The 288,358-nt window shown below is 46.2% G+C and overlaps 5 protein-coding genes, 1 long non-coding RNA gene and 2 pseudogenes across 7 annotated transcripts; 4 read left to right on the top strand and 4 right to left on the bottom strand.

Moving 5' to 3' along the window:
- Positions 1–44,481: 44,481 nt before the first annotated feature.
- LOC144329446 (SH3 domain and tetratricopeptide repeat-containing protein 1-like) lies at positions 44,482–83,987 on the bottom strand. The gene is given in 18 exon segments (XM_077966393.1): positions 44,482–44,530; positions 44,970–45,190; positions 45,585–45,655; positions 48,143–48,371; positions 48,402–48,538; positions 48,910–48,996; positions 49,460–49,616; positions 50,323–50,445; positions 54,777–54,927; positions 56,133–56,185; positions 56,187–56,314; positions 59,741–60,083; positions 60,085–61,397; positions 63,169–63,210; positions 72,488–72,632; positions 72,753–72,777; positions 82,835–82,948; positions 83,983–83,987. Coding segments are annotated over 18 exon segments (3,393 nt in total).
- A 12,222-nt stretch (positions 83,988–96,209) lies between these two features.
- On the top strand, positions 96,210–102,678 carry LOC144334768 (uncharacterized; annotated as a pseudogene).
- A 27,991-nt stretch (positions 102,679–130,669) lies between these two features.
- Positions 130,670–135,831, top strand: LOC144334824 (beta-defensin 109). The gene is made up of 2 exons (XM_077966588.1): positions 130,670–130,727; positions 135,641–135,831. The coding sequence occupies exons 1-2, from the start codon at positions 130,670–130,672 to the stop codon at positions 135,829–135,831; spliced, it is 249 nt and encodes an 82-aa protein (XP_077822714.1).
- A 9,883-nt stretch (positions 135,832–145,714) lies between these two features.
- On the bottom strand, positions 145,715–174,249 carry LOC144334825 (uncharacterized). 2 transcript variants are annotated; one of them, XR_013405069.1, is made up of 4 exons: positions 174,183–174,249; positions 167,968–168,101; positions 154,354–154,419; positions 145,715–148,551 (listed from the first exon to the last, which is right to left on the bottom strand). It is a non-coding gene; the product is annotated as an uncharacterized LOC144334825 (long non-coding RNA). The 2 variants fall into 2 exon arrangements; XR_013405068.1 differs by having other exon boundaries at positions 148,292–148,512.
- Positions 150,226–151,713, top strand: LOC144334690 (ubiquitin carboxyl-terminal hydrolase 17-like protein 6). Its single transcript, XM_077966013.1, has one exon. It carries the CDS (start codon positions 150,226–150,228, stop codon positions 151,711–151,713), a length of 1,488 nt encoding a protein of 495 aa, XP_077822139.1.
- A 2,625-nt stretch (positions 174,250–176,874) lies between the features above and the next one.
- LOC144329481 (zinc finger protein 705B-like) lies at positions 176,875–181,823 on the bottom strand (annotated as a pseudogene).
- Positions 181,824–199,278: 17,455 nt separating this feature from the next.
- LOC114675715 (uncharacterized) lies at positions 199,279–210,631 on the bottom strand. The gene is given in 8 exon segments (XM_077966394.1): positions 199,279–199,928; positions 199,931–200,170; positions 200,173–200,225; positions 200,638–200,695; positions 200,891–201,017; positions 207,499–208,189; positions 210,120–210,216; positions 210,577–210,631. Coding segments are annotated over 8 exon segments (1,971 nt in total).
- Positions 210,632–235,936: 25,305 nt separating this feature from the next.
- On the top strand, positions 235,937–248,310 carry LOC114676036 (uncharacterized). Its single transcript, XM_077966589.1, has 6 exons — positions 235,937–236,676; positions 240,240–240,421; positions 241,618–241,777; positions 246,164–246,286; positions 246,993–247,149; positions 248,114–248,310. Exons 1-5 carry the CDS (start codon positions 236,156–236,158, stop codon positions 247,015–247,017), a joined length of 1,011 nt encoding a protein of 336 aa, XP_077822715.1. The 5' UTR covers positions 235,937–236,155; the 3' UTR covers positions 247,018–247,149; positions 248,114–248,310.
- Positions 248,311–288,358: the final 40,048 nt, after the last annotated feature.

Consider the following 288,358-nt stretch of genomic DNA (forward strand, 5'->3'; position numbering starts at 1 on the left):
AGGATTGTACAGTGAGTATCCATGTATCTACCCCCGGATCACAGATTAGATTTTAAATGTAAAGTTCTAAAGGTTCCTAGCTAAGGAAACGTGCAGTGTAAGCTTCTACCTGGTTAGAACCAAGGGGAATGGAATGAGCTTTCCCTGGCCTTGCCTCTCAGCTGGGAGGGGCTGCCACAGCTCGGCCACCCCACCCCAGAGCACCCAGGATGGCTGTGGAGTTCCTGCCACACACCCCAGAGGTGAGGCTGGATCGATCCCCAATCGTGGTGTTAAGAGTGAGCCAGCCAGGCGCGGTGTCTCAAGCCTGTAATCCCAGCACTTTGGGAGGCCGAGACGGGCAGATCACGAAGTCAAGAAATTGAGATCATCCTGGCTAACACGGTGAAACTCGGTCTCTACTAAAAAAAATACAAAAAAATAGCCGGGCAAGGTGATAGGCGCCTGTAGTCCCAGCTACTCCAGAGGCTGAGGCAGGAGAATGGCATAAACCCGGGAGACGGAGCTTGCAGTGAGCTGAGATCTGGCCACCGCACTCTAGACTGCGCGACAGAGCGAGACTCCATCTCAAAAAACAAAAAACAAACAAACAAACAAAAAAAGAGTGAACCAGCCTTTAGAGGCCATGTGGTCTATACTTGAATAAAAAATGTTCCAGGAAACCAAAGATTCCAATGCCTGCGATGAATTCCTAACCATCTGAAACCCAGGCTCTTCATCTATATAAAGAGAACAATGCTCTCTCCTGGGAAAGCATTTCAGAAGGACGAAAAAGGATCCACATGAGAGCAGCTGAAAACTACAAGGCACCCTGCAATTATAAGATTTTTTCTATATCTTTGTTTCAAGGAATGTCAGCATTCTAAATATTGCACTTCATCCCACATCACCTTTCAGGAGCAAATCATAACGATCAAAACTATCAGCAGAATCCCTACCAGCTCACTCGCCGTGTGCTTCTTCTCCCTGCATGAGAATTCCTGCAGAACGATGGGACCATCCAAGAATGGCTTCCTGCCATCATGTGCCCATACTCCTTCCCCAGAGAGCTATTCCTGTACTCATGGGGCATGGGAAACCTGTATAACGCCACCAGAATGTCCTTGTTTGACTTACACACTTCCCAGAAGGGCTGATTTTATCCAGAATCCGAACTGTTTCAAACACTAAACCTAAGAAATCATCAAGAAACCAAGGAAATGTAAGGCCATCTCCTGCCCCGGGTGCATGGCTACTAGGGGAGAAATAGAAAATGAGACATGAAAGAAAACTTTTAAGATATTCAGACCATCACTGGATGATTCCAGGAACCCATTACAGATTATTGCTCTTCCTAATAACAGGAAAGAAATTCTAAAATTCCAACAGGCATGGTGAGTCCCTCACTTGCATGAAATCAAAATAATAATCCATCACTATCTTCAAAAGGACAAAAGAAAATCTCTACTTCCTCTTCATATTAATTTGTGTACAAATAACTTAAGTGAGAAAATCTTAATGTCTGGACTGTGATATCAATAGCAAAATAACCCCAAGCTTCCCAATTAAAAGATATAGACGGGCTGAGTGGATTTAAAAGAAGAAAAACCAACTATATACTGTCTACAAAAAACTCACTTCAGCTGTAAAGACACACATAGACTAAATGTGAAGGGATGGAAAAACATGTTCCACATTAATGGAACTCAAAAGTGAGCAAGAGTAGCTACATTTATTTCAGACCAATCACAATTTAAGTCAAAAACTGTAAAAAGGAGACAAAAAGGTAATTATGTAATAGAGAGATCAACATAGCAAGAGGATGTAACAATTACGAGTATATGTGTACCCAACAACAAAGCACCCAGATATATAAAGCAAATATTAGTAGATCTAAATAGAGAGAGAGGTAGGGCGCGGTGCCTCATGCCAGTAATACTAGCACTTTGGGGGGTGGAGGCAGGTGGATCACCTGAGGTCAGGAGTTCAAGACTAGCCTGGCCAACATAGTGAAACCCTTTCTCTACTAACAAAAAAAATTAGCCCAGCATGGTGGCACATGCCTGTAATCCCAGCTACTTGGGAGGATGAAGCAGGAGAATCACTTGAACTCAGGAGGTAGAGGTTGCAATGAGTTGAGATTGCACCTCTGCACTCCAGCCTAGGCAACAAGAGCAAAACTCCATCTCAAATATATACACACACACACACACACACACACACACACACTCATATATATATATATATATATATATATATGTATGTATGTATAGAGAAAGAGAAAGAGAGAGAGAGAGACACCAACACAACAATAAAGGTAGGGGCTTCAAAATCCCACTGTCAGCACTGAAGATCATCTAGACAGAAAAAAACAACAAAATATCAAGTTGAAAGTACAGTGTAGACCAAATGGGCCTAAGAGACATTTACAGAACATTTCATCCAACAGATACAAAATGCACATTCTTCTCCTCAGCACATAGAACCTTCTCTAGAATCAACCACATGCTAGGCTACAAAAGAAGTCTCAACACATTTTTTTAAAATTGAGATAACATCTAGGATATTCTCAGACTGTAACAGAATAAAGCTGCAAATCAGCAACAAGGAACAGACACTTCTCAAAAGAAGACATTTATGCAGCTAATAGACACATGAAAAAATGCTCATAATCACTCGCCATCAGAGAAATGCAAATCAAAACCACAATGAGATACCATCTCACACCAGTTAGAATGGTGATCATTAAAAAGTCAGGAAACAACAGGTGCTGGAGAGGATGTGGAGAAATAGGAATACTTTTACACTGTTGGTGGGACTGTCAACCAAGGATCTAGAACTAGAAATACCATTTGACCCAGCAATCCCATTACTGGGTATATACCCAAAGGATTATAAATCATGCTGCTATAAAGACACATGCACACGTATGTTTATTGTGGCACTATTCACAATAGCAAAGACTTGGAACCAACCCAAATGTCCATCAATGACAGACTGGATTAAGAAAATGTGGCACATATACACCATGGCATACTAGGCAGCCATAAAAGAGGATGAGTTCATGTCCTTTGTAGGGACATGGATGCAGCTTGAAACCATCATTCTCAGCAAACTATCACAAGGACAGAAAACTAAACACCACATGTTCTCACTCATAGGTAGGAAATGAACAGTGAGATCACTTGGACACAGGAAGGGGAACATCACACACCGGGGCCTGTTGTGGGGTAAGGGGAGGGGGGAAGGATAGCATTAGGAGATATACCTAATGTAAATGACGAGTTAATGGGTGCAGCACACCAACTTGGCACATGTATACATATGTAACAAACCTGCACATTGTGCACATGTACCCTAGAACGTAAAGTTTAATAAACAAACAAAAAACAAATCAACAACAAGGAGAACTTTCAAAACTGTATAAATACATAGAAATTAAACAATATGCCCTTGAATAGCCAATGGGTCAATGAAGATATTAAGAAGGAAATTTAAAAATTTCTTGAAATAATTGAAAACAGAAACACAACATATCAAAGCCTATGGTATACAGCAAAAGCAGTATTAAGAGGAAAGTTTATAACAATAAACTCCTACATTTAAAAAACAGATTAAAATAAACAACCTAACAACGAACTGCAATGAGCTAGAAGAGCAAGAACAAATCAAATCCAAAAGTGGTAGAAGAAAAGAAATAACAAAGATCAAAGAGGAAGCAAATAATATGGAAACTAACAAATACAAAAGATGAAGAAAAAAATGTTGGTTTTTTGAAAAGATAACTAAAGTAGACAAACCATTAGCTACACTAAGAAAAAAAAAAGAAATCCCAAATAAATAAAATTAGGAACAGAAAAGGAGAATTACATTTGATACCACAGAAATACAAGGGATCATTAGAGACTATTTTTAACAACTGTAGTCAACACACTGGAAAACCTAGAGGAAATGGATAAATTCCTGGACATGTACAACCTACCAAGATAGAATCAAGAAGAAACGCAAATCCTAAACGGACCAATAATGAGTAACATGTATGACTATATAATAATAAAATGTCTCCCAACAAAGAAAACCCCAGAACTAGGTGGCTTCACAGCTAAATTCTACACATTTTTATTTCAATTCTTCTCAAACTATTCCAAAAATATTGAAGAGGAGGGAATTCTGCCAAGTTCGTTCTTCCTGGCCAACATTACCCTGATACCAAAATAAGACAAGGACACAATAAAAAGAGAAAACTATAGATCAATACCCCTGATGAACACAGATGCAAAAATCCTCAGCAAAATACTAACAAACTGAATCCAACAGGAAATCAAAAAGATTATACACCATGATCAAGTGGGATTTATCCCAGGATGCAAGGATTGCTCAACAAACACAAATCAACAAATACGCTACATCACATCAACAGAATTAAGGACAAAAACCATATCATTTCGACAGATACAGAAAAAGCATTTGATAAAATTCAACGCTGCTTCATGATAAAAAGTCTCAACAAACGAGGCACTGAAGGAAACATACCTCAACACAATAAAGGCCATATGTGACAAACCCACAGCTAACATAATGGTGAATGGGGAAATACTAAGAGCTTTTTCTCTGACACCTGTAACAAAACAAGGACGCCCACTTGTGCCACTATCCAACACAGCACTGAACGTCCTAGTCAAGAGCAGTTAGGCAAGAGAAAGAAATCAAGGGCACCCAAAGTGGAAAGGAGGAACTCTAATTATCTGTTTGCAGACAATATGCTCTTATATTAAAAAAAAAAAAAAGGCTCCAGCAAAAATCTCTTTGAACCGATAAACAAATTCAGTAAAGTTACAGAATACAAAATAAACATATAAAAGTCAGTAACATTACTATAGACTAACAATGAGCCAGTGGAAAAAGAAATCAAGAAAGCAATCCAATTTAGCTACAAAAATATAAAATAAAAATAAAAATACCTCAGAAGAAGTCTAACCAAGAGGGTTAAAGATCTCTATGAGGAAAATGATATTCTACCCTCTGAAGGTAGAACAGTGGAACCTAGAGACAGGAAAGGGCGGCGGGAAGGCAGAAAGGGAGAGGTTGGCTAATGGATACAAAATGACATCTAGATAGTAAAAATGAGGGTTAGTGTGCTATAGCCTTGTAGGGTGACTATAGTTTATAATTTATTGTATATTTTCAAGCAGCTAGAAGAGAGGATTTTAAATATTCCCAGCATTAAGAAATGACAAATGTTTGAGAAGACGGACATGCTAATTATCCTGACTTGCTAATTACACATGATAAACATGTATTGAAATATCACACTGTATCCCATGGATATGTAGCATAATGTGTCCATTAAAAATAATAATTGTTAAAAACCCAAGGGCCATTTCTCATTTGTCCTATGTCAATGTCGTGGTCCATTGGTGGAGACCTAGCCATTTGCAAGTAAGACTATAGTCACTTGAGCTGAAAACAAATGAATCGTCACAAAAACTACCACTGGCACCAAGTCTTCTTTCCAGAATTTCCTGGCCACAGCACTGTCACAGTCACTGTGGGCAGGAAAGACACACTAGCAACCGAGTTTCAACCCCAGTACAGTTGATGCTTTTATTTCTCTGGTTTGGAAGAAGTGTGTGTTCATAACTTACATTTACTCCTACTGTCCCCTTGCTTAAATAGCTCCTTAAGGATGATTTCCTGTTACTAAATTCCAACAGCTTCTGAGCACCCATTATATTATCCAAAGTAAATAAAAAGAGAAAATGTGTTGAAAGCCTGATAATGTTCACTGAAGAATCCAGCATGATGTACTGCTTGAAATGGCCACTCCACCTTGTTCCTTTACATGACTTTTAAAGTAGCTCCAGTTATTACACATAATTGAAGCCACAATTTCTGCAATACCATTAGGTCCACAAAGGGTGGGGCCAGGGGACTTCAAAGTCTGTCTCTGAATTTTTTTTTTAAAAAGGAAAGCTTATGAGAGTAGGTAATGAAAATAAATATTCACACAACTCAGAACAGGGGATAGTGACACATAAAGCTCCAGCCTGGCACAGGTGTCCAGCCAGTGAGAGTGGGGACACAGACTCATATGGTCCCCACAATCCCCCAGAAGTGCCACAGACAGGTGGATGGCCTGAGGTAGAATCAGGCTCCGAGTTCCAGGAGCTGTCTGGCTCATGTGCACCGCATGTGGTCCACAGTGCACGAGGATGCCCCACGTCAAGAGTCCCGGTGCAGAGCACAAGAATGCCCCATGTCACGAGCCCCCGCTGCAGAGCATAGCCTGAAGGTGCCAGCCCAGCCTCCTACACACACTGGCCACCAAGGCACTGCCCTCCAGGAAGGAGGACCCCAGAGGTCGTGGCAGGATGAGGTTCTGCTCTTCATCATCCCCGAGCAGAGGGGAAAGTCCCAGCAGACATTTGGGGAGCCTCTACAGGTGGCTCTGGGACTCTGAATGGAGGTTCAAAGTTGTCCCCAGATACGCTAGACTCAAACCGAAAACAGGTCATTCTTCCAGATATGCCCAGACTGGGACCTATATAGGCCATCCTTCCTAGCTTTCCTCTGGAAAAGCAGGCTTAAAAGAGTATCGACTAAAAGGGGCCACCAGGAAGAGGGAAGTCCTATCTTTAAAAAAAGAAATAATTTTTCTAAAAAAGAGGCACTGAGGCTCTGACCCATCTGATCACTGAGTACGTGCTCAGCAGCATCTGTCAGAGCAGAGCAAGTACACACATGCTCTCCATACCCTGTGCTCCGGGTCCCCGTGCTCCCCGCTCCCATGCTCCCCGCACCCGAGCTCCCCACACCTGTGCTCCGGGCACCCGTGCTCCCCGCACCCGTCCTCACCACGCCCATGCTCCCCACACCTATCTGTGCTCCCCATGCCTATGTTCCCTGCACCCGTGCTCTCCGCACTGTGTTCCCTGCACCCATGTCTGCTCCTCGAGCTCTCTTCCACTGATTTCCTCTGTACGTCCCTCTTGATAGTCACTGTCACCTCGAATCACCTGGCTAAATGGAAGTAAAGCAAAAGTCTAGAGTAGCACATTGGAGGACAGAGTGGAAGTGGCTGTTTACCGAGCAGGGCTATGAGATGAGCGCATCTGATCCCCATTAATCCTGACGGTCAGTTGATTAGCCCTGTTCAACAGCTGGGGACACTGAGGTGTGGAGGGACGGGCTTGCTTACCCTGGACGATGCTGACAGTGTGGGCCCAGCCCGGTCCCACAGTCACCAGGAGGAAGCTCCTGAGTGGGCAGGCACCGAGGTGCAGCGCAGAGAACGCCTGGGACCCTGGCATAGACTCCTCAGGAAGGAAACAGAGAAAGGTCCATAGAGACTCAAGCAGCACAGAAGAAGGTCACCCACAAGTTAAAAGTAGATGTTTGTGCTCTATCGTCCCAGCGTGCTAAACATCCAGCTCGCTCACACGCACGGCCTGACGTGAGCCTGGCCCCCTTCAGCACTTGGCTAAGGGAGAGAGGCACCTGCCCCTCTCCTGACAATAGCAGGCTCGGCAGCTATTCTTCAATGTACTTGACACCCCTCCGTGAGGATTAGGCTACACTCTGTCGACACTGGGTAAGTTTAATCCCGACACAGCTAACCGTGTCGATCTGCAGTGAACAAACAACTTACTTTGGATGACTCTGTCACTGACAAAGACCCTGAATCTCCCAGCAAAGCTTAGTGACACGACTTACCTTTCTGTTTTCATTTCAGGTACACTGGCCCATACGGTCTAGTTTACCTGCTGATAATGCCTTGGAAAGACCACCAGGGGGCCCCACACCATTTTCGGCTTTATAGGGATGTGAATTTCCCTTTGATGACAAAGGTAATGGAGAAATAAAACAAGGATCCAAAACAGATGCCTGTGTGTTTCCTGGGAGTGATAAGGTCAGGAACTGCCGCTCTGTGTCAGGTGAGGGAGTAACAGAGAGAATGACACCAACTCCTGAGACAGGACCTGATGCATGGTGCAGCCACCGCCTGTGGCCATGGAAATTCCAGGGAATGCAGGCCCCAGTTGCATGGTACAGCCACCATCTGCGACCACAGAAATTCCAGGGAATGCAGACCCTCAGTCACATGGTACAGTTACCATCTGTGGCCACAAAAATTCCAGGGAAGGCAGACCCTCAGACACATGGTACAGCCACCATCTATAGCCATGGAAATTCCAGGGAACACAGACCCTCATTCACATGGTACAGTCACCACCTTTGGCCACGGAAATTCCAGGGAACATAGACACCAGTTGCATGGTGCAGACACCACCTGCAGCCACAGAAATTCTGGGGAACGCAGACTCCAGTCGCACGGTGCAGCCACCACCTGTGGCCATGGAAATTCCGGGGGATGCAGGCCCCAGTCTCTAAAGTGTTATTTGTTTTAGGAACTTCACCGCAGTGAATGTGGAAGAGTTTCTGTCTGTGCAGAGCTCAGTATCCAGAAGGGAAGTCGGCCCCAGGAATGCCTTCCTCCTCTTCAGAGCTCAGGGCCCAGGGCTGACGCCCTTGGGAGGGGTCCTTGTTCGGCAACTGTGCCTGTGGAGGGTTCCCCAACACTCACCGTGCACCTCCTAGGAGCGGAGGCTACAACAGGGAGCCAGAGACCAAGCTCTGCTCAGACAACAGTGAGCTGATGGCCCTCCACTCTAAGTTCCAACTGCATGGAGTGTGTATTCCATGAATGCTTGCTAAATGAATGATTCATAGAAGGTCGTCTGTGCTGACCTTTGCTGGTCTGCTGACTGTGGGTTTCAGAGCATAGACCTCATTCCTGGAGCAGCCAGTCCTTCCCAGAGTGATGGCTGCGGGAGGACAAAGCCCAGGGCTTCTGTCCTGCAGCAACGCGCTCAGGAACCTGCGCTGTGCACGCTGGGGGCCTCTCCAGCAGGAGATCCCCAGTCCTGACCTTGCAATATCAGTGAACCCCAGGGGAGTCCCAAGTGCTCAAAATCAAGTAAATGTCCATTGTGATTCAATATATCAATTATAGAAGAAAGGGCAGATTGCCGCCTCCCTCCTCAAACTAGGGACCATAAATCGATCCGCGGCCCTAACTGAGGTTCTGCCTTAAATCCTGCTAAAACTACCAGCCAAATACTCAAATTTACATTAGAGTTAAAGGGAAAAAAAAAAAAAAAAAAACCTAAACCAAACACCTGTAAGAAATGATCAAGCAACCTGTGATACATCAAACTAAAGATTAAACATTAAAACAATGAAGTAGCAAGATATTAAAAGAGTATAAACTCTGTGTACATCGTGGTTCACGGTTCTAAAATTACACAGAGACAAAGACTGGAATGGAAGGGGGATAGGTTTACAGATACATTTTTTATTTTTAGTTTTTTAATTTTAAATATTACTTCTCTAATGTATGATTTGACTAACCAGATAATTCGACCAAAAAAAAAAAATCAATTATGCCTATAGATAAATATGCACGGAATCCTTCTCTCTGATGCCAATGGAATTAGTTTGGATCTGGCCCACAGTCTTCAATCTTTTAATTAAGACACAAAAACCAGGGCTGGGCGCGGTGACTCAAGCCTGTAATCCCAGCACTTTGGGAGGCCGAGACGGGCGGATCACGAGGTCAGGAGATCGAGACCATCCTGGCTAACACAGTGAAACCCCGTCTCTACTAAAAAATACAAAAAAAATAGCCGGGCGAGGTGGCGGGCGCCTGTAGTCCCAGCTACTCGGGAGACTGAGGCAGGAGAATGGCGTAAACCCGGGAGGCGGAGCTTGCAGTGAGCTGAGATCTGGCCACTGCACTCCAGCCCGGGCGGCAGAGCCAGACTCCGTCTCAAAAAAAAAAAAAAAAGACACAAAAACCATCTGTCAGGCTAATAGAAAAAAAAAAAAAGATTTATAACCAGGAGCCCAGAAAAAAGGACCTGCTATGTATCACAGCGTCTCTCCACGCCTCTCCACCCTGGACAGTGCTCCCTCTTTCCCCATTTTCATACCTACAGCACAAAGCACTTAGTAAGGAACTATCTCAATTCATGAGTCGCACAGCACAAAGGTCTGATGTCGCTGCCAAACATACCCTGCAGCCCCAAAACGAAGCGGCAACCCCCAGTGAAGGAAGAATGAGAGGCTGCTGGTTGTAATTTTAAATCTCGCAACTCAATGTCTTTGCACTTTCCTGCTTTGTTGGTTTCAAGGGCTTATTAAAATTAACCCCCCTACTGGATATTGAAGAAAGAAAGCAGGATGGTTGTGCAGGCTCTGAAGAGGCAGAGCCCTCGCTCCGCGGCCACCGCTGTCTTTCTACCAGAAGCAGACGGGTTGACCAATTAGTCTCCCTTAGAGGGCACTGTTTATGATCATCGCGAACAAATGGATGCAATTGCTTCTTTTGAGATGTAGCAAGTTCTGGGACCTCCGCAGGAAAATAAATAAATAAATAAGGGCACTGGCGCAATAGTCGTAACCCCTGCATGACACACACACAGAAGGAAAATTAAAGCCCTGGAGGCGGAGACGTTTGGAAAGGGAAGGTGGAAGCAGGAAGGACGCCCACAGAATAGAGTGGTCAGAAACGGACCACGTCACTAAAGGGCGCCTTAGACGGTCCAGAGGACAAAATGTCCCTCTTTCCAGGGTAAACACCCATTTGCCAAACAGCCAGTGACGGCAAGCAGGAGTTTGCTTTTTTTTTTTAAGGCGTCGAAGAGCAAGAAATAAGCTTAATAATGGGACTGACAGGGCCCTGGGCTGCTGACTCAGCTGATGTGCACAGCATCAAAACCCACGTTCCTCAGTGCGCTCCCTCTGCAGTTCAGGACAGCACTACAACTCACCCCATCAATCACTGCTTTAAAAAGCAGTTCTAAAAAAAGAGACGACCCATTTGAAAGCAGCTGGAGGAGGAAGACAGAGAGCGACTGGCAGAATCCAACCGCTTGTAGCTTCGGAACCATAACAAGAATATGAAACTAGCCGGTCCAGTGTGAGGCAGAACGAAGCCCACGGCTCAGGCCCCGCAACGCCCTAATGGTGCCTGGAGTAGCCCACAGGTCTGTGTCCTTCGTGTGGGTTCACCTTCCTAGTTTCCTGGGTAAATTCAATGTACAGCATTTATTCGCCAAGAAAAGAACATTCAAATCAAACTACTGTCATAACTCTGAAGGACTCTTAACACTCCAGTCCACACGTTCAAAAGCCCACAAATATCAGTGCTGCCACTGTGCAGGTAACAATGTTTTGGATGCATCATGCACGTAACCAGTAACGATGTTTTCATGTTTTCCGTAGCCATCTCATTCAGGATACATAAATATCTGTGACGACTTGATACTTAGTTACCTGTGACTTTCAGATAGATTTAACAAGGCTACCTGACGGAGAAGGCCTCACCCTCCTGATCCCGGGCACAGGCGCCCCTACGTGCACCGGCGGCCTGGGGAGCGCACTCTCCATCACCTCCCGCTCTTCAATGTTAAATGTCCTCCCGGCGCGCCCGCGTCGTGGGCCCAGGCTCGGGCCCCTCCTGGAGAGTCGCTTCCACATTGCAGGGCAGGGGAATCCCAGAGCCCGCGCCGCGGCGCCGCTGACGTCCCGGAGTCCCCGCTTCCTGGTCCTTCCGGTCCGCGGAAGCTGGCGGGGAGGGCCTGGGACCCACTTTAGTTTTCAGTTTTGTCACGAGCCGGAAGGCGACAGCACATGCGAGGACAAGAAACCCTTTTTGTAAATCTTCCAGCGGAAACGCGAGGGGCTGCCGGACCGCCTCGGAGACGCCAGGCGGGAACCCAGAGCACCCCCGCCGTGTCCTGCATTGCAGCAGCCGGGACCCCGCCCACACCGCGCGGGGCACGAGGCTACAGGAGGCGTGCGGGGACACGGCCGTTTGTTCCTCGACATGCTGGGTGGTGGCGTGGGGCGGAGTTGGGGGGCGGGGGGCCACTTAGGAAGTGATCGCGCTGTACCCTCGCTTCGGAGGGGAAGCCCGGCCCAGTCCTACAGCTCAGAGGCAGAACGACCCCCAAGGGCGCTCCAGGCGACCGCTCTGCCAGGTTCAATTTAAAACATAAACCGGACGGGATGGAAAGCTCCCTATCTTTCGGATGGAGGTTCCTACTGCCATGTCCCTTCCTCCTCCGCCCCACCCGGCAAGGACCCCGGGGCTGCCTTGACGGTTCACGCTGCCCCGTAGGTACCCCTGCCCTGCCGCTCCCGGGCACCGGCTTCGACCCAGTTCTCCCGATCGCTTCCCCGCTCTTCTCCCCGGTTCTTCCCATCGCTTCCCCATCTTTCCCCGGGTCCTCCCATCGCTCCCCCACTCTTCTGCCCTATCCCCCCATCCCCTTCGCCCTGTTCTCCCTCTCTCCGTCCGTCCCGACCTCGTTGCCTGGAGGGGGGCGCGCACCTTGAGCATCCCCGCCACTGGTCAGCTCGCCGATGGCCTTGCCGGCCCCGGAGAGGTGCTCCAGGAACTTCCGCAAAGAGCCCTTGGGGGCCCGGGAGTCGTCTGCGTCCGTGGAGAGGAGGCCGAGGGTAGTCGCTAGTCCGGGTGCGCTGCAGGCAATGGGGACCCTGCCCGCGCGCGCCGGACTCGGAACTGCTGCCCCGCCCGCGCCCCCGCCTGGCGCCAGCGCCAATGGGCAGTGACGGGCGGGGCCCGAGCGCACCGGAGGGCCTGCGGGGGCGGGGGCGCGGCTAGGGGCAGGAGCAGGGAAAGGGGCAGGGAAAGGGCAGGGGCTGGCAGGGAGGGGGCGTGTGTAGGCAGGAGCACCTACGCGAGGGTCGTCGTAGGTAGGTGCCGCGCTAGCGATGGGGGAGGTCGCAGGTGCGGGGGTACCGCCACAGGTGGGCGGGGTCCCTGGGGGTGGAGTCGCGTTGCTGGTGCGCGAGCCTCGCGGGTGGGTTGGAGGACTCTGGTTGGGGGCTTTAGAGATGCCCGGAGAGCCACAGGTGGGGGCTGGGGCAGCGTCCGGGGAGGGGGAGACCGCAGGGGGGCGAGGTCACAACGTTTGCTGGGCGCGCCAAGGAGGGGCGGAATAGAACGCGGGGAGCATCTCCCGGGGGGGCAAGGGAGACCGTGAGTGGGCGCGAACGCCGGGGCGCGTGGAAACCCCGCACTTGCTGGGAGCGCCGATGGCGGGGCGGGATGGAATTGGGGCGCGGAGACCCTACCTGGACGCGGAGGCTCGTGGCAGGCCCGGCCGCTCCTGCTGTTGTCGGCGCCTAGCCCGGCCGCTCGCACAGCTTGTTGTTGCCCGCAGGATTCCTCTGGGGGCTGCGCTGGGAGCCCCGGGGCGCGGCTTCCTCGACCCCCGCCCCCAAGTTTTCTCTGCAGCCTGAGGTCGGGAAGGACGCACGGAGAGTGGATCATTCAGGTGGCGAGAAAAGCTGAGCGCGGCGGGCTTAGCTATGACGAAGCTGCGATTTCCCGGGCCCCCGGGGGCTGTGGCGCTCCTGAGCCACCAGCCCGGCCCTTTGGGAGAAGAAGCCTTGGGGTGGAGGAGGGTATCGGGGCGCGACCCTCAGAGACGCCTGGGCGCGCGGAAGTCAGAGTGGGGCAGTAGGAGGAGCAACAGGACTGGCCTGAAGGGGAGGTGGACGACCCTTCCTCCCCACGGACACGCGCGCTGCTGTACGCTGTGCTGACCTCGGCTGACTTCACTGGCCAACTCCACGTACTGAAATACGCACACCCGATGGGATGTGCGGTTGTCCATCCACAGCTTAACAGCCTGGTGCCGGTTACCCTGCGACGGGAGAGGGGGCAGCCCCCACAAAAGCACGGGCTTATGGGGCCCCGGTTCCTTCAGTGCTCACCCCACGAAGTAGGGCTGCCAAACGGCCCCACTCGAGGGCTTACCGAGGGATGGTCCTGCGCAGTGGGTGTTTGTTGAACAGATAAGAGACAACAAAAGAGACTAAGAAGAGGTTTGTTCTATGAACCGGGGAATACGAAGCAATCGCAAAGGAGAGTCTCGCCAAAGGGCAATCCTGGGGAACAGATGGAGAGGCATGGATTTTTCTTGGATATGTGTCTCATCCTGGGGCTCATCCCGCTGAGCATCAAATATTCATTGCAAAAGAGGAAAAAAAAATATGCTGCGGACAATGCTGGATGGTCTGATCTCTCCCTTGGCCAGAATGAACGGGGAAATTCCTAACCCCTGGTGGTCCTCAGAATCACCTGTCCTATGCACACCCCCACTAAACCACTGAAGTCCAGTTTCTGCCAGCGCAGCCAGGGAATGTATATTTTTAGACAAACCACCTAGGTTACTCTGATGAATGCAAAGTCAGAGAGCGCTGCTCTCATGCACTGAGCCTGAGCATTATTCTATTAATAAAAAAGGAGAGGAGAATCCTGGGTGTCTTAAGGTGGCAGTTGAGTGGCCTTTGCCTTCTGGCGGGCAGAAGAGCAGACCGAGGCTCTGAGCACCTGCACCCACCGCTGGACTCAGGATCTGTGCTGGAGAATAGAAGGGCTAATTTAATTATTCGTGCCTTTTTAGAGCATATTACATGTGGAGAAGGTGGGGCACACTGAATTTTATTTCAGCCAAATACCCCTTATCTCCTTATACAATTGATATTTTTATATTGAACATTAGGGGATGGGTCATTTGTCATCAAATTGTCTATAACACAGAAAACCATAGACACAACCTAACAGTTCAAACATGATGAGTTAAATAAATGATGGTAAAAATAGACGCTACAATAATATTTAGTTGCTGTTACCGCTACGAAGATAAGTGTCTACTGACACGGAAATATGTTCAGGACATACAAATAAGTGAAAAGGCAGGCCTAGACACAGTGCGAGCCTGTGCGTGCGAGTGTGTGTGTGTGTGTGTGTGTCTGCATATATATGTAAATGTTTCTGAGCATTTTATTTCCTTTCTTTTGCTTAGTATAGGTAATGCCATTTTTTCTCTCCGATGAACAGGTATTGCTTAGGGAATAGAAATAGTTAATTAAACATAATAAAATTTAGAGTGTCAAGACCCCCAAGGCTACAGATTATGTTCAAAAGTTTGTCTGTGTATAAGGGCTGGGGTCAGGGTGGTCACTGACGGTCCTCACACATCTGTTCTTATGAGTTTGGCCCATTGCTCAGTCAGTCAGGGAATTAACATATATTAATATATACCTGTAGGTAAGATGGAAAAGAATGGCTATGGCTCTTTTTTTTTTTTTGCAAGTCATGTATTTTAATGGTGCTACAATTAGAGGTTCTCTTTTTTTAAAAAATCTTTGGCCTTAACAATGAATCTTCTAATTCAACTGGAAGATATTGTCATGCTCGTCCCTGCGAAGAGACCACCAAAGAGGTTTTGTATGAGCAACATGGCTGTTTATTTCACCAGGGCGCAGGTGGGCTGAGTCCGAAAAGAGAGTCAGCAAAGGGAGATAAGGGTGGGACCGTTTTATAGGATTTGGGTAAGTAAAGGAAAATTACAGTCAAAGGGGGGTTGTTCTCTGGCTGGCAGGAGTGGGGGTCACAAGGTGCTCAGTGGGGAAGCTTTTTGAACCAGGATGAGCCAGGAAAAGGAATTTCACAAGATAATATCATGGTTTAAGGCAAGGACCAGCCATTTTCACTTCTTTTGTGGTGGAATGTCATCGGTTAAGGCGAGGCAGGCCATTTGCACTTCTTTTGTGATTCTTCAGTTACTTCAGGCCATCTGGGCCTACACCTGCAAGTCACAGGGGATGCGATGGCTTGGCTTGGGCTCAGAGGCCTGACAGATATTACATGCCATGCTGACCGTACAGCTTCCACCCAGTAGGACCTGAGGTGTGTGTTTGTTCTTCATTGTCCCTTGACAGGTTACTCCAAACTGTGGCCCACACCAGCACACAGTTATACCCCAGGAATGATTACTCCTTGGGCAGGGAGTTCAGGCTTCACTGGGCCCTCTGCCCCAGGGGCTCTCCGCGGCTGCAGCAGATGTCTGCCCAGGGCTGCTGTGTCTTCTGAAGGCTCAGGCTCATCAGGGAAGGAGCTGCTTCCACGCTCGCTTCTGTGTTGCTGGCAGGATTCTATTGCTTGCAGGCTGTTGGACTGAAGGCCCCAGTCTCTCCGTGGCATCAGCTTAAGGCCTCCCTCTGCCCTGGGCAGGTGACTGGCTATGCCAGAACTAGCACCTATGAAGACCCAGGGGGAGAGTACCAGTGGATGGAACCTGCAGCCCTCCCAATCCAATCTCAGGAGAGATCGCCATCTCTTTTGCCTGCTTCTATTCATTAGAAGTGAGCCGCTGAGTCCAGCCCTCTTCGAGGGTCTGGCTGTGAACACTAGAGGCAGGGGCCAAGGTGAGCCACTTGGGAGGGGAGGTGCTGCCTGGGACCTGCCTAGGACCAGGTGAAGGAGAACATGCATAGGGACAGATGTCCTTCCGGCTTCCCCTCTGTGGTGAGCGCAGGAGATGCCGATGTGCTCTAAAGGAGTTGTGGCATCCCAGGAGGGAAGCAGCTCCCAGCCATGAGGGCACCATGACCCAGTGCCCCAGGATGTCGGGCTGCACGTTCCAGGGCTACCTGAGCTGCAGCCTCTTCCCCTTCCCTGCCGTCTCCGCCTGTGCATGGAGTGGGCATCTCAAATCTGCAGAGGCCAAACTGAGCTCAGGCCTCTGCACCCCCGCACAACCCCCCACCACTCAGTCTTCCTCACCTCAGCTCCTGGTGACTCCATCCTCCCAGGGACTCAGGCTGAAGCCTTGCAGTGCTCCTCCGCCCCGGCATCTAAGTCCCTCAGGAAAGTCCCTCTTGGCTCTTCATTGAATCTGGAGCCACTGGGGCCAAGTCACTTCCTCTGACCTGGACCGGAACAGGTTCCCTCCCCATCCCCTGCTCTGCCCTCACATCCACCCCACCTCCATGCCTCGGGTGTGCTCAACTTCAAAGTCATGGTGCACCTATCAGGAGGTAATTCAGGCATCTTCTCTGCTGACTTGGAGTCACAGGCCCCACACATGGTACACTGGCCTGTCCTCTGGTCCCTTCAGATCCTGGTGTTGCCCAGAGGCCGATGCAGGCACCCGACAACCTCAGGCCCAGCCTGCTCTTTCCTCAGCCCAGGCCCTCCTCTCCCTACCCACTCTGCCCACCTTCCTCAAGTCTGTCCTGCAAGGTCTTCTGCAGTGGTGAGGCGTCCCCAGATCACCCTCTTAGAAATTCTGGGCTCCATGCACACTCCTGTTCCCTCCCTGCTTCTCTTAAAACATCCTCATCATTGTCACACATGGGGCATTTCACCTATCTCCTGGGCTTCTCCAGAGGTCCCCCTGCTGAACTCTGAATGCTGTGGATTCAGAGATCTTTGACTATTCCCTGCTGTAGGCCCAGGGCAACAGCAGAGCCCACGACAGAGTGAACCTGTCATGGATGCTGCTGAATGAATGAATGAAGGAGTGAGTGAGTGAGTGAAGGAATAAATGAGAGAGTAAATGAGTGGATGGGTGAGTGAGTCAGTCAGTCAGTGAATGAGTGAGTGAGTGGATGAGGGAAGGAGTAAATGAGTGAGTGAGTGGGTACATGAGTGAATGAGTGAACGTGAGTGAGTGAGTGAATTCCTAAGTGAGTGAATGAGTGAAAGAGTGAGTGAGTGAATGGGTGAGTGAATAAGTAAGTGAATGAATGAGCGACTTAGTGAATGAGTGAGTGAATGAGTGAGTGACTGAGGGAATGAGTGATGAGCGAGTGAGTGAGTGAATGAATGAGTGAGTGAATGAATGAGTGAGTGAATGGGTGAGTGGGTGAATGAGTGAGTGAACAAACGAGTGGGTGAGTGAGTGAATGGGTGAGGGAAAGAGTGAGTGAATGAGTCAGTGAGTGAACAAGTGAATGAGTGAGTGAAGAAGTGAGTGAGTGAATGAACGAATGAGTGAGTGAATGAGTCAGTAAATGAGTGAGTGTGTGAGTAAAGGGTGAGTGAATGAGTGAGTGAGTGAGTGAATGAATGAAGAGGTGAATGAGTGAGTGAATGATTGAGTGAATGATTGAGTGAATGAATGAGGAAATGAGTGAGTAAATGAATGAGTGAGCGAATGAGTGAATGGCTGAGTGAGTGAATGAGGGTATGAATGAGTGAGTGAATGGGTGAGTGAATGAGTGAGTGATTGGCTTAGTGAATGAGTGAATGAGTGAGTGAATGGGTTAGTGAATAAGTGAATGAGTGAGTGAATGGGTTAGTTAATGAGCGAGTGAATGGGTGAGTGAGTGAATGGGTGAGTGAGTGAATGGGTGAGTGAGTGAATGGGTGAGTGAGTGAATGGGTGAGTGAGTAAGTGAATGGGTTAGTGAATGGGTGATTGAATGAGTAAATGAATGAGCGAGTGAGTAAAATGGTGAGTGAATGAATAAAGGACTGAGTGAGTGAATGAGCGAGTGAGTGAGTGAAGCAGTGAATGAGTGACTGAGTGAGTGAATGAGTTAACGAGTGAGTGAATGAGTGAGTGGGTCGCTCAGCGGAGATGAGGACCGGAGCTGCCTTCTGACTGCTACAGTAGACAGGAGCTGAGGGAGGAGTCTGAATGGTGGGATGTGCCCACTCAGTACATATACCCTACTCCACACATCCCCAAGAAACCCAATCTCACCAGAGTGGTCTCTTGAGAATTATTAGTAATAACCTTTTTTCCCAATGTTTCATATATGCAGGATGATTTCTTACTTTCCTTAAAATGCCAATCGTTTTTTGGACTTGGAATTCTCCACTGCTGGTCCATGCCACTGTATTCTCCCAGAGGGGCATCCCCCGAGTTGGAGAAAGAGTCATTCCCAGGAATGGATAAAAGCCAGAAGGGCATCATCAGATGGGGCACCTTCTCCTATCATCCTCTCCTTCCTGCTTGGGTAACCCTGAGTGACTTGGTTTGGAGGTCTACAAAATGCGGACATACCAAATTTGGATAAAAGCCTAATCAGTTTAAGAGGTTGCAATGCTAGCAGGAAGGTCTTTGGCTCCCGGCACCCTCCTCCCCTCCAGTCTCTGCTGGACCCAAGACCCTGTCTCTACCTTCGGGCTTGGGAATTTCCTTCCTTCCTTCCCAGCCACTGAGCCGCCTTGGGCTAATCTGCAACCTCAGAGGCGCAGCCCTCCTCCTTTCCTCCCGCCTCTTCCTCCCTTCTCACTTGCCTTCTGCTTCTTTCGGGACTTTGGAAAGTCCAAGAATAAGCAAAACCGTAGACCAAAAAACGCTGCCTTCAGCCCATTCCCCTCCCACAAGCTTCCCTTCAGATTCCTTGATCTTTAAACGTTATTTTGCTTTGTATCTGGATGCTAAACTTTATACAGAAAACAGGTGGAGCTGATTTCTTGGCCAGGTACAGTGGCTCACACCTATAATCCCACCGATTTGGAGGCCAAGGCGGAACGATTGCTTGAGGTCACATGTTTGAGACTAGCCTGGGCAACACAGGGAGACCTCGTCTCTACAAAATTAAAAAAAAAAAAAATTAGCCTGGAGCGATGGCACATCTGTAGTCCCAGCTACTTGGGAGGCTGAGGCAGGAGGATCACTTGAACTCAGGGGTTTGAGATTACAGTGAGTTATGCTTATATCACTGCACTCCAGCTTGAGTAAGAGAGTGAGACACTATCTCTTAGAAAATAAAAATAAAAAGTGCTGGAGTTCATATCCAAGCCCACAGTCAATTGCGACATGTGGATCTTTTATTTTTATAATCCGCCTCTCTTGTCTAAGTGCCAAATGACACTCACATGGTGTGTAACTACTTCCACCTTTGTCTGGCTTCTATTTCCTTATGTATTAAGAATCAGGTCGCATAGTTCTGAGAAAATAAATAAATAAATCAGCTGTGTGCCGTGGCTCATGTCTATAATCTCAGCGCATTAGGAGGCTGACATAAGTATTGTTTGAGACCAGGAGTTTGAGACCGGCTTTGGCCACATAACAAGATCCTGACTCTACACAAAATAAAACAATAAAAATAAAACATTAGCAGGACATGGTGGCACACCTGCAGTCCCAGCTGCTCAGGTGGTGGAGGCCTGAGGATTGGCTTGAGCCTGGGAGGTTGAGACTGCAGTGAGCTGTGATCACACCACTACACTTTGGCCTGAGTGACAGTGAGACTGTATTTCTAAATAAATAAATAAAATAAAATAAAATAAAATAAAATAAAATAAAATAAAATAAAAACAGGTGGAAGCTTCCCAAGACTTTGATGCAGAAACAGGTTGCCCTGAACCAATTAATAGTAATATCTAAAAACTGGAAAGAAACGAAAGAAGAAAGTTGCATTATTTCTGTAAAGTATGAGGCCATTACAAGTTTTACTTTCTCTAGGACATTTTCTCAGTGGTGTTAACTGAAGTCCACTTCACAGAATGACTTCATCTCCTGAGCACCTTGGAGAACGATGATTAAAGAGACTTCCTGGCACTCCTGATACTTTTAGTGTCACATGGAAGCAGCAAGAGTCATATGTGTGAAATGGGTGGTATTACAGCGGAAGACATTGGTTTGTTCTTTCACAAACATCATCGGAACATTTCCCTAATGACTAGCGTTATGTCAGAAAATGGGGGAGAGAGATGGTTCTTTATTGGCAAATCAGTTACATAAATTTCCCAGTTAGAAAAACAATCATGATTTTGGCCTTGTCAGATGAGGTCAGATATGCCCTAGGCTTCAGTTATGGAATGTTACCTCTGAATATTGATTGACAGGCATCTTCCACAGACCTGTGACCTGTCGCTGTGTACAAGCTTGAATTCGTAAGTACCAGTCCTTGACGCTCCCTTGCTGCCCACGCTGAACTGAAGTGGCTCCCGACAGAGGCATTCAAGGGAGAACTCACTGAAATATTTGAAACCGCCGCCATGAACAAGAATACTCTTCCTGTGTGCCAGGATGTACACCCACAGTGTTATCTTGTTAGCTGTATATGCCAGCATCCTGCAGGAGCTTTTACCTTTTTTTGGGTGTCAGCATTGAGATTCTCAAGTAAGCCCCACACCTCTTCCTCTGCCTGCAAGCACGCCCACCCACAACCACGTGTTGCCTGGGTTAGAGAACTCCTGAGCCTGTGGCCGCGGCCGCCTACAGGAGGAGGAGTGAAGCCCAGACCAGGGACAGGGTCAGAGCTGCGGTCACTCATCCAGGAATGGACAGCTCTGCATTCTTGGGAGGACCCAGATACCTCTTCTCTTGGAAGGCCAAGCCCAGAGCCTAGGTGATCTTTGAACCCAAATAGACTTTGTGGTCTAGGGAATGAGAGCCCCACTCACCAGGTGAAGAAATTGGGGATCTTGGTCCTGAGTTTGTGGGGCAGACTTTTGCCATTTTCCGCCCCCTTTCCCTGCCATGCCCTATTTGAAAAGAAGTCACTTCCATTTCAGTGAGCCAAGATCAAGCCACTGCAGTCCAACCTGGGCAACAGAGTGAGACTCTGTCTCAAGAAAAAAAAAGAGGTCACTTCAAAACTTCCCTGTTCAAACAGTTGACCCTTGAACAACAGGGTTTAAACCGCGTGGGTCACTTACTTACACTTGGACTTTCTTTCACTTCTGTCACCCCTTAGACAGCAAGACCAATCCTTCCTCCTCTCCTCCCACCTCCTCCTCCTCAGCCTACTCAATGCAAAAATGAGGAGAAGAAACTCTATGATGAGCCACTTAATGAATAGTAAACACATTTTTCCTATGATTTCCTCTAGCTTACTTTACTGTAAGAATACACTATACAATACATACAACACACAAAATGTGCGTTAACCGACTCTCTGCGTGATCACTGAGGCTTCCACCCAAGAATAGGCTATTAGTAAATTCCTTTTGGTATAGCCAAAAGTTATTGTAGAAATTTCAACAGTGTGGCGGCTTGGTGCCGGAATCTCTGCATTGTTCACGGGTCAATTGTATTGCTTAAGAGGTGGTCATTGGAACACTCCTTAGGGGCTATTTTTTTTTTTTTTTTTTGAGACGGAGTCTGGCTTTGTCGCCCAGGCTGGAGTGCAGTGGCCGGATCTCAGCGCACTGCAAGCTCCGCTCCTGGGTTTACACCATTCTCCTGCCTCAGCCTCCCAAGTAGCAGGGACTACAGGCGCCTGCCACCTCGCCCGGCTAGTTTTTTGTATTTTTTTAGTAGAGACGGAGTTTCACCGTGTTAGCCAGGATGGTCTCGATCTCCTGACCTCGTGATCTGCCCGTCTCGGCCTCCCAAAGTGCTGGGATTACAGGCCTGAGACACCGCGCGTGTCCCAAGGGGCTATTTTTTTTGTTAAAGAAGTTTTTGCCACAATGAGCCACTCATTTAAGGCCCTAGGATTCCTCACTTCTGAGCTCCTGCTGCCACAGACCAAGTGCTGGTCATTTTTGTTGCTCAACATACTTGTCACTTCCATCCATCACAGGACCCACTCTGACCTTCCAGGACTGCTCCTTCCACTGCCTGTGATCCTGAGGGTCAGCACGTCCAGCCAGGCCAAGTAGCGAGATCAGTCCTCTCCTCTGCCCCAGTTCATGGATGGGTACAGGATGCGGGTGGTGGGGGTAGTCCACCCGGTTCCTGCTAATACTACTGGATCATCAGGTGGGGAAAGTCAGCTTGCATAGTGAAACCAAAGAGAGCTGCGAGATGGAGAGTGAGAGTGAGAAACCAAGAGAGTGAGACACACACACACGCAGAGAGAGAGAGAAAGAAAGAAAGAAAGAAAGAAAGAAAGAAAGAAAGACAGAAAGAAAGAAAGAAAGAAAGAAAGAAAGAAAGAAAGAAAGAAAGAAAGAAAGAAAGAAAGAAGGAGAGTGAGAGAGACAGAGAGAGAGAGACAGAAAAAGTCAGAGAAGCAGAGACACAGAGAGACATGGAAAGATGGAGAAAGAAATGAGGGGAAGAGAGAGACACAGACACACACAGAGTCTTGAAAAGAGACAAAGAGAGACAGAGCATTCAGGAGAGAGGCACAGAGAGGGAGAAACAGAGACAAAGTGAGAGGCATAGAGAGATGGGGAGAGGGACAGAAAGAGGGAAGCAAAAGCACAACATTCCTTGAATTCCTTCTGCCTGAAGTCATCATTCTATTTCTGCACTTCCAGTTGCCACCAAGAATCTTTCTAAGTCACCTGTCCTCCTTCCTTGCCCATCTTCCTCACACACTGTTACGAAAGCCTCCTGAAATCTGCCTTCCCAATGACAACTCCTCCTTGAAATGTCACCACTGACTTCCAAACAACCAACAAATAAAAAAGGTTTTTAAAACAATTACTTCCACCAGTTTCTCAGTTTAACTAAAGTTATGGTGCTGTTTCTTAATACCTCTCTCAAAAATCTTTCTCTTTGTTTTTTATTTCTTTGCATAAAGTAACATGAAAATAGAGCACAACATATTATAGTGAATATAGACTATAAATGATGTTTTGTGCATATCTTATTATTAGTGATAAACACTGTCTAAGTAATTTATTTTTGCCATTTCTTTCTTACTATGGCTTGAAAGTGTCCCCCAAATTTCAAGTGTTGGAAACTGAATCCCCCATGCAGTAGTGCTGTGGGGAGGGATGTTTAAGGGGTGATCAGGTCATGAGGGTTTCGCCCTGGTGAGTGGACTAATGTTGTTATTGGGGGAGTGGGTTCCTTATCACAAGAATTGGTCTGTTACAAAGGTGAGTTTGACCCCTCTTACTCCTTCATTCTCTCTTGCCCTTCCACCTTCCTGTGGGATGACACAGCACAAAGGTCCTTGTCAGATGCCCACCACCCCTTCACCTTGTACTTCTCACTTCCAGGACTGTGAGAAGTGAATCTCTGTTTTTGTAAATTACCCAGTCTCAGGCACTCTGCTAAGAGAAGCAGAAAACAGGCTAAGACAAAATGTTTTAGGATTCTCTTCCCTCACAGTTGCAGTGAGAAGTTTATAGCTTTGTTTTGCTTTGTGGAAGATAAAATGCTAAATAATAGGCATCATTTTGAAGGTTTCTCCTTCCATCCAAATATTTTATTCATTTAAAAATTTCTATGACACTGAGTTGTTGACCCTTGCTTCTGATGCCTCAGAGATGTCTGGAAGAAAACCACGGAGGAAACCTTGAGTGTCATGTAATCTGTCTTATCTAAGTGCCCTCTGGACTTCAAGAAGGCTCTTTCTGTGAAGCAGAGAGCTAACAATGTAGCCCAGCTCAAGACAGTTTCCTGGAAACGCTTTCAGAACGCAGCCATTCCTGGGGAGCATCACAGCTTTTAGACTTCACAACAGGCACCAGAGAGCAATCAGAAGACCATGGGACATTTTGCCTGAATTCCTTCCAGCATTTTGTTCCAGGAACCTTGAAACTCCCTCCCCCTGCACTTGGGTCTTAGGTTTCTCTTTCCCAACCCAAACGGACTAGTGTTTAAACAATCCCCAAGAAGACGACGTCTCAGCGTTACATATAATTGAATTGTAAATCTTCTCAATTCAGAAAGAAAAAGTATGGAAATAATTCAGAAGCCTTTGAGTTTTTAGCAAGAAGAATCTGCAGTGAGGGGGAGACTCTTTTTATCCTCCGAATTCCCAGCATGCTTCTTCCACACACGATCCTTGCTTGTGTCTCTCTCCAAGCCTGTCTGTGAATAACCCACTCATCCTTCCAAGCTCAACTAAAACGCCATGTGACAGAAACAGTTGGTTCAACATCCATTTCTTCCTCCTCTTCTGACCAAGGCTCTGCGCTAAATGCTTCGTTTCCCAGCTGTCTTTGTGCACCCATGTGGCCATGTTGGTACATTCTGGCCCATGTGATATAAGTGGAATTGTTGAGTAAGACATCCAAAAGGACTTAAAAGAAGCCAAACTACTGAGTACGACATTGTTTTATTTTTTCTTTTTCCTGCTGCTTTGAATGCAGCTGTGATTGCAGGAACAAAGCTGCTCTCTTGTGGTGTGAGGTGATCTAGAAGATACAACCACCTTCAGTCAAAGTGCCTGAGGGAATGATAGGAGAAGCTGGGCTCTCTGATAAGATCACAGATCCAGTGCACAGGGGAGGACTGCCTGCCTTCAGATTCCTTTCATGTGAAAAGACAGACCTTTCTATGTGTGAGCCTCTGTTAGCTTGTGTCTTCTGTTTTATGCAGCCAAACTTAACCCTAACTGCCACACACCGTCTACTTATATTTTATGACGCTCTCTCTAATCTCTTAGGTAATTGTGTCCCCCCAGAAACCTATGGAGAGCTGAAGGGGTTTTAGGATCATGGAATTCACCCTCCTCCTTTGGTAAAAGAGGACAAAAGCCAGGGAGCTGTGTGATGGCTGAGGCATGCGATTGTAAACCAAAAGGTACCTGAGACCAATCTCAATCCATTTAAAAGGTAATTCTGCCAAGGTTAAGGACATGCTTGGAAGAAAAAAGCCCGGAATCGCAGAAACAGTCTGTGGTCTGTGCCTTCCTCCCAAGATGATTTTGAGGGCTTCAGTAGTTAAAGGGGAAGGGTGGGCTGGAGGGAAGGGTGGGCTGGAGGAAAAGGGTGGGCTGGAGGGAAGGGTGGTCTGGAGGGAAGGGTGGGCTAGAGGGAAGGGTGGGCTGGAGGGAAGGGTGGGCTGGAGGAAAAGGGTGGGCTGGAGGAAAAGTGTGGGCTAGAGGAAAAGGGTGGGATGGAGAGGAAGGGTGGGCTGGAGGGGAAGGGTGGGCTGGAGAGGAAGGGTGGGCTGGAGGGGAAAGAGGGAGCCTGTGGTCGTCCTCAGGTTGCAAGAGAAAGAGAGCAGGTGGGGAATGGTCAGTTATGTCTTCATCTCACATGCAGTAAATCAGTCCTTTACATAAGATAAGGTGAACATAGACCAGCTTCCTGTGGAGATATGTAACCCTTTATCTGTAGCTATCCGCTTTGGAACAAAAGGAAAGGCAGTTTCTTGCATGATTCAGCTTCCAGCTTAATGCTTTTTTCTTTTTGGCTGTGAATTGGGGTCCTGAGGCTTCATTTTTCCCTGCACACTATATTGTATGTGAAAATTGTTGTCCAGGACCTAAAGTTGTTTACTTACTCTAGCTACATCCCTTAGCTCAATTTCCATTTGGAGTGGCTTCTGGAAGGCTGGAACTGAAATCCACCAGTGCCCATTTCAAGGTGTTCCCAACATCGCCTGGAAAAAAGCAGCCCAGATACGCTTCCCTGTGGATGCAGGTCAGTCATCATAATGCACAGAAAGAGCATTGACCTCAGCCTGGAGCCATTGTCCTGAAAGGGGATTCTTCCCAGCTCAGGCCTGAGACTGATCCCTGAGAAGCGGCCGCTCCATCCCTGAACCCTTCCTGCTTGTGTCTCCTCACTTCCTAGTGATCACGGCATTCAGGTTCAGAATGCCACAAGCCCATCCCACTGGAAGCTGCCGAGGTGCCTCCTACCACACAGGACACCCGGCACGGCAGCAGCATCAAGGGACGAGCAGGGAAGAGGCTGCAGTGATTTTGGGGAACAGCCTGAAAATCACCTGGAGCCTGGTGGCAGGTGGTCCCACCTCCTCCCCAATATTGGTTCCCAGAGAAAATGGCAATATGAGCAGCTCATGTCATCATTATTAGCAGAGTCTTTTTATTCTTTCCTTAAATTTTGCCATTAAATTGAGCTCTATAATAGGCCCATTTTCTTTTCTTTTCTTTTCTTTTTCTTTTTTTCTTTTTAAGACAGAGTTTGTTCTGTTGCCCAGGCTGGAGTGCAGTGAGACAATCTCAGCTCATGGCAAGCTCTGCCTCCTGGGTTCACGCCATTCTCCTGCCTCAGCCTCCCGAGTAGCTGGAACTACAGGCGTCCGCCACCATGCCTGGCTAATTTTTTGTATTTTTAGTAGAGACGGGGTTTCACCGTGTTAGCCAGGATGGTCTCGATCTCCTGACCCCGTGATCCTCCCCCCTCGGCCTCCCAAAGTGCTGGGATTACAGGCGTGAGCCACTCCACCACGCCTATAGGCCCATTTTCTGCTTTTAATGTCACCAATACATGAAATTCCAGAGCTGCTTCTGTAAAAAAAGTTTCATTTTCATTATTTTATTATTCATTACATTAATTCTATTCTTTTATTCTCTTTGTTTTTTTTAGAAGAACTTCAGCGAGAGAGGGGCTATCCCTGCTGCCTTGTGGCTGCAGAAGGAGAGAGAAGGAGCCTCTCCAAAAAAGGGTTTCATGAAAGCCCTGAGGCGAGATACTCACTTCAGAGGGTTCAGGACAAGGACACTCACTTTGTTCTCTGCGGTGTGGAGACACGGGTGAGCGTTTCTCAGTGGCACCAACTGGTTCCCTCTCGTCCTCAGCTGCCAGTGCCCTGGGGCATGTCATTTGGACAGAACACTTTTCCATGTCCTGCCATCCATTCCACGGAGGCTGGAGAAAAGGGTCTGGAGGCAGGAACATAAGGCCGATTCACCCTGACTTCGGAGAATCAAATCAAATGGAAACTCTCGAGCTATGACAGGAAATATCCTCTCCATTTACACAGGACATACACCGAGTACACGACTTTGTAATTGTACTTCCTCCTCTTCATTTACATAGGGTGCACACCAAGTAACCAATGGAAACCTCTAGAGGGGATTCCAACCCCACAGACTTCAGTAACGGGCTCCCTGTGCTCAGGCGCTCCCACCCTGTGGAGTGTGCTTTCCTTTTCCGTCAATCTCTGCTTTGCTGCTTCATTCTTTCCTTGCTCCATTTTTGCGTTGTGTCCAAGTCTTTGTTCAAGGCGGCAAGAACCTGGACACCTTCAACCAGTAACATTATCTTAATATCTTGTTTGAAAACTGAATTCTGTTTTTCATCTGTTCACCTAGTTTTCAGAAAATGACAGTGAAATACAACTTGGAACTTACCACAGCTTAATACGAGGGTCATTATGAGCTATACAACAGGTTTGATGTTTAAAAGTTTGCAACATTTTTGTTGCTCTTTCATTTACAAACTACAGTAAATATTTTATTTTTTATGTTTAATTATGAAATATATGACACGTAAGAGTCTATAAAGTTTGGGTGGGCACGGTGGCTCATGCCTGTAATGGCAGCACTTTCGGAGGCTGAGGCAGGTGGATCATTTGAGGTCAAGTGTTCAAGACCAGCCTGGCCAACACGGTGAAACCCGTCTCTACTAAAAAAATACAAAAAGTTGGCTGAGCATCATGGCAGGCACCTGTGATCTCAGCTACTCGGGAGGCTGAGGTGGGAGAGTTGTTTGAACCCAGGAGAGAGGAGTTGCAGTGAGCTGAGATCATGCCATTACACTCTAGCCTGGGCTACATGAGCAAAACTCTGCCTCAAAAACCAACCAACAAACAAAACTGAATGCATAATACCAAAGATTTATAATTGCACTGATGTCATCATCCATTGGTATCAACTGTCTTGAAAGGCTACAATATGCCCTTCCTTGATCACCTAGGTCTCCCTTCTTCACCCAGACATAGGACTAATGTGTTAATGTTTGTCTTGCTTTTCATAAGGTTTATCATTTCTGTGTATATTATTAAGCAATGTCATATGTTATGGTTTGTGAACTGTATATGGAATAGCAGTGTATTTTTCAGTAATTTCCTTTGTTTACTCTAATTTTTCATTGTTGATGCTTCTAACTGCAGTTCATTTTCACAGCTGTATCATATTCCACAATATGACTATGCCAGCTTTTTTCCTTGATAGAGGTGTGTTTGGATGGCTTTCAGGTGTTTTCTATTTCTACAATCACAGCCTAAATATTCTTGTCCCATACGTGTCTCTTGGAGAAGACAGTGCAAGGGCATTTCTGGGGCAGACATGCCTGACAAGGCAAGTGTGAGGCCACAGAGGGGCGTGTTTACTTTTTTATGAAATACAGTCTCTTAACAGGAGCAACAGCAGTGGATCCTTTGCCAGCAGTTGATCTTTTCCACCTTTTGAATTTTTGTGGCTCTGTTGAATTTGTTTCTTGAATTATTGGATGTATCCACAGTACTTTGTTTACTTAAGTTTTGTAACTTTTTGCACACGGACTTATCTTCCTTGGAATTTTATGTGGGGAGATGTTTTGAGGACAGGGTTGCATTGTTTCAGCAAAGATGTTCACTCACATGGGGTAGAGGTGAAGTGAGCAGCCGCCTGGTGCCATGTCGATTTGACCCATGCTCTCCAGGTCTTCCAGCATGAACTCCTGGAGGACTGTTTCTCATCAGTTCTCAGGGTCAGGGTTTTCCCTCCACCCAGCAGCAATGCAGGGACAGCTGCTCTCCTCGCTGCTCCTGCTCTGAGGTGGGCTTTCATTTTAAGTCTAAGATGTCAGATTTCTGACCTGATTTTGGAGAGACATACAGTTTTGTTTCTGATGCCTCATCCTCTGTGCAACTGTCTAAAGGGAAAAAAAAATTCCACTTTAGTTCCTGCCAATTCTTTATTGGCTGCTGTGAATTCTATCCCTCACTGCCAGCTGAGTAATGCACTTACAAAGATGCATTTTGGTAGGTTTTATCCAACATCTCAGTTGTTTTTGTTGGGAAAGCTATTTAGTGTCCCTTATGTTGAAAGTTTAAGTGCCTGGCCACACCATAGGAGAGAGAACTGCTCTTACTCCTTTTCATCATCTTCGTGCTGGGTCTGGGCCTTCTTTTCCTCTGTGATTAAGCTGCCACAATGGGCCGGGTACTGTGGCTCATGCCTGTAATCTTAGCACTTTAGGAGGGCAATGTGGGTGAATCACCCGAGGCCAGAATTTCAAGACTAACCTTGCCACCATGGTGAAACTCCATCTCTACTAAAAGTACAAAAAATTAGCCTGGTATGGTGGAGCATGTCTGTAATCTCAGCTATTCGGGAGGCTGAGGGAGGAGCATTGCTTGAACCAGGACCCGGCAAGTGGAGGTTGCAGTGAGCCAAGATCATGCAACTGCCCTCCACGTGGGCTACAGAGTGAGACTCTATCTAAAATATATATATATATCTATATATATATATACACACACACACACGTATATGTATATTTGTATATATATGTATATGTGTATATATATACGTATATGTATATATATACACACACACATATATTTGAAGTATTATCCAATGAGAGCAAGTGTTCCGGAAGACCTCATCTAAATACAGAATCTGAATGCGGGCCCATGTCACACCTGCCATTTTTTAATCTTTGCAGCTGGGCTTTTCTCCTCTTCTCTGCTGGACTCTGCTATTTCCCACAAGGTGTTCAGAGAGTCTGCCCTGAATCCTACAACCAGGAGATGAGAAGCACAGAGTGACACCAGCAGGAGAACATCAAGATGTGGTGATAGTTGTCCTCCTCCTGCAGAGTCCAGAGCAGTGCACTCCTACTGCTGGTGACCTAGCTAAGCCTGGGGGCCAACATGCCCGATGATAGTCTGGGAGTGCTGCAGTCAGGGTCCCCACAATGGGCACCCAGCCTGTGCCCTTGCACTCTGCATGAGCGTGACCATTGTCACCTCAGAGCCCCTGGGTACAGATCAATGCATCCTACCAGAGCTGCATGTGAGGAAGGATCACGTGAGTCCCGGGAAAGAGCTGAGGCCCTGCAGGGGGAGGTGGCCAGGACCGAGATATGATGACTGTGTGGAGAATCGTCTGTGGGTGTGAGTGGCACTGTGCGGTCAGAGCCCGGGTTCTGCTGCTCCCCCTCCTCAAAGATCAGGGCCCGAGCAGGGGCTGGCGTATGTGTGGCACCTGGAACTGTAGGGCCACCACCCATGTGTGAAGCCGTCATGGGGACCTGAACACAGTGTCGTGTGCAGATCCCACCCATCCATTGGCCCCAATTCCTGGCCAGCTTCTGCCAAGGTGAGAGGGTGGAATTTGGAAGGTGGGTGTAAGCTGAAGCCTGTCCCCCGGTGGCTGACATATAGTGGTGACACTCTCTGTGTGGGGGAAAGAGAGATCAGACTGTTACTGTGTCTATGGAGAAAGACGAAGACATAAGAAAGTCCATTTTGATCTGTACTGAGAAAAATTCTTCTCCCTTGAGATGCTGTTAATCTGTAACCCTAGACCCAACCCTGTGCTCACAGAAGCATGTGCTGTATTGACTCAAGGTTGAATGGATTTAGGGCTGTGCAGGACGTGCCTTAGTGAAAATGTGTTTGCACCTCCTGGGCTCCAGGCTGCCAGCTGCCTGCCCAGGGTCTGAATGTCCTACGGTGACCTGTTTCCTCACCTGGCCCAGAGGACAGATAGGGAAGGCTTGTTTTGAGGATTAGGCAGGGTAATCCCAGTCAGCCCTCATTAGCTTGCCTATCCTCCAGGTCTTTTTGATTTCCTTTTTCTCTTCTTTGTTATGAAATTCTGGAGAATTGTCCTCCAGCATGTCTTCAGCTGGGGAGGTGGTAAGACTGGACCATGCCCTTGACTTCAGAGTCCCTTCTAGCTGCCCCCTCCTCCTAGGGTTTTTAAAAGCATATACTTAGCAACATACCCTGCACCTGAGAGAGCTGCAGAGAACCTCCTGCGTGTCCAAACCAGAACACTTTGTTCCCTGACCCCAGGCCCTCATCACACCCCAAAGCCCAAATACGTTCATGTGGCCAGTTTCACACAAGAGTCTGAACTCAATGCTGGCTTTCTGGGGTCTACACAGGCCTGTATGATGGGGCTACCTCCAGTCTACCCCTGTGCTTCCCTCAATCCATTAGGGGCCTCAACTCCAGTGATCCCTAACTGGGAGCAAGGTTCCCCAGGCAACGAATGCAGCCCTCCCCAGGATGCTGGCCTGGCCATGTCCCAATGGACATCAGTCCTGGAGCAAGAGGTTCAAGACAGGGAGTTTCACCCCCATTTCACCAGGTGTGGTGACCTTTCTGAGTTCCTAGTCTTCAAGATGGGATTTTTACACTGCCACAGTGGGGGAAACGGAGACACAGGGCTGGTGAGCGGTAAAGAAAGAAAACCTCTGTGACTAGGAAATGTGTCCCTTGCCCAGCACAGCCACTCCAGGATAACACCCTTTGGGATGTACCGCTGAGCTATTCCTGGCACGTGGCATGGCACTGTGGTGGAGGTCAGCAGCTTGTGGAGTTGGGGGTGGGGGTGTTGGCAGGAACAGGTAATTTTGGACCCACCATGGGAAGGAAGGGGACATTGCCCCTTTCCCCACACCTTGCACACAGCAGCAATTTTCTTCTCTGATGTGTGTGGGCACCAATGACTATGTGGGTGTGGGTGCGTCCTCTCCTTTTATTGATGAAGAACCTTCCTGCAGCCATTGGGGTGGGTATGGGCACCACACATGCCTGGCAGCAGGGTGGTGCCTGTGGAGGCTTGGCTACTATAAGTCTCACTGCCACCTCCCCAGGGGAAGCAGACCCTGTGCCCTAGTGCCCCTCATACCCAGTCCCTCACTTTCTTCACTTGGCATCTCCCTGCCTGATTCTCCCAACTCAGCCCCTGCCAGGTTTCTCCAGGCCCTGTGGGCCCTGGGATGGGATCAAAGGAGGCAGCAACTGTGCTGCCTGCCTCTGCCTGAAGTCAGGGATCCCTGGTCGCTACTGACATCTGGTGGGCAGGGTAGGTGGGGAGGTCAGGGGTCAGCTTTTCCACTCCCCAGCCTGCACTGGTTAAGTCACCAGGTGTAACTGGTCTGGAGGCTGATCTGTGTCCTCCACAGTCCCTTGATGCATTATATTGAAGCCAATCCTTGTGTGAATGACTTCACCTGTTGTTACCACCCAGATCAAACCAGAACCGGAAGACTGTTGCACTTGGGCCCAGAGTCTGGGACAGAGACTGCCATGACCGCTCTGTTCTCTTCCTTCTGTTGCGCTTGGGCGCAGAGCCTGGGGCTGAGGCTGCCATGGCCACCCTGTTTTCTTCCTTTTGGGGTCCCCAGGAGGCTCCCAGGACTGAATGATTCCCATAAAACACAGTGGCCAGGATGGGAGGGCTGGAGGTCAACACCCCCTCACCCCTGCCACCACAACCAAGAAAACCCCATGGAGGTTGGCCCCGAGATGTGGGTCCCTGTGGGATGCAGGCTCCCACAGATACTTCAGTAGATGAGCACGGGTCGTCCTGGCTGACAGGAGCCTGGTGGGCACTGGGTGTGTGGGACCTGTTTAGGTGGGTTGGACAGCACTGGGTCTAACCAGGGAGCCAGGGACTGGTGTGGCCAAAGACGGCAGCAATATGTTGCCAGAACCAAAACTACAGTGCCGCCAGCCCAGCTGGTAGGGAGAAGGAGGCCTGGCTAGCAGGACCACCCACCCCTATCCTGGCCCCAAGCCCAGACTGCCTGCCTGTACTGGACATTGCCTGGTCCAGGAGGCCTGGGCATAAGGGTCAGGTGGTGTGTCCCTGGGTTCCAGGCCTTGGTGGTCCCTTGGGAGCTGAGCATCCTCTGGGCAGGAGGAGGGCCCGCGGTCCACTGTTTGCATCGGCCCCTGGGGGTGTGCCCCCACCCCAGCTTCTCAGAGCACAGGGGGACGTAGCCAGGGCTCCTCCCCTGCTCTGTGGCTCCAGCTCTGAGCAGCTCACTGGGTGACTCTGACAGCTTCCTCCCCAAAGCTTGGGTCCTCCTCTGTGGGAATGGGGTGTCCCAGGCCCCCTGCAGGCAGGAGCCCACCCCCAGCGCCTCTGGTGGGCCCTCCTGGGCTTTCTTACCTACTGGCTTGTGAGACCCGGTTGGCCAAACTTGGTGTCCTATTTTTATTTTGGCCTTTTTCTTAGTGTGTGTTTTCTGGTACTACTGCTGTGTAGATCTTCTATTTGACTTTTAGGTAGAGAATCTTGCCCACCCAGAGGTCCCCCACCAGAGAGCCTCCACTTCGGTCCCCCGGGCTGGTCTTGCCTGTGCTCCGCTTGGTGTGAATGTTGAGTGTGATGGATCCACACGGCTGCTTGACCCTGCATCTCCTTCCTTCTTGTTGCTGAGGCCGGTTCTGTTCTCTTTCTCCACCTGAACTGCACTTGAAGCCAAGACGAAGGATGAGAAGTGGTTGCTACGAAGGACCCTCCTGCAGCGAATCCCCTGTGAGTAGGCTGCGCTGGCCCAGCCTGTCCATTCCTTCTCTAAGCTCATTCCAGAGGTCGGCAAGGGGCAGCCTGTCCCTGCCTGTTCTTGTGGCCCGTGAATCAAGAACAGATTTTACATTTCCAAATGGTTGAACAAATAAAAACCTAACACTTCATGACACTGAGAAATTTCCATGTCCATAAGTAAAGTTTGATGGGGGTGCAGTCGTGCCCATCTCTTCACAGGCCACCTGCAGAAGGCAGCTGTCGTGCAGCCATGGCAGAGTTGCATCCTGGAGGCAAAGATAAGTTGGCAAAGCTGAAAATACTGACTCCTGGCTCTTTAGGGAAACAGTTTCCAGTCCCTGGTTTAAGGGCTGTGTGGCAGGACCCCAGGATCTTGGTCAGATTGTTCCTCTCTCAGGGCCTGCTGTGGCCTTTGCTAGTATGTCTGCAAAGTCTGCGTGCTATGGTGCCTCTCATGGGGCGTTGAGCTCTGTCGTGCTAGATTTCAGGGTGTCTGCCTCATGGTCATTTGTCTCACCAACAGAGACCCTGTATCCAGATTCAAACTAGCAGGAGCAGTTGGTCTTTGGCAGCAAGCATACCTTTGAGCTGAGCTGCCACCCACCCTGAGGTGGTCCCATGACACCCACTGTCTGGGTCAAGTTTGGGGCAGGGCTGGTGTCCTGAATTGCCCTGCGATGTGGATCGTAAGAGCCAGTGGGGAGAGGGGGTTGATATTACTCCCCATATAGTGGGGAGTTCCTCACCCCTTGCGATGTGGATCGTAATAGCCAATTACTCCCCCCTGCAATGTGTGTCCATTACTAGCAGTTTCTTTTGTTCAGGATACTAGGAAGAATTTCACAGGTTGTGTGTACACAGCCTGCGACAGGAGAACGAATACCATCCTCTACACCTCCGGATATTAGCAACCATATCACACAATGGGTGTACGCTATTTGGGAGATTTGGGGTAATGTCCTCCAGTGTTTCCCTGAATACTCGGAGACATATCAGAGGGCGGCTGTACACCCACTACTCTCTTGGCAGGAACATTGTACTTTACCTACTGGAAATTAGGAGCAATATCACAGACTGGGTGTCAAGCCACTGTCATACTGGAAGTAATATCATGCTCTCCCCCAAAGGTTATGAGGAACAATATTACAGGGGGGTATGTACCTCCTCCGGTAGTGGGAGTAGTATCATCATCTCTTCCTTTAGATGACAGGAACAATATCACAAGGTGGGTGTACACCCCGTGAGTTTTTGGAAGCAATGTCATTCTGTCTTCTTCTAGGTTTTACGATTCACATCACAGGCGGCGTGTACACCCCTTGTTATATTGGATGGAATCTCATCCTCCTTCAACCTGTATCTTTAGAACAATATCCCTTGGGGGCTGTACGTCACTTCAATATTGGTAGTAATACCATCTTCTCCTCTCCTGGATATAAAAAACAATATCACAGGAGGGGTGTACACCCCTTGCAATGTTGGTAGTAATATCACCTCTCCCCTGTGCTTATTAAGGACAAAATCCCAGGGTGGCTGTACGGTTCCTACTTTTTTGAGAGTAATATCCATTCACCCCCTGGATATCAGGAACCATATCACGGAAGAAGTGTCCACCCCCTTCGATATTGTCAGCCATGTCATCTTCTTCCCGCTTGGATATTAGGAACGATACCCCGGGGTTGGGGGCGGTGTACACCCACTGTGATATCGAAAGTAAAATCAGCCTCTTTCCCGCTGGATATTAGGAACTCTATCACAGGTGTGTGTGCACCTTCTGGGATATTGGGAGTACTATCAGCCTCTACCCCGCTGCATATAAGGAACAACATACAGGGGGCAGGGTGGTTACACCCCCTGCGATATTGACAGCAATATTCTTCTCTTTCCCCTGTACATTAGGAACTACATCACAGGGGTCTGTACACCTTCAGTGATATTGGGATTCAGGTTTTCCTCTCCCCAACTGAATGTCAAAAACGATATCACAGAAGGGTGTTCACCCCCTGCAATATGGCCAGCAACATCATCGTCTCTACCTTTGGATACTAGGGACAACATCACAGAGGGTGTGACACTGCCCCGCGGTATTGGGCATAATGTTATCCTCTCTTCCTCTGGATATTAGGAACGATATACCTGGTGGTGGGAGGTGCAGTACATTAAGAACAATATCAGGCCGGGCGCGGTGGCTCAAGCCTGTAATCCCAGCACTTTGGGAGGCCGAGACGGGCGGATCACGAGGTCAGGAGATCGAGACCATCCTGGCTAACACGGTGAAACCCCGTCTCTACTAAGAAATACAAAAAACTAGCCGGGTGAGGTGGCAGGCGCCTGTAGTCCCAGCTACTCGGGAGGCTGAGGCCGGAGAATGGCGTGAACCCGGGAGGCGGAGTTTGCAGTGAGCTGAGATCCGGCCACTGCACTCCAGCCTGGGCTACAGAGCAAGACTCCGTCTCAAAAAAAAAAAAAAAAAAAAAAAAAAGAACAATATCACTGGGTGGGTGTACTCCCCCTGCAATATTGGGTGTAGTATCATCCTCTCGTCCCTAGCATATTAAGAACAGTATCACAGGAGGGGTGTACAGCCACAGTCTCTGCGCTATTGGGAGCAATAGCATCTTCTCCCCCTCTCTATATAAGGGACAATATCCCAGTGTGGGTGTACATCCCCTGAGATATTGGGCATAGTGCCATCGTCTCCCAAAGTGGATATTAGGCATAGTGTTCTGGGGGGTGTATGCCTTCTTCGATATTGGGAGCAATATCATCCCCTCCCCTCAGGATTACAGGCAAAATATCAAAGGGGTTTTACAACTCGAGCAGTATGGGCAGTAATATCATCCTCTCCCCACCCAGATGTTAGGAACTATATCACAGGTGGCTGTACACTTCTTGCGATATTGGGAGTCATATCATCCTCTCCCATCGTGGATATTAAGAACAATATTACAAAGTAGGTGTACACCCCCTACGATGTTGAGAGAAATATGATGCTCTCCCCTTCGGGATATTAGGAACAATATCGCAGGAGGTGTGTGCAACCCCTGCCATATTGGCAGTCATATCATCCTCTCCCCCTGAATATAAGAAACAATATCACAGGAAGATGTACACCCCCTGTGATATTGGGAGTCATATCATTTTCTTTCCCTCTGGATATTCGGAACAATATCACAGTGGGTGTGTACACCCCCTGCGATATTGCCACTGGCATCATCGTCTCCCTCCCAGGATATAGGAAACAATATCACAAGGTGGTGTACACCCCCTACAATATTGGGAGTAATGTCTTCCTCTCCCCTGCTGGCTATCAGGAACAATGTCACAGAAGGAGTGAACACCCCCTGCTCTATAGGGGGTGATATCCTCTCCATCCCTGAATATTACGAACAATATCACCCGGCAGTGTACACCTCCTGCAATATTGAGACAATTTCTCTCGCTGGATGTTAGGAATCATATCACAGGGGTGGTGTACACCCACTGCGAAATGGGAAGAAATATCATCCTCTCCACCTTTGGATGTTAGGGAGAATATCATGGGGGAGGTCTACACCCACTGCGATATTGGGAGTCATATCATCCTCTCCCACCCAGAATATAAGAAACAAGACCACTGAGGGGATAGACACCCACTGTGATAGTTTCAAAAATGTTATCCTATACCTCCTGGCTATTGGGAATAACATCATAGAGGGGTGTACACTTTCTTCGATGTTGGGAGTAACATCATCTTCTTCCCGCCGGATATCAGGAATAAGTCTATTAATTATTAATATTAATAAATATAAAAATTAATCATAATTATGGATATTAATAATCATAATAAAGATATTAAAAACTAATACTCGTTAAAAACTTTCATTATTAATATTAATAATTAATACTAATATCATTATTAATAAAATAATGATATCAGCAATTAATGTCGCTGAAATAATTACTAAGAGATGTTGGTAATAAAATAATGATTCTTATTAAGAATTAATAATACTGTTAAATGACATTAATATTAATAATTAATTTTAAGCGTGCATAATCATATATATAAAAGAGTTATCCAAAATTAATAATGGTATCTTATTAATTAATAGTGTCATTGATAATTATTAAAATCGATCATTGATGTTTAATAATTCACCATATTATTACTGCTAATACCGCAAGGGGTATACACCTACCTGTGATGTCGTTCCTAATATCAAGGGACGGAGATTATGATATTAGATTTAATAACGCAGTAGGTGTACACTAACGCTGTGATAATAATCCAAATAACTATGGGGAAAGAGTATGACATGACACCCAACATGACAATGAACGGACAGCCACCTGGTGATATTCATCCTAATATTCACGGAAGAAGCGTATGATATTAATCGCAATAGCCCAGGGAGGGTACAACTCTTCTGTGATATGGTTCCTAGTATCCGGAGGGGGAGAGGATGATAATAATTCTAGTATCACAGGCTGTGTTCACCCGAAATGTGATATTGTTATTAATACCCTGGAAGGGAGAGGATGATATGACTCCCGATAGAGCAGGAGGCGTACACCCAGCCTGGGATAGTGTTCCTAATATTCATGGAGAGGAGAGGCTGACATTACTCCCAGTATGGCAGGGGGGTGAGCCACCCCCCGCGAGGTGGGGACCAATAGCCACCCCCTCTCCCCACCTTGGCTATTGGGAGCCACCTCGCACGGGGGTGAGCCACCCCCCGCGAGGTGGGGACCAATAGCCACCCCCTCTCCCCCCCTTGGCTATGGGGAGCCAGCTCGCAGGGGGGTGAGCCACCCCCCGCGAGGTGGGGACCAATAATAGCCACCCCCTCTCCCCCCCTTGGCTATGGGGAGCCAGCTCGCAGGGGGGTGAGCCACCCCCCGCGAGGTGGGGACCAATAATAGCCACCCCCTCTCCCCCCCTTGGCTATGGGGAGCCAGCTCGCAGGGGGGTGAGCCACCCCCCGCGAGGTGGGGACCAATAATAGCCACCCCCTCTCCCCCCCTTGGCTATGGGGAGCCAGCTCGCAGGGGGGTGAGCCACCCCCCGTGAGGTGGGGACCAATAATAGCCACCCCCTCTCCCCCCCTTGGCTATGGGGAGCCAGCTCGCAGGGGGGTGAGCCACCCCCCGCGAGGTGGGGACCAATAATAGCCACCCCCTCTCCCCCCCTTGGCTATGGGGAGCCAGCTCGCAGGGGGGTGAGCCACCCCCCGCGAGGTGGGGACCAATAATAGCCACCCCTCTCCCCCCCTTGGCTATGGGGAGCCAGCTCGCAGGGGGGTGAGCCACCCCCCGCGAGGTGGGGACCAATAATAGCCACCCCCTCTCCCCCCATTGGCTATGGGGAGCCAGCTCGCAGGGGGGTGAGCCACCCCCCGCGAGGTGGGGACCAATAATAGCCACCCCCTCTCCCCCCCTTGGCTATGGGGAGCCACCTCGCAGGGGGGTGAGCCACCCCCCGCGAGGTGGGGACCAATAGCCACCCCCTCTCCCCCCCTTGGCTATAGGGAGCCAGCTCGCAGGGGGGTGAGCCACCCCCCGCGAGGTGGGGACCAATAGCCACCCCCTCTCCCCCCCTTGGCTATTGGGAGCCACCTCGCAGGGGGGTGAGCCACCCCCCGCGAGGTGGGGACCAATAGCCACCCCCTCTCCCCCCCTTGGCTATTGGGAGCCACCTCGCAGGGGGGTGAGCCACCCCCCGCGAGGTGGGGACCAATAGCCACCCCCTCTCCCCCCCTTGGCTATTGGGAGTCATTGTGGTCTCAGAGCCTGTTTTGCATAATGTGAGTAGTATCGTCTCCTCCTGTGGAAATAGTAAACTCTTTCACAGATGGGTTTGCACCTTCATTGTATTGCTCAGGTAACAAAGATATAATTAATTATTAAACATCAAGAGTCGATGGTAATAATTATCAATAATACTGTCAATTAATATTTTCCCATAATATTGATAATTAGTTTAAGTAGATTATGATGTATGGCAAAAATTAATTTTTAATAATTATATCATTTATTAATATTAATTTTTAATATTAATGATTGCTTTTCTGCCAGCATCAGTTAGTATTGTTTTGAGTAACATTAATTGTTGATATCATTATTTTATTATTAATAGTGTTATTATTATTTATACTAATCATTAACTTTTTAAAGCAGTGTTAATGTTTAGTATCTTTCTTGTCATTGTTAATGTCGATTATTAATATTAATTATTATTATATATATTAATATTAATATTTAATAGACTCATTCCTGATATCCCGTGTGGAGAAAATGATATTCCTCCCAATATAGCAGAAAGTATACGTTCCTCTGTGTTGTTATTCCTAATAACCAGGCGGTAGAGGACAACATAATGGAAACTACCGCAGTGTGTGTACATCCTTTCGGTCATCTTGTTCCTTCCATCCAAAGTGCGAGAGGATGATATTACTCCTAATATCGCAAGGGGCGTGGACCTCCACTGTGATATTTTCCCTCACATCCAGCCGGGAAGAGGAAGATATTATCCCCAAGATCACAGGGTTGTACATCCCCTTGTGATACTGTTCCTTATATCCTGGGATGGGGAAGATAATACTAGTGGCAACATCGCTGGGGTTTTACACACCCACTGTGCTATTGTTCCAAATAACACGATATGACGCCCAGTATCACAGGGTTGGTACATGCTCCTGTGATATTGTTTCTTATATTCAAGGAGAGAGAATGCTATTACTCCCATTATTTCAGGGGTTGTACACACGTCCTGTGATATTGTTCCTAATATCCCGAAGAGGAGAGCATATTACTCTCAATATCTCAGCGGGTGTACACCTCCTTTCTAATATTTTTCATAATATCCAAGATGGGAGAGGATGATAAGACTCCCAATATGCCAAGATGTGTACAGCCGCCTGTGATATAGTTCCTAACATCCAGGTGGGGATAGGATGATATTACTGCCCATATCGATATTTAGCCTACGATCCTGAGGGGAGTGAATGATATTACTCCAAATATCGAAGAAGGTGTACACCCCCCTGAGACACTACACCCAATATCCACGTTAGTACTCCCAATATCCCAGAAGGTGCACACACACCTGTGATAGAGTTCCTAATATCCAGCGGGAAAGAGGCTGATTTTACTTTCGATATCGCAGTGGGTGTACACCGCCCCCAACCCTAGGGTATCGTTCCTAATATCCAGGCGGGAAGAAGATGACATGGATGACAATATCGAAGGGGGTGGACAACTCTTCTGTGATATGGTTCCTGATATCCAGGGGGTGAATGGATGTTATTACTCCCAATAACATAGGAACCGTACAGCCACCCTGGGATTTTGTCCTTAATAACCACAGGGGAGAGGTGAGATTAATACCAACATTGCAAGGCGTGTACACCCTCCTGTGATATTGTTTCTTATATCCAGGAAAGGAGAAGATGGTATTCCTACCAATATTGAAGAGATATACAACCCCCATGGGATATTGTTCTAAAGATACAGGTTGAAAGAGGATGAGACTCCATCCAATATAACAAGGGGTGTACATCCCACCTGTGATGTGAATCGTAAAACCTAGGAGAATGACATTGCTTCCAAAAACTCACGGGGTGTACACCCACCCTGTGACATCGTTTCTGTCATCTAAAGGTAGAGATGGTGATACTACTCCCACCACCAGAGAAGGTACACACCCCCCTGTGATATTGTTTCTCATAACTTGGGGGAGAGCATGATATTACTTCCAGTATGACAGTGGCTTGACACCCAGTCTGTGATATTGGTTCTGCACATCAACTCTGTGCCCCTCGTTTCCCATGCGTCCTCCCCACACTTTTGGAACCTCGGGGAAGGCTTTGTCTTTGGGTACAGATGAAGAGACGAAGGGTCTGAGAGGTGAAGCAAGTTTGTTACTGGAAAGTGGTTCCGATCCAGACCCCAAGAGAGGTTTCTTGGATCTCACAGAAGAAAGAATTCGGGGCGAGTCCATAAAGTGAAAGCAAGTTTATTAGGAAAGAAAAGGAATAAAAGCATGGCTACTCTGGCCGGGCGCAGCGGCTCACTCCTGCAATCCTATAACTTTGGGATGCCGAGGCAGGTGGATCACCTGACGTGGTAAGTTCGAGACCAGCCTGGTCCAACATGGCAAAACCCTGTCGCCACTAAAATACAAAAGATTAACTGGGCGTGGTGGCAGGTGTCTGTAATCCCAGCTACTAGGAAGGCTGAGGCAGGAGAATCGCTTGAACCCAGGAGGTGGAGGTTGTAGTGAGCCAAGATCACGCCACTGCATTCCATTTCGGCCAACAGAGCGAGACTCCATCTCAAAAAAAAAAAAAAAAAAAAAAAGAAAAGAAAATAAAGAATGGCTGCTCCATAGGCAGACAGGCACCAAAGGTCGCTGGTTGCCCATTTTCATGGTTATTTGTTGATCATACGCTAAACAAGGGTTGGACTATTCATGAGTGTTCTAGGAAAGGGGTGGGCAATTCCCAGAAATGAGAGTTTCTGCCCTCCCTTCTTCTGAGACCATGTAGGGAAACCTCCAGATGTTGCCATGGCATCTGTAAACTGTCGCGGTGCTGGTGGGAGTGTCTTGTAGTAGCTAATTCGTTATAATTAGCACATAATGAGCCGTGAGGACAATCAGAGGTCACTCTCGTGGCCATCTTGGGTTTGGTAGGCTTTGGCTGACTTTACTGCAACCCGCTTTATCAGTAAGGTCTTTAGGACCTGTATCTTGTACCGACCTCCTATCTCATCCTGTGACTAAGAATGCCCAGCCTCCTGGGAATGCGGCCCAGCAGGTCTCAGCCTCCCTTTACCCAGCCCCCATTCAAGATGGAGTCGCTCTGGTTCTCGTGCCTCTGACAAGTTGGCCTGGGTTGAGTGTTCCCTAGTGTGTGGTGGTTGGAGCTGTTCCTTAGGAGTAAGAGGTATTGTCAGTAGGAAACAGGCCTCTGTTAGCCCGGGGGCTGGCACTCTGCCCCATTATATCGGCCTCATTTTAGTGGTGACAAAACTGGGGCTCAGAGACATCAACTCCCTCATCCCGAACCCCCAGACTGTCAGTGGTGGGCTGGGGTTTGAATGTGGGGCTTGAAGACCCATCATCTCCTCTGGTCCCCCAGACTCTGCTGCCCAAGAGGAACAGGATCCCAGGATCCAGGCCCCTCATGGCACCAGCCAGGGTGGGCGTAGATGGGGAGGCAGAGGTCCAAAGCCCCCCGGACTCTGAAGCAGGTCAGGGACCAAGAGTAACCCGGACCTACGGGCCCCACCCCGAGAAGAATGGCTGCAGGCCCGGCCCAGCGGACAGGAGGTCTGTGTCCTCAGTCAACGTGACGGCGCTTCCGGCTGCTCCAGCCAGGCCGTGCTGTCTTCACGTTTCCAATCATGCGGCCTCCTCTCCAATTCCCAAACCCAACCCACAGAGACAGCGATCTGGGGTCCACGTGAGGTTTGTCAGCAGCTCTGACCCGCTGCTTCCCGCCAGCCCCGCGGCCGGTTCTGGAAAGCTCTCTGCTGCCCCCTGGTGGGGAGGCTTAGGGTAGGGCTCTGGCTGCAAGCATGGGGTCCCAGAACCTCCTGGTTCTGTCACTTCTGCTGAGTGGAAAACCAACCCAGGGCTGAACCAGTGACACCTGTGGCGCTCCCAGAACCTCCTGGCTCTGTCACCTCTGCTGGGTGGAAAACCAAGCCAGGGCTGAAGCAGCAGATGGGTGCCTGATTCCTTATTATCAGAGCTCCGCCCACTGGCAAGTCTCTCTCCGGGCCTCAGCTTCCCCTTCCATTAAACGAAAGGCTTCGGGATACCAAGGAGGGGTAACTGCTTAGTGAGGATGGGAGGTTTCTTCTGGGGAGATGAATACGTTTTGAAACTAGATGGCGGGGGTGGTTGCACAGGACTGTGAATGTACAAATGCCACCACATTATTTGCGTTGAAATAGTTAATTGCATGCGATGTGAAAGTCACCTCATTTAAAGTGTTTAAAAGAGGGGTCTGGGAGAGTGCAGTGTATGTGAGAATCAGGTGGGACACCCACAGTCTCTGAACGTCAGTTTCCTTGCGTAAACTGGCAAAGAGACAGTGTGAACTGTATTCCCTGGGGCCAAGAGATTCCAAGAAGGGAAACCTGGGATTCCTGGGATTCCTGGGATGAGGGCCGGGGCCGGAAGGGGAGGGGGTGGGTGGGGAGAGCTGGGGGGAAGCCCAGATAAGGCTTTCAATACTGGGTAGCAGCGTCTACACAGGCGGAGATTCTTGCATCTCACTTCCCGCAGGGCTGACCAGTGGCCAGAGGTGAGACTGGCCAGGCTCGGCCCAACCAAGTCTGGGAGCAAAGGACACTGAGTGAGGGATCCCCGGGGCCACCCTCACTGGCCTGCGGCTCTCCTGACACCACGAGAGAGCTCCAGGAGCTGACCTTGGGTCCTAATGGGGGACACCTTCCTGGCTCCAGGCTGGCAGGGTGGTGTGGTGGTCAGTGTACTGGACTCTGCGTGTCCGCCTCTACCTGCTGTGTGACGGTGGGCCAGACTCCTAACCTCTCTGTGCCTCTATTTCTTCAATGGCGAACAGGGACACTAACAGCCCCCACATCCGGGCACAGTGGCCTGAAGGTTAAAGGCAAGGGTGGCACGAGATCTACAGCAAGAACTCTGAGCAGGGAGAGCAGGGAGCTGCCCAGAGTTCAATCACCATCTCCCCTCTGGCCGCCGAGGAAACCGAGGCTCATGGTGACCTGGCCCAGGTCTGTTGGACTCACGGTCCTTCTCATCCCCAAGATCAGAGGGCTGCCACCAGGGAAGGAGCTGTCCCCTAGACACAGCCCAGGAAGCACACAGGGAAGGATGCCATGGGGACTTCGGTATGTTTTTGCAAAAAAAAAAAAACATTTATTGCTATTTGAACCCTGCTTTTATGCTTCCATTACCCAGAAAATGAGCTATGGGAGACACCAGGAGAGGCAGGAGATCATCCTCCTTGCACAAAACCCACTCCCTCGGATACTGTCCTCAGCGAGGGTGGCTGGAGGCCAACCAGGGGGCCCACCCGCAGAGTGGCAGAGGAGGTAGGTTGACCCTGTGGACGCTGAGCTCTGTGGCGAAGGTCCTGGCCTTCTGGTAGAAGAAGAGCCACTTCTCGCAGTCCAGGAGGAAGTGGTGGGAGATGGTGGCCGGCCGCGTGTAGATCTTCAGCTGTGCCTTCTTGTTGCCCAGGTCCACGGAGGCTGCCAGTGCCAGCTGGTAGTACCCGGCTGCATCAAACGGATCCTGAAGGGGATAGGTCATGGTCAGCAAAAGGGGGACTCAGAGCCCGTCTTCCCAGAGGCCGTTCCTGTCTCCAGGTCATTCCACATGTCCATCCGATGCTGGCTCACCCCATGAGCCCCGAAGCCTGTGACACTGCTGTGGTCTCAGCTGCAGGAGGTGGGGACGACCCTGACACCCCTGGAAGCCTTCCTGACTGTCCCTATGCCCCACTCACCCCAAGCCTCCTGCCCCAGTGCCACCCTCTCTGCAGGCAGTGGCTGCTTTCCCCATGGGCTGAGGTCAGGGCAGATCCTGCCTGCTCTGAGAGTTCCATGCAGGACCCGTGGCTCCAAGCCACAGCAGGGGCACTGCGTTGAGTGACCCAGGCTCCCCTCTGGCCCCTGTCCATGCTGACCATTTCTGGGCCCTCCACGGGCCAGGCCAGGTACAAAACCATGTCACAGATGTCCTCTCTGGCAATGTTCCCTGAAATATTGACGGAGTGTGACTCCCCAGACATCCACTCCCATTTTCAATGCGTCTTTGGCTCAAACTCACCATCCCTGGGTTGGGATGCCGCCTCCCAGACCTCCTCCTTCACCCTCCCATCTCCCACCCGGCTTCTCCCCAGGCACCTCCTCCACATGGGGGTCACCCAAGGGACCTCTCTAAGACCCATGCCTGACCTGTCCTTCTTTATCATCTCAAGATGGCTCCCAGGGCCAATGACAAAGCCCAAGATGCAGCAGTCCATTCCCTCACTGCCCCGCCCCAAACACGGAGCAGGGGCGTGAGAAGGCCCCGAGTCACCGCCACTGCTCATCCAATGCCCCCTGGCCCAGCCGAACACTGGACTCTGTGCTGGGTGCATGGTTGAGCCTAACGTCCTTGCTTCCAGTCTGAGGGACCTGGGAGTGAACACCGACCACACAGGGTGGCCCGGGCTGTGGCAGAGGGAAGCCCAGGAGGCCCCAGACTCAGCCGGGTGTGGAAGGCAAAGGCTTCCTGAAGGGGTGGGGGCTTCCCAACTAAACAGGAAGGAGCCAGCCAATGCATATGTCTCTGTGTCTGCCTGTGCATGTGAATGTGCGTGTTTGTGTTCCTGTGCGTGCATGTCCCTGTGTGTGTGCCTGTGTGCATGCCTGTGTGTCCATGTCTGTGTGTGCGCGCCTGTGTCTGCGTGTGCCTGTGCCTGTATTTGCGTGTGCATTTCCATGTGCCTGTAGTGAGTGACAGCCTGAGCCAGTAAACACCTAATCCACCCTATTCCAGGGCTCACTCTCATGTGTAGACTAAAGGGGACCCCATTTTAGAGGAAATTGGCAAAGATGCCCATTTACCCCTGCTTCTCTGCCAGCCTTCCAGGTCCCATCCAGCCTGGCTTTTTCTCCCACTCCTCTGGGCCCTGGGTCCAGAGCCTCCTATACAAGGAGGAGGGTGCAGCCTTGCAAAGACAGCCGCCCTTGGGGAATTCCAAGGGGGCCTCCCTGTGGGAAGCTGGCCTGTGCTGACAGCATAGTCACGATGAGGCCCGGAGGCCTGTGCATGGCAAGGAGGACTGTGCATGGGAAGGAGGACTGTGCATGGGAAGGAGGACTGTGCATGGGAAGGAGGGCTGTGCATGGGAAGGAGGACTGTGCATGGGAAGGAGGACTGTGCACGGGAAGCAGGGCTGTGCACGGGAAGGAGGGCTGTGCACGGGAAGGAGGGCTGTGCACGGGAAGGAGGGCTGTGCACGGGAAGGAGGGCTGTGCACGGGAAGGAGGGCTGTGCACGGGAAGGAGGACTGTGCACGGGAAGCAGGGCTGTGCACGGGAAGGAGGACTGTGCACGGGAAGGAGGACTGTGCACGGGAAGGAGGACTGTGCACGGGAAGCAGGGCTGTGCACGGGAAGGAGGACTGTGCATGGGAAGGAGGACTGTGCATGGGAAGGAGGGCTGTGCATGGGAAGGAGGACTGTGCATGGGAAGGAGGTGAAGGAGGCCTCTGCCCCTCGACCCCAACCGTGGACTTTGGCCTCTCGGGTACTATTTGGCGCTTTCCTTTCTCCTGGACAGGCGGAGTGGGCGACAGGCTTGACCAAGAGAGATAAAGGCCTCTTCTGGGAGGCCCGTCCCCCTGGGTCCCAGGCGAACCCCTGAGCGGTGAGCAGCGTCCCCCTGGGCCTGACACCTGGCACCTCCCTGTCTGGCTGGGACTTGGGAGGCCACAGAAACCAAGTCTGACCACCAGGTGTAGCCAGTACTGGGCGGGGGCCTCCCGGGCAGCCCCAGGCCTGCGGTGGGATATACGGGGCAGGGTCTTAGGGCTGCCCCAGCTCCTCATGTTGTTCTAAGGCCCCCAAGATCTCGGCCCCTGGACTGGAGTGCCCTGGCCCCTCAGCCCGTAAGGAGCACTGACACGAGGCTGGTGTGATGCTAAGGAGGGGCGGTGCCCGCTGGGCAGATGGGGGCAGAGGGAGCACAGCACCTCCCCTCGAGACACACCCGACCTAACAAGGCCTCAGCCTGGCTGTATGGGGCCCCGCCCCACTGCACCTGCCCTGAGCTGGGGTTTCCCTGTCTGTGAACTCAATGGTAAGACACTGGTCCCACCCCACCCTTCCTGGGTGATGTGAAGATTCAAGGTGTCTCCGGACTCCAGGAAGGAATTGCTCAGTGCAGGCTGGCACCCTGGGCAGGCTTCCTAGAGGAGGCGCCAAGATTTGGGTTGGATCTTGCAACGTGGATTCAATGTGAGGATGATGTCGTCCTCTGAAATGTCACTCTCCCGACCCTGTTTTCTTTGTTAAATGCACCTTGACACTTGACTGTCAAGACTCAGCTTTGGTGTCACCTACTCCAGGAGGGCCCCCTGACTACAATCCCCCTTCTTTACCCAGAGGCCACCATTGCCCACTCATGTGTCAGCCTCCCTGGCTGAGACTGAGTTCTTGAGGGTGGGACCCGGCCATCTGGGGAGCTGGGTTTTACCTGCTAACCTTGCCGGCTCCTCCAGCTGGGTGTAGAGCTCCAGGGAGGCCACTGGGCCATTCCTAAGAAAGGCTGGAACCCAGGCCTCTGGGGTCCGGGTGGAGATCCCACTCCAAGGGGGCCAGGAACACCCCGAGCCCTGTCCCTCCCCACCCACCTTCAGGCCGTAGAAGATGATGTCACCGAGCACCAGGTACACCTTCACGTAGTAGAGGGTGTCCTCGTCGAACTCCAGCGGCGAGTTGCAGAGCTAAACGGCCTTGAGGTAGAAGTGCTCCGCCAGCTTGCCATGGCCCAGCCGGTGGTGCAGGGCGGCCAGTCGGTGGTAGGCCACGCGCTCGTTCAGCCGGTCCCCTGGGGTGCAGGCCAAAGGGGCAGGTGTGAGGATGTTGCTCCCTGGGGCAGGGAGGGAACATGCCCCTCAGGAGCAGGTATACAGACCCCAGACAGCACACCTGGCTTGTCTCCAGGCACCTGTGGTCACCTGGGCAGCTCTGGCCATTCCCTTCCAGGTTCCCAGACTCACTTTCCCATCTGCAAAGCAGAACTAATAAGGCCTGCTCCTGTCTACTGAGAGGCTTTGGCAAAGTCGGACTTGGATGGCCCAGTTCTGTGCCTACACATAGCCACCTGCCTTTGCTCACTGGTTTTAACCAGGGGAGCCCAAAAGCCATGCAGTGCAGGTGCTCCCGGGCTCCCCGGCTCCAGGCAACCCACAGACGTGACATCCGACTCCTCCTGGGTGTGTCAGGATCAGAGCCCCCTACCTTGGGGAGTCAGCTGCACACCTACTGTGTACTGGGCTACGGGGCACAAGGCGCTGGGACATGTGGCCTGCCTAGGGTTCCCTGTCTCTGGAGGGGGACAGACGACCCTGGCACAGCACCAGGGGATGCACGGCCTTAAGGGGCAGACTGCTGGAAGGGGAACTGGGATTTTATCAGCCAGAGAGCCATGTGGTTGGTGAGGGTGGGAAGGGCATAAGAGAAAGGGAATGTGCCACTCAGCCTGACACATACAGGGACCAACGAGATGCCTGGGATGTCTGGAAGGCAGAGGGCACACTGGGCGGCCCTTGTGGTCAGCAGCGGGAACAGGCAGAGGAAGCAGAGCTCAGTCAGGCAGGGAGCTCTGCACTGCGTGAGAGACCTCGGGCTGTGCCCCACAGCCGGACGGGGAAGCCAGTTGGGCAGATCTGCCTGCCTGGACAGGAGACCAGGAAAATCCAGCAGCTGTTTCAGCTCCTGGCCTGCAGACCTGGAGGCTGGGCTCTGGCAAAGTGTGGGTCCTGGCAGGGCGGGGGCTCAGGGGACTTACCCAGAGTGATGCTGAGTGCTAGGACGATGTGGGCAACCTCCAAGTCCTCCTGGGGCTCCTCCAGTATGGCCAGCAGTGACACCAGCTTGTGGCACAGCTGTAGCTGCAGCTCCACCTTGCGGTTGCCCGTAGTCACTGCCAGGGGCAGGGCCCGGTCCTACCACACAGGCAGGTGGGGTCAGGTTTCCCGCAGCACCCACCTTGCCCAGCGCCCTCCTCAGAGCTCAAACATGTGCTTGGAGCTTCCCACACCCCAGCTACCCCTGCACCTCGACACAGCTCTGTGCTCTGGGATAACACACAGTTCAGACATCCAAGTTGGGGGCTGAAGAGTCACCTGAGGCCCATCCAGCTACACCCGACAGCCGCAGACCAGCCTCTCCCACCTGGGCACCGGAGGTCTGACTGGGGGGAGCCAGCACTCCTCTCTGCTCTAAAAACCCCACATTGATCTGTGCCCGGGGCTGAGCCACACCGTGAGCTCAGAGGAAGGGAGAAGCCATCCCACTTGGGGGTGCATGCAGACCTGGGCCTCCCACTGATATGCTGTGTGTCCTTCGACATGTCCCTGTGCCTCTCTGAGCCTCAGTTTCCTCATCTGGAAGATGGGGACAGGACTTCCCACTCATGGTTGCTTGAGGTCATCAGGTACAAGGGTAGAGCCATTGTCACGTCCAGGCCTCGAGCGTTTGTCCCAGGCAGGGGCATGGTCAATATCATTCCAGGTGAGACCACTTGGAAACTAATCATGTGCATGGGTGGCCCTGCCTCCATTTGGGAGGCCTCTACCCTGCCACACCTGTGCCTCAGCCCTCCAGGTGCCCCACTGAGGCCCACCCACATCAGCCCACAGGCCAGCTCACCCGGTAGAAGGACAGGCCTTCCTCCCGCTCCCAGGCCCCATTGAAGAAGGTGTCTCCAGCTGCCTCAAACAGCTCCAGCCCCAGGTTGGGGTCGCCTGTGTACAGGGCCACATTCTGTGCCACCTGAAAGGAGACAGAAGTTCCCTCAAGGCCCACACCTAGCGAGGTGGCTACGCGCACCTTTGCCAGGCTCCTTCCTCTCACACACTACAGGTACACTTGAGCATTTTTCAGACCCTGTGCATTAGGGCTGCCCCCACCACTGGCATGAGGACAATGAACTGATGCTCCTGAGTGCCAGGAGGTGACTGAGCAGCTGCAGCCCAGGAGCCAGACACCTGTGAATCCTACCAACAGGGCTAGCCCTAGCCCACTCCCCCTGCACTCAAACCAATCTCCGTGGCCCCTAGATTGCTGGGAGCCCAGCCCCTGGCTCCTTTCTGCGTTGCCACATCCCTGCCACATCAGCAGTGTTTGTGGGTGGGCCTGGTCCCCTCTTGGCCATGAGCTCTTCATCCCTCTCCTCAGCTCAAGGAGGTATACAGCAGGTGCTCAATAATGAAAGCTTCATCAGTCTCGTGGGCTTCACAATTTGTTCCAGATCACACTGTGTTTGGAGAAGCCTCTGAAAACAGCCACTATGATAGATTCATTTTATAAGGAGATGTGCCACATGTGGCTTGGAGCAAGTTCTTCTGTGTGTTAATTGAGTGGTCACATTATTTGAGCATGTGCTGTATACCAGCAGGTGCTGTGCACTGTGAGGGGCCGCGCCTCTGCCCTCAGGGAGAAGATGCTGGCCACCGGCGGAGGATGTGAGGGAACCAGTTGGAGGGAGGGAAAAGGCACACAACAGGTGCTCAGCAGTGGCTTAGGAATGAGTGGATGGATGGATGAATGGATGAGGAGATGTAGACACATGGATGGATGGAAGGGTATGTGGATAGATGAATGCTTGGATGGATGGATGGATGGATGGATGGATGGATGGATGGATGGATGAGTGGGTGGGTGGGTGGAATGATGTGTGTATGTCTGTATGTATGTATGCGTTGGTAGATAATGTATGGATGGGTGGAGGGTAGATGATATATGTACATGTGGATGGATAGATGGTGGATAGACGAATGTATGGATAAACAAATGGACAGAAAGATGAATGGAGGGATGGATTAATAGGTAGATTGGTGGGTAGATGGATGAATGATGGATGGATGGAAGGACGAACAGGTGAATGGATGGATGGGTGAAAGGATGGATGATGGATGGATGGATGGATGAATGGATGGGTGGATGGATGATGGATGGGTAGATGAATGGATGGGTGGATGAATGGATGGATGATGGATGGATGGAAGGATAAACAGGTGAATGGATGGATGATGGAAGTATGGATGGATGATGGATGGATGGATAAATGGATGGATGATGGATGAATGGATGGATGTTGGATGGATGGATGGATAAATGGATGGATGATGGATGATGGATGGATGGATAGATGATTGATGGATGGAAGGATGAACAGGTGAATGGACGGATGATGGAAGGATGAATGGACGGATGGATGGATGAACAGATGAATGGATGGATAGACGGGTGAATGGGTGGATGATAAAAGGATGGATGAATGATGGATGGATGAATGGATAGATGGATGAACGACGGATGGATCGAAGGATGAACAGGAGGTGAGTGGATGGATGATGGAAGGAGCGATGGATGATGGCTGAATGGATATATGGATGAATGGATAGATGGATGGATGGAAGGATGAACAGGAGGCAAGTGGATGGATGATGGAAGTATGGATGATGGATGCATGGATAATGGATGGATGGATGGATAGATGGATGGATGGATGGATGAATGGATGGATGGATGGAAGGATGGATGGATGATGGAAGGATGGATGGATGATGGAAGGATGGATGGATGGATGATGGAAGGATGAATGGATAGATGGATGTACAGATGAAAAAGTGAATGGATGGATACACGGGTGAATGGATGGATGATAAAAGGATGGATGAGTGATGGATGGAAGAATGGACACTTGAATGGATGATGGATGATGGATGAATGGATGGATAAATGGATGGATGGATAAATGGATAGATGGATAAATGGATGGATGGATTGATGGAAGGATGAACAGATGAATGCATGGATGATGGAAGAATGGATGGATGGATGGATGATGGAAGGATGGATGGATGGATGGATGAAAAAGTGAATGGATGGATACATGGGTGAATGCATGGATGATAAAAGGATGGATGAATGATGGATGGATGAATGGACAGTTGGATGATGGATGATGGATGGATGGATAAATGGATGGATGGATAAATGGAAGGATGAACAGATGAATGCATGGATGATGGAAGAATGGATGGATGGATGATGGAAGGATGGATGGATGGATGGATGGATGAAAAAGTGAATGGATGGATACACGGGTGAATGGATGTATGATAAAAGGATGGATGAATGATGGATGGATGAATGGACAGCTGGATGATGGATGATGGGTGGATGGATGGATAAATGGATGGATGGATGAATGGATGGATAAATAAATGGATGGATGGATTGATGGAAGGATGAACAGATGAATGCATGGATGATGGAAGAACGGATGGATGGATGATGGAAGGATGGATGGATGGATGGATGGATGGATAAATGGATGGATGGATGAATGATTTATAGATGAATGATGGATGGATGGAAGGATGAACAGGAGGTGAGTAGATGGATGAGGGAAGGATGGATGGATGATAGATTGATGGATATATGGATGAATGGATAAATGGATGGATGAATGATGGATGGATGAATGATGGATGGATGGAAGGACGAACAGGTGAATGGATGGATGATGGAAGGATGGATGGATGAAAGGATGGACGGACGAACAGGTGGATGGATGGAGGCTGAATGGATGAACAATAAAAGAATGGATGAATGATGGATGGATGAATGGATGATGGATGGATGAATGGAAGGATGAACAGGTGAATGGAAGGATGAACAGGTGAATGATGGATGATAGAAGGATGGATGGATGATGGATGGATGGATGGAAGGATGAGCAGGCAAGTGGATAGATGGTGGAAGGATGGATGGTGGAAGGATGGATGGTGGAAGGATGGATGATGGAAGAATGAACAGGTAAATGGATGGATGAGGGAAGGATGGATGTAGGGATGGATGAACAGGTGAATGGATAGATAATGGAAGGATGGATGGATGATGGATGGATGGATGGAAGGATGAGCAGGCGAGTGGATGGATGATGAAAGGATGGATGGATGGAAGAATGAAGAGGTGAATGGATGGATGATGGAAGGATGGATGGAGGCATGGATGAACAGGTGAATGGATGAATGAACCGGTGAATGAATGGATGGATGGACGGGTGAATGGATGGATGATAAAAAGATGAATGATGAATGAATAGATGGACAGGTGAATGGATGGATCATGGATGGATGGAAGATGGTTGGATGGATAGAAGTATGAACAGCTGAATGGATGGATAATGGAAAGATGGATGGAAAGATGGATGAAAGGATGGATGGATGGAAGGATGGAAGGATAGATGGAAGGATGGAAGGATGGATGGATGAATGGATGGACGAACAGGTGAATGGATGGATAAAAAGATGGATGGATGATGGATGATGGATGGATGGATGATGGATGGGTGGAAAGACGAACAGATGGATGGATGATGGAAGGATGGATGGATGGATGGATGGATGGATGGACCCACAGGTGTATGGGAAGATGATGGAAGAATGGATGGATGGATGGATGGAAGGATGAACAGGTGGATGGATGATGGATGGATGGATGGACAGATGGATGGATGATGGAGGGATGGATGGACGAAGGGATGGATGGATAGATGATGGATGGATGGACGGAAGGATGGATGATGGATGGATGGATGATGGATGGGTGAATGGAAGCACCCACAGGTGTATGGGAAGATGATGGAAGAATGGATGGATGGAAGGATGAACAGGTAAATAGATAGATGACGGAAGCATGAATGGATGGGTGGATGGAGAGGTGAATGGATGGATAGACGGGTGAATGGATGATAAAAGGATGGATGAACGATAGATGGATGAAAGGACAGATGGATGGATGATGGATGGATGGATGGTGGATGGATGGATGGAAGGATGAACAGGTAAATAGATAGATGACGGAAGGATGAATGGATGGGTGGATGGACAGGTGAATGGATGGATAGACGGGTGAATAGATGGATGATAAAAGGATGGATGAATGATGGATGGATGAAAGGACAGATGGATGGATGATAGATGGATGGATGGAAGGATGAACAGGTAAATAGATGATGGAAGGATGAATGGATGGGTGGATGGACAGAGAGTGAACAGCACAGGGGTCGTCCTGCATCCCTTGCCACTCACCTGGATGTACAGGTCCACCAGCTCGCTCTGCCGCAGGATGTAATAGATCTTCCCTGCTTGCAGCCAGGCATGTGCCTCCTTCTCTTTCTTCTGGAGGTCAATGAAAATTCCCAGACTTCGTTTGGTGTAGTCCAGAGCGGATTTGTAGGCCCTGGAATCACTGGAATCAGACACAGGTGTCAGAACAAGGGCTCTCATCCTCCTGGAACCAGTCTGCCTCCTCTCGTGGGTCTGGTGACAGATGAATCTGGAATGTGGGGACTGGGAACGGCCCTCTTGTGTGTGCAGTGTTCTGCCCTTCCCAGGCTGCTGGGAGAGCCAGGGTGAACACACACGGCATGGAAAAGATGAAGGACATCCTTCTGAGGGAATCGAGCATCATGCTGCCCTGTGGCAGGAGGAATGTGCTAGTCCATCTCCCCTGCCTCCCAGACATGGCCGGTGTCTTCTCCAGACGCACCAGGAGCCGTTAGTGTTCAGAGGCTATCTAGGCCGATGGTTCTCAAGGTGTGCAGGCATCACAGTCACCCGGAGGCCTGTCCTTATAGCTTGCTGGCCCTGCCCCCAGAGCTTCTGGCTCCACAGGCCTGGGGCAGGCCCTAGAACTCCCACTTGCCACAAGCTCCTAGGTGACATGGATGCTGCTCTACTTGTCCGGGGACTACACTTTGAGAAGCATGGCTCTAGCACACTGGCCCATTTTCCTTCTGTGAACCTGAGGCCAAGACTGGAGCCAGTCTCCCGGGTCCCCATGGAATCTGGCTCCTTCCCTGCTCTCTCAGTAAGTCTGACACTTGAGGGGCTGTGACTGCAGAAATGTCACCAGGCCCTGTGGGTGGGGTGGCCAGGGCCATGGTTACCCCACCAGGTCAGCATGCTCGGGGGAAGCCGAGTGGGCCACATATGAGACGTGAGACCTTGAAACCCTGCCCCAGGGAAGCAGGTGACACAATTGGCTCTGTCTTCTGTGGGAGAGAAGCCACAGATGGCTGCTGTGGTCACATTTAAGGGGACAGAGGAAGGCTAGGAGTGAAGACTCGGGGCAGGCACAGGTCAGATGACAAAAGCCACCATAGTAGGAAGAACAGCCCAGAGTGCACGTACTGCCTCTGCTGGGGTTGAGATGACCTTTGACCCAACAAGGGAGGCTCAAGCTGGGACTCACGAGCCAGCAGCAGCCCTGGGACGACCCCAGACCCACCAGCTCAAAGCATCTGATGCCAAGGAACCAAATGATCCAAAGGAAAGGGGCTGAGGAGGCCCCTGGGCCAGCTTCCCTGTGCCCCCCTCCCTGCCCTGTCCCCCCAACCTTCTTGCCCCCCTCCACACCCCCACCACTGCAAAGCCAGCCCTCACCGCTCGGTGCCCAGGGACAGGTAGAGCTGACTGGTGGTCTCCAGGAGCTGCCCCCTCCAGCACCTTGTCGGCCACCTTGCGGGCAAGGGAGAGCTGGAACTCGTGGTAGATGACACGCTGGGTCTCGCTTGGCATGACGACACTGTAGAAGTAGCACAGCCGCTGGATGGCCGGCAGCTGGCCTGGGCAGAAGACAAAATGGAAGACGTCAGCCTCCCAGCATCGAAGCGAGTCTGGCTGTGCTCGGAGGCCCCTGCGCCGTGCTTGCCTCTTTCACACCTCTGTGAACCTGGGCCCCGTAGGCGGGGAGCCTGAGCTCAGACAGGCCATGCACCTGTGCAAGGGCAGACGCCGAGCACACCGTGACATGGGCACAGCTTGGTGCAGATGCTCATGGTACAGGCCGGCCTTCTTTACAACTCCCAGGGCCGAGGTCCTGGCCAGGCTCGGCCCCTGCACCAGGCCATCTATTTCTGCTTCACAAAGCCCCTCTGGCCAGGACCAGGGCCGCCTTCAGCCTGAGATGATGAGGCCAGGGGCACAAGTAGCCCCTGTCGCAGATGGAACCCTGAGAGAGCAAAGCCAAGCGTCATGTCTGCCACACATGGCATCATGTTGGGGGAATGGGGTTCAAAGCCGGCCCCTGGCATTTCCACACATGCTTCTCTCATGCAACCAGGCTCCAAACCCACAAGCTCGCTGGCCTCTCCCAAAGCCAGGGCGCTGGGAACGGTGGAAAGCTTCTGATTTTCTAGTGTCAGAAACATTCCGAAGATTAACAAACGAAACCAGGTACGCCGAATGGACATCTGTCACACACGCCCCCCAACAACAGCTGAATACACAGTCCTCTTGAGCGCCCATGGGACATTCCCCATGACAGACCATGTGCCAGGCCACAAAATGAGCCTCAGTGAAGGGAGAAGGACTGAGACCAAAGCAGAGGTGTTCTTCAGCTGTACTGGCACGAAACTGGAAATCGACAGTGAAGGAAACGTGGGAAATTCAAAAATATGTGAAAACTACACACTCCTAAACAACCAGTGAGTCAAAGAAGAGACCATCAAGGAAACTGAAAATTAATTTGAAAAGAATACAAACAAATGCACAGCCTGGGCCAGCACGGTGGCTCACGCCTCTCATCCCAGCACTGTGGGAGGCCGAGGCGGGAGGATCGCTTGAGTCCAGGAGTTTGAGATCAGCCTGGGAAACACGGAGAAACCCTGTCTCTATAAAAAAAAAATACAAAAATTAGCCGGGTGTGGTGGTGCACATCTGTAATTCCAGCTACTCAGGAGGCTGAGGCATGAGAATGACTTGAACCTGGGTAGAAGTTGCAGTGAGCTAAGATTGCACCACTGCACCCCAGCCTGGGCAATAGAGCAAAACTTAAAAAAAAAAAAATAGCACAGTGTATCAAAAACACCAAGATGTAGCTAAGGCAGTGCTGAAAGGGAAATTTATAACTGTAAATGTCTACATTCAAAGAAAGAAGAAAAATCTCAAATCAAAAGCCTAACTTTCCACCTTGAGAAACTAGAAAATGAACTAAACCCAAAGTGAATAAAAGGAAGAAAATTATAAACATGAGAGTGGAAATGGGAAGTAAAAATACAGAGAATAGAAAGACAAAAGAGATAATCAACAGAACCAAAAGTGGGTTTTTTGAAAATAATAACAAAATTGACAAATCTTTCACCAGACTGACCAAGAAAACAAAGATGGGGCACAAACGACTAAAATCAGAGACTGAGCACCATGGCTCACGCCTGTCATCCCAGCACTTTGTGAGGCCGAGGGGGAAGGATCGCTGAGGCCAGCATTCAAGACCCCTCTGGGAGAACATGATGAGACCCCATCTCTAATAAAAATAAACAAACAATTACAAACCCAAGTTTCTAAAATCAGAAATGAAAGAGGAAACATGATTGCCGACCTGACAGAAATAAAAGGATTCCATGAAAACACTACGAACAATTGTACACCAAGAAGCCAGACCATCTAGACACAACAGCCAAACTCCTAGAAGGACACAAACTACTGAAAGTGACTCAAAAATGACCCCAAGGAAGCATGTGGGGTATCAGCCCCGCCCTCGGTCTCCCGGACCGTTCAGCTCAGGGTGGGGAGACAGGGAAGCATGATCCCCGTTCCCTGGCCTGCATTTCCAAGTCTGAATCCCCCAGCACCCAGGGGAGGGCCTCGTAGGAGGAGGTGCCACAGGCTATTGTGCCAGGAGCCACTGGAGGCTGCAGTGGGGGCTGGGGAGCTGGGTTCCTGGAGGGTCTCCTTCCATTCAGAGAATGTCCCTGGGGAAGAAGCCTGGGTCTGAACCCCCCAACCTTCCTTGGGCAGATGTGTGGGACCGGGGCCCCTTCACACGGTCCTTTCCAAAATCTCATCACTCCTAGGGCCAAGAGTGGGTGCCAGGCCTGTGCTGGGAAATGAGCAGATTCATATTTGGGCACAGCCCCTGGAGCTCTGGTCCAGGCCACAGGAGGCACCTCTGAGTGGTGTCACTATGCCATGACAAAGCACTGTAAGGCAGAGGGGACTCAACAGTATCCTCAACTTCCTCATCTATTCTCTGCGGCCTAGATTTCGGACAGCCCTGCCCAGCTACTGTCCATTCACTGCTCGGTCTGCACTGACTGTTCGATAGCACTCCATGGCTCCCCAGTGCTCTTGGGGAAAAGGCGAAGCCACAGCCTGAGGCCCCAGGCCCTGCTTAGCTCTCCAGAAGAGCTTCTCACCATCCAGCACCCAACCCACCCCCTCCCAACTCTGCACCTCCCTGCATAAGCCCTGTTCACTCACCCCCACTCACACTCCCACTCACTCACCACCACTCACACCCCACCCATCCTCGCTGACTCACCCCCACTCGCTCACCCCTGGGCCTTCACACAGGCTACACCACCAGCCCCTCATCCACACCTATTACTTGACTAAATCCTCTCAACCCTCTGGTCCCAGACTAAAGAGGCTTCCCTAACCCGGGGCCAAGTTCTGCCCCGCCATCACGCCACTCACCCTTTTGTGGCTTCTCTGGCCTGAAGCTCACATTCCCACGCTCAGCACCTCCCTCCCGAGGACCCCACAAGCCCCTTTTGTGGGTGGGGCCTGGCACACTCAGCAGGAGCTGCTTTTGCGTGAACTGCTCTGTGGCTTTGGCCAATCACCCGCCCCTGTGTCCTCTGTGAAGTGGGATGACCGGTGCACAGGGTTCCCGAGATACCAAGCAAACACAGGCACAAGAACTGGCATTCAGGGCCTGGCTCATGGAGGGGCCCCAAGTCCTAGCTCAGCACAACATGCCTTGATCCCAGGGTTATGTCTAGGGATTCCCAGCACGCAGGACTTTCCGTGCTCAAGGCAGGATGGTCCCTGGGCAAACCAGGAAGAGCTGCCTGCCTCAGTAGGGTACAGAGGGGCTGGCCCTACATGGGAACGGCCTGTCTCCAGGGCGTTTGCCAACATCTGCTGCTGGCCATAACTCAGCGCTTTCGATGGTGGAAAAACCACCACTTGTTTTCGAATCACAAACCCCAGGTGTGCCCTGACCCAAGTGGCCCCAGAAGGCGCACAGGAGGAACTGGGGCACTCACTCTCCACGTGGTCCATCTCCACGGCGACCAGAAGGGCCCACTCGTAGTAGCCCTTGCACTGCTGGGCCGGGCCCTGGCGGGTGAAGAGGTAGCCCAGGAGTATGTGGGTGAAGTCTCGGCCACACTCCCCACACGGAAGCCTCGAGAACAGACGTACAGTCTCCAGGAGGTAGTGCTGGGCCAGCCTGCTGGCACCCGCGTGCAGGCACAAGGTCCCAAAGCTGGCCAGCACCACTGCCTGGTTCCTCCGCTGGCCCAGGTGCCAAGCCACCCGTAGGGCGTGGTAGTAGCCCTCGGCTGCCTGCCTCGTCTGGCCCGTCCTCTTCAGAGCCACGGCCACCAATGTTGGCAATCACACCCTCCTGGTCCTCGCTGACCACCACTGCATCCTGGACAGACTGCAGGATGTTCAGGGCCACCAGGCTCTGCCTATGAAGCACATGCAGCCAGGCCAGGGCCACCAGGAAGTCCACGATGGCACGTACTCCGGCAACAGCACTGGCTTCCACCGCCTGCGTCATGAAGGTGATGGCTGGGCCATGGTAGCCATGGTGGCTGTACGGTTGGGCCAGGCTGGCGTGGAGAAGGCCGCGCAGCGCCTGGCCTGTGCCCGGGGTTAGGGAGGCCAGCGCTCGCCTGAGGTAGTGGGAAGTCTGGGTGGGGAGGCTCTGGGGCTGGAGGGCGTTCTGGAGCACCAGCTTCACGTTCCTCAGCGAACCAGCCAGCGAGTCCTGTGTCCTCAATGAGGCCACCTTGACACAGCTCAGCACCAGGTGGGGCAGGCACTCGCGGCTGTAGATGTCAGCCAGGAGTGGGCAGCAGTGTGAGAGCCACGCAGCGTCTGGGGCTCCCAAGTCCCTCTGCAAAAACAACAGCTGCTCTAGGAAGGGCAGGGCCTCCTCAGGCTGCTTGAGGTGCACGTGGTGCCTGGCCAGCAGGAAGCAGGCCCGGGCCTAGGCCTGCTGGCTCTGGCCACCCACCGCCCACTGCAGCACCAGCTGCAGGAGCTCCCCGTCCGCCTCGGTGCTACAGATGTGGCCAGGCGTCCCCAGGAGCAGGGCCATGGCTTTGGGAACCACCTGTGTACACTTCTCCTGGTTCTGCTTCCAGTAAATGCTGGCCAGGTTGGCGTACACAGCCACCACCAGGAACAGGTCCCCGAAGCTGCCCTCCAGGGCCCCCAGTGTTTCCTCCAAGTACACCCGGGCCTGGGACAGCTTGAGCCTCCTGCTGCACAGCCGCCCCAGAAGGAAGCAGAGCCTGGCCAGGGCCATGAGGAGGCCACCTTTCTTGGCCGCCCCTCGGGCCTGTGCCAGGCACCCAGTCAGCTCCTCCTCGTCGCTAAAGCTGCCGAACATGCTGCTCAGCCATGGCAGCGCCAGGTTGTACAGGCCACAGAAGCTGGCCTTGAATCCAGAGCTGTTCAGGAACAGCAGCAGTGAGCTCATGGCCTCTGGATCCTCCCAGTTGTCCTCAGCTTCCAAGCAGAAGGAGGGCTCCTCGGGGTCCTGCAAGCTCACGTTGCTGGATGCTACACAGAGACCCCAGGACGCTGGCTCCTGGGGGCAGCCTGGGCAGGTCTTGCATTGTTCCAGAACATTCTTCACCTTCGGCAGGGTCTCCTGTGGCTCCAGGCCCAGGCAAGGTGGAGGTATTTCTGCAAGTCACAAAAACACCTAGACAGATTAGAGTCCAACAGTGAGTCCTTGGTCCACTTGGGGCAGGATCCCCGCATTCCCGTCCTCTGTGTCCCTGGCGCAGCTTGCCATGAGCCCTTGAGAATTATGCGCAATGCAAACCCAGGGTCTGGAGCACGTATGAACTCCGGGGACACAGAGAACACGCAGGCCCGTGGCCCTGCTACAAAATCACCTACAAAATCACTCTCCTACAAAATTGACTCTCCTACAAAATCACCCTCCTGTCCTGCTTTGTCGCCCACATGATAGCATGGTTTTAGGAGACTATGCCAGCTCAGTGATCCCTCAGAGACGCCTTTCCCTTTAGATAGAATCAAAGCCTTCTAACTGGACCTATGTATATGCAGCACTACAACTACAAATTTAACTTTTGTCAGCATATTGGGCCCCCCGGTGGGGTACAGGAATCCATGAAATCCTCAACAGTCAATCAGAGCTATTGATCAGCTCAAACGCTGCTATGCAAAATTGGTAAAGCCACCGACGGCACAGGACAGGGGTGTTGTACCCATGTACCCAGCTCCGTGCAGGGAAACGGACCATCCCTGCAGGAAGGATGGGAAAGCTTCTAGGCCCCTGTGACCACCTTCACCTTGGATGGTCTGAAAACCTGAAGCCCACGGTTCCTAAAGGGTTAACAAAGGCCAGACTGCTCAAGCAGCCCACTGGTGCCTGCTGGCTTTGGTGGATTCCTAGCCAAAGCCCCCTCCCAGAGGTGAGCAAACAAGGGCATTTCCTGTTGGAAAACCTGGGATGAAAGGAGGCATTAATGGGAAGGAAAAAACTAGATTTAAACAGACTCTCTGTTTCAAGCTCACATGTAAAAACTATTTTCAATACAAACTGTCTCCTTATTCAACTGTAAAGCCTTGGAATTAAAAAAATAAATAAATATGATTTAGAGGCTAATGTGACTTGACAACACTAGATTAGCTAAGAAATCTTCCCGACCCGGCAGAGGCACACAGCCCCTCCCAGCCACTACCCTGGCCTCCGGGGCAGCTGGAGAGCCACGTGCCTTTGCTCCAGAGACTTTGGCAGAGGGTGGAACCACCCCCTCCCCAAGGCAAACCTACAACAGCCTTCCCTTCCGCACTGGCTTCCCGGGCCTCCTCTGGGACCTTGTGCCTGCATCCCAAATGTACTGGGATGGATCCCATTCCCCGGGAACTTCCAAGGGCCCTTGGTGCATCCACATCACCAGGCTGTCCACATGCGGACCCTGTGTGAGGGGAAGAGACAGAGCCGCAGAGGGGAGACGGGAGGGCCTCCCTGAATCAGCCCCTCAGGAAGGAGCAGACCCTTCAGGGACCTCAGTTGAGGCCCCTGCAACCTAAGGCTCTGAATTCTGCTACCCGCTGAGGGCTGTGTGGCCTCCCATCTCTGAGGCAGAGCACAGGGTGAACTGCAGCTTCTCCAGGTCATGAAAAAGGAACCCACAGCTACATGTGGGCCCCAGCAGTGGAAAGGATGCCCCACCTCGGTCGGGGACCAGGCGGGGGTCAGCACGTTCATTGGAAGAAGTGTGGGACCCCACAGCCTCCAGTGCCAGAGTGGACGGGAGGTTCAGGCCCACCTCAAGCAATGTCCCTCAAGTCCCCGGCCCACACCACAGAGGTGTGACAGCCGCATCCAATGCCCACTGTACTCACCTCTGTCCCCTCCCCCGGCGTTACTCCAAGGCCCAGCTCATAACCAGAGGAAGCCTGAGCCACTGGCAAAACCTACCTTGTTCCTGCGGCTGCTCGGTCTCAGTTTCCTCTACTGAGTCTGCCAAGGGAGAAAAGAGAAGCAATGAACACCCCCAGCCAGCACCTCTGGTCCTATGTCAGGTTGAGCTGGTGTCGGTGTTGCAGGGTGACAGCATTGCAGGGTGCAAGGGTTGAAAGGCATATCATCCTCTTTCCTCCTGGATCATGGGAACAACATCACTGGGGGGTGTACACTTTCTGTGATATTGGGAGTAACATCGTCTTCTGTGTCTTGGAATATTAAGGACAATATCATGGGGGGGGGCGTGTACATCTTCTGCAATATTGGGAATAATATTATCCTCTCTCTCCCTGCATACTAGGAAAGATATGACAGAGTACATGTTCACCTCCTGCGATATGGGGATTAATACCATCTCCCCTTCCAGATATCAGGAAGAGTATCACACGGCGGTGTACGGTGTCTGCAATACTAGGAGTAATATCAACCTCTCAGCCTTGGAATATTAAGAAGAATATCACAGGGTGGATGTACACCCCCTGCCATATTGGGAGTAATATCAGCCTCTCCTCTCCATGGATATTAAGAACAATATCCCAGGCTGGGTGTAAGCCTCCTGCTCTATGGGGAGTCATATCATCCTCTCCCTTCCAGGATATTAATAACAATATCACAGGGTGGGTGAAGACAGCCTGCGATACTGGAATTATTATCATCCTCTCCCCCTCCAGATACTAGGAACCATATCACAGAAGAGCTGTACCCTCCCTGGGATATTGGGAGTAATATCATATGCTTCTTCTGTGAATATTAGGAGCAATATCACCGGGTGGCTGTCCATTCATTGTTATGTTGGGAGCCACGTCATATTCTACCCCTCTCAATACTAGGATCAGTGTCACAGGGTGAGTGTACACCTACTGTGGTATTAAAACTAAAATGCTCTCTGTCCCTAGATATTAGGAACAACATCACAGGTAGGTGTTCACCCCTGCAGTATTAGAAGCAATAATATGATTAATTAGTAAACATCAATCATCGATTTTAATAATTATCAGGCTAGTCTCGAACTCTTGACCTCAGGTGATCTGCCCGCCTCAGCCTCCCAAAGTGCTGGAATTACAGGCGTGAGCCACGGTGCCCAGCCAACACTTCTTCACATCCCTTTTTGGACCTCAAATTTAGCATGCCGAAAACACACTTTTGATTCCCCCTGCTATAACCCACTCCTCCCATAGTCTTCCCAATCCCAATAACAGCATCTCTAGTCTTCCAGTTACTCAGGCCAAAATCCTTGACATCATCCTTAAAACTTCTTTTTCTCTCTCTTGTCATCCAACCCATTTAAACTCTCCTTTCAAAATATATGCCAGACCTAACCACTTTCCACCTTCCTCATCATTTCCAACCAGGTCCAGCCCTCATCATAGCGCTCTGGGTTACTGCAAAAGCCTCCCAATCGCCAGGCACACTGGCTCACGCCTATAATCCCAGCACTTTGGTAGGCCAAGGCAGGTGGATCATCAGAGGTCAGGAGCTCAAGACCAGCCTGACCAACATGGTGAAACCCCTCTACTAAAAATATAAAAAATTAGCCGAGCATGGTGGTGGGCGCCTGTAATCCCAGCTATCCGGGAGACTGAAGCAGGAGAATCACTTGAACTCAGAAGGCAGAGGTTAGAGTGAGCCGAGATTGTGCCATTGCACTCCAGCTTGGATGACAAGAGCGAAATTCCATCTTAGAAGGTTAAAAAAATAAAAAGCCTCCCAACCCACCTCTCTCCTTCCGCCTTTCACCCTGCTCTGCATTCTACCTTCCACTCTCAAACATTTCAGAAAAAAAAAAAAATTATATCCACAGAGAGAGAAAGTACAAATGGGGTGAAATGTTTGGGGAATCTGAGGGAAGAGTATATGGGAATTCTCTATACTATTTTTACAACTTTTCCATAAGTCAGAATTATTTGGAATTCAAGAGTTAAACAAAGAAAAAAAAAACACACTATCTCCCTTTGTGAATCCATCCTGTCTTTCCTCTGGCAACTTAAGGACGCTCTCAACTAACACATCTATTTTTTCATGAACACTAAAAGAACTCTTGCCGAGTTTTGACTTTCTGTGCTTGGCAGTAGAAGTGTGTGTGTGTGTGTGTGTGTGTATATATATATGTGTATGGTGTGTATGTATAGAGAGGAAGAAATATATATGTGTGTACATATATAAATATATATTGTATATTTAAAATGGTAATGTGTATATATAAATATGTGTGTGTGTGTAGATATATATAATACATACGCCATAGCCTGTCCTTAACCAGTTCTAAACTTAGTCGGAAAAACACATACCTAAGCAGAGAATTTCAAAATAATATGATGAATATTTTGATAGAGGGATGTGTTGCTATGGAACACGCTGCTAAGACACAAAACCTCCTAGATGGGGCAATGAATGAACGAAGTTTTGCACCTATAGGCACCCCCTCTGATATCCCCTCAAATGTTTATAGTTATATGCATTTGCTTCCCCCAGGACCCCTATTTCATAAGGGTTAGTCGTAGAGCCTAGCAAGTTCCTACTACAGCTGGCACACATATGCCATTCAAGAAACAGTGGCGGAGTGAATGACGAGTTAAGAACCATTTGTCAGCCAGTGCTCAGTAATACAACATGCACTGGTATGCAAATTATATTTTTGTTGAAAACAACTGCAGGATCACAAATTATCTTTCCAGAGAAAGCAAACCTCAAAAGCTTCTTTACCCTAGTAAAGCACGTTATAAGAAGCTCCCCTTATATAAAAGAAAACCTCATTCTTTATCAATGGCATGTAAACCTAATAGGCCTCCGCCTCTGATGACATCTCTTCCATCCCCAGGAGTAGATAAAGGAGGTTCCGGAAACCCTGGTAGTTGTGAAGGTGGCTCCCAGCTCTTACAGTCTTGAACCCTGCGGGCACGGAGATCACACAGCAGAAGAACAACCGAGGCAAGCATCATCAGGCTTCGAGTATGTTTGAACCACAGATGACAAATAGGCTGCAGCCAACTGAAAACACCAGAGATTCATGGTGGCCACCTGAGGGGTTGTGCTCTTAAAAAAAATAATAAATAAATAAAAATTAAAAAATTAAAAAAGGAAGGGGTCAAGAATCCATCAGGTCTGACTGAGACGTGTATCAGTGACTAACACCCCGTATGGCAAAAGTACTCCGGTGCGCTTTGGGTACTCACAGCTTCAGCAGTATTCAAAGGCGTGTGCTCCCCTAAGACTAAGCCACGGGAATACCCACAGCAACACTGCCAGGAGAAACGTCTCCCATGGATTTGGCTAGAAACACAGTTGTCTTTAACAAATTAACACTGAATAAATCCTGACTTATTAGAGCCTGTGAGAATGACATTCTCAATGATAACAGTTATCACTACAATCTCCAAACATCTGCGATCCTGCAGGGAGGAACTGTGACAGCGCAGGCCACATGTCCAGAATGCTTCCCAAACTGCCTGTTACAGAATAAAAGAAATAAACCCCCCCCCCCAAGAATGTCTTCACACACATTTAGCCAGTTGTTCCTTTGTGTGCATCTCTGTGCTAAAATGGCCATTCTTCCCCACAGCCTGAAGTCATATGCTAAAATAAATGAGACTCACATGAAGCCAGAACCATGCAGATGCCAAGGAAACCAACACAAATGAAATGGGCTAGAGAGTGTGGCCAGGAGGATGGTAGTTCCCAGGAAGCAATTACTTCATCTCTGCCCATGAAGCGGGCAGTTGTCACTGTCCCCCAGGCCCACACCAGACACTCGAAGTAGGTTCTAACCAAGCTACCTCCAACAATCAACGTAAATACACCACACAATTGGCTTCTGAAAGGACACCTTGCAACCAACAAGAAACTGTAAGCACAACTTTGACAAACTGTGCAACTAAAAACCTTGGAAAAGGATAAACACTGCCACATTTTGACTCAAATACTGTTACGTGGTAGCACTGCAATAATTCACTGAAACAGAAGAATGAATGAGGAATACGTTTATATAGGAATCAGAGGAAGCATGACTAATCATTTAAAGAAATAGGTCAAGAAACTGTTAGGTTCAAATGCTACCGTGAGACACTGTTAGGGCCTTAGGCAAATTCACTTCTCTTGGTCCTGTTTCTAGGTTCATCAAAAATCAGCTTTGGACTAGGGAATCTGTTGCTTTCCAATGCCTTCCTTCTGCGATTCCAGCCCAGATTTTAGGACTGCTCTCCCACTTGGTATATGAAAGCACTTTCTATGTAGAATAGCAAGAGTACATTTCTGTGTTGAATGTGGTTTGGGACCTACTCTATGAGGCAGAATATCATCATGGAACTTTAAGCATGACGACAAGGCGCACTCTAGATAAGGATAACACATAAGATGTGGCCATACACCTGTGCGTGCCTGGCAGGGAGATGGAGAAGTCTCATTTAATGAAGCCGGGATGCCTGTTGCACCTGAACATCCTCAGTCCACCTCAAGTTCACAACGTCCTTCTGGCATCAAACCACAGGTGTCACATACTTTTCCATACTTTCCACCCAAGATTAAAATATGCAGAGCACCGTGATAAAGACGCCTCCATTCCCAGCATGTTGGCTCTCATTCTGTAGAATTACATACTTTCGGTGCAAAATGGTGACCAGGTTGCAGCGGCAAGCAAGACTGGGCTCCGTGGGAACAGCAGGCCCTGCAGGAGCCACCATGCCTGTCGCCACAGTCTGATGCAGCTGCAGAGAAGCTGTGGCTGAGGCCATTCACTTTGTGAGAGAACCGCACAGGAGGGAAAAGGTAGGGAAGGTCGGGAAGAGGACAATGTCATGCTTCTGAGACCAAGCCAAGCCATCGCATCCCCTGTGACTTGCATGTATACACCCAGATGACCTGAAGTAACTGAAGAATCACAAAAGAAGTGCAAATGCCCTGTCCCACCTTAACTGATGACATTCTACCACAAAAGAAGTGAAAATGACCGGTTCTTGCCTTAAGCGATTATATTATCTTGTGAAATTCCTTTTCCTGGCTCATCCTGGCTCAAAAAGCTCCCCCGCTGAGCACCTTGTGACCCCCCACTCCTGCCCACCAAAGAACAACCCTCCTTTGACTGTAATTTTCGTTTACCTTCCCAAATCCTATCACACGGCCCCACCCTTATCTCCCTTCCCTGACTCTCTCGGACTCAGCCCGCCTGCACCCAGGTGATTAAAAAACTTTATTGTTCACACAAAGCCTGTTTGGTGGTCTCCTCACACGGACGTGCATGACAGGCAGGTGCAGAGCCAGGGAAGGACCTGTGATGAGAACAGAAAGGAATGCATCTCCCTGTACACACACTCGGATTTTATGACAACGTGCGCAGGGGGCTGAACTGGATGCCTGAGAACATTCCTCCAAGTCCTTTTGCAGATTTTCTAAATATTGGTGTAAAATCTGAACTCAGACAAAATTTTTTTAAATCACTTCAATCAACATCTTTGTCTAGTGCTCAGCATCATGTCTACAGGATCATCTAGAAAACCAACTTCTGTTCTAAGGCTCACATCCTCCTATAAAGTCCCAGGGATTTTACAAGGGAATGCACCTCTCATTCGCATCAAGAACACACACAGCTACCATCCAAGAAATGCTTAATTTGCTTATATAATTTTTTAAACACCCAGATTTGAAATACAATAGAGAAGATAATTTTTTGATAGCTCTGCTTTCCAACTGCGAACTGCGGGTGGAGAAAATAACCTGCCATGATTTCTAACCAGTCAACAACCCGTCTTCCCTGGCTGCAGTAGGAGCAATCTTTCTGAGCTCAGGATGAAAAAGAACCCAGTTGGTTAGGGGACAGACAATCATCAGTTCTCAGCGGGCTTCCCCGGTCCCAAATCCCCATGTGATACGTGGAAGTAAAAAGCTATCCATGACCAAGCATCTGAACACTTATCCCACCTCGCCATCTGATTCTCCTGCCATGCAAATTTAAAATTAATAAGCCTGTTATTGGAGAACAGAGTTGGTGCTGCATCTGTCTTCCTAAAATTATGGATAATTACCAGCCCACAATAGCTTCTAATCAGATTTGAGTAGTCCCTTAGACAGGAAGCTAAAGTGCCTCAGCCCTAAACTGAGAAGAAAACAGAAACTGAAATGCTCTAGGTTTGATTATTTCCCCCTTGTTCTAAAGTTGCTGTTCCCGAATCTCCTTCTAATGTCTTGTTTATAAAATGTATGAGAAACAGGGAAATTTAAAGACATGATAGAAATGGCCACTTTTTCTAAGTACAAACTTTGTGAACATTATTTTCAGCTGCTGGGCTTTTTCTCCACATACTGTGAGCCTGGAGGACATTTTCTCCCTCGTGGTTACACATTCAGAGTCAGGGAAAGTGGCTTTAGCAGTAAAGAGGGGAGTGCAGTGAGAAGTGACCGGACACTGAGAAGGGCAGACAGGGACTCTATCTCGGTGGCCTGCAGCACTCCTGGGCCTTGGCCTTTATTTTTCTATCTGTACAAGGGATCTAAAGGCCCGTGATTCTAGGCCACGACAGCTCTTCATACACACATACGCGAACATCACTGTGAAAAGCTATGACACTTGGCTGATTTTCTGAAGAAATTATCTTGTATCATTTCTACTCAAGTACTCCACCTCTTTCCAGACAAGTATCTGAGGATCATGGGCTATCCCACAGCCATGTGTGTAACCTCTCCTGCTTATGATCCCTGTTCACATAGCATTTTCCAAAAGCATTTGGTGTGAAGGGACAGAAGAAAGAAGAATAAGGTTCTTTCAGCCCATTCATTCATTCATTCATTCATTCAACAAATATTGACTATCTATGTGCCAGGCACTGGTGATATAACAGGGAACACATATTTTTCTAGGTAGAGACAGACTACCAAAAAGTATGTTAAAGATTAATACTGTAGAGGAAAATACACCAGGAAACAGGAAAGAAGAATACCCCTAGCCACCCTACACTGGGGTGATGCTAGCGTTACAAAATGGAAACAGCGGCCAGGCGCGGTGGCTAACACCTGTATTCTCAGCTCTTTGGGAGACTGAGACAGGCAGATCACCTGAGTTCAGGAGTTCAAGATCAGCCTGACCAACACGGAGAAACCCTGTCTCTACTAAAAACATAAAAATTAGCTGGACGTGGTGGCACACGCCTGTAATCCCAGTTACTCAGGAAGCTAAGGCACAAGAATCACTTGAACCTGGGAGGCAGAGTTTGGAGTGAGCCGAGATCACACCACTGCACTCCAGCCTGGGTGACAGAGGAAGGATCTGTCTCAAAAAAAATAAATAAATAAATAAAAATAAAATGTAAACAGAGAATAAGATACCAAAAGAAAGAACATGAACGATTAATTGTAACAAAAGCCTTTGTAAGCTGATACTTTCCTTCCTGGATCCTTGTCTCTTACAAATGGAAAAAAAGGGCAGGCAGGGGGTAACATCCAAATGATGTTTTAAGATGGCTTCGGGTTTCAGATGTCTGACAGCCATACTCATGTACTTCAAGGAAAAAGTTCTAGCTCTAGAAGCCATCTGGGCAATGGTTTAATGTCTTTTTTCTTTTTTCCAGAGAGTTTTAAAATACAGGAAAACGTGTGTGTTCATTTGGCTGCTCTGTGCCCGCACACGTGCAAACTGTGCTAACAGGTTTTTCCATGTTTTGCTGAATTTGCCAGCTTGCCATAAACAGGCTTCCATGTCTTAATTGTCTATAAAGAGCACAGACACACAAAAATGCAAATCAAGACTAAGACAGACACGTCCTTTGTTCTTTGAATAAATACTGCCAATGCCCAAAATACTTTCTCCATCACACTATCTATATGGAATTCAAGTTCCTTCCAATACCATGAGTAACGTCAGTGATAGACTATGTTTAGCCATAATGACCCATTAGCATTCTTTTTCCTCTAAAATGTTGAAATAATAACATTGAGTGTGCACTCACGAGGTGCCAGGCTCTGAGTTTGATCTCATTTGGTTCTCGTTGAAATCCTGTAAGATCAGTACCATATTCTCTCATTTTTCATAGATGAGGAAACTAAGGCAGAGAAAGGCTAAGTAAGTTGTCCGTGGTCACAGGTATTTAGGAACTCTTCTCCAAACTTTCAAAAGTTAACTACTGCCACTATTACACATGGTTTTTGTTTGTTTTTGCTTTTTTTGAGACAAGGTCTTGCTCTGACCAGGCTGGAGTGCAGTGGCGTGATGATGGTTCACTGCAGCCTTGACTTCCCAGGCTCAAGTGATTCTCGCACCTCAGCCTCTCCAGTAGCTGGGATTACAGGCATGAGCCACCACACTTGGCTAATTTTTTAATTTTTATTTTTTGTAGGGATGGGCTTTCACCATTTGGCCCAGACTGGTTCCAAACTCTGGGCTCAAGAGATTCTCCCAGGTCGGCCTCCCAAAGTGCTGGGATTACAGGTGTAAGCCACTGTGCACAGCCCTACAAATGTGACTTGTACAAAGTCAGAGCAGTGAGCAGGAAGAGAACAGAGACTTCAGCGAGTCTCCTGGCTGTGGCAACGCCATATCCCTCCTCCATACCGTAATGTGTCTACACCCACCAAGCTCCTAGACGTTGAGGGCAGGCCAGCTCAGAGACGAAACAGCAGTCAAGAAAGAGAAGATGCAGATATGCGTCTTGATTTCGGCTCGAGCGTGCCTCTCTGCCCTGCAGCTGCACAGGCAGAAACCAGGGGCCGTGAGTCTCAGGCAGCGTGTTTGGTTCCTGGCTGGTAATTTTTTGGGAGACCATCCCATACAATTAGTGTTACACTTCTCAAAAAGGAAGTGTGAGTTTTATAGAAAAATCGATTCCATTTGGGAGAAAGGCCTAATAAAACCACAAAAGGATAGCACATTCATACAACAACAAATTCAATTCATCTGTCACAAACTGAAATCCCAAAGCCCTCTGGGCACACAGCTGTTTTTCTGAGCTGAAATTCAACTCCAGTTGAGAAACAGGTCAACTTTTCTAAAAAGATTCTTTTTCACATGCCTTCAATAAAAATTCCTTTCCCTCACTTGTCATTTTCCAGATTTAATGACTCTGTTGGCCTTTCTCTCATTTAGGCCATGAACACTGACTGCATGTCTGCTACGGCCCGGACTCCAAGGGAGGTACCCTAGGGAACACAGATGACCGCAGCACAGCGACAACCTCAAGGAGCACACACGGGAAAGGCAAGATGATACAATCGAAGACTTCACACAGAAAAAAACTTGGCATCCATACCCCGTCCCATTTCTAGAAAACAACGATGCTAACTTAGGGACATTTACCGAACAGCCCGCAGTGTAGAGGCAGCACGAGGGGGCTCCATGCGGGGAAGAGCACCTTCAGAAGGGGGCGTGCAAGCAACGTGGAGGCAGGAGACGCCCCCATGCACAAGGGCCAGCCTGGGGGCCTGCAGAAATGGCCATGCATCTGGGAAGAGGGAGAGAGGACAAGATACTTAAATGCTCCAAAACGAATAGAAGCCTCCCAAGAACCTCCCCCGAAATGGGGCAGGGATTTACAAAAACCAAACCGAGCATGCGCAGTTACCTGAACATAGCGCCACCAGAGCGTGCTATCAAGGAAGAAACAGGGTCACTAGAAGCCTGAGCCTCTACTCCCAGCTCTGCGACTCATTCACCCGATGACCTTGGTGAAGGCTCTTAGCTTCTGTGAGCCACAAGAGAATCACAGGAAAACAGAAGATATGAAAGTGCTCTACCTTTTTCACAGAACTGCTGAGGGAATAAAATCAGATAACGGATTTTAAAATTCTCTGTGAATTACAAAGCAAAATGCAACCGTATGAAATCATTCTTACCATTAATAACAGCACTGTAAAATTAAGAGAAGAGTTAAGACCACAGCATTTTCCATCCCCCGACTCCCGAGAGAAATAGTGAGTCCAGCCAATGTATTTGGGCAACCCCAGTATCTAGGCTTTGAGAGTCTCAAACAGCTCATGAACTCTGACAGTATCACTCCAGCCCAGTGCTCATTAAGTTCTCCAAGACAGCCAACTGACATAAAATACTACAGCTTTTTCAGCTGGACTTGAAGCCCTCCAAGCTCACAGCACAGCTCAACAATGAAGAAGAGGTTTTCTGCCACTAGACTCAAAAGCTGGCTTTTGTAGATTCCCATAGAAAGAACATTCAAGGCCAGGCATGGCGGCGCATGCCTGTAATCCCAGCAATTTGGGAAGCCGAGGCAGGAAGATCACCTGAGGTCAGAAGTTCAAGAACAGCCTGGCCAATATGACAAAGCCCCATCTGTACTAAAACTACAAAAATTAGCCGGGCATGCTGGCGGGCACCTGTAATTCCAGCTACACAGGAGGCTGAGGCAGGAAAATCCCTTGAACTCAGGAGGTCGAGGTTGCAGTGAGCTGAGATCACGCCACTGGACTCCAGCCTGGGTGACAAGAGCGAAAGTCCATCTCAAAGAAAAAAAAAAAAAGAAAGAGCATTCTCTTTTGCTGATGTTAAATTTCCTGTGCTTAACACAGAGAAATCATACCACACTGAAATCCTGAAAAGCATATCATAAAAAGCATTTAGTGACTGAAAAGACATTCAATATAACCTGTAACAGTGAGTTCCCCTCCTCTTTCCAGCCTGCTCCACTAACGCTGTGACCCTTAACAATGCTTTCACGAACACAGAGGAAAATTAATAGGACCGCTTACCCCTCTCAGCTGACAGCTAAACCACTGTTTCTCCCTGGGCTCACTAAAGATGACCTTTACCCAAAACCAGGCTGCAACGACCCTGTAGATGTTGACTAACAATTTCAAAATTCCCATATTCTTTGTCCACTCCTAAGGAAGATGAACTGAAGCCAGGTGTCTCCAAGTCAGAACTAACAGAGGCCTTAAACATCAGATGGCCCATTCCTTTCTTTGACAACCGGGGGATCTAAAGCTGAGCTTATGGAAGAAAACAGCCTGTTTAGTAACAAAGCGAAAACCAAAGCCTAGTCACCCAACCTCTGGTCCGGAACTCCTGCAACAACCCAGCACCCATACAGGATGAGTCTCCCTAACCAGAAACTCCAAAATCCACAACTTTTGAGTGCCGACGTGACGCTCAACGAAATGTTCATTGGAACAGCTCAGACTCTGGATTTTTGAATTCAGGATGCTCAACCAGCAAGTATAATACAAATATTCAAAAATCCAAAAATGTAAAGAAATCTGAGACACTTCTGGTTCCAAGCAGTTTGGATGAGGGATATTCAACGTGCATTTTTTTTTTCCTCTAATGAAGGAAATTAAAAACGAGGCCCAAGCAAAGTCATTCAATCCATACTAAAGTCATTCAATAGTTTAATTAGTACCCATTTAAAGTGAAGTTCTACCCGCAGATATTTAAAAGGATGAATACATACATGCCTATAATTCCAGAACTTTGGAAGGCCGAGGTGGGAGGATCACCTGATGTCAGGAGTCCAAGACCAGCCCGGTCAGCATGGTGAAACTCCATTTCTACTATAAATGCAAAAATTAGCCAGGCGTGGTGGCGCACACCTGTTATCCCAGCTACTCGGGAGGCTGAGGCACGAGAATCGCTTGAACCTGGGGGAAGCACGTTGCAGTGAGCCGAGATCACACCACTGTACTCCAGCCTGGACCACAGAGCAAGACTCTGTCTCAAAAAAAAAAAAAAAAAAAAAGAAAGAAAATTTAAATTGTGTTTTCACATGGAGCCCATGTTCCCAGAACACAAACCGTGCTCTGTGCTCCAAGGCCATGCAGGGTGCCCCTTTATCTTAATGCTCACCATATTCCATGGCAGCCATTGGCACGTGCCCTCCATCACACTAGACTTCCTGTGCATGAGGCAGGGATCATATATTATTACCTTTCTGTCCCCAATGTCTGGCCTAGAAGACACTCAGTAAATGATTCCTGAACTAAGTCAGTTACTAAGATATGTTAAACTTGTATTAACAAAATTGATTTAATAAGTTTGCCAATGCAGCGTTCATACCACACAGCTTAAATCTCAACCTGCGGATTTATCTTGTGTTCTGCTAGATTATCACCTATTAACATTCAGGAAGCCCCTAGTATGTGCTAGGCATTACTAATTGCTGGGGACCTAGCAGTGACAAAACAACATTCCTTGTTCAAAGACAAGTTCTAGTATAAAGAGGAATAGAAGGAACAGGCTAGATTGATGAGAGAGCTAAGAAAAGAACAGGCTGCCATGGGAAGCACCTGGTCTTGTCTGGATGGTACACAGTTAACAAAGTCTGAGTGCTTCGTATAGCGTAAGATCATCTCCTCCAAAGAAGCGAATGAAGCTTTGATTCCCCAGTACCAGAAGTCACCATAAAGGTGTGCACAGCCACATGCTTAGTGTAGGAAGTGAAACCAAACGAACAAACAAAGCTCCAACTTCCAGAGGCAATCGTCCAATTATGAAATCCTCTGGCTACGTTCAATTGAAATTCAAGATATTCAAGAGGCCAATATTTAAGGGATAAATTAACCCAACCACTTAAAACTAAAGTAGTCAAGGGGTAAAGGTATAGTACCTTTTACCAATTTATTAGCTCTTAATATTTACATTTAAATATGACGACGATGGTATAATAACTTTATTAACTAGTTATTATGTGTTAGGCACGAAACTAAGCACTTTACACACACATTTGCACGATCCTGTGAGATGATAATGACCTTTTGTCATCCCATTTCATAGATGAAAGTTAGTTTTATATAAGCTTAAAAACTTGCCCCAAATGACACAACTACTTAGCAAAACCCAGGCAGCCTGGCTCCATAGGCCTTGTTTAAAGAAGTAATATTTATAAACTGTCCAGCACAGCGGTGGTACAAACAAGAGTTCAATAAATGCCTAAAGGGTACTTCATACCCAAAATCGTTTCCCGCCAGTCAAACTAGACTTACTCTGGTTCTGCATAACCAACTGTCAAATTATTGTTCCATGAAGAAAAGGTGGAATCGGTAGAGATCAGGAAAGAGTGAATAACTGCTAAATATACTTGATGGCAGGTAGTAACAGGAGGTGGCATTTAGGCTGTTTCCACATTTCTTTGGGTAACGCTTTTTTTTCACAGTTCTAAAGCACAAGACCCATTCTAAGCTGGTGAAAGCATAAGGCATGTCTATGATCCAGGCCTCCAATTCACTGTGGATCAGTGGATCTCAACCTTTACGGTATATCAGAACCATCTGGGGGTTTTTAACAGCACTAGAGCTGCCCAGGCTCCATTCCTACAGATTCTATTTCAACTGGTCTGGAGTAAGCAAGCATGCTTTTTTCACAGCCCCCAGGAGCAGCTAGGTTTGCAAACCACTGTCCAAGATGCTCTCACACTTCCACTCAGTTCAACACACACTCACTGAGATTCTAAGCACTATGAATCGGGCTAAGTTAACAAGTCAGGCTCCACTCCCTAATAATATTGGCAAGGAAACCAACATCAGAGATATATTCCAGTCCAAACCAAACAAATTGCCGGGTGAAAAAAATGCCCTGGCATAGTTTGCCATACAGAGCAGCTTCCTGTATCTTCCCGGTCAGTAGCCTAGAGACTGACTCTGAGCCATGAGAATTCAGAGTCAGAGAAAAATGCCAGTCTGAGGCATCTGCCATACTTCTATCACACCCCCAAAAGCGCCCAGCTACATTTCACATCCACTGTCCTAACAGGGGTTGAAACAGGGAAGAGCAGTGCAATACAGAAAACAGAGCCTGCTGGGCATCAAAAGGCTGCAGAATTCCAGTCCTAGCCCTGCTATCAATCGGTCTGGTCACTTGTCTCTGGTCCTGGTGTGGCCAACAGTTACGTGAGAGGGTGAGGCATAAAAACAGATGTCAGGCAAGCTCCAGCATCCAAAATACATCGAAATTAAAAAGCATTAAGGTGATATCAAGGAATGTATGCCATCAACCAGAAAAGTAACGGAAATATTCCTTTTCCCATTCTTAAGAAATCAAAAGTGGAAGCAGAAAATTGAGCAATCAACCTACTAAGTTGACTGCGGCAACAGAATGCACTCACGTATTCTGTTCACAAAAGGAGGGGTGACAGACCAAAAGGAGAACGGCAGAGCGTCCCTCTCTCCTCTGTCCATCCATGACACCAGCACGTGAGTGCGTCCACACGCAGCGCCCAGTCTCCTGTCCCACTGGCGCCAGAGTCCACTTACCGCAAGCCTACTAAGTGCCACATGTGCTAGGATGCTCCCTCATCTCATCACCATAGACATCCCTGCTGGACGTGAGTATGTGACAGACGAAAATCACGGAGGCCTAGGGAAGTTGAGATCCGCATTCCCACTGCGGTGAGGGCGTGCTTGAGAGGGACCCCACGGCTGGGCCCTCCATGCCGCTCTCCTCAGTAATCACTCCCAGACCAGAGCAGCGAGGGGGAATTTTCTTCCTCTCACTATTTTCAGCCCCTTGGCTGACCCAGCATTCCCCAGAAAGCTATCGAGTTCTGGCAGCTCTGAGGCCACAAAGCCACAAAGGCACGGGACACACAGCCCATCTGTCTCTAACGGGTCTTTTACTTTGTCATGCTGATCATTTCTAAGAGCAGATGGGTTAAAAAAGACTTGGCAAGTTACCACGAAATGACCCCTCCACTCCTTCCTGGGGGAAGGCTGACTAGTGAGCAGTCAGGCCGGCTTTCTTCCCCCACTCCCTGCATTCCTGTCCCCAAGGAGCCACAGACAATCCCACCAAATAGAGGCAGGAGACAGCCGCCTCCTTCCTACAGCTGGAGGGGGAAGGGTCCTCTCGGGCCTTTCTAACTGCATGAAAAGCAAACTGTGAGCTGTACTGACCCGGGCCTCACCCATGTTGCAGGCATGTACAACACAGGTGCCCAGTGCTATCATCAGGCAGAACTACGAATGTGCTTTCCATCGTTTTCATACAATGATTCCAGAACCGTTATCCACACAGCTCCACTTCTCACACATACGACGTGCTTCACGGATTACACAGCATGGTCACCATGCCCCTCATCCGCTTCTCCCAGCAGCCTTGTGTGATCCCTTGGGTATGCTTCCTCATACTGAGGTTTGAAACCAAAATTTTCCCAACAACATCCAGCTAGTGTTAGAACCAGGATATGAGGGCTTCTGATTATAGAACCGGTATTTGTGCCACTATTCCACATGGGCCCCTCCAGGGATTTCTGCCTGATCTGAAAATGCAGACAGCAAATCCGTCTCTCTACAGTCCTGGGGTTCCCTATAGACAAGAAGTCAAACTTCTAACAGAAAGCTTATACTTATTTGGAAGGCTACCTGGGATATTTCTTTTAAGTTAGTTTGTTCATGTTTTGGAAAGATTTTTCCAATGGCAATGTGGGGCATGAAGTGTAGAAAGGATTCCATGATGAGACAGAGAAACAATTCGGTGGCTCTTACAACCGTTCAAATGAGGCATGAGGTGCAACCAGAAAGGACAGAGGGAAAATGCATTGGAAAGAAATGCAAAATGAAGTCCATTCAGACCCAGGATGGAAAAAAGGGGATTAAGCATGATGGTGGTTTCTAGTTTGAAAGACTGATGAACAAGGATGTCATTAACTACTGCAGAGTGGTATCTGGGGCCTGGGTGCACCAGTTTGTTTAACCATTCACCTGCTGAGCAGTCTCTGGGCTGTTTCCAGTTCCTAGCCTTTATAAATAATGCTGCGATGAACAGATACATATAGGCTTTTGTGTGAACATAAGTCCTCATTTCTCTGGGATAACAGCCCATGAATGTGAATGCTGCCTCCTACGGCAATTGCACATTTAGCTTTTTAAGAAACTGTCAAGCTGTTTTCCAGAATGGCCCTACCATCTTCCATTCCCACCAGCCAAGTGTGAGTGATCCGGTTTCCCTGCATCCTCATCAGCATTGGTCTTGTTACGACTTTTTATTTTAGACATTCTGATAGGTGTATAGTGACGTGGCTTTAGTGTGCATTTTTCTGATGGCTCATGATGTTGCACATCTTTTCATGTGCTTATATGTTATCTGAAATGTCTCTTCAGGTCTCCTATTCATTTTCAAACTAGATGATTTGGTTTCACTGCTGAATTTTGATAGTTCTTTATATATTATAGATATGAGTCCTTTATCAGACATGTGGTTTGCAAATAGTTTCTCCCAGTCTCTAGCTCCTCCTTTCATCTTTATTTTGTATTTCACGTTTTAATCCATGATCTATTTTGAGTTAATTTTTGTACGAGGTATGAGGTTTAGAGCAGAGTTCAGGGTTTTTTTCGTATGAATAATCAGGTAGTCAGTAACTTTTTTTAAGAGACAAGGTCTCACTCTGTCACCCAGGCTGGAATGCAATGACAAGATCAGAGCTCACTGCAGCCTCGACTCCTGGGCTCAAGTTATCCTCCTGCCTCAGTCTCCTGGAGTAGCTGGCACCACAGGCAGGTGCCACCGTAACCAGTTCATTTTTTTAGTTTTTGTAGAGACAGGGTCTTGAGCCATGTTACCCAGGCTGGTCTGGAACTCCTAGGCTCAAGTCATCATCCCACTTATATGGGGCCAGGCAGTGGCACATGCCTGTAATCACAGCACTTTGGGAGGATGAAGCAGAAGAATCACTTGAACCCATGAATTCCAGACCAGCCTGAGAAACAGAGGGAGGCCCTGTCTCTGCAAAAATTTTAAACATTAGCTGGGCATGGTGTTGTACACCTGTGGTCCCAGCTACGTGGAAGGATCTCTCGAGCCTATGAGGCTGAGGCTGCAGTGAGCCATGATCGGACCACTACACTCCAGCCTGGGAGAAAGTCAGACGCTGTCTCCAAAAAAAAAAAAAAAAAAAAAAAATCCTAGAGCATCACCCATATTAAAGACAGGTATTGTCTTTTTCAAATTTAATTACTGTTATATAATGGACATGTAAAATGTCCAGTTTGAAAGTTTGAAAATATATAACTCTAAGTATTCTTACCTTAAAATTCTGATTCCTACCTAAGATATTGCATACTGTTTACATAAGTATCACAATGCCTGGACAACAACTAAAAATGTGTAAGAGTAAGAAAAATGAGCATGTATGCCTATTAATTAAGGTATATTTCCCCCTTATTACATAAAAAAGTCATCACTGCAAACCCCTATGACCGTATCGAAAGTAAACCTACAGTTTTACTTCTCTATATTATAAAATGCAAGGTTAAAACTCAAATACTAAACATTTCCTGAAGCCAAGGGTAGTTTACTTAAAATAAATGCCTAGGGTCTATATCAAAAATATGAAAAAGCTAGCTACTTCATAGCCATTCCAATCTAAGTTCAGCTTTTTTTTAATTGACACATAATTGTGTACTGTACATATGTATGGAGTACACAGAGTGATGTTATAATACATGTTATGTATGTGATCAGCATAATTAGCATATCCACCATCTCAAACATTTATCATTTCTTTGTGTTGGTAACTTTCAATACCCTTCCTCCAATTATCTGGAACTATATATTCTTTTTTTTTTTTTTTTGAGACAAAGTCTTGCTCTGTTGCCCAGGCTAGAGGGCAGTGGTGTGATCTCAGCTCACTGCAATCTCCTTCCCAGGTTCAAGCTATTCTCCTGCCTCGGCCTCCCTGGTAGCTGGGATTACAGGCACCCACCACTATGCCGGCTAATTTTTGTATTTTTAGTAGAGACGGGGTTTCACCACGTTGGCCAGACTGGTCTCAAACTCCTGACCTCAGGTGATCCACCCACCTCAGCCTCCCAAAGTGCTAGGATTACAGGCATGAGCCACCGCGCCCAGCCTGAAACTACATGTTCTTGTTGACTATAGTCATCCTATGTTATAGAACACTAGAACTTATTCCTATCCAGCTATAATTTTGTATCCTTTAACAAATTTCTATCTCCCTCTTCCCCCACCCTTCTCACCCTCTAGGATCCTCTGTCTACTTTCAACTTCAATGAGATCCACTCTTTTTTGCCTTCCACATAAGAGAACATGTGCTGTGTAACTTCCTGTCCCTGGCTTATTTCATAATATCTTCCAGTTCCATCCATGTTGCTGAGAATAACAGGACTTCATCCTGTGTTATGGCTGAATAGTACTCCATTGTGTATAAACACCACATTTTCTCTATCCATCATCTGCTGTTGGACACCGAGGCTGATTCCATATCTTGGCTATGGTGAACAGTGCTGGAGGAAACATAGAGGTGCGGATGCCCCTCTGACACTGATTTCCTTTTCTTTGGGTATCTACACTGTAGTGGGACTGCTGGATCACACTGTAATTTCATTTGCAGTTTTCTGAGGAACCTCCATACTGTTTGCCATAGTGGGTGCCCTAACTTACTCTTACTCTTTTTCTTTTTTCTCTTCGAGACAGAGTCTCACTGTGGCCCAGGCTGGAATACAGTGGTGCAATCTCGGCTTGCTTGCTGTAGCAGCCGCCTCCCGGGTTCCAGTGGTTCTCATGCCTCAGCCTCCTGAGTAGCTGGGATTACAGGCACCCGCCACTACACCTGGCGAATTTTTGTATTTTTTAGTAGAGATGGGGTTTCACCACGTTGGCCAGGCTGGTCTTGAACTCCTGGGCTCAAGTGACCCGCCCACCTCAGCCGCCCAACAGTGCTGGGATTACAGGTATGATCCACCGCTCCCAGCTAATTTTTGTGTTTTTAGTAGAGACGGGGTTTCACCATGTTGGTCAGGCTGGTTTCCAACTCCTGATATCAGGTGATCTGCCCGCCTCGGCCTCCCAAAGTGCTGGGATGTCAGCGTGTGCCCCACGCCCAGCCAGCTGCTCTAGTGTATACCCCCCTACAGTGTGTAAGAGCTCCTTTGTCTCCATATCCTCTCCAGCACTTGTTGCTTTTTGTCTTTTTGATAATACTCATCCTAACAGGTGAGATGATACCTCACTGCGGTTTTGATTTGCATTTCTCTGATTATAAGTGATGCTGAGCATTTTTTTCACATATTTTTTGGCCATTTGTTTGTCTTCTTTAAAGAAATGTCTGTTCGATTGGGTGTGGTGACACAAACCTGTAAGCCCAGCACTTAGAACGCTAAGGCAGGAGGACAGCTTGAGCCTTGACCAGCCTGGGCAGCATAACAAAACCCTAGCTCAAAAAAAAAAAAAAAAAAAAAAGGAAGAAGAAAAAAGAAATATCTGTGTTTGTTCAGCTATTTGACCTCCAAAAACTAAGAGCCCATTTTGGAATCTAACAACCTGCCTGATTCAGAGATAATCTGTGTTTGGTTCTACTCTGCTACTTCTTATGTGACTTTGGGAAGTTCCCTTAGCCACTTTGAGCTCAATTTTCTCAACATTAACCAGGAATAAGTACCACCTGCCTCTGCTGGTTAACGCTGAGGACTGAAAGGAGAACCCCCACAACGCCACATGACAATGCCGCCTGGCGGAAGCCCCTCAATGCGGGACTGGTAGGATCATCTGAAGCTAAGTACAACTTTCCTTTCCACTGTCCCAGGCTCACTCTGCATACGATTAGCAAGGAATAGAGAATAAAGGAAACAGAAATAATTGCTTAATTTTTAATAAGAAATTTTTAAAAAGTTGAGGTGGTGGAAAAATAGGAGGGAGAGGAGGGGAAGGAAAAGCAGTCGGTCACAAGTTTTAGTCCAGGGCTCATACCTGGCTTCCTCACTCAGGCAATCACCAGTCCCCACCCCCTGGGGAGGGGTACTTTCTCGGCTGGCTTCACCCACATGGAAGGCACTGCCACAGGTGTTCAGAAACCAGGAGCACCTTGAAAAGGGCAATGTGCTTTGGGTAGGAGACCTACAATTTCCCCAAAGAAACCACAGCATAAAAGTGACCCACATAGGAGGCACCAAGGGCTGTAAATACTTGGTGGCAAAAACTGATGTCATACCTGCTGTACAGGAGACACACACCCAAATAAATCTTGCCAAAATAGCAGAGAAAAAAATACAGCAGACATCCAGTGCCATTCTGTTACAGAAATATTTATATCCCAAAGCCAGGGACCTCTCTGAAACACTGTGTTTATTTCCACGTTTCATGGAAGTTGTTTGAGTGCGCTCACGTGTGTGTCAACAAACTTCCAGTCCCTGCTCTAAACCCTGTGGCTCCTCAGCAAAACCCAAAAACAAATATCAGTTTTCCTTCCAAATGAGAAGTTTCCTGACTTAGCGAAACCAGCATCAAATCCACTTATTATGAGATAGCTGATTACAGGCGAAGCCCTCTAGTCCCAGGATGACTCCCCTCCTGCATGAGCGGGAAGGATGGGCATAGCACTGGCATGCCAGACCACATCTCCAGGCAGTTTGAAACCATTGCTGCTCAGGTGAACCATGATAAAAATCAAAACCAAGTATCTCTGAAAAGTGTACATGTCAAGAACCAGACCTCGGACCAGACTCAGCAGAAATGGATGTTGCAAGGTTTGTTCAGAGACCTCCTCTCCATGCCCCCTTTCCCCGGGACCTCCCTCCTTGCACTAGGGGCCCAGGGCCAATGGACCTCTCCCTTATCTCTAGCCCAGTGCATTTTCAGGAACAGCTCCCAGACTCTACCAGACCCTGAAATGTATTCACTGAATGCACTATTTCTTCAAATGATCATAAATCATCTGACTATAACAATTGTTTTAAAAGTGTTCTCTCTCTCTCTCTCTCTCTCTCTCTCTCTCGGGAATTCTGTCATGAGTTTGAGCAAGCAGCTTTGCTTCTCTCTACTGCAATTCTATCATTTGCAACATGTTAACAATTACTGTGTTCACCCATAGCATTGTTGTAAAAAGCCTTAAGACCCACTTCATGTAGCCTGCCTGGAGCACAGACGCTGTCACATGGTAAATGCCCACTGAAGGTGAGTTATCTGTAGCTATTATTACCCGCCACTCCAGCGAACAAAAGGAGTCGATCAGGTCTCATCGTATCACCATGAAAGGATGTCCATGTAGACTGCGCAGTGGGAGTAGGGGGACTCAGTGTTTATCAGGTACTATTTTGTTTTTTACAAAGTGTACATATATATTTGTAGGTACACTGGAAAAGATCTGGAAGGAAATACACCCAGTGTTAATAGTGACTACCCCAAAGACACATTCATCCAAACACACAACAGAAAAACACTATCTTTCTGCCTTCCATATCATTTGAACTATTTTCAATAAGCATCTATGGCTTTTGTAAAGTTTTTGAAAGGAATTTATTGCAATTTTTTCTGGAGAAACAAGCAGGAGCATGAAAAAGGTGGAAACAGAAGGTAAAATGGAATGGGACTTAATGGAATTGAGTCCAAGCCAGGCTCAGCAGGCACACGAAACACGCTCCTCTCACTACAACTCAACACCAGCTCTCTCTTCTCTTGGTCCAATGGCCCAAGACTTAGAGATAAAATGTTTATTGTGATCACATCAATCACACCAAGGAGCTTGGAACCACCCTTCCAAACTCCTCTGGTTCTGTGTACCTGCCCGGGGCTGTTAGTTTTTCTCCTGTGTCTTTGCTGGACTGTAATCCCCTAGTGGTGGAAATGCACCCTGACACTCAGCCATCATCCCCACAACACTCAGCACTGCATAGAGACCAGGGCAGTGATGTCCACTCGGACTGTGATTCCACTTATAAAGCAAAGGACCAGGGACCAGATGCGACTTGTCTTTGGTAACTCACCAGCTGTGGCTTGAACCAGAACAAAGCCAGGTCTCCTGATGCCCAGAAAAGAGCTAGTGCCTGTCCCACTAGAAACGCGGTAAAAATGTTTTGCTTGCTGTGAAAAGATGCACTACTGGAGAAGATGGGTGTAACTTCTCATGGAGGCATTCAGCCCAGATCACCAGGAAACAGAGCTGCCGGATGAGACACTCGGCACAGACCACCAGGAAACGGGCTGTCGGATGAGACACTCGGTCCAGATCACCAGGAAACAGGGCTGCCGGATGAGACACTCGGTCCAGGTCATTAGGAAACAGGGCTACCCGATGAGACACTCGGCCCAGGTCACCAGGAAACAGGGCTGCTGTAGGAGACACTCGGCCCAGGTCACCAGGAAACAGGGCTGATGGATGAGACACTAAGCCCATCCACTGGAAAGGAAATCTGGCTGGGTAGTGGAGGGAAATTCACACAGCCCAATGGCAGCAACAACATGAACAAAAAATACCTGCCTGGAAAGCTATAGCCTGGCTAGCAAATTCGAAACAGAGCCACAATCCTAGCAGCACACATCACTGCAACACAGGGCTTCAATCAGTGTGCGCACACTTTAAGTAGAAATGTAAAATGTCCATGTTTTATGGAACAAGGGGGCTATTTGTGTGTGTGTGATGTCAAAGAAAACAGCTGAGAAGAAACTGTTGGCAAGGAAATAGAAATAGGCGCCCTTACACATTGACAGTGAGACAACGGTATGGCCCTAACAGAAGGGAATCCAGCAACACCCATCAACATTTAAAATTCGCAGAACACTGGATCCCACAATTCCATTTCTAGCAATGCATCCTATGAACATATTCACGCAAATATGCAAGAATTATGTACAACTCAGCATTGATTAATCCAAACGGTTGGGAACAACCTAAATACTTACCGGTGGACAACCGTGTTTATCTTATGCCAACTTCTGTGTTTTTAAAAACAAGACACATAGGCTGGGCACAGTGGCTCACTCGTGTAATCCCAGCACTTTGAGAGGCTGAGGCAGGTGGATCACTAGGCCAAGATATCCAGACCATCCTGGTCAACACGGTGAAACACCGTCTCTACTCAAAATACAAACATTATCTGGGCGTGGTGGAGCACACCTGTAGTCCCAGCTACTCAGGAGGTTGACGCAGGAGAATCGCTTGAAGCTGGGAGGCGGAGGTTGTAGAGAGCTGAGATCACGCCAGCCTGGTGACAGAGCAAGACTCTGCCTTGGAAAAACAAACAAACAAAAACTGGCAAGAGTGGTCACAGAGCAGTGATGGGAGTAGGACTGCCTTTCACTCTCCAGGACCTTTTGAATGTCGCTCATATTACGTATTCAAAATATATGACTATAGCAAATATTTTCAAAGTAACTATGAAAAACTGGGAGAATAATAATATCTAACACACAGGACTGCTGTATAATTAAAGGATGAAAAACATTAAGCACTATCAGAGTTCAAAGGAAGAAGGATTAATTCTAGCTTGGATGTCACAGCGGGGATCATGTAAAGGAAGCGAGTATTTCAAGTCTTGAAGGATGGAGAAGATATAAAGAGGCAGAAGTGTGGAGACGATGTCCCAGATGGAGATAAGAACATAGGCGAAGACGATGGCCCAGATGGAGATAAGAACATAGGCGAAGACGATGAAGAGATGAGAAGCTACAAATTCTAAGTGCAGCTCTCAGGCTGCGCTTCAGAACAGGGCCTAGGAAACAAGCTGGAGCGCAAGGCTCATGGCGGGAATGGAAACACTGAAACCCAAACTTGCATATCACGACCTGATCATGAGCCTTGAATGCCAAGCCAGGGAACCTGTCCTTGATCTTAACAATGAAAAATCACTTGGCCGGGTGTGGCAGCTCAAGCCTGTAATCCGGTGCTTTGAGAGGCTGAGGCGAGAGGACTGCTTCAGGCCAGGAGTTTGAAACCACTCTGGACAACACGGCAAGACTCTATCCTTACAAAAAATTTAAAAATTAGCTAGGCAGGATAGCACACCTGTAGTCCCAGCTACTCAGGAGGCTGAGGCGGGAGGATCACTTGAGCCCAGGAATTTAGGGTTACAGTGAGCTGTCAGGGCACGCCTGCATTCCAGCCTGAGCAACAGAGCAAGGGCATGTCTCAAAAATCAAATAAAATGAAATAAAATCACTACAAGTTTGTATAGACATAAAGTATAAAATCATACCCTATATGATTTAATCCAGATATATAATATAAATTAGAGAGGGAGAAGAGAAATTAGGAAGCTATTATAAGAAAACGACACAACTAAGACACAAGCAAGGGCCCTGGGCTCACGGCGCTATCTTTATATAAAGGAATGAACTACCACGTTTATTTTCATGGCATCACCAACTTAGATACAGGATACAGTGTTCTGGAACCATCTCTGTATCAGTCAAATCAGATGGCCATAATACCGTAGGCAAATACCATAAAAAACACCATAGGCTATGTGGTTTAAACATTAGTTTATTTCTCACAGCTCTGGAGGCTGGAAGTCCAAGATCAAAGTGTCGGCCAACTCAGTTCCAGGACAGGGACCTCTTCCTGGCTTGCAGACAGCCACCTTTCTTCTTGTTTCCTCACACCAGCGCAGTGGGAGCTCTCTGCTTTCTCCTCTATTTTTTTTTTTTTTTTTTTTTTTTGAGACAAAGTCTTGCTCTGTCACCAGGCTAGAGTGCTGTGGCACAATCTCAGCTCACTGCAACCTCCGACCCTCTGGTTCAAGCAACTCTCTGCCTCAGCCTCCCGAGTAGCTGGGATTACAGGCACGTGCCACCACACCCAACTAATTTTTGCATTTTTAGTAGAAACACGGTTTCAGGATGGTCTCAATCTCCTGACCTCATGATCTGCCCACTTCAGCTTCCCAAAGTGCTGGGATTACAGGTGTGAGCCACCACACCTGGCCTGGTTTCTCTTCTTCTAAGGGCACTAATCCTGTCAGACCAGGGCCCATGCTCATGACCTCATCTAACCCTAATCACCTCCCAAAGGTCCTACCCCCTAATACCATCACACTGGCAGTTAGGGCTCCAGTACAAGAATCTGGGGGAGACATAAACATTCAGTTTATAACAATGTCTTTTCAATCCTGTTGAAAAAAACAACCAAATGAGTAGGCGACAAAGTACCTTATATGTAAACAAGTTGGGACTTTTCATATTTCTGCTAACACATTAAGGTCAATTTAAAATGTCTTATAACAAGAGTCAGAAGCAGAGATAAATGAAAGTTAGTTACTCTGCATTTTAGGCGCACATTGAGCTGTCTTTCAATGACATTGTGGTACAAGGAACACTGCTTTCTATTCCTGGTTTTGTCACCAAAAAAGCTGGAACATTTCCCTGTATTTCCATTTATCTTGAAAATCACTGGGCTGACCTAGCAGACCTCCAAGGTCCCTTCCATTCACAAATTCCACAAATAACTTCCTACCAACAGATACTACACAAATAAACCACACTGACGAAGGGGAAAGCTAACACTAGCAAACAATGAGATGCACACAAGACAAGACGTATAGAGAAGTGGATCAACCACAAACTGGTGGACGATGAGCCGGCGGTGGATGAAAACACATTCCCTATCGATGGACAGACAGGCAAGGGCGCCGAGGTAGTATTGTTGAAGACTTCCTATTTTAGACCTTCAAGATAAATGGCCCAATTGTTTATATTCATTCTGATTAAATGTGAACGTGAAAACTTCCTCCAGGGGACACAGACATCCCAATGTATCCAATTTGTCCTTTGATATTTTTACTGACAAGAAAAATGAGGGACTGAATATACAAACAGATCATGCCTGATCATATGTAGAAAGACAGAACTCAGACCACAACCTGTAGCTGCCCACCCAGGAAACCAATCCCCTATCTACAGTAAACAGCCAGGAGGCCAGCCAGGCTAGCACTTCAGACAGGAAGCCAGACTGCTCTCTATCCACAACCCAGAAACTAAGAAACGACTCTGTCCTAGGTGGCCAGGACTTGACTCAAAACTAACAGCCACCCTAACTTTGGCCCCTGTTTCCAGTTAGGATCATTCAGAGAAAGCCAAATATACCCCTAATCAACCAAGGACACTCCGCTTCTGCACAGCCGCCTCCAGCCCTCACAACAGCCTCCACTGGGAGCCGTTCTTTTCCATCCTGAAGCTTCCCCACTCCTCATCCGCCATTCACTTGCATATCAGTCTGTGCCACACGCAAGTGATGGTGCCAACTCCCTTGCCACAGCAGTTCTGAGAAAGTCGCCTCTGCCTGTCTCATGTGGGCAGCCTTCCATTACTTCCCCCAAAAAACAAGTCTTAAATGAGGGGCTTCTCTCTATATGGCCACGCTATACAATTCAGAAGCCCAGCATGGCAGATTCCAAGCCTGGAAAGACCATACACCCCTCAGGTCCTCTTTCCACAAAACACAGCTTCCTGGAGTTCTTCAGTCACTCCCACCAACCAGGGAAGGAACCACGTGTTATGGAAAGATCAAGGGCCTTGACGTCAAACTTCTGGGTTCATCAAGTACTTCATCTTTCCACTTAAGAAATTACATGGCCTCGGCCAGGCATGGTGGCTCACACCTGTAATCCCAGCACTTGGGGAGGCTGAGTCGGGTGGTTCAACCGAGGTTGGGAGTTCAAGACCAGCCTAACCAACATGGAAAAACTCCATCCCTACTAAAAATACAAAATCAGCCTGGCATGGTGGTGCATGCCTGTCATCCCAGCTACTCGGGAGACTGAGGCAGGAGAACCACTTGAACCTGGGAAGTAGAGGTTGTGGTGAACTGAGATCACGCCATGGCACTCCAGCCTGGGCAAGAGCAAAACTGAGTCTCAAAAAAATAAAAATAAAAATAAAAATAAAAAATTGACGTGACCTTGAACAATTTTCTTAACTTCTTTAAGCCTCTATCTTCATCTTCAATAAAATAATTTTACCTCCAAGATTGCATTAAATGGAATCCCACAGGAAAAACAGCTGACAAATTTAGGGGCCCAACAGCTGAGCACTCCTACTGTCGCCCCACTTTACTCCAAGAGAGAAGCGCAAGATGTCCAGAAAAAGCCTGTTGATCCCTACACCTCAGCATCCTGTGTTCACACAAGGCGCAGTGACATCCAGACTTACCGGGGTCACCCAAATACAAGACATGGTTTGATTTTTCAACTTAGGTACACATGACTTCTAACGTTCACCATATATGATCCATAATTTAGAAGAGATTTTCCTACACTACCCCGTGGTTCTATTTTAGCAGACTTAGATATGCCATAATAGCTCACTCTCTTAAGCCCTCTTCAGTATCAAAAACAAAACTTTAATCTGTAACACAGTTATCAGCAGTGAAAGTGGAAAAGGTACCTACGAGTCAAAATGACCCTCTGCCCCGCCCCGCCCTACAAAAAGCTGTTCAGGAGGATTTGGGCTGCTTATGAGAATGCTGTCTGTATTCCCAGGGACAGACAAACGCCTACCCTGGTTAGAAGCTGCGCTGCTCAGCCTCCGGGCTAGAAAGCTCCCCACGCCCTCTACCCAAGGAGAAGAGAAGCAAATGGGGTGGCCAGGCTCCAGGATGTGGACTGTTTAGTGTGGTTTCTGCAGTCCAGGTCACCGCCATGGGTGAAGCTCTTCCTTCCTTCTTTTCCATCCAAGTGGCCAAGGTCCTACGGCTGCTGTGGGGCCTCTTCCCTATGAGTCAGCCTAGCCATTGTTCTTCTTTTTTTTTTTTTTTTTTTTTGAGACGGAGTCTCACTCTGTCACCCAAGCTGGAGTGCAGTGGCGTAATCTTCGCTCACTGCCACCTCTACCAACCGTGTTCAAGCAATTCTCCTGCCTCAGCCTCCCAAGTACCTGGGATTACAGGCACCTGCCACCACGCCCAGGTAATTTTTATATTTTTAGTAGAGACGGAGTTTCAACTTGTTGGTCAGGCTGCTGTCGAACTCACGACCTCAGGTGATCCACCTGCCTCGGCCTCTCAAAGTACTGGGATTACAGGCATGAGCCACTGCATCTGGCCGAGTCAGCCCAGCCATCCTGACTTTTTGTTCTGGTAAAATTACTGTCTTCCACGTCTACCTTCCAAGTAGCTAAATCAGAGATCTGGCCCTTGGAGCAGGCTTGAAGAATCCCTGTTTTTGGTCCTCAAGAGGTCCTACCAGGGTCTGGGACAATTCCAAGACTTGTGTTCTTAAAGAGGAAAGAAACCTCACATACATGGCTCTCGCAGAGCTCAGGAAGAGCTCAGGCAAGGCTTGGGAGGCGGCCCTAAGGTTTGGGTGTGCCATCTATGATAACAGATAAGAGATCTGAAGCCAGCTGTCTGGGTTCAAACCTCAATTCCAACAGCACCGGCTGTGTGATGTTAGACGACGTCCCCAGCCTCTCTGTGGTTCAGTTTCCTCACTGTAAAAGGGCCACAATAATAGAGCTGCTCTAAAAATTAAGTCAATTGGTGCATATAAGGTATTCAGAACAATGCTTGGCACATGGGGGAGTTCAATAGACACGTATTGAACAGAGTAACTTAGCAATTAGTAAATATACTCATGCAGGCCAGGCGCGGTGGCTTATGCCTGTAATTCCAAAACTTTGCGAGGTTGAGGCGAGAAGGTCACTTGAGCCCAGGAGTTTGAGACTAGCATGGGCAACACAGCAATATTCCATCTCTAAAACTGTGTGTAACATACATGTCTATATACACTCAAATGTTCACAGTGTATTTATAGTATACAAAATAGCTGGAATACAGAGTTAACTATTCACAATGGTTACTTCTAGAGAAGGCGGAATGCAAATTTCAGCTTTTTACCCCACATATATATTCTTGTATCATCTGAAATATTTAAGCAAATTGTATGTATAAATTTGCCCCGAAACACATAGCAGAATAATGTAGTTTTGACTCAAAAATCTTCATATCATGATGGAATTGTCCTGTGAAAGTAAAGTTAGAGAGATGAAAAGCCTGCCTCCAGCCTAAATGCTCGTTCATATGACCTATATGACACAAACCAATGCAGACACCCCAATCCTTTCCCCACTGTCATAAGAATTTTTCAGTGAACTGCATTCCCCTTTACAAACTAGATGATAGTTAGAGTTACCAGGCAAGAACGTGGATCCAGTTCTGCTTTTTCAAAGCCCAATGTTCCTCCCATAACAGCAATGCATTCTTCAACAGGTCAACTGCCCCCAACACCTGAGCTCTCTGTTGTACACAACTCAACGAGGCCTGGGAGAAAGCAGGTGCAAATTTCACTTACTCAGTAACAACACATCCCACCTGATTCCTCTGCTGGGGTAGTTCTCAAGTCATCTTTTTCTAAGCTTTCATTCGGCTCTACCACACGTACCTAGGCTGGGTAAAACACTTTATCAAGTTTTTTTTTTTTGAGACGGACTTTCACTAGGTCGCCCACGCTGGAGTGCAGGGACGTCATCTCGGCTCAGAAGCCAGCGTCCGGGTCCATGCAGTCCCCTCCGCGGCAGACGCGGGGAGCCGGGGAGCAGTGGGGACCGGCCCCCACCCGCAAGGCGACAGGGACCCCCGCGCAGGCCCACGCGGTATCGCAGCAGGCGCGAAGTCCCCGGTGCCACCCGAGGCCGAGACAAAGCCCAGGCGCAAGGACCGAGGATCCCGACTTCGGACCCTGCGGAATCCAACTCGGAGCCGCCACGCCCGGCGTAGAGAACCCCGCCCGGTCCGCAGACCCCGTCACCCGGTCTCACCTCAGGCCGCCGGCTCACAGCACCCGCTCCTCGCCGCGGCGCCTGGGCCGACTGGAGCGCAGCTGAGCAGCCTACAGAGCCGAGGCAGCCTCAACAAGGGAGTCCCGGGGCGGGGCCGCCGCCGCCGCTTCAGCGCGTGTTCCCCGCTCAGGATCCGGCTCGGAGCAAGGAGCTGCAGCTGGCGCGGGGCTGCGGCCGGGACACACACCCTGCAGGTGCACACGGCCCCGCCCGCCGCCCGCCACCCCGCCCCCAGCGGAGCCTGGCGCCCAGGGCCCGCCGCCCGGCCAACGGAGAGCGAGCTGCACGGAGAGGGCAGGGCCTGGGGGAACAAATGGAGGTTGGGCGGGAAGGCACTGGGACTGGGCATACAGGGTTCCGCGGGAGGATTGGACCCAAGAGCTGACCGGATCCTGGCCTTCTAGAAGACCCAGCTCAACGTCCACCTGCAGTCTGGTCTACAGGACGCGCTCATCTCAAGCCCAGAACTCAGGCTTTTAGGGCAGAGAGCGAGAGACAGGCTTGCTTTACAAAAAGGGAAACTGTGGTCCAAGGAATAGGATTGCCTGCTACCGGAAGTCACATAGTCCCATTCACTCGTTCACTTTGTCATTCAGCAAACATTTGGAAGCACGTATGGTGGGCGTTAGGACTGAAGAAGGGCCGGGCGCGGTGGCTCGCGCCTGTAATCCCAGTACTTTGTGGGGCCGAGGCAGGTGGATCACTTGAGGCCAGGAGTTCGAAACCAGCCTGGCCAACAAGATGAAACCCCATCTCTGCTAAAAATACAAAAACTTAGCCGATCGTGGTGGCGCGTACCTGTGGTCCCGCTACTGGGAAAGCGGAGGCAGGAGAATCGTTTGAACCCGGGAGGTGGAGGTTGCAGTGAGCTTAGATCATGCCACTGCATGTGCTCCATCCTGGGCGACAGAGTGAGACTCTGTCTCCAAAAAAAAAAATTAATAGATGGGAAGTAGAAGCGAACTTAGGCCTTCCCTGAAGGAGCTCGGCCAAGGAGTACCTGAAATGTCTCTGCATCTCTTTAAGGTCTGATAAAGGAACCAGGAGCAAGCACTAATCACTTCCCTTTCCTGCCTCAGAGCTTTCATGTGTTTGCTGTTCCCCACCCGAAATGCCAAGTACCAATGGTATTTATTTATTTATAGAAATGGGGTCTCCCTATGTTGCCCAGGGTGGTCTCAAACTCCTGGCCTCAAGCTATCCTCTCGTCTCAGCCTCCCAAAGTGTTTGGATTACAGGCATGAACCACTGTCCCCAGCCCTGATCGTCTTTAAAACCTCTTTCCTCATCTTATTTGAGATTCCTGCTTCATGTGCCCCCACACCTTTGGTTTTTCTGTACTTCCGTAGCTGCTCTGCCCAACTTGTATATGTCTGGGCTCAGGCCAAATGCCCTTCCATTTGCAGTGGGCACTGCCACAGGAAATCTCATGCCCTTCCGGGCTTCACAAACCATCCACATGCTCTGCTGCCAGCCAGAGACATCCATCCCAGTCAGATGCCCAGCCCTGACCTTTCCCAAAGCCCCAGTTGGACACAGGGAAGCATCTCCAATTTTCCGCGGGCCAAAACAGAGTGCTTTATTAGTGCCCTAACCTGCTCATCCACATTCTTGTGATTCTCTGTAAACAGCCCCTCCATCCACCCAGCTGCTCAGGTGAAAATCTCAAATCCTCCTCCAGTCCTTCCTCCCCGAACCTCTCATGCAGCCCTCTGCCTTCCTAGGACACTGAGCACCCCTCACTCCCAGCACCAGCTGGGGTGCTGTCTGAGTCGCTGCCACCCACTTGGCATGAAGTGTGACCTCTCGCCCGGTGTGGTGGCTTACGCCTGTAGTCACAGCACTTTGGGAGGTTGTGGCGGGCAGATCGGTTGAGGCCAGGAGACTGGGACCAGCCTGGTCAATACAGTGAAACTAAAATACAACAATTAGCCAGGCATGGTAATGCGTGCCCATCGTCCCAGCTACCCTACCCAGGAGGCTGAGGCAGGAAAATTGCTTGAACCTGGGAGGCAGTGGTTGCAGTGAGCCAACATCACACCACTGCATTCCAGGCTGGGCAACAGAGTGAGACTCTGTTGCAAGTTAAAAAAAACAAACAAAAAAAACCCCAAAAAAACACACACCAAAAAACCACAAAAAAACAAAAAAACAAAAAACGAAGAAGAAGAAGTGTGACCTCTCTAAGGCAAGGCAGTGTCCCACTCTGATTCACTTCCATGTGCAAAACAGGACCTGCACCCTGAAGGCACTCACTCAGGGAGGCTGCTGGGATGGGTGGATGCACAGTTAAGGTCTTCATGGTGTCTGGGGCTGACCCCATCCCCATCGCTTTTCCCACAGACACCTGTACACTCATCACTCCCACACTCGCACCCACCACTGAAAGCCTGGCCCCTAATCTGATTTGCCTAACAAGCTCCCCAGATGAACAACACATGCTTCCCTACCTCTCCCCTGCTAGGGCCCCACCGTGTTCTGGGATGTACTCAGGGATCAGGAGAACAAAACCTCAGGGAGTGAAAGGACATTCCAGGATGCAGGCCTCTGCATCCCCCTCCATGCCCTCACCCCTGCCTGACACACCCTCACCCCTGTACCTGGCCAGCTCCTACCAACCCTTAAATTCTCACCAAGTTCAGTGGTGGCAGCCACACCCTAAAGTGACTGACTTCCCAATAACCTATGCCCTTGCATAGTCTTCCTGACCTTGGGTACGAGCAAAACCGGTGACTGGCTTCTAACCCATAGAGCCTGGCAAAAGCAATGCGATGTCACTGTCACGGTGCATCACCTTCGCACACTAGAGAGGAAGGTTCCGCCTGCAGGCGCTCCAGGAAGGAGATGCTGTGCTGAGAAAGGACCTTTGGAGGGGCCCCCGTAGGCAAGGAAGCAAAAAGCTGGGCCCTTGCCAAGCGGGTCTGAGGAAATGAATTCTGCCAGTAACCTCAGTGGACCTGGAAATGGATTCTGCCCTGGTGGAGCCTCAGATGAGGATGCCTCCCAGCTGCTTGGCGTGAGATCCCAAACACAGGATCCGCTAAAATGTGCTCAACTACTAGCTTGCCAAAATTGGCTTAAAGGTGTGTTTTGTTTTAAGCTTCTCAGTTTTTAGTTATTGCCTACAAAAGTGTTAAAATGTGAGACAATAACTTAGGTCCCCTCCCCATCACACATTCTTCTTTCTGGCATTCATCACAATTCTACTTATTGATTTAAAATCTCCCTCTTGACTGGGTGCAGTGGCTCAGGAGTTCCAGACCAGCCTGGCCAACATGGTGAAACCCCATCTCTACTAAAAATACAAAAATTAGCTAGACGTGGTGGTGCAATCCTGTAATCCCAGCTATTCTGAAGGCTGAGGCAGGAGAATTGCTTGAATCCAGGAGGCAGAGGTTGCAGTGAGCCGAGATGACACCATTGCACTCCAGCCTGAGTGACAAGAACAAAACTCTGTCTCAAAAAAAAAAAATTGTCTCTTGCCACTAGCATGAAGGTCCCATGAGAATAAAAATGGAAACTCTTGCTCATAACAGTGTCCCAAATGCCCAGCACGGTGTAGTTCTAGGGCAGTGGGTCGATGGTGGACACTGCTGGTTGGAGGACCCAGCTGGCCCTCCCAGCTGCCTTCTCCCTAGTCTGTTCCATTATAGAGAACAGAATAGTTTCTTGCCTTTCCAGAGTCCCTCTTAGTGGGGATCGGCCAAGTGACATTGTCTTGCCCCGGGAGACATAATTGGAAGTTGGCTGAAAGGTTTCTAGCTGTGGTGTGCTGGGGTGATTTGAACCAGGACATGAAAGCTGACCATCCATTGTTCAGGAATTCTGCAAGTTGATTGTTCAACACATTCAGTACTTAAAAATATCAAATAATATGAACTCGCAAATTAAAAAATGCATTAGACCAGATGCAGTGGCCCACGTCTAACACATTGGAAGCCTGAGGCAGGAAGATCACTTGAGCCCAGGAGTTCAAGACCAGCTTAGGCAAAAAAGGAAGACCCTGTCTCCACAAAAATTTATAAAATTAGCTACGCATGGTGGTTTGTGCATCCAGTCCTAGCCACTCAGGAGGCTGACGTGGGAGGATCCCTTGAGCCATCTGTTCAAGGCTCCAATGAGCTATGATAGTGCCACTGCACTCCACCCTGGGTGACAGAGCCAGACCCTATCTCAGAAATAAACATATTTCATATATTAATAAATTTATAATAAATGTATATTTATATACACATTTATGTATTGTAATTATATATTTAGACATAAATACATATTTCTTGCTTTATTTATTTATTTATTTATTTTGAGACGGAGTTTAACCCTTGTCGCCCAGGCTGGAGTGCAATGACGCAATCTGGGCTCACCGTAACCTCCACCTCCGGGGTTCAAGTGATTTTCCTGCCTCAGTCTCCTGAGTAGCTGGGATTACAGGCACGCACCACCACGCCTGGCTAATTTTTGTATCTTTAGTAGAGATGGGGTTTCTCCATGTTCTCAGGCTAGTCTCAAACTCCTGACCTCAGGTGATCTGCCCATCTCGGCCTCCCAAATTGCTGGAACTACAGGTGTAAGCCACTGTGCCCAGTCTATACGATATATTTATATATTATAATTATGTATATTAATTTTATATAATTATATATAAATATACAAACTTCCTTCCCTTCTCTTGTTTCTACCTACAGTCAGTCCCATGACTTCAAATACTATCTACATGTAATAATTATAAATGTATATTATATATATACATATATATATATTTTTTGAGACGGAGTCTCGCCCTGTCGCCAGGCTGGAGTACAATGGTGCAGTCTCAGATCACTGCAACCTCTGACTCCCGGGTTCAAGCGATTCTCCTGCCTCAGCCTCCCAAGTAGCTGGGCTTATAGGCACCCACTACCACGTCCAACTAATTTTTGTATTTTTAGTAGAGACAGGGTTTTGCCATGTTGGCTAGGTTGGTTTTGAACTCCTGACCTTAATTGATCTCCCGCCTCGGCCTCCTAAAGTGCTGGGAATACAGGCGTGGGCCACCTTGGCCAAAATATTTTTCTGTTTACAAGCATTTTACATGAGAGGAAAGTGCAGAATAAATCATCTGACACTCTACTGTAAAAGAAATCTTTGTGCCTCTCTTCTTTTCATCTTTCCTAAGTGTACATATTACCAAAATGTCTTTAGGTTGAGGTCCCTCCGTGAAAACTTTACAGGGTGTTGTGTCCTCAGCCACCCTCCTGTCTTTCTCTAGTCCTGGAATTTTAAAACTGTCTGGGGATGACCCAGGATACCCACAGTGGCCATGTCTATTGGAGGGTCTAGTGACTATCAGCCCCGGGGTCATCTCATCGCCAAGGACAGCCTGAGGTAGGGGGTAGAGTCTCTCAGGGGAGCAGCTGGATGCTCTTGGCCTTGGAGGAATCTCTTGGTATAGTTTTATCTAAAATGGCGACCCCTTGGGATTATTAAAATTTTAGGACATTAAAATGAATGGACAATTCAACGTAATGTCATTAAAGTTAGGTCATTAAAACTGTTCCTCCAGCAGGAGCTTTTATTCCTCGGAGACACATTGATGGTCTGCCAATGGGATACTGATATTGAGAGGAAAAGGCAGAAATGATTTCTGCTCTCTAGATTGTCTCAGACTTGTGAAGAGAGAAAAACTGTCCCAAAGGACAAGGAAAACCCACCCCAGAGAGGATGTGCAACAACCTGAACATGAAAATGCACTGAAGGCGCACAGGAGGACAAAGAGCAGTGCCAGTGCCTCCTACGTGGTCACTGAGCACTTTACTGAACAGGATGGGTGTCCCGAGGGATAGAATGGCTGCCGTGACACCTAGAAAGCTCTGTGTTGGAGTCAGCACTGCCTCTCCCTGAGTTTGTTACCTTGAAAAGGTTTGTCCGCTTATTTGTGTTTCAGTTTTTCATTGACTGTAAGATACATTTTATCAGTACAGCTTGAAAGATAAACATACTATTTCCAAAGAGGCAAGGTAAAATGGTGTATTTTATTTGCTAAAAATTCGTATTTATTTCTTCCCCAGAGTGAGTGTAGTAAGTTTTAAAGGTCTGTTCTTTTTAAGGGTAATTTCAAATCGAATTGTAGGACTTAGCTTTATCAATGTTACTGGTGAAATAAAAGTGTGATAGATAAATTGATGATTTACAAAGATTCACCAAAATGTCAGTTTCCCTCTTGTAGCATGGTGAAGAATTAATGACAGTGGACACATCTGTATCCTCTTATCTGGATATTCGAGGGTTTTGTTTTGTTTTGTTTTGTTTTGTTTTTGGAGACACTGTCTTGCTCTGTAGCCCGGCTGAAGTGCAGTGGCGCCATCTCTGCTTACTGCAACCTCTGCCTCCCAGGTTCAAGTGATTCTCCTATGTCAGCCTCCCGAGTAACTGGGATTATAGGCACCCACTACCACACCCAGCTAATTTTTGTATTTTTAGTAAACAGGGGGTTTTAGGCCTGACACAGTGGCTCAGGTCTGTAATCCCAGCCCTTTGGGAGGCCAAGGTGGGCCGATCATGAGGTCAGGAGTTCCAGAGCAGCCTGACCAACATGGTGAAACCCTGTCTCTACAAAATATACAAAAAAATTAGCTGAGCCTGGTGGCAGGCATCTGTAATCCCAGCTACTCGGGAGGCTGAGGCAAGAGAATTGCTTGAACCCGGGAGGTGGAGGTTGCAGTGAGCCAAGATGTTGCCACTGCACCCCAGCCCAAGCGACAATGTGAGACTCCGTCTCAAAAAACAAACAAACAAACAAACAACAGAAAGACGGGGTTTTGATATGTTGGCCAGGCTGATCTCAACCTCCTGACCTCAGGTGATCGCCCTCCTCAGCCTCCCAAGCTGCTGGGATTACAGGCATGAGCCACCATGCCCTGCCCATTGTATTTTCTTTTTATTCCCTAAATTTTAATATGTTTGAGTTTGTCTGTTCCTTTATCACTGTTTTCTTACATAAAAGAAATTCTGCCTAATCCTTCATAAAAAAAAATCTTCCTGTAACTTCTGAAAGTGTTCTGGTTTTATCTTTCATATTTGAATGTATAATAAGTTGATTATGGCTCACGGAATAGAGAAGAATGCAATGCATTTTCCCAAGTAGATGCCAGCCTGGTTTGCCTCATATTTTAAAGTGCATGTGATTTCTTTTTCTATTCTACAGTGCCTACTCTATCATTCCTTAACTTTCCATATAAATGCTGGGTCATTAAGACTTTCTTTTCTCTTGGTCTGCTTGCTCATCTCTCTGCTAATACTGTGCTGTCCTGAATATTTTCGTTTGAAAATCTTAGAAGTATGTTAGACAAGCCATCACTCTTTTTTTAGATGGCTAAAAATCATTAGACATTTGTCATTTTTACTACGTGTGAAAAAGTAGTTTTTCTTGCCTAAAAACAACCTGATTTGGGAATTTATGTGATTTCATAGGAATAGCATCTGGAAGTGATGACATTAATGTCATTTTAAAAAACGTGTGTCGTATTTCCTCTTATTCTTTTCTGCCTTGACATTGTGCAATAGAAATTTTAAAAATTGTTCTATTAGTATTGTCAAATATCAATTATTGGTTTTATTTACTACTCAATTAAATTTAACGAGCCTACTCTGTCTTGGTGCAATCACATGGAATGGGCTCAACTCCCCAGTTAACAAGTGACAGCACGTGTAAAATATTGTCTACCAGGGAAACTCATTGAACACTTAGTGTTCAGACAGTGTTTTGGTGTCTGGTTCCCTAAGCACCACTGCAGTGACACAAAATAATAGACCTTCAGCAGAAAAAGTTTTGGCAAATACATTGCATAAGCCATTTACATGCAGTGAGTCATTCTTATTAGGGTTGGTGGAATCCCTTTCAAAATGTAAGTTACTAATATAAAGATGGAACTTTGCGAGCAGACGTTTTTAAGAATAAGTAGTCTCAGGACTGATAATATTAACTCCCTTATGCACATCAGGTAGGACTTTATTATGACAGATACTAGAAATGTACAAAGTGAAGTTAAAAGGTAACTCCTCGCAGCACATCTTACTCCCTGGATTCTCTAATAAGATGGGTGTTTCTACTTTGCTGTTGCCTTTTTGAATAGTTAGATTCTAGCATTAGTACTGCTGTATGGGAGGGAGTATGTGTGAACAGAGTAAGAGTTCTGACAATCAAGGCACAAAATAAATGCTTGGAAATTTTAGAATCGTGCAAACAGCTTATGGATTGAGTACAGATTCCCAGTGCTGTCAGTCTCACCCATCCTTCTATCCCCATGTGTGGAATGTTCTAGGACTCCATGGCTTTTGAGGATGTGGCTGTGAACTGTACCCAGGAGGAATGGGCTTTGCTAGATTCTTCTCAGAAGATTCTCTGCAGAGAAGTGATGCAGGAAACCTGCAGGAACCCGGTTTCTGTAGCTGAGAATGACAAAACATTTCACTTAATTACAGAAGTATTTCCCTATCATCAGTGCTATTTGTGATTTGGAATGTGGCAAGGGAATGATTTGGTGAAGAAATCAGGCATGGGCACTGTGTACAATGAACATTAAATCTAGTAATGTTTCTATAGTTTGTAATAATTCATGATAATTTTGTGGGTCTGTATTTTAGGAAACAAATGGAAAGACCAGAATATTGAAGATCACTTCGAAAAACCTGGGAAAGATATAAGATAACTTGCACTGAGAAGAGGAAATAAAGTCCTCTGAAGGAATCTTAGCTTGTCATGAACTTAAAAACAAGCAATCAAAACAAATGAGAGTCACTTGAAATTTATTTCTTTTTAGAAAAGTTTCACCCGAAATGCAATGTACTTCAGTGTAGCAGTCAGTGTTTGGAAAACAGTTTACTTGAAAATAGTACTACAAAATTGTGTACATGAATGTTACTAATTTGGTCATAGCCATGCAAGTGGTAGCTGTGTTTTCAGTAGTAACCCATTTACTTTCAAATAATTCAGTCATGGCAAAAAAAAAAAAAAAAAAAAAAAAAGCATTTTCCTTGGTATTGGTAGCAGTGTAAGTCCAAGACCTATTAGTAAGTAGAAAGTTATTAAACCAAGCAATAATTATGTGCTTTACATTTTTTTTTACAGAAATCATATGATACAGAGACTGTGTGAAAGCAAAGACGGTAGTCAGTATGGACTGTTGTCAGCCAAATTCCAATGCTTGATCTGAATGAGAACATTTCTGCTGGATTAAAACAATGTGAATGAAGTATTTGTGGAAAAGTCTTTGTACGTCATTCTCTCCTTAATAGGCACATCTTAGCTCACTCAGGATACAAACCATATGGAGAGAAGCACTATAAATGTGAACAGTGTGGGAAACTCTTCGTTTCTGTTCCAGGTGTTAGAAGACACATGATAATGCACAGTGGAAATCCAGTTATAAATGTACGATATGTGGGAAAGCTTTTTATTTTCTCAATTCATTTGAAAGACATCAGAGAACTCACACAGGAGAAAAACCCTATAAATGTAAACAATGTGGTAAAGCGTTCACTGTTTCCGGTTGTTGTCTAATACATGAACGAACTCACACTAGAGAGAAACCCTACGAATGTAAGGAATGTGGAAAACATTCAGATTTTCTTGTTCTTTTAAGACGCGTGAAAGGACTCACACTGGAGAAAGACCCTATAAATGTACCAAATGTGATAAAGCCTTCAGCTGTTCCACTTCCCTTCGTGACCATGGAAGCATTCATAGTGGAGAGAGACCCTATGAATGTAAACAATGTGGCAAAGTCTTTAGTCATTTGAGTTCCCTTTGTAACCATAGAAGTACTCATACTGGAGAGAAAGCCTATGAATGTAAACCATGTGACCAAGCCTTCAGTCGTCTCAGTTCCCTTCACCTCCACGAAAGAATTCATACTGGAGAAAAATCCTATGAATGTAAGAGATGCGGTAAAGCCTACATTCGTTCCAGTCATCTTACTCGCCATGAAAGAAGTCATGATATAGAGGCTGGGTGTAGTGACTCAGCCTATAATCCCAGCACTTTGGGAGGCCAAGGAATGTGTATTGCTTGAGCCCAGGAGTTCATAACCAGCCCGGATTAAAACAGCGTGAAACAACCTGGGCATCAAGGTGAAACCCTGTCTCTAGAAAAAATAAAATAATGCCAGGCACGGTGGCTAACACCAGTTACTCGGGAGACTGAGGCAGGAGAATGGCGCGAACCCAGGAGGCAGAGCTTGCAGTGAGCCGAGATCGCACCAGTGCACACCAGCTTGGGCGACAGAGCGAGACTCCGTCTCAAAACAAATAAATAAAAATAATTAGCTGGGCATGGTGGCACATTTCAGTTGTCTTAGTTCTTTTTCAAGGACATAAAAAGCAACGTTGGGTTGGGGAAAGCCCTGTGCATGCGGATCACGAGGTCAGGAGATCGAAACCATCCTGGCCAACATGGTGAAACCTCGTCTCTACTAAAAATACAAAAAGTAGCTGGGTGTGGTAGCATATGGTTGTAATCCCAGCTTCTCAGGAGGCTGAGGCAGGAGAATCACTTGAACTCAGGAGGCGGAGGTTTCAGTGAGCCGAGACTGTGCCACTGCACTCCAGCTTGGCGACAGAGTGAGAATCCATCTCAAAATAAACAAACAAATAAATAAAGCCCCTTGAATGTAAGAAATGTGGTAAAACATTTACTCTTTCCCATTCCCTCATAAACATGAAAAGGCTAACACTGCAGAGAAACCTTAAGAATGTAGGAAATGTGGCCAAGCCTTCAGATTTTCCTGTTTTTGAAGATTTGGGAGGACTCAGAGTGGAGAAAAGCCTTTTGAATCTAAATTTGTGGTAAGGCCTTCAGTTGTGTTAGTTCCATTTGAAGACATCAGCTCATTCCTGAGAAAACCCTATGAATGTCCAGAATCTGGGAATGTTTCATTTCTCTCATCCCCACTCAAGGACAAATGAAAATGCACACTATAGCTGGCTGGACCTTGTAAATACAAGAACGTACACAGGATTAAAACTCTAATAGTTTAGAAACTGCAAGAATATTTTCAGTTTTCACATTTACTTGAAACGTCATGTGAAAACTCCCACAGGAAAGAAGTTCTATAAGTGAAGCTTTTCTAATTTGGAAAGCCTGATGCAAATTAGTTATCGTGTAGTGCTTGAAAAAATGTATGAAATGTTACACAAGTTACAAGTATATTGTTTTTTCCGTGACTCATTCTTAAAGAGTCTTGAGAATGCATTTCACCTTGTTTTGCAGGGAAACCTTGAGGTGAGAGTTCTATACATGCTCTTTAAGCAGTAGTACTTGAGTTTCATAGATAATGATATTAAGTTTGTTGGTAGAATTTTTGTCTATTCATTTGATAATGTGCTGGATTCATGGTTGAATTTTGATGTTTTTCTAACATGGAGGTAAGTTTAATTTTTTTATTTCATTATTATCTTTTTTTTGAGATGGAGTCTCACTCTGTTGCCCAGGTTGGAGTGCAGTGGTGCGATCTCAGCTCACTGCAACCTCCACCTCCTGGGTTTAAGCGATTCTCCTGTCTCAGCCTCCTGAGTACCTGGGACTACAAGCGCCCACCACTACGTCCAGCTAATTCTTTGTATTTTTAGTGGAGACAGGGTTTCGCCATGTTGGCTAGGCTGGTCTTGAACTCCTGACCTCATGATTTGCCCTCCTCGGCCGCCCAACATGCTGCGATTACAAGCATGAGCCACCACACCTGGCCAGGTAAGTTTCATTTGTATGTATTGCCCTGTGATTAATGGACCAGTGAATAATGATTGTCAATTGTTGGGATAGTCTTACTAGCCTCATTTGGAAAATTTTGATTATCCCTTGTTCATCATACACATTCCACCTTTCCTTGTTAAAGGAAAAACTACTCTTGATGTAAAGATGTTTATTTTTTGCTAATACTGAGTTGGTATTAATTCTTAAGTACATAAAGTTTACCATAGAGTATCATCTCGTGAGTTCTTTGCATCTGTTGCCCTTTATTCTTTATTATTTCTGTCTGTTATTTGGATCGTTCACTTTGAATGAAGGAGAGAGGACTGTGATAGGAGGATATGTTGTAACCAATCTGAGGGAGGAAGCATTCAGTCTCTCAGTCACATATGATAGTGTTGGGCTTTTCATCGATGTCTTTGGTATTGCAGTAGATCGTATTACACCATTATGGTATGATGGTTTATATATTGTATTTTAGAATATTACAGTCTTACCAGTCAGTGTATCATGATTCAGTTCCCTACCAGCCAACAGACAAACCAATCACATACTCCTGTAGGAACAAGGGAACATCCTCGGCCTGGCGCAGTGGCTCACGCCAGTAATCCCAGCACTTAGGGAGACCAAGGAGGGTGAATCACGAGGTCAGGAGATCGAGACCATCCTGGCTAACACGGTGAAACCCTGTAACCCTGTCGCTACTAAAAATACAAAAAATTAGCCGCACGTGGTGGTGGGTGCCTGTAGTCCCAGCTTCTAGGGAGGCTGAGGCAGGAGAAGGGCATGAACCCGGGAGACAGAGCTTGCAGCGAGCCGAGATCACACCACTGCACTCCAGCAAGGGTGATAGAGCGAGATTCTGTCTCAAAAAAAAAAAAGAAAAAAAAAAAGGAAATTCCTCACTTTTTTAATGTGATACCACTCTCTGCTCCCAAGTTAATCCCTGTTTGGGCCTGTGGGAACTTACACCATTCTCCTATATGTAATTAATAACTGATGTCTGGTTTTTCTGTTTAGTAGGAGATGTTATGTGTTTAACGGTGCCAGTAAAAGTAGGGTGCGAATTCCTTCCTCACCAATGGGGTGCATGAGACGGTATTGAAACAATTGACAACACAAATGGAATGGACCAGCCCTCATGAAGGACACCTGCTCAACTTGACCTACCTGCTGTCGGCTGATGGTTCCGTAACACATCAGCAGTCACCTGAGTCAGAACCGTGAGCTGATGATGGGCCTTCCGTTTGGTCTGCACAGTGTTTTGTTTTCTTCAGGTGTTGTCATCTTCTCCCACACTAAAACGCTCTCATCTCCTAGACATGAATGTTTAATTCCACCCCAGCATGACATTTGACCTGTGCTTAGCAGGCGGTTTTGAGGCCCTGGCTTATTAATGCACGGAAGCACAGCACATAAGCCGACACTTATGTCCTAATTAGCAAGAATCCGGCTGTATCTCTGTAGTCCCTGCATCTACTCTGGTCACCATCTCTGTATGCTGAGGGCAGCCATGTGAACATTATTAATTATTGTACACTCCAATCAATAGTTATTATGTAGGCAGAAGTAGTGGCCTTGTTTGTTTCTTGTGCTGCTGCTCCCCTTGCCGCTGTCCCCTACACCCTCCTGATCAGGTGTACATCCATGGTGCCTCATGGTTCAGTCACTGATGAGTAATGAAAATGGGAAGAAAGAGTTTGATATTAGCCACTATCGAAGCATATGAAGAAGCATCTCAGCTGCTTGCATTGAAAAATTCCTAGCCAGTGTGTGGGCTTTTCTTATCACTGCTGCTTATCAGCATGTCAAAAGTTGAATCTTCGGACTGCAAGTCTTGCTGGCCTTAGACATAATGGCCTTACTGCATGTGGAGCTAACCCCAGGAAGATGGAGTGACAGTCTCTGGAGGATTAGGTGGTCTCCTCCAATGTGGCTTGATGGGCTCCTGAACTCTTTCCTGTAACTATACAGAGAGTCTACGCTGCCAGCGATCATGTGCCTCAACTCTGTAGATGTAGAAATTAAAAATATTCAAAATATTCTGAAACAGTTTCCATTGAAAGGAAAGAGAAAAGCAGTCAGGTGCCACGCTCTGGTCAAGAGAACTAGTAGATGGCTCACAAGAACACTCTGTCGCTACTGTCTGTGCCTCTGTCACAACAAATATCCTGATCCTTCAGTTTGAAGGGTGCAGGGCCATTTTCCTGCCTTTCCTACTGGTAGTTCTCAAGATAACTGTATGATATGCTGGGAATGCAATATCCTGATAATCAGGTGACATTGGTCAGAAAAGCCCAGGCTCTGTTAGAGTCCCTGCTCGAAACAGAACGGCCTTTAACGCTTGTGTCCAGCAAACCACATCGTAGGAGAAAACCCAAGATGAGCTGCTTTCTGGGGTCCCTCAGTTGTAGTGCAAGTGAAGCATTTACAGTCAAAACTCCATCCATCTGCTCTGGATAGCCTTCCTGATCTTGTGGTAGCGGTTCATATTGAATCCTGGACTTCTGTTGTCTTTTGTTTGCTATTTGTAAGTAATAAATTCACTTCATGGAATTTATGTATGAATGTGTTTGGTCTCATTGTACTCAGAAAAGTTGGTAGCCATTGCACAGTGAACCCGCTTCATAATTGGTGAAAACACCTATGGCCCCCTTGTGCCACAGCAAGGAGGTTAATTCAGCCAAACATAAACTTCATGTTCGAAAAACCCTGTAGCACAATTATTACCATGTGGGAGGCCTTTAACAATGGTGATGCTGATTTGAAGAACTCTGAAAGAAGAAATTTACACAAATGGATTGGGTACACAGGAGTCCCTCCTAACTTAAAGCAAACCTTGCTCCCCTCTGCCTAAAAAGAGTGGAGAGGCCAAGCACGGTGGCTCAGGCCTGTAATCCGAGTACTCTGGGAGGCTGAGGGGGGCAGATCACAAGGTCAGGGATTCAAGACCAGCCTGACCAACATGGGGAAGCCACATCTCTATTAAAAATACAAAAATTAGCCGCGCATGGTGGTGGGCACCTGTAATCCGAGTCACTTGTGAGGCTGGTGCAGGAGAATTGCTGGAACTTGGGAGGTGGAGGTTGAAGTGAGTCAAGACCATGCACTGCACTCCAGCCTGGGTGACAGGGCAAGACTCCGTCTCAGGGGGAAAAAAAAAAGTGGATAAGAACTGAAACAGGTTTAAAATTTCACCTAATTGGAAATACAAAGTTTACAAAAATAATATTTCAAATAAAATGCTAAATGAGTGCTCATTGAATTTTATGCCTCCACAAAGTAGGTTGTGAATTAACTTCCACATCTGTTGAAAGCCACCAAAGTTGGGCAGCCTCCGTGTCTGAAATTCACATGTGGCTCAAATAAGAATTATACCTGGGGATACCCCAAAGTTTAAATATGGTATCCACTGTGATATTATGAGGAATTACTGTACATAAAACAGATTGTCTTCCCTTAAATCTGAAAATCATATTATCTTGCCTAAATTCTCCAAAACGCATCGCTCTGCAGTATCCTATAGTGGACATAGGTTTCCTGACCAATGAGCAGTAAAAGTAAGTGTGTGCGACTCACCTATGTTCTTATCAAAATGGAAATCCCCGAATCCCACCAGTTAGAACAACATGACAGAATGTCAGATTTTTGGAATATATAGGTTTTCTGTAAGGTTATTAGGTACTGATTCCATTTTAAAAATAGATATCAATATATTTAGATGACCTATTTCTCCTGTGTTTTAGTATCAATAGGTTGTGTCTTTTAATTCATTTAGTTGGTCTAAGTTATAACTTTGCGGTTATGGAGATTGTAATATTCTTTATTATTTTATCATCCATGGGCTTTCTAATATAAAGGCCTCTTTTAATTCTTCTATTATTAGATTGGTGCCAAAGTAATTGTGGTTTTGGACCGTGAATTTTAAATTTTTATAATTAGACTGCAACATATCTTTATTAATCAAAATAGAACCCATTACAATGGACTGGGCACAGTGGCTCACGCCTGTAATCCCAGCACTTTGGGAGGCTGAGGCGGGCGGATCAGGAGGTCAGGAGTTTGAGACCAGCCTGACCAACACGGTGAAATCCCCTCTCTACTAAAAATACAAAAAGTAGCCGGGCGCGGTGGCATGTGCCTGTAATCCCAGCTACTCAAGAGGCTGAGGCAGGAGAATCTCTTGAACCCACGAGGCAGAGGTTACAGTGAGCTGAGATTGCACCTTTGCACTCTGGCCTGGGCAACAGAGTGAGACTAGGTCTTTAAAAAAAAAAAAAAAAACAAAAAGAAACCATTACATTGAACACATTTTTGCCAAAGAGAAATAAACTTGTTTATTCCATGCTTTCAGGGTTCGATGAACTCTTGGAAAGCATTTTCTGCACCCTGCTGGTTGTGTAAGTGTTTTCCCTGCAAAAAGTTGTCAAGATGCTTAAAGAAGTGGTAGTTGGTTGGCGAGAGGTCAGATGAATATGGCAGATGAGACAAAACTTCACAGCCCAGTTTATTCAACTTTTGAAGTCCTGGTTGTATGACATGTGGTCACGCGTTGTGGAGAACCGGTCCCTTCATATTGACCAGTGCCAGCTCCAGGTGCTGCAGTTTTCCATGCATCGCATCGATTAACTTGGCATACTTCTCAGATGTAATGATTTCACCAGGATTCAAAAAGTGTAGTGGATCAGAAGACTGGCAGCTGACCACCAAACCGTGACCATGACCTTTTTTTGGTACAAGTTTAACTTTGGGAAGTGGTTTGGAGCTTCTTCTCAGTCCAACCAGTGAGCTGGCTGTTGGATGAAATCCACTTTTCGTGGCATGTCACAATCTGATCAAGAAATGGTTCAATGTTGTTTCATAGAACAAGAGAAGATGACACTTCAAAAGGATGATTTTTAAAATATTTGCTCAGCTCATGAGGCACCCACTTATCAAGATTTTTCAGCTTTCCAATTGGCTTCAAAAGCTGGATAACCATACAATGGTCGACATTCAGTTCTTCGCCAACTTCTCGGGTATGTGTAAGAGGATTGAATTCAGTGGTTGCTCTCAATTGGTCGTTATCAACTTCTGGCCCAGAGCCTGGAGCTGAGGCTGCCATGACCACCCTGTTCTCTTCCTTCTGGGGTCCCCAGGAAGCTCCCAGGACTGAATGATCCCCATAAAACACAGTGTACAGGATGGGAGGGCTGGAGGTCAATTACGCCCAACACCTACCACCACAACCAAGAGGCCCCCATAGAAGTTAGCCCTGAGCTGTGTGTCCCTGTGGGATGCAGGCTCCCACGGATACCTCAGGGGATGAGCATGGGTCCTCCTGGCTGACAGAGCCTGGTGGGCCCTGAGTGTGTGGGGACTGTGTAGGTAGGTTGGACAGCACTGGGCCTAGCCAGGGAGCCAGGGACTGGTGTGGCCAAGGTGGGCAACAATATGTTGCCAGAACCGAAACTACAGTGCAATCAGCCCAGCTGGTAGGGAGAAGGAGGCCTGCCTGCCTAGCAGGACCATCCACCCCTGTACTGGCCCCAAGTCCAGACTGCCTGCCTGTACTGGACATTGCCTGGTCCAGGAGGCCTGGGCATGATGGTCAGGTGGTGTGTCCCTGGGTTCCAGGCCTTGGTGGTCCCTTGGGAGTCGAGCATCCTCTGGGCAGGAGGAGGGCCCGCGGTCCACTGTTTGCATCGGCCCCTGGGGGTATGCCCCCACCCCAGCTCCTCAGTGCACATGGGGACGTGGCCAGGGCTCCTCACTTGCTCTGTGGCTCCAGCTCTGAGCAGCTCATTGGGTGACTCTGACAGCTTCCTCCCCAAAGCTTGGGTCCTCATCTGTGGGAATGGGGTGTCCCAGGCCCCCTGCAGGCAGGAACCCACCCCCAGCGCCTCTGGTGGGCCCTTCTGGGCTTTCTTACCTACTGGCTTGTGAGACCCGGTTGTCCAAACTTGGTGTCCTATTTTTATTTTGGCCTTTTTGTTAGTGTGTGTTTTCTGTAACTACTGCTGTGTAGATCTTCTATTTGAGTTTTAGGTAGAGAATCTTGCCCACCCAGAGGTCCCCCACCCCAGAGAGCCTTCACTTCTCCCCCCACCGGGCTGGCCCTGCCTGTGCTCCACTTGGTGTGAATGTTGAGTGTGATGGATCCACACGGCTGCTTGACCCTGCATCTCCCTTCTTCTTGCTGAGGCCGGTTCTGTTCTCTCTTTCTCCACCTGAACTGCACTTGAAGCCAAGACGAAGGATGAGAAGTGGTTGCTACGAAGGACCTTCCTGCAGCGAATCTGCTGTGAGGAGGCCGCGCTGGCCCAGCCTGTCATTTCCTTCTGTAAGCTCATTCCAGAGGTCGGCAAGGGGCGGCCTGTCCCTGCCTGCTCTTGTCGCCTGTGAATCAAGAATGGATTTTACATTTCCAACTGGTTGAACAAATAAAAAAAATAACACTTCATGACACTGAGAAGTTTCCATGTCCATAAGTAAAGTTTGATGGGGGTGCAGTCATGCCCATCTCTTCACAGGCCACCTGCAGAAGGCTGCTGTTGTGCAGCCATGGCAGAGTTGCATCCTTGAGGTAAAGGTCAGCTGGCAAAGCTGAAAATACTGACTCCTAGCTCTTTAGGGAAACAGTTTCCAGTCCCTGGTTTAAGGGTTGTGTGGCAGAACCCCAGGATCTTGGTCAGCTTGTTCCTCACTCAGGGCCTGCTGTGGCCTTCGCTAGTATGTCTGCAAAGTCTGTGTGTTATGGTGCCTCTCATGGGGCGTTGAGCTCTGTCGTGCTAGATTTCAGGGTATCTGCCTCATAGTCACCTGTCTCACCAACAGAGACCCTGTGGCCAGATTGAAACTAGTAGGAACTGTTGGTCTTTGGCAGCAAGGATACCTTAGAGCTGAGCTTCCACCCACCCTGAGGTGGTCCCATGGCACTCAATGTCTGGGTCAAGTTTGGGGCAGGGCTGGTGTCCTGAACTGCCCTGCGATGTGGATCGTAATAGCCAGTGGGGAGAGGGGGATGCTAGTACTCCCCATATCGTGGGGAGTGCCTCACTCCCTGCGATGTGGATCGTAATTGCCAATTACTCCCCCCTGCAATGTGTGTCCATTCTTAGCAGTCTCTTTTTGTCAGGATATTACGAACAATTTCAAAGGTTGTGTGTAAACAGCCTGCGATAGGAGAACGAATACCATCCTCTGCACCTCCGGATATTAGGAACCATATCACACAATGAGTGTACACTTTTTGGGAGATTTGGGATAATGTCGTCCTGTGTTTCCCTGAATATTTGGAGAAATATCACAGGGTGGCTGTATAGCCACTACTTCTTGGCTGGAACATCATACTTTACCTACTGGAAATTAGGAGCAGTATCACAGACTGGGTGTCAAGCCACTGTCATACTGGAAGTAATATCATGCTCTCCCCCACAAGTCATGAGGAACAATATCACAGCGGGTGTGTACCTTCTCCGGTAGTGGGAGTAGTATCATCATCTCTTCCTTTAGATGATAGGAACAATATCACAGGGTGGGTGTACAATCTGTGTGTTTTTGGAAGCAATGTCATTCTCTCTTCTTCTAGGTTTTACTACTCATATCACAGGTGGGGTGTACACTCCTTGTTATATTGGATGGAATCTCATCCTCTTTCAACCTGTAACTTTAGAACAATATTCCATGGGGTGTGTCCATCCCTTCAATATTGGTACTAATACCATCTTCTCCTTTCCTGGATATGAGAAACAATATCACAGGAGGGTGTACACCCCTTGCAATGTTGGTAGTAATATCACCTCTCCCCTGTTGTTATTGAGGACAAAATCCCAGGGTGGCTGTACGGTTCCTACTTTATTGGGAGTAATATCAACAACTCACCCCCTGGATATCAGGAACCATATCAGACAAGAGGTGTCCACCCCCTTCGATATTGTCAGCCATATCATCTTCTTCCCGTCTGCATATTAGGAATGATACCCCGGCGCTGGGGGCGGTGTACACCCTCTGCGATATTGAAAGTAAAATCAGCCTCTTTCCCGCTAGATATTAGGAACTATATCACAGGTGTGTGTGCACCTTCTGGGATATTGGTAGTACTCTCAGCCTCCACCTTGCTGCATATTAGGAACAATATACGGGGGGCAGGGTGGTTACACGTCCTGCAACGTTGAGAGTAATATTCTTCCCTTTCCCCTGTACGTTAGGAACTACATAACAGGGGTCTGTATGCCTTCTGCGATATTGGGATTAATGTTATCCTCTCCCCCACTGAATGTCAAAAACAATATCACAAAAGGGTGTACACCCCCTGCGATATGGCCAGTAACATCATCGTATCTACCTTTGGATACTAGAAACAACATCACAGAGGGTGTGTATACTCCCCTGCGATATTGGGCATAATGTTATCCTCTCTTCCCCTGGATATTAGGAATGATATCCCTGGTGGTGGGATGTGGAGTACATTAAGAACAACATCACTGGGTGGGTGTACAACCCCTGCGATATTGGGTGTAGTATCATCCTCTCTTCCGGATATTAAGAACAATAACACAGGAGGGGTGTACAGCCCCAGCCCCTGCTTTATTGGGAGCAATAGCATCTTCTCCCCCTCTCGATATAAGGAACAATATCCCAAGGTTGGTGTACATCCCCTGGGATATTGGGCGTAATGTCATCATCTCCCAAAGTGGATATTGGGCGTAGTGTCACAGGGGGGTGTACGCCTTCTTCGATATTGGGAGTAATATCATCCTCTCCCCTCAGGATCATAGGCAAAATATTGAAGGGGTTTCACCACTCCTGTGATATGGTCAGTAATATCATCCTCTCCCCACCTAGATGTTAGGAACTATATTACAGGCGGTTGTACACTTCTTGTGATATTGGGAGTCATATCATCCTCTCTCACTCAGGATAGAAGGAACAAGATACTGAAGGGATGGACACCCACTGTGATAGTTTCAATAATGTCATCCTCTATCCCCTGGCTATTAGGAATAACATCATAGAGGGGTGTACACTTTCTTCAATATTGGGAATAATATCATCCTCTCCCAGCTGGATATCAGGAACAAGTCTATTAATTATTAATATTAATAAATATAGTAAAAATTAATAGCAATCAACGATATTAATAATCACAATATAGTATAAAGTAATACTGGTAAAAAATATTAACGATTAGTATAACCATCATAATATCACTATTAACAATAAAATGATATCAGCAATTAATGTTACTTAAATCAATACTAAGTGATGTAGGTAATAAAATAATAATTAATATTAAGAACTAATAATATTGTTAAATGATATTAATATTACTAATTATTTTCAAGCGTCCATAATCATATATTTAAAATAATTATCCATAATTAATAATGGTATCCTATTAATAGTGTCATTGATAATTATTAAAATTGACATAGATGTTTAATAATTAATCATATTATTACTCCTAATACTGCAGGGGGTGTACACCTACCTGTGATGTTGTTCCTAATATCCAGGGACAGAGAGCATGATTTTAGTTTTAATATCATAGTAGGTGTGCACTCACCCTGTGCCACTGATGCTAATATCTAGGGGGTAGAGTATGACATGACTCCCAACATAGCAATGAATGGAAAGCCACCCAGTGATATTGCTCTTAATATTCACGGAAGAAGCCTATGATATTACTCCCAATATCGCAGGGAGGGTACAGCTCTTCTGTGATATGGTTCCTAGTATCCAGAAGGGGAGAGGATGATAATAATTCCAGTATTGCAGGCTGTGTTCACCCGCCCTGTGATATTGTTATTTATATCCTGGAAGGGAGAGGATGATATGACTCCCCATAGAGCAGGAGGCATACACCCAGCCTGGGATATTGTTCCTAATATCCATGGAGAGGAGAGGCTGATATTACTTCCAATATGGCAGTGGATGTACATCCACCCTGTGATATTCTTCTTAATATTCCAAGGCCGAGAGGTTGATATTACTCCCAGTATCGCAGACACTGTACACCTCCGTGTGATACTCTTCCTGATATCCAGAATAGGAGAAGATGGTTTTAATGCCCATATCGCAGGAGGTGAACACCCACTCTGTGATATCTTTCCTAGTATGCAGGGGGAGAGAGGATAATATTATTCCCAATATTGCAGAAGATGTACACATGTCCACCCGTGATATTGTCCTTAATAATCCAAGGCACAGATGATGATGTTACTCCCAATATCACAGAAAGTGTACACCACCCAGTGATGTTGTTCCTATGATCCAGGATGGGAGAGGATGATATTACTTTCAATATCGCATGGAGTGTACACGCCCCTGGTGATACTGTTCCTAATTTCCACCAGGGAGAGGATGATACTACTCCCAATATCACAGGGATTAAAAACATGGGGGTATACAGTGTCTGTGATACTAGGAGTAATATCAACCTCTCGGCCTTGGAATATAAAGAAGAATATCACAGGGTGGATGTACACCCCCTGCCACATTGGGAGTAATATCCTCTCCCTTCCAAGATATTAATAACAATGTCACAGGGCCGGTGAACACAGCCTGCAACACTGGAATTATTATCATCCTCTCCCCCTCCGGATATTAAGAATCATAACACAGAAGAGCTGTACCCTCCCTGCGATACTGGGAGTAATATCATACGCATATTCCGTGAATATTAGGAGCTATATCACCGGGTGGCTATCTATTCATTGCTATGTTGGGAGTCATGTCATACTCTACTACACTGAATATTAGTGTAGCATCACAGGGTGAGTGTACACTTATTGCGATATTAAAACTAAAACCATGCTCTCCCTCTCTGATATTAGGAAAGACATCACAGGTAGCTGTATACACACTGCAGTATTAAGAGTAATAATATGATTAATTATTAAACATCAATGACTGATTTTAACAATTATTGATGATACTAATAATTAATAGGATACCATTACTAATTATGGATAATTATTTTAAATATATGATTATGCATGCTTAAAATTAATTATTAATATTAATGTCACTTAGCAATGCTAGTAGTTCATAAAATTAATCATTATTTTATAACCAACATCACTTAGTATTGACTTAAGTAACATTAATTGCTGATATCATTAATTACTAACAGTGATATTGCTATTAATTATTAATACTAATCGTTAACATTTTTAACCAGTATTAATTTTTACTATCTTTATTATGATTATTATTATCGATGATTCCTATTAATTTCTATTATATTTAATAATAATAATAATTAACAGACTTGTTCCTGATATCGAGCTGCGGGAGGACGATGTCAGGTGGGGAAGCTTCGTGCAGGTTCCCCATGACGGGGGGAAAGCAATGGAATCCAAATACTGGTCCTTACTTGGGAAGCCAAGAAGGCCACTGGGAGAATGGGAAGGTTGGCACATGAGGGAAGGTGCAGAGGTGGAAAGGGCATAAGAGTTCCATTTATTTATCACAAAACACAGAACAGGACTGGGCCAGAGACTGAATTCTTCCTGTCTCCTGGGGAAAACCGGATACATGGCCTGAACTTTTTCTCTTCTGCAGGCAACAAGACCCGCAGAGGAAGGCTCCCTTCCAGACCTTTTCTGGGAAACCTTTAGAGAAGCCGCTTCCAAATCGAAAAGAATCCATGGAATCTTGGATTTATCTGAGGTGAGTGTCACCATGGGTCCCTGTTCTTTGCTCCACTAGGTCACTCTGGTTGATTTTCTTTCAGGTTCTCGTGTGTGTGAGGGGATCGGGGAACCCTTCTTCCCTGCCTTCTTGGGGTCAGGGACTCCACGATCCTTCCAGGTCCATTTGATTCCAGGTGAAGGCATCTGAAGATGCCATATTTCCTGTTGCTTTCTTTCTGTGCAATGATGGCAAGCCTGTCAACAACATCTTCCTAGCAGCGTGAGGAAATTAGTCCCTCAGGGGCCCCAAACATGGAGGAGGCTCACCCTAGGAACATGCATGTTTTCAGAAAAGGCGTCCTGGGAACCCTTGAGCCACCAACCTGCCTTCAGAAGGGCATTAGTCCGTCCCACTTCATGGAAGGCTGAGTGGAGGCGCTTTGATCCAGTGAATGCCCAAGACACAGTCTTTAGAAAAATGGTATTCTTAGATCATAGCTCAAGAGTGCATTTTTCATGGGTCTTGTCCCGATCAGCACTCACGTTAAGGATCTGTTCCTACTTCCAAGGACCGCCTGTCCATACCGTATTAAGAATTTCCTGCTGTGTGCACCTTGTCTTTGGATGTGGTTGATTTCCATATTGGCTCCATGCTGATGAACTTCTAACGTGTGTGGTCTCCTTTCTTTCAGGTTGTAAGCAGGCCAATGCCGGTCCACACAACCAATAAGAGGCCACGCGTGGACCCTGCCCTCACTGATGGCTCAGCTACGAAAATGTCTGACACGGTATCCGTCTTGGCTTCACTGTCTCCCCTCAGAAAAGCCAGTCCGAGCTCCTCGTCAAGTCTCCGACCAAAGGAACGACAGACAGGGGCTGTGGCCGACATCCCTCAGCCTGGAGTCAGGCAGCAGGGCCCGGAGCCTCTCGTCGTGGTGAAGCCGACACACAGCAGGCCTCAGGGTGGCAGTTGAGAAGTTTCCCAGGCTGCCTCCAAGCCCCACGGCCTGATCCGGTTCATCAGCCCCCAGGCACAAGACAAACGTGCTGCGGTGACCTCACAGCCCTGCCCACCAGCCGACACACACAGCTTGGGCCTCGGCTCCAATCTCAGTTTCAGGCCAGGAGCCAAGAGAGCTGCCCAGACTCCGACTCAGGCTTGCCTGAACTTCCCCAAGAAACCGAGAATGGGTTCCTTCCAGATGCCCGAAAATGCCCTCCAGGGAGGTGAGCTGGGGGTCCCGGAGACTCTCCAACCTCCGCCAGCTGCAACCGAACTCAGACCAAGTCCGTCGCCCCAGATGAGCAGGGGGACACCCGCCCAGGTGCCCAGCACCAACCGGCAGCCTCTGCACAGCAGACCTTGCCTGCCTACTGCCCAGGCCTGCACCATGTCCCATCACCCAGCGGCCAGCCACGATGGGGCCCAGCCTCTCAGAATGCTCTTCTGGAGACTGGAAAACGGATGGTGGAGCTCCAGCCTCCTGACAGCTCCCTCGTTTCCCTCTCCTGAGAAGCCGGGAGCCTTCCTCGCTCACAGCCCTCATGTCTCAGAGAAGTCTGAGGCTCCCTGTGTTGCTGTCCCGCTGAGTGTCCTCTATGAGTACCTTCAGGTTTCCTCCTCAGAGAACAGCGATTCTGACCTGGAGTGAGACTACAGGTGGCCGGGGCTCCATTGCATCCAGCTCCCGTGATTTGGAGGGGTCTATGGGACTGAGGAGCACAGAGCAGAGGGCAGACTGTGTGTGGTGACTCCCAAGCTCCCCGGCTGGGGTGCTTCTGTGGATGTTGGAGCCCAGGCCAGGCAGGGACCAGATGCAGAGACTCTGCCTCATCAAATTCTGGTGAGGGACATTGTAGTTCGCCGGGATCTCCGGAAACCTGCCACCAGAAGCTTCTGTGCCAGTGATTCGTTGCCTCAGAAACTGGGTGACGGTGACGCGCGGGATTCAGACTTTCGCTGTGATGTCAGTAGGAAACCGGGGAATGACTGTGTGTTTGCTCTCCAGATGACTGAATCAGGGAACAGTTAGGCAACCCCGAGAGATGCAGGCCTTCAGCTGTGCCCCGCCCTGACAGCAGTGTTTTGGACGCTGTGAAGCGTTCTGCGCAATGCGTTCTTGGGGTGTTTCCTCAGCCTCGAAAATTGGGCTCTGGAATGCCGTTAGAAATAGGTGTGTTTAATTTGTTTTGAAGTGAATAAAATTCTCAAAAAAGATGACGTACTCTCTTTTGACTTTCATTCCGTGTTTGTGTGTAACTGATTTTCCAAGGGCTTGAAAATTTCTTGACTTGTCAGCAATCCAAGTCATTATGTCTCCGAAACAGAGTTGATTGAAGGGACCACAGGTCTTCGCAAGACCTGTGACTTCTTAAACATCCACAGGGGCAAGAGAACCTCAGCCCCACTCTACCAACACGCACCTAGTCAAATTCTGCCAAGTGAATCTCACGCACGCTAACACGTGGGGAGGGTTGCTTGCACCACGAGTCCCCATTTGGCTCACGGCGATGCCACGTGTCGGGTTTCACACGTATGTGTTGCACCGCAGTCCATTTCACAGTGGTAGAATAAATGTATTGGCTTTCTGTCGGTTTGTTGGAGGCAAAAACCTGTGATGTTCTTGGTTTTTGGTGGGAGAGTTTCACTCTGGAAAAGAAAATATTCTGAAAATGGAGGTTGTCCTAGATTGTATTTCAAGGTGAGTCTACTTGATGCCAGTGAAGCATATTTTGGCATATAATACATATGGTTGTATTATATTTTGTCTCTATTACCTCATTTTAAAAAACCATTTTGTGAAAAATGTCAGAGTTAGATATACCAATGTTAAATTTCTGATCACGTGTCCAGAAGCACTGGAAAATGCGGCCTAGAATGTAAAATTCCCAGCCACTTCTTTGTTGAACTCTCTGCAGAGCGGCATTACATCCAGGGGTTTTCAAGGTGCACTAGTGTGGCATGAGCTGGTCTTTGGCTTCCTGTTGTAGTTGGAATCGTGCAGATTGTTTAGGGGTGGTGTCTGCTTGTCCCATCTTTCCAAATCATCATTAACCTTTCCTCAGCACCCACATGGACTCAGAACTTACCTAGAGTCACAGGCAGGTCTGGGAAGCTGCCCTTGAGCCTTTGTGCAGTCCATGATGGTTCCATCCTCTGATCCGCTGGGGCACATTCTGCAGAGGGATAGGCTGGCATAAGCTGTCCCTACCTTTCTGAAAATCATGGAGATTCCTGGTACCTGAAGCCACATAGAAATATCTGTGGAGTCTCAGGCAGGCCATGGATGCCATTCACAGGCTCCTGTTCTTCCACTTAATGGCAGCAAGAGTGATTCCTGAATTTTCTAATTGACGTCAAAACATTTTGGTGACTTTGTTGTGTCAATGACCACTCCTGTTTCTGTGGCATCCAGTTCACCTGTAAGGTTTTTGGGGATTATGTGGAAATTCGTGCATTTTTTCAGAGCCTCACTTCATCCTGGATGCTCTCAGGCATGCACAAGCAGATTCCTGCCTTGGTGGCATCTTGGAGCATTGCAGGAGACCCCTTAGGTCTAGGAGGCACTAGGAGGTCCATCAGGAATTGGGAGGGCATGTGTCTGCCCATCTGTAGTGTGAACTTCTATTCACCTTCAGAATGCAGATTCTTCCTGAACTAATAAATTATCTTCATCTTGGTGTAAGTAGCCACAAAAGAATAATTCATACTAACTCCATTAATAAAAATAACTGAAAATCAACAATGAAGTTAATAATGACAATGTTAATTATTATAATATTGATAGTAATAATAAAACAAAGGCATTAGAGATTAGAGATTCCCTTAAGTGAAGGACAATGTGAAGATATAGGGATACATGAGTTGTTTGGACTCAGAGTCCAAGGAAACATGTTCCTCAAAGGCAAAGACAAGAAGCATAAGGAAAATATAAAGTTCATGGATGACCACCTGGGCTACTTTGGAACCCATGTGGGAACACTGCAGGCAAAGTGTACCTTGTCCTGGGACTGCCCACCACCCAGCCCCCACTCACCTTCATGAGGTAGGACAGCAGGATAACGGGGAAGGAGTCCATGCAAGGGATGCAAGACTTGTGTCACACCTGATTCAAAAAAGCACTGCTTATGACAGATGTTTCTCTCCTAACACTGTGTCACCTCTAACTGCCTGGCTGCATGTCTGCCATCTGTTCTTCTTAGGTCACAGGAGGGACAGACATTACTGTCCACCTATCTGCATACAGAGCCATTGGAGGACGTTATCCTTGTTGCTTCCTCTTTGAAAAAGGGCAACATACACGGCAGATGCCATTCTCTGTCTCTTTGGAAAACTTTGCCACCACATTTAAGGTTTTCTTCAGCCACAGAAAGCCACCTGCTTCAAAGTCTCACCCTCCACAAGTGGCAAGCACACAATTATTAATGGAGGCAAGGGATGCATAGGTTTTGCCATTTGATTCAATTGGGACAAATAGGGGAGGTCTTCTTAGCTGAACAGCTCTGTCTGTGCGGCCAGTTGACAAAGTCAGGCTGCGTTGCCATTAGACTTGTCCCTTTGCACATAAGGCTTCCCTCCAATCCTTTCCACAGATGTGGATCCTGACATTACTTCCTAATAAACATCCTGCACACTAAACTTCATCTATATCCAGCTCTCTGGGAACCAAACCTGTGACAAAAGTGAAGTTTCTAGGGAAAATATGGTTTCCTTATCAGACAGGGATCAAATTCTGCTGAGCTAGAAAATAAGGTAAAGTCTGATGCCATCTCATGATTTTTTTTATTAGGACATTACCACTGCCAGCAAGAATTATGTGTATCAATTCATGGGGACAAAAATCATATTGGAGTGGGATGAGGTTGTTGTGAGTTGAGGAGAAATTTTGACGAATGAATTTTACCCTCAACTTGAGTTCAGGAGAGGAGATGAAGATGAAAACAGCTGGAAATAAAAGGTGTCCAAAAATATTTTTCTGGTTTTTCAAAAATCAAATTTCAGGTTGGGAGACACTATGTTTAAATTCTAAAAGGATGTAGCATACTGAGAGGAAATAACTATAGATAAATTGTCCTTTTTGTAAATAATACACTTCATGATATGACAGGAGACCAAGGGATACAACACAAATTTGGAGTTAAAGAAATGAACAGACATTCTCGATATTCAGCTGTTATGGTAGAGATGCCAGAATGATGGATGTCCATGTAGCAGTACTTTTTTTTTTTTTTTTGAGACGGAATCTTGATCTGTAACCAGGCTGGGGTGCAATAGTGTGATCTCAGCTCACTGCACCCTCCGCCTCCTTGGTTCAAGAAATCCTCCGGCCTCAGCCTCCCAAGTAGCCAGGACTACAGGTGCGCACCACCACACTCAGCTAATTTTTGTATTTTTAGTAGAGATGGGGTTTCACCATGTTGGCTAGGATGGTCTCGATCTCCTGATCTTGTGATCTGCCCCCCTTGGCCTCCCAAAGGGTTGGGATTAGAGGTATGAGCCACTATGCCCAGCCCATGTAGCAGTACTTTTGAACTTAATGGCTGAAAGCATCCACCTCCAATTATTATATTTGCAAAAGAGTACAAACCATGTAATGAATTTTAAAGGGAAGACAAGCCTGTGGGAGCTCAACAGCCATGGCAATGTTTTGAACTTCTTTTTATTAAACACGTAAGAAGTAAGTGAAGTTCAAAACCTAACAGAATTGCCAGGAATTATTTGAAGAACTACCAAGATGACTTAGACACTATGAAATCCTTATGATACCCTCTGGTGGAGTTTCCTCCTGGAGCCAGTGATTTTAAGCCAGAGGCAAATGTCTCTGCAGGCATAAGAATTCGACCCAAATGTACTATTCAATTTTAAATGAGATGGCAATAAAATTATCTGCTATATAGTAACAACTTTTTTTTTTTCTTTCGGACAGAGTCTTTCTCTGTTGCCTAGGCTGGAGTGCAGTGGGGCACTCTTGGCTCACTGCAATCTCTGCCTCCTAGGTTCAAGTGATTTTCCCACCTCATCCTCCTAAGTAGCTGGGATTGTAAGCATGTGCCACCATGTCTGACTGATTTTTGTATCAGCAAAATTATTTCTGGGGTGGAGAGTTAGGGACCTTTATTCTCCCACATCCAAAAACATGTTCTCCAAATGATCGGTCAATAGAAATAACTGATACCTATATTTGCTAACCTATCTTTTTCTTTCTTTAAATTCAGAACTAGAGTGTGGAAAAGTTATATTAAGAAGGTTCTCTCAATTTTCAACACAAGTGATGGGCTAGGCACTATTCTAGGTGCTACAGATACACATTCACATACCCACAATAGTTTTGCCTTATTACCTCCTACATTCTAATAATGCATCAAAAGAAAAGTATAGATTAGCTTTTTATTTTTTTGAGATGAAGGTTAATTCTGTCACCCAGGATGGAATGCAGAGGCAGGATCTCAGCTCACTGCAACCTCTGCCTCCTGCGTTCAAGCGATTCTCCTGCCTCAGCCTCCTGAGTAGCTGGGATTACAGGCACGTGCCACCATGCCCAGAAAATTTTTGTATTTTTCAGAAAGACAGCTTTCATTATGTTGGCCAGGCTGGTCTCAAACCCCTGACCTCAAGTGATCCATGCACCTCGACCTTCCAAAGTGCTGGGATTATAAGCATGAGCCATAGTTCCCAGTCAAAGAGAATAGCTTTAAATAGAAAGCATGAAACCAAAAGAAATGTATGTCCATCAATTTTATACTGTATTTGGCCAGGTGCAGAAGATCGACTTGTAGTATTGTAAGGGAATAAGGTCAGTTCACATCTAATTGTTTGGACAAGTCGCCAGAAACCAAAAGTTGGAGGAGTTGTATCTTTTGAGGTGGGTTGCACAGGCAAGCAGCAAGTTGTTATCTCTCCAAAGTCCTAAGCTGTTCTATTTCTCCTACTGTGGAAAAATACATCTCCTACTTGATTTCAATTTATATAGGAAAATGCTTAATAAAACTAATAAGGGCTACATTCTAGGGACACAGCTAGACCACACATATACTGAATCTTGATTCTGGAAACACATCTTGTTCAATGTAATTGGATTTTCATGACAACAAAAATGTAACCCTGACACAATATTGGAGAGTCAAAAGGAAAGGACATTTTGGATTGAAATTTTTTATTTAAAAAATATGTCCAGGCCGGGCGCGGTGGCTCAAGCCTGTAATTCCAGCACTTTGGGAGGCCGAGACGGGCGGATCACGAGGTCGGGAGATCGAGACCATCCTGGTTAACACGGTGAAACCCCGTCTCTACTAAAAAATACAAAAAACTAGCCGGGCGAGGTGGCGGGCGCCTGTAGTCCCAGCTACTCGGGAGGCTGAGGCAGGAGAATGGCGTGAACCCGGGAGGCGGAGCTTGCAGTGAGCTGAGATCCGGCCACTGCACTCCAGCCTGGGTGACAGCGCGAGACTCCGTCTCAAAAAATAAAAATAAAAAAATAAAATAAAATAATATATATGTCCTTGAGTTCTATTAACAATAGCCAAAACCTGGGAACAACTCAAATGTCTATCGAGAGGAGATCAAGAAACAAATTATATGCATATTATAGAGCAATATTGGGCAATAACGGGGGATAATCCACTCTATTAATCAATAACTTGGATCAATATAATCTTTCTCACCCTGAGTGGGGAAAGCTAAGCTAAAAAGTGTCCTGTAATATAAATAAATGTACACAAAATTCTAGAACAGACAAACCCAATATAAGCTAAAAAAAATTTAGAAAAGCCAGGTGCAGTGGCTCATGCCTGCTATGCCAGCACTTTGTGAGGTGGGTGGATCACATGAGCTCAGGATTTTGAGACCAGCCTGGCCAACATGCTGAAGCTACTCCGTCTTTACCAAAAATACAAAATTAGCCCAGTGTGGTATTGTGCGCAGGAATAGAAAACCAAATACTACATATTCTCCATTGTAAGTGAGAGCCAAACATTGGGTTATATGTTGTTTAGCTCTCACTTATGTGGAAACAATAGACACTGGAGATTCTTAGAGGGAGGAGGGAGGGTTGAGTACAAGGACTTAAAAACTGTCTATTGAGTATTATGTTCACTAGGTGTGTGATGAGATCATTCATACTCTAAACCTCAGCGTCACACAATACATCCATGTAACAAACCTGCACATGTATCCTCTGTGTATAAAATTAAAATTAAAAAACTAAAATGAACAAACAGATACGAGTAGGAATTTCTCAAAAGAGGAGATACAAATGGACGACATATATATAAACAATTCTTACCCTCTCTAGTCATCACGGGAATGCAAATGAAAATTACCATGAAATATCACTTCACACCTGTTAGAATAGCTATTATCAAAAAGATGGATGATAACAAGTGTTGGTAAGGATGTGGAGAAAAGGGAGCCTTTGTATACTGGTGGTGGGAATGTAAATTAGTATGGCCATCTTGGAAAATAGTATGGAGGTTTCTCAAAAAATTCACAATAAAAATACCACTTTGTTCCAACAATCCCACTTATTTTTTATATATATATATATATATAAAATGGTATTTTTATATGAAGTGGTATATATATATATATGAAGTCATTGAAATCAGTATGTGAAAGAGATATCTGCACTCGTATATTCTTTTCAGCACTGTTCACAACAGTCAAGATATATGAAAACACATATGTTATCATTCATTCATGGATGGATGAATTAACGTTTTATATATATATATACACACACACATATATATATATATATATATATGTATGCACAATGGAATATTATTCAGTATTATACAATAATGAAACCCTGTCATTTGTGACAGCATTGATGGATCTGAAGGGCATGAAGTCATGTGAAATAAACCAAACACAGAATGACAAATATTGTATGATTTCACTTGTATTTGAAATCTCAAATAAACTCAGAAGCAGAGAGTAGACTGGAGGTTGCCAGGAGCTGTGGTGCAGGTGAATGAGTAGGTGTGATTATAGTACAAAGTTTTAGATATGCAAACATAAATAAGTTCAGGAGGTCTAATTTACAGCATAGTGCTTTTAGCTATGAATGCTGTATTGCATACTTAAAATATAATAGGAGGGTGAATTTTTTGTTAATTGTTCTTACTAATACAAATAATAATTAGAATGGGAGGGAGAACTTCAGGAGGTGATGATTATGTTTATAATCTTGATGGTAGTGATGCTTTCACAACGTATCCTTATCCTCAAACTCACTGAGATATACACATTAAATAGGTACAGCTTTTTAATGTAATCATATCTCAACAAAGTGTTTTTAAGGGAGGTTGGTTAAAAAATGTAAAAAGGAAAAGTAGATGTTCCTTTGCCCTTCTCCCACGCCTTTTTTCTCCCTGATGTCTAGAATTCAGAAATAATAGGTGGAAATTTAGCAGCCAAACTAGGGTATTTTCTGAAGTATAGCAGAGCAGATACCTGGAAGGGACCTGCATCCCTCATGACATTAGAAAGAATCTGTACTAGCCCTGAATGGTGTAACTACAGGATAATTTTGAGTGAAAAAGAAATCAACTTCTGTCTTGTTTAAGTAACTTCATTCAGGCATTAATTTTATAAACATGTAGAGAATACATACTCCTTATGAGTAGAAACAATGTTTATAAATAAAACAATGGTGATAAATAAAAGAAAATAAAAAGCCTTGAAACAAAGTGGTTTAATAGCTATACATAGTTATTTTGTTGAAAGATTCCGCTGCTAATATTATTCAATATTTTTGTACGCTGGTGCAAGTAAGGAAATTTACATTGTCTAATAAAAATTATTTATCAATTTATAAAACAGTAAACATTTCATAGAATGGGGCTAACAATCTGCATTGCAAAATAACTTTCAGTTGATTTTATGCACAGTAATTATTGAGAATCCCAACAGATCTGGACCTACATAGGTGCTATCAAGACTTAAGGAAGAAAATTTTCCTGACTCTATCCCTACCTCCAGTTATTAACAGATCTAGAGATTCAGAACTCAAATCCAGACCTCCTGCTTCCATGTGCAGTGGCCTTTCACTGTCCTGTTTCGCTTCACTTGTTGAAGAGGATTTGAGAATAAATGACCACGTGATTCAACTCTCTCCTCAGCTCTGAGGAATATAGCCCTGTCCTGGCAAACAAGAAGCTCACACAGTAGTAGAGGAGGCAAATAGACATTCACTAATCTAGCATACAAGCAGTAGGCACTGTACCATAAACAAGGCACTGTAGGGGTTCAGACCAGGAGCAAAGCAGGGATTAGCAGGGCTAGTAAAGTCTGGGAAGTGTTCACTAACAAAATGTCTAATCATTAACTAAACCAAATTATTTCTCAACATGGCCTAATTAATTGTAACTTAATATAAATGGTTGGTTGCTCATAAACCTTAATCTTTTGCCAAAATATTTGTAGCTTATGTTCCCATTTAACAAGGTTTTCTGGTCAAAACTATGCACCCACATCCTTCTAATGAACTTAGTGTCCAATAAAACATGGACTTTCAGTCATCCCATGAAGGTGATTTTATGTGCATAGTACATCTCTGTCTGCGAATATGCCTAATGAGGTATGGAAGGACACTTATTATCCAAACAAAGACATTCCACTGGTGCTAGAGAGCTACAGACGGAAGTTTTTTCTGCCTACTGGAAATAAAGCCAAGCTTTCTTCCTCCTTCAGCAGTGAGGATTGCTGTCCTCCTCTTTATCGTTCTCTCTCTCTCTTTTTTTTTTAATGGGCCAAACTCTACCAAATAACAAGATAAACTTTGTGTAAGCCTTGGTAAGAGCAGAGTGTCTGACACCTTATGACCTTATGGTGCTATAATACTCAAAGCAAAAGCAAAATCACGTATGACCAGAAAAGGGAGTCACAGGAAATCTAGAAGACTTATTGGCCAAGAGACCTGCAGCCTCATAGTTCCTTAGCTCTCCAGAAGAACTCTCACGTGAAATGAAGTCAGTGGTGGTTCAAGTGCTTGAAACCCTCGTTACTCTACCTCTAAATGTGAATTAATTAGGCAAGTTTACTAGCAGTTACTAGACCTCAAAAGCAAGATAATCAGGCATTATTCTACTAAATATTGGTCTCCATAACTCCTCTATTTTCTTTAGGAAAAGTTAGTTAGCCTAAGACATTTGGCATAAGGCCTATGCCAAAGCTATGTTGGGGTCAGCCAGGAAGGATTCCTGGGGGTTTCCTTGAAAATATTACAGTAATCAAAGAAATCTTCAACCTATTGCCCTTTAGTACTGTTGGTCCCTTGTACTTGATTTTTCCCCTTAAGTTTTATTCCAATTTCTAACATTACCATTCCCTCTTCCTTCTCAGCAACTAGTCCTTCAAAGTAGAACTTAAACAATGACCAGACATGGCCCTGCAACAGAGCGTATCCTTCTACGTTTAGCATGCAATCATGAATCACAGGTATAAGACCCCTTGAACAGACGTGGTTTTGGTGACTACATGTAGGACTTACTGCTTTTACCCAAGAAGAGGATCAGACATCCTAAGTAGCTCAGAAATTTTTCTGGAGCTCTTGAATGTGTAGAGGCAAGAAAGATTAAGCAACCTGTTGCCTTACATGAGGCATACTATCTTCTTATGTTTTCTTTTGAATTCAGGATTTCAAGGTTGGGGAAGGAGTGGGAAAGTAGCCATGGACATGTGAGAATGTGGATGATCCTTTTACATAGTCAGGAACGGTCAAATTCTATGCTTTATGTTGTTTGCTAAAAGACACTTTCCAAAGCTTTCAACAGAAAATGTAATGGCACACATGCCTATTCTTGGTGAACCCAGACTTTTTGTCTAGTCTGTGATAGTCAATTTTGAAGGACTGCTTAGGGTAATGAATCCTTCAAGTTGTAAAGATGAAGGGCAGTTTTTGGACAATTCCCATTTTGCTGTAGGAAAACTAATCTGGAAGAAGTAAAAGGGAGAGATTGAAGTGGGAGAGAACGGAGGTGGAAAATGAGTTCAGTTAATCAAATATTTGTTAAGCACCCACTGTATGTCGGGCCCTTACAAGGAAGCAAGCAAAGAACAAAAGCATGTGATGGCCTTGCTCCTAAGAAGCTAGAGACCAGTAACTTGGATTGCTATAGAGCAGAAAAACGTCCACAAGCCCCTACAATACAGCACTGGCATAGGATGAAGAAGAAGTTTCTTTCTATGAGATAAATAGCATACAACCAAATAAGAAAGTCAAAAGTTACACAAAGTTCAAAAACCTAAGGCACCAACCTTTAAGAGATCTGAGTGTTGGTGGTGACTTTGGAAGGAAAGTTATTATTAGGATTATTTTAGTACTAAGAGTTTTGAGCTGTCTATCCAATATTTTCATCTGCACCTCTGCTTTGGTAATACTGTGTGTGTGTGTGCGTGTGTGTGTGTGTACGTGTGCCTTTTCATGTGTTTGAAATATATTATCTATCCCACACTCCACATTGGTTTGGGGGTTAATTACATACAGGCTGATCTGAATCTATACTCTTAGGAACGGGGTTAAGCTACTCTACCACATTGTGAAGAGTTGATATGTAAGAGACTATGAACATCTTATAAATTATCTTTAAAATGTTTCCTTTTTCGTGAAGGGAAGAATAAGTATTTGTAAACAAATGCAAAAATTTCTTTAACTAAATGAAAGAACAGTTAGTTAACCTTGTTGTGATTAGCAGAGAGGATAGCTGCGGACACTATAAAATCACTCAGCAACAAGATTTGACAAAACGTTAAAGATGGCTCTATTTTTCCTGTTTTATACAGGAAAATATTAAGGCCCTGGGAATTGAAGTACTTTTCCCAACAGTGGAGTAAATGTCAGAGTCAAGGCTGTGTTTTACATCTCGGTTTCCCCACACATCCCACCCTATGGTTCTGTTGTGCTGTTCCTTTGTGTGACTCCTCAAAGCCTGGTTAAAGGTGATACCGTATCAAATTGTATTAACTCAGTAGCACAAAACACCAGGGAATTGATTTATAAGAGTATTAACCTTGTGGCATTACTGAAGACCCATCTGATTAGTAGTTATCGAGTAGTCACCCTGGCTAAATATATGGGTTTGATTTTTAATTTTGAAAATGAAAAATATTTTAAAATCTATGTCTTACATCCATATCCCCAGGAAATTTTAATCAAGTTTTAAAACTTCCAAATTTAGATAAACTCATGTTTTTTGTTGTTTTAATTTTCACTCAATGAAAATAGAAAAAAACTAATTGGATAGAACAGCACAGCAGAAGCATTACTTATCGCCAAAAATGGGATGCAACAAGACTGAAGAAGAAAATGCAGGACAGTGCTTAAAAAAGCAGTCTGATGAAAAGTGGGGTCTCCTCAGGGTGTCCTTAGGTAGACATTGCAGCAGAACTGCAAAGTTTTCTTTAGAAGGCTAGGGAAGAGAGGAGGAAACAGAGAAGGGGCAAGAGTGGAAAATAGAATGAGGCTCAGAATACCAAGTGTTAGTTCTGTCCCTATCACCTTCCTCACTTGATCACTGGGTGATCTTGGGCAAGTTTCTTCCTTTCCCTCAGCTCATTTCCTCATCTGGAAGGTAAGTCACTAGACAAGATAGTCTTTGATGTTCATTGTAACTCTAACTGATCTTCCCCAAGCAAATAGCTGGGAAAGACACTGTGCCCACAATATGCAAGACACAAGGTTTACAAGCAAAGAACAAATCAAAACAAAAGATGTTTTAAAACCCCTAATGTCACTTGAATTCTTACAAATAAGCAATGGTACATCATACTTTTACAAAGCCCTTCTGTGATTTCATTTTTAAAATCATTTCAAGTTTTATTTTACTTCATATTAAGATAATGGGAGATAAAGTGTTACATGGGTTCATGCAGGAATATATGTAAGAGACACAAAAATCCAAAATAGGTAATTGTTATGTTAGTAGTTCCCTTTACTGAGGGGGAGCAGACAAAAGAATGTTAGAAAAAGCTTCATAAAGTGGATTATATAGAATGTGCTTTAAAAGAGTTTGGTATTTTATTGAGTGGGAAAGAGAAATACGAGGAGTTATTGTTCAAAGGTTAAAGCTATGCAAAATGAGTCAATTACAGAGATAGGCTCTAAAACATAGTATCTATAGTTATTACTGAGGTATTTTGTATGTAACAATTTGTTAAGAAGGTCGATCTTAGGGGTTCTGACAACAACAACAACAACAACAACAACAACAATAAAGGGACATAGGAAACATTTGGAGGTGATGGATATATTATTACCTGGATATTGGTTGTGGTAACAAGAGTAATATCTATGTGCAAATTTGCCAAACTGTATGCATTAATTATGTACAGTGTTTGTATAACAATTTTACTTCAGTTCCTACTATATTACCTGGCAAACAATACTTTATACTTAAAGTAAGAGCAATGATTATTGCATGTGCATGTTGAAAATAATAAAGAAAGCAGGTGACAGTAAGACATCCTGAGTCTTTTGGAAATAAATAGCATTCACCTGCTTTCTCATCCATTGAGATATCACCACATTTATGTACTTGTGTATCCCTGGAAGTTTCTTGTGGGAGATTTAGTTATTCTCTTTTCGTTAGGCTCTACTAACGAAGAACAAATCACAGACTCAGACAGCATCATAAAAAGGCCCAGACCCACGATGTCCAGAGACTCCAGGCTCAACCCACATTGATGCTGGCCCTTCAGTCATGAGACTCCATTTGCTTCTTCTTATTCTCCTTCTTTTTTCAATTCTTTTATCCCCAGGTAAGTTGGTAGCTGATTACTACAAGGTTCTGCAGATTAGAAGGCTATATCCCTGGCCAGACAAGATCCTAGAATCAGTCCTGTGGGTTCAAGAACCTAATATTTACAGCTTCACTAGGACAATAATAGGGAAAAATAGAAAAGAGACTCATTTAGCAGTAGTTCCTGTTGATAAGATTCCATCCATGTTTTTTGATCTAGTGAGTGGATATAATAATGGATGCTGCTGAAATTCAATCCTGTCAGATCAAACTGCCTACATATAAATTTCCATGTCCCACCAAGGCATCTCAAGATACAAAGTAAGAATACAACAGAATGTGACCTCAATGAGATGTCTTTGTGGGACCTGGAAATTTATATGCAGGCAGTTAGATCTGACAGGATTGAATTTCAGCAGCATTTATTATTACATTTGCAGAGGTTGCAGTGAGACAAGATCGCACCATTGCACTCCAGCCTAGGCGACAGAGTGAGACTCCAAAGAAAGAAAGAGATAGAGAGAGAGAGAGAGAGAGAAAGGAAGGAAGGGAGGGAGGGAGGGAGAGAGGAAGGAAGGAAGGAAGGAAGGAAGGAAGGAAGGAAGGAAGGAAGGAAGGAAGGAAGGAAGGAGAGAGAGAGAAAGAAAGAAAGAAAAGAAAGAAAGAAAGAAAGAAAGAAAGAAAGAAAGAAAGAAAGAAAGAAAGAAAGAAAGAAAGAAAGAAAGAAAGCAAGCAAGCAAGCAAGCATTAGTTAGGGAGAGTGAGTGAGAGTGAGTGTGTTTGGGCCCCTACTGATGATGCTAAACTATCACAAGCCCACACTCAGCCTTTCAACATTTGCTGGAGATTCACTTGTTTCCTTGTTATCTCCACCAAGGGCAGCTTCCTCCTGCTTCTGCTGCTGCAACTCAGCTAGGCACAAAGCATCTGTGGATCCGTTCTTTTTTCAGCAGGGCTTCATCACTCTGAATTTAAGTTAATTAGCTTTTTTTGAGACCTCAGTTCTGTGTTTTAAAATGAAATCTATGATCTATAGATTATCCAGCTTATTCTCTTTGTCAGGGCAAGAGCATTTTTCTATAACTTTCTAAATTCTAAACAAAAGTAAAAGTTCACTTCTTTCCAGAATCCCCACGTGTCAGAAAGTGTTACTATTATCATCAGTTTAGTGATATTTATGGAATACCAAGTTGACTCTAATATCAGCTTTTGGGTTAAATTCTTTCTTTCTGATATGCAGCCTTTGAAATTTTATTTGCTGCAGTTCTCTTGGTAGTGAACAATTTTCATTTTTATCTGTCAATTTCATATTGTGATTTTTGATCTTGAAAGACAGCATTACTGAGTACCCAATTCTATATTAACAGTTATTTGCTCTCAACATTTGTTGATACTAGTTTACTCATTTTTAGTTTTTGCTTTCCTATAATAATCAGATAAATATTATTTCATTATAAATTATCCTTTTTTCAATGTTTGTATGGTCTGGTGTTTGGTTTTAATGTTTTATAATTTAACTAAAGTGAGTTTATTTTTATATCATCTGTTAGAAATATATTCTTTGAATCAATGGATTTATACCTTTTCTTAATTTCTTTTTGAGAATCTCTTGAAATGGTGAATCCTTTTACACTTCTCTCCCCCCATATTTGAATTAAATAAATGTTAGACCTTGTGTTTCCATGTTACATTCTGGGTATATCATTTAAACATTTTTTTCTTCACTAGTTATCCTCTTACCTCTGTCTAATATATCATTAATAACTTGCATTTATTTTTAAATTATTTTTTGTTTCAGACCTGCCTTTTTTTTTTTTTTTTTTTTGGAGATGGAGTCTCGCTCTGTTGTCCAGGCTGGAGTGCAGTGGTGCGATCTTGGCTCACTGCAACCTCCACCTCCCGGGTTCAAGCGATTCTTCTATCTCAGCCTCCTGAGTAGCTGGGACTACAGGCACCTGCCACCATGCTCGGCTAATTTTTATATATATATTTTTTAGTAGAGACAAGATTTCACCATCTTGGGCATGCTGGTCTTGAACTCCTGACCTCGTGATCCACCCATCTTGGCCTCCCAAAATGCTGGGATTACAGGCATGAGCCACCACACCCAGCCAGACCTGCCCGTTTTTTCTATCATCTATATTGTTTTACTATTGTTTTTACATCTTTGTAATAGTAGAGTGTTTCTTTAAACAATTGATACATACCTGCTTAATTATTTCTCCACATTGACGATTTCAATACATCTAGTTTTAAAGGGTTTAGATATGCTATTCATTTCATTAACTTTTATTCATGGTGTCTTGCTTACCTGATCATTTTTAATACTGAACTCATTGTTCATCCTTAACCTGACATCATTTTATGGTCTGAAATGAGAATGCTATTATCCAGACTTCCTCTGTGAAGCTGACTCAATGCTTTAACTCAATATAGAAGTTTCAGCATTAACAACCTGGAACTTCTGATGTCCCAAGAGTCAGTAGTACCATCATTAGCATTACTGATCATAGCAGATCTTCCCAGAAGATCTGGGAAACCCTCACCCCCCTCCATCAGCTATCCAATACAAAGTGCCCACTGCTCAAGCTCCAGTTCACAGACTATTTTTGTGTTTGAAAGAGGAGATATTTTAAGAACTTGCCTAACCATTTTCAGGGATAGAAATGTTTCAAAGAGATCCTCTACTATATATATGTTCTATAGCAGCGGTCACTTGAGAGCAGCTCACTTGCAGTCATGGCCAAAAGCCTAAATCTTTCTTTCATTCTAGTCACACCTATTTTGTATCTTTTGGGGATATCTCAGATTCAGATGCATTCATAGTATTCTATGATTTGCGACACTACTATAGATTCTTCAAAATGTTACAACATTCCAATGGTATGTTGGGAGGTATAGAAGGAGAGGAAAAACAATGGGCTCAAATGTCCTCTGACTTCTCTTCTTACAATATGTTTCATTGTTCAAAACTTTTAGAACTATATTAATACAGCATTGACAGTGGACATTCTTCTTTTCCTTCTGACTTTAATAGGATTGAAGCAAGTGTTTTGCTATGAAATTGCTATATGGGTTGTATTCAGATAAATTTTGACTTTATAAAGCCAATATTCTCCTCATTATTTTTAAATGCTTACCAGGATTCACAGTATTATTTTCAGTTCTCCCTGTTTAAAGGCATATTTAAATAACTTGATGACTTGGGTATAGTATATATGTTACTCTGCTACAGAAACAGAAAAACCACCACCATATTATATTCTAAGATACTTGGTACACCAATTGCACCATCTTTTTTTTACCTAAGACATTCAATTCTTCCACAGGTGGGAGCACATGAATTAGCATCATTTACTACTCGTAGCTTTCACTACAGACTTTCAGACTTATGGTGCCTAAAAGAAATAGAATACTTCTAGCTGGGTTTAAAAGCTACAAATAAACATAGGAAATATACACTATTTTGAAAGTATCACTTGAGTGTTATGCATGTATTTCAATATTATATTGCTAATTTTAATTGTTCAAAGTTAAAGAGCTTAAACCTCCCCCTCGTGCATTCCTGAATCACCCATTATTCCCACACATACATTGTTTGATACAGCATAAACCTAAGTAAATAAAGATGTGGCAAAATGAAAAAAATAAAATAACGTTATACCATTCTCATCTGTGAATGGCATCAGTAGACAGATGTGAATAAAAGTAATGTGATTATAATTTTAAAAATCATATTTAATAGGATCCATTTATTATTAAATGAACATTAGGCTACTTAATGAATAATAAATCTTTGACACAATGAAAACTCTTAATGCAGAGTGAGACCAAAATGAAAGTAATAACTGTTTTTCTCCTAACCCTTGCTTTAGTTGGTCTTTCCACCAGACTGTCACTTTAAGGATATTATAATTGCACAAAGCCACTAGCTTTACCATTAGAGAGATCTTCATTAAATTATCTTTGTTGTAATAAAGGTTATCTGGAGGAAATACTGGTCTGGACACAATAATAAATGTCAAGCTTTCTAATATTTTCCACTTTTAGACACAAATTGAAAGGATCATTTATAATGTCAAAAATATACTTTTTTCTAACTAATCTATCCTATGACTAAGACGCTATTAGCAATTAAAGTAGATAGAGCAAATCTAAATGTGGAGAGAAAAAGTAATTACCACTTGTTTGAACAGATGAAAGCACGAATAAATTGAAAGCCTGAAATATTAGCTTGGGGGAATAAAATCACTCGGGGGAGCAAAAGCAGGATATACCAGCCTTTAACTCTACACTTCCCCCAAGAAAAAATTTATAGATAGGTATGTACAAACCAAAATAGCGCTGGGAGGGTTCGAGGGACCACTTAAGAAACTATAGCAACACAGTGAAGCCAAAAAAAAAAAAAAAAAAAAAAAAGAGAGAGAGAGAGAGAGAGTGAAAGAAAAAAAAACACAAAAAAAACAAAAACGAATAGCCATATAGGAAAAACAACTCCTGAAATCAGCATACCTGAGACAGCAGAAACATCTTTTTTGGCTAGGAACGAAAAAAGCAGAAAGGGACTATCAGTATCAGCCACAAGGTGGAACCACTATGGCCCTCAGTAACCCTCTCTGGCAGAAGACACTGGCATTTTTGCCCTGCAGTAAGCAACAGCCATTTCTGAGAGAAAATCCAGAGGAAAAGATGAAGATGTACCATCCCCTCCCACATCCCTTTTCCCCCACCAAAAATACCGTGACTGTTGTGCCAAACCAGGATCGGAACTACTACCTTTCTTAATCTGCATGTGTCTCTGACATATGAGCAGCAACCATTTCAAAAGCTCCCACATAGAAATGCTCATACTAAATTTATTCTGTTACTTAAGACTGTTTATGGATTTACATTCCATTTGTGGTCTATCTCACTGGATCTTCTTTCCTGCAGTAAGAGGTGGTTTGGGTGCTGCTGAAGGTCATTGTCTCAATTTGTCTGGTGTTTGCAGAAGAGATGTCTGCAAAGTAGTAGAAGATCAAATTGGTGCCTGCCGAAGAAGGATGAAGTGCTGTAGAGCATGGTGGATTTTAATGCCAATTCCAACACCACTTATCATGTCAGATTATCAAGAACCCCTTTAACCTAAGTTGAAACGAAACTGATGTAAAATAAAAATACATCAAAAGTGAAGTTATTTGCATCTAAGAATATTGAAATATACATATTAAGTACTTCCATCTTGATAACCATCTTGTGTTTTCACTTATCAACATAAATGAATAAATACTAATTTCAAATATACCCAATACTATTTCTTTGTGAGTCATTAACAGATCTTAACAAAACCTTTAAAAATGAGAAAACTGTTACTTTTGTTTTCCAAGATGGTGGATTGAAGGCATTGTTAGCCTGCCTCTTGCACTTGGAAAGACAAAATGGTGTGTAGAGATTCACACTGAACTTTCTTTCAAGAAGCAACACAGGAACTTAACAGGAAAATTGTAATAAGCCACAGACCATCGTCTCAAAAAAAAAAAAAAAAAAAAAGAAAGAAAGAAGCAGCAGGATGCAGCTTACACCATAAGCTAGGCAGAAAATTTTGAGTTTCCAGGGTGTGAGAGGGGGATAAACTGACTGTAAGATATACACTTCCATTGGGAAACCTATCAATCTAGGCCATGGGGGAAGGCCTTAATCGTACTCAGGGCTGGAGTTGATTCAGTGAAGAGTGACGAGTATATGAGGAGTGGCATTGGGATGTGCTTTGAGTCTCCAGCACGTTCCCAGTTTCTGGCAGGATGGAGGGAAGCCATTTCTGATTCTACCTCAGAGAGGACCTCCCAGAAGTCTGCCAGCTAACTCAAATGGTGGTCACAGGTTGAGAGAACCTCCCAACTGAAATGTTTGATATAATTTTCTGTGGGGACAAACTCCCCAGGCCAGAACTGAGAGGTGAGTGGGACGTGTGATGCAGCAGCAAGCACAGGAGCTGGATGCCCCTGCTCTGCAGGTGGATCAGGAGGGGTTTGGCCTGAAGGCTGCAGTTACTGTCTCAATAGGAGAGGCTTATGGTATGGGTCAGTTTTGAGCTCTGAGTTTAGACTTCTTGAAACTTAGCTAACTACTCCCAGTGGAACACTGTGGGTGTGAGACCTGCCTCGCCAAGGATGTGGGAGCTGGATGGGGCTTACTGCCAAGCTGCTACTCCCCATTCTTCATATGGACTCTCCTTGTACAGAGGCAGAGGCAGCTTCACTTCTCTCTGGAAAATTACCCCAGTGGCCTAAGAACTGCCTTCCAATTCCCACTGGAGCCACTGCTTGTCCCACACGTAGAGAGCCAGAGCATCACTTTACCTGACCTAGTTCCCACTTGGTTTTGCTCAACCACCTACCCTGGTAGATTAACACAAATAACAGAAGAAACTTTTAGAAGCCCTTTGGCTCTACCCGTTCCCTGAGACACCAGAGTACCTCCCATGGGTAACATAAGGCAAGTCCAAATCTCACCACTACCACCACAGCTGGCAGTCTTTTGCAAGCACCACCTCCTGGCTGAAGGCCAACTGACACAGTCCATTAGAGCATCTTGAATTCAGAACATACAATGTCATGACAGGCCGGGGAGCCTCCTCTGCCCTAATTTGGCTCTCTATCACACATTCACACACACACACACACACGTCACACACACACATCAACCTACTGGCAAACCGAGGTAAACACACACACACACACACACACACACACACACACACACACACACACCTGCTCAATTCAGGCCATTATCCCTGATGAACATCGATGCAAAAATTCTCAGTAAAATACTGGCAAACCGAATCCAGCAGCACATCAAAAAGCTTATCCACCACGATCAAGTGGGCTGCATCTTTGGGGTGAAAGGCTGATTCAACATACACAAATCAATAAATGTAATTGATCACATAAACAGAACCAAAGGCAAACACCAGACAATTATTTTGATACACGCAAAAATGCCTCTGATAAAATTCAACATCCCTTCCTGTTAAAAACTCTCAATAAACTACGTATTGATGGAACATACCTTAAAATAATAAGAGCTATTTCATACACCCAATATCATAAAGAATAGGCAAAAGCTGGAAGCATTCCATTTGAAAACCGGTACAAGACAAGGAAGCCCTCTGTAACCACTTCTATTCAACATAGTATTGGAAGTTCTTGCCAGGGCAATCAGGCAATAGAAAGAAATAAAGGGTATTCCAATAGGAAGAGAGAAAGTCAACTTGTCTCTGTTTGCAGATGGCATGACTTCCTATTTAGAAAACCCCATCATCTCAACTGAAAAACTTCTTGAACTGATAAGCAACTTCACCAAGGTCTCAAGATACAAAATCATTGTGCAAAAATCACAAGCATTCCATTACACCAACAATAGTCAAGCAGAGAGCCAAATCAACAATGAACTCCCGTTCACAATTGCTACAAAGAGAGTAAAATACCTAGGAATACAACTAGGAGTACAACGGATGTGAAGGACCTCTTCAAGGACAAATGCAAACCACTGCTCAAGGTAATAAGAGAGGACACAGACGAATGGAAAAACATTCCATCCTCATGAATAGGAAGAATCAATATTGTGAAAATGGCCATACTGCCCAAACATTATAGATTCAATGCTATACCCATCAAAATACCGTTGACATTTTTCACAGAATTAGAAAGAACTATTTGAAATGTCATATGGAATCAAAGAATACCCCATATAGCCAAGACAATCATAAACAAAAATCACAAAGCTGGAGGCATTACGCTAACTTCAAACTGTACTAGAAGGCTACGGTACCAAAACAGCAGGCTACTGTTGCCAAAACAGACATATAGACCAATGGAGCAGAGCAAAGACCTCAGAAATAACACCACACATCTATGACCACCTGATCTTTGACAAACCTGACAAAAACAAGCAAGGGAGAAAGGATCTCCTATTCAGTAAATGATGCTGGGAAAACTGGCTTGCCATATACAGAAAACCAAAACTTGACCCCTTCCTTACACCTTATACAATAATTAACTCAAGCTGGATTAAAGATTTAAATGTAAAATCCAAAACCATAAAAACCCTAGAAGAAAACCTAGGCAATATCATTCAGGACACAGGCAAGGACAAAGATTTCATGACAAAAATGTCAAAAGCAATTGCAACAAAAGCCAAAATTGGCAAATGAGATCTAATTAAACTAAAGACCTTCTGCACAGCAAAGAAACTATCATCAGCATGAGCAATCAACCTAAAGGATGGGAGAAAATTATTGCAACCTACCCATCTGACAAAGGTCTAATAATAAAAATTGACAAGGAACTTAAACATATTTACAAGCAAAAAAAACAAACAACCCCATCAAAAGTGAGCAAAGGATATGAACAGAAACTTATCAAAAGAAGACATTTATCTAACCAACAAATATATTTTTTAACAGCTCAACAATACTGATCATCAGAGAAGTGAAAATCAAAACTACAATGAGATACCATCTCACACCCATCAGAATGGTGATTATTAAAAAGTTAAGAAACAATAGATGCTGGTGAGGCTGAGAAGAAAGAGGAATGCTTTTACACTGTTGGGGAAACTGTAAATTCGTTCAACCATTGTGGAAGACAGTATGGTGATTCCTCAAGGATCTAGAACCAGAAACAACATTTGACCCAGTAATCCCATTAGTGGCTATATGCCCAAAGGAATAGAAATCATTCCACTATAAAGACACATGCACATGTAAGTTTATTGCAGCACTATATACAATAGCAAAGACATGAAACCAACCCAAATGCGCTTCAGTGCTAGACTGGATAAAGAACATGTGGTACCTATACACCATAAAATACTATGCAGTCATAAAAAGGAATGAGATCATGTCTTTTGCAGGCACATGGATGAAGCCATCATACTGAGCAAACTAACACAGTAACCAAAAAATCAAACACCGCATGTTCTCACTAATAACTGAAAGTTGAACATTGAGAAAACAAGGACACAGTGAGGGGAACAACACACAACACGGCCCGCTGGGGACTGGGGGTGAGGGAAGAGAACTTAGAGGATGAGTCAATAGGTGCAACAAACCATCATGGCAAAGGATACCTATATAACAAACCTGTACGTCCTGCACATGTATCCCGTATTTTTTAAATTTAAAAACAGGAAATACTTATGTACATACATACATACATACATACACACACACTTTCTTCCCGGATCTTCATTCCTGGTAAGCCAAGGAACCTGGAGAAACACCAGAATTCTGTCCCTCTGAAAATGCAGGACAGGTCTACCTTCATCAGCATAAAATTTTGGACCAAATGTGGTAACTGCAGGTCCACCCCACAATGAGTAATTGAAAATTGAGGCAGTATTTCAGATCCAAAAAAACTGATGAAGCAATTCGTGACACATTTGGGTTGTTTTTGCCTTTTCCTACTATGAAGAATGCTAGTAGGAAGAAGGAAGAACGGTGTACAAATATCTGTTTGATTCTCTGCTTTCAGAATCCTTTGTTTGTTTGTGTGTTTGTTTGTTCTTTCTTGAGACAGGACATCCCTCCAGTCAGCCAGGCTTTTCCAGTCTGTAATTTTTGTTCTTTCCTTTTGTCAAGTTTTAGAAGATTGTATTTAATTTCTATTGAATTTTAAGGCATTTTTAGATGTGTATTAAAACATTATCTCACATGCTGTGTGTTACATTTCATTTATTTTCATCGTCCCTTTTTTATTTTATTATTTTATTTTATTATAGTTTATATTCTAGGGAATATATGCACAAAGTGCAGGTTTGTTACATATGTATACATGTGCCATGTTGGTGTGCTGCACCCATTAACTCGTCATATACATTAGGCGTATCTCCTAATGCTATCCTTCCCTCCTCCCCGCACCCCACAACAGGCCCTGTTGTGTGATATTCCCCTTCCTGTGTCCAGGTGTTCTCATTGTTCAATTCCCATCCATGAGTGAGAACATGTGGTGTTTGGTTTTCTGTTCTTGCAGTAGTTTGCTGAGAATGATGGTTTCCAGCTGCATCCATGTCCCTACAAAGGACATGAACTCATCCTCTTTTATGGCTGCATAGTACTCCCTGGTGTATATGCGCCACATTTTCTTAATCCAGTCTATCATTGATGAACATTTGGGATGGTTCCAAGTCTTTACTGTTGTGAATAGTGACGCAATAAACATATGTGTGCATGTCTTTATAGCAGCATGATTTATAATCCTTTGGGGACATAGCCAGTAATGGGATGTCTGGGTCAAATGGTATTTCTAGTTCTAGATCCTTAAGGAATTGCCATGCTGTTTTCCACAATGGTTGAACTAGTTGATAGTTGACAGTTCCACCAATGGTGTAAAAGTGTTCCTATTTCTCCACATCCTCTCCAGCACCTGTTGTTTCCTGACTTTTTAATGATCACCATTCTAACTGGTGTGAGACGGTATCTCATTGTGGTCTTGATTTGCATTTCTTTGATGGCTAGTGATGATGAGCATTTTTTCATGTGTCTGTTGACTGCATAAATGTCTTCTTTTGAGAAGTGTCTGTTCATATCCTTTGCCCACTTTTTGATGGGATTGTTTTTTTTTTTTCTTGTAAATTTCTTTGAGTTCTTTGTAGGTCCTGGATATTAGCCCTTTGTCAGATGAGTAGATTGCAAAAATTTTCTCCCATTCTGTAGGTTGCCTGTTTATTCTGATGGTAGTTTCTTCTGCTGTGCAAAAGCTCTTTAGTTTAATTAGATCCCATTTGTCAATTTTGGCTTTTGTTGCCATTGCTTTTGTTATTTTAGACATGAAGTCCTTGCCCATGCTTGTGTCCTGAATGGTATCGCCTAGGTTTTCTTCTAGGGTTTTTATGGTTTTAGGTCTAACATTTAAGTCTCTAATGCATCTTGAATTAATTTTTGTATAAGGTGTAAGGAAAGGATACAGTTTCAGCTTTCTACTTATGGCTAGCCACTTTTCCCAGCAGTATTTATTAAATAGGGAATCCTTTCTCCATTTCTTGTTTTTGTCAGGTTTGTCAAAGATCAGATAGTTGTAGAAGTGTGGTATTATTTCTGAGGGCTCTGTTCTGTTCCATTGGTCTATAGCTCTGTTTTGGTACCAGTACCATGCTGTTTTGGTTACTGTAGACTTGTAGTATAGTTTGAAGTCAGGTAGTGTGATGACTCCAGCTTTGTTCTTTTGACTTAGGATTGTCTTGGCAATGTGGACTCTTTTTTGGTTCCATATGAACTTTAAAGTAGTTTTTTCCAATTCTGTGAAGAAAGTCACTGGTAGTTTAATGGGGATGGCATTGAATCTATAAATTACCTTGCACAGTATGGCCATTTTCACTATATTGATTCTTGATTCTTCCTATCCATGAGCATGGAATGTATGGAATGTTCTCCCATTTGTTTCTGTCCTCTTTTATTTCATTGAGCAGTGGTTTGTAGTTCTCCTTGAAGAGGTCCTTCACATCCCTTGTAAGTTAGATTCCTAGATATTTTATTCTCTTTGAAGCAATTGTGAATGGGAGTTCACTTATGATTTGGTTCTCTGTTTGTCTGTCATTGGTGTATAAGAATGCTTGTGATTTTTGCAAATTGATTTTGTATCCTGAGACTTTGCTGAAGTTGCTTATCAGCTTAAGGAGATTTTGGGCTGAGAGGATGAGGTTTTCTAAATATACAATCATGTCATCTGCAAACAGGGACAATTTGACTTCCTCTTTTCCTAATTGAATACCCTTTATTTCTTTCTCTTGCCTGGTTGCCCTGGCCAGAAGTTCAACACTATGTTGAATAGGAGTGGTGAAAGAGGGCATCCCTGTCTTGTGCTAGCTTTCAAGGGGAATGCTTCCAGTTTTTGCTTATTCAATATGATATAGGCTGTGGGTTTGTCATAAATAGCTCTTATTATTTTGAGATATGTTCCATCAATTCTGAATTTATTAAGTTTTTAGCATGAAGAGCTGTTGAATTTTGTCAAAGGCCTTTTCTGCATCTATTGAGATAATCATGTGGTTTTTGTCTTTGGTTCTGTTTATATGCTGGATTACGTTTATTGATTTGTGTATGTTGAACCAGTCTTGCATCCCAGGGATGAAGCCCACTTGATCATGGTGGATAAGCTCTTTGAAGTGCTGTGGATTTTGTTTACCAGTATTTTATTGAGGATTTTTGCATGGATGTTCATCAGGGATATTGGTCTAAAATTCTCTTTTTTTTGTTGTGTCTCTGCCGGGCTTTGGTATCAGGATGGTGTTGGCCTTATAAAATGAGTTAGGGAGGATTCCCTCTTTTTCTATTGATTAGAATAGTTTCAGAAGGAATGGTACCAGCTCCTCCTTGCACCTCTGGTAGAATTCGGCTATGAATCTTTCTGGTCCTGGACTTTTTTGTTGGTAGGCTATTAATTATTGCCTCAATTTCAGAGCCTGTTATTGGTCTATTCAGGGATTCAACTTCTTCCTGGTTTAGTCTTGGGAGAATGTATGTGTCCAGGAATTTATCCATTTACTCTAGGTTTTCTAGCTTATTTATGTAGAGGTGTTTTTAATATTCTCTGATGGTACTTTGTATTTCTGTGGGGTCAGTGGTGATATCCCCTTTATCATTTTTTTATTGCATCTATTTGATTCTTCTCTCTTTTCTTCTTTATTAGTCTTGCTAGCTGCCTATCAATTTTGTTAATCTTTTCAAAAAATCAGCTTCTGGATTCATTGACTTTTTGAAGGGTTTTTTGTGTCTCTGTCTCCTTCAGTTCTGCTCTGATCTTAGTTATTTCTTACCTTCTGCTAGCTTTTGAATGTGTTTGCTCTTGCTTCTCTAGTTCTTTTAGTTGTGATATTAGGATGTCAATTTTAGATCTTTCCTGCTTTCTCTTGTGAGAATTTAGTGCTATAAATTTCCCTCTACCCACTGCTTTAAATGTGTCCAGAGATTCTGGTATGTTGTATGTTTGTTCTCATTGGTTTCAAAGAACATCTTTATTTCTGCCTTCATTTCGTTATGTAACCAGTAGTCATTCAGGAGCAGGTTGTTTAGTTTCCATTTAGTTGAGCAGTTTTGATTTAGTTTCTTAATCCTGAGTTCTTGTTTGATGGTACTGTGGTCTGAGAGACAGTTTGTTATAGTTTCTGTTCTTTTATATTTCCTGAGGAGTGCTTTACTTCGAACTATGTGGTCAATTTTGGAATAAGTGAGATATGGTGTTGAGAAGAATGTATATTCTGTTGGTTTGGGGTGGAGAGTTCTGTAGATGTCTATTAGGTCTGCTTCGTGCAGAGCTGGGTTCAATTCCTGTATATCCTTAACTTTCTGTCTCGTTGATCTGTCTAACGTTGACAGTGGGGTATTAAAGTCTCCCATTATCATTGTGTGGGAATCTAAGTCTCTTTGTAAGTCTCTAAGGACTTGCTTTAATCTGGGTGCTCCTGAATTGGGTGTATATATATTTTGGATAGTTAGCTCTTCCTGTTGAATTGATCCCTTTACGATTGTGTAATGGCCTTCTTTGTCTCTTTTGATCTTTCTTGGTTTAAACTCTGTTTTATCAGCGACTAGGATTGCAACCCCTGCCATTTTTTGTTTTCCATTTGCTTGGTAGATCTTCCTCCATCCCTTTATTTTGAGCCTATGTGTGTCTCTGCACATGAGATGGGTCTCCTGAATACAGCAAACTGGTGGGTCTTGTCACCACCAGGCCTGCCCTATAAGAGCTCCTGACTCTTTATCCAACTTGTCAGTCTGTGTCTTTTAATTGGAACATTTAGCCCATTTACATTTAGGTTAATATTGTTACATGTGAACTTGATCCTGTCATTATGATGTTGGCTGGTTATTTTGCTCATTAGTTGATGCAGTTTCTTCCTAGCATCGATGGTCTTTACATTTTGGCATGTTTTTGCAGTGGCTGGTATGGGTTGTTCATTTCCATGTTTAGTGCTTCCTTCAGGAGCTCTTGTAGGGCAGGCCTGGTGGTGACAAAATCTCTCAGCATTTGCTTGTCTGTAAGGATTTTATTTCTCCCTCACTTATGAAACTTAATTTGTCTGGATATGAAATTCTGGGTTGAAAATTCTTTTCTTTAAGAATGTTGAATATTGCCCCACCCCTCCCTTCTGGCTTGTAGAGTTTCTGCCGAGAAATCCACTGTTAGTCTAATGGGCTTCCCTTTGTGGGTAACCCGACCTTTCTTTCTGGCTGCCCTTAACATTTTTTCCTTCATTTCCACTTTGGTGAATCTGACAATTATGTGTCTTGGAGTTGCTCATCTAGAGGAGTATCTTTGTGGCGTTCTCTGTATTTCCTGAATTTGAATGTCAGCCTGCCCTGCTAGGTTGGGGGAGTTCTCCTGGATGATATCCTGCAGAATGTTTTCCAACTTGGTTCCATTCTCCACTTCACTTTCAGGTACACAAATCAGACGTAGATTTTGCCTTTTCCCATATTCCCATATTTCTTGGAGGCTTTGTTCATTTCTTTTTACTCTTTTTTCTCTAAACTTCTCTTCTCACTTCATTTTATTCATTTGATCTTCAATCACTGACGCCCTTTCTTCCAGTTGACCAAGTCGGTTACTGAAGCTTGCGCATTTGTCATGTAGTTCTTGTGTCATGGTTTTCAGCTTTCTCAGGTCATTTAAGGACTTCTTTACATTGGTTATTCTAGTTAGCCATTCAGGAAATCTTTTTCCAAGGTTTTTAGCTTCTTTGCTATGGGTTCGAACTTCCTCCTTTAGCTCGGAGAAGTTTGATCGTCTGAAGCCTTCTTCTCTCAACTCGTCAAAGTCATTCTCTGTTCAGCTTTGTTCCATTGCTGGAGAGGAGCTGCATTCCTTTGGAGGGGGAGTGTTGCTCAGATTTTTAGAATTTTCAGTTTTTCTGCACTTCTTTTTCCCCATCTTTGTGGTTTTATCTACCTTTGGTCTTTGATGATGTTGATGTACAGATGGGGTTTTGGTGTGGATGTCCTTTCTGTTTGTTTGTTAGCTTTCTTTCTAATAGTCATGACCCTCAGCTACAGGTCTGTTGGAGTTTGCTCAAGGTCCACTCCAGACCCTGTTTGCCTAGGTGGCAGCAGTGGAGGCTGCAGAAGAGTGAATATTGCTGAACAGCAAATGTTTCTGCCTGATTATTCCTCTGGAAGCTTCGTCTCAGAGGGGTACCTGGTTGTGTGAGATGTGAGGTGTCAATCTTACCCTAGTGGGGGTGTCTCCCAGTTAGGCTACTCCAGGGTCAGGGACCCACTTGAGCAGGCAGTCTGTCTGTTCTCAGATCTCAAACACCATGCTGGGAGAACCACTACTCTCTTCAAAGCTGTCAGACAGGGACATTTAAATCTGCAGAGGTTTCTGCTGCCTTTTGTTTGGCTATGCCCTCTCCCCAGAGGTGGAGTCTACAGAGACAGGCAGGCCTCTTTGAGCTGTGGTGGGCTCCACCCAGTTTGAGCTTCCCCACCACTTTGTTTACCTACTCAAGCCTCAGCAATGGCAAGCGCCCCTCCTCCAGCCTTGCAGCCTCCTTGCAGTTAGATCTTGGACTACTGTGCTAGCAATGAGGGAGGCTCTGTGGGCGTGGGACTCTCCAAGCCAGATGCGGGATATAATCTCCTGGTGTGACATTTGCTGAGACCCTTGATAAAGGACAGTGTTAGCGTGGGAGTAACCCAATTTTCCAGGTGCTGCTTATCACGGTTTCCCTTGGCTAGGAAAGGGAATTCCCTTCCCCCTTGCACTTCCTGGGTGAGGTGATGCCTCGCCCTGCTTCGGTTGTTGCTCTGTGTGCTGCATTCACTGTCCTGCCCCCACTGTCCAACAAGCCCCAGTGAGATGAACCCGGTACCTCAGTTGGAAATGCAGAAATCACCCGTCTCCTGTGTTGCTCACGCTGGGAGCTGGAGGCTGGATCTCTTCCTATTCGGCCATCTCGGAACTGCCTCTCATCGCTCCTTTAATGAACAAAAGGTTTTAGCTTAGATATCTTCCTGTTTGTCAAGTTTTTCTGATTTTGACTTTTCAAAATATGCTGTCATATACAAGAAACCCTTGGACATAAAATTCCATGAATATTTCTCTTTTCTTGCAGTCATCACTTCGGTGGATGTCATCAATTAATCTCTGGGTTATAGCATGTTTTCCTGAAAGTGTTCTGCAGTCTATTTTGGGCATTGAGAATTTCATCAAACTTAAGTGAATATTTCTACAAATTGAACGCATAGTCCCTTTTGATGCTTTATTATTTGCATATATTGCTTCCACAAGACCATTTCATGCAAAGACTTGTCTTGTCCCCACAGCCAGATCATTGCAACATAATATAGAATCAATTGGTCAAAAATGGGAAGGTTATCTCTGGAATGTCTATTTGGCTCCATTGATCTCTCCATTTTAATTAAGACACAATATGCTGTGTTAATTACATAACATCGCTGCACATTCTCAAATCAGAAAGTGTAGTTCCAACTTCTTGTCGTTCAATCGCGGAAAGAATGATCTTATCTCCCAGATGCACATGCTTGGAAGTACTTCTCAACACACACACACACTCTCACATCCAGACACAAAGATACAAATACACACACAGACACAAACTGTTTAATACGTACACAATTGTTAACTGGCATTGTTTTACATGAAATAAGGCAAATGTGTAGCCACTGTCCTAACTCAGTTCCACTCCTATCATATTTGCCCATAACACTGATTAGTAAATCTGATTCAACTGTTCTATAATCACAATTTAAGCTGTGTCCATTAAATTCCCTGAGGAATGCAAAAGGATACAACCTAAGACACAAAACTTAATTGACTGCTGATATTTCATTGTTAAATTGGGTAATTGATGGGTAAATGTAGTGGAACCGGTAGGTGGGCATTAGTTATATAAGGGGTGAAGCAGCAAGATACTTCATTATTAAAAGGTATTTGAAAGAAATTGAAACACAGGAGTGTGTGTATTCAGCTGAAATAATATTAGAAAACCCGGAAATAAATCTCACTTGGGGTGTTAAAAAATTGCATTAGGGGAGATTCTGGGTCAATCGTCCAACTGTGCAAACTGGATCTTGGAAGCAGGATCCCTTTCCTGCAATGAGACTTGTTTATTGGTGGTGGTGTTTCAGTGGAAACGATTTTAGAGAATGGCCCCTTCCTTTTGTGTATCTGCTGATTAGATTTCATGGCTGATTAGATTTCATGGGAAATGTGGGGTTTTAAACTCTATTTAAATGTTAACATAATTCATTCAAATGACAAAAAATCAACAGGTTCTTTGATGTGGAATCATCACAGATCCCTTTCTTCTTAGGTACAGTTATTAAAGTTGACCTACCAGAGTGAAACAATTATGGAGAATGGCCCCTTCCTTTAGTGTATTTGCTGATTAGATTTAATGGTACATTTATCATAAGGTATAGTGATCAAAGTTGACCTACCCAAGAGTAGAGATGTCCAGGACAGAACTCAGGACTCTGTAGAATCACAGAATCTTGGATGCAACACTGTTCAAGCACATAAATATGCTCATTCAGAGTGTTTCGGTGTGACATGTGTGTGAATTGCAGTGTAATGAGCATGACACGCTGACAGGTTATCAAGTGGACTCACCTCAAAATCAGTTATGGGCATTACAGAACACTGATGCCAAGTTCCCGGATCCAGAGGAAAGAAACTCCAGCATCCTGTGTAAAGCCACGGCATCTGGATTTCTCATGCTTCTGGGGATCATGCTCCTGAAAATAGTGACTCCTTCCTCCTTGTGGAGCATCTTTCTCAGCAGCGCTCATTTCTTCTTCCAGGACTCTGTCCAACAGAAAGGGGAAGCCTTCTGATAGAGCACACCTGACCCATGAAAAGAAAAGGGAAAGAAAGGAGGCCAAAGGTCACACTCTCCTCATTCCACCATCCTCCCTAAAATCATCCTGATTTCATGGGCCCTGAGACCGGGGATGCTTCTGTACACCTCGAGGTCTTGCCACCTGGCCTAAATTCTATTCTCTTTCTCATTATCTGAAAAATTTTAAGAAAATCCCTAGAGCCAGGATCTTTATTCCTAGTAAGCCAAAAGTCCCAAAGAAACACCCAAATTCTGTCCCTCTTAGTTTGGGAAACAAGTCTACCTTCATCAGCATGACATTTTCCACCAAATGTGGTAACTGCAAGTCCACCACACAATGCTTAACTGGAATTGGAAGCAACATCTCAGAGGATGAAAAATATATGCAACAATCCCTAAGACAAATGGTTTATTTTTCCCTTTCTTACTAAAACAACCGCCAGTTTTAACAACGGTATGCAAATCTCTTTTAGACGCCCTGCTTTTAAATCTCTATGTTTCCTCCTGAGACATGGACTCACTCCCATCACCCAGGCATTTACAGTGTTTAATCTGGTTATATGCTATTCTCAAATTTACAACTATTTATTTCATCTCTCTCAAATGTTGATCCATTATCACATACGTATTAAAATATTATCTCCCATGCTGTGTGATATGTTGTTTTTATATTCATCCTTTCTTAAATGAACCAAAGGTTTTAGTTGGATTAAATTGTGATTAGTCAAGTTTTCTGATTTCATGATTTCTTAAATTGCGGTCATATGACCTCAATCGCTGGAAATAGAATGTCATGAGTATTTCTCTTTACTTGCAATCATAAATACGGGGAATGTCATCAATTGGTATGTCGGTGATTGCATGATTTCCTGAAAGTCTTTCACAGTCTAATTTGGGCACTGAGTATTTCGTCTAAGTTCAGTGCATGTTTCCAACACTTGATGCTTTATGATTTCGGTATATAGCTTCCACAAGAGCATTTCCTGCAAAGACATGCCTTGGTCCCCACTGGTAAGTCATTTCACTTGAACACAGAATCAATAGGCTGAACATGGAAAGGTTATCGCTAGAATACTTATTAGACTGCACGGATTTCTTCTTTGATATTAAGGAAACAAATACACTATGTTATTAACTGTACTTCATTGATGATTCTCAAGTCAGAAAGTACAGGTCTGACTTCCTGTCCTTCAATGCCTGAAAGGATGATCGTAACTGCCAAAAGCACATAGTTAGAAGCACATCGCAGCTCAAACACACACACACCCAGACATATAAACAAAAACAAAGAAACACTCACATGGGCATGATTCCGCATGCCCACAAGTTCATGCAAGCAAACACATACACACAAACACACACATTGTTTTGTAAGGACAGAATTATTCCCTACCATTGTTTTAAGTAAACTAACGCATTCCCCAGGAGTTTTAAGTGAACTCCCTGGGGAATACAAGGGGACATACCCTATGACTCATTCTTTAACTGAGCGCTGATATTGGATTGGTGGACCGCGTACCTGATGGGTGGGTGGGGTGTTCGCGGTAGGCGGGGGTGAGTTATATAAGGGCTGATGCAGCCAGATGGCGCGTCATTTGAAGACTCTCTCGGAAGAGATAGCGTCTTTCTGCAACGTGTGGTCTCAGCAGAAAAAGCTTGTGATCCTTGCTCCTGGCGACATGGAGGCCGATTCACTCCACTTGGGAGGTGAGTGGCAGTTCAACCACTTTTCAAAACTCATATCTTCTCGGCCAGATGCAGCTTTTGCTGAAATTCAGCGGACTTCTCTACCTGAGAAGTCACCACTGTCATCTGAGACCCAAGTCAACCTCTGTGATGATTTGGCTCCCGTGGCAAGACAGCCTGCCCCCAGAAAGAAGCTTCCTCTCAGTAGCAGGAGACCTGCTGCGGTGGGGGCTGGGCTCCAGAATATGGGAAATACTTGCTACTTGAATGCTTCCCTGCAGTGCCTGACATACACACCGCCCCTTGCCAACTACATGCTGTCCCAGGAGCACTTTCAACTTTGTCAGCGTCACAAGTGCTGCATGCTGTGTACGATGGAAGCTCACATTACATGGGCCCTCCACTGTCCTGGCCACGTCACCCAGCCCTCACAGGCATTGACTGCTGGCTTCCATCGAGGCAAGCAGGAAGATGCCCATGAGTTTCTGATGTTCATTGTGGATGCCATGAAAAAGGCATGCCTTCCCGGGCACCAGCAGGTAGATCATGACTCTGAGGACACCACCCTCATCCACCAGATATTTGGAGGCTGCTGGAGATCTCAAATCAAGTGTCTCCACTGCCAGGGCGTTTCGGACACCTTTGACCCTTACCTGGACATCGCCCTGGATATCCAGGCAGCTCAGAGTGTGAAGCAAGCTTTGGAGCAGGTGGTGAAGCCCGAAGAACTCAATGGAGAGAATGCCTATCATTGTGGTCTTTGTCTCCAGAAGGCGCCTGCCTCCAAGACGTTCACTCTACACACTTCTGCCAAGGTCCTCATCCTTGTATTGAAGAGATTCTCCGATGTCACAGGCAACAAACTTGCCAAGAATGTGCAATACCCTGAGTGCCTTGACATGCAGCCATACATGTCTCAGCAGAACACGGGACCTCTAGTCTATGTCCTCTATGCTGTGCTGGTCCATGCTGGGTGGAGTTGTCACAACGGACATTACCTCTCTTATGTCAAAGCTCCAGGAGGCCAGTGGTATAAAATGGATGACGCCGAGGTCACTGCCTGTAGCATCACTTCTGTCCTGAGTCAACAGGCCTATGTCCTCTTTTACATCCAGAAGAGTGAACTGGAAAGATGCAGTGAGAGTGTGTCAATAGGCAGGGAACCAGGAGCCCTTGGCGCTGAACACAAAGACAGGCGAGCAACGCAAGGAGAGCTCCAGAGAGAACCCTGCCTCCAGGTACCTGACTTGGAGGAGCACTTGGTGGAAAGAGACACTCAGGAAAGCACCTTAGACCATTGGAAGTTCCTCCAAGAGCAAAACAAAACCAAGCCTGACTTCAACGTCAGAAAAGTCGAATGTACCCTGCCTCCCAACATGCTTGTGATTCATCCATCAAAATACAAGGGTGGGATGAACAACCGTCATCCTGAACAGCAAAGCTCCCTGCTGAACCTCTCTTCAAGGAACCTGACACCTTAGGAGTCCATGAACACTGACACACTTATTTCTCTGCAAGGGAGGACCAGGAGATCCAAAGGGAGGAACAAACACAGCAAGAGGGCTCTGTTTGTGTGCCAGTGATCTCAGGAAAAGTCTCCACCCAAACGCAGGAGTGCATGTGCACACACACTGACACACACACACATACACGTACACACACACACACCCACGAGGGGGTTCACGCACGCACACACACACACCATCACATCACATACACAGTCAATCCGACATAAAGTAATGAGGAGCCCAGGTTTCTGTCTACACAAGAGGGACAACTGGATAGTGATGGCTGCGTTTCAGGATGAGCCCAGACATGGCAAACATCGAGTTTTGCAGTCGTGAGTCTTCTGAACCTGTGGAGGCAGTGTCTGTGTGTTTGTGTTCATGGTAGATGACATTCAGTGTGAATTTCTGAATATGACATATTGCGGTGTAGGATTGCGCATGAGGTTATTGCAGGGGACGGGGTTGACTATTTTCTCTTGGGGTGTGTTTCATTCGTCAGTTGTTGGTGAGCACCAGAAGTTGAAATTTTGCGAACGTGGGACTTCTGTGGATCCTTCTCCCTACCTTGAGTAGTGGAAACTGGGACGCATTTGAAGAGAGGAAGGGTGTTCTTCTTTTGAACCTGCCTCGCCGTTTTTACATTGCTTGTTGAATGGACCTCAGGCACCCTAGGACTTGTGCCCTTGGTGGAACCCACAGAATGCTGGAGACAGACAGACAGACACACTTGCCTATTGAATGCTGTCCATTTCCAATGAATTGAAGCAGAAAATCATCCCACTGGTATGTGAGTCATTTGGAAGTAAGTCGTATTGATAATAAAGGAAATCAAACACAGGAGCGTGTGTGTATTCAACTAAAATAAAATCAGCAAGTACTGAAATAAATCTCATTTGGTGTGTATCAAAATGGCATTTGGGAGATTCCGGGTCAATCGTCCAGCTGCAAAAGGTGCATCTCTGAAGCACAGTCCCTAAGCTGCAATGAGACTTGTTCATCCGAGGTGGTGTTGCAGTGGAAATGATTGTGGGAAATGGCCCCTTCCTTTTGTGTATTTGCTGATTGGATTTCAGGCTCCGTTTCTCGTTCGGTACAGTGATCCAAGTTGACCAACCCGAGAGTAAAGATGTCGAGGGCATAACTCAGGGCTCCGTACAACCACAGAATCTTGGGTGCAACCCTGCTCAAGCACACAAATGTGCATATTAACAGTGTCTCTGTGTGACGTGTGTGCAAAGTACAGTGTGATGAGCATGACTGGCAGACAGTATGTTGCCATCGTATGTCCCCAACCACCGGAAATAGAATGTCATGAGTATTTGTCTCTTCTTGCAATCATAAATTCGGGGAATGTCATCAATCAGCAGGTCGGTGATTGCATGATTACCTGAAAGTCTTTCACCGTCTAAACTGTGCATTGAGTATTTCGTCTAACTTCAGTGCATGTTTCCAACACTCAATGCTTTATGATTTGAGTATCTAGCTCCCACCAGAGCCCTTCCTGCAAAGACTTATCTTGTTCCCCACTGGCAAGTCATTTCACTCGGATATAGAATCAAGAGCCTGAACATGGAAAAAATCAAGAGGCTGGAATGTCTATTGGATTCCCCGGATCCCTACACACACACACGCACACAGGTGTACAGTCATTTCTACATAACATAATGTGGTCCTCAGGTTTTTGTCTATGTAAAAGGGACAACTGGTTAGTGATGGCCGCATTTCAAGATGATCCCATATCTAATATGTTGTTGTGGAGTTGTGAGTATTCTGATCATGTGAAGGGACTGTCTCTGTGCATGTGTTTTCACAGTAGATGACATCCTGTGTGAATATCTGTAGACTACATTTTGAGGTGTAGGTTTTCCCCTCAGGTTACTGGATGAATTTGAATTTATTGTTCTGTCTTGGTTTGTTTTGATTAGTCAATTGGTAGGCGAGAGTAGGTGAAATTTTGCTAAAGTGGGATATAGGTGAATCATTCTCGTGAATGTGAATAATTGAGACTAGGATGCATTCATAACATTTGAAGGGTGTTCTTACTTTTTATTCCAACTTTTTTGCATTTGTTTTCAACTGATCTCAGGTGCCCTGGGTAGAACCTAGGTAATTCTTGGAACAGACAAACAGATGCTGCTAATTTTATGGTGTGAGTTTAAGTTTAATTTAAAGGGAAAATTTTCTCACCAGTATGTAATTCATTTTCAAATAAGTTATACTTATCATCAATGGAATAATACACAACACACTGAAATGTGTGAGTATGAAACTACAGTCAAATTAGAAAGTTCTTAAATAAACTGCATTTCATGAGTAAGGGATGGAATTTTCAGAAATTCGAGATCAACCATCCAGCTGTGAAATCTGTGTCTTTGAAGCAGTATCCCTGTCCTGAGAGTTGTTTTTCTCTGGTGGTATTTCAGTGGAAACTACTTTGGGGAATAGCCCCTTCACTTTTTATATTTGCTTGTTACTTTTCATTGTAAATCTGCGTTTTTAAACTGTATTTAAATGTTAATAGAATCCATCCCAATAAAACATAACCAACAGATCTTCTCATTTCTAATCATCACAGATCAATCTCTTGTTAGTTATGGTGATCAGTTTACTTACCTGAGAGTAAATGACACCTGGGCAGAACACAGGGCTCCATAGAAGTACAGAATCTTGGGTCCAACCCTGTCCAAGCATCAAAATGTGTATATTAACAATGTGTCTGTGTGAATTGTGTGTCAAGTAAACTGAGTTTAGTAAAACTTCCAGTAGATTATTAATTTGGCTCACTTAGTAATCAGCGAATGAGCTTTACAGAGTATCAATGACCAGTGCCTACCCCGTAGAGATAAGAACTTCCAATGTCTTGTGTGAAACCATGGCATCTGGATTGCTCATGATTCTGAAGATAATTCTGTCCCCCATGGTTTCAGAATCACGGCAGGAGGTGGAAACAGATAACACATCAGTCCCTTGCTCTCTCTGCTCTCTTCACTCAGGAAAAGTCTCACTGGGACCAAGGAAAATCCTATCGTTTCCTAGGGAGAAAGATTTTTCTCAGGAGAGAAAATGGTGACTCCTTCCTCCCTGTTGAGCCTCTTCCTCAGGATTGCCCCTTTGTCTCTCCAGGACTCTGTTCATCAGACCTGAGATGCCCCCTGGTTGAGCACATCTGGCCTATGAACAAATAAGGGGAAGGAATGGTTCCAAAGACTGTACTATGCTCACTCCACCATCCCCTCTGAAACTATCCTGACTTCATGAGCCCTGGGTCAGAAGCTGTTTCTTTATATCTCTAGGCTTTGCCTCACAGCCTAAATCCTGCCCCATTTCCTACATCTTGTAAATTTTGACAAAACCTGTAGAGTCTAGATCTTTATTCCTGACAGGGCAAAGGGAGACACACCAGAATTCTGTCCCTCTGAGACTGCAGGACATCTCAGCTTCCATCAACATTAAATTTTGCATCAAATATAGTTACTGCAGGTCTACCTCACAATGAGTAATGGAAGTTGAGACAACATCTCAGACCCTGTACAGTTTTTGATCAAGCTCATTTAGTTTGGCAATGCTTTTACTCTATAAATCAGTTGTGAAAACACTTAGGATTCATGTTATTTAGTCTTTTAATCAGTCTGTTCTTATTTTCAATGTATTTACTACACATTAGCTTAATATTTCTGATAAACTTTGTTGCAAAATTCTCAATATAATAGTGGCAAACCAAATCCAGCAATACATCAAAAAGCTTATCCACCAAGATCAAATCGGCCTCATCCCTTGGGTGCAAGGCTGGTTCAACATATGCAAATCAATAAATGTAATTCACCACATAAACAGAACTAAAGGCAAAAACCCCATGATTATTTCAGTTGACTCAGAAAAGGTCTTTGATAAAATTCAACATTCCTTTATGCTAAAAACTCTCATGAAACTAGGTATTGATGGAGCATGCCTCAAAATAATAAGCGCCATTTATGACAAACCCACAGTCATTATCATATTGAACAGGCAAAAGCTAGAAGTATTCCATTTGAAATTTGGCACAAGGCAAGGATGCCCTCTCACCACTCCTATTCAATATAGTGTTGGAAGTTCTGGCCAAGGCAATCAGGCAAGAGGAAGAATAAAGCATATTCAAACAGGAAGAGAGGAAGTTGGACTTTCTTTTCTTGCAGATGGCATGATCCTATATCTATAAAATCTCATCACCTCAGCCCAAAAGATTCTTAAGCTACAAGTAACTTCAGCAAAGTCTCAAGATACAAAATCAGTACGCAAAAATCTCAAGCATTCTTATACACCAACAATAGACAAGAAGAGAGCCAAATCACAAATGAATTCACATTTACAATTGCTACAAAGAGTATAAAATACCTACCTAGGAATACAGCTAACAAGGCAAGTGAAGGACCTCTTCAAGGAGAACTACAAACCACTACTCAAGGAAATAAGAGAGGACACAAACAGATGGAAAAACATTCCATGCTCATGGGTAAGAAGAATCAATATCATGAAAATGGCCATACTTCCCAAAGTAATTCGTAGATTCAGTGCTATTCCCATAAACTACCATGGACATTCTTTACAAAATTAGAAAAAACTACTTCAGAATTCATATGAAACGAAAAAAGAGCCCATATACCCAGGACAATCCTAAGTAAAACTAACAAAGCTGGAGGCATCCTGCTACCTGACTTCAAACCATATTACAAGGCTACAGTAACCCAAACAGCATGGTAGTGGTACAAAACAGACACATAGACCAATGGAATGGAATAGAGATATCAGAAATAAGACTGCACATCTACAACCATTTTATTTTGGATGAAAACAAACAATGGGGAAAGGATTCCCTATTTAATAATAAATGGTGCTGGAAAAACTATCTAGACATATGCAGAAAACTAAAACTGGACCCTTCCTTATACCTTATACAAAAATGAACTGAAAATGGATTAAAGATTTAAATGTAAAACCCAAAACTATAAAAATCCAACCCCATATAAAAGTGGGCAAAAACTGGGTGCAGTAGCTCATGCCTGTAATCCCAGAAGTTTGGGAAGGTGAGGTGGGCAGATAACTTGAGGCCAGGAGTTCAAGATCAGCCTGGTCAACCTGGTGAAACTCAGTCTCTACTCAAAATACAATAAATTAGCCAGATGTGGTGGCAGGTGCCTGTAATCCCAACTACTCAGGAAGCTGAGACAGAAGAACCACCTGAATCTGGGAGGTAGAGGTTGCAGTGACCCGAGATTGTGCCACTGAACTCCACCCTGGGTGACACAGCAAGACTCTGTCTTAAAAAGCGAAAATAAAAATATTTTTAAAAGTGGGCAAAGGATATGAACAGACACTTATGCAGCCAACAAACATATGGAAAAAAAAGCCCAACGTTACTGATCATTAGAGAAATACAAATCAAAACCACAGCGAGATGCCATCTCATGCCAGTCAGAATGGCGATTATTAAAAAGTCAAGAAACAACAGATGCTGGTGAGACTGTGGGGAAACAGGAACACTTTTACACTGTTAGAGCGAATATAAATTCAAACGCTGTGGAAGACAGTGTGGTGATTTTTCAAAGACCTAGAATCAGAAATACCGTTTGACCCAGCAATGCCATTACTGGGTATATACCCAAAGGAATATAAATTCTTGTATTATAAAGATACTTGCATGCGTATGTACATTGCCACACTATTCACAATAGCAAAGACATGGAATCAACCCAAATGCCCATCAGTGACAGACTGGATACAGAAAATGTGATACATATACACCATGGAATACTATGCAGCCATAAAAAGGAATGAGATCATGTCCTTTGCAAGGACATGGATGAAGCTGGGAGCCATTATTCTCAGCAAACTAATGCAGGAACAGAAAACCAAATACACATGTTCTCACTTACAAGTGGCAGATGAACAATGAGAAAACATAGACACAGGGAGGGGAACAACATACACTGGAGCCTGTCTGGGGGTGCGGAGGGAGTGCGTCAGAATAAATAGCTAATCCATGTGGAGCTGAATACCTAGGTTACGGGTTGATAGGTACAGCGAACCACCATGGCACACACTTACCTATGTAAAAAACCTGCACGTCCTGCACATGTATCCTGGAACTTAAAATGAAATAAAATAAAATTTTTAAAAACTTTATTTTTTCTAAGTCGTGTTTGCAATTTTCAATGTGAACTTTCTAGTAGACATTTATCATATATAGAATTATATAGTTGATTTTTGAACAACTATGGGTCTGCCATTCTTTAAAATGCAAATTCTTTATGAGTGTGTGTATATGTACACATATGTGTGTATATATATTTGTGTGTGTATATATATGTGTACGTGTGTGTGTGTGTAGATAGATAGATAGATAGATAGATAGATAGATAGATAGATAGATAGATAATGCTCCTGGTCTTCTGTTTGAGTAGGCTGAGAAGGAGGACGGGGAGGAGTGATTGTTCTTGCAGTCTCAGAGGTAGCTAGGTGGAAGAGAATCTGTACAAATGAACACATGAAGTTCTCATTTGTAAGTGTGATTTAAATAATTGTACACCTGGACATAGAAGTGGAATGATAGACACTAGAGATCTGGAAGGGTGAGAGGGTGGGAGGGGCAAATAATAAACAATGGTTCAGATATCTGGATTCCTTGATCCCAAATGGTGTACAATTATTTCTCTTTAATTTGTGTCCATTTACCAGCAAGTTTGAGAGGAGTGAGCCAAGCTCAGAAAGGCATTCAGCTCTAAAATCAGATGTGCATGGCAATGGGCAGAAGTACCCTCTCCCTTTCTCAGAACAAATCCAAGCTTCCTTTATACTCCTTACGTACAGGAAAGTTATGTTCCAAAATGTATTTCTGCTGGAGGCAAAACATTTTATATTTTATGAAAAAAAAAACTTGTAACTTGGTAAAACTTAGAAATTAATATTGGAAAAACAGTAGGGCACTCTCTTTGGGACTTAATCTTTGAGACACTTCAGCAGCATATACAGCTTGTAATTCGTCCTGAGAAAATCCAGATAGTATAAACTTGAGAATGTTCATGAGGAACGGAAAAGTACACATTTACTCACATATTTTACATTAAAGTTTATCAAGGGTATAAATTCAAAAATCTGTTTTACTATGAATGTTCATATGAAAGTACAGACATTCACCTAAATTTTCCTGAAATTATTTAAAAATTAACTTGTCATTGGTAACAGAAACTTCCAAATATCTCCTTTTTACAAGTTTCATTATCCATATTTTCTCTAAAATATTCAGAAGTAGAAAAAAAATATATAGATTAAAATAGCTCATATTTTTCAAATTTAAAATAATTGTTCAGTAACTGGGAAGAAAGGTTTACACAAATTGGAAATTCTGTATGTATATAGAAATTAATAAGATGAGAAAATTATGGCAAATAATAGGGGGCTTTAATAAGTTCATGCAAAATAACAATTATGAAAAAACTATGCATGAACTTTTAGCTTTTGCATCAAAACACACATATGCTAGTTTATTTTAACTTTTTTTAATTTTTGAGACAGGGTTTCACTCCTCTCACCGAGCTTGCAGTGCAGTGGAGCAATCTTGGCTCAAAGTAACCTCTGCTTCCCAAGTTGAAGCGATTCTCCTGCCTCAGCCTTCCAAATAGTTGGGACCTTGTCTGGTTAATTTTTGTATTTTTTGTAGAGGCTAATTTTTGTATTTTCTGTCGAGGCAGGGTTTTGCCATGTTGGCCAACCTCCCAAAGTGCAGGGATTACAGGCATGAGCCACCATGCCCGGACCTGTTTTAACATATGTGAACAGGATTTAAAACATCAGTCTGAAAAGAGCCACATGAATTCTGCCGAACTTGAATTCTGCCAAACCTGAAATAAGAACAAACATCAAATTTATGGGGAAGCTACAAAAAACGGTGAAATAAATTATTATTTATGAAAAGTCTATGGGAAAAATGACCTGAAGGATCAGTCGTATACAAACGGATACCTGATTCTAAGAAGAGGTAAGACAATGTTGAAGATGAAGCCCACAGAGGAGGGGCACCCATTCCAATTTTTGAGAGAAAAAAAAAAATTGTTTCTATGCCCTAATTGAGGAGAACTGACAATTAACGAGAGATATTATAGCCAACACCACAGACATCTCAATTGGTTCAGCTTACACAACACTGACTATAACGTGAAAGTTGAGAAACTTTACATTTGATGAGTCCCGAATACCCTTGTGCCTAGATCAGCTATGGACAAAAGCAGAGCTATTAGTGACTATTTTGAACAAGCAGAATCAAGATCCTGAAGCATTATTTTGAAAAATTATAACAGGGAGTGAAATTGACTTTATCAATAGGATCCTGAAGGCAAAGCACAATTAAAACAATGGCTACCAAGAAGTAGAAGTGCTCCAGTCAAAGCAAAAGCAAACTTCTCAAAAGCAAAAGCCATAGAGGTTTTGGGGATGCTCAAGGCATTTTGCTTGTTGACGTTCTGTAGGATCAAAGCACCATAATATTTGCTTAGTAGGAGAGTTCTTAGAGAAAATTAGCAAATACTTTTGCAGAAAAGTGCCCTGTAAAGCTTCACTAGAGAGTCCCTCTGCACCACAACAACACTTCTGTTCCTTCCTCTCGACAAACACCAGTAATTTTGAAAGAGTTTTCATGGGAAATTATTAGGCATCAACATTACAGTCCTGATTTGGTTTCTTCTGACCTTATTTTTCCTAATCTTGAAATAACTGTAAAGGGCACCCATTTTTCTTTAGTTAATAGTAGAAGACTGCATTGACATGGTTAAATTCCCATGACCCTCAGTTCTTTAGCAATGGACTGAATGGTTGGGATCATCCCTTAATGCAGTGTCTTGACCTCAGTAGAGATTATATTGAGAAATAAAGTTGATATTTATATTTTTATTTTTAATTCCATTTTCACTGACATTTTTAAATCCCTTCACAATTCGCGTTTGTCTCAAAGGTATTTAAATTTAGAAATCATATCAAGTGAGGTTGGTGCCACAATGGCCGAATAGGAACAGCTCCAGCCACCAGCTGCCAGCGTGAACAACACAGAAGATGGGTGATTTCTGCATTTCCAATTGAGGTACCAGGTTCATCTCACTGGGGCATGTTGGACAGTTGGTGCAGGACAGTGGGCACAGCCCAACGAGTGAGAGCCGAAGCAGGGCAAGGCATCACGTCACCTAAGAAGTGCAAGGGGGAAGGGAATTCCTTTTCCTAGTGAAGGGAAACTGTGACACAGAACACTGGAAAATTGGGTCACTCCCACCCAATACTGTGCTTTACCAAGGGTCTTAGCAAACAACACACCAGGAGATTATATCCCATGCCTGGCTCAGAGGGTCCCAAGCCCACAGAGCCTCTGTCATTGCTAGCACAGCAGTCTGAGATCTAACTGCAAGGCGGCAGTGAGGCTGGGGGAGGGGTGCCCACCATTGCTGAGGCTTAAGTAGGTAAACAAGGCAGTCAGGAAGCTCGAACTGGGTGGAGCCCACTGCACCTCAAGGAGGCCTGCCTGTCTCTGTAGACTCCACCTCTGGGGACAGGGCATAGCTAAACAAAAAGCAGCAGAAACCTCTGCAGATGTAAATGTCCCTGTCTGACAGCTTCGAAGAGAGTAGTGATTCTCCCAACATGGAGGTTGGGATCTGAGAACTGACAGACTACCTGCTCAAGTGGGTTCCTGACCCCCGAGTAGCCTAACTGGACAGCCTAACTGGGAGTAGCCTACCGGAGTGGACCTCAAGCAAACTCCAACAGACCTGAAGCTGAGGGTCCTGACTGTTAGAAGGAAAACTAACAAACAGAAAGGACATCCACACCAAAACCTCATCCATACATCAACATCATCAAAGACCAAAGGTAGATAAAACCACAAAGAGGGGGAAAAAGCAGTGCAGAAAAGCTCAAAATTCAAAAAATCAGAGCACCTCTCCCCATCCAAAGGAATGCAGCTCCTCACCAGCAACAGAACAAAGCTGGATGGAGAATGACTTTGACAAGTTGAGAGAGGAAGGCTTCAGTTGATCAAACTTCTCAGAACTAAAGGAAGAACTATGAACCCAGCAGAAAGAAACTAACAACCTTGAAAAAAAGATTTGACGAATGGGTAACTAGAATAACCAATGCAGAGAAGTCCATAAATGACGTGATAGAGATGAAAACCATGACACAGGAACTACATGACAAATGCACAAGCTTCAGCAACCGACTTGATCAACTGGAAGAAAGAGTATCAGAGATTGAAGATCAAATGAAGCAAGAAGAGAAATTTAAAGAAGAAAGAGTAAAAAGAAATGAACAAAGCCTCCAAGAAATATGGGATTATGTGAAAAGACCAAATCTACATCTGATTGGTGTACCTGAAAGTGATGGGGAGAATGGAACAAAGTTGGAAAATGCTCTGCAGGATATCATCCAGGAGAACTTCCCTAATCCAGCAAGGCAGGCCGACATTCAAATTCGGGAAATACAGAGGATGCCACAAAGATACTCCTCAAGAAGAGCAACTCCAAAACACATAATTGTCAGATTCACCAAAGTTGAAAAGAAGGAAAAAATGTTAAGGGCAGCCAGAGAGAAAGGTTACATTACCCACAAAGGGAAGCCCATCAAACTAACAGCAGATATCTTGGCAGAAACTCTACAAGCCAGAAGAGAGTGGGGGCTGATTGTCAACATTCTTTAAGAATTTTCAAACCAGAATTTCATATCCAGTCAACTAAGTTTCATAAGTGAAGGAGAAATAAAATCCTTTACAGACAAGCAAATGCTGAGAGATTCTGACACCACCAGGCCTGTCCTACAAGGGTTCCTGAAGGAAGTACTAAACATGGAAAGGAACAAACAGTACTAGCCATTGCAAAAAGATGCCAACATGTAAAGACCATCGATGCTAGGAAGAAACTGCATCAACTAATGAGCAAAATAACCAACTAACATCATAATGACAGGATCAAGTTCACACATAACAATATTAACTTTAAATGTAAATGGGTTAAATGCTCCAATTAAAAGACACAGACTGGCAAGTTGGATAAAGAGTCAAGAACCATCGATTTGCTGTATTCAGGAGACCCATCTCACGTGCAGAGACACACATAGGCTCAAAATAAAGGGATGGAAGAAGATCTACCAAGCAAATGGAAAACAAAAAAATGGCAGGGGTTACAATCCTAGTCTCTGATAATACAGACATTAAACCAAAAAGATCAAAAGAGACAAAGAAGGTCATTACATAATGATAAAAGGATCAATTCAACAAGAAGAGTTAACTATCCTAAATATATATGCACCCAATACACGAGCATCCAGATTCATAAAACAAGGCCTTAGAGACTTACAAAGAGAGTTAGACTCCCACACAATAATAGTGGGAGAATTCAACACCCCACTGTCAACATTGGACAGATCAACGAGACAGAAAGTTAATAAGGATATCCAGGAATTGAACTCAACTCTGCACCAAGCGGACCTAATAGACGTCTACAGAACTCTCCACCCCAAATCAACAGAACACACATTCTTCTCAGCACCACATTGTACTTATTCCAAAATTGACCACATAGTTCAAAGTAAAGCACCCTTCAGCAAGTGTAAAAGAACAGAAATTATAACAAACTGTCTCTCAGACCACAGTGCAATCAAACAAGAATTCAGGATTAAGAAACTCAATCAAAACCACTCAACTACATGGAAAATGAACAACTTGTTCTTGAATGACTACTGGGTACATAACGAAATGAAGGCAGAAATAAAGATGTTCTTTGAAACCAATGAGAACAAAGATACATCATACCAGAATCTCTGGACACATTTAAAGCAGTGTGTAGAGGGAAATTTATAGCACTAAATTCTCACAAGAGAAAGCAGGAAAGATCTAAAATTGACACCCTAACATCACAATTAAAAGAACTAGAGAAGCAAGAGCAAACACATTCAAAAGCTAGCAGAAGGCAAGAAATAACTAAGATCAGAGCAGAACTGAAGGAGACAGAGACACAAAAAACCCTTCAAAAAATCAATGAATCCAGAAGCTAGTTTTTTGAAAAGATCAACAAAATTGATAGACCGCTAGCAAGACTAATAAAGAAGAAAAGAGAGAAGAATCAAATAGATGCAATAAAAAATGATAAAGGGGATATCACCACCGACCCCACAGAAATACAAACTACCATCAGAGAATACTATAAAAACCTCTACGCAAATAAACTAGAAAACTTAGAAGAAATGGATACATTCCTGGACACATACACTCTGCCAAGACTAAACCAGGAAGAATTTGAATCCCTGAAGAGACCAATAGCAGGCTCTGAAATTGAGGTTATAATTAATAGCCTACTACCCAAAAAAAGTCCAGGACCAGAAAGATTCATAGCTGAATTCTACCAGAGGTACAAAGAGGAGCTGGTACCATTCCTTCTGAAACTATTCCAATCAATAGAAAAAGAGGGAATCCTCTCTAACTCATTTTATGAGGCCAGTATCATCCTGATACCAAAGCCTGGCAGAGACACACCAAAGCAAGAGAATTTTAGACCAATATGCCTGATGAACATTGACACAAAAATCCTCAATAAAATACTGGCTAACCGAATCCAGCAGCACATCCAAAAGCTTATCCACCATGATCAAGTGGGCTTCATCCCTGGGATGCAAGGCTGGTACAACATACTGGAATCAATAAACGTAATCCAACATATAAACAGAACCAAAGACAAAAACCACATGATTATCTCAATAGATGCAGAAAAAGCTTTTGACAAAATTAAACAACCCTTCATGCTAAAAACTCTCAATAAATTCAGTATTGATGGAACATATCTCAAAATAATAAGAGCTATTCATGACAAACCCACAGCCAGTATCATACTGAATGGGCAGAAACTGGAAGCATTCCCCTTAAAAACTGGCCCAAGACAGGGATGCCCTCTCTCACCACTCCTATTCAACATAGTGTTGGAAGTTCTGGCCATGGCAATCAGGCAAGAGAAAGAAATAAAGAGTATTTGATTAGGAAAAGAAGAAGTCAAACTGTCCCTGTTTGCAGATAACATGCTTGTCTATTTAGAAAACCCCATCGTCTCAGCCCAAAATCTCCTCAAACTGATAAGCAACTTTAGCAAAGTCTCAGGATACAAAATTAATGTGCAAAAATCACAAGCATTCTTATACACCAATAACAGACAAACAGAGAGCCAAATCATGAATGAACTCCCATTAACAATTGCTTCAAAGAGAATAAAATACCCAGGAATCCAACTTACAACACATGTGAAGGACCTCTTCAAGGAGAACTACAAACCACTGCTCAATGAAATAAAGGAGGACACAAACAAATGGAAGAACATTCCATGCTCATGAACAGAAAGAATCAATATTGTGAAAATGGCCATACTGCCCAAGGTAATTTATAGATTCAATGCCATCCCCATTAAGCTACCAATGACTTCCTTTACAGAATTGGAAAAAAACCACTTTAAAGTTCATACGGAACCAAAAAAGAGCCCGCATTGTCAAGACAATCCTAAGTCAAAAGAACAAAGCTGGAGGCATCACACTACCTGACTTAAAACTATACAGCAAGGCTACAGTAACCAAAACAGCATGGTACTGTTATGAAAACAGAGCTATAGACCAATGGAACAGAACAGAGCCTTCAGAAATAATACCACACTTCTACAACCATCTGATCTTTGACAAACCTGACAAAAATAAGAAATGGGGAAAGTATTCCCTATTTAATAAATGCTGCTGGGAAAACTGGCTAGCCATAAATAAAAAGCTGAAACTGGATCCTTTCCTTACTCCTTACACAAAAATTAATTCAAGAGGGATTAGAGACTTAAATGTTAGACCTAAAACCATAAAAACCCTAGAAGAAAACCTAGGCAATACCATTCAGGACATAGGCATGGGCAAGGACTTCATGTCTACAACACCAAAAGCAATGGCAACAAAAGCCAAAATAGACAAATGGGATCTAATTAAACTAAAGAGCTTCTGCACAGCAAAAGAAACTACCATCAGAGTGAACAGGCAACCTACAGATAATATCCAGAACCTACAAAGAACTCAAACAAATTTACAAGAAAAAAACAAACAACCCCATCCAAAAGTGGGCAAAGGATAAGAATGGACACTTCTCAAAAGAAGACATTTATGCAGCCAACAGACACATGAAAAAATGCTCATCATCACTAGCCATCAGAGAAATGCAAATCAAAACCACAATAAGATACCACCTCACACCAGTTAGAATGGCAATCATTAAAAAGTCAGGAAACAACAGGTGCTGGAGAGGATGTGGAGAAATAGGAACACTTTTACACTGTTGGTGGGACTGTAAACTAGTTCAACCACTGTGGAAGACAGTGTGGCGATTCCTCAAGGATGCAGAACTTGAAATACCATTTGACCCAGCCATCCTATTACTGGGTATATCCCTAAAGGATTATAAATCATGCTGCTATAAAGACACATGTTCATGTATGTTTACTGCAGCACTATTCACAATAGCAAAGACTTGGAACCAACCCAAATGTCCATAATGACAGACTGGATTAAGAAAATGTGGCACATATACACCATGCAATACTATGCAGCCATAAAAAAGGATGAATTTGAGTCCTTTGTAGGGACATGGATGTAGCTGGAAACCATCATTCTCAGCAAACTATCACAAGAACAAAAAACCAAACACCGCATGTTCTCACTCATAGGTGGTAACTGAACAATGAGATCACTTGGACACAGTAAGGGGAACATCACACACTGGGGCCTGACGTAGGGTGGGGGGAGGGGGAAGGTATAGCATTAGGAGGTATACCTAATGCAAATGCCAAGTTAATGGGTGCATCACACCAACATGGCACATGTATACATAGGTAACAAACCTACACATTGTGCACATGTGCCCTAGAAGACAAAGTATAATAAAAAAAAATCATATCAAGTGTGAAATAAAGAAAATTATATAGAGAGAGGGAGAACTGAATCTATAAATATGCATATTTGTGTACATACATCCATATACATACATATGTGTGTGCATGCAGTAATTTTATTCTCCTAAAGCAATGCCTCTGCCTTCCACCCCCACTGTACATGTCCTAGTCCTGTGATGTCCCTAGAACTGAGCACCTGATTTCCTTCTCTGCCTCCCACATGAACAGGGAATAGAAATGGAAACTACACTCTGTGGTTACTGTTGTGAAAATCCATGTCCCCCACAGGCTAGTTTGGCATCTTACATTCCAGTTCCCATTGTAAAAAAAAGCAAGCAACAAACAAAAACTACAAAAGAAAAAATGAAATATTTGAAAGTCTACAGCCACAGAGGTTCCGGATTCACCCACCACCCACAGTGACCTCCGCCGCCCTCCAGACCTGAGGGCAGTTGTGCCTGAACAGCCTGCCTCTTCACCATCCATGAAAAGAGGTGACCTTAAACTTCAATAGATTTTACTCTGTTCAAAAGGAAGCAGGTCAACATTCAAAGTCAGTGGTCTGGCAACTCTAAACTTTGGCCAGAAAGTATTGGAAACATTTAACGTGCAGTGGATGAAGCAGCCTGGCCCCACTGCACACAACACACTCGTGGGGACTCAAAGGAGGATACTCAAGATCCGCTGGGTGGAAGTGAGGACAGACCCAGAAACACAGGGGGTAGGGGGGTCAAACCAGGAAGGCTCAGGCCCTGACCTCCTCCTAGGCCCTGCCCCTCCAGAACTTGCAGTTTTTTCTGACCCAGAAGTGGATTTCACTGATGGAAAAGAAGTTCAGTTTTTCTGGTCCAGCCCAGTAAGCTGCTCCCGTCGCCCAGCCTTCCACACCCCTGCAGACGTCACAATGCCTACTCCCACTAACCCCACAAGGGAGCTGTGCATCGCCTAGAGACGGTCCTTGGCCTGCAACCCCACGATGGGGTCCAGGGTCTGTGTCCATTTCTGGTTAAAATTGCTCTAAGGCTGGTCGCTGTCTTGGCCTTCCCTGCTTCCTCTCTGTTTACTTCTCCCCTCCTCACCCCATATGAAGCTTTTACTCAGGAGATGGATTATCGCCCCTCTTCGAATATCAAGGACACCACCACGACACCGCACTGTCTCCTTGACCCTGGGATTCTGCAGACCTCAGTCTTCCTCTGAGGTCCCCTCACTCCCTACCTCATTTTTTCCATCCTTCTGGGGCCTGGGTCTGCTATACCTCAGGCTTCCTCTTCACAGTCACAGACGGAAGGAGCCCCCTTCATCCTTGGGCTCTGGCCACAGTTCACCTGCTGCAGGACACTCAGTGGCTTTCAGTAGTTCATCCAGACATCCAGATGGAAGTGGGATTTCCTGGAAGAAAAGCAGGACCCCAGAATTACACTGAATTCTAACACAAGAGCCCAGAGTCCCCTTCTGCATGGGACATTAAGCTGCAAACACTACATAGGCACTTAATGCTCAGCTGCCCTTTTAACATCTGGTCCAGTTGTGTCCCTCCTCCTTGGAATATCTCAGAAAATATATCTCCACATAGAGTTGTTTAAACGCATCATCCTATGTGATTCCAGACCATCGGAGGTACAATGGGCCCTCACCAGAACTTCCACTCTGCTTGGAAGACTTAGAAAATCCTAGGGCTGCTCAGAGGGTCAGATTCCCATTTCTGGGTTTCAGAAAAACTTCAGTCTTCCCCGGACAAGTGAGGAGACAGAAAATGTCTAGTCTCTGGCACATCTTTTGCAAGCAATGGCGGCTCCCAGGAATCAAAACTATCAATGAATATATTTTTGAGACTCTGGTCAAAAGAAGAGTCATTCTGCAATTTCAGGTAGGATGGAGTGGTTTTGTGGCTCCTGAGGTGATTGTGAAAAGATCTGGACCCTCACAAGAACCATGGAGGACATTTCTGACATTTCCAGACCAGGAGGAGTGACTGATGGACCTCCAGTGTTACTAGGAAAACTTTTTGTTGGACAGCTTTGCTTTGGCTTTCAGGCCTTCACATAGGTTGCTTAGATCATGGAAGTGCTTCTGCATTTCTGCATAGGCTCAGGATGCCTTCTCAAGTCGTCCCTGCAATTATGAGACAGTTTCTGTCTCCAGAGGTCACTTAGAATAACACAAGAGGCTTCACCTTCAAAGGGACACCAGACAATATAGCCACAGTTCAGCCAAGATTATCTGTGTTTACATACCTGTAAAGTAACACTCCTAGTTACCTCCATTAACGTGGACATCTTTCATGAATAGAGAAACTCTAGTGATTGTTATATAACAGCTGCCACAAAAATTAACCAATAAAAATAAATGATAAATGAAAAATATTTAATAATTATGATAGTGAACGCAATGACCTAAATAGTAAGAATTTTAATACTGGTGACAATATGAACATAAGGATACAAAAATCAATGTGGAGATTCTCCTAAATATATGAAAAGTTCACAAATTGGGTCCTCCTTGTGTAATTCGGAGTCAGGGTCAAAGAATTTCACTATGAAATGTGTTCCATGACGGCAAACATGAGAAACAGGTGAAAGGAAAGCAAGCCACAGGAGAGCATGGGCTAATAGGACCACTTGTGTGCAAACCTCTCTAGTCAAGGACTACCAGCCAGAGGTGAAGAGAGTTTGGCTTGTGTCTTGCCTACCACTGGGCACACAAAAGCTTTCAGTAGTGCAACCAGATGGCTGGTTTGGCCTGGCTCCCTGCAAAGAAGACATGTATCTCATCCCCACCAGCCCATCAGTCCTGGAACTCAGAATCCTACATGCATTAAACATGAAGCTCCAACTCCATAGCTGACTTCACCTCCTTACTGTCCTTCTGCCATCTGGTGTTTCAGGTGCTCTCCAGATCTGGACTTCGTGGCTCCCCTACCTTTATCAAGTGAAGTCAGGATGTATCATTCTCAGAGTTCTCCTGCCAGTCCAATTTGAAACTCACCAATACAGGCATACCCTGGATGGACTTCCTTGGAATATTTAGAAAACAATGAGCTTGCTCGGGGGTGGTGTGAGCTCTAGGAGTAGAGTTACAGTTTCCCATGGAAACCTGAGAGGACTTAGAATAGTCCCAGAGGCCTAAGCAGTCCAATCTGCCCTGGAAACATCAGGAATGACATACTTGGTCTTCCTGAGGCTCCAAACTTTTTCTAAATAAACTCAGAGGTTACAGAACCATTTTTCTCTCAGGAACTGAAGTGGAGTTATTTGCCTTCTGCCAGCATCTCACTTTTTTTATTATCTAAGTTAGCTTTTGAGCCCAGAAGTAGATATTCCTTGTATTTGATTTACACAGGGAGCTTCCTAGAATGCCCATGCGTCTGGATACTTTCTGCATTCACTCAGGTATTCACAAAATGCTGCAGTTCTGCTGAAAATCTATGAGATGATCATTTGATCACCCGAGCAACTTTAGAATGTGTCTTCTATGGAAGCCCTGGAGCCTCCCTTCTGGTATTTCATCCATTGCTGGTACTGAGTACCCAGGGTGAAACCCTCCATCAGACATTGTCAGTAATTCCAGTATGGAGATGGCACTTACGTGATGGGGCTCAAGAATCAGATGGTAGAAGACCAGCCAGGAGGTGAAGTCTCAGTAGGCTTGGGGGCTTAATGTTCGATGCACACCAGACTTCTGAGACTTAGGAAGCGGGTGTGGATCTGTCTGCCCAGTGCTTCTCATCTACAGCCTGGACCAGCCATTTCTTGGGGCGAACTACTGAAAGTTTTTGTATGACCTGTGTCAGGCAGGACTCTGGCCAGACCCTTTTCCATAGTCCATTTGTAATGTATTTCCACGTGGCACAGGCATCTCCACTTTTGCCCAAGCCCTCGTGTGGCTCAGAATTATTCTCCCTACTGCCACTCTTCTTTGCCATCACAGAAGATATTTCAAGATGCAGCCCCAAGCCTCTCCCTGTAATCAATAACATGAGGGCTCATATGGGAACAATGCCACAGGCTTACAGGAATATGCTCTTAAATATCTGCTTTTTTATTATTCTCTTCATTAAAATGACATTTATATCACACCATTGTGATTGCTATTAATATTATTATGTGGGTACAGTTCTTTATCATGGATAGATTTGTGGTAGTTATTAGGCAATGTTGAATAATTTTGTTTATGTTCTGAAGACTGTTGAATTTGCTGAAGATGATTAAAAGACAACCTGAAAACATACATACCACAGCAACCCCAAGACTCCTACTGTACCAGCTGGTGTCCTGTAGAAGAATGGGCTTCCTGACTTATTCTTTTCTTTTTCGGGCAAGTACCTATTCATACCAGCATAGGAGATGGATGAAGTGCACCCTGGTCTTGCCATGGGCTCAGAAAGAATTCATACATATGCTTTATGTGCTAGGAACTCTATGTGTAGGCCTGTGAGCCCTAGAATGCACTTTCTTTCACCAACTAGTCCACCTAAAAGTTTTCTAAGTCAAATTCCCCCTCCATGCTTGGATAGGTCATGAATGGCTTTCTGTTACTCACCTAAGATGAAGGGATACCGCTAAATCAGGTTTGTGGCCAAGAAACTTTTACCTGGAGTGGCAGGAGAGGGACTACCTGTTCACCAGAGTCTCTGCAACATTTTCTTTTTCTTCTTCTTCTTTTTTTTTTTTTTTTTTTTTTTTGCGATAGAGTCTCACACTGTCGCCCAGGCTGGAGTCCAGTGGCACAATCTTGGCTCACTGCAACCTCCGACTCCCAGGTTCAAGCGATTCTCCCGCCTCAGCCTCCTGAGTAGCTGGGTTACAGGTGCATGCCACCACGCCTGCCTAATTTTTGAATTTTTAGTAGAGACAGGGTTTCAGGCTGGTCTCAAACTCCTGACCTCGAAATCTGCCCGCCTCGGCCTGCCAAAGTGCTGGTATTACAGGCATGAGCCACCGCGCCCAGCCTCTGCAACATTTTCTAAGTCAGTACAGTAGTTCTTTGAGCCACTTTTTCAGTCAAAGAACTTGTGAAAAAGTCCTCCAAGAACTTGTGACCTTCTGGAAATTGTCAAAATCTCTACAGGTGTCCAGAGTCATTCAGAGCTGTATTGCAAACCACTGACTGGGTTCCACCATTAGTAAAGCAAATGCAAAATATGCCGTGCCCACCAAAAAGAACCCAGAAGCCATGGTATTTAGCTCTTTCCATCTTTCTTGCCTCCTGCAGGTGGGAGAGTACTGAGTATGATGCCCTCCTACAGCCTCTGGAGGACATGCCAGTGGCTAGAGGTACCAGTAGAGAGGGACCATGAAAGAGCAGATGACAGTCAGGTGGCTGGGAATGACATTGTCCTGGGGTTTTTTGCTTGTCATGAACTCTGCCGCTGGGCAAATGTACGGGTCTGGACATGTATCTTCTCTGGATCCCTGCCCCATCAGCCAGCTATCTTATCTCCTGAAAGCTGGTAGGAGTTGGTCAGCATGGTGTTGCAGGACCAGGGTTATATTAACATTCCCTCTTAGGCTGAAACAGCAGAAGTTAACACAGGAGTCCCCAGGTGTGCACATGCCAACCTCCAGATTGTTTTTCTTCTCGTTCTAGATGTTCATCCTTGCTTTCTGGGACTTGAAATAACCCTACACCACCAAATATTTATGCCTATTATCCACTTAGGGAAAACTTGTATGTCCCAAGTCCATAGGGTTAGTATTATTATCAGTATTATAACCACTAGTACTAGTATCATGATGATCATCATTCCTGTTAATATTCATCAATATTTTTATTAGTACCATTGTTAGTATGGATTTTTCATTATTGTACAGCAAGAAATATAGTTTATCCATTCACAAATGGTGTTCAGTTACTAAAGATGACCACAAGGCATGCTCTGCAGACATATACACACACAGCTGTCCTGGAGACCCAGCTTTGCCACCAATTGCTCTTTTATAAGATGAGCTCCCCCAATACCCACCAGTTTTTCAGGACTCGACCTGAGCTGGTTGGGCTAGACCTGGAAAAGTTTCCTATTCTCAGCTGTACCTGGAAAAATTTTAAAGACTCTTCCAAGGCCCAGTAATAGCTTTTGGCAGCTTCCAAGACCAGAGAGGGTTTCTTGGCCATTCAGAGCCATTCAAATATTCTAAGTAAACTCAAGGAACCAGAAACCCCACTTGCAGTCATGAAATACCAGTGAATGGCTTCTGTGACTCTCTTCAAGTTTTTCAAAGATAACTGCCTGGAAAGGCTGGCCAGGAAGTCACCCAAGCCCATCCCTCTGCAGGATGTTCTATGTCAGCCAGGGACCCAGTGAATTGCCATTGAACAGAAGGGTGGAACAGAGACAGCATGCCTGAGCCTCTGGAAACATTCTAAGTGCCCTTGTTGGCCCAGAAAAGACTGGTGCTGCCATACGAGGCACAGATATGGCAACCTAGCCACTATAGGAACCACACAAGATTTAAAGGCTCCCAGGAAGTCCAGGAAGGGCAAACATGGCCTTTTAGAGCCATCAGATTTTATTCTAAGTCTACGTGGGAGACAGTGCACTTGGCTTCATAAAAACACCAGTGGAAGTGATATCGCTTGCCCCAGTATCCGGTCTTTTCCACCTCATCTCAGAGCCAGGCAGCCACCATTTCCCAAAGCTGCTGTGCAATGAAAGGGGAATATTCTAGGTGCTCTCCTGTGCCCATGAAATTCTGTGGCTGCACTAAAGGCAGGGGTTGTCCTCCGGAATGCTCTTCAGGAATCTGACAACACTAGTCAAGGTTAGAGAAGTTCAATTCAACGTCATACAAAACCAATCACAAAAAACAAAAAAAAGCATAGTGAGACAAAATGATGAACACACCTGCTAATAATCATGAATGACAATAACAACAATGATGATCTTAGTGATAATGCCACCAACACTGTTAATGGCAATAACAATAAACCTGAGGTAATGGGTGTTAGGTTCCCGATTCACTGATGTGAAGGATGGTGCCAATTTCTGGCCTTCCAGAAATAAAGGAAAAGTAAACACCTGAAGGAGGAGGAGGTGAACCTGGAGCTCCCGGCCTCTGGGCGCTCCTTGGTGGAAGGAGAGGGACTTGGTCCTGAGCCTGCCCAGGATCCACCCGCACCAGAACTCGGGAGTCCCAGTCCCTGGATGGGCTCAGTCCCACCCAGGCCAGACGCCCCGGAGCCCCGGAGCCCGGGTCCTCCAGCCCTCGCTGCCGCCGCTCCTCGCGGAGCCCGGGCCCCCCACGCCACCTCAACCTCAGCGCGGCTCTGCGAGGGCAGCGCCAAGGATGTTCCGGGCCCAGCGGGGGCATCCTGCCCCAACGGGATACTGACGCCCTGAGGGCGCGGAACAGCGCGGCCTGTGCAAGGCCCGCCATCTTGGGCCTTGCAAAAAGAGCTGCCTCTTCAACGCCCCCACCCGGAACCTCCCCAGAGGCCCCAGCCCCAAAGCCAGGGCGGCGGCGCCTTCCTCACCCTGGGTAAAGAAAACTCAGGTCCTCCCTGGAGACCCGGCTCGCCGCGGCAAGCAGACCGCGCATGCGCCCTGCATGGCCGGACCGATGGGTTTCATTGCCCTTTGCCGGCCATGAGGTGGCAGCACAGGACGTTTGGTCTTTACTGCTTAGCGGTGGACCTGAGTCTGAATCAATGAAATTCAGGTATGGATTATTCAGTACCTTTCTTTTGGAAGATCAAATGGAAATTGAGTACGATATCTTGTGCTTTAATTAAAGAAGATGGGAATAAAGAAACAAAATCGAAAGTTAGTATACAAAAGTCGATTGATTCCCTCTATGTGAAGGGAAGAAGAGCTTGAATAAGAGAAGCATTCTGTGTTATGCTTTAATGCTGGAGAATTGCCACCATGCATTTGTCAAATCCCGTAGAATTTCACAGCACAAATAGTACATCTTAATGTGGCTCAGGACTACATAGAATGTCAGCCACAGTTTGAGGGTAAATTACATATTTAATTAAATAGATTAAACAATAAATAATGTTATGAGCTCTACCTGGACACAATCCTTGCCTCTCCAACCAGTTTGCCAAGGGCTCGAATTTCTTGCTCGTTATCCTCACACTTGACATAAACCCTGGCTGCTGAGTAAAATCAATCACTTGTGGAGATTTTTAAATATAATGATGTGTCAATTTCAACCATGGATAAGGCCATTTAGCCTTAGTAAGGCCTATCGTATTAAGATTGTGCCTGTTTTGCAAGATTTCAAGTCATCATCCCACTTATTATTCAGGAAACGTTTTCTCTTGAGTTTTAGGTTCAGTACTGAGGCTCCTTGATGGACAATACATTTTCCAATTCTGAGGACAAGGCAGAGGAGGCCCCGTCTGTGAGAACTTTCATTTTGCTTCTGGAAAAGTACATTGAATCAAATATAGGAAAGGCTTGCATGGTGGCTGACAGGTTCGGCTGTTTTAGCATGCTGGTGTTTTACCTTCTGGACAGAAGTAAAAGGAACACAGCTGTGTCTGTCTCTGTGTAATAACTCAGGACTTACCTGAGTAAACTCTGGGGTGTCATGAGATGAACTGCTACCTCCACTTAGAGAGGCTTCAGGGACAAAATTTCAAGAGATTTCTGAGGGATAGAAGAGCAGGGCTGCCTTATTCTCTGATCCCAGGTAACTACTCAGAGACAGAGGCAAAGGCTGGGGACACCCAAATGCATATACTAGGTGTCTTTGATCCAGCCTCCGTTTCCTTGCTAAATCTATGCAATGACACACTGAGAAATCTGGCAAGTGGGGCTGAAGATCCCTGATGTGTCAGTTCCAGGGTTGGATGGAAACAAGTGGTTTTAGTGGACATGGAAGTAAAGGGAGGTGAGCTGTGAGGAAAGAGCCGTTGAAGACTGGGGAGACTCAGAAGTTGGGGTAGAATCTCGACCCATAATCCGAGGAGTGCAGATGCAAATCAATTTGTTAGGGCTGCATAAATGAAAGAAGGACTTTACCAACACACTAAGTTTTTCCAACAACCGATTGTATTCTTTGAATATTTGTAAGTATTGATATTTTGGAAATGTTTAATGAGATTTCATATATAATTCTGCATTCAATTTATGCCCAGGTCACTTTGCTATTATACGTTTATGTGCTGCATTTTTATGAATAGACATTTTCTCAAATTTCTGAATTATTTTGCCAAACTATGTGTTAAGAGTTTTTTCTAGAGGTCCACCTTCTTGACTCACTTTGCTGATGAGAAACTTATCAGGTTTCTCCATGGTGATTTTCAATTTTAATAGCTCCTCAATGTGAGAAACTTAATGTTAACTAAGAAATGAATTACCCCTAAAGAATCTTCTCCTTTCAAGATGCTAACCGTGTTTTGTCCAGTGTGAAATCTCACATGTGCCACAAGCGCTACTCTGTGAAGAAAGGATTTCTCTTGATTTTTCAAGGCATAACTTCTCCAGTAAGAAGTGTTTGGTATTCCAAGAGAATTCATTGCCCTTGGAAAGACTTTCCCTTCTTATTTAGCTTATAAAGGATTTCCTCTCTTATTTTCCATTTTAGCAGCATTTTATCACTGTGTTTTCTTGTGAACATCAAGCCTAGTGCTTGGCTGAATGTTTATTCTCAGAAAATACAAATAAAGGGTTCATCCAAGTAAAGTTTTCTTACGTTATTTGACAACAAATTGCACATAAAAACATTTTCACACTGAACGCAGAGCTAGAGATTCTCTACCTGAAAGTCCCACACGTTTTAAGTTATTAAAACTGTTGCTGAAGACTTTTAGTTTATTATGTTGACAGTTTCAGCTCTCTCGTGTCATTTATGATCAGATCACTAACAAGCCTTTGATACATATATGTCGTACAATTTCTCTTCCATATGAATTTATTGATGTGGACTGAAGAATAAAGGTAATTGAAGTAACGTCCATGATTATAGTAATTCTTCAAAATGTGAGTCCTTTGGCATGTTTAGATGTTACAACTGCAGCTGAAGTCTCTTCCATATTCCTTACATTCGTCATTCCTAACACCATGTCATCTAAAGTCAGAATATGTTCTGAAGACATTTATCATTTTCTCTCCAGGGTGAATTTTCTGATGTTATTTAAGATTAGTACACTGACTGAAGGCTTTCCCACATAAATGGCATTCATATGGCTTTTCTCCAGTGCGTGTTCTCTCATATCATCTAAGGTCAGAAGATAGACTGAAGGCTTTCCCACATAGAAGACAAGCATGTGGTTTCTCTTCAGTGTGAATTCTTGTGTGTCCTCTAAAGCCAGAGGTTTGACTAAAGACCTTCCCACTTTTATCACATTCATAACGCTTTTATCCAAGGTGAGTTCTCTCATGTCTTCGAAGATTAAAGGTTTGAATAAAGCCTTTCCCACACTGATGACACTTATACGGTCTCTCTCCCCTGTGAGTTTTCTCATGTCTTCTAAGGTGAGAACACTGAGTGAAGGATTTTCCACATAGATGACATGCATATGGCCTGTCTCCAGTGTGAGTCATGTGCCATCTAAGGTGAAAGTAATTAGTATAGGCCTTTTCACATATATTACATTGATATGATTTACCTTTAGTATGAATTTGTTTATGTGGTTTAGGGAATAACTGATTACTAAGGGATTTTCCACACTGTTTGCTGATGTAGGGTTTCTTTCCACTCTGAGTTAACAAACGCTGAGTCATTGTGGAACTGTGAGTGCAATCTTCCTCCAAATCATTACATTCAAAGGGATCCTCCAGAATGAGAGAGTTCTCCTTTAGGGACAAAGATTAAAAGCTCTTAATGATTTACCAACATACATCTATACATTCATTTCACCACCTTTGAATTCTAGACCAACTATTCAGTGGTAGAGCCCAGTTAAAATCTTTCCAATGTCACTTGTGTGAAAGGAAATTAAATTTTGGCACCCCAAACTCATTGAACCAAAGGGAAAAATCGAGCTGGGAACAGGGTCACACAAACCTGCCTCCTCCTTCTGGTTCCTAAATAGTATGGCTACAAGATGAAAAGCTACATGCCTCCCCCATATTTTGCCCACAAGGAAATTCCTCATGAGCTGTTAAAGTTACACCATGGCAATGCAAACTGACAGCTTGTCTTTATAGGCGCAGTCATCCCCAGTTCACCAGACACAAATGCATATCCGATTGTTTCCCTGCCCCATTTTGCCTATGTTGTCTTATATAAAATGCAGCTCTCCTGCATTATTCCTCTGCCTCATTTGTTTATGTCATCTTATGTAAAAAAAATCCAGATTCACTGAGCCAGAAAAATGCATGAATATTTTTTTCTACGCACCTTTTACATGAAAATTGTGTACTTCTCAATATCCCACCCTTTCCCCCTTTAAATTTAGAGAAAATCATCTTTGGAGAAAGGTATACACCTGTCCCCCAGGTACATGTCCTTAACTCTGGCAAATAAATCTCCTAAAATGATTGGGACTTGTCTCGTCACTTTTCTCGATTGACACTTGCGTACACATTGTCTCCTGCAGACACAGATATTTTCTCTTTTGTAAGATCCCAACTGCAGAGTTATTCCATTGATTGTGATGATATCAATATCTTTCAAAGTCTGAACATGAGCAATGTATATGCACTTGTTCTATTTTAAAGATCTCATGTTATGGTTTAGAACACAGGTCACTTTATTCACTGAATTCAAACTATCAAATTTTTTTTTGCTTAGAAAGCACTTAATGCCAGCCTAATTACGCTCAGGTGACTGTGCGTCATTACTAACTTAACCCATTACCAGGTCTTTAACTTAGATGACTGGTGTACACAGCTATAAAACTCACCATTGTCATACCGGTGGATGCGTCTTTTCTGATAGGATGCATGAATATCGTGTGTTTTTTCTGAAGGGCACTTTCCTTGTCTGAAATAATTGAAAAATAAATTGTTACCTTGGTATTATGGTAATAAAATTGTTTGAAAAACCCCAAGGCCCTTTTACTTTTTTTCGAAAATTGACACTTAGATGTGGCAAATGTGTCAAATGAAGAAAATACTTCAATAGAAGAAACAGATTGTACAGCGTCAGCAATTAGAAAAGTGCTTTAAAATTAAAATGTGAAAAGAGATAAAATGGAGATGAGATATCAGGCAGGTAAATAGAGGGATAGTCTTCACAGGGGTATCGGGAAAAGAGTCAGCATGTGACAGTTTAACCCCAACAGGTACATGAATTATCCTTTTCCCGAAAGTAAAAGAAAAGGCAAGAGGACACAAGAGTAGCATCTGACATATGAACAAAATGATAATAACATCTAAGGAATTCTGCTCCAGTAGCTTAACCTACATTTTCGAAATTACCACTCATTTAATAAAACTGCTAATTAATATTTGACTGATATTATTCATTGAAAAAGCACTTCCTCCTGTTAGAGCACAGGACCTTGTTCCTTACCCAGATTCTGGCCTTGGAGAAATTCTCTTCCTTCCCACCAGAGCTCTTTTCCTTGCTCCAGCTGCAAAGTTATATAGGATTTGCTTATCTGTACCCTGTTAGTGGAAACAGTACATGTGTTTTGAGTTCACTGTCAATAAATGTGCATTATCACCAACTGTAAGGCAGGCTACCGAGGAAGAATAAAAACAGTGAAGGTCAGCTCAGACCACAAGACCTAGAACACAGAAAACTCCCCAGGATTTTTCTGACCCAACGTGAGACTAGAAAATAAATCCAAACAAAAGGTCCATCAGGAAAAGGAAATTCAAAACAGTCAGGACCTATGAATGCTGAGTCCATGCCTAAGTTCCAAGACACAATGCATAATACACAGTCTTTTCAGAAAGAGATTAATTAAACCTCTGCACAGTATGTTTATTATTATTCTCATGCAGAACAAAAAAAACATTCGATTTACAAAAATAATTGGTGTTCTATACAGAAAAGATATTGCTATTGTTTTCACTAATTGGTCTCAGCCTAAGCATAGCGACTGAAGCAGAAGAGTTATTTAGAAAATATTTAATTTAATACATTGAAAATATTCATTAAGTTCCTAGGTCTGTTCTGAGTATTAGAGACTGAGTACCAAGGAAACCATGAAATCCCTGTCAAGATTACATTCTAATTGCGTGACACACTAAATAAAACAAAATAAAATAAAGATATTTCTTTAGACAGATTTAGAGAACTCAAACTTTTTTCAGATAAGATCTGTGAGAGAATCAGAGAAGAGATTAGAGTGAGATATGGGGAAGCTGTTCCAACACTTATCGAATGAATGAGTCAATGTGTGTCTACATACGTATGTGAATGTTGAGGGACTCACCGAGGGACACCAGGTGACACACGTTTTCCAGCATTACATCTCTGTACAGCTTTCTCTTGGATGTGTCCATCATGGCCCACTCTTCCTGGGTGAAGTCAATAGCTACATCTTCAAAAGTCACTTTGTTCTAAAACATCACAGACATTTTAGTTTAGACAGAGAATCCCTTTTAATGTCCAGAGGAGGAAGGCTGAAATGACATAGGTAGGAGCTGGGTATGCAGAACACTCAGTGTTTTAGGTTCCAGCCAGTTCATTCTCAATACTAAGCTGGTATCTGCCTTTCAAATTCACTCACAGAGACATACCCACTCTTACTCCATTAAACTTTCCTATGAAGAAATATAGCATGAGATGTGGCATAATATAGCCCAGATATTTTTTAGTAATGTGTTAATCACCTGTACATAACTGATTATAAAATTTTCACTTGAACCTTCATAAATAAAACAAATTTACCACGAATTTCAAGTAAATTACAGATTTGTCACAAGGCAAATAACCATGATTTACTACTTTTTAAACACGACCGTGATTAAATGAATTATTTCGCTAGATAAAACACAGGTTTCTCACCAATCAAATGGTTAAAAGACCTATCGTGGGTTTTGAATAATCTAAAGAAGTAATAGAAAACATGTTTCCTATCTAGCAAATATTTATTAAATACAGGTCATTGGTCCCTTATTCATTAAAAAGTTAGAAAGTGATGAACCAGACTCCAGCATTCTTCAGAACTGAACAAGTTTTACACAGAATATAGGATTCAATTCATACATATAGTCACTCTAATGTTATGCAATTCAGGTGTTCATGACAAGGCTTAAAGACAGTCCAGCTGCACAAGACAAGACCGCTGAGGCTGCTATACTGAGGAAGTCTTAGTCTGATGATTCCTGTGATATGAAGCCTCCTGTTCTCAACTTTCTCTGGTCAACCCAAACATCAGTTATCACTGCCTCTCTTTTAACTTTACCTTGTCACTTGGCTTGTTCAAGGATAAAAAGGCCTGTTTACTGTTTTGTTTTTTTCTAACCAGCCCTTATAGAGCATTTCCACAGAACTCTAAATTGTACTATATCTATTATATTCCTTCTCCTGAGTGTGCAACCATAATTAAGTAATTGTATTTCTTATATGTTACTTTCAGTTACCAGAAGGCAAAAAGTTAATTATCAAAAGGCAAAACGAATGGGGATAAGAATAATAATGACTTCTTTAGTTGTCCTTTTGCAAAGTTTTTAAAAGCATAAATATATTTTATCAAACTCTCCTTTTTCCTCAACACTGTGCAGCTCTTGCCCAAGGCCTATCACACGGGATTTATTGAACTCAGCTGCTAGAACATCAGCCTCATTATTGGGCTCTGATCTTCTGCTCTTCACGCATCTCTATTGCCTGCATTCATCACAATCCTAAGTCTATTTCAGCCAACGGGACAGTTAATGGGTCAATTATTTCCCTATGAGGTTATAGGATGGATAGAAGAAAAAGAAATACATAAATGAGACCTCCATGTCATTTCTTGTAAATAGCCTGCATAGGGGCTGGAATAAAGTAGTGTAATATTAGAAATTATATTGATAATTTAGGAATCATTGACACATGATACCCAACCTAGAGTCCTGAGAAAACTTAATTGGAGGCCAGATACCTGAAAGTCTCCTGATTGCATTTGGAACACCCAGGCTGGGTGGATTTTGCATCATAAAAACAAACAAAAAAAAGAATAAAAATGAAACACCCATGCAAACTGGAGAAAACTGCCCATTTGCCAGCAATATGGGTATAATTTCAGTAGAAAGAGCCATCCCCCACTCACTAGTGAATGCATTGTCAAGAACTCAGTTTCTCTCTGTCTTCTTCTGGATTTCCACTTGCAGACGCTTCAGGCACTAAGAAAAGCTGAGGTTGGAGAAAGAACACGGGAGACACCAGCCTTGTACATAATTTTCAGACCAACCTGTGATGAAAAGCCAGACCTTCACTGAAGGGTGACACCACCTGCACCACAGCCTGACCAACAGACACAAACACACAGAGGCCTCTCCTCTTTCCCCAAGGTCAAAATTAGGAAGCCTATGACTGTGGTTTCTGACAAAGAAGGAACACAGATATCTTATGAATGAGAGCATCAAAAGCACTGGGTTTTGTATGTGAATTGACACAAGTCCAGATATTCAATTCCCTCACTGATTTTAAAACACAGGGATCCCTGACTCCGCCGACATGTGGAATATGATTTCCAACTGTAGATAAACACTGTGGGATTTCTCAGATTTTATTATCCCAGCTTTATGCCCTAGCAATGTTTCTCCAACACCAATCACAGCCTTCTGAAACCTTACTCCACTTTTACTTTCTCTCAATTTTGACTTTTGTATTTCCCTTTGGAACTCAGAAATCAATCAAGTAAGAATCTGTTTTAGGGACAAGTGGGGTTGCTCTCGTCTGTAATCCCAGCACTTTGGGAGGCCAAGGCAGGTGGATCACCTGAGGTCAGGAGTTCGAGACCAGCCTGGCCAAAATGGTGAAACTCCATTTCTACTAAAAATACACAAATTATCTGGGCATGGTGGTGTTTGCCTGTAATCCCAGCTACTCAGGAGGCTGAAGCAGGAGAATTGCTTGAACCCAGGAGGCAATTACAGTGAGCCGAGATCCTAACACTGCACTCCAGCCAGGGCGACAGAGCAAGACTCTATATCACACACACACACACACACACACACACACACACACACACACACACAATCTGTTTCAGGATGGGGATAATCAACTCAGGAATTTATTTCACTTGGAGGGTCAACACTCCCATCCTGCTGATCTAGCCCTTAAAATCCCCCGCATCAGAAATTCGCAGCAGTACCCTGCGTCATGGTGTTTCTGTCCTGTGTATACAGTCACAATCCTCTAGGATGCTCAGAAAATACAAAATGACTTAGGGCTGAGAGAAATTTAGCAGCTCAATCTGATATTTTACTAAGGTGGTATCTAAAATTCTTGCAATCATGGTTTATATTAGTCTTTGTTAGTTGCAATATCTCTGATTATCATGATACATATTTGCTGAGAAATACTGATGTTCATGTGTATATTCATACATAGATATGTAGGTATATAGATGGATATGTTTATATGAACGCATGTGTTTGAGACGGGGGAAAACATGCATGTATTATTTCCCTGCTAAAAATATAAAAATAATGAAATATATTTTATGTACAAATGATAATTATGTGTCATAAACAAAAAATTAACTGACCTATTTGTACATGAAATCCAGGAAAAATAAAAAGGGTAGCTTTGTATTAATTGTGACATTGTGCTTACAGATATACACAAATTTCCTTATTTAACCCTTATAATAACCCTGCTGATTATAGTTTATTTACCAGTTTAATAAATGATCAACAGAGTTTGACAAATATGACAAAATTACAAAACTAGAAAATGACACAGCAATACTTTTAATTATATTCTGCCTTGTCACTGCCTCTTCTTGCTTTTTTACAAAATTACTCCCCTAACCAAGGTTCTCTATGATTCTGGGGACTCCAGGATTTAGACCCCAGTTCCCATACTTCACTGTGTCTATTTTTACTGCCACATTTTAATGCACATTTACAGACTTCAACAAGCACTTTTCAATATCAACTTTTTTCTTATTCCTTGGACTATTTCCTACATCTGTTCATCAAGACTCCAGTAACATATGACTCCATCTGCCTGTCCCTTCCATGAATGTACCTGACAGTACATGTATTATGTAGTCTATAATTCAAGCAGAACAGATATTCCTTCAAAACAATAAGGTATTAGAGAATGCCTACAAAGCTTCAGTGAAACCAGCTGTAACCCTTAATACTATTACCATGTAAACTCTTCCTCGAATATCAAAATAAGATTTGGACTTTAGAGAATATCTGTGTATGATTATAACCCAAACATGAACTAAAAGTAATTTCAATGGTCATATACAGACTGTGCCAGGGACAAAAAAGGACAAATATTATAAGAAAATTAAAGCACACTTATTTCCTAAAGGACTCTTGTGTGGAATCTATAAAAACTATTTCAAGATATAGAGATTAAATATATTTCAAAACACATACATACACAAGCAATCTTTAGGAGAAATTTTTTAAAACTTATGTTATGAGTCTAAAATTTTCATTAATTCATGGAAAAAATGTATTGACAAACTTCTCACCAGAGCAGGAATAACAACTTACGTATTTGGTGACTTCAAGATAAGAGCCTGCACAGCTTAGTATCTCCCTCCAGATCTCTCTCTCTCTCTCTCTCCTTTTTTGTTTTTTGACAGAGTTTCGCTTTTGTTGCCCAGGCTGGAGTGCAATGGTGAAATCTCAGCTCACTGCAACCTCCACCTCCCAGGTTCAAGCTATTTTCCTGCCTCAGCCTTCCAAGTAGCTGGGATGACAGGCCTGCGCCACCTCGCTTGGATAATTTTGTATTTTCAGTCGAGACGGGGTTTCTCCATTTTGGTCAGGCTGGTCTGGAATTCCTGACCTCAGGTAATCCACCCGCCTCAGCCTCTCAAAGTGCTGGGATTACAGGCGTGAGCCACAGCGCCCGGCCCAGATCTCTTAAAAAGTCATGAGGAAGGAGCCATTCTGCATCCTCAATATTCCCTTAATATTTTAAGGACACTCATAACAACTAAGAGGCAGACTTGTGACTTCCTAGCCCTTTCAGGGCTATTTAGGCACACCTTAGTGAAGTATTAGGAATGCAGTATTAGGTCTCAAGTTCCTGGACACCAAAACCATGTTCTCCAACAGATCTTCAGTAAAAATAGCTGATGTCTATATTCTTTTGCCTGTCTTTTCCCTTCCTTTTAATTCAGAACTGCGGTCTTGAAAAGTGCTATTATTTAGTAGGTTCTCTCAATTCTCAACACCAGCACTATACAGTGTTGAGTAACATCTCAGGTGCTAGGGAAACAGCAGCCGACATTCTAGCAATGCACAAATAGAAAAGCAAAGATCACCACAGAGTAAAAGAGAATAGATTTTTTAAAAGTATGAAACCAAAACGAATATATATCAGATTACACTATAAATGGAAAATCCTATTATCTTGACTGGATTGCAAGTCAAAACCTCTCATGGTTTCCAACATCCAATATATTCCAAGCAGTTCAGGAATGGTGAAAGTGGAATGGAATTTAAAATTATTCTAAGGTTGCATGTGTGAAAGCACCATGCCCTGAAACAAAATATTTATTTTTAAAGCGCATAATGACCACTTCATACAAAGTTTGTGTAACAAGAGAGAGAAAAAAATCTCACATTTTTAAAAAAGGAATATGCAACATATTTACATATAATAAAATAAAATTAAACTAAAATAACAACAATGAAAGACACAATCTGACCTCTGAAAATCAAGGGAGAAATCTCTTTTAAATAAACTTGGCACAATTTTTAAAGTAAGTTATGAAAAATAATAATACCTGAATATAGTATGTAAAAGTACCAACACAATAAAGCTAAAACAATATCCATGGAAAAATTATTTGCTGTAGATTACTTTTAAAAAATGATCTAAGGACTTTCCTGAAGAAGGTAAATGAATGAAATTTAAAAATTGCCTGAGAAAAATCTGTGAAAGGAAATGAATATAGAGAAGCAGAATATAATTTAACTATAAAGCACACAAATAGAATTTAAAAATAAGGCCGCGTGCAGTGGCTCATACCTGTAATCCCAGCACTTTGGGAGGTGGAGGCAGGCGGATCACCTGAGGTCAGGAGTTTGAGACCAGCCTGACCAACATGGAGAAACCCCGTCTCTACTAAAAATAGGAAAAAAAAAAAAAAAAAAAAAAAAACTGGCGGGCGTGGTGGCACATGCTTGTAATCCCAGCTACTAGGGAAGCTTAGGCAGGAGAATCGCTTGAACCTGGGAGGCGGAGGTTGCAGTGAGCTGAGATCATGCCATTGTACTCCAGCCTGGGCAACAAGAGCAAAACTCTGTCTCAAAGAAATAAAAAATAAAAATAAAATAAAAATAAGTGGCAGCCAACATGCCCAACATGATTTTCTGTGATGAAAGAAATTCTCTGTATCTACATTGTCCAATGCAGTAACTACCACACATATGTAGTCACAAAATTTCTACTTTGGCCACAAATTTGGCTATTACTACTAAGGATATGCCATTTAGTTATTTAATTATAATTAATTTACAGTTTATAGCCACATGTGACTAGTAGTTACTCTATTGGTCAATGCAGATCTAGAATCTTGGAGAAGGCAGTTAAAATAATGAGATATGGTCAAAACAAAAATGGAAAAGGTGCACAAATAGTGAACACAGAATATGAGAATGTGAAGTAACAAGTCACACAGTAAAATTTAATAATGAGATGCTGCCTTGATGGGACACATGTCTAATGATATTCAAGGCTTGTCTTGTTACAGGTAGAAGAGCAGGAGCAGGGCAGGAGAGGGCTCTTCCCCTACCCACTAGAAATGTCAGGTGATGGTCTGTTAATGATCACTTTGCCTCTAAAAATGACAATTAGGCAGCACCAGAGAGAGGCCATTTCCTGGTGGTCTACACCTGTTAACATCAAAAATGTTAACTAAATGCAGACCCCAGGAAGAAGCAACTTCTTGGGCATTTATGTTAAGAGACAAAAATGGCAAAGCATAATCTTCTGGGGACACACTCCACTGGAAAAGGAAAGAAAACTTCAGATGGACATGAGCATAACTCCCTAAACGCACCGTGCATGCTCAATTCCAAAGGGTAAGGAAAGCACTGTGTATGCCGGAAACTCTCCCTAAAGGAAGAATCATGGGAAAGAGGCAAGCCCATCCCAGGATCAAGGTTAAAGGCCCTTCTCTTTTCTCTCTTGGACCTTCAGGCATCCACTTGGGTCTCTTCCAAGAGAATTTTCCTTTCCTTTCTGTTCTAAAGCCTTTTTAAATAAACTTCCACTCCTGCTCTGAAACTTAGCCTCTTTTTCCGCTGTATGCCCCTCAGTCAAATACTTTCTTCTGAGGAGGCAAGGACTGAAGTTGCTTATGGACCCATGCAGATATGCTGCCAGTAACTCGAATCTCTTCTACTGGTAACAGTATCATTGTAAGGGAATGAGACCAGTTCACATCTCAGTGCTCGGAGAACTCACCAAAAATAAAAAATTGGAGGATGCTGTGAACTTATCTACCTTCCAAGGCAAGTCCCACAAGCAAGAAGCAAGACTATCTTCCCCCAAGGTCTTAAACTCTTCTGATGCTCCTTCTCTGGGAAAACGTATCCTCTGATAGGCTTCCCCTTATATAGGAAAAAACAATTAATAAACCTAATCAGCACTACATTCCAAGAGACATGCCCTGATTGCACAGATACTGAACCTCATCAAAACTTCATTCTGGAGACACACCCGGGTCAATTTGATTGGATTTTTGAGACAACTACTAAAAACCCCACATCAACTTGGAAACCAAAGAGTTAAGGCTATTTTGAAGGAAAAATAGGAAGATTCATTCCTTTTTTCATTCATAGGTACTTTTTTATTTTATTTTATTTTATTTGAGATGCAGTCTTGCTCTGTCGCCCATTCTAGAGCGCAGTGGTGCGATCTCGGCTCTCTGCAAGCTCCGCCTCCGGGGTTCATGCCATTCTCCTGCCTCAGCCTCCCGAGTAGCTGGGACTACAGGCGCCCGACACCACGTCCGACTATTTTTTTGCATTTTTTTTAGTAGAGACGGAGTTTCACCCGTGTTAGCCTGGGTGGTCTCGATCTCCTGACCTCGTGATCCGCCCACCTCGGCCTCCCAAAGTGCTGAGATTACAGGCGTGGGCCACCGCATCCGGCCTTATAAGTACTTTTGAGTGTATTATATGTACTAGAAAGCATTCGCAGTCATGGGGTACAGCAAGAAACCAGACAAACTCGAGTCTTATGGAGACTCTATATTCTAAAATTATTTGGAAGTAAACTGGACTTGAAAACAAATGGAAAGTGAATAGATCTAAAAAGTTTCAATATTCATGATGATGTAAAAAAATAAAATATATTGCAGAAATGAAGTCAGGAAGTGTTAGGGGGCATATGGTACTTTTAAGGCCATTGGTATCCTCTGAAATTCAAGCAGGCTGAATACATTTGCATAACTAAAAGGAAAGCAGATGCTAATAGAAGACAATGAAGAAAGAGCCTGAAAGACATTTCAGAGACCTTGGCTGGTGGCAGCCCCTCCCTTCAAAGGTCTGGAGGCCTATAAGGGAAGACTGGTTTTGTGGGCTGGGCCTAGGGCTGCACCACCCAGGGCAAGCGCAGGACAGTGCTCACAGCATTCTACCTCCCAACCACTCCAGCTCCAGCCAAGGCTAAAAAGGCCCCAGACACAATTTGGATCACTGCTTTGAGGGTGCAAGCCATAAGCCTTGGCAATTTCCATGGGATATTAGACCTGCAGTTGCACAAAGTACAGGAGTGCGCTGCTGATAAAGACACATCCGAGACTGGGCAATTTACAAAAGAAAGAAGTTTCATTGGAATTACAGTTCCACATGGCTGGGGGGAGGCAGAAGGCGAAAGGAATTTCTTACATCACAGCAGGCGAGTGAGAGAATGAGAGCCAAGCAAAACTGGTTTCGCCTCATCAAACCATCAGAACTCGTAAGACTTATTCACTACCACGAGAACGATATGGGAGAAACTGCCCCCATGATTCAATTATTTCCCACTGGGAACCCTTAGAACATGTGGGAATTGTGGGAGTACAATTTGAGGTGAGATTTGTGGGGGGACACAGAGCCATACCGTATCAGAAGCCTTCACCTGGATTTCAAAAGATGTATGGAAAAGCCTGTATGTCCAGTAGAAGCCTGCTGGGGTGGAGACCTCATGGCAAATGTCTACTATAGCAGTGCAGAGGGAGAATATGGGGTAGGAGCCCCCACAGAGTCCCCACTGGGGCACTGCCTAGTGGAGCTCTGAGAAGATGGCCACCATCCTCCAGACCCCAGAATGATAGATCCACTGACAGCTTGCACCCTGAGCCAGGAAAAGCTGCAGGCACTCAACACTAGCCCTTGACAGCAGCCATGGGGACTGACCCTTGTATCCAAAAGAAAATAATTGTTCTACCATAAAGACATGTGCACTCATATATTTATTATAGCATTATTTGCAAGAGCAAAGACATGAATATTTTCTCTATCATTGGATAGAGAAAATGTAGTATATGTACACCATGGAATACTATGCAACCATTAAAAAATTATGTCCTTTGCACCAACATGGATGCAGCTAGAGACCATTATTCTAAAATAATGCAGGAAGAAAAAACCAAATACCATACGTTCTTAGTTATAAGTAAGAACAAAGCGCTGATTACACATGGATGTAAAGATGGCAACAACGGATACTGGGGACTACAAGAAGGGGAAGGGAAGGTGGGGACCAAGACCTGAAAAACATATACTCCATGAAATACTATGTTTTCTACCTGGGTTACAAGATCATTCATACTCCAAGCCTCAGCATCACACAATGTGCCAATGTAAAACCCTGCACATGCATTCACTGAATCTAAAATAAAAGTTGAAATTTTTTTTAAATAGGTGAAGATCTGAATAGACGTTTCCCAGAAGAAGAGATACAAATGGCCAACAAATATATGACAAAATTCTTACCATCTCTAATTGTCAGGGGGATGCATACAAAAACCACCATGAAATGTCACCTGACACCTCTTAGAATAGCTGTTATCGAAAAGATGAATAGCAAGTATTAGTGAGGATGTGGACAAAAGATAACCCTTGTATACTTGTGGTGGAAATACAAACTACTATGGCCATTTTGGATAATAGTATGAAGGTTTCTCAAAAAATTTTTAAATAAAACTACCTGCTAATGAGGCTGTTGAGATATAGGAACACTTTTACACTGTTGGTGGAATGTAAATTAGTTCAACCATTGTGGAAGACAGTATGGTGATTCCTGAAAGACCTAGAACCAGAAATATCACTTGACCCAGCAATCTCATTACTGTGTATAAACCCAAAGGAATATAAATCATTCTGTTATAAAGATACATGTACACACATATTCACTGCAGCACTAGTCACAATAGCAAAGACATGAAATCAACCCAAAGGTTCATCAAAGATAGACTGGATAAAGAAAATGTGGTACATATACACCATGAAATACTATGCAGCCATAAAAGGGAATGAGATCATGTCCTTTGCAGGGACATAGATGGAGCTGGAAGCCATTATCCTCAGCAAACTACCCCGGGAACAGAAAATCAAACACTGCATGTTCTCACTTACAAGTGGAAGCAGAACAATGAGAACATATGAATACTGAGAGGGGAACAACACACATTGGGGCCTGTTGGGAGGCAGGTGGAGGGAGAGTATCAGGATAAATGGGTAGTACATATATGCATTGGACTATTATTCAGTGTTACATAATAATGAAATCATGTCATTTGTGACAACATGGGTGGACTTCGAGGGCATTATGTTATATGAAATAGGCCAGCCACAGAATGACAATTACTATATGATTTCACTTGCATTTGAAATCTAAAATAGACAAACTCACAAAAGCAGAGAGGAGAATGGTGGTTGCCAGGGGCCCTGGTGCAGGGGAAATGGGTAGATGTGGTTAGAGCACAAAGTTTCAGATATACCATAGAAGTAAGTTCTGGAGGTCTCATTTACAGCATAGTGCTTAGAGCTAAGAATACTGCATTGCACACTTAAAATTTGCTAAAAGGGTGGATTTTGTGTTCTTACTGAAATTTCTTACCAGTAATAATAACAATAGTGGCGGGGGGGACTTTAGGAGGTGAAGGATATGTTTCCAATCTTAAGGGTAGTGGTGTTCATGATGTATACTTACCCCAGACTCACTGAGATGCATACCTTAAACATGTACAGCTTTTTAAATGTAATCATAGCTCAACAAATTGGGTTAAAAAAATAAAAAGAGGGGGTTGGTTAAAAAATTTAAAAGGAGGGGTAGATGTTCCCTTGTTTTTCTCTCTTGGCTATTTTCTTTCCTGGTGCCTGGAATTAAAAAATGATAGGTGGGCATTTAGCAGCCAAACTGGAGCCTCTTCTAAAGTACAGCAGAGCAGACAGCTGGAAGGGGCCTGCGTCCCTAATGAATTTGGCAAGCATCTGTACCAGCCGTGATAGGTGTAACTATAGATTTAAGCGAGAAAGAAATAAACTTCTGCCTTGTTTAAGCCACTTTGTTCAGACATTAATTTCATATGCATATAGAGAATATATGCTCCTTTTGAGTAGGAAAAATGTTTATGCCATATGGTTCGTAATGGGTATTCCGCAATGTAGGATGATGCTGATTATGATGACAATGATGACAAACAGCATGAAATAATAAGTAATGAAAAAAAGTGGCTTAATAGTTGTATATGGTTACTTTATTTAAATATTCTGCTGCTAATATAATTCAATGTATTTGTATGCCGGTGGGAGTTTTATTTGATGTAGACTAAGAAAGTTTACATTATTTAATGAAAAATACTAGATCAATTTTAAAAAACAGTAAAAATATCATGAGATGGAACTAAGCATCTGTATTACAAAGCAACTGTCCCAGTTGATTTTATGCATAATTATGATTGAGAATCCCCTGATCTAGATCCAACCTATCTCAACCTTTATAGGTGCTATCAAGGAAGCACCTAAGGAAGACAATTTTCCTGACTATATCCATACCTCCAGTTAGTAATAGATCTAGAGATCTAGAACCCAAATCCAGTCCTCCTGCTTCCATGTGCAGTGGTCTTTCGCTGTTCTGTTTTGTTCCACTTGGTGAAGAGGATTTGAGAATAAATGGCCACATGATTCAACTCCCTCCTCTGCTCTGAGGAATATAGCCTTGTCCTAGCAAGCAAGAAGCTCATACAGTAGTGGAAGAGGCAAATATACATTCACTAATCTAACATACAAGGCAGTAAGCACTGTAACATCAACAAAGCACTTTGGGGTTTCAGAACAGGAGCAAGTGGGGTGATTAATTCTTAGCAGGGCTAGAAAAGTCTGGGAAGTGTTCACTAACAAAATGTCTGGTCATTAACGAAAGCAAGTGGTTTCTCAACACAGTCTAATTTATTGTAACAATATAAATGGTTGTTTGTTCATAAACTTTCATCTTTTGCCAAAATGTTTGTAGCTTATGTTCCCATTTAACAAGGTTTTCTGGCCAAAACTGTGCATCCACATCAGTCCTCCCATCAAAGCAATTGTGCATGCATAGAACACCTCTATCTATGAATATCCCCAATGAGGTACAGAAAGGCTCTTCTTATCCAAACAGAGACATTCCACTGGTGCTAGAGAGCCATGGACGGAAGTTTTCTCTGCCTCCTGGAAATGAAGCCAAACTTTCTTCTTTCTTCAGCCATGAGGATTCCTGTCCTCCTCTTCACCATTTTCTTCTTTATGAGCCAAGTTCTACCAGGTAACAAAATAAACTTGGTAAGAATGGAGCGCCTAACACCTTACAGGGATTCAGAGAAATCACCATCATCTATGACCAGATAGGGGATCTCATAGGAAATCTGGAAGACACATCAGTCTCTGACTCCCTGGTTAGGCCCAGTTCTGTCCAACCCACCTGTACAGGCCCTGCACACCCAGTGCCCACCAGGTCCTGTCAGCCAGGAGGACCCGTGCTCATCCCCTGAAGTATCCGTGGGAGCCTGCATCCCACAGGGACGCACATCTCGGGGCCAACCTCCATGGGGGCCTCTTGGTTGTGGTGGCGGGGGGGTGAGGGGTAGTTGACTTCCAGCCCTCCCATCCTGGCCACTGTATTTGTGGGGATCATTCAGGCCTGGGAGCTTCCTGGGGACCCCAGAAGGAAGAGAACAGGGTGGTCATGGCAGCCTCAGCTCCAGGCTCTGGGCCAGAAGTTGATAACGACCAATTGAGAGCAACCACTGAATTCAATCCTCTTACAGATACACGAGAAGTTGGCGAAAAACTGAATGTCGACCATTCTATGGTCATCCAGCATTTGAAACCAATTGGAAAGCTTAAAAAATCTTGATAAGTGGGTGCCTCATGAGCTGACCAAATATTTTAAAAATCATCCTTTTGAAGTGTCATCTTCTCTTATTCTATGAAACAACAATGAACCATTTCTTGATCAGATTGTGACATGCCACAAAAAGTGGATTTCATACAACAGCCAGCTCACTGGTTGGACTGAGAAGAAGCTCCAAACCACTTCCCAAAGTCAAACTTGTACCATAAAAAGGTCATGGTCACGGTTTGGTGGTCAGCTGCCGGTCTTCTGATCCACTACACTTTTTGAATCCTGGTGAAATCATTACATCTGAGAAGTATGCCAAGTTAATCGATGAGATGCATGGAAAACTGCAGCACCTGGAGCTGGCACTGGTCAATATGAAGGGCCCAGTTCTCCACAACGCGTGACCACCTGTCATACAACCAGGACTTCAAAAGTTGAATAAACTGGGCTATGAAGTTTTGTCTCATCTGCCATATTCACCTGAACCCTCGCCAACCAACTACCACTTCTTTAAGCATCTTGACAACTTTTTGCAGGGAAAACACTTACACAACCAGCAGGGTGAAGAAAATGCTTTCCAAGAGTTCATCGAACCCTGAAAGCACGGAATAAACAAGTTTATTTCTCATTGGCAAAAATGTGTTCAATGTAATGGTTTCTTTTTTTTTTTTTTTTAAGACCTAGTCTCACTCTGTCGCCCAGGCCAGAGTGCAAAGGTGCAATCTTGGCTCACTGCAACCTCTGCCTCCTGGGTTCAAGAGATTCTCCTGCCTCAGCCTCTTGAGTAGCTGGGATTACAGGCACTTGCCACCACACTGGCTACTTTTTGTATTTTTAGTAGAGACGGGATTTCACCACGTTGGTCAGGCTGGTCTCAAACTCCTGACCTCCTGATTCACCCGACGCAGTCTCCCAAAGTGCTGGGATTACAGGTGTAAGCCACTGTGCCCAGTCCATTGTAATGGGTTCTATTTTGATTAATAAACACGTGTTGCAGCCTAGTTATAAAAATTTAAAATTCACGGTCCAAAACCACAATTACTTTGGCACCAACCTAATAATAGAAGAATTAAAAGAGGCCTTTATATTAGAGAGCCCATGGATGATAAAATAATAAAGAATATTACAATCTCCATAACCCACAAACTTGGTAAATTAGACCAACTGGATGAATTAAAAGGCACAATCTATTAATACTAAAACATAGGAGAAATAGGTAATCTAAAAATATTGATATCTACTTTAAAAATGGAATCAATACCTAATAACCTTACAGAAAACCTATATATTCCAAAATCCTGACATTCTGTCATGTTATTCTAACTGGTGGGATTCGGGGATTTCCATTTTGATAAGAACATAGGTGAGTCGCACACACTTACTTTTATTGCTCATTGGTCAGGAAACCTATGTCCACTATAGGATACTGCAGAGCGATGCGTTTTGGAGAATTTAGGCAAGATAATATGATTTACAGAGTTAAAGGAAGACAACCTGTTTTATGTACAGTAATTCCTCATAATATCACAGGGGATACCATATTTAAACTTTGGGGTATCCCCAGGTATAATTCTTATTTGAGCCACATGTGAATTTCAGACATGCAGGCTTCCCAACTTTTGTGGCTTTCAACAGATGTGGAAGTTAATTCACAACCTACTTTGTGGAGGCATAAAATTCAATGAGCACTCATTTAGCATTTTATTTGAAATATTATTTTTGTAAACTTTGCATTTCCAATTAGGTGAAATTTTAAACCTGTTTCAGTTCTTATCCACTTTGTTTTTTTTTTCCCTGAGACGGAGTCTTGCCCTCTCACCCAGACTGGAGTGCAGTGTCATGGTCTTGACTCACTTCAACCTCCACCTCCCAGGTTCAAGCAATTCTCCTGCCTCAGCCTCCCAAGTAGCTGGGATTACAGGTGCCCACCACCACGCCCGGCTAATTTTTGTATTTTTAGTAGACATGTGGCTTCCCCATGTTGGTCAGGCTGGTCTTGAACCCCTGATCTTGTGATCTGCCCACCTCTGCCTCCCAAAGTGCTCGGATTACAGGCCTGAGCCACCGTGCCTGCCCTCTCCACTCTTTTTAGGCCGAGGGGAGTAAGGTTTGCTTTAAGTTAGGAGGGACTCCGGTGTAACCAACCCATTTGTGTAAATTTCTTCCTTCAGAGTTCTTCAAATCAGCATCACCATGGCTAAAGGCCTCCCACATGGTAATAATTGCGCTACAGGATTTTACGAACATGAAGTTTATGTTTGGCTGAATTAATCTCCTTGCTGAGGCACAAGGGGGCCATAGGTGTTTTCACCAATTATGAAGCGGGTTCACTGTGCAATGGCTACCAACTTTTCTGAGTACAATGAGACCAAACACATTCATACATAAATTCCATAAAGTGAATTTATTACTTACAAATAGCAAACAAAAGACAACAGAAGCCTAGGATTCAATATGAACCGCTACCACAAGATCAGAAAGGCTACCCAGAGCAGATGGATGGAGTTTTGACTGTAAATGCTTCACTTGCACTACAACTGAGGGACCCCAGAAAGCAGCCCACCTTGGGTTTTCTCCCACGATGTGGTTTGCTGGACACAAACGTTAAAGGCCACTCTGTTTCGAGCAGGGACTCTAACAGAGCCTGGGCTGTTCTGACCAATGTCACCAGATTATCAGGATATTGCATTCCCAGCATATCATACAGTTATCTTGAGAACTACCAGTAAGAAAGGGAGGAAAATGGCCCTGCACCCTTCAAACTGAAGGATCAGGATATTTGTTGTGACAGAGGCACAGACAGTAGCGACAGAGTGTTCTTGTGAGCCATCTACTAGCTCTCTTGAACCATGAGGCACCATGGATGTACACCTCATCAGGAGGGTGTAGGGGACAGCGGCAAGGGGAGCAGCAGCACAAGAAACAAACAAGGCCACTACTTCTGCCTACATAATTACTATTGTCTTGGAGTGTACAGTAGTTAATAATGTTCACATGGCTGCCCTCAGCATACAGAGATGGTGACCAGAGTAGATGCAGGGACTACAGAGATACAGCCTGATTTTTGCTAATTAGGACTTAAGTGTCGGTTTATGTGCTGTGCTTCTGAGCATTAATAATCCAGGGCCTCAAAACTGCCTGTTAAGCACAGGCCAAATGTCATGCTGGGGTGCAATTAAACATTCATGTCTAGGAGATGAGAGCATTTTAGTGTGGGAGAAGATGACAACACCTGAAGACCACAAAACACTGTGCAGAACAAAGGGAAGGCCCATCGTCAGCTCATGGTTCTGACTCAGGTGACTGCTGATGTGTTACGGAACCGTCAGCCGACAGCAGGTAGGTCAAGTTGAGCAGGTGTCCTGCATGAGGGCTGGTCCATTCCACTCGTGTTGCATTGCCAATTGTTTCAATAGCGTCTCATGCATCCCACTGGTGAGGAAGGAATGACACCCTAAGTTTACTGGCACCGTTAAACACATATCTATTACTAAACAGATAAGCCAGACATCAGTTATTAATTACATACAGAAAGATGGCATAAGCTCCCACAGGCCCAAACAGGGATTAACTTGAGAGCAGGGAGTGGTATCACATTAAAAAAGTGAGGATGTTCCTTTTTTTTTTTTCCTTTTTTTTGAGACAGAATCTCGCTCTATCACCCTTGCTGGGGTGCAGTGGTGTGATCTCGGCTCACTGCAAGCTCCGTCTCCCATGTTCATGCCATTCTCCTGCCTCAGCCTCCCTAGAAGCTGGGACTACAGGTGCCCACCACCATGCGTGGCTGATTTTTTGTAGTTTTAGTAGAGACGGGGTTTCACCGTGTTAGCCAGGATGGTCTCAATCTCCTGACCTCGTGATCCGCCCGCCTCGACCTCCCTAAGTGCTGGGATTACAGGCGTGAGTCACTGTGCCCGGCCGAGGATGTTCCTTTGTTCCTACAGGAGTACGTGATTGGTTTGTCTGTTGGCTGGTAGGGAACTGAATCATGTGACACTGACTGGTAAGACTGTAATACTCTAAAATACAATATATAAACTATCATACCTTAATGGTGTAATACGATCTACTACAATACCAAAGACATCGATGAAAAGCCCAACGCTATCATATGTGACTGAGAGACTGAATGCTTCCTCCCTCAGATTGGTTACAACCTATCGTCCTATGACAGTCATCTCTCCTTCATTCAAAGTGAACGATCCAAATAACAGACAGAAATAATAAAGAATAAAGGGCAACAGATGCAAAGAACTCACGAGATGATACTCCATGATAAACTTTATGTACTTAGGAATTAATACCAACTCAGTATTAGCAAAAAATAAACATCTTTACATCAAGAGTAATTTTTCCTTTAATAAAGAAAGGTGGAATGTGTATAATGAACAAGGTATAATCAAAGTTTACCAAATGAGGCTAGTAAGACTATCTCAACAATTCATAATCATTATTCACTGGTCCATTAATCACAGGGCAATACATACAAATGAAACTTACCTGGCCGGGCACGGTGGCTCATGTCTGTAATCCCAGCACATTAGGAGGCCGAGGCAGGCAAATCATGAGGTCAGGAGTTCAAGACCAGCCTAGCTAACATGGCGAAACCCTGTCTCTACTAAAAAGACAGAGAATTAGCTGGATGTAGTGGCGGGCGCTTGTAGTCTCAAGTACTCAGGAGGCTGAGGCAGGAGAATCGCTTAAACCCAGGAGGTGGAGGTTGCAGTGAGCCGAGATTGCACCACTGCACTCCAGCCTGGGCAACAGAGTGAGACTCCATCTCAAAAAAAGATAATAATGAAATAAAAAAATTGAACTTACCTACATATTAGAAAAACATCAAACTTCAACCATGAATCCAGCAAATTATCAAATGAATAGACAAAAATTCTACCAACAAACTTAATATCATTATCTATGAAACTCAAGTACTACTGCTTAAAGAGCATCTACAGAACTCTCACCTCAAGGTTTCCCTGCAAAACAACGTGAAATGCATACTCAAGAATCTTTAAGAATGAGTCACTGATAAAAACAATATACTTGTAACTTGTGTAACATTTCATACACTTTTTTCAAACACTGCACGATAATTAATTTGCATCAGGCTTTCCAAATTAGAAAAGCTTCACTTATAGAGCTTCTTTCCCATGGGAGTTTTCACATGACTTTTCAAGTAAATGTGAAAACTGAAAATATTCTTGCAGTTTCTAAACTATTAGAGTTTTAATCCTGTGTACGTTCTTGTATTTACAAGGTCCACCCAGCTACAGTGTGCATTTTCATATGTCCTTGAGTGGGGATGAGAGAAATGAAACATTCCCAGATTCTGGACATTCATAGGGTTTTTCTCAGGAATGAGCTGATGTCTTCAAATGGAACTAACACAACTGAAGGCCTTACCACAAATTTAAATTCAAAAGGTTTTTCTCCACTCTGAGTCCTCCCAAATCTTCCAAAACAGGAAAATCTGAAGGCTTGACCACATTTCCTACATTCTTAAGGTTTCTCTGCAGTGTGAGCCTTTTCATGTTTATGAGAGAATGGGAAAGAGTAAATGTTTTACCACATTTCTTACATTCAAGGGGCTTTATTTATTTATTTGTTTGTTTATTGATTTATTTATTTAGAGATGGAGTCTCACTCTGTCACCAGGCTGGAGTGCAGTGTCACAGTCTCGGCTCACTGAAACCTCCGCCTCCTGGGTTCAAGTGATTCTCCTGCCTCAGCCTCCTGAGTAGCTGGGATTACAACCATATGCTACCACACCCAGCTACTTTTTGTATTTTTAGTAGAGACGAGGTTCCACCATGTTGGCCAGGATGGTCTCGATCTCCTGACCTGGTGATCCGCATGCACAGGGCTTTCCCCCAACCCCCTGTTGCTTTTTATGTCCTTGAAAAAGAACTAAGACCACTGAAATGTGCCACCATGCCCAGCTAATTATTTTTATTTATTTATTTATTTATTTATTTATTTATTTATTTATTTGTTTTGAGACAGAGTCTCGCTGTGTCGCCCAGGCTGGAGTGCACTGGTGCGATCTCGGCTCACTGCAAGCTCCGCCTCCTGGGTTTACGCCATTCTCCTGCCTCAGCCTCTCGAGTAGCTGGCGTGAGCCACTGCGCCTGGCATTATTTTATTTTTTGTAGAGACAGGGTTTCACCATGATGCTCAGGTTGTTTCACATTGTTTTAATCCAAGCTGGTTATAAACTCCTGGGCTCAAGCAATACACACTCCTTGGCCTCCCAAAGTGCTGGGATTATAGGCTGAGTCACTACACCCAGCCTCTATATCATGACTTCTTTCATGGCGAGTAAGGTGACTGGAACGAATGTAGGCTTTACCGCATCTCTGACATTCATAGAGTTTTTCTTCAGTATGAATTATTTCATGGAGGTGAAGGGAACTGAGGCGACTGAAGGCTTGGTCACGTGGTTTACATTCATAGACTTTCTCTCCAGTATGAGTACTTCTATGGTTACAAAGGGAACTCAAAGGACTAAAGGCTTTGCCACGTTGTTTACATTCATAGGGTCTCTCTCCAGTATGAATGCTTCCATGGTCACGAAGGGAAGTGGAACAGCTGAAGGCTTTATCACATTTGGTACATGTATAGGGTCTTTCTCCAGTGTGAGTCCTTTCATGCGTCTTAAAGGAACAAGAAAATCTGAATGTTTTTCTACATTCCTTACATTCGTAGGGTTTCTCTCTAGTGTGAGTTCGTTCATGTATTAGACAACAACCGGAAACAGTGAACGCTTTACCACATTGTTTACATTTATAGGGTTTTTCTCCTGTGTGAGTTCTCTGATGTCTTTCAATTGAATTGAGAACATAAAAAGCTTTCCCACATATAGCAAATGTATATCTGGATTTCCACTGTGCATTATCATGTGTCTTCTAACACCTGGAACAGAAACGAAGAGTTTCCCACACTGTTCACATTTATATTGCTTCTCTCCATATGGTTTGTATCCTGAGTGAGCTAGGATGTGCCTATTAAGGAGGGAATGACGCACAAAGACTTTTCCACAAATACTTCATTCACATTGTTTTAATCCAGGAGAAATGCTCTCATTCAGATCAAGCTTTGGAATTTGGCTGACAACTGTCCATACTGACTACCTTCTTTGCTTTCACACAGTCTCTGTATCATATGATTTCTGTAAAAAAAAATGGCAAGCACATTATTATTGCTCGGTTTAGTAACTTTCTACTTATTAATAGGTCTTTGACTTACACTGCTACCAATACCAAGGAAAATGCTTTTTTTTTGTTGTTGCCATGACTGAATTATTTGAAAGTAAATGGGTTACTACTGAAAACACAGCTACCACTTGCATGGCTATGACCAAATTAGTAACATTCATGTACACAATTTTGTAGTACTATTTTCAAGTAAACTGTTTTCCAAACACTGACTGCTACCCTGAAGTACATTACATTTTGGGTGAAATTTTTCTAAAAATAAAAAATTTCAAGTGACTCTTATTTGTTTTGATCGCTTGTTTTTAAGTTCATGACAAGCTAAGATTCCTTCAGAGGACTTTATTTCCTCTTCTCAGTGCAAATTATCTTATCTCTTTCCCAGATTTTTCAAAGTGATCTTCAATATTCTGGCCTTTCCATTTGCTTCCTAAAATACAGACCCACAAAATTATCACAAATTATTACAAACTATAGAAACATTACTAGATTTAATGTTCATTGTACATAGTGCCCATGCCTGATTTCTTCACCAAATCATTCCCTTGCCACATTCCAAATCACAAATAGCACTGATGATAGGGAAATAATTCTGTAATTAAGTGAAATGTGTTGTCATTCTCACCTACAGAAACCAGGTTCCTGCAAGTGTCCTGCATCACTTCTCTGCAGAGAATCTTCTGAGAAGAATCTAGCAAAGCCCATTCCTCCTGGGTAAAGTTCACAGCCACATCCTCAAAAGCCACGGAGTCCTAGAACATCCCACACATGTGGATAGAAGGATGGGTGGGACTGACAGCACTGGGAATCTATAGTCAATCCATAAGCTGTTTACATGATTCTAAAATTTCCAAGCATTTATTCTGTGACTTGATTGTCACAACTCTTACTCTGTTCACACATACTCCCTCCCACACAGCAGTACTAATGCTAGAATTGAACTATTCAAAAAGGCAACAGCAAAGTAGAAACACCCATCTTATTAGAGAATCCAGGAAGTAAGATGTGCTGCTAGGAGTTACCTTTTAACTTCACTTTGTACATTTCTAGTATCTGTCATAATAAAGTCCTACCTGATGTGCATAACGGAGTTAATATTATCAGTCCTGAGACTACTTATTCTTAAAAACGCCTGCTCACAAAGTTTCATCTTTGTTTGTATTAGTAACTTACATTTTGAAAGGGATTCCACCAACCCAAGTAATAAGAATGACTCACTGCATCTAAATGGCTTATGCAATATATTTGCTAAAACTTTTTCTGCTGAAGGTCCATTATATTGTGTCACTGCAGTGGTGCTTAGGGAACCAGACACCAAAACACAGTCTGAACACTAAGTGTTCGATGAGTTTCCCTGGTAGACAATATTTTACACGTGCTGTCACTTGTTAACTGAGGAATTGAGCCCATTCCATGTGATTACACCAAGACAGAGTAGGCTCACTAAATTTAACTGAGTAGTCAATTAAACCAATAATTGATATTTGGTAATACTAATGCCACAATTTTAAAAATTTCCATTGCACAATATCAAGGTAGAAAAGAATAAGAGGAAATGTGACTCATGTTTTTTAAAATGACATTTATATCACCACTTCCAGATGTTATTCCTATGAAATCACATAAATTCCCAACTCAGGTTGTTTTTAGGCAAGAAAAACTACTTTTTCTTACGTAGTAAAAATGACAAATGTCTAATGATTTTTAGTCACCTAAAAAAAGAGTGATGGCTTGTCTAACATACTTCTAAGATTTTCAAACGAAAATATTCAGGACAGCACAGTATTAGCAGAGAGATGAGCAAGCAGATCAAAGGGAAAAAAAAGTGTTAATGACCCAGCATTCATATGGAAAGTTGATCAATGATAGAGTAGGCACTATAGAAGAGAAAAAGAAATCACATGCGTTTTAAAATATGAGACAAACCAGGCTGGCATCTACTTGGGAAAATGCATTGCATTCTTCTCTTTCCATGAACCCTAATCAACTTATTATATATTCAAATATGAAAAATAAAACCAGAACACTTTCAGAAGTCACAGGAAGATTTTTTTTTTTTTACGAAGGATTAGGCAGAATTTCTTTTATGTAAGAAAACAGTAATAAAGGAACAGACAAACTCAAACATATTAAAATTTAGGGAATAAAAAGAAAATAGAGTGGGCAGGGCATGGTGGCTCACGCCTGTAATCCCAGCAGCTTGGGAGGCTGAGGAGGGCGATCACCTGCGGTCCGGAGGTTGAGACCAGCCTGACCAACATATCAAAACCCTGTCATTTTGTTGTTTGTTCGTTTGTTTGTTTTTTGAGACGGAGTCTCACATTGTCGCTTGGGCTGGGGTGCAGTGGCAACATCTTGGCTCACTGAAACCTCCACCTCCTGGGTTCAAGCAATTCTCTTGCCTCAGCCTCCCGAGTAGCTGGGATTACAGGTGCCTGCCACCAGGTTCAGCTAATTTTTTTGTATTTTTAATAGAGACAGGGTTTCATCATGTTGGTCAGGCTGCTGTGGAACTCCTGACCTCATGATCGGCCCACCTTGGCCTCCCAAAGTGCTGGGATTACAGACCTGAGCCACTGTGCCAGGCCTAATACCCCGTGTTTACTAAAAATACAAAAATTAGCTGGGTGTGGTGGTGGCTGCCTATAATCCCAGTTAATCGGGAGGCTGACACAGGAGAATCACTTGAACCTGGGAGGCGGAGGTTGCAGTAAGCAGAGATGGCGCCGTTGCACTCCAGTTGGGCTACAGAGCAAGACAGTGTCTCCAAAAAAAAACAACAACAACAACAACAACAAAACAAAACCCTCAGATATCCAGAGAAGAGGATACAGATGTGTCCACTGTCATTAATTCTTCACCATGCTACAAGAGGGAAACTGACATTTTGGTGAATCTTTGTAAATCATCAATTTATCTATCACACTTTTATTTCACCGGTAGCATTGACAAAGCTAAGTCCTACAATTCCATTTGAAATCACCCTTGAAAAGAACAGACCTTTAAAACTTACTACACTCACTCCGGGGAAGAAATAAATACGAATTTTTAGCAAATAAAATACATCATTTTACTTTGCCTCTTTGGAAATAGTATGTTTATCTTTCAAGCTGTACAGGTAACATGTATCTTACAGTCAATGAAAAACTGAAACTCAAATAAGCGGACAAGCCTTTTCAAGGTAACAAATTCAGGGAGAGGCAGTGCTGACTCCAACACAGACCTTTGTAAGTGTCACGGCAGGCCATTCTATCCCTCGGGACACCCATCCTGTTCAGTAAAGTACTCAGTGACCACCTAGGAGGCACTGGCACTGCTCTTTGTCCTCCTGTGTGCCTTCAGTGCATTTTCATGTTCAGGTTGTTGCACATCCTCTCTGTTGTGGGTTTTCCTTGTCCTTTGGGACAGTTTTTCTCTCTTCACAAGTCTGAGACAATCTAGAGAGCAGAAATCATTTCTGCCTTTTCCTCCCAATATCAGCATCCCACTGGCAGACCATCAATGTGTCTCCGAGGAATAAAAACTCTGGCTGGAGGAACAGTTTTAATGACCTAGCTTTAATGACATTACGTTGTATTGTCCATTAATTTTAATGTCCTAAAATTTTAATAACCCTAAGGGGTCACCATTTTAGATGAAATTATACCAGGAGATTCCTCTAAGGCCAAGAGCATCCAGCTACTCCCCTGAGAGACTCTACCCCCTACCTCAGGCTGTCCTTGGCGATGATATGACCCCGGGGCTGATAGTCACTAGACCCTCCAATAGACATGGCCACTGTGGGTATCCTGGGTCATCCCCAGACAGTTCTAAAATTCCAGGACTAGGAAAAGACAGGAGGGTGGCTGAGAACACAGCACCCTGTAAAGTTTTCACAGGGGGACCTCAACCTAAAGACATTTTGGTAATATGTACACTTAGGAAAGATGAAAAGAAGAGAGGCACAAAGATTTTTTTTTTTACAGTAGAGTGTCAGATGATTTATTCTCCGCTTTCCTCTCCTGTAAAGTGCTTGGAAACAGAAAAATATTTTGGCCAAGGTGGTTCGTGCCTGTATTCCCAGCACTTTGTGAGGCCGAGGTGGGAGATAAATTAAAGTCAGGAGTTCGAAACCCACCTAGCCAACATGGCAAAACCCTGTCTCTACTAAAAATACAAAAATTAGTTGGACGTGGTGGTGGAAGCCTATAAGCCCAGCTACTTGGGAAGCTGAGGCAGGAGAATCGCTTGAACCCGGGAGTTAGAGGTTGCAGTGATCTGAGACTGCGTCATTGAACTCCAGCCTGGCTACAGGGCGAGACTCCGTCTCAAAAAAGAAAAAAAAAAAAATATATATATATATATATAAAAATATACATTTAAAAGTATTACATGTAGATAGTATTTGAAGTTATGGGACTGACTGTAGGTAGAAACAAGAGAAGGCAAGGAAAGTTTTTATATTTATATTTATATATAATTATATAAAATTAATATACATAATTATAATATATAAATATATCATATAGGCTGGGCACAGTGGCTTACACCTGTAATCTCAGCAATTTGGGAGGCCGAGGTGGGCAGATCACTTGAGGTCAGGAGTTCGAGACTAGCCTGACCAACATGGAGAAACCCCATCTCTACTAAAGATACAAAAATTACCCAGGCATGGTGGTGTGTGCCTGTAATCCCAGCTACTCAGGAGACTGAGGCAGGAAAATCACTTGAACCCGGAAGGTGGAGGTTGTGGTGAGCCCAGATTGCATCATTGCACTCCAGCCTGGGTGACAAGGGTTAAAATCCGTCTCAAAATAAATGAATAAATAAAACAAGAAATATATATTTACGTCTAAATATATAATTGTAATACATAAATGTATATATAAATATACATTTATTATAAATTTATTGATATATGAAATATGTTTATTTCTGAGATAGTGTCTGGCTCTGTCACCCAGGCTGGAGTGCAGTGGCACTATCATAGCTCATTGGAGCCTTGAACAGATGGCTCAAGCGATCCTCCCACCTCAGCCTCCTGAGTGGCTAGGATTGCATGCACACACCACCATGCGTAGCTAATTTTAAAATTTTTTGTGGAGACAGGGTCTTCCTTTTTTGCCTAAGCTGGTCTTGAACTCCTGAGCTCAAGTGATCTTCCTGCCTCAGGCTTCCAATGTGTTAGATGTGGGCCACTGCATCTGGTCTAATGCATTTTTTCATTTGCGAGTTTATATTATTTGATATTTTGAAGTATTGAATTTGTTGAACAACCAACTTGCAGAATTCTCGAACAATGGATGGTCAGCTCTCATGTCCTGGTTCAAATCGCCCCAGCACACCATGGCTAGAAACCTTTCAGCCAACTTCCACTTATGTGTCCTGGGGCAGGACAATGTCACTTGGCCAATCCCCACTAAGAGGGACTCCAGAAAGGCAAGAAACTATTCTGTTCTCTATAATGGAACCTGACCAGGGAGAAGGCAGCTGGGAGGGCCAGCTGGGTCCTCCAACCAGCAGCGTCCACCATCGACCCACTGCCCTAGAACTACACCGTGCTGGGCATTTGGGGCGCTGTTATGAGCAAGAGTTTCCATTTTTCTTCTCATGGGACCTTCATGCTAGTGGCAAGAGACAATTTTTTTTTTTTTTTTGAGAGAGAGTTTTGTTCTTGTCACTCAGGCTGGAGTGCAATGGTGTCATCTCGGCTCGCTGCAACCTCTGCCTTCTGGATTCAAGCAATTCTCCTGCTTCAGCCTTCAGAGTAGCTGAGATTACAGGATTGCACCACCACGTCTAGCTAATTTTTGTATTTTTAGTAGAGATGGGGTTTCACCATGTTGGCCAGGCTGGTCTGGAACTCCTGAGCCACTGCACCCAGTCAAGAGGGAGATTTTCAATCAATAACTATAATTGTGATGAATGCCAGAAAGAAGAATGTGTGTGATGGGGAAGGGACCTAAGTTATTGTCTCATATTTTAACACTTTCACAGGCAATAACTAAAAACTTAGAAGCTTAAAACAACACACACTTTTAAGCCAATTTTGGCAAACTAGGAGTTGAGCATATTTTAGTGGGTCCTGTGCTTGGGATCTCACGCTAAGCAGCTGGGCTGCATCCTCATCTGAGGCTCCACCAGGGCAGAATCCATTTCCTGGGACCCAGTTGACAAAGGCCCAGCTTTTTGCTTCCTTGCCTACCGGGCCCCTCTAAAGGTCTTTTCTCAGCACATTATCTCCCTTCGGCAGCGCCTGCAGGCGGAACATTTCTCTCAAGTGTGAGAAGATGACGCACTGTGACAGTGACATCCGATTGCTTTTGCCAGGCTCTATGGGTTAGAAGCCAGTCACCGGTTTTGCTCGTACCCAAGGTCAGGAAGACTATACAAGGGCATAGGTTATTGGGGGGTCAGCCACTTTAGGGTGTGGCTGCCACCACAGAACTTGGTGAGAATTTAAGGGTTGGTAGGAGCTGGCCAGGTACAGGGGTGAGGGTGTGTCAGGCAGGAGTGAGGGCATGGAGGGGGATGCAGAGGCCTGCACCCTGGAATGTCCTTTCACTCCCTGAGGTTTTGTTCTCCTGATCCCTGAGTACATCCCAGAACACGGTGGGGCCCTAGCAGGGGAGAGGTAGGGAAGCATGTGTTGTTCATCTGGGGAGCTTGTTAGGCAAATCAGATTAGGGGCCAGGCTTTCAGTGGTGGGTGCGAGCGTGGGAGTGATGAGTGTTCAGGTGTGTGTGGGAAGAGCGATGGGGATAGGGTCAGCCACAGCCACCATGAAGACCTTAACTGTGCATCCACCCATCCCAGCAGCATCCCTGAGTGAGTGCCTTCAGGGTGCAGGTCCTGTTTTACACAGGTCCCAGTAGCTGGGACCACAAGTATGCGCCACCACGATCGACTAAGTTTTTGTATTTTTAGCAGAGAAGGGGTTTCATCTTGTTGGCCAGGCTGGTTTCGAACTCCTGGCCTCAAGTGATCCACCTGCCTCGGCCCCACAAAGTACTGGGATTACAGGCGCGAGCCACCGCGCCCGGCCCTTCTTCACTCCTAACGCCCACCATACGTGCTTCCAAATGTTTGCTGAATGACAATGGAACGAGTGAATGGGACTACGTGACTTTGGGCAGCAGGCAATCCTATTCCTTGGACCTCAGTTTCACTTTTTGTAAAGCAAGCCTGTCTCTCGCTCTCTGCCCTAAAAGCCTGAGTTCTGGGCTTGAGATGAACGCGTCCTGTAGAGCAGACTGCAGGAGGACGTTGAGCTGGGTCTTCTAGGAGTCCAGGATCCAGCCAGCTCTTGGGTCCGGTCCTCCCGCGGAACCCTGTACGCCCAATCGCAGCGCCGCCCCGCCCAGCCTCCATTTGTTCCCGTAGGCCCCGCCCTCTCCGCGCGGCTCGCTCCGCATTGGCCGGGGGGCGGGCCCTGGGCGCCAGGCTCCGCTGGAGGCGGTGCGGCGGGCGGCAGGCGGGGCCCTGTTCCCCAGCGTAGTGTGTGTTCCGGCCGCAGCCTCGCGCCAGCTGCAGCTCCTTGATCCGAGCCGGATCCTGAGCGTGGAACACGGGCTGAACCCGCGGCAGCGGCCCCGCCCCGGCACTCCATTGTTGAGGCTGCCACGGCTCTGTCGGCTGTTCAGCTGCGCTCCAGTCGGCGCAGGCGCCGCGGCTAGGAGCGAGCACTCGGAGGCGGCGGTCTGAGGTGAAAACGGGTAACGAGGTCTCTGGACCGGGCGGCGGTCTCTGCCCCGGGCGTGGCGGCTCAGAACTGGGCTCCGCAGGGTCCGAGGTCGGGATCCGGGGTCCTTGCGCCTGGGCTTTGTCTCGGCCTCGGGTGGCATCGGGGGCTTCGCCCCTGCTACGATACCACGTGGGCCCGCGCGGGGTTCCCGGTCGCCCTGCCGGTAGGGGCCGGTCCCCACTGCTCCCCGGCTCCCCGCGTCTGCCGCGGAGGGGGCTGCATGGATCCGGGTGCTGGCTTCTGAGCCGAGATGACGTCACTGCACTCCAGCGTGGGCGACCGAGTGAAACTCTGTCTCGGAAAAAAAAAAACCTGGTCAAGTGTTTTACCCAGCCTAGGTACGTGTGGTAGAGCCGAATGAAAGCTTAGAAAAAGATGACTTGAGAACTAGCCCAGCAGAGGAATCAGGCGGGATGTGTTGTTACTAAATGAAATTTGCACCTGTTTTCTCCCAGACCTCGTTAAGTTGTGTACAACAGAGAGCTCAGGTGTTGGGGGCAGTTGACCGGTTGAAGAATGCATTGCTATTATGTGAGGAACAGTGGCCTTTGAAAAAGCAGAACTGGATCCACGTTCTTGCCTGGTAACTCGAACTATCATCTAGTTTGTAAAGGGGAATGCAGTTCACTGAAAAATTCTTATGACAGTGGGGAAAGGATTGGGGTGTCTGCATTGGTTTGTGTAATATAGGTCATATGAACGAGCTTTTAGGCTGGAGAGAGACTTTTCACCTCTCTAACTTTACTTTCACAGGACAATTCCATCATGATTTGAAGATTTTTGAGTGAAAACTACATTGTTCTGCTATGTGTTTCGGGGCAAATTTATACATACAATTTGCTTAAATATTTCAGATGATACAAGAATATATGTGTGGGGTAAAAAGCTGAAATTTGCATTCCCCCTTCTCTAGAAGTAACCATTGTGAATAGTTAAGTCTGTTTTCCAGCTATTTTGTATACTATAAATACACTGTGAACATTTGAGTGTATATATACATGTATGTTACACACAGTTTTAGAGATGGATTATTGCTCTGTTGCCCATGCTAGTCTCAAACTCCTGGGCTCAAGTGACCCTCTCGCCTCAGCCTCCCAAAGTTTTGGAATAACAGGCATGAGCCACCGCGCCTGGCCTGCATGAGTATATTTAGTAATTGCTAAGTTACTCTGTTCAGTACGTGTCTATTGAAGTCCCCCATGTACCAAGCATTATTCTGAATACCTTATATGCACCAATTGACTTAATTTTTAGAGCAGCTCTCTTATTGTGGCCGTTTTACAGTGAGGAAACTGAACCACAGAGAGGCTGGGGACGTCGTCTAACATCACACAGCCAGTGCTGTTGGAATTGAGGTTTGAACCCAGACAGCTGGCTTCAGATCTCTTAGCTGTTATCGTAGATGGCACACCCAAACCTTAGGGCCGCCTCCCAAGCCTTGCCTGAGCTCTGCCTGAGTTCTGCGAGAGCCGTGTATGTGAGGTTTCTTTCCTCTTTAAGAACACAAGTCTTGGAATTGTCCCAGACCCTGGTAGGACCTCTTGAGGACCAAAAACAGGGATTCTTCAAGCCTGCCCCAAGGGCTAGATCTCTGATTTAGCTACTTGGAAGGTAGATGTAGAAGAGAGTAATTTTACCAGAACAAAAAGTCAGGATGGCTGGGCTGACTTGGCCAGATGCCGTGGCTCATGCCTGTAATCCCAGCACTTTGGGAGGCCGAGACAGGTGGATCACCTGAGGTCGGGAGTTCGAGAGCAGCCTGACCAACAAGTTGAAACTATGTCTCTACTGAAAATATGAAAATAAGCTGGGCGTTTTGGCGGGTGCCTGTAATCCCTGGTACTTGGGAGGCTGAGGCAAGAGAACTGCTTGAACCCGGGATGCAGAGGTGGCAGTGAGCTAAGATCATGCCACTGCACTCCAGCTTGGGTGACAGAGCGAGACTTCGTGTCAAAAAAACAGAAGGAAGGGGAAGGGGAATGCCTAGGCTGACTCATAGGGAAGAGGCCCCACAGCAGCCGTAGGACCTTGGCCACTTGGGTGGAAAAGAAGGAAGGAAGAGCTTCACCCATGGCGGTGACCTGGACTGCAGAAACCACACTAAACAGTCCACATCCTGGAGCCTGGCCACCCCATTTGCTTCTCTTCTTGGGTAGAGGGCGCGGGGAGCTTTCTAGCCCGGAGGCTGAGCAGCGCAGCTTCTAACCAGGATAGGCGTTTGTCTGTCCCTGGGAATACAGACAGCATTCTCATAAGCAGCCCAAATCCTCCTGAACAGCTTTTTGTAGGGTGCGGCGGGGCGGGGCAGAGGGTCATTTTGACTCGTAGGTACCTTTTCCACTTTCACTGCTGATAACTGTGTTACAGATTAAAGTTTTGTTTTTGACACTGAAGAGGGCTTAAGAGAGTGAGCCCTCTATTATGGCACATCTAAGTCTGCTAAAATAGAACCACGGGGTAGTGTAGGAAAATCTCTTCTAAATTATGGATCATATATGGTGAACGTTAGAAGCCATGTGTACCTAAGTTGAAAAATCAAACCATGTCTTGTATTTGGGTGACCCCGGTAAGTCTGGATGTCACTGCGCCTTGTGTGAACACAGGATGCTGAGGTGTAGGGATCAACAGGCTTTTTCTGGACATCTTGCGCTTGTCCCTTGGGGTAAAGTGGGGCGGCAGTAGCAGCGCACAGCTGTTGGGCCCCTGATATTTGTCAGCTGGTTTACATGTGGGATTCCATTTAATACAATCTTGGAGGTAAAATTATGTTATTGAAGATGAAGATAGAGGCTTAGAGAAGTTAAGAAAATTGTTCAAGGTCACATTATTTGTTTTGTTTCGTTTTGTTTTTGAGATAGTTTTGCTCTTCTTGCCCAGGCTGGAGTGCAATGGTGCGATCTCGGCTCACCACAACCTCTGCTTCCCAGGTTCAGGTGATTCTCCTGCCTCAGTCTCCCGAGTAGCTGGGATGACAGACATGCGCCACCATACCAGGCTGATTTTGTATTTTTAGTAAGGATGAGGTTTTTCCATGTTGGTTACGCTGGCCTTGAACTCGCAACTTTGGGTGATCCACCCAACTCAGCCTCCCCAAGTGCTGGGATTACAGATGCGAGCCACCACGCCTGGCCAAGGCCATGTAATTTCTTAAGTTGAAAGATGAAGTACTGGATGAACTCAGAAGTTTGACTTCAAGGCCCTTGATCTTTCCATAACTCGTGGTTCCTTCCCTGGTTGGTGGGAGTGACTGAAGAACTCCAGGAAGCTGTGTTTTTGGAAAGAGGACCTGAGGGGTGTATGGTCTTTCCAGGCTTGGAATCTGCCATGCTGGGCTTCTGAATTGTATAGCTTGACCATATAGAGAAGCCCTCATTTAAGACTTATTCTTTGGGGAAAATGAAGGAAAGCCGCCCACATGAGACAGGCAGAGGCGACTTTCTCAGAACTGCTGTGGCAAGAGAGTCGGCACCGTCACTTGCGCGTGGCAGAGACTGACATGCAAGTGAGTGGCGGATGAGGAGTGAGGAAGCTTCAGGATGGAAAGAACAGCTCCCAGTGGTGGCTGTTGTGGGGGCCGGAGGCGGCTGTGCAGAGGTGGGGTGTCCTATGTGATTGGGTAGGGGCATATTTGGCTTTCTCTGAATGATCCTAACTGGAAACACTGGGCCAAAATTAGGGTGGCTGTCAGTTTTGAGTCAAGTCCTGGTCACCTGGGACAGAGTTGTGGTTTAGTTTCTGGGTTGTGGAGAGAGAGCAGTCTGGCTTTCTGTCTGATGTGCTAGCCTGGCTGGCCTCCTGGCTGTTGACTGTAGATAGGGGATTGGTTTCCTGGGTGGGCAGCTACAGGTTGTGATCTGAGTTCTGTCTTTCTACATATGATCAGGCATGGTCTGTTTGTATATTCAGTCCCTCATTTTTCTTGTCAGTAAAAATATCAAGTGACAAATTGGATACATTGGGAAGATTTTAGATGTCTGTGTCCCCTGGAGGAAGTTTTCACATTCACATTGAATCAGAATGAATATAAACAATGGGACCATTTATCTTGAAGATTTAAAAGAGGAAATCTTCAACAATACTACCTCGGCGCCATTGCCTCTCTGTCCATCGTTAGGGAATGTGTTTTTATGCACCGCCAGCTCATCGTCCACCAGTTTGTGGTTGATCCAGTTCTCTATACGTCTTACCTTGTGTGTATCTCATTGTTTGCTAGTGTTACCTTTCCCCTTCGTCAGTGTAGTTTATTTGTGTAGCCTCTGTTGGTAGGAAGTTATTTGTGGAATTTGTGAATGGAAGGGACCTTGGAGGTCTGCTAAGTCAACCAAGTGATTTTAGAGATAAACGGAAATACAGGGATATGTTCCAGCTTTTTTGGTGGCAAAACCAAGAATAGAAAGCAGTGTTCTTTGTGCCACAATGTCATTGGAAGACAGCTCAATGTGGGCCTAAAATGCAGAGTAACTAACTTTCATTTATCTCTGCTTCTGACTCTTGTTATCAGACATTTTAAATTGACCTAAATGTGTTAGCAGAAATATGAAAAGTCTTGACTTGTTTACATATAAGGTACTTTGTCGCCTACTCATTTGGTTGTTTTTTTCAACAGGATTGAAAAGATATTGTTATAAACTGAATGTTTATGTCTCCCCCAGATTCTTGTACTGGAGCTCTAACTGCCTGTGTGATGGTATTAGGGGGTAGGACCTTTGGGAGGTGATTAGAGTTAGATGAGGTCATGAGCGTGGACCCTGGTCTGACAGGATTAGTGCCCTTAGAAGAAGAGAAACCAGGCCGGTGTGGTGGCTCACACCTGTAATCCCAGCACTTTGGGAGTCCCAGGGAAAGGGGGCATGGAGAGGAGGTCTCTGAACAAACCTTGCAACATCCATTTCTGCTGAGTCCGGTCCGAGGTCTGGTTCTTGACATGTACACTTTTCAGAGATACTTGGTTTCGATTTTTATCATGGCTCACCTGAGCAGCAATGGTTTCGAACTGCCTGGAGATGTGGTCTGGAAGGACAGTGCTATGGCCATCCTTCCCGCTCCTGCAGTAGAGGAGTCATCCTGGGACTAGGGGGCTTCGCCTGTAATCAGCTATCTCATAATAAGTGGATTTGATGCTGGTTTCGCTAGGTCAGGAAATTTCCCATTTGGAACGAAAACGGATACTTGTTTTTGGGTTTTGCTGAGGAGCCACAGAGTTTAGAGCAGGGAGTGGAAGTTTATTGAGACACGCGTGAGTGCACTCAAACATCTTCCATGAAACATGGAAATAAAGGCAGTGTTCCAGAGAGGTCCTTGGCTTTGGGATATAAATATTTCTGTAACAGAATGGCACTGGATGTCTGCTGTGTTTTTTTCTCTGCTATTTTTGCAAGTTTTATTTGGGTGTGTGTCTCCTGTACAGAAAGTATCGCATCAGTTTTTGCCACCAAGTATTTACAGCCGTTGGTTACCTCCTATGTGGGTCACTTTTGTGCCGTGGTTTCTTTGGGGAAATTGTAGGTCTCCTACCCAAAGCACATTGCCCATTTCAAGGTGCTCCTGGTTTCTGAACAGCTGTGGCAGTGCCTTCCACGTGGGTGAAGCCCGCCGAGAAAGTACCCCTCCCCAGGAGGTGGGGACTGGTGATTGCCTGAGTGAGGAGGCCGGGGATGAGCCCTGGACTAGAACTTGTGACCGGCTGCTTTTTCTTCCCCTCGTCTCCCTCCTATTTTTCTACCACCCCCACTTTCTAAAAATTTCTTATAAAAAATTAAGCAAGTATTTTGGTTTCCTTTATTCGCTATTCCTTGCTAATCGTATGCAGAATGAGCCTGGGAAAGTGGAAAAGAAAGTTGTACTTAGCTTCAGATGATCCTACCAGCCCCGCATTGAGGGGCTTCCGCCAGGCGGCATTGTCAAGTGGCGTTGTGGAGGTTCTCCTTTCAGTCCTCAGCGTTAACCAGCAGAGGCAGGTGGCACTTATTCCTGGTTAATGTTGAGGAAGTTGAGCTCAAAGTGGCTAAGGGAACTTCCCAAAGTCACATAGGAAGTAGCAGAGTAGAACCAAACACAGATTGTCTCTGAATCAGGCAGGTCGTCAGATTCCAAAATGGGCTCTTAATTTTTGGAGGTCAAAAAGCTGAACAGACAAAGCTATTTCTTTTTTCTTCTTCTTCTTCTTTTTTTTTTTTTTTTTTTTTTTTTTGAGCTAGGATTTCGCTATGCTGCCTAGGCTGGTCTAGGCTCAAGCTGTCCTCCTGCCTTAGCGTTCTGAGTGCTGGGCTTACAGGTTTGTGTCACCACACCCAACAGAACAGACATTTCTTTAAAGAAGACATACAAATGGCCAAAAAATATGTGAGAAAAATGCTTAGTATCACTTTTAATTAGAGAAATGCAAATCAAAACCACAGTGAAGTATCATCTCACCTGTCAGGATGAGTATTACCAAAAAGACAAAAAATAACAAGTGCTGGCGAGGATATGGAGACAAGGAAGCTCTTACACACTGTAGGGGGGTGTAAACTAGAGCAGCTGGCTGGGCGTGGGGCACACGCTGACATCCCAGCACTTTGGGAGGCTGAGGCGGGCAGATCACCTGAGGTCAGGAGTTTGAAACCAGCCTGGCCAACATGGTGAAACCCCGTATCTACTAAAAACATAAAAATAAGCTGGGAGCGGTGGATCACACCTGTAATCCCAGCACTGTTGGGCGGCTGAGGTGGGTGGGTCACTTGAGGCCAGGAGTTCAAGACCAGCCTGGCCAACGTGGTGAAACCCCATCTCTACTAAAAAATACAAAAATTTGCCAGGTGCAGTGGCGGGTGCCCGTAATCCCAGCTACTCAGGAGGCTGAGGCATGAGAACCACTGGAACCCGGGAGGCAGATGCTACAGTGAGCAAGCCGAGATTACACCACTATACTCCAGCCTGGGCAACAGTGAGACTCTGTCTCGAAGAGAAAAAAGAGAAAGAGTAAGAGTAAGCTAAGGCACCCACTATGGCAAACAGTATGGAGGTTCCTCAGAAAACTGCAAATGAAATTACAGTGTGATCCAGAAGTCCCACTACAGTGTAGATACCCAAAGAAAAGGAAATCAGTGTCAGAGGGGCATCCACACCGCCGTTTCCTACAGCACTGTTCACCATAGCCAAGATATGGAATCAGCCTCGGTGTCCAACAGCAGATGATGGATAGAGAAAATGTGGTCTTTATACACAGTAGCATACTATTCAGCCATAACACAGGATGAAGTCCTGTTATTCTCAGCAATGTGGATGGAACTGGAAGATATTATGAAATAAGCCAGAGACAGATAGTTACACAGCACATGTTCTCTTATGTGGAAGGCAAAAAAGAGTGGATCTCATGGAAGTTGAAAGTAGAGGATCCTAGAGGGTGAGAAGGGTGTGGGAAGAGGGAGATAGGGAGAAATTTGTTAAAGGATACAAAATTATAGCTGGATAGGAATAAGTTCTAGTGTTCTATAACATAGGATGACTATAGTTAACAAGAATATATAGGTTCAGACTGGGAGTGGTGTCTCATGCCTGTAATCCTAGCACTTAGGGAGGCTGAGGTGGGTGGATCACCTGAGGTCAGGATTTTGAGACTAGCCTGGCCAACGTGGTGAAACCCCGTCTCTACTAAAAATACAAAAATTAGCCGGGCATAGTGGTGAGTGCCTGTGTAATCCCAGCTACCAGGGAGGCCGAGGCAGGAGAATAGCTTGAACCTGGGAAGCAGATGTTGCAGTGAGCTGAGATCACACCACTGCCCTGTAGCCTGGGCAACAGAGGAAGACTTTGTCTCAAAAAAATATATATATTTATATATATAGTTCCAGATAACTGGAGGAAGGGTATTGAACATTACCAACACAAAGAAATGTTAAATGTTTGAGATGGTGGATATGCTAATTATGCTGATCACCTACAATACATGTATTATAACATCACCATGTGTACTACATACATATGTACAGTACACAATTATGTGTCAATTAAAAAAGAAAAAACTGAACTTAGATTGGAATGGCTATGAAGTAGCTAGCTTTTTCATATTTTTTATATAGACCCTAGGCATTTATTTTAAGTAAACTACGCTTGGCTTCAGGAAATGTTTAGTATTTGAATTTTAGCCTTGCATTTTATAATACAGAGAAGCAAAACTGTAGGCTTGCTTTAGATACAGTCACAGGGATTTGCCGTGATGACCTTTTTATGTAATAAGGGGGAAATATACCTTAATTAATAGGCATACATGCTCAGTTTTCTCCCTCGTACACATTTTTAGTTGTTGTCCCGGCATTGTGATAGTTATGTAAACTGTATGCCATATCTTAGGTAGGAATCAGAATTTTAAGGTAAGAATACTTAAAGTTATGTATTTTTCAAACTTTCAAACTGGATATTTTACATGTCCATTATATAACTGTAATTAAATTATCAAAAAGACAATACCTGTCTTTAATATGGGTGATGCTCTAGCTTTTCTTTTTCTTTTTTTTTTTTTTTTTTTTTTGAGACAGGGTCTCACTTTCTCCCAGGCTGGAGTGTAGTGGTGCGATCATGGCTCACTGCAGCCTCAGCCTCATAGGCTCGAGAGATCCTCCCACCTCAGCCTCCCAAGTAGCTGGGACCACAGGTGTACAACACCATGCCCAGCTAATGTTTAAAATTTTTTGCAGAGACAGGGCCTCCCTCTGTTTCTCAGGCTGGTCTGGGATTCCTGGATTCAAGTGATTCTCCTGCTTCATCCTCCCAAAGTGCTGTGATTACAGGCATGTGCCACTGCCTGGCCCCATATAAGTGGGATGATGACTTGAGCCTAGGAGTTCCAGACCAGCCTGGGTAACATGGCACAAGACCCTGTCTCTACAAAAACTAAAAATATTAACTGGTCATGGTGGCACCTGCCTGTGGTGCCAGCTACTCCAGGAGGCTGAGGCGGGAGGATAACTTGAGCCCAGGAGTCAAGGCTGCAGTGAGCTCTGATCTTGTCATTGCATTCCAGCCTGGGTGACAGAGTGAGACCTTGTCTCTTAAAAAAAGTTACTGGCTACCTGATTATTCATAGGAAAAAAACCTGAACTCTGCTCTAAACCTCATACCTAGTACAAAAATTAACTCAAAATGGATCATGGACTAAAATGTAAAATGCAAAATAAAGATGAAAAGAGGAGCTAGAGACTGGGAGAAACTATTCGCAAACCACATGTCTGATAAAGCACTCATATCTATAATATATAAAGAACTATCAAAATTCAGCAGTGAAACCAAATCATCTATTTTGAAAATGAATAAAAGACCTGAAGAGACATTTCAGATAACATATAAGCACATGAAAAGATGTGCAACATCATGAGCAATCAGAAAAATGCACACTAAAGCCACGTCAGTATACACCTATCAGAATGCCTAAAATAAAAAGTAGTAACAAGACCAATGCTGGTGAGAACGCAGGTAAACGGGATCACTCACACTTGGCTGGTGGGAATGGAAGACGGTACAGCCATTCTGGAAAACAGCTTGACAGTTTCTTAAAAAACTCAATGTGCAATTGCCATAGGATGCAGCACTCACATTCATGGGCAGTTATCCCAGAGAAATGAAGACTTATGTTCACACAAAAGCCTATATGTATCTGTTCATAGCAGCATTATTTATAAAGGCTAGAAACTGGAAACAACCTGGAGACTGCTCAGCAGGTGAATGGTTAAACAAACTGGTGCACCCAGGCCCCAGATACCACTCGGCAGTAGTTAATGACATCCTTGTTCATCAGTCTTTCAAACTAGAAACCACCATCATGTTTACTCCCCTTTTTTCCATCCTGGGTCTGAGTGGACTTCATTTTGCATTTCTTTCCAATGCATTTTCCCTCTGTCCTTTCTGGTTGCACCTCATGCCTCATTTGAACCATTGTAAGAGCCACCGAATTGTTTCTCTGCCTCATCATGGAATCCTTTCTACACTTCATGCCCCGCATTGTCATTGGAACAATCTTTCCAAAACATGAACAAACTAACTTAAAAGAAATATCCCAGGTAGCCTTCCAAATAAGTATAAGCTTTCTGTTAGAAGTTTGACTTCTTGTCTATAGGGAACCCCAGGACTGTAGAGAGACGGATTTGCTGTCTGCATTTTCAGATCAGCCAGAAATCCCTGGAGGGGCCCATGTGGAATAGTGGCACAAATACCGGTTCTAGAATCAGAAGCCCTCATATCCTGGTTCTAACACTAGCTGGATGTTCTTGGGAAAGTTTTGATTTCATAACCTCAGAAACTCCATTTCTTAAGAAATGGAGATGAGAAAACATACTCAAGGGATCACACAAGGATACTGGGAGGAGCAGATGAGGGACATGGTGAACATGCTGTGTAATCCGTGAAGTACGTCGTATCTGTGAGAAGTGGAACTGTGTGGATAACGGTTCTGGAATCATTGTATGAAAACGATGGAAAGCACATTCATAGTTCTGCCTGATGATAGCACTGGGCACCTGTGTTGTACGTGACTGCAACATGGGTGAGGCCCGGGTCAGTACAGCTCACAGTTTGCTTTTCATGCAGTTAGAAAGGCCCGAGAGGACCCTTCCCCCCTCCAGCTGTAGGAAGGAGGTGGCTGTCTCCTGCCTCTATTTGGTGGGATTGTCTCTGGCTCCTTGGTGACAGGAATGCAGGGAGTGGGGGAAGAAAGCCGGCCTGACTGCTTACTAGTCAGCCTTCCCCCAGGAAGGAGTGGAGGGGTCATTTCGTGGTAACTTGCCAAGTCTTTCTTAACCCATCTGCTCTTTGACATGACCAACATGACAAGTAAAAGACCCATTAGAGACAGATGGGCTGTGTGTCCCGTGCCTTTATGGCTTTGTGGCCTCAGAGCTGCCAGAACTCGATAGCTTTCTGGGGAACGGTGGGTCAACCAAGGGGCTGAAAATAGTGAGAGGAAGAAAATTCCCCCTCGCTGCTCTGGTCTGGGAGTGATTACTGAGGAGAGCGGCATGGAGGGCCCAGCCGTGGGGTCCCTCTCAAGCACACCCTCACCTCAGTGGGAATGCGGGTCTCAACTTCCCTAGGCCTCCGTGATTTTCGTCTGTCACATACTCACCTCCAGCAGGGACGTCTATGGTAATGAGATGAGGGAGCATCCTAGCACATGTGGCACTTAGTAGGCTTGCGGTGAGTGGACGCTGGTGTCAGTGGAACAGGAGACTGGGAGCTGCATGTGGACGCACTCACGTGCTGGTGGTATGGGTGGACAGAGGAGAGAGGGACGCTCTGCCGTTCTCCTTTTGGTCTGTCACGCCTCCTTTTGTGAACAGAATTCGTGAGTGTATTCTGTTGCCCCAGTCAACTTAGTAGGCTGATTGCTCAATTTTCTGCTTCCACTTTTGATTTCTTAAGAATGGGAAAAGGAATACTTCAGTTACTTTTCTGGTTGATGGCATACATTCCTTGATATCACCTTAATGCTTTTTGATTTCTATGTATTTTGGATGCTGGAGCTTGCCTGACATCTGTGTTTTTATGCCTCACACTCTCGCGTAACTGTTGGCCACACCAGGACCAGAGAGAAGTGACCAGACCGATTGATAGCAGGGCTAGGACTGGAATTCCCCAGCCTTTTGATGCCCAGCAGGCTCTGTTTTCTGTATTGCACTGCTCTTTCCTGTTTCGACCCCTGTTAGGACAGTGGATGTGAAATGTAGCTGGGCGCTTTTGGGGGTGTGATACAAGTATGGCAGATGCCTCAGACTGGCATTTTTCTCTGACTCTGAATTCTCATGGCTCAGAGTCAGTCTCTAGGCTACTGACCGGGAAGATACAGGAAGCTGTTCTGTATGGCAAACGATGCCAGGGCATTTTTTTCACCCGGCAATTTGTTTGGTTTGGACTGGAATAAATCTCTGATGTTGGTTTCTTTGGCAATATTATTAGGGAGTGGAGCCTGACTTGAACTTAGCCCGATTCATAGTGCTTAGAATCTCAGTGAGTGTGTGTTGAACTGAGTGGAAGTGTGAGAGCATCTTGGACAGTGGTTTGCAAACGTAGCTGCATCTGGATGGCTGTGAAAAAAGCATGCTTGCTTACTCCCGACCAGTTGAAATAGAATCTGCAGGAATGGAGCCTGGGCAGCTCTAGTGCTGTTAAAAACCCCCAGGTGGTTCTGATATACCGTAAAGGTTGAGATCCACTCATCCACAGTGAATTGGAGGCCTGGATCATAGACATGCCTTACGCTTTCACCAGCTTAGAATGGCTCTTGTGCTTTAGAACTGTGAAAAAAAAAATTGTTACCCAAACAAATGTGGAAACAGCCTAAATGCCACATCCTGTTACTACCTGTCATGAAGTATATTTAGCAGTTATTCACTCTATTCTGATCTCTACCCATTCCACCTTTTCTTCATGGAACAATAATTTGACAGTTGGTTATGCAGAACCAGAGTAAGTCTAGTTTGATTGGCGGGAAACGATTTTGGGTATGAAGTACCCTTTAGGCATTTATTGAACTCTTGTTTGTACCACCGCTGTGCTGGACAGTTTATAAATATTACTTCTTTAAACAAGGCCTATTGAGTCAGGCTGCCTGGGTTTTGCTGAGTAGTTGTGTCATTTGGGGTAAGTTTTTAAGCTTATATAAACCTGACTTTCATCTATGAAATGGGATGACAAGGGGTCATTATCATCTCACAGGATCGTGCAAATGTGTGTGTAAAGTGCTTAGTTTCGTGCCTAACACATAATAACTAGTTAATAAAGTTATTACACCATCGTCATCATATTTAAATGTAAATATTAAGAGCTAATAAATTTGTAAAAGGTACTATACCTTTACCCCTTGACTACTTTAGTTTTAAGTGGTTGGGTTAATTTATCCCTTAAATATTGGCCTCTTGAATACCTTGAATTTCAATTGAACGTAGTCAGAGGATTTCATAATTGGACCGTTGCCTCTGGAAGTTGGAGCTTTGTTTGTTCGTTTGGTTTCACTTCCTACACTAAGCATGTGGCTTTGCACACCTTTATGGTGACTTCTGGTACTGGGGAATCAAAGCTTTGTTCGCTTCTTTGGAGGAGATGATCTTATGCTATATGAAGCACTCAGACTTTGTTAACTGTGTACCATCCAGACAAGACCAGGTGCTTCCCATGGCAGCCTGTTCTTTTCTTAGCTCTCTCATCAATCTAGCCTGTTCCTTCTATTCCTCTTTATACTAGAACTTGTCTTTGAACAAGGAATGTTGTTTTGTCACTGCTAGGTCTCCAGCAATTAGTAATGCCTAGCACATACTAGGTGCCTCCTGAATGTTAATAGGTGATAATCTAGCAGAACACAAGATAAATCCACAGGTTGAGATTTAAGCTGTGTGGTATGAACGCTGCATTGGCAAACTTATTAAATCAATTTTGTTAATACAAGTTTAACATATTTTAGTAACTGACTTAATTCAGGAATCATTTACTGAGTGTCTTCTAGGCCAGACACTGGGGACAGAAAGGTAATAATATATGATCCCTGCCTCATGCACAGGAATTCTAGTGCGATGGACAGACACGTGCCAATGGCTGTCATGGAATATGGTGAACATTAAGATAAAGGGGTACCCTGTGTGCTCTTGGAGCACAGAGCAGGGTTTGTGTTCTGGGAACATGGGCTCCATGTGAAAACACAATTTAAATTTTCTTTTTTCTTTTTCCTTTTTTTTTTTTTTTTTTTTTTGAGACAGAGTCTTGCTCTGTGGTACAGGCTGGAGTACAGTGATGTGATCTCGGCTCACTGCAACGTGCTTCCCCCAGGTTCAAGCGATTCTCGTGCCTCAGCCTCGCGAGTAGCTGGGATAACAGGTGTGCGCCACCACGCCTGGCTAATATTTGCATTTATAGTAGAAATGGAGTTTCACCATGCTGACCGGGCTGGTCTTGGACTCCTGACATCAGATGATCCTCCCACCTCGGCCTTCCAAAGTTCTGGAATTATAGGCATGTATGTATTCATCCTTTTAAATATCTGCGGGTAGAACTTAACTTTAAATGGGTACTAATTAAACTATTGAATGACTTTAGTATGGATTGAATGACTTTGCTTGGGCCTCGTTTTTAATTTCCTTCATTAGAGGAAAAAAAAAAATGCACGTTGAATATCCCTCATCCAAACTGCTTGGACCCAGAAGTGTCTCAGATTTCTTTACATTTTTGGATTTTTGAATATTTGTATTATACTTGCTGGTTGAGCATCCTGAATTCAAAAATCCAGTCTGAGCTGTTCCAATGAACATTTCGTTGAGCGTCACGTCGGCACTCAAAAGTTGTGGATTTTGGAGTTTCTGGTTAGGGAGACTCATCCTGTATGGGTGCTGGATTGTCGCAGGAGTTCCGGACCAGATGTTGGGTGACTAGGCTTCGGTTTTCGCTTTGTTACTAAACAGGCTGTTTTCTTCCATAAGCTCAGCTTTAGATCCCCCGGTTGTCAAAGAAAGGAATGGGCCATCTGATGTTTAAGGCCTCTGTTAGTTCTGACTTGGAGACACCTGGCTTCAGTTCATCTTCCTTAGGAGTGGACAAAGAATATGGGAATTTTGAAATTGTTAGTCAACATCTACAGGGTCGTTGCAGCCTGGTTTTGGGTAAAGGTCATCTTTAGTGAGCCCAGGGAGAAACAGTGGTTTAGCTGTCAGCTGAGAGGGGTAAGCGGTCCTATTAATTTTCCTCTGTGTTCGTGAAAGCATTGTTAAGGGTCACAGCGTTAGTGGAGCTGGCTGGAAAGAGGAGGGGAACTCACTGTTACAGGTTATATTGAATGTCTTTAGTCACTAAATGCTTTTTATGATATATTTTTCGGGATTTCAGTGTGGTATGATTTCTCTGTGTTAAGCACAGGAAATTTAACATCAGCAAAAAAGAATGCTCTTTCTTTTTTTTTTTTTTTCTTTGAGATGGACTTTCGCTCTTGTCACCCAGGCTGGAGTCCAGTGGCGTGATCTCAGCTCACTGCAACCTCGACCTCCTGAGTTCAAGGGATTTTCCTGCCTCAGCCTCCTGTGTAGCTGGAATTACAGGTGCCCGCCAGCATGCCCGGCTAATTTTTGTAGTTTTAGTACAGATGGGGCTTTGTCATATTGGCCAGGCTGTTCTTGAACTTCTGACCTCAGGTGATCTTCCTGCCTCGGCTTCCCAAATTGCTGGGATTACAGGCATGCGCCGCCATGCCTGGCTTTGAATGTTCTTTCTATGGGAAACTACGAAAGCCAGCTTTTGAGTCTAGTGGCAGAAAACCTCTTCTTCATTGTTGAGCTGCGCTGTGAGCTTGGAGGGCTTCAAGCCCAGCTGAAAAAGCTGTAGTTTTTTAGGTCAGTTGGCTGTCTTGGAGAACTTAATGAGCACTGGGCTGGAGTGATACTGTCAGAGTTCATGAGCTGTTTGAGACTCTCAAAGCCTAGATACTGGGGTTGCCCAAATACATTGGCTGGACTCACTATTTCTCTCGGGAGTCGGGGGATGGAAAATGCTGTGGTCTTAACTCTTCTCTTAATTTGACAGTGCTGTTATTAATGGTAAGAATGATTTCATACGGTTGCATTTTGCTTTGTAATTCACAGAGAATTTTAAAATCCGTTATCTGATTTTATTCCCTCAGCAGTTCTGTGAAAAAGGTAGAGCACTTTCATATCTTCTGTTTTCCCGTGATTCTCTTGTGGCTCACAGAAGCTAAGAGCCTTCACCAAGGTCATCGGGTGAATGAGTCGCAGAGCTGGGAGTAGAGGCTCAGGCTTCTAGTGACCCTGTTTCTTCCTTGATAGCTCGCTCTGGTGGCGCTATGTTCAGGTAACTGCGCATGCTCAGTTTGGTCTTTTGTAAATCCCTGCCCCATTTTGGGGGAGGTTCTTGGGAGGCTTCTATTCGTTTTGGAGCATTTAAGTATCTTGTCCTCTCTCCCTCTTCCCAGATGCATGGGCATTTCTGCAGGCCCCCAGGCTGGCCCTTGTGCATGGGGGCGTCTCCTGCCTCCACGTTGCTTGCACGCCCCCTTCTGAAGGTGCTCTTCCCCGCATGGAGCCCCCTCGTGCTGCCTCTACACTGCAGGCTGTTCGGTAAATGTTCCTAAGTCAGCATCGTTGTTTTCTAGAAATGGGACGGGGTATGGATGCCAAGTTCTTTTCTGTGTGAAGTCTTCGATTCTATCATCTTGCCTTCCCCGTGTGTGCTCCTTGAGGTTGTCGCTGTGCTGCGGTCATCTGTGTTCCCTAGGGTGCCTCCCTTGGAGTCTAGGCCGTAGCAGACATGCAGTCAGTGTTCACGGCCTAAATGAGAGAAAGGCCAACAGAGTCATTAAATCTGGAAAATGACAAGTGAGGGAAAGGAATTTTTATTGAAGGCATGTGAAAAAGAATCTTTTTAGAAAAGTTGACGTGTTTCTCAACTGGAGTTGAATTTCAGCTCAGAAAAACAGCTGTGTGCCCAGAGGGCTTTGGGATTTCAGTTTGTGACAGATGAATTGAATTTGTTGTTGTATGAATGTGCTATCCTTTTGTGGTTTTATTAGGCCTTTCTCCCAAATGGAATTGATTTTTCTATAAAACTCACACTTCCTTTTTGAGAAGTGTAACACTAATTGTATGGGATGGTCTCCCAAAAAATTACCAGCCAGGAACCAAACACACTGCATGAGACTCACGGCCCCTGGTTTCTGCCTGTGCAGCTGCAGGGCAGAGAGGCATGCTCGAGCCGAAATCAAGACGCATGTCTGCATCTTCTCTTTCTTGACTGCTGTTTCGTCTCTGAGCTGGCCTGCCTTCAACGTCTAGGAGCTTGGTGGGTGTAGACACATTACGGTATGGAGGAGGGATATGGCGTTGCCACAGCCAGGAGACTCGCTGAAGTCTCTGTTCTCTTCCTGCTCACTGCTCTGACTTTGTACAAGTCACATTTGTAGGGCTGTGCACAGTGGCTTACACCTGTAATCCCAGCACTTTGGGAGGCCGACCTGGGAGAATCTCTTGAGCCCAGAGTTTGGAACCAGTCTGGGCCACATGGTGAAAGCCCATCCCTACAAAAAATAAAAATTAAAAAATTAGCCAGGTGTGGTCGCTCATGCCTGTAATCCCAGCTACTGGAGAGGCTGAGGTGCGAGAATCACTTGAGCCTGGGAAGTCGAGGCTGCAGTGAACCATCATCACGCCACTGCACTCCAGCCTGGTCAGAGCAAGACCTTGTCTCAAAAAAAACAAAAACCATGTGTAATAGTGGCAGTAGTTAACTTTTGAAAGTTTAGAGAAGAGTTCCTAAATACCTGTGACCATGGACAACTTACTTAGCCTTTCTCTGCCTTAGTTTCCTCATCTATGAAAAATGAGAGAATATGGTACTGATCTTAAAGGATTTCAACGAGATCCAAATGAGATCAAACTCAGAGACTGGCACCTCGTGAGTGCACACTCAATGTTACTATTTCAACATTTTAGAGGAAAAAGAATGCTAATGGGTCATTATGGCTAAACATAGTCTATCACTGACGTTACTCATGGTATTGGAAGGAACTTGAATTCCATATTGATAGTGTGATGGAGAAAGTATTTTGGGCATTGGCAGTATTTACTCAAAGAACAAAGGACGTGTCTGTCCTAGTCTTGATCTGCATTTTTGTGTGTCTGTGCTCTTTATAGACAATTAAGACATGGAAGCCTGTTTATGGCAAGCTGGCAAATTCAGCAAAACATGGAAAAACCTGTTAGCACAGTTTGCACGTGTGCGGGCACAGAGCAGCCAAATAAACACACACGTTTTCCTGTATTTTAAAACTCTCTGGAAAAAAGAAAAAAGACATTAAACCATTGCCCAGATGGCTTCTAGAGCTAGAACTTTTTCCTTGAAGTACATGAGTATGGCTGTCAGACATCTGAAACCCGAAGCCATCTTAAAACATCATTTGGATGCTACCCCCTGCCTGCCCTTTTTTTCCATTTGTAAGAGACAAGGATCCAGGAAGGAAAGTATCAGCTTACAAAGGCTTTCGTTACAGTTAATCGTTCATGTTCTTTCTTTTGGTATCTTATTCTCTGTTTACATTTTCTTTTTATTTATTTATTTATTTTTTTTGAGACAGATCCTTACTCTGTCACCCAGGCTGGAGTGCAGTGGCGTGATCTCGGCTCACTCCAAACTCTGCCTCCCAGGTTCAAGTGATTCTTGTGCCTTAGCTTCCTGAGTAACTGGGATTACAGGCGTGTGCCACCACGTCCAGCTAATTTTTATGTTTTTAGTAGAGACAGGGTTTCTCCGTGTTGGTCAGGCTAACCTTGAACTCCTGAACTCAGGTGATCTGCCTGTCTCAGTCTCCCAAAGAGCTGAGAATACAGGTGTTAGCCACCGCGCCTGGCCGCTGTTTCCATTTTGTAACGCTAGCATCACCCCAGTGTAGGGTGGCTAGGAGTATTCTTCTTTCCTGTTTCCTGGTGTATTTTCCTCTACAGTATTGATCACTCTTTAACATTCTTTTTGATAGTCTGTCTCTACCTAGAAAAATATGTGTTCCCTGTTATATCACCAGTGCCTGGCACATAGATAGTCAATATTTGTTGAATGAATGAATGAATGGGCTGAAAGAACCTTATTCTTCTTTCTTCTGTCCCTTCACACCAAATGCTTTTGGAAAATGCTATGTGTACAGGGATCATAAGCAGGAGAGGTTACACACATGGCTGTGGGATAGCCCATGATCCTCAGATACTTGTCTGGAAAGAGGTGGAGTACTTGAGTAGAAATGATACAAGATAATTTCTTCAGAAAATCAGCCAAATGTCACAGCTTTTCACAGTGATGTTCGCGTATGTGTGTATGAAGAGCTGTCGTGGCCTAGAATCACGGGCCTTTAGATCCCTTGTACAGATAGAAAAATAAAGGCCAAGGCCCAGGAGTGCTGCAGGCCACCGAGATAGAGTCCCTGTCTGCCCTTCTCAGTGTCCGGTCACTTCTCACTGCACTCCCCTCTTTACTGCTAAAGCCACTTTCCCTGACTCTGAATGTGTAACCACGAGGGAGAAAATGTTCTCCAGGCTCACAGTATGTGGAGAAAAAGCCCAGCAGCTGAAAATAATGTTCACAAAGTTTGTACTTAGAAAAAGTGGCCATTTCTATCATGTCTTTAAATTTCCCTGTTTCTCATACATTTTATAAACAAGACATTAGAAGGAGATTCGGGAACAGCAACTTTAGAACAAGGGGGAAATAATCAAACCTAGAGCATTTCAGTTTCTGTTTGCTTCTCAGTTTAGGGCTGAGGCACTTTAGCTTCCTGTCTAAGGGACTACTCAAATCTGATTAGAAGCTATTGTGGGCTGGTAATTATCCATAATTTTAGGAAGACAGATGCAGCACCAACTCTGTTCTCCAATAACAGGCTTATTAATTTTAAATTTGCATGGCAGGAGAATCAGATGGTGAGGTGGGATAAGTGTTCAGATGCTTGGTCATGGATAGCTTTTTACTTCCACGTATCACATGGGGATTCGGGACCGGGGAAGCCCGCTGAGAACTGATGATTGTCTGTCCCCTAACCAACTGGGTTCTTTTTCATCCTGAGCTCAGAAAGATTGCTCCTACTGCAGCCAGGGAAGACAGGTTGTTGACTGGTTAGAAATCATGGCAGGTTATTTTCTCCACCCGCAGTTCGCAGTTGGAAAGCAGAGCTATCAAAAAATTATCTTCTCTATTGTATTTCAAATCTGGGTGTTTAAAAAATTATATAAGCAAATTAAGCATTTCTTGGATGGTAGCTGTGTGTGTTCTTGATGCGAATGAGAGGTGCATTCCCTTGTAAAATCCCTGGGACTTTATAGGAGGATGTGAGCCTTAGAACAGAAGTTGGTTTTCTAGATGATCCTGTAGACATGATGCTGAGCACTAGACAAAGATGTTGATTGAAGTGATTTAAAAAAATTTTGTCTGAGTTCAGATTTTACACCAATATTTAGAAAATCTGCAAAAGAACTTTTAGGAATGTTCTCAGGCATCCAGTTCAGCCCCCTGCGCACGTTGTCATAAAATCCGAATGTGTGTACAGGGAGACGCATTCCTTTCTGTTCTCATCACAGGTCCTTCCCTGGCTCTGCACCTGCCTGTCATGCACGTCCGTGTGAGGAGACCACCAAACAGGCTTTGTGTGAACAATAAAGTTTTTTAATCACCTGGGTGCAGGCGGGCTGAGTCCGAGAGAGTCAGGGAAGGGAGATAAGGGTGGGGCCGTGTGATAGGATTTGGATAGGTAAACGAAAATTACAGTCAAAGGAGGGGGTTGTTCTTTGGTGGGCAGGAGTGGGGGTCACAAGGTGCTCAGCGGGGGAGCTTTTTGAGCCAGGATGAGCCAGGAAAAGGAATTTCACAAAATAATATAATCGCTTAAGGCAAGAACCGGTCATTTTCACTTCTTTTGTGGTAGAATGTCATCAGTTAAGGTGGGACAGGGCATTTGCACTTCTTTTGTGATTCTTCAGTTACTTCAGGTCATCTGGGTGTATACATGCAAGTCACAGGGGATGCGATGGCTTGGCTTGGTCTCAGAAGCAAGACATTGTCCTCTTCCTGACCTTCCCTACCTTGTCGCTCCTGTGCGGTTCTCTCACAAAGTGAATGGCCTCAGCCACAGCTTCTCTGCAGCTGCATCAGACTGTGGCGACAGGCATGGTGGCTCCTGCAGGGCCTGCTGTTCCCACGGAGCCCAGTCTTGCTTGCCGCTGCAACCTGGTCACCATTTTGCACCGAAAGTATGTAATTCTACAGAATGAGAGCCCACATGCTGGGAATGGAGGCATCTTTATCACGGTGCTCTGCATATTTTAATCTTGGGTGGAAAGTATGGAAAAGTATGTGATACCTGTGGTTTCATGTCAGAAGGACGTTGTGAACTTGAGGTGGACTGAGGATGTTCAAGTGCAACAGGCATCCCAGCTTCATTAAATGAGACTTCTCCATCTCCCTGCCAGGCACGCACAGGTGTATGGCCACATCTTATGTGTTATCCTTATCTAGAGTGCGCCTTGGCATCATCCTTAAAGTTACATGATGATATTCTGCCTCATAGAGTAGGTCCCAAACCACATTCAATACAGAAATGTACTCTTGCTATTCTACATAGAAAGTGCTTTCATATACCAAGTGGAAGAGCAGTCCTAAAATCTGGGCTGGAATCACAGAAGGAAGGCTTTGGGAAGCAACAGATTCCCTAGTCCAAAGCTGATTTTTGATGAACCTAGAAACAGGACCAAGAGAAGTGAATTTGCCTAAGGCCTTGACAGTGTCTCACGGTAGCATTTGAACCTAACAGTTTCTTGACCTATTTCTTTAAATGATTAGTCATGCTTCCTCTGATTCCTATATAAACGTATTCCTCATTCATTCTTCTGTTTCAGTGAATTATTGCAGTGCTACCACGTAACACTATTTGAGTCAAAATGTGGCAGTGTTTATCCTTTTCCAAGGTTTTTACTTGCACAGTTTGTCAAAGTTGTGCTTACAGTTTCTTGTTGGTTGCAAGGTGTCCTTTCAGAAGCCAATTGTGTGGTGTATTTACGTTGATTGTTGGAGGTAGTTTGGTTAGAACCTACTTCGAGTGTCTGGTGTGGGCCTGGGGGACAGTGACAACTGCCCGCTTCATGGGCAGAGATGAAGTAATTGCTTCCTGGGAACTACCATCCTCCTGGCCACACTCTCCAGCCCATTTCATTTGTGTTGGTTTCCTTGGCATCTGCATGGTTCTGGCTTCATGTGAGTCTCATTTATTTTAGCATATGACTTCAGGCTGTGGGGAAGAATGGCCATTTTAGCACAGAGATGCACACAAAGGAACAACTGGTTAAATGTGTGTGAAGACATTCTTGGGGGGGGGGGTTATTTCTTTTATTCTGTAACAGGCAGTCTGGGAAGCATTCTGGACATGTGGCCTGCGCTGTCACAGTTCCTCCCTGCAGGATCGCAGATGTTTGGAGATTGTAGTGATAACCGTTATCACTGAGAATGTCCTTCTCGCAGGCTCTAATAAGTCAGGATTTATTCAGTGTTAATTTGTTAAAGACAACTGTATTTCTAGCCAAATCCACGTGAGACGTTTCTCCTGGCAGTGTTGCTGGGGGTATTCCCGTGGCTTAGTCTTAGGGAAGCACACGCCTTTGAATACTGCTGAAGCTGTGACTACCCAAAGCGCACCGGAGTACTTTTGCCATACGGGGTGTTAGTCACTGATACACGTCTCAGTCAGACCTGATGGATTCTTGACCCCTTCCTTTTTTAATTTTTTAATTTTTATTTATTTATTTATTTTTTAAGAGCACAACCCCTCAGGTGGCCACCATGAATCTCTGGTGTTTTCAGTTGGCTGCAGCCTATTTGTCATCTGTGGTTCAAACATACTCGAAGCCTGATGATGCTTCCCTCTGTTGTTGTTCTGCTGTGTGACCTCCGTGCCCGCAGGGTTCAAGACTGTCAGAGCTGGGAGCCACCTTCACAACTACCAGGATTTCCGGAACCTCCTTTATCTACTCCTGGGGATGGAAGAGATGTCATCAGAGGTGAAGACCTATTAGGTTTACATGCCATTGATAACGAATGAGGTTTTCTTTTATATAAGGGTAGCTTCTTATAACGTGCTTTAGTAGGGTAAAGAAGCTTTTGAGGTTTGCTTTCTCTGGAAAGATAATTTGTGATCCTGCAGTTGTTTTCAACAAAAATATAATTTGCATACCAGTGCATGTTGTATTACTGAGCACTGGCTGACAAATGGTTCTTAACTCGTCATTCACTCCGCCACTGTTTCTTGAATGGCATATGTGTGCCAGCTGTAGTAGGAACTTGCTAGGCTCTAGGACTAACCCTTATGAAATAGGGGTCCTGGGGGAAGCAAATGCATATAACTATTAACGTTTGAGGGGATATCAGAGGGGGTGCCTATAGGTGCAAAACTTCGTTCATTCATTGCCCCATCTAGGAGGTTTTGTGTCTTAGCAGCGTGTTCCATAGCAACACATCCCTCTATCAAAATATTCATCATATTATTTTGAAATTCTCTGCTTAGGTATGTGTTTTTCCGACTAAGTTTAGAACTGGTTAAGGACAGGCTATGGGGTATGTATTATATATATCTACACACACACATATATTTATATATATACTCATTACCATTTTAAATATATAATATATATTGATATATGTACACACATATATATTTCTCCCTCTCTATATATACATACACACCATACACATATATATATACACACACACACTTCTACTGCCAAGCACAGAAAGTCAAAACTCGGCAAGGGTTCTTTTAGTGTTCATGAAAAAATAGGTGTGTTAGTTGAGAGCGTCCTTAAGTTGCCAGGGGAAAGACAGGATGGATTCACAAAGGGAGATAGTGTGTTTTTTTTTTCTTTGTTTAACTCTTGAATTCCAAATAATTCTGACTTATGGAAAAGTTGCAAAAATAGTACAGAGAATTCCTATATACTCTTCCCTCAGATTCCCCAAACATTTCACCCCATTTGTACTTTCTCTCTCTGTGGATATAATTTTTTCTTTTCTGAAATGTTTGAGAGTGGAAGGTAGAATGCAGAGCAGGGTGAAAGGCGGAAGGAGAGAGGTGGGTTGGGAGGCTTTTTTTTTTTTTTTTTAACCTTCTAAGATGGAGTTTCGCTCTTGTCATCCAAGCTGGAGTGCAATGGCACAATCTCGGCTCACTCTAACCTCTGCCTTCTGAGTTCAAGTGATTCTCCTGCTTCAGCCTCCCGAATAGCTGGGATTACAGACGCCCACCACCATGCTCGGCTAATTTTTTATATTTTTAGTAGAGGGGTTTCACCATGTTGGTCAGGCTGGTCTTGAGCTCCTGACCTCTGATGATCCACCTGCCTTGGCCTACCAAAGTGCTGGGATTATAGGCATGAGCCACTGTGCCTGGCGATTGGGAGGCTTTTGCAGTAACCCAGAGCGCTATGATGAGGGCTGGACCTGGTTGGAAATGATGAGGAAGGTGGGAAGTGGTTAGGTCTGGCATATATTTTGAAAGGAGAGTTTAAATGGGTTGGATGACAAGAGAGAGAAAAAGAAGTTTTAAGGATGATGTCAAGGATTTTGGCCTGAGTAACTGGAAGACTAGAGATGCTGTTATTGGGATCGGGAAGACTATGGGAGGAGTGGGTTATAGCAGGGGGAATCAAAAGTGTGTTTTTGGCATGCTAAATTTGAGGTCCAAAAAGGGATGTGAAGAAGTGTTGGCTGGGCACCGTGGCTCACGCCTGTAATTCCAGCACTTTGGGAGGCTGAGGCGGGCAGATCACCTGAGGTCAAGAGTTTGAGACTAGCCTGATAATTATTAAAATCGATGATTGATGTTTGCTAATTAATCATATTATTGCTTCTAATACTGCAGGGGGTGAACACCTACCTGTGATGTTGTTCCTAATATCTAGGGACAGAGAGCATGATTTTAGTTTTAATACCACAGTAGGTGTACACTCACCCTGTGACACTGATCCTAGTATTGAGAGGGGTAGAATATGACATGACTCCCAACATAACAATGAATGGACAGCCACCCGGTGATATTGCTCCTAATATTCACAGAAGAAGCATATGATATTACTCCCAATATCCCAGGGAGGGTACAGCTCTTCTGTGATATGGTTCCTAGTATCTGGAGGGGGAGAGGATGATAATAATTCCAGTATCGCAGGCTGTGTTCACCCACCCTGTGATACTGTTATTAATATCCTGGAAGGGAGAGGATGATATGACTCCCCATAGAGCAGGAGGCGTACACCCAGCCTGGGATATTGTTCCTAATATTCATGGAGAGGAGAGGCTGATATTACTCCCAATATGGCAGGGGGTGTACATCCACCCTGTGATATTCTTCTTAATATTCCAAGGCTGAGAGGTTGATATTACTCCTAGTATTGCAGACACCGTACACCGCCGTGTGATACTCTTCCTGATGAAGGGGAGAAGATGGTATTAATCCCCATATCGCAGGAGGTGAACACGTACTCTGTGATATCTTTCCTAGTATGCAGGGAGAGAGAGGATAATATTATTCCCAATATTGCAGAAGATGTACACGCCCCCACGTGATATTGTCCTTAATATTCCAAGGCACAGAAGACGATGTTACTCCCAATATCGCAGAAAGTGTACACCTCACAGTGATGTTGTTCCCATGATCCAGGAGGGAAGAGGATGATATGACTTTCAACCCTTGCACCCTGCAATGCTCTCACCCTGCAGCACTGACACCAGCTCAACCTGAAATGGGACCAGAGGTGCTGGCTGGGGGTGTTCATTGCTTCTCTTTTCTCCCTTGGTAGACTCAGTAGAGGAAACTGAGACCGAGCAGCCGCAGGAACAGGGTAGGTTTTGCCCGTGGTTCAGGCTTCCTCTGGTTATGAGCTGGGCCTTGGAGTAACGCCGGGGGAGGGGACAGAGCTGAGTACAGTGGGCATTGGATGCGGCTGTCACACCTCTGTGGTGTGGGCCGGGGACTTGAGGGACATCGCTTGAGGTGGGCCTGAACCTCCCGTCTACTCTGGCACTGGAGGCTGTGGGGTCCCACACTTCTTCCAATGAACATGCTGACCCCCGCCTGGTCCCCGACCGAGGTGGGGCATCCTTTCCACTGCTGGGGCCCACATGTAGCTGTGGGTTCCTTTTTCATGACCTGGAGAAGCTGCAGTTCACCCTGTGCTCTGCCTCAGAGATGGGAGGCCACACAGCCCTCAGCGGGGAGCAGAATTCAGAGCCTTAGGTTGCAGGGGCCTCAACTGAGGTCCCTGAAGGGTCTGCTCCTTCCTGAGGGGCTGATTCAGGGAGGCCCTCCCATCTCCCCTCTGCAGCTCTGTCGCTTCCCCTCACACAGGGTCCGCATGTGGACAGCCTGGTGATGTGGATGCACCAAGGGCCCTTGGAAGTTCCCTGGGAATGGGATCCATCCCAGTACATTTGGGATGCAGGCACAAGGTCCCAGAGGAGGCCCGGGAAGCCAGTGCGGAAGGGAAGGCTGTTGTAGGTTTGCCTTGGGGAGGGGGTGGTTCCACCCTCTGCCACAGTCTCTGGAGCAAAGGCACGTGGCTCTCCAGCTGCCCCGGAGGCCAGGGTAGTGGCTGGGAGGGGCGTTGTGCCTCTGCCGGGTGGGGGAGATTTCTTAGCTAATCTAGTGTAGTCAAGTCACATTTGCCTCTAAATCATATTTATTTATTTTTTTAATTCCAAGGCTTTACAGATGAATAAGGAGACAGTTTGTATTGAAAATAGTTTTACATGTGAGCTTGAAACAGAGAGTCTGTTTAAATCTAGTTTTTCCCTTCCCAGTAATGCCTCCTTTCATCCCAGGTTTTCCAATAGGAAATGCACTTGTTTGCTCACCTCTGGGAGGGGGCTTTGGCTAGGAATCCACCAAAACCAGCAGACACCAGTGGGCTGCTTGAGCAGTCTGGCCTTTGTTAACCCTTTAGGAACCGTGGGCTTCAGGTTTTCAGACCATCCAAGGTGAAGGTGGCCACAGGGGCCTGGAAGCTTTCCCATCCTTCCTGCAGGGATGGTCCGTTTCCCTGCACAGAGCTGGGTACATGGGTACAACACCCCTGTCCTGTGCCGTCGGTGGCTTTACCAATTTTGCATAGCAGCTTTTGAGCTGATCAATAGCTCTGATTGGCTGTTGAGGATTTCATGGATTCCTGTACCCCACCGGGGGGCCCAATATGCTGACAAAAGTTACATTTGTAGTTGTAGTGCTGCATATACATGGGTCCAGTTAGAAGGCTTTGATTCTATCTAAAGGGAAAGGCGTCTCTGAGGGATCACTGAGCTGACATAGTCTCCTAAAACCATGCTATCAGGTGGGCGACAAAGCAGGACAGGAGGGTGATTTTGTAGGAGAGTCAATTTTGTAGGAGAGTGATTTTGTAGGTGATTTTGTAGCAGGGCCACGGGCCTGCGTGTTCTCTGTGTCCCCGGAGTTCATACGTGCTCCAGACCCTGGGTTTGCATTGCGCATAATTCTCAAGGGCTCATGGCAAGCTGCGCCAGGGACACAGAGGACGGGGATGCGGGGATCCTGCCCCAAGTGGACCAAGGACTCACTGTTGGACTCTAATCTGTCTAGGTGTTTTTGTGATTTGCAGAAATACCTCCACCTTGCCTGGGCCTGGAGCCACAGGAGACCCTGCCGAAGGTGAAGAATGTTCTGGAACAATGCAAGACCTGCCCAGGCTGCCCCCAGGAGCCAGCGTCCTGGGGTCTCTGTGTAGCATCCAGCAACGTGAGCTTGCAGGACCCCGAGGAGCCCTCCTTCTGCTTGGAAGCTGAGGACAACTGGGAGGATCCAGAGGCCATGAGCTCACTGCTGCTGTTCCTGAACACCTCTGGATTCAAGGCCAGCTTCTATGGCCTGTACAACCTGGCGCTGCCATGGCTGAGCAGCATGTTCAGCAGCTTTAGCGACGAGGAGGAGCTGACTGGGCGCCTGGCACAGGCCCAAGGGGCGGCCAAGAAAGGTGGCCTCCTCATGGCCCTGGCCAGGCTCTGCTTCCTTCTGGGGCGGCTGTGCAGCAGGAGGCTCAAGCTGTCCCAGGCCCTGGTGTACTTGGAGGAAACACTGGGGGCCCTGGAGGGCAGCTTCGGGGACCTGTTCCTGGTGGTGGCTGTGTACGCCAACCTGGCCGGCATTTACTGGAAGCAGAACCGGGAGAAGTGTACACAGGTGGTTCCCAGAGCCATGGCCCTGCTCCTGGGGACCCCTGGCCACATCTGTAGCACCGAGGCGGACGGGGAGGTCCTGCAGCTGGTGCTGCAGTGGGCGGTGGGTGGCCAGAGCCAGCAGGCCTAGGCCCGGGCCTGCTTCCTGCTGGCCAGGCACCACGTGCACCTCAAGCAGCCTGAGGAGGCCCTGCCCTTCCTAGAGCAGCTGTTGTTTTTGCACAGGGACTCGGTTGCCCCAGACGCTGCGTGGCTCTCAGACTGCTGCCTACTCCTGGCTGACATCTACAGCCGCGAGTGCCTGCCCCACCTGGTGCTGAACTGTGTCAAGGTGGCCTCATTGAGGACACAGGACTCGCTGGCTGGTTCGCTGAGGAACGTGAACCTGGTGCTCCAGAACGCCCTTACAGCCACTATGGCTACCATGGCCCAGCCATCACCTTCATGACGCAGGCGGTGGAAGCCAGTGCTGTTGCTGGAGTACGTGCCATCGTGGACTTCCTGGTGGCCCTGGCCTGGCTGCATGTGCTTCATAGGCAGAGCCTGGTGGCCCTGAACATCCTGCAGTCTGTCCAGGATGCAGTGGTGGTCAGCGAGGACCAGGAGGGTGTGATTGCCAACATTGGTGGCCGTGGCTCTGAAGAGGACGGGCCAGACGAGGCAGGCAGCCGAGGGCTACTACCACGCCCTACGGGTGGTTTGGCACCTGGGCCAGCGGAGGAACCAGGCAGTGGTGCTGGCCAACTTTGGGACCTTGTGCCTGCACGCGGGTGCCAGCAGGCTGGCCCAGCACTACCTCCTGGAGGCTGTACTTCTGTTCTCGAGGCTTCCCTGTGGGGAGTGTGGCCGGGACTTCACCCACATACTCCTGGGCTACCTCTTCACCCGCCAGGGCCCGGCCCAGCAGTGCAAGGGCTACTACGAGTGGGCCCTTCTGGTCGCCGTGGAGATGGACCACGTGGAGAGTGAGTGCCCCAGTTCCTCCTGTGCGCCTTCTGGGGCCACTTGGGTCAGGGCACACCTGGGGTTTGTGATTCGGAAACAAGTGGTGGTTTTACCACCATCGAAAGCGCTGAGTCATGACCAGCAGCAGATGTTGGCAAACGCCCTGGAGACAGGCCGTTCCCATGCAGGGCCAGCCCCTCTGTACCCTACTGAGGCAGGCAGCTCTCCCTGGTTTGCCCAGGGACCATCCTGCCTTGAGCACGGAAAGTCCTGCGTGCTGGGAATCCCTAGACATAACCCTGGGATCAAGGCATGTTGTGCTGAGCTAGGACTTGGGGCCCCTCCATGAGCCAGGCCCTGAATGCCAGTTCTTGTGCCTGTGTTTGCTTGGTATCTCGGCAGCCCTGTGCACCGGTCATCCCACTTCACAGAGGACACAGGGGTGGGTGATTGGCCAAAGCCACAGAGCAGTTCACGCAAAAGCAGCTCGTGCTGAGTGTGCCAGGCCCCACCCACAAAAGGGGCTTGTGGGGTCCTCGGGAGGGAGGTGCTGAGCGTGGGAATGTGAGCTTCAGGCCAGAGAAGCCACAAAAGGGTGAGTGGCGTGATGGCGGGGCAGAACTTGGCCCCGGGTTAGGGAAGCCTCTTTAGTCTGGGACCAGAGGGTTGAGAGGATTTAGTCAAGTAATAGGTGTGGATGAGGGGCTGGTGGTGTAGCCTGTGTGAAGGCCCAGGGGTGAGCGAGTGGGGGTGAGTCAGCGAGGATGGGTGGGGTGTGAGTGGTGGTGACTGAGCGGGAGTGTGAGTGGGGGTGAGTGTGGTGTGAGTGGGGGTGAGTGAACGGAAGTGGGAGCGGAGATGAGTGGGGTGTGAGTGGGGGTGAGTGAGTGGGAGTGTGAGCGGGGATGAGTGGGGTGTGAGTGGGGGTGAGTGAACAGGGCTTATGCAGGGAGGTGCAGAGTTGGGAGGGGTTAGGTTGGGTGCTGGATGGTGAGAAGTTCTTCTGGAGAGCTAAGCAGGGCCTGGGGCCTCAGGCTGTGGCTTGGCCTTTTCCCTAAGAGCACTGGGGAGCCACGGAGTGCTATCGAACAGTCAGTGCAGACCGAGCAGTGAACGGACAGTAGCTGGGCAGGGCTGTCCGAAATCTAGGCCGCAGAGAATAGATGAGGAAGTTGAGTGCAGGGAAATGGCTGAGACAAGGGATACTGTTGAGTCCCCTCTGCCTTGCAGTGCTTTGTCATGGCATAGTGACACCACTCAGAGGTGCCTCCTGTGGCCTGGACCACAGCTCCAGGGGCTGTGCCCAAATATGAATCTGCTCATTTCCCAGCACAGGCCTGGCACCCACTCTTGGCCCTAGGAGTGATGAGATTTTGGAAAGGACCGTGTGAAGGGGCCCCGGTCCCACACATCTGCCCAAGGAAGGTTGGGGGGTTCAGACCCAGGCTTCTTCCCCAGGGACATTCTGTGACTGGAAGGAGACCCTCCAGGAACCCAGCTCCCCAACCCCCACTGCAGCCTCCGGTGGCTCCTGGCACAATAGCCTGTGGTACCTCCTCCTACGAGGCCCTCCCCTGGGTGCTGGGGGATTCAGACTTGGAAATGCAGGCCAGGGAACGGGAATCATGCTTCCCTGTCTCCCCACCCTGGGCTGAACGATCGAGGAGACCGAGGGCGGGGCTGACACCCCACATGCTTCCTTGGGGTCATTTTTGAGTCACTTTCGGTAGTTTGTGTCCTTCTAGGAGTTTGGCTGTTGTGTCTAGATGGTCTGGCTTCTTGGTGTACAATTGTTCGTAGTGTTTTCATGGAATCCTTTTATTTCTGTCAGGTCGGCAATCATGTTTCCTCTTTCATTTCTGATTTTAGAAACTTGGGTTTGTAATTGTTTATTTATTTTTATTAGAGATGGGGTCTCATCATGTTCTCCCAGGGGGGTCTTGAATGCTGGCCTCAGCGATCCTTCCCCCTCGGCCTCACAAAGTGCTGGGATGACAGGCGTGAGCCATGGTGCTCAGTCTCTGATTTTAGTCGTTTGTGCCCCATCTTTGTTTTCTTGGTCAGTCTGGTGAAAGATTTGTCACTTTTGTTATTATTTTCAAAAAACCCACTTTTGGTTCTGTTGATTATCTCTTTTGTTTTTCCATTCTCTATATTTTTACTTCCCATTTCCACTCTCACATTTATTATGTTCTTCCTTTTATTCACTTTGGGTTTAGTTCATTTTCTAGTTTCTCAAGGTGGAAAGTTAGGCTTTTGATTTAAGATTTTTTTTCTTTCTTTGAATGTAGACATTTACAGTTATAAATTTCCCTTTCAGCACTGCCTTAGCTACATCTTGGTGTTTTTGATACACTGTGCTATTTTTTTTTTTTAAGTTTTGCTCTATTGCCCAGGCTGGGGTACAGTGGTGCAATCTTGGCTCACTGCAACTTCTACCCAGGTTCAAGTCATTCTCATGCCTCAGCCTCCTGAGTAGCTGGAATTACAGATGTGCACCACCACACCCGGCTAATTTTTGTATTTTTTTTTATAGAGACAGGGTTTCACCATGTTTCCCAGGCTGATCTCAAACTCCTGGACTCAAGCGATCCTCCCGCCTCGGCCTCCCACAGTGCTGGGATGAGAGGCATGAGCCACCGTGCTGGCCCGGGCTGTGCATTTGTTTGTATTCTTTTCAAATTAATTTTCAGTTTCCCTGATGGTCTCTTCTTTGACTCACTGGTTGTTTAGGAGTGTGTAGTTTTCACATATTTTTGAATTTCCCACGTTTCCTTGACTGTCGATTTCCAGTTTCGTGCCAGTACAGCTGAAGAACACCTCTGCTTTGGTCTCAGTCCTTCTCCCTTCACTGAGGCTCATTTTGTGGCCTGGCACATGGTCTGTCATGGGGAATGTCCCATGGGCGCTCAAGAGGACTGTGTATTCAGCTGTTGTTGGGGGGCGTGTGTGACAGATGTCCATTCGGCGTACCTGGTTTCCTTTGTTAATCTTCAGAATGTTTCTGACACTAGAAAATCAGAAGCTTTCCACCGTTCCCAGCGCCCTGGCTTTGGGAGAGGCCAGCGAGCCTGTGGGTTTGGAGCCTTGTTGCATGAGAGAAGCATGTGTGGAAATGCCAGGGGCCGGCTTTGAACCCCATTCCCCCAACATGATGCCGTGTGTGGCAGACGTGATGCTTGGCTTTGCTGTCTCAGGGTTCCATCTGCGACAGGGGTTACTTGTGTCCCTGGTCTCATCATCTCAGGCTGAAGGTGGCCCTGGTCCTGGCCAGAGGGGCTTTGTGAAGCAGAAATAGATGGCCTGGTGCAGAGGCCGAGCCTGGCCAGAACCTCGGCCCTGGGAGTTGTAAAGAAGGCCGGCCTGTACCATGAGCATGTGCACCAAGCTGTGCCCATGTCACGGTGTGCTCGGCGCCTGCCCTTGCACAGGTGCATGGCCTGTCTGAGCCCAGGCTCCCCGCCTATGGGGCCCAGGTTCACAGAGGTGTGAAAGAGACAAGCACAGAGCAGGGGCCTCTGAACCCAGCCAGCCTCGCTTCGATGCTGGGAGGCTGACGTCTTCCATTTTGTCTTCTGCCCAGGCCAGCTGCGGGCCGTCCAGCGGCTGTGCTGCTTCTACAGCGTCGTCATGCCCAGCGAGACCCAGTGTGTCATCTACCACGAGTTCCAGCTCTCCCTTGCCCGCAAGGTGGCCGACCAGGTGCTGGAGAGGGCAGCTCCTGGACACCACCAGTCAGCTCTACCTGTCCCTGGGCACCTAGTGGTGAGGACAGGCTTTGCAGTGGTGGGGGTGTGGAGGGGTGCAAGGGGGTAGGGGTGGCAGGGAGGGGGGCACAGGGAAGCTGGCCCAGGGCCTCCTCAGCCCCTTTCCTTTGGATCATTTGGTTCCTTGGCATCAGATGCTTTGAGCTGGTGGGTCTGGGGTCGTCCCAGGGCTGCTGCTGGCTTGTGAGTCCCAGCTTGAGTCTCCCTTGTTGGGTCAAAGGTCATCTCAACCCCAGCAGAGGCAGTACGTGCACGTGCACTCTGGGCTGTTCTTCCTACTATGGTGGCCTTTGTCATCTGACCTCTGCCTGCCCCGAGTCTTGACTCCTGGCCTTCATCTGTCCCCTTAAATGTGACCACAGCAGCCACCTGTGGCTTCTCTCCCACAGAAGACAGAGCCAATTGTGTCACCTGCTTCCCCGGGGCAGGGTTTCAAGGTCTCACGTCCCATATGTGGCCCACTCGGCTTCCCCCGAGCATGCTGACCTGGTGGGGTAACCATGGCCCTGGCCACCCCACCCACAGGGCCTGGTGACATTGCTGCAGTCACAGCCCCTCAAGTGTTGGACTTACTGAGAGAGGAGGGAAGGGGCCAGATTCCATGGGGACCTGGGAGACTGGCTCCAGTCTTGGCCTCAGGTTCACAGAAGGAAAATGGGCCAGTGTGCTAGAGCCATGCTTCTCAAAGTGTAGTCCCTGGACCAGCAGAGCAGCATCCATGTCACCTAGGAGCCTGTGGCAAGTGGGAGTTCTAGGGCCTGCCCCAGGCCTGTGGAGCCAGAAGCTCTGGGGGCAGGGCCAGCAAGCTATAAGGACAGGCCTCTGGGTGACTGTGATGCCTGCACACCTTGAGAACCATCGGCCTAGATAGCCTCTGAACACTAACGGCTCCTGGTGCGTTTGGAGAAGACACAGGCCATGTCTGGGAGGCAGGGGAGATGGACTAGCACACTCTTCCTGCCACAGGGCAGCATGATGCTCGATTCCCTCAGAAGGATGTCCTTCATCTTTTCCATGCCGTGTGTGTTCACCCTGGCCCTCCCAGCAGCCTGGGAAGGGCAGAACACTGCACACACAAGAGGGCCGTTCCCAGTCCCCACATTCCAGATTCATCTGTCACCAGACCCACGAGAGGAGGCAGACTGGTTCCAGGAGGATGAGAGCCCTTGTTCTGACACCTGTGTCTGATTCCAGTGATTCCAGGGCCTACAAATCCTCTCTGGACTACACCAAACGAAGTCTGGGAATTTTCATTGACCTCCAGAAGAAAGAGAAGGAGGCACATGCCTGGCTGCAAGCAGGGAAGATCTATTACATCCTGCGACAGAGCGAGCTGGTGGACCTGTACATCCAGGTGAGTGGCAAGGGATGCAGGACGACCCCTGTGCTGTTCACTCTCTGTCCATCCACCCATCCATTCATCCTTCCATCATCTATTTACCTGTTCATCCTTCCATCCATCCATCCATCATCCATCCATCCTTTCATCCATCCATCATTCATCCATCCTTTTATCATCCATCTATTCACCCGTCTATCCATCCATTCACCTGTCCATCCACCCATCCATTCATCCTTCCGTCATCTATCTATTTACCTGTTCATCCTTCCATCCATCCACCATCCATCCATCCATTCTTCCATCATCTTCCCATACACCTGTGGGTCCTTCCATTCACCCATCCATCATCCATCCATCCATCATCCATCCTTCCGTCCATCCATCCATCATTTATCCATCCATCCCTTTGTCCATCCATCCCTCCATCATCCATCCATCTGTCCATCCATCCATCCATCCATCATCCTCCTGTTCATCCTTCCATCCATCCATCATCCATCCATCCATCCATCCATCCATCCATCCATTCTTCCATCATCTTCCCATACACCTGTGGGTCCATCCATCCATCCATCCATCCATCATCCATCCTTCCATCATCCATCCATTCATCTGTTCGTCTTTCCACCCATCCATCATCCATCCATCCATCATCCATCATCCATCCTCCATCCATCTTTTTATCCATCCATTCACCTGTTCATCCATCCTTCCATCCATCTTTCCATCATCGATCCAACTGTTCATCCTTCTATCCATCCATCCATCCATCATTCATTAATCTATTCACTTCTTCATCCATCCATTCACCTGTTCGTCCATCCATTCATCCATCCTTCCATCCTTCCATCCATCCATCCTTTCATCCATCTTTCCATCCATCTTTCCATTATCCATCCATTCAGCTGTTCATCCTTCTATCCATCCAACCATCTTCCATCCATCCATGATCCATCCATTCACCTGTCCATCTATTCATTCATCATTCATCTTTTTATCATCCATCCATTCACCCGTCCATCCATCCATTCATTCACCCGTCCATCCATCCATTCATCTGTTCATGCCTCCATCCATCCTTCCATCATCCATCCATTCACCTCTTCATTCTTCCATCCATCCATCCTTTCATCATCCATCCACTCGCCTGCTCATCCTTCCATCCATCCATCCATCATCCATCTATCCATTCTTCCATCATCCATGCATTCATCTGTTCGTCCTTCCATCAATCCGTCCATCCATTTATCCATCCATCCATTTGTCCATCCATCCATCCATCATCCATCATCCAACTGTCCATTCATCCATCCATCATTCATCCATCCTTTTATCATCCATCCATTCACCCGTCTATCCATCCATTCACCTGTCCATCCACCCATCCATTCATCCTTCCGTCATCTATCTATTTACCTGTTCATCCTTCCATCCATCCATCCACCATCCATCCATCCATTCTTCCATCATCTTCCCATACACCTGTGGGTCCTTCCATTCACCCATCCATCATCCATCCATCCATCATCCATCCTTCCGTCCATCCATCCATCATTTATCCATCAATCCCTTCGTCCATCCATCCCTCCATCATCCATCCATCTGTCCATCCATCCATCCATCATCCATCCACCTGTTCATCCTTCCATCCATCCATCATCCATCCATCCATCCATCCATTCTTCCATCATCTTCCCATACACCTGTGGGTCCATCCATCCATCCATCCATCCATCCTTCCATTCATCTGTTCGTCTTTCCACCCATCCATCATCCATCCATCCATCATCCATCATCCATCCATCTTTTTATCCATCCATTCACCTGTTCATCCATCCTTCCATCCATCTTTCCATCATCGATCCAACTGTTCATCCTTCTATCCATCCATCCATCCATCCATCATTCATTAATCTATTCACTTCTTCATCCATCCATTCACCTGTTCGTCCATCCATTCATCCATCCTTCCATCCTTCCATCCATCCATCCTTTCATCCATCTTTCCATCCATCTTTCCATTATCCATCCATTCAGCTGTTCATCCTTCTATCCATCCAACCATCTTCCATCCATCCATGATCCATCCATTCACCTGTCCATCTATTCATTCATCATTCATCTTTTTATCATCCATCCATTCACCCGTCCATCCATCCATTCATTCACCCGTCCATCCATCCATTCATCTGTTCATCCATGCCTCCATCCATCCTTCCATCATCCATCCATTCACCTCTTCATTCTTCCATCCATCCATCCTTTCATCATCCATCCACTCGCCTGCTCATCCTTCCATCCATCCATCCATCATCCATCCATCCATTCTTACATCATCCATGCATTCATCTGTTCGTCCTTCCATCAATCCATCTTTCCATTTATCCATCCATCCATTTGTCCATCCATCCATCCATCATCCATCATCCAACTGTCCATTCATCCATCCATCATTCATCCATCCTTTTATCATCCATCCATTCACCCATGTATCCATCCATTCACTTTTTCATCCATCCATCCATCCATCCATTCTTCCATCATCCATGCATTCATCTGTTCATCCTTCCATCAGTCCATCTTTCCATTTATCCATCCATGCATCCATCATCCATTCGTGTCCATTATTCCATCCATCATTCATCCATCCTTTTATCATCCATCCATTCACCCGTGTATCCATCCATTCACTTTTTCATCTGTACATCCATCCATCCATTCATCCTTCCATCATCTATCCATCCTTCCATCATCCATCCATCCTTCCATCCATCCATCCATCCATTCATTATGCATGCATCCATCATCCATACTTCATCATCCATCCACTTGCCTCCTGTTCATCCTTCCATCCATCATTCATCCATCTATCCATTCATCCATCCATCATTCATCCATCCTTTTATCATCCACCCATTCACCCGTCTATCCATCCATTCATCTGTTCATCCATCCATCCGTCCATTCATCCTTCCATCATCCGTCCATTCACTTGTTCATCCTTCCATCCATCAATCATCCATCAATCATCCATCCATCCATCCATCCATCCATCAATCCATCATCTATCATCCATCATCCATCCATTTATCCATCCATCCATCATCCATCCATACTTCCATCATCCATCCATTCACCTGTTCATCCTTCCATCCATCCATCATCCATCCATTCATCCACCCATCCATTCATCCACCCATCCATCATCCATCCACCCATCCATTCATCCATCCATCCATCATCCATCCTTTCACCCATCCATCCATTCACCTGTTCGTCCATTCATCCATCCATCATTCATCCATCTACCCACCAATCTACCTATTGATCCATTCCTCCATACATCTATCTGTCCATTTGTTTATCCATACATTCGTCTATCCACCATCTATCCATCCACATGTACATACATCATCTACCCTCCACCCATCCATACATTATCTACACACGCATACATACATACAGACATACACACATCATTCCACCCACCCACCCATCCATCCATCCATCCATCCATCCATCCATCCATCCATCCATCCATCCATTCATCCATCCATCCATCCATCCAAGTATTCATCTATCCACACACCCTTCCATCCATCCATGTGTCTACATCTCATCCATTCATCCATCCATCCACTCATTCCTAAGCCACTGCTGAGCACCTGTTGTGTGCCTTTTCCCTCACTCCAACTGGTTCCCTCACATCCTCCGCCGGTGGCCAGCATCTTCTCCCTGAGGGCAGAGGCGCGGCCCCTCACAGTGCACAGCACCTGCTGGTATACAGCACATGCTCAAATAATGTGACCACTCAATTAACACACAGAAGAACTTGCTCCAAGCGACATGTGGCACATCTCCTTATACAATGAATCTATCATAGTGGCTGTTTTCAGAGGCTTTCCCAAACACAGTGTGATCTGGAACAAATTGTGAAGCCCACGAGACTGATGAAGCTTTCATTATTGAGCACCTGCTATATACCTCCTTGAGCTGAGGAGAGGGATGAAGAGCTCATGGCCAAGAGGGGACCAGGCCCACCCACAAACACTGCTGATGTGGCGGGGATGTGGCAACGCAGAAAGGAGCCAGGGGCTGGGCTCCCAGCAATCTGGGGGCCACGGAGACTGGTTTGAGTGCAGGGGGAGTGGGCTAGGGCTAGCCCTGTTGGTAGGATTCATAGGTGTCAGGCTCCTGGGCTGCAGCTGCTCAGTCACCTCCTGGCACTCAGGAGCATCAGTTCATTGTCCTCATGCCAGTGGTGGGGGCAGCCCTAATGCACAGGGTCTGAAAAATGCTCAAGTGTACCTGTGCTGTGTGAGAGGAAGGAGCCTGGCAAAGGTGCGCGTAGCCACCTCGCTAGGTGTGGGCCTTGAGGGAACTTCTGTCTCCTTTCAGGTGGCACAGAATGTGGCCCTGTACACAGGCGACCCCAACCTGGGGCTGGAGCTGTTTGAGGCAGCTGGAGACATCTTCTTCAATGGGGCCTGGGAGCGGGAGGAAGGCCTGTCCTTCTACCGGGTGAGCTGGCCTGTGGGCTGATGTGGGTGGGCCTCAGTGGGGCACCTGGAGGGCTGAGGCACAGGTGTGGCAGGGTAGAGGCCTCCCAAATGGAGGCAGGGCCACCCATGCACATGATTAATTTCCAAGTGGTCTCACCGGGAATGATATTGACCATGCCCCTGCCTGGGACAAACGCTTGGGGCCTGGACGTGACAATGGCTCTACCCTTGTACCTGATGACCTCAAGCAACCCTGAGTGGGAAGTCCTGTCCCCATCTTCCAGATGAGGAAACTGAGGCTCAGAGAGGCACAGGGACATGCCAAAGGACACACAGCATATCAGTGGGAGACCCAGGTCTGCATGCACCCCGAAGTGGGACGGCTTTTCCCTTCCTCTGAGCTCACGGTGTGGCTCAGCCCTGGGCACAGATCAATGTGGTGTTTTTAGAGCAGAGAGGAGTGCTGGCTCCCCCCAGTCAGACCCCCGGTGCCCAGGTGGGAGAGGCTGGTCTGAGGCTATCGGGTGTAGCTGGATGGGCCTCAGGTGACTCTTCAGCCCCCAACTTGGATGTCTGAACTGTGTGTTATCCCAGAGCACAGAGCTGTGTCGAGGTGCAGGGGTAGCTGGGGTGTGGGAAGCTCCAAGCACATGTTTGAGCTCTGAGGAGGGCGCTGGGCAAGGTGGGTGCTGCGGGAAACCTGACCCCACCTGCCTGTGTGGTAGGACCGGGCCCTGCCCCTGGCAGTGACTACGGGCAACCGCAAGGTGGAGCTGCAGCTACAGCTGTGCAACAAGCTGGTGTCACTGCTGGCCACACTGGAGGAGCCCCAGGAGGACTTGGAGGTTGCCCACATCGTCCTAGCACTCAGCATCACTCTGGGTAAGTCCCCTGAGCCCCCGCCCTGCCAGGACCCACACTTTGCCAGAGCCCAGCCTCCAGGTCTGCAGGCCAGGAGCTGAAACAGCTGCTGGATTTTCCTGGCCTCCTGTCCAGGCAGGCAGCTCTGCCCAACTGGCTTCCCCGTCCGGCTGTGGGGCACAGCCCGAGGTCTCTCAGGCAGTGCAGAGCTCCCTGTCTGACTGAGCTCTGCTTCCTCTGCCTGTTCCCGCTGCTGACCACAAGGGCCGCCCAGTGTGCCCTCTGCCTTCCAGACATCCCAGGCATCTCGTTGGTCCCTGTATGTGTCAGGGTGAGTGGCACATTCCCTTTCTCTTGTGCCCTTCCCACCCTCATCAACCACACGGCTCTCTGGCTGATAAAATCCCAGTTCCCCTTCCAGCAGTCTGCCCCTTAAGGCCGTGCATCCCCTGGTGCTGTGCCAGAGTCGTTTGTCCCCCTGCAGAGACAGGGAACCCTAGGCAGGCCACATGCCCCAGCGCCTTGTGCCCCGTGGCCCAGTACACAGTAGGTGTGCAGCTGACTCCCCAAGGTAGGGGGCTCTGATCATGACACACCCAGGAGGAGTCGGATGTCACGTCTGTGGGTTGCCTGGAGCCGGGGAGCCCGGGAGCACCTGCACTGCATGGCTTTTGGGCTCCCCTGGTTAAAACCAGTGAGCAAAGGCAGGTGGCTATGTGTAGGCACAGAACTGGGCCATCCAAGTCCGACTTTGCCAAAGCCTCTCAGTAGACAGGGGCAGGCCTTATTAGTTCTGCTTTGCAGATGGAAAAGTGAGTCTGGGAACCTGGAAGGGAATGGCCAGAGCTGCCCAGGTGACCACAGGTGCCTGGAGACAAGCCACGTGTGCTGCCTGGGGGTCTGTATACCTGCTCCTGAGGGGCATGTTCCCTCCCTGCCCCACAGAGCCACATCCTCACACCTGCCCCTTTGGCCTGCACCCCAGGGGACCGGCCGAACGAGCGTGTGGCCTACCACCGGCTGGCCGCCCTGCACCACTGGCTGGGCCATGGCAAGCTGGGGGAGCACTTCTACCTCAAGGCCGTTTAGCTCTGCAACTCGCCGCTGGAGTTCGACGAGGAGACCCTCTACTACGTGAAGGTGTACCTGGTGCTCGGTGACATCATCTTCTACGACCTGAAGGTGGGTGGGGAGGGGCAGGGCTCGGGGTGTTCCTGGCCCCCTTGGAGTGGGATCTCCATCCGGACCCCAGAGGCCTGGGTTCCAGCCTTTCTTAGGAATGGCCCAGTGGCCTCCCTGGAGCTCTACACCCAGCTGGAGGAGCCGGCAAGGTTAGCAGGTAAAACCCAGCTCCCCAGATGGCCAGGCCCCACCCTCAAGAACTCAGTCTCAGCCAGGGAGGCTGACACATGAGTGGGCAATGGTGGCCTCTGGGTAAAGAAGGGGGATTGTAGTCAGGGGGCCCTCCTGGAGGAGGTGACACCAAAGCTGAGTCTTGACAGTCAAGTGTCAAGGTGCATTTAACAAAGAAAACAGGGTCGGGAGAGTGACATTTCAGAGGACGCCATCATCCTCACATTGAATCCACGTTGCAAGATCCAACCCAAATCTTGGCGCCTCCTCTAGGAAGCCTGCCCAGGGTGCCAGCCTGCACTGAGCAACTCCTTCCTGGAGTCCCGAGACATCTTGAATCTTCCCATCACTCAGGAAGGGTGGGGTGGGACCAGTGTCTTACCATTGAGTTCACAGACAGGGAAACCCCAGCTCAGGGCAGGTGCAGTGGGGCGGGGCCCCAGCCAGCCAGGCTGAGGCCTTGTTAGGTCGGGTGTGTCTCGAGGGGAGGTGCTGTGCTCCCTCTGCCCCCAGCCCTGCAGGGGTGGAGAGCTGGGATTGGCAGACTGAGACCTGTGGTGTCTCCACCCATCTGCCCAGCGGACACCGCCCCTCCTTAGCATCACACCAGCCTCGTGTCAGTGCTCCTTACGGGCTGAGGGGCCAGGGCACTCCAGTCCAGGGGCCGAGATCTTGGGGGCCTTAGAACAACATGAGGAGCTGGGGCGGACCTAAGACCCTGCCCCGTATACCCCACCGCAGGCCTGGGGCTGCCCGCGAGGCCCCCGCCCAGTACTGGCGACACCTGGTGGTCAGACGTGGTTTCTGTGGCCTCCCAAGTCCCAGCCAGATAGGGAGGTGCCAAGTATCAGGCCCAGGGGGACGCTGTTCACGGCTCAGGGGCACGCCTGGGACCCAGGGGGACGGGCGTCCCAGAAGAGGCCTTTATCTCTCTTGGTCAAGCCTGCCGCCCACTCCGCCTGTCCAGGAGAAAGGAAAGCGCCAAGTAGCACATTCCTCCTTCCCATGCACAGCCCTGCTTCCCATGCACAGCCCTCCTTCCCGTGCACAGTCCCCCTTCCCGTGCACAGTCCTCCTTCCCATGCACAGTCCTCCTTCCCATGCACAGCCCTCCTTCCCATGCACAGCCCTCCTTCCCATGCACAGCCCTCCTTCCCATGCACAGTCCTCCTTCCCATGCACAGCCCTCTGGGCCTCATCGTGACTATGCTGTCAGCACAGGCCAGCTTCCCACAGGGAGGACCCTTGGAATTCCCCAAGGGCGGCTGTCTTTCCAAGGCTACACCCTCCTCCATGTATAGGAGGCTCTGGACCCAGGGCCCAGAGGAGTGGGAGAAGAAGCCAGGCTGGATGGGACCTGGAAGGCTGGCAGAGAAGCAGGAGTAAATGGGCATCTATGCCAATTGCCTCTAAAATGGGGTCCCTTTTACTCTACACATGAGAGTGAGCCCTGGAATAGGGTGGATTAGGTGTTTACTGGCTCAGGCTGTCACTCACTACAGGCACATGGAAATGCACACGCAAATGCACACAGGCACAGGCACACGCACACACAGGCGCGCGCACACAGACGTGTACACAGAGGCATGCACACAGGCACACACACAGGGACATACACGCACAGGAACACAAACACGCACATTCACATGCACAGGCACACGCAGAGACATATGCATTGGCTGGCTCCTTCCTGTTTAGTTGGGAAGCCCCCACCCCTTCAGGAAGCCTTTGCCTTCCACCCCCGGCTGAGTCTGGGGCCTCCTGGGCTTCCCTCTGCCACAGCCCGGGCCACCCTGTGTGGTCAGTGTTCACTCCCGGGTCCCTCAGACTGGAAGCAAGGACGTTAGGCTCAACCATGCACCCAGCACAGAGTCCAGTGTTCGGCTGGGCCAGGGGGCATTGGATGAGCAGTGGCGGTGACTCGGGGCCTTCTCACGTCCCTGCTCCGTGTGTGGGGCGGGGCAGTGAGGGAATGGACTGCTGCATCTTGGACTCTGTCATTGGCCCTGGGAGCCATCTTGAGATGGTAAAGAGGGACAGGCCAGGCATGGGTCTTAGAGAGGTCCCTTGGGTGACCCCCATGTGGAGGAGGTGCCTGGGGAGAAGCCGGGTGGGGGATGGGAGGGTCAAGGAGGAGGTCTGGGAGGCGGCATCCCAACCCAGGGATGGTGAGTTTGAGCCAAAGACTCATTGAAAATGGGAGTGGATGTCTGGGGAGTCACACTCCGTCAATATTTCAGGGAACATTGCCAGAGAGGACACCTGTGACATGGTTTTGTACCTGGCCTGGCCCGTGGAGGGCCTGGAAATGGTCAGCATGGACAGGGGCCAGAGGGGAGCCTGGGTCACTCAACGCAGTGGCCCTGCTGTGGCTTGGAGCCACGGGTCCTGCATGGAACTCTCAGAGCAGGCAGGATCTGCCCTGACCTCAGCCCATGGGGAAAGCAGCCACTGCCTGCAGAGAGGGTGGCACTGGGGCAGGAGGCTTGGGGTGAGTGGGGCGTAGGGACAGTCAGGAAGGTTTCCAGGGGTGTCAGGGTCGTCCCCACCTCCTGCAGCTGAGACCACAGCAGTGTCACAGGCTTCGGGGCTCATGGGGTGAGCCAGCATCGGATGGACATGTGGAATGACCTGGAGACAGGAACGGCCTCTGGGTAGACGGGCTCCGAGTCCCCCTTTTGCTGACCATGACCTGTCCCCTTCAGGATCCGTTTGATGCAGCCGGGTACTACCAGCTGGCACTGGCAGCTGCCGTCGACCTGGGCAACAAGAAGGCACAGCTGAAGATGTACACGCGGCCAGCCACCATCTCCCACAACTTCCTCCTGGACTGCGAGAAGTGGCTCTTCTTCTACCAGAAGGCCAGGACCTTCGCCACAGAGCTCAGCGTCCACAGGGTCAACCTACCTCCTCTGCCACTCTGCGGGTGGGACCCCTGGTTGGCCTCCAGCCACCCTCGCTGAGGACAGTATCCGAGGGAGTGGGTTTTGTGCAAGGAGGATGATCTCCTGCCTCTCCTGGTGTCTCCCGTAGCTCATTTTCTGGGTAATGGAAGCATAAAAGCAGGGTTCAAATAGCAATAAATGTTTTTTTTTTTTTTTGCAAAAACATACCCAAGTCCCAATGGCATCCTTCCCTGTGTGCTTCCTGGGCTGCGTCTAGGGGACAGCTCCTTCCCTGGTGGCAGCCCTCTGATCTTGGGGATGAGAAGGACCGTGAGTCCAACAGACCTGGGCCAGGTCACCATGAGCCTCGGTTTCCTCGGCGGCCAGAGGGGAGATGGTGATTGAACTCTGGGCAGCTCCCTGCTCTCCCTGCTCAGAGTTCTTGCTGTAGGTCTCGAGCCGCCCTTGCCTTTAACCTTCAGGCCACTGTGCCCGGATGTGGGGGCTGCTAGTGTCCCTGTTCGCCATTGAAGAAATAGAGGCACAGAGAGGTTAGGTGTCTGGCCCACCGTCACACAGCAGGTAGGGGCGGACACGCAGAGCCCAGTACACTGACCACCACACCACCCTGCCAGCCTGCAGCCAGGAAGGTGTCCCCCATTAGGACCCAAGGTCAGCTCCTGGAGCTCTCTCGTGGTGTCAGGAGAGCCGCAGGCCAGTGAGGGTGGCCCTGGGGATCCCTCACTCAGTGTCCTTTGTTCCCAGACTTGGTTGGGCCGAGCCTGGCCAGTCCCACCTCTGGCCACTGGTCAGCCCTGCGGGAAATGAGATGCAGGGATCTCCGCCTGTGTAGACGCTGCTACCCAGTATTGAAAGCCTTATCTGGGCTGTCCCCCAGCTCTCCCCACCCACCCCCTCCCCTTCCGGCCCCCGGCCCTCATCCCAGTCCCAGGAATCCCAGGTTTCCCTTCTTGGAATCTCTTGGCCCCAGGGAATACAGTTCACACTGTCTCTTTGCCAGTTTACGCAAGGAAACTGACGTTCAGAGACTGTGGGTGTCCCACGTGATTCTCACATACACTGCACTCTCCCAGACCCCTCTTTTAAACACTTTAAATGAGGTGACTTTCACATCGCATGCAATTAACTATTTCAACGCAAATAATGTGGTGGCATTTGTACATTCACAGTCCTGTGCAACCACCCACGCCATCTCGTTTCAAAATGTATTCATCTCCCCAGAAGAAACCTCCCATCCTCACTAAGCAGTTACCCCTCCTTGGTATCCCGAAGCCTCTCGTTTAATGGAAGGGGAAGCTGAGGCCCGGAGAGAGACTTGCCAGTGGACGGAGCTCTGATAATAAGGAATCAGGCAACCATCTGCTGCTTCAGCCCTGGGTTGATTTTCCACCCAGCAGAGGTGACAGAGCCAGGAGGTTCTGGGAGCGCCACAGGTGTCACTGGTTCAGTCCTGGGTTGGTTTTCCACCCAGCAGAAGTGACAGAGCCAGGAGTTTCTGGGACCCCATGCTTGCAGCCAGAGCCCTACCCTAAGCCTCCCCACCAGGGGGCAGCAGAGAGCTTTCCAGAACCAGCCGCGGGGCTGGCGGGAAGCAGCGGGTCAGAGCTGCTGACAAACCTCACGTGGACCCCAGATCGCTGTCTCTGTGGGTTGGGTTTGGGAATTGGAGAGGAGGCCGCATGATTGGAAACGTGAAGACAGCACGGCCAGGCTGGAGCAGCCGGAAGCGCCGTCACGTTGACTGAGGACACAGACCTCCTGTCCGCTGGGCCGGGCCTGCAGCCATTCTTCTCGGGGTGGGGCCCGTAGGTCCGGGTTGCTCTTGGTCCCTGACCTGCTTCAGAGTCCGGGGGGCTTTGGACCTCTGCCTCCCCATCTACGCCCACCCTGGCTGGTGCCATGAGGGGCCTGGATCCTGGGATCCTGTTCCTCTTGGGCAGCAGAGTCTGGGGGACCAGAGGAGATGATGGGTCTTCAAGCCCCACATTCAAACCCCAGTCCACCACTGACAGTCTGGGGGTTCGGGATGAGGGAGTTGATGTCTCTGAGCCCCAGTTTTGTCACCACTAAAATGAGGCCGATATAATGGGGCAGAGTGCCAGCCCCCGGGCTAACAGAGGCCTGTTTCCTACTGACAATACCTCTTACTCCTAGGAAGAGCTCCAACCACCACACACTAGGGAACACTCAACCCAGGCCAACTTGTCAGAGGCACGAGAACCAGAGCGACTCCATCTTGAATGGGGGCTGGGTAAAGGGAGGCTGAGACCTGCTGGGCCGCATTCCCAGGAGGCTGGGCATTCTTAGTCACAGGATGAGATAGGAGGTCGGTACAAGATACAGGTCCTAAAGACCTTACTGATAAAGTCAGCCAAAGCCTACCAAACCCAAGATGGCCACGAGAGTGACCTCTGATTGTCCTCACGGCTCATTATGTGCTAATTATAACGAATTAGCTACTACAAGACACTCCCACCAGCACCGCGACAGTTTACAGATGCCATGGCAACATCTGGAGGTTTCCCTACATGGTCTCAGAAGAAGAGAGGGCAGAAACTCTCATTTCTGGGAATTGCCCATCCCTTTCCTAGAACACTCATGAATAGTCCAACCCTTGTTTAGCGTATGATCAAGAAATAACCATGAAAATGGGCAACCAGCGACCTTTGGTGCCTTTCTGCCTATGGAGCAGCCATTCTTTCTTTTCTTTTCTTTTTTTTTTTTTTTTTTTTTTTTTTAGATGGAGTCTCGCTCTGTTGGCCGAAATGGAATGCAGTGGCGTGATCTTGGCTCACTACAACCTCCACCTCCTGGGTTCAAGCGATTCTCCTGCCTCAGCCTTCCTAGTAGCTGGGATTACAGACACCTGCCACCACGCCCAGTTAATCTTTTGTATTTTAGTGGCGACACGGTTTTGCCATGTTGGACCAGGCTGGTCTCGAACTTACCACGTCAGGTGATCCACCTGCCTCGGCATCCCAAAGTTATAGGATTGCAGGAGTGAGCCGCTGCGCCCGGCCAGAGTAGCCATGCTTTTATTCCTTTTCTTTCCTAATAAACTTGCTTTCACTTTATGGACTCGCCCCGAATTCTTTCTTCTGTGAGATCCAAGAAACCTCTCTTGGGGTCTGGATTGGAACCACTTTCCAGTAACAAACTTGCTTCACCTCTCAGACCCTTCGTCTCTTCATCTGTACCCAAAGACAAAGCCTTCCCCGAGGTTCCAAAAGTGTGGGGAGGACGCATGGGAAATGAGGGGCACAGAGTTGATGTGCAGAACCAATATCACAGACTGGGTGTCAAGCCACTGTCATACTGGAAGTAATATCATGCTCTCCCCCAAGTTATGAGAAACAATATCACAGGGGGGTGTGTACCTTCTCTGGTGGTGGGAGTAGTATCACCATCTCTACCTTTAGATGACAGAAACGATGTCACAGGGTGGGTGTACACCCCGTGAGTTTTTGGAAGCAATGTCATTCTCTCTTCTAGGTTTTACGATTCACATCACAGGTGGGATGTACACCCCTTGTTATATTGGATGGAGTCTCATCCTCTTTCAACCTGTATCTTTAGAACAATATCCCATGGGGGTTGTATATCTCTTCAATATTGGTAGGAATACCATCTTCTCCTTTCCTGGATATAAGAAACAATATCACAGGAGGGTGTACACCCCTTGCAATGTTGGTATTAATCTCACCTCTCCCCTGTGGTTATTAAGGACAAAATCCCAGGGTGGCTGTACAGTTCCTACGTTATTGGGAGTAATAACATCCATTCACCCCCTGGATATCAGGAACCATATCACAGAAGAGTTGTCCACCCCCTTCGATATTGTCATCCATGTCATCTTCTTCCCGCCTGGATATTAGAAACGATACCCCAGGGTTGGGGGCGGTGTACACCCACTGCGATGTCGAAAGTAAAATCAGCCTCTTTCCCGCTGGATATTAGGAACTCTATCACAGGTGTGTGTGCACCTTCTGGGATATTGGGAGTACTAACGTGGATATTGGGTGTAGTGTCTCAGGGGGGTGTACACCTTCTTCGATATTGGGAGTAATATCATTCACTCCCCTCAGGATCGTAGGCTAAATATCGATATGGGCAGTAATATCATCCTATCCCCACCTGGATGTTAGGAACTATATCACAGGCGGCTGTACACATCTTGGCATATTGGGAGTCTTATCATCCTCTCCCATCTTGGATATTATGAAAAATATTAGAAACGAGGTGTACACCCCCTGAGATATTGAGTGTAATATGCTCTCCTCTTCGGGATATTAGGAACAATATCACAGGACGTGTGTACAACCCCTGAAATAATGGGAGTAATAGCATTCTCTCTCCTTGAATATAAGAAACAATATCACAGGAGGATGTACCACCCCTGTGATACTGGGCGTCATATCGTGTTATTTGGAACAATAGCACAGTGGGTGTGTAAAACCCCAGCGATGTTGCCACTAGTATTATCTTCCCCATCCCAGGATATAAGGAACAGTATCACAAGGGGAGGTACAACCCTGTGATCTTGGGGATAATATCTTCCTCTTCCCGGCTGGATGTGAGGGAAAATATCACAGTGGAGGTCCACGCCCCTTGCGATATTGGGAGTAATATCATCTTCTCGCACTTTGGATGGAAGGAACAAGATGACCGAAAGGATGCACACACACTGCGGTAGTTTCCATTATGTCGTCCTCTACCGCCTGGTTATTAGGAATCACATCACAGAGGAACGTATACTTTCTGCGATATTGGGAGAAATACCATTTTCTCCACACCGGATATCAGGAATAAGTCTATTAATTATTAATATTAATAAATATAATAATAATTAATATTAATAATCGACATTAACAATGACGATAAAGATACTAAACATTAACACTGATTAAAAATGTTAATGATTAGTATTAATAATCATAACACTATTAATAATAAAATAATGATATCAACATTAATGTTACTTAAACCACTACTAACTGATGATGGCAAAAAAGCAATCATTAATATTAAAAATTAATTTTAATAAATGACATAATTATTAAAAATTAATTTTTGCCATACATCATAATCTACTTAAACTAATTATCAATATTATGGGAAAATATTAATTGACAGTATTATTGATAATTATTACAATCGACTCTTGATGTTTAATAATTAATTATATCATTGTTACCTGAGCAATACAATGAAGGTGCAAACCCATCTGAGAAAGAGTTTACTATTTCCACAGGAGGAGACGATACTACTCACATTATGCAAAACAGGCTCTGAGACCACAATGACTCCCAATAGCCAAGGGGGGGAGAGGGGGTGGCTATTGGTCCCCACCTCGCGGGGGGTGGCTCACCCCCCTGCGAGGTGGCTCCCAATAGCCAAGGGGGGGAGAGGGGGTGGCTATTGGTCCCCACCTCGCGCGGGGTGGCTCACCCCCCTGCGAGGTGGCTCCCAATAGCCAAGGGGGGGAGAGGGGGTGGCTATTGGTCCCCACCTCGCGGGGGGTGGCTCACCCCCCTGCGAGGTGGCTCCCAATAGCCAAGGGGGGGAGAGGGGGTGGCTATTGGTCCCCACCTCGCGCGGGGTGGCTCACCCCCCTGCGAGGTGGCTCCCAATAGCCAAGGGGGGGAGAGGGGGTGGCTATTGGTCCCCACCTCGCGCGGGGTGGCTCACCCCCCTGCGAGGTGGCTCCCAATAGCCAAGGGGGGGAGAGGGGGTGGCTATTGGTCCCCACCTCGCGCGGGGTGGCTCACCCCCCTGCGAGGTGGCTCCCAATAGCCAAGGGGGGGAGAGGGGGTGGCTATTGGTCCCCACCTCGCGCGGGGTGGCTCACCCCCCTGCGAGGTGGCTCCCAATAGCCAAGGGGGGGAGAGGGGGTGGCTATTGGTCCCCACCTCGCGCGGGGTGGCTCACCCCCCTGCGAGGTGGCTCCCAATAGCCAAGGGGGGGAGAGGGGGTGGCTATTGGTCCCCACCTCGCGCGGGGTGGCTCACCCCCCTGCGAGGTGGCTCCCAATAGCCAAGGGGGGGAGAGGGGGTGGCTATTGGTCCCCACCTCGCGCGGGGTGGCTCACCCCCCTGCGAGGTGGCTCCCAATAGCCAAGGGGGGGAGAGGGGGTGGCTATTGGTCCCCACCTCGCGCGGGGTGGCTCACCCCCCTGCGAGGTGGCTCCCAATAGCCAAGGGGGGGAGAGGGGGTGGCTATTGGTCCCCACCTCGCGCGGGGTGGCTCACCCCCCTGCGAGGTGGCTCCCAATAGCCAAGGGGGGGAGAGGGGGTGGCTATTGGTCCCCACCTCGCGGGGGGTGGCTCACCCCCCTGCGAGGTGGCTCCCAATAGCCAAGGGGGGGAGAGGGGGTGGCTATTGGTCCCCACCTCGCGGGGGGTGGCTCACCCCCCTGCGAGGTGGCTCCCAATAGCCAAGGGGGGGAGAGGGGGTGGCTATTGGTCCCCACCTCGCGGGGCGTGGCTCACCCCCCTGCGAGGTGGCTCCCAATAGCCAAGGGGGGGAGAGGGGGTGGCTATTGGTCCCCACCTCGCGGGGCGTGGCTCACCCCCCTGCGAGGTGGCTCCCAATAGCCAAGGGGGGGAGAGGGGGTGGCTATTGGTCCCCACCTCGCGGGGGGTGGCTCACCCCCCTGCGAGGTGGCTCCCAATAGCCAAGGGGGGGACAGGGGGTGGCTATTGGTCCCCACCTCGCGGGGGGTGGCTCACCCCCCTGCGAGGTGGCTCCCAATAGCCAAGGGGGGGACAGGGGGTGGCTATTGGTCCCCACCTCGCGGGGGGTGGCTCACCCCCCTGCGAGGTGGCTCCCAATAGCCAAGGGGGGGACAGGGGGTGGCTATTGGTCCCCACCTCGCGGGGGGTGGCTCACCCCCCTGCGAGGTGGCTCCCAATAGCCAAGGGGGGGACAGGGGGTGGCTATTTGTCCCCACCTCGCGGGGGGTGGCTCACCCCCCTGCCATACTGGGAGTAATGTCAGCTTCTCCTCTCCATGAATATTAAGAACACTATCCCAGGCTGGGTGTACACCTCCTGCTCTATCGGGAGTCATATCATCCTCTCCCTTCCAGGGTATTAATAACAATATCACAGGTCGGGTGAACACAGCCTGTGATACTGGAATTATTATCATCTTCTCCCCCTCCGGATACTAGGAACCATATCACAGAAGAGTTGTACCCTCCCTGTGCTATTGCGAGTAATATCATACGCTTCTTCCATGAATATTAGGATGAATATCACCAGGTGGCTGTCCGTTCGTTGTCATGTTGGGTGTCATGTCATAGTCTTTCCCCTTAGTTATTTGGATTATTATCACAGCGTTAGTGTACACCTACTGCGATATTAAAACTAATATCATAATCTCCGTCCCTTGATATTAGGAACGACATCACAGGTAGGTGTATACCCCCTGCGGTATTAGCAGTAATAATATGGTTAATTATTAAACTTCAATGATCGATTTTAATAATTATCAATGACACTATTAATTAATAAGATACCATTATTAATTTTGGATAACTATTTTATATATATGGTTATGCATGCTTAAAATTAATTATTAATATTAATGTCATTTAACAATATTATTAATTCTTAATAAGAATCATTATTTTATTACCAACATCTCTTAGTAATTATTTCAACGACATTAATTGCTGATATCATTATTTTATTAATAATGATATTCGTATTAATTATTAATATTAATAATTAAAGTTTGTAATGAGTATTAATTTTTAATATCTTTATTATGATTATTAATATCCATAATTATTATTAATTTTTATATTTATTAATATCAATAATTAATAGACTTGTTCCTGATATCCGGCGGGAAGAAGATGATATTACTCCCAACATCGAAGAAAGTGTACACCCCTCTATGATGTTATTCCCAATAGCCAGGAGGTATAGGATAACATTTTTGAAACTATCACAGTGGGTGTCTACCCCCTCAGTGGTCTTGTTTCTTATATTCTGAGTGGGAGAGGATGATATGACTCCCAATATCGCAGTGGGTGTAGACCTCCCCCGTGATATTCTCCCTAACATCCAAAGGTGGAGAAGATGATATTTCTTCCCATTTCGCAGTGGGTGTACACCACCCCTGTGATATGATTCCTAACATCCAGCGAGAGAAATTGTCTCAATATTGCAGGAGGTGTACACTGCCGGGTGATATTTTTCGTAATATTCAGGGATGGAGAGGATATCACCCCCTATAGAGCAGGGGGTGTTCACTCCCTCTGTGACATTGTTCCTGATAGCCAGCAGGGGAGAGGAAGACATTACTCCCAATATTGTAGGGGGTGTACACCACCTTGTGATATTGTTTCCTATATCCTGGGAGGGAGACGATGATGCCAGTGGCAATATGGCAGGGGGTGTACACACCCACTGTGATATTGTTCCGAATATCCAGAGGGAAAGAAAATGATATGACTCCCAATATCACAGGGGGTGTACATCTTCCTGTGATATTGTTTCTTATATTCAGGGGGAGAGGATGATATGACTGCCAATATGGCAGCGGTTGCACACACCTCCTGCGATATTGTTCCTAATATCCCGAAGGGGAGAGCATAATATTTCTCTCAACATCGTAGGGGGTGTACACCTACTTTGTAATATTTTTCTTAATTTCCACGATGGGAGAGGATGATATGACTCCCAATATCGCAAGAAGTGTACAGCCACCTGTGATATAGTTCCTAACATCTGGGTGGGGAGAGGATGATATTACTGCCCATACCGCTCGAGTTGTAAAACCCCTTTGATATTTTGCCTGTAATCTTGAGGGGAGGGGATGATATTGCTCCTAATATCGAAGAAGGCATACACCCCCCAGGACACTATGCCTAATATCCACTTTGGGAGACGATGGCACTATGCCCAATATCTCAGGGGATGTACACCCACACTGGGATATTGTCCCTTATATAGAGAGGGGGAGAAGATGCTATTGCTCGCAATAGCGCAGAGACTGTGGCTGTACACCCCTCCTGTGATACTGTTCTTAATATGCTAGGGACGAGAGGATGATACTACACCCAATATTGCAGGGGGAGTACACCCACCCAGTGATATTGTTCTTTTTTTTTTTTTTTTTTTTGAGATGGCGTCTAGCTCTGTAGCCCAGGCTGGAGTGCAGTGGCCGGATCTCAGCTCACTGCAAGCTCCGCCTCCCGGGTTCAAGCCATTCTCCGGCCTCAGCCTCCCGAGTAGCTGGGACTACAGGCGCCTGCCACCTCGCCCGGCTAGTTTTTTGTATTTCTTAGTAGAGACGGGGTTTCACCATGTTAGCCAGGATGGTCTCGATCTCCTGACCTCGTGATCCGCCCGTCTCGGCCTCCCAAAGTGCTGGGATTACAGGCTTGAGCCACCGCGCCCGGCCTGATATTGTTCTTAATGTACTCCACCTCCCACCACCAGGTATATCGTTCCTAATATCCAGAGGAAGAGAGGATAACATTATGCCCAATACCGCAGGGCAGTGTCACACCCTCTGTGATGTTGTTCCTAGTATCCAAAGGTAGAGACGATGATGTTACTGGCCATATTGCAGGGGGTGAACACCCTTCTGTGATATCGTTTTTGACATTCAGTTGGGGAGAGGATAACCTGAATCCCAATATCACTGAAGGTGTACAGACCCCTGTGATGTAGTTCCTAATGTACAGGGGAAAGAGAAGAATATTGCTGTCAATATCGCAGGGGGTGTAACCACCCTGCCCCCTGTATGTTGTTCCTCATATGCAGCGGGGTAGAGGCTGATAGTACTCCCAATATCCCAGAAGGTGCACACACACCTGTGATAGAGTTCCTAATATCCAGCGGGAAAGAGGCTGATTTTACTTTCGATATCGCAGTGGGTATACACCGCCCCCAACCCCGGGGTATCGTTCCTAATATCCAAGCGGGAAGAAGATGACATGGCTGACAATATCGAAGGGGGTGGACACTTCTTCCGTGATATGGTTCCTGATATCCAGGGAGTGAATGGATATTACTCCCAAAAAAGTAGGAACCGTACAGCTACCCTGGGATTTTGTCCTTAATAAGCACAGGGGAGAGGTGATATTACTACCAACATTGCAAGGGGTGTACACCCCTCCTGTGATATTGTTTTTTATATCCAGGAGAGGAGAAGATGGTATTACTACCAATATTGAAGGGATGGACAGCCCCCATGGGATATTGTTCTAAAGATACAGGTTGAAGGAGGATGAGATTCCATCCAATGTAACAAGGGGTGTACACCCCGCCTGTGATGTGAATCGTAAAACCTAGAAGAAGAGAGAATGACATTGCTTCCAAAAACTCACGGGGTGTACACCCACCTTGTGATATTGTTCCTGTCATCTAAAGGAAGAGATGATGATACTACTCCCACTACCGGAGGAGGTACATACCCCCCTGTAATATTGTTCCTCATAACCTTTGGGGGAGAGCATGATATTACTTCCAGTATGACAGTGGCTTGACACCCAGTCTGTGATATTGCTCCCAATTTCCAGTAGGTAAAGTACAATGTTCCTGCCAAGAGAGTAGTGGGTGTACAGCCGCCCTCTGATATGTCTCCGAATATTCAGGGAAACACAGGAGGACATTACCCCAAATCTCCCAAATAGCGTACACCCATTGTGTGATATGGTTGCTAATATCCGGAGGTGTAGAGGATGGTATTCGTTCTCCTGTCGCAGGCTGTGTACACACAACCTGTGAAATTCTTCCTAATATCCTGAACAAAAGAAACTGCTCGTAATGGACACACATTGCAGGGGGGAGTAATTGGCTATTACGATCCACATCGCAAGGGGTGAGGAACTCCTCACTATATGGGGAGTAATATCAACCCCCTCTCCCCACTGGCTCTTACGATCCACATCGCAGGGCAATTCAGGACACCAGCCCTGCCCCAAACTTGACCCAGACAGTGGGTGTCATGGGACCACCTCAGGGTGGGTGGCAGCTCAGCTCAAAGGTATCCTTGCTGCCAAAGACCAACTGCTCCTGCTAGTTTGAATCTGGATACAGGGTCTCTGTTGGTGAGACAGATGACCATGAGGCAGACACCCTGAAATCTAGCACGACAGAGCTCAACGCCCCATGAGAGGCACCATAGCACGCAGACTTTGCAGACATACTAGCAAAGGCCACAGCAGGCCCTGAGAGAGGAACAATCTGACCAAGATCCTGGGGTCCTGCCACACAGCCCTTAAACCAGGGACTGGAAACTGTTTCCCTAAAGAGCCAGGAGTCAGTATTTTCAGCTTTGCCAACTGATCTTTGCCTCCAGGATGCAACTCTGCCATGGCTGCACGACAGCTGCCTTCTGCAGGTGGCCTGTGAAGAGATGGGCATGACTGCACCCCCATCAAACTTTACTTACGGACATGGAAATTTCTCAGTGTCATGAAGTGTTAGTTTTTTATTTGTTCAACCATTTGGAAATGGAAAATCTGTTCTTGATTCATGGGCCACAAGAACAGGCAGGGACAGGCTGCCCCTTGCCGACCTCTGGAATGAGCTTAGAGAAGGAATGGACAGGCTGGGCCAGCGCAGCCTACTCACAGGGGATTCGCTGCAGGAGGGTCCTTCGTAGCAACCACTTCTCATCCTTCGTCTTGGCTTCAAGTGCAGTTCAGGTGGAGAAAGAGAACAGAACCGGCCTCAGCAACAAGAAGGAAGGAGATGCAGGGTCAAGCAGCCGTATGGATCCATCACACTCAACATTCACACCAAGCGGAGCACAGGCAGGACCAGCCCGGGGGACCGAAGTGGAGGCTCTCTGGTGGGGGACCTCTGGGTGGGCAAGATTCTCTACCTAAAAGTCAAATAGAAGATCTACACAGCAGTAGTTCCAGAAAACACACACTAAGAAAAAGGCCAAAATAAAAATAGGACACCAAGTTTGGTCAACCGGGTCTCACAAGCCAGTAGGTAAGAAAGCCCAGGAGGGCTCACCAGAGGCGCTGGGGGTGGGTTCCTGCCTGCAGGGGGCCTGGGACACCCCATTCCCACAGAGGAGGACCCAAGCTTTGGGGAGGAAGCTGTCAGAGTCACCCAGTGAGCTGCTCAGAGCTGGAGCCACAGAGCAGGGGAGGAGCCCTGGCTACGTCCCCCTGTGCTCTGAGAAGCTGGGGTGGGGGCACACCCCCAGGGGCCGATGCAAACAGTGGACCTCGGGCCCTCCTCCTGCCCAGAGGATGCTCAGCTCCCAAGGGACCACCAAGGCCTGGAACCCAGGGACACACCACCTGACCCTTATGCCCAGGCCTCCTGGACCAGGCAATGTCCAGTACAGGCAGGCAGTCTGGGCTTGGGGCCAGGATAGGGGTGGGTGGTCCTGCTAGCCAGGCCTCCTTCTCCCTACCAGCTGGGCTGGCGGCACTGTAGTTTTGGTTCTGGCAACATATTGCTGCCCTCTTTGGCCACACCAGTCCCTGGCTCCCTGGTTAGACCCAGTGCTGTCCAACCCACCTAAACAGGTCCCACACACCCAGTGCCCACCAGGCTCCTGTCAGCCAGGAGGACCCGTGCTCATCCCCTGAAGTATCTGTGGGAGCCTGCATCCCACAGGGACCCACATCTCGGGGCCAACCTCCATGGGGTTTTCTTGCTTGTGGTGGCAGGGGTGGGGGGGTGTTGACCTCTAGCCCTCCCATCCTGGCCACTGTGTTTTATGGGAATCATTCAGTCCTGGGAGCCTCCTGGGGACCCCAAAATGAAGACAACAGGGTGGCCATGGCAGCCTCAGCCCCAGGCTCTGCGCCCAAGCGCAACAGAAGGAAGAGAACAGAGCGGTCATGGCAGTCTCTGTCCCAGACTCCGGGCCCAAGTGCAACAGTCTTCCGGTTCTGGTTTGATCTGGGCGGTAACAACAGGGAAAGTCATTCACACAAGGATTGGCTTCCATATAATGCATCAAGGGACTGTGGAGGACACAGATCAGCCTCCAGACCAGTTACACCTGGTGACTTAGCCAGTGCAGGCTGGGGAGTGGAAAAGCTGACCCCTGACCTCCCCACCTACCCTGCCCACCAGATGTCAGTAGCGGCCAGGGATCCCTGACTTCAGGCAAAGGCAGACAGCACAGTTGCTGCCTCCTTTGATCCCATCCCAGGGCCCACAGGGCCTGGAGAAACCTGGCAGGGGCTGAGTTGGGAGAATCAGGCAGGGAGATGCCAAGTGAAGACTGTGAGGGACTGGGTATGAGGGGCACTAGGGCACAGGGTCTGCTTCCCCTGGGGAGGTGGCAGTGAGACATAGAGTAGCCAAACCTCCACAGGCACCACCCTGCTGCCAGGCATGTGTGGTGCCCATACCCACCCCAATGGCTGCAGGAAGGTTCTTCATCAATAAAAGGAGAGGACGCACCCACACCCACATAGGCATTGGTGCCCACACACATCAGAGAAGAAAATTGCTGCTGTGTGCAAGGTGTGGGGAAAGGGGCAATGTCCCCTTCCTTCCCATGGTGGGTCCAAAATTACCTGTTCCTGCCAGCACCCCCACCCCCAACTCCACAAGCTGCTGACCTCCACCACAGTGCCATGCCACGTGCCAGGAACAGCTCAGCGGTACATCCCAAAGGGTGCTATCCTGGAGTGGCTGTGCTGGGCAAGGGACACATTTCCTAGTCACAGAGGTTTTCTTTCTTTATCGCTCACCGGCCCTGTGTCTCGGTTTCCCCCACTGTGGCACAATGTAAAAATCCCATCTTGAAGACTAAGAACCCAGAAAGGTCACCACACCTGGTGAAATGGGCGGTGAAACTCCCTGTCTTGGACCTCTTGCTCCAGGACTGATGTCCATTGGGACATGGCCAGGCCAGCATCCTGGGGAGGGCTGCATTCGTTGCCTGGGGAACCTTGCTCCCAGTTAGGGATCACTGGAGTTGAGGTCCCTAATGGATTGGGGGAAGCACGGGGTAGAATGGAGGTAGCCCCATCATACAGGCCTGTGTAGACCCCAGAAAACAAGCATTGAATTCAGACTCTTGTCTGAAGTTGGCCACCTGAAAGTATTTGGGCTTTGGGGTGTGATGAGGGCCTGGGGTCAGGGAACAAAGTGTTCTGGTTTGGACACGCAGGAGGTTCTCTGTAACTCTCTCAGGTATAGCGTATGTTGCTAAGTATATGTTTTTAAAAGCCCTAGGAGGAGGGGGCACCTAGAAGGGGCCCTGAAGTCAAGGGCATGGTCCAGTCTTTCCACCTCCCCAGCTGAAGACAGGCTGCCGGACAGTTCTCCAGAGTTTCCTAACAAAGAAGAGAAAAAAGAAATCAAAAAGACCTGGAGGATAGGCAAGCTAATGAGGGCTGACTGGGATTACCCTGCCTTATCCTCAAAACAAGCCTTCCCTATCTGTCCTTTGGGCCAGGTGAGGAAACAGGTCACAGTAGGACATTCAGACCCTGGGCAGACAGCTGGCAGCCTGGAGCCCAGGAGGTGCAAACACATTTTCACTAAGGCACGTCCTGCACAGCCCTAAATCCATTCAACCTTGAGTCAATACAGCACATGCTTCTGTGAGCACAGGGTTGGGGCTAGGGTTACAGATTAACAGCATCTCAAGGCAGAAGAATTTTTCTCAGTACAGATCAAAATGGACTTTCTTATGTCTTTGTCTTTCTCTATAGACACAATAACAGTCTGATCTCTCTTTCTTTCCCCCACACAGAGAGTGTCACCACTGTACGTCAGCCACCGGGGGACAGGCTTCAGCTTGCACCCACCTTCCAAATTCCACCCTCTCACCTTGGCAGAAGCTGGCCAGGAATTGGGGCCAGTGGATGGGTGGGGTCTGCACGCGACACCGTGTTCAGGTCCCCGTGACGGCTTCATACATGGGTGGTGGCCCTGCAGTTCCAGGTGCCACACACACGCCAGCCCCTGCTTGGGTCCTGATCTTTGAGGAGGGGGAGCAGCAGAACCCGGGCACTGACCCCACAGTACCACTCACATCCACAGACGATTCTGCAGACAGGCATCAGGTCTCGGTCCTGGCCACCTCCCCCTGCAGGGCCTCAGCTCTCTCCCAGGACTCACGTGGTCCTTCCTCACATGCAGCTCTGGTAGGATGCATTGATCTGTACACTGGGGCTCTGAGGTGACAATGGTCACGCTCATGCAGAGTGCAAGGGCACAGGCTGGGTGCCCATTTTGTGGACCCTGACTGCAGCACTCTCAGACTATCATCGGGCATGTTGGCCCCCAGGCTTAGCTAGGTCACCAGCAGTAGGAGTGCACTGCTCTGGACTCTGCAGGAGGAGGACAACTGTCACCACATCTTGATGTTCTCCTGCTGGTGTCACTCTGTGCTTCTCATCTCCTGGTTGTAGGATTCAGGGCAGACTCTCTGAACACCTTGTGAGAAACAGCAGAGTCCAGCAGAGAAGAGGAGAAGAGCCCAGCTGCAAAGATAAAAAATTGGCATGTGTGACATGGGCCCCCATTCAGATTCTGTATTTAGATGAGGTCTTCCAGAACACTTGCTCTCATTGGATAATACTTCAAATATATATGTATACATAAATATACATATACATATACATATATATATATATTTTTTAGGCAGAGTCTCACTCTGTATCTCACGTTGGAGGGCAGTGGCATGATCTCGGCTCACTACAACCTCCACCGGCCGGGTCCTGGTTCAAGCAATTGTCCTTCCTCAGCCTCCCGAATAGCTGAGATTACAGACATGCACCCCCATGCCGGGCTAATTTTGTGTACTTTTAGTAGAGACGGACTGTCACCACGTGGGCAAGGTTGGTCTTGAACCCCTGGCCTCGGGTGATTCACCCACCTTGCCCTCCTAAAGTGCTAAGATTACAGGCATGAGCCACAGTACCCGGCCCATTGTGGCAGCGTAATCACAGAGGAAAAGAAGGCCCGGACCCAGCACGAAGATGATGAAAAGGGGTAAGAGCAGTTCTCTCACCTATGGTGTTGCCAGGTGCTTCCAACTTTCAACATAAGGGACACTAAATAGCTTTCCCAACGAAAACAACTGAGATGTTGGGTAAAACCTACCAAAATGAATCTTTGTAAGTGCATTACTGAGCTGGCATTGAAGGATGGAATCCACAGCAGTCAATAAAGAACTGGCAGAAACCAAAGTGGCATTTTTTTTTCTGTTTAGACAGTTGCACAGAGGATGGGGCATCAGAAACAAAACTGTATGTCTCTCCAAAATGAGGTCAGAAATCTGACATCTTAGACTTCAAATAAAAGCCCACCTCAGAGCAGGAGCAGCGAGGAGAGCAGCTGTCCCTGCATTGCTGCTGGGTGGAGGGAAAACCCTGACCCTGAGAACCGACGAGAAACAGTCCTCCAGGAGTTCATGCTGGAAGACCCGGAGAACATGGGTGAAATCGACGTGGCACCAGGCGGCTGCTCACTTCACCTCTACCCCATGTGAGTGAACATCTTTTCTGAAACAATCCAACCTTGTCCTCAAAACATCTCCCCACATAAAATTCCAAGGAAGATAAGTCCGTGTGCAAAAAGTTACAAAATATAAGTCAACAAAGTACTGTGGATACATCCAATAATTCAAGAAACAAATTCAGCAGAGCCGCAAAAATCCAAAAGGTGGAAAAGATCAACTGCTGGCAAAGGATCCACTGCTGTTGCTCCTGTTAAGAGACTGTATTTCATAAAAAAGTAAACACGCCCCTCTGTGGCCTCACACTTGCCTTCTCAAGTATGTCTGCCCCAGAAATGCCCTTGCACTGTCTTCTCCAAGAGACACGTACGGGGCAAGAATATTTAGGCAGTGATTGTAGAAATAGAAAACACCTGAAAGCCATCCAAACACACCTCTATCAAGGAAAAAAGCTGGCATAGTCATATTGTGGAATATGATACAGCTATGAGAATGAACTGCAGTTAGAAGCATCAACAATGAAAAATTAGAGTAAACAAAGGAAATTACTGAAAAATACACTGCTATTCCATATACAGTTCACAAACCATAACATATGACATTGCTTAATAATATACACAGAAATGATAAACCTTATGAAAAGCAAGACAAACATTAACACATTAATCCTATGTCTGGGTGAAGAAGGGAGACCCAGGTGATCAAGGAAGGGCATATTGTAGCCTTTCAAGACAGTTGATGCTAATGGATGATGACATCAGTGCAATTATTAATCTTTGGTATTATGCATTCAGTTTTGTTTGTTGGTTGGTTTTTGAGGCAGAGTTTTGCTCATGTAGCCCAGGCTAGAGTGTAATGGTATGATCTCAGCTCACTGCAACTCCTCTCTCCTGGGTTCAAACAACTCTCCCACCTCAGCCTCCCGAGTAGCTGAGATCACAGGTGCCTGCCATGATGCTCAGCCAACTTTTTGTATTTTTTTAGTAGAGATGGGTTTCACCGTGTTGGCCAGGCTGGTCTTGAACACTTGACCTCAAATGATCCACCTGCTTCAGCCTCCGAAAGTGCTGGGATTACAGGCATGAGCCACCGTGCCCACCCAAATTTTATAGACTCTTATGTGTCATATATTTCATAATTAAACATAAAAAATAAAATATTTACTGTAGTTTGTAAATGAAAGAGCAACAAAAATGTTGCAAACTTTTAAACATCAAACCTGTTGTATAGCTCATAGTGACCCTCGTATTAAGCTGTGGTAAGTTCCAAATTGTATTTCACTGTCATTTTCTGAAAACTAGGTGAACAGATGAAAAACAGAATTCAGTTTTCAAACAAGATATTAAGATAATGTTACTGGTTGAAGGTGTCCAGGTTCTTGCTGCCTTGAACAAAGACTTGGACACAACGCAAAAATGGAGCAAGGAAAGAATGAAGCAGCAAAGCAGAGATTGACGGAAAAGGAAAGCACACTCCACAGGGTGGGAGCGCCTGAGCACAGGGAGCCCGTTACTGAAGTCTGTGGGGTTGGAATCCCCTCTAGAGGTTTCCATTGGTTACTTGGTGTGCACCCTATGTAAATGAAGAGGAGGAAGTACAATTACAAAGTCGTGTACTCGGTGTATGTCCTGTGTAAATGGAGAGGATATTTCCTGTCATAGCTCGAGAGTTTCCATTTGATTTGATTCTCCGAAGTCAGGGTGAATCGGCCTTATGTTCCTGCCTCCAGACCCTTTTCTCCGGCCTCCGTGGAATGGATGGCAGGACATGGAAAAGTGTTCTGTCCAAATGACATGCCCCAGGGCACTGGCAGCTGAGGACGAGAGGGAACCAGTTGGTGCCACTGAGAAACGCTCACCCGTGTCTCCACACCGCAGAGAACAAAGTGAGTGTCCTTGTCCTGAACCCTCTGAAGTGAGTATCTCGCCTCAGGGCTTTCATGAAACCCTTTTTTGGAGAGGCTCCTTCTCTCTCCTTCTGCAGCCACAAGGCAGCAGGGATAGCCCCTCTCTCGCTGAAGTTCTTCTAAAAAAAACAAAGAGAATAAAAGAATAGAATTAATGTAATGAATAATAAAATAATGAAAATGAAACTTTTTTTACAGAAGCAGCTCTGGAATTTCATGTATTGGTGGCATTAAAAGCAGAAAATGGGCCTATAGGCGTGGTGGAGTGGCTCACGCCTGTAATCCCAGCACTTTGGGAGGCCGAGGGGGGAGGATCACGGGGTCAGGAGATCGAGACCATCCTGGCTAACACGGTGAAACCCCGTCTCTACTAAAAATACAAAAAATTAGCCAGGCATGGTGGCGGACGCCTGTAGTTCCAGCTACTCAGGAGGCTGAGGCAGGATAATGGCGTGAACCCAGGAGGCAGAGCTTGCCATGAGCTGAGATTGTCTCACTGCACTCCAGCCTGGGCAACAGAACAAGACTCTGTCTTAAAAAAAAAAAAAAGAAAAAGAAAAGAAAAGAAAAGAAAATGGGCCTATTATAGAGCTCAATTTAATGGCAAAATTTAAGGAAAGAATAAAAAGACTCTGCTAATAATGATGACATGAGCTGCTCATATTGCCATTTTCTCTGGGAACCAATATTGGGGAGGAGGTGGGACCACCTGCCACCAGGCTCCAGGTGATTTTCAGGCTGTTCCCCAAAATCACTGCAGCCTCTTCCCTGCTCGTCCCTTGATGCTGCTGCCGTGCCGGGTGTCCTGTGTGGTAGGAGGCACCTCGGCAGCTTCCAGTGGGATGGGCTTGTGGCATTCTGAACCTGAATGCCGTGATCACTAGGAAGTGAGGAGACACAAGCAGGAAGGGTTCAGGGATGGAGCGGCCGCTTCTCAGGGATCAGTCTCAGGCCTGAGCTGGGAAGAATCCCCTTTCAGGACAATGGCTCCAGGCTGAGGTCAATGCTCTTTCTGTGCATTATGATGACTGACCTGCATCCACAGGGAAGCGTATCTGGGCTGCTTTTTTCCAGGCGATGTTGGGAACACCTTGAAATGGGCACTGGTGGATTTCAGTTCCAGCCTTCCAGAAGCCACTCCAAATGGAAATTGAGCTAAGGGATGTAGCTAGAGTAAGTAAACAACTTTAGGTCCTGGACAACAATTTTCACATACAATATAGTGTGCAGGGAAAAATGAAGCCTCAGGACCCCAATTCACAGCCAAAAAGAAAAAAGCATTAAGCTGGAAGCTGAATCATGCAAGAAACTGCCTTTCCTTTTGTTCCTAAGCGGATAGCTACAGATAAAGGGTTACATATCTCCACAGGAAGCTGGTCTATGTTCACCTTATCTTATGTAAAGGACTGATTTACTGCATGTGAGATGAAGACATAACTGACCATTCCCCACCTGCTCTCTTTCTCTTGCAACCTGAGGACGACCACAGGCTCCCTCTTTCCCCTCCAGCCCACTCTTCCTCTCCAGCCCACTCTTCCCCTCCAGCCCACCCTTCCTCTCCAGCCCACCCTTTCCTCCAGCTCACCCTTTTCCTCCAGCCTACCCTTCCTTCCAGACCACCCTTCCCTCCAGACCACCCTTCCCTCCAGCCCACCCTTCCCCTTTAACTACTGAAGCCCTCAAAATCATCTTGGGAGGAAGGCACAGACCACAGACTGTTTCTGTGATTCCGGGTTTTTTTCTTCCAAGCATGTCCTTAACCTTGGCAGAATTACCTTTTAAATGGATTGAGATTGGTCTCAGGTACCTTTTGGTTTACAATCGCATGGCTCAGCCATCACACAGCTCCCTGGCTTTTGTCCTCTTTTACCAAAGGAGGAGGGTGAATTCCATGATCCTAAAACCCCTTCAGCTCTCCATAGGTTTCTGGGGGGACACAATTACCTAAGAGATTAGAGAGAGCATCCTAAAAATAGAAGTAGACGGTGTGTGGCAGTTAGGGTTAAGTTTGGCTGCATAAAACAGAAGACACAAGCTAACAGAGGCTCACACATAGAAAGGTCTGTCTCTTCACATGAAAGGAATCTGAGGGCAGGCAGTCCTCCCCTGTGCACTGGATCTGTGATCTTATCAGAGAGCCCAGCTTCTCCTATCATTCCCTCAGGCGCTTTGACTGAAGGTGGTTGTATCTTCTAGATCACCTCACACCCCAAGAGAGCAGCTTTGTTCCTGCAATCACAGCTGCATTCAAAGCAGCAGGAAAAAGAAAAAAATAAAACAATGTCGTACTCAGTAGTTTGGCTTCTTTTAAGTCCTTTTGGATGTCTTACTCAACAATTCCACTTATATCACATGGGCCAGAATGCACCAACATGGCCACATGGGTGCACAAAGACAGCTGGGAAACGAAGCATTTAGTGCAGAGCCTTGGTCAGAAGAGGAGGAAGAAATGGATGTTGAACCAACTGTTTCTGTCACATGGCGTTTTAGTTGAGCTTGGAAGGATGAGTGGGTTATTCACAGACAGGCTTGGAGAGAGACACAAGCAAGGATCGTGTGTGGAAGAAGCACGCTGGGAATTCGGAGGATAAAAAGAGTCTCCCCCTCACTGCAGATTCTTCTTGCTAAAAACTCAAGGGCTTCTGAATTATTTCCATACTTTTTCTTTCTGAATTTAGAGGATTTACAATTCAATTATATGTAACGCTGAGACTTCGTCTTCTTGGGGATTGTTTAAACACTAGTCCGTTTGGGTTGGGAAAGAGAAACCTAAGACCCAAGTGCAGGGGGAGAGAGTTTCAAGGTTCCTGGAACAAAATGCTGGAAGGAATTCAGGCAAAATATCCCATGGTCTTCTGATTGCTCTCTGGTGCCTGTTGTGAAGTCTAAAAGCTGTGATGCTCCCCAGGAATGGCTGCGTTCTGAAAGCGTTTCCAGGAAACTGTCTTGAGCTGGGCTACATTGTTAGCTCTCTGCTTCACAGAAAGAGCCTTCTTGAAGTCCAGAGGGCACTTAGATAAGACGGATTACATGGCACTCAAGGTTTCCTCCGTGGTTTTCTTCCAGACATCTCTGAGGCATCAGAAGCAAGGGTCAACAACTCAGTGTCATAGAAATTTTTAAATGAATAAAATATTTGGATGGAAGGAGAAACCTTCAAAATGATGCCTATTATTTAGCATTTTATCTTCCACAAAGCAAAACAAAGCTATAAACTTCTCACTGCAACTGTGAGGGAAGAGAATCCTAAAACATTTTGTCTTAGCCTGTTTTCTGCTTCTCTTAGCAGAGTGCCTGAGACTGGGTAATTTACAAAAACAGAGATTCACTTCTCACAGTCCTGGAAGTGGGAAGTACAAGGTGAAGGAGTGGTGGGCATCTGACAAGGACCTTTGTGCTGTGTCATCCCACAGGAAAGTGGAAGGGCAAGAGAGCATGAAGGAGTAAGAGGGGTCAAACTCACCTTTGTAACAGACCAATTCTTGTGGTAAGGAACCCACTCCGCCAATAACAACATTAGTCCACTCACCAGGGCGAAACCCTCATGACCCGATCACCCCTTAAACATCCCTCCCCTCAGCACTACTGCATGGGGGATTCAGTTTCCAACACTTGAAATTTGGGGGACACTTTCAAGCCATAGTAAGAAAGAAATGGCAAAAATAAATTACTTAGACAGTGTTTATCACTAATAATAAGATATGCACAAAACATCATTTATAGTCTATATTCACTATAATATGTTGTGTTCTATTTTCATGTTACTTTATGCAAAGAAATAAAAAACAAAGAGAAAGATTTTTGAGAGAGGTATTAAGAAACAGCACCATAACTTTAGTTAAACTGAGAAACTGGTGGAAGTAATTGTTTTAAAAACCTTTTTTATTTGTTGGTTGTTTGGAAGTCAATGGTGACATTTCAAGGAGGAGTTGTCATTGGGAAGGCAGATTTTAGGAGGCTTTCATAAGAGTGTGTGAGGAAGATGGGCAAGGAAGGAGGACAGGTGACTTAGAAAGTTTCTTGGTGGCAACTGGAAGTGCAGAAATAGAATGATGACTTCAGGCAGAAGCAATTCAAGGAATGTTGGGCTTTTGCTTCCCTCTTTCTGTCCCTCTCCCCATCTCTCTTTCCATCTCTCTATGCCTCTCACTTTGTCTGTCTCTGTTTCTCCCTCTCTGTGCCTCTCTCCTGGTTGCTCTGTCTCTCTTTGTCTCTTTTCAAGACTCTGTGTGTGTCTGTGTCTCTCTCTTCCCCTCATTTCTTTCTCCATCTTTCCATGTCTCTCTGTGTCTCTGCTTCTCTGACTTTTTCTGTCTCTCTCTCTCTGTCTCTCTCACTCTCCTTCTTTCTTTCTTTCTTTCTTTCTTTCTTTCTTTCTTTCTTTCTTTCTTTCTTTCTTTCTTTCTCTTTCTTTCTTTCTTTCTTTCTTTCTTTCTTTCTTTCTTTCTTTCTTTCTTTCTTTCTTTCTGTCTTTCTTTCTTTCTTTCTCTCTCTGCGTGTGTGTGTGTCTCACTCTCTTGGTTTCTCACTCTCACTCTCCATCTCGCAGCTCTCTTTGATTTCACTATGCAAGCTGACTTTCCCCACCTGATGATCCAGTAGTATTAGCAGGAACCGGGTGGACTACCCCCACCACCCGCATCCTGTACCCATCCATGAACTGGGGCAGAGGAGAGGACTGATCTCGCTACTTGGCCTGGCTGGACGTGCTGACCCTCAGGATCACAGGCAGTGGGAGGAGCAGTCCTGGAAGGTCAGAGTGGGTCCTGTGATGGATGGAAGTGACAAGTATGTTGAGCAACAAAAATGACCAGCACTTGGTCTATGGCAGCAGGAGCTCAGAAGTGAGGAATCCTAGGGCCTTAAATGAGTGGCTCATTGTGGCAAAAACTTTTTTAACAAAAAAAATAGCCCCTTGGGCCACGCGCGGTGTCTCAGGCCTGTAATCCCAGCACTTTGGGAGGCCGAGACGGGCAGATCACGAGGTCAGGAGGTCGAGACCATCCTGGCTAACACGGTGAAACCCCGTCTCTACTAAAAAAATACAAAAAACTAGCCGGGCGAGGTGGCAGGCGCCTGTAGTCACAGCTACTCGGGAGGCTGAGGCAGGAGAATGGTGTAAACCCAGGAGCGGTGCTTGCAGTGCGCTGAGATCCGGCCACTGCACTCCAGCCTGGGGGACAAAGCCAGACTCCGTCTCAAAAAAAAAAAAATAGCCCCTAAGGAGTGTTCCAATGACCACCTCTTAAGCAATACAATTGACCCGTGAACAATGCAGAGATTCCGGCACCAAGCCGCCACACAGTTGAAATTTCTACAATAACTTTTGGCTATACCAAAAGGAATTTACTAATAGCCTATTCTTGGGTGGAAGCCTCAGTGATCATGCAGAGAGTCGGTTAACGCACATTTTGTGTGTTGTATGTATTGTATAGTGTATTCTTACAGTAAAGTAAGCTAGAGGAAATCATAGGAAAAATGTGTTTACTATTCATTAAGTGGCTCATCATAGAGTTTCTTCTCCTCATTTTTGCATTGAGTAGGCTGAGGAGGAGGAGGTGGGAGGAGAGGAGGAAGGATTCGTCTTGCTGTCTAAGGGGTGACAGAAGTGAAAGAAAGTCCAAGTATAAGTAAGTGACCCACGCGGTTTAAACCCTGTTGTTCAAGGGTCAACTGTTTGAACAGGGAAGTTTTGAAGTGATCTCTTTTTTTTTCTTGAGACAGTGTCTCACTCTGTTGCCCAGGTTGGACTGCAGTGGTTTGATCTTGGCTCACTGAAATGGAAGTGACTTCTTTTCAAATAGGGCATGGCAGGGAAAGGGGGCGGAAAATGGCAAAAGTCTGCCCCACAAACTCAGGACCAAGATCCCCAATTTCTTCACCTGGTGAGTGGGGCTCTCATTCCCTAGACCACAAAGTCTATTTGGGTTCAAAGATCACCTAGGCTCTGGGCTTGGCCTTCCAAGAGAAGAGGTATCTGGGTCCTCCCAAGAATGCAGAGCTGTCCATTCCTGGATGAGTGACCGCAGCTCTGACCCTGTCCCTGGTCTGGGCTTCACTCCTCCTCCTGTAGGCGGCCGCGGCCACAGGCTCAGGAGTTCTCTAACCCAGGCAACACGTGGTTGTGGGTGGGCGTGCTTGCAGGCAGAGGAAGAGGTCTGGGGCTTACTTGAGAATCTCAATGCTGACACCCAAAAAAAGGTAAAAGCTCCTGCAGGATGCTGGCATATACAGCTAACAAGATAACACTGTGGGTGTACATCCTGGCACACAGGAAGAGTATTCTTGTTCATGGCGGCGGTTTCAAATATTTCGGTGAGTTCTCCCTTGAATGCCTCTGTCGGGAGCCACTTCAGTTCAGCGTGGGCAGCAAGGGAGCGTCAAGGACTGGTAGTTACGAATTCAAGCTTGTACACAGCGACAGGTCACAGGTCTGTGGAAGATGCCTGTCAATCAATATTCAGAGGTAGCATTCCATAACTGAAGCATAGGGCATATCTGACCTCATCTGACATGGCTAAAATCATGATTGTTTTTCTAACTGGGAAATTTATGTAACTGATTTGCCAATAAAGAACCATCTCTCTCCCCCATTTTCTGACATAACGCTAGTCATTAGGGAAATGTTCCGATGATGTTCGTGAAAGAACAAACCAATGTCTTCCGCTGTAATACCACCCATTTCACACATATGACTCTTGCTGCTTCCATGTGACACTAAAAGTATCAGGAGTGCCAGGAAGTCTCTTTAATCATCGTTCTCCAAGGTGCTCAGGAGATGAAGTCATTCTGTGAAGTGGACTTCAGTTAACACCACTGAGAAAATGTCCTAGAGAAAGTAAAACTTGTAATGGCCTCATACTTTACAGAAATAATGCAACTTTCTTCTTTCGTTTCTTTCCAGTTTTTAGATATTACTATTAATTGGTTCAGGGCAACCTGTTTCTGCATCAAAGTCTTGGGAAGCTTCCACCTGTTTTTATTTTATTTTATTTTATTTTATTTATTTATTTAGAAATACAGTCTCACTGTCACTCAGGCCAAAGTGTAGTGGTGTGATCACAGCTCACTGCAGTCTCAACCTCCCAGGCTCAAGCCAATCCTCAGGCCTCCACCACCTGAGCAGCTGGGACTGCAGGTGTGCCACCATGTCCTGCTAATGTTTTATTTTTATTGTTTTATTTTGTGTAGAGTCAGGATCTTGTTATGTGGCCAAAGCCGGTCTCAAACTCCTGGTCTCAAACAATACTTATGTCAGCCTCCTAATGCGCTGAGATTATAGACATGAGCCACGGCACACAGCTGATTTATTTATTTATTTTCTCAGAACTATGCGACCTGATTCTTAATACATAAGGAAATAGAAGCCAGACAAAGGTGGAAGTAGTTACACACCATGTGAGTGTCATTTGGCACTTAGACAAGAGAGGCGGATTATAAAAATAAAAGATCCACATGTCGCAATTGACTGTGGGCTTGGATATGAACTCCAGCACGTTTTATGTTTATTTTCTAAGAGATAGTGTCTCACTCTCTTACTCAAGCTGGAGTGCAGTGATATAAGCATAACTCACTGTAATCTCAAACTCCTGAGTTCAAGTGATCCTCCTGCCTCAGCCTCCCAAGTAGCTGGGACTACAGATGTGCCATCGCTCCAGGCTAATTTTTTTTTTTTTAATTTTGTAGAGACGAGGTCTCCCTGTGTTGCCCAGGCTAGTCTCAAACATGTGACCTCAAGCAGTCGTTCCGCCTTGGCCTCCAAATCGGTGGGATTATAGGTGTGAGCCACTGTACCTGGCCAAGAAATCAGCTCCACCTGTTTTCTGTATAAAGTTTAGCATCCAGATACAAAGCAAAATAACGTTTAAAGATCAAGGAATCTCAAGGGAAGCTTGTGGGAGGGGAATGGGCTGAAGGCAGCGTTTTTTGGTCTACGGTTTTGCTTATTCTTGGACTTTCCAAAGTCCCGAAAGAAGCAGAAGGCAAGTGAGAAGGGAGGAAGAGGCGGGAGGAAAGGAGGAGGGCTGCGCCTCTGAGGTTGCAGATTAGCCCAAGGCGGCTCAGTGGCTGGGAAGGAAGGAAGGAAATTCCCAAGCCTGAAGGTAGAGACAGGGTCCTGGGTCCAGCAGAGACTGGAGGGGAGGAGGGTGCCGGGAGCCAAAGACCTTCCTGCTAGCATTGCAACCTCTTAAACTGCTTAGGCTTTTATCCAAATTTGGTATGTCCGCATTTTGTAGACCTCCAAACCAAGTCACTCAGGCTTACCTAAGCAGGAAGGAGAGGATGATAAGAGAAGGTGCCCCATCTGATGATGCCCTTCTGGCTTTTATCCATTCCTGGGAATGACTCTTTCTCCAACTCGGGGGATGCCCCTCTGGGAGAATACAGTGGCATGGACCAGCAGTGGAGAATTCCAAGTCCAAAAAACGATTGGCATTTTAAGGAAAGTAAGAAATCATCCTGCATATATGAAACATTGGGAAAAAAGGTTATTACTAATAATTCTCAAGACACCACTCTGGTGAGATTGGGTTTCTTGGGGATGTGTGGAGTAGGGTATATGTACTGAGTGGGCACATCCCACCATTCAGACTCCTCCCTCAGCTCCTGTCTACTGTAGCAGTCAGAAGGCAGCTCCGGTCCTCATCTCCGCTGAGCGACCCACTCACTCATTCACTCACTCGTTAACGCATTCACTCACTCACTCACTCATTCACTGCTTCACTCGCTCACTCACTCATTCACTCACTCAGTCCTTTATTCATTCACTCACCGTTTTACTCACTCGCTCATTCATTTACTCATTCAATCACCCATTCACTAACCTATTCACTTACTCACTCACCCATTCACTCACTCACCCATTCACTCACTCACCCATTCACTCACTCACCCATTCACTCACTCACCCATTCACTCACTCACCCATTCACTCACTCACCCATTCACTTGCTCATTAACTAAACCATTCACTCACTCATTCACTTATTCACTAACCCATTCACTCACTCATTCACTCATTCACTAAGTCAATCACTCACTCATTCACTCACCCATTCACTCACTCATTCATACCCTCATTCACTCACTCAGCCATTCACTCATTCGCTCACTCATTCATTTACTCACTCATTTCCTCATTCATTCACTCAATCATTCACTCACTCAATCATTCACTCACTCATTCACCTCTTCATTCATTCACTCACTCACTCACTCATTCACTCACCCTTTACTCACACACTCACTCATTTTTTTTTTTTTTTTTTTTTTTTTTTTTTGAGACGGAGTTTCGCTGTGTCCCCCAGGCTGGAGTGCAGGCGCTCAATCTCGGCTCACTGCAAGCTCCGCCCCCCGGGTTCACGCCATTCTCCTGCCTCAGCCTCCTGAGTAGCTGGGACTACAGGCGCCCACTACCACGCCCGGCTAATTTTTTGTATTTTTAGTAGAGACGGAGTTTCACCGTGGTCTCGATCTCCTGACCTTGTGATCCGCCCGCCTCGGCATCTCAAAGTGCTAGGATTACAGGCGTTAGCCACCGCGCCCGGCTACACTCACTCATTTATTGACTCATTCACTCACTCATTCGTTCATTCACTCACTCACTTCTTCACTCACTCATTCACTTGTTCACTCACTGACTCATTCACTCACTCTTTCCCTCACCCATTCACTCACTCACCCACTCGTTTGTTCACTCAATCATTCACCCGCTCACCCATTCACTCACTCATTCATTCACTCACTCATTCATTCACTCACTCACTCGCTCATCACTCATTCCCTCAGTCACTCACTCATTCACTCACTCATTCACTAAGTCGCTCATTCATTCACGTACTTACTCACTCACCCATTCACTCACTCACTCTTTCACTCATTCACTCGCTTAGCAATTCACTCACTCACTCACGTTCACTCATTCACTCATGTACCCACTCACTCACTCATTTACTCCTTCCCTCATCCACTCACTCACTCATTCACTGACTGACTGACTCACTCACCCATCCACTCATTTACTCTCTCATTTACTCCTTCACTCACTCACTCACTCCTTCATTCATTCATTCAGCAGCATCCATGACAGGTTCACTCTGTCGTGGGCTCTGCTGTTGCCCTGGGCCTGCAGCAGGGAATAGTCAAAGATCTCTGAATCCACAGCATTCAGAGTTCAGCAGGGGGACCTCTGGAGAAGCCCAGTAGATAGGTGAAATGCCCCATGTGTGACACTGATGAGGATGTTTTAAGAGAAGCAGGGAGGGAACAGGAGTGTGCATGGAGCCCAGAATTTCTAAGAGGGTGATCTGGGGACGCCTCACCATGCAGGAGACCTTGCAGGACAGACTTGAGGAAGGTGGGCAGAGTGGGTAGGGAGAGGAGGGCCTGGGCTGAGGAAAGAGCAGGCTGGGCCTGAGGTTGTCGGGTGCCTGCATCGGCCTCTGGGCAACACCAGGATCTGAAGGGACCAGAGGACAGGCCAGTGTGCCATGTGTGGGGCCTGTGACTCCAAGTCAGCAGAGAAGATGCCTGAATTACCTCCTGATAGGTGCACCATGACTTTGAAGTTGAGCACACCCGAGGCATGGAGGTGGGGTGGATGTGAGGGCAGAGCAGGGGATGGGGAGGGAGCCTGTTCCGGTCCAGGTCAGAGGAAGTGACTTGGCCCCAGTGGCTCCAGATTCAATGAAGAGCCAAGAGGGACTTTCCTGAGGGACTTAGATGCCGGGGCGGAGGAGCACTGCAAGGCTTCAGCCTGAGTCCCTGGGAGGATGGAGTCACCAGGAGCTGAGGTGAGGAAGACTGAGTGGTGGGGGGTTGTGCGGGGGTGCAGAGGCCTGAGCTCAGTTTGGCCCCTGCAGATTTGACATGCCCACTCCATGCACAGGCGGAGACGGCAGGGAAGGGGAAGAGGCTGCAGCTCAGGTAGCCCTGGAACGTGCAGCCCGACATCCTGGGGCACTGGGTCATGGTGCCCTCATGGCTGGGAGCTGCTTCCCTCCTGGGATGCCACAACTCCTTTAGAGCACATCGGCATCTCCTGCGCTCACCACAGAGGGGAAGCGGGAAGGACATCTGTCCCTATGCATGTTCTCCTTCACCTGGTCCTAGGCAGGTCCCAGGCAGCACCTCCCCTCCCAAGTGGCTCACCTTGGCCCCTGCCTCTAGTGTTCACAGCCAGACCCTCGAAGAGGGCTGGACTCAGCGGCTCACTTCTAATGAATAGAAGCAGGCAAAAGAGATGGCGATCTCTCCTGAGATTGGATTGGGAGGGCTGCAGGTTCCATCCACTGGTACTCTCCCCCTGGGTCTTCATAGGTGCTACTTCTGGCATAGCCAGTCACCTGCCCAGGGCAGAGGGAGGCCTTAAGCTGATGCCACGGAGAGACTGGGGCCTTCAGTCCAACAGCCTGCAAGCAATAGAATCCTGCCAGCAACACAGAAGCGAGCGTGGAAGCAGCTCCTTCCCTGATGAGCCTGAGCCTTCAGAAGACACAGCAGCCCTGGGCAGACATCTGCTGCAGCCGCGGAGAGCCCCTGGGGCAGAGGGCCCAGTGAAGCCTGAACTCCCTGCCCAAGGAGTAATCATTCCTGGGGTATAACTGTGTGCTGGTGTGGGCCACAGTTTGGAGTAACCTGTCAAGGGACAATGAAGAACAAACACACACCTCAGGTCCTACTGGGTGGAAGCTGTACGGTCAGCACGGCATGTAATATCTGTCAGGCCTCTGAGCCCAAGCCAAGCCATCGCATCCCCTGTGACTTGCAGGTGTAGGCCCAGATGGCCTGAAGTAACTGAAGAATCACAAAAGAAGTGCAAATGGTCTGCCTCGCCTTAACCGATGACATTCCACCACAAAAGAAGTGAAAATGGCCGGTCCTTGCCTTAAGCCATGATATTATCTTGTGAAATTCCTTTTCCTGGCTCATCCTGGTTCAAAAAGCTTCCCCACTGAGCACCTTGTGACCCCCACTCCTGCCAGCCAGAGAACAACCCCCCTTTGACTGTAATTTTCCTTTACTTACCCAAATCCTATAAAACGGTCCCACCCTTATCTCCCTTTGCTGACTCTCTTTTCGGACTCAGCCCACCTGCGCCCTGGTGAAATAAATAGCCATGCTGCTCACACAAAACCTCTTTGGTGGTCTCTTCGCAGGGACGAGCATGACAATATCTTCCAGTTGAATTAGAAGATTCATTGCTAAGGCCAAAGATTTTAAAAAAAAGAGAACCTCTAATTGTAGCACCATTAAAATACATGACTTGCAAAAAAAAAAAAAAAAAAAGAGCCATAGCCATTCTTTTCCATCTTACCTACCGGTATATATTAATATATGTTAATTCCCTGACTGACTGAGCAATGGGCCAAACTCATGAGAACAGATGTGTGAGGACCGTCAGTGACCACCCTGACCTCAGTCCTTATATACAGACAAACTTTTGAACATAATCTGTAACCTTGGGGGTCTTGACACTCTAAATTTTATTATGTTTAATTAACTATTTCTATTCCCTAAGCAATACCTGTTCATCGGAGAGAAAAAATGGCATTACCTATACTAAGCAAAAGAAAGGAAATAAAATGCTCAGAAACATTTACATATATATGCAGACTCACACACACACACACACACACACACACACACACTAGCACACTCGCACGCACAGGCTCGCACTGTGTCTAGGCCTGCCTTTTCACTTATTTGTATGTCCTGAACTTATTTCCGTGTCAGTAGACACTTATCTTCGTAGCGGTAACAGCAACTAAATATTATTGCAGCGTCTATTTTTACCATCATTTATTTAACTCATCATGTTTGAACTGTTAGGTTGTGTCTATGGTTTTCTGTGTTATAGACAATTTGATGACAAATGACCAAGCCCCTAATGTTCAATATAAAAATATCAATTGTATAAGGAGATAAGGGGTATTTGGCTGAAATAAAATTCAGTGTGCCCTACCTTCTCCACACGTAATATGCTCTAAAAAGGCACGAATAATTAAATTAGCCCTTCTATTCTCCAGCACAGATCCTGAGTCCAGCGGTGGGTGCAGGTGCTCAGAGCCTCGGTCTGCTCTTCTGCCCGCCAGAAGGCCAAGGCCACTCAACTGCCACCTTAAGACACCCAGGATTCTCCTCTCCTTTTTTATTAATAGAATAATGCTCAGGCTCAGTGCATGAGAGCAGCGCTCTCTGACTTTGCATTCATCAGAGTAACCTAGGTGGTTTGTCTAAAAATATACATTCCCTGGCTGCGCTGGCAGAAACTGGACTTCAGTGGTTTAGTGGGGGTGTGCATAGGACAGGTGATTCTGAGGACCACGAGGGGTTAGGAATTTCCCCGTTAATTCTGGCCAAGGGAGAGATCAGACCATCCAGCATTGTCCGCAGCATATTTTTTTTTTCCTCTTTTGCAATGAATATTTGATGCTCAGCGGGATGAGCCCCAGGATGAGACACACATCCAAGAAAAATCCATGCCTCTCCATCTTTTCCCCAGGATTGCCCTTTGGCGAGACTCTCCTTTGCGATTGCTTCGTATTCCCCGGTTCATAGAACAAACCTCTTCTTAGTCTCTTTTGTTGTCTCTTATCTGTTCAACAAACACCCACTGCGCAGGACCATCCTTCGGTAAGCCCTCGAGTGGGGCCGTTTGGCAGCCCTACTTCGTGGGGTGAGCACTGAAGGAACCGGGGCCCCATAAGCCCGTGCTTTTGTGGGGGCTGCCCCCTCTCCCGTCGCAGGGTAACCGGCACCAGGCTGTTAAGCTGTGGATGGACAACCGCAAATCCCATCGGGTGTGCGTATTTCAGTACGTGGAGTTGGCCAGTGAAGTCAGCCGAGGTCAGCACAGCGTACAGCAGCGCGCGTGTCCGTGGGGAGGAAGGGTCTTCCCGCCTCCCCGTGAGGCCAGTCCTGTTGCGCCTCCTCCTGCCCCACTCTGACTTCCGCGCGCCCAGGCGTCTCTGAAGGTCGCGCCCCGATACCCTCCTCCACCCCAAGGCTTCTTCTCCCAAAGGGCCGGGCCGGTGGCTCAGGAGCGCCACAGCCCCCGTGGGCCCGGGAAATCGCAGCTTCGTCATAGCTAAGCCCGCCGCGCTCAGCTTTTCTCGCCACCTGAATGATCCACTCTCCGTGCGTCCTTCCTGACCTCAGGCTGCAGAGAAAACTTGGGGGCGGGGGTCGAGGAAGCCGCGCCCCGGGGCTCCCAGCGCAGCCCCCAGAGGAATCCTGCGGGCAACAAGAAGCTGTGCGAGCGGCCGGGCTAGGCGCCGACAACAGCAGGAGCGGCCGGGCCTGCCGCGAGCCTCCGCGTCCAGGTAGGGTCTCCGCGCCCCAATTCCATCCCGCCCCGCCATCGGCGCTCCCAGCAAGTGCGGGGTTTCCACCCGCCCCGGCGTTCGCGCCCACTCACGTCTCCCTTGCCCCCCCGGGAGATGCTCCCCGCGTTCTATTCCGCCCCGCCTTGGCGCGCCCAGCAAACGTTGTGACCTCGCCCCCCTGCGGTCTCCCCCTCCCCAGACGCTGCCCCTGCCCCCACCTGTGGCGCTCCGGGCATCTCTAAAGCCCCCAACCAGAGTCCTCCAACCCACCCGCGAGGCTCGCGCACCAGCAACGCTACCCCACCCACAGGGATCCCGCCCACCTGTGGCGGTACCCCCGCACCTGCGACCTCCCCCATCGCTAGCGCGGCCCCTACCTACGACGACCCCCGCGTAGGTGCTCCTGCCTACACACGCCCCCTCCCCGCCAGCCCCTGCCCTTTCCCTGCTCCTGCCCCTAGCCGCGCCCCCGCCCCCGCAGGCCCTCCGGTGCGCTCGGGCCCCGCCCGTCACTGCCCATTGGCGCTGGCGCCAGGCGGGGGCGCGGGCGGGGCAGCAGTTACGAGTCCGGCGCGCGCGGGCAGGGTCCCCATTGCCTGCCGCGCACCCGGACTAGGGACTACCCTCGGCCTCCTCGCCGTGGACGCAGACGACTCCCGGGCCCCCAAGGGCTCTTTGCGGAAGTTCCTGGAGCACCTCTCCGGGGCCGGCAAGGCCATCGGCGTGCTGACCAGTGGCGGGGATGCTCAAGGTGCGCGCCCCCCTCCAGGCGGCGAGGTCGGGACGGACGGAGAGAGGGAGAACAGGGCGAAGGGGATGGGGGGATAGGGCAGAAGAGGGGGGGAGCGATGGGAGGACCCGGGGAAAGATGGGGAAGCGATGGGAAGAACCGGGGAGAAGAGCGGGGAAGCGATCGGGAGAACTGGGTCGAAGCCGGTGCCCGGGAGCGGCAGGGCAGGGGTACCTGTGGGGCAGCGTGAACCGTCAAGGCAGCCCCGGGGTCTTTGCCGGGTGGGGCGGAGGAGGAAGGGACACGGCGGTAGGAACCTCCATCCGAAAGATAGGGAGCTTTCCACCCGTCCGGTTTATGTTTTAAATTGGACCTGGCAGAGGGGTCGCCTGGAGCGCCCTCGGGGGTCGTTCTGCCTCTGAGCTGTAGGACTGGGCCGGGCTTCCCCTCCGAAGCGAGGGTACAGCGCGATCACTTCCTAAGTGTCCCCCCGCCCCCCAACTCCGCCCCACGCCACCACCCAGCATGTCGAGGAAGAAACGGCCGGGTCCCCGCAGGCCTCCTGTAGCCTCGTGCCCCGCGCGGTGTGGGCGGGGTCCCGGCTGCTGCAATGCAGGACGCGGCGGGGGTGCTCTGGGTTCCCGCCTGGCGTCTCCGAGGCGGTCCGGCAGCCCCTCGCGTTTCCGCTGGAAGATTTACAAAAAGGGTTTCTTGTCCTCGCATGTGCTGTCGCCTTCCGGCTCGTGACAAAACTGAAAACTAAAGTGGGTCCCAGGCCCTCCCCGCCAGCCTCCGCGGACCGGAAGGACCAGGAAGCGGGGACTCCGGGACGTCAGCGGCGCCGCGGCGCGGGCTCTGGGCTTCCCCTGCCCTGCAATGTGGAAGCGGCTCTCCAGGAGGGGCCCGAGCCTGGGCCCACGACGCGGGCGCGCCGGGCGGACATTTAACATTGAAGAGCGGGAGGTGATGGAGAGTGCGCTCCCCAGGCCCCCGGTGCACGTAGGGGCGCCTGTGCCCGGGATCGGGAGGGTGAGGCCTTCTCCGTCAGGTAGACTTGTTAAATCTATCTGAAAGTCACAGATAACTAAGTGTCAAGTCGTCACAGATATTTATGTATCCTGAATGAGATGGCTACGGAAAACATGAAAACATCGTTACTGGTTACGTGCATGATGCATCCAAAACATTGTTACCTGCACAGTGGCAGCACTGATATTTGTGGGCTTTTGAACGTGTGGACTGGAGTGTTAAGAGTCCTTCAGAGTTATGACAGTAGTTTGATTTGAATGTTCTTTTCTTGGCGAATAAATGCTGTACATTGAATTTACCCAGGAAACTAGGAAGGTGAACCCACACGAAGGACACAGACTTGTGGGCTGCTCCAGGCACCATTAGGGCGTTGAGGGGCGTGAGCCATGGGCTTCCCGTTCAGCCTCTTGAGAGCCGTGACGGCGTCTCTGTTCTGCCTCACACTGGGCCGGCTAGTTTCATATTCTTGTTATGGTTCCGAAGCTACAAGCGGTTGGATTCTGCGAGTCGCTCTCTGTCTTCCTCCTCCAGCTGCTTTCAAATGGGTCGTCTCTTTTTTTAGAACTGCTTTTTTTAAGCAGTGATTGATGGGGTGAGTTGTAGTGCTGTCCTGAACTGCAGAGGGAGCGCACTGAGGAACGTGGGTTTTGATGCTGTGCACATCAGCTGAGTCAGCAGCCCAGGGCCCTGTCAGTCCCATTATTAAGCTTATTTCTTGCTCTTCGACGCCTTAAAAAAAAAAAGCAAACTCCTGCTTGCCGTCACTGGCTGTTTGGCAAATGGGTGTTTACCCTGGAAAGAGGGACATTTTGTCCTCTGGACCGTCTAAGGCGCCCTTTAGTGACGTGGTCCGTTTCTGACCACTCTATTCTGTGGGCGTCCTTCCTGCTTCCACCTTCCCTTTCCAAACGCCTCCGCCTCCAGCGCTATAATTTTCCTTCTGTGTGTGTGTCACGCAGAGGTTATGACTATTGCGCCAGTGCCCTTATTATTATTATTATTTTTTTTTCCTGCGGAGGTCCCAGAACTTGCTACATCTCAAAAGAAGCAATTGCATCCATTTGTTCGCGATGATCATAAACAGTGCCCTCTAAGGGAGACTAATTGGTCAACCCGTCTGCTGTGGGTAGAAAGACAGCGGTGGCCGCGGAACGAGGGCTCTGCCTCTTCAGAGGCTGCACAACCATCCTGCTTTCTTTCTTCAATATCCAGTAGGGGGGTTAATTTTAATAAGTCCTTGAAACCAACAAAGCAGGAAAGTGCAAAGACATTGAGTTGCGAGATTTAAAATTACAACCAGCAGCCTCTCATTCTTCCTTCACTGGGGGTTGCCGCTTCGTTTTGGGGCTGCAGGGTATGTTTGGCAGCGACATCGGACCTTTGTGCTGTGCGACTCATGAATTGAGATAGTTCCTTACTAAGTGCTTTGTGCTGTAGGTATGAAAATGGGGAAAGAGGGAGCACTGTCCGGGGTGGAGAGGCGTGGAGAGACGCTGTGATACATAGCAGGTCCTTTTCTTCTGGGCTCCTGGTTATAAATCTTTTTTTTTTTTTTTTTCTAATAGCCTGACAGATGGTTTTTGTGTCTTTTTTTTTTTTTTTTTTTTTTTTTTTGAGACAGAGTCTGGCTCTGCCGCCCGGGCTGGAGTGCAGTGGCCAGATCTAGGCTCACTGCAAGCTCCGCCTCCCGGGTTTACGCCATTCTCCTGCCTCAGTCTCCCGAGTAGCTGGGACTACAGGCGCCCGCCACCTCGCCCGGCTATTTTTTTTTGTATTTTTTAGTAGAGACGGGGTTTCACTGTGTTAGCCAGGATAGTCTCGATCTCCTGACCTCGTGATCCGCCCATCTCGGCCTCCCAAAGTGCTGGGATTACAGGCTTGAGCCACCGCGCCCGGCCCTGGTTTTTGTGTCTTAATTAAAAGATTGAAGACTAGGCCGGGCGCGGTGGCTCAAGCCTGTAATCCCAGCACTTTGGGAGGCCGAGACGGGCGGATCACGAGGTCAGGAGATCGAGACCATCCTGGCTAACACAGTGAAACCCCGTCTCTACTAAAAATACAAAAAACTTAGCCGGGCGAGGTGGCAGGCGCCTGTAGTCCCAGCTACTCGGGAGGCTGAGGCAGGAGAATGGCGTAAACCCGGGAGGCGGAGCTTGCGGTGAGCTGAGATCGGGCCACTGCACTCCAGCCTGGGTGACAGAGCGAGACTCCGTCTCAAAAAAAAAAAAAAAAAGATTGAAGACTGTGGGCCAGACCCAAACTAATTCCATTGGCATCAGAGAGAAGGATTCTGTGCATATTTATCTATAGGCATAATTGATTTTTTCTTTGGTCGAATTATCTGGTTAGTCAAATCATACATTACAGAAGTAATATTTAAAATTAAAAAACTAAAAATAAAAAATGTATCTGTAAATCTATGCCCCTTCCATTCCAGTCTTTGTCTTTGTGTAATTTTAGAACCGTGAACCATGATGTACACAGAGTTTATACTCTTTTAATATCTTACTACTTCATTGTTTTAATGTTTAATCTTTAGTTTGATGTATCACAGGTTGCTTGATCA

This window comes from Macaca mulatta, chromosome 15 (genome assembly GCF_049350105.2).
Source record: "Macaca mulatta isolate MMU2019108-1 chromosome 15, T2T-MMU8v2.0, whole genome shotgun sequence".
NCBI lineage: Eukaryota > Metazoa > Chordata > Mammalia > Primates > Cercopithecidae > Macaca > Macaca mulatta.

What these genes read in the sequence shown, in the direction of transcription:
- LOC144334824 (XM_077966588.1), top strand. Translation starts at nt 130,670, where the DNA reads ATGAGACTCCATTTGCTTCTTCTTATTCTCCTTCTTTTTTCAATTCTT. An exon ending in TTCAATTCTTTTATCCCCAG is followed by an intron (nt 130,728 to 135,640) that starts GTAAGTTGGTAG and finishes TCTTTCCTGCAG; the next exon opens with TAAGAGGTGGTTTGGGTGCT.
- LOC114676036 (XM_077966589.1), top strand. Translation starts at nt 236,156, where the DNA reads ATGACGCAGGCGGTGGAAGCCAGTGCTGTTGCTGGAGTACGTGCCATC. An exon ending in TGGTGGACCTGTACATCCAG is followed by an intron (nt 241,778 to 246,163) that starts GTGAGTGGCAAG and finishes GTCTCCTTTCAG; the next exon opens with GTGGCACAGAATGTGGCCCT. An exon ending in AAGGCCTGTCCTTCTACCGG is followed by an intron (nt 246,287 to 246,992) that starts GTGAGCTGGCCT and finishes CCTGTGTGGTAG; the next exon opens with GACCGGGCCCTGCCCCTGGC.
- LOC144334690 (XM_077966013.1), top strand. Translation starts at nt 150,226, where the DNA reads ATGGAGGCCGATTCACTCCACTTGGGAGGTGAGTGGCAGTTCAACCAC.